Source organism: Syngnathoides biaculeatus, chromosome 10 (genome assembly GCF_019802595.1).
Source record: "Syngnathoides biaculeatus isolate LvHL_M chromosome 10, ASM1980259v1, whole genome shotgun sequence".
NCBI classification, from domain to species: domain Eukaryota; kingdom Metazoa; phylum Chordata; class Actinopteri; order Syngnathiformes; family Syngnathidae; genus Syngnathoides; species Syngnathoides biaculeatus.
Genome location: NC_084649.1, coordinates 8,459,074 through 8,747,431, shown reverse-complemented (window position 1 = coordinate 8,747,431; position 288,358 = coordinate 8,459,074). Strand labels below are relative to the sequence as shown.

General features: G+C 41.0%; 11 protein-coding genes, 5 long non-coding RNA genes and 2 other non-coding genes across 34 annotated transcripts; 9 read left to right on the top strand and 9 right to left on the bottom strand.

Moving 5' to 3' along the window:
• Positions 1-51,016: 51,016 nt before the first annotated feature.
• LOC133508083 (uncharacterized) lies at positions 51,017-58,307 on the top strand. 3 transcript variants are annotated; one of them, XR_009796971.1, is made up of 5 exons: positions 51,017-51,076; positions 51,336-51,394; positions 56,649-56,793; positions 57,967-58,032; positions 58,169-58,307. It is a non-coding gene; the product is annotated as an uncharacterized LOC133508083 (long non-coding RNA). The 3 variants fall into 3 exon arrangements; XR_009796973.1 differs by having other exon boundaries at positions 56,649-56,881; XR_009796972.1 differs by lacking the exon at positions 51,336-51,394.
• Positions 58,308-59,335: 1,028 nt separating this feature from the next.
• On the top strand, positions 59,336-165,414 carry celf4 (CUGBP, Elav-like family member 4). Its single transcript, XM_061832033.1, has 15 exons — positions 59,336-59,586; positions 59,759-60,084; positions 87,334-87,416; positions 144,024-144,072; positions 147,677-147,805; positions 148,625-148,704; positions 149,122-149,262; positions 149,704-149,842; positions 150,225-150,377; positions 152,073-152,183; positions 153,171-153,233; positions 153,622-153,702; positions 156,957-157,100; positions 158,159-158,344; positions 160,354-165,414. Exons 1-14 carry the CDS (start codon positions 59,498-59,500, stop codon positions 158,284-158,286), a joined length of 1,716 nt encoding a protein of 571 aa, XP_061688017.1. The 5' UTR covers positions 59,336-59,497; the 3' UTR covers positions 158,287-158,344; positions 160,354-165,414.
• LOC133507212 (uncharacterized) lies at positions 84,383-87,830 on the bottom strand. 2 transcript variants are annotated; one of them, XR_009796767.1, is made up of 4 exons: positions 87,564-87,830; positions 87,003-87,160; positions 86,749-86,877; positions 84,383-84,624 (listed from the first exon to the last, which is right to left on the bottom strand). It is a non-coding gene; the product is annotated as an uncharacterized LOC133507212 (long non-coding RNA). The 2 variants fall into 2 exon arrangements; XR_009796768.1 differs by lacking the exon at positions 84,383-84,624 and adding an exon at positions 86,012-86,191.
• On the bottom strand, positions 107,659-121,208 carry LOC133507213 (uncharacterized). 2 transcript variants are annotated; one of them, XR_009796769.1, is made up of 4 exons: positions 121,051-121,208; positions 117,987-118,069; positions 108,817-108,903; positions 107,659-108,728 (listed from the first exon to the last, which is right to left on the bottom strand). It is a non-coding gene; the product is annotated as an uncharacterized LOC133507213 (long non-coding RNA). The 2 variants fall into 2 exon arrangements; XR_009796770.1 differs by lacking the exon at positions 117,987-118,069.
• Positions 124,385-139,793, bottom strand: LOC133507214 (uncharacterized). The gene is made up of 3 exons (XR_009796771.1): positions 139,764-139,793; positions 126,367-126,454; positions 124,385-124,476 (listed from the first exon to the last, which is right to left on the bottom strand). It is a non-coding gene; the product is annotated as an uncharacterized LOC133507214 (long non-coding RNA).
• A 956-nt stretch (positions 165,415-166,370) lies between the features above and the next one.
• kiaa1328 (KIAA1328 ortholog) lies at positions 166,371-184,536 on the bottom strand. 2 transcript variants are annotated; one of them, XM_061832055.1, is made up of 12 exons: positions 184,384-184,536; positions 183,127-183,368; positions 182,945-183,045; positions 182,665-182,780; positions 177,756-177,880; positions 176,895-177,044; positions 176,689-176,789; positions 176,331-176,549; positions 175,856-175,951; positions 175,648-175,727; positions 174,782-174,890; positions 166,371-166,742 (listed from the first exon to the last, which is right to left on the bottom strand). In XM_061832055.1, exons 1-12 carry the CDS (start codon positions 184,439-184,441, stop codon positions 166,514-166,516), a joined length of 1,626 nt encoding a protein of 541 aa, XP_061688039.1. In that variant the 5' UTR covers positions 184,442-184,536; the 3' UTR covers positions 166,371-166,513. The 2 variants fall into 2 exon arrangements, with proteins under 2 accessions (XP_061688039.1, XP_061688038.1); XM_061832054.1 differs by having other exon boundaries at positions 176,689-177,044.
• A 55-nt stretch (positions 184,537-184,591) lies between these two features.
• Positions 184,592-189,503, top strand: tpgs2 (tubulin polyglutamylase complex subunit 2). Of its 2 annotated transcripts, none has more exons than XM_061832061.1 (7): positions 184,592-185,329; positions 185,458-185,537; positions 185,625-185,712; positions 186,394-186,534; positions 186,649-186,762; positions 186,838-187,001; positions 188,892-189,503. In XM_061832061.1, the coding sequence occupies exons 1-7, from the start codon at positions 185,254-185,256 to the stop codon at positions 189,105-189,107; spliced, it is 879 nt and encodes a 292-aa protein (XP_061688045.1). In that variant the 5' UTR covers positions 184,592-185,253; the 3' UTR covers positions 189,108-189,503. The 2 variants fall into 2 exon arrangements, with proteins under 2 accessions (XP_061688045.1, XP_061688044.1); XM_061832060.1 differs by having other exon boundaries at positions 188,889-189,503.
• On the bottom strand, positions 189,223-193,208 carry aqp7 (aquaporin 7). Of its 2 annotated transcripts, XM_061832057.1 has the most exons (6): positions 193,034-193,208; positions 192,230-192,356; positions 192,015-192,152; positions 191,803-191,921; positions 191,469-191,686; positions 189,223-190,758 (listed from the first exon to the last, which is right to left on the bottom strand). In XM_061832057.1, the coding sequence occupies exons 1-6, from the start codon at positions 193,199-193,201 to the stop codon at positions 190,569-190,571; spliced, it is 960 nt and encodes a 319-aa protein (XP_061688041.1). In that variant the 5' UTR covers positions 193,202-193,208; the 3' UTR covers positions 189,223-190,568. The 2 variants fall into 2 exon arrangements, with proteins under 2 accessions (XP_061688041.1, XP_061688040.1); XM_061832056.1 differs by having other exon boundaries at positions 191,803-192,152.
• Positions 193,209-193,738: 530 nt separating this feature from the next.
• zgc:64106 (uncharacterized protein LOC393348 homolog) lies at positions 193,739-204,797 on the top strand. 2 transcript variants are annotated; one of them, XM_061832059.1, is made up of 6 exons: positions 193,739-193,773; positions 202,658-202,897; positions 203,081-203,170; positions 203,437-203,625; positions 203,729-203,838; positions 204,476-204,797. In XM_061832059.1, the coding sequence occupies exons 2-6, from the start codon at positions 202,678-202,680 to the stop codon at positions 204,653-204,655; spliced, it is 789 nt and encodes a 262-aa protein (XP_061688043.1). In that variant the 5' UTR covers positions 193,739-193,773; positions 202,658-202,677; the 3' UTR covers positions 204,656-204,797. The 2 variants fall into 2 exon arrangements, with proteins under 2 accessions (XP_061688043.1, XP_061688042.1); XM_061832058.1 differs by lacking the exon at positions 193,739-193,773 and adding an exon at positions 195,593-195,776.
• Positions 204,798-204,915: 118 nt separating this feature from the next.
• Positions 204,916-212,665, bottom strand: mlnl (motilin-like). Of its 5 annotated transcripts, XM_061831306.1 has the most exons (6): positions 210,316-212,665; positions 207,289-207,333; positions 206,941-207,116; positions 206,083-206,213; positions 205,631-205,732; positions 205,308-205,537 (listed from the first exon to the last, which is right to left on the bottom strand). In XM_061831306.1, exons 4-6 carry the CDS (start codon positions 206,200-206,202, stop codon positions 205,379-205,381), a joined length of 381 nt encoding a protein of 126 aa, XP_061687290.1. In that variant the 5' UTR covers positions 206,203-206,213; positions 206,941-207,116; positions 207,289-207,333; positions 210,316-212,665; the 3' UTR covers positions 205,308-205,378. The 5 variants fall into 5 exon arrangements, with proteins under 5 accessions (XP_061687289.1, XP_061687290.1, XP_061687291.1 ...); XM_061831307.1 differs by lacking the exon at positions 207,289-207,333; XM_061831308.1 differs by lacking the exon at positions 207,289-207,333 and having other exon boundaries at positions 210,601-212,665.
• Positions 210,137-218,216, top strand: nop56 (NOP56 ribonucleoprotein homolog). Of its 2 annotated transcripts, none has more exons than XM_061831299.1 (12): positions 210,137-210,239; positions 212,675-212,764; positions 212,838-212,952; positions 213,622-213,786; positions 213,999-214,197; positions 215,214-215,401; positions 215,651-215,802; positions 216,001-216,101; positions 216,742-216,890; positions 217,079-217,200; positions 217,380-217,502; positions 217,764-218,216. In XM_061831299.1, exons 1-12 carry the CDS (start codon positions 210,237-210,239, stop codon positions 218,082-218,084), a joined length of 1,728 nt encoding a protein of 575 aa, XP_061687283.1. In that variant the 5' UTR covers positions 210,137-210,236; the 3' UTR covers positions 218,085-218,216. The 2 variants fall into 2 exon arrangements, with proteins under 2 accessions (XP_061687283.1, XP_061687284.1); XM_061831300.1 differs by having other exon boundaries at positions 210,140-210,239; positions 217,380-217,496.
• Positions 215,464-215,583, top strand: LOC133508176 (small nucleolar RNA SNORA26). Its single transcript, XR_009797004.1, has one exon. It is a non-coding gene; the product is annotated as a small nucleolar RNA SNORA26 (small nucleolar RNA).
• LOC133508174 (small nucleolar RNA SNORD57) lies at positions 217,235-217,301 on the top strand. Its single transcript, XR_009797002.1, has one exon. It is a non-coding gene; the product is annotated as a small nucleolar RNA SNORD57 (small nucleolar RNA).
• A 1,192-nt stretch (positions 218,217-219,408) lies between the features above and the next one.
• Positions 219,409-240,391, bottom strand: ubap2a (ubiquitin associated protein 2a). 2 transcript variants are annotated; one of them, XM_061831297.1, is made up of 27 exons: positions 240,279-240,391; positions 238,569-238,708; positions 238,300-238,377; positions 237,574-237,684; positions 237,285-237,447; positions 237,109-237,195; positions 236,965-237,028; positions 235,801-235,898; positions 235,615-235,673; positions 235,448-235,518; positions 233,026-233,200; positions 232,658-232,931; positions 232,258-232,565; positions 231,370-231,596; positions 230,970-231,249; positions 230,778-230,817; positions 230,499-230,676; positions 228,443-228,488; positions 227,236-227,539; positions 227,055-227,146; positions 225,953-226,003; positions 225,785-225,878; positions 224,647-225,069; positions 221,872-221,976; positions 221,736-221,803; positions 221,170-221,358; positions 219,409-220,212 (listed from the first exon to the last, which is right to left on the bottom strand). In XM_061831297.1, the coding sequence occupies exons 2-27, from the start codon at positions 238,662-238,664 to the stop codon at positions 220,117-220,119; spliced, it is 3,777 nt and encodes a 1,258-aa protein (XP_061687281.1). In that variant the 5' UTR covers positions 238,665-238,708; positions 240,279-240,391; the 3' UTR covers positions 219,409-220,116. The 2 variants fall into 2 exon arrangements, with proteins under 2 accessions (XP_061687281.1, XP_061687282.1); XM_061831298.1 differs by lacking the exons at positions 236,965-237,028; positions 237,109-237,195; positions 237,285-237,447; ... (2 more) ...; positions 238,569-238,708; positions 240,279-240,391 and adding an exon at positions 236,300-236,405.
• Positions 240,392-240,476: 85 nt separating this feature from the next.
• Positions 240,477-256,291, bottom strand: dcaf12 (DDB1 and CUL4 associated factor 12). Of its 2 annotated transcripts, XM_061831303.1 has the most exons (10): positions 255,834-256,291; positions 252,184-252,471; positions 251,273-251,356; positions 251,090-251,212; positions 250,866-250,926; positions 245,436-245,629; positions 243,756-243,821; positions 242,578-242,740; positions 242,303-242,481; positions 240,477-242,210 (listed from the first exon to the last, which is right to left on the bottom strand). In XM_061831303.1, the coding sequence occupies exons 1-10, from the start codon at positions 255,891-255,893 to the stop codon at positions 242,052-242,054; spliced, it is 1,377 nt and encodes a 458-aa protein (XP_061687287.1). In that variant the 5' UTR covers positions 255,894-256,291; the 3' UTR covers positions 240,477-242,051. The 2 variants fall into 2 exon arrangements, with proteins under 2 accessions (XP_061687287.1, XP_061687285.1); XM_061831301.1 differs by having other exon boundaries at positions 251,090-251,356; positions 255,834-256,290.
• On the top strand, positions 245,528-246,990 carry LOC133506928 (uncharacterized). The gene is made up of 3 exons (XR_009796642.1): positions 245,528-245,661; positions 246,359-246,438; positions 246,519-246,990. It is a non-coding gene; the product is annotated as an uncharacterized LOC133506928 (long non-coding RNA).
• A 6,180-nt stretch (positions 256,292-262,471) lies between the features above and the next one.
• Positions 262,472-274,490, bottom strand: ubap1 (ubiquitin associated protein 1). The gene is made up of 7 exons (XM_061833104.1): positions 274,264-274,490; positions 272,180-272,228; positions 271,961-272,085; positions 266,029-266,844; positions 265,777-265,935; positions 263,386-263,487; positions 262,472-263,276 (listed from the first exon to the last, which is right to left on the bottom strand). The coding sequence occupies exons 2-7, from the start codon at positions 272,217-272,219 to the stop codon at positions 263,136-263,138; spliced, it is 1,383 nt and encodes a 460-aa protein (XP_061689088.1). The 5' UTR covers positions 272,220-272,228; positions 274,264-274,490; the 3' UTR covers positions 262,472-263,135.
• Positions 274,491-276,096: 1,606 nt separating this feature from the next.
• On the top strand, positions 276,097-287,170 carry ube2r2 (ubiquitin-conjugating enzyme E2R 2). 2 transcript variants are annotated; one of them, XM_061833592.1, is made up of 6 exons: positions 276,097-276,683; positions 277,233-277,422; positions 283,229-283,315; positions 283,435-283,532; positions 284,659-284,793; positions 286,740-287,170. In XM_061833592.1, exons 2-6 carry the CDS (start codon positions 277,246-277,248, stop codon positions 287,023-287,025), a joined length of 783 nt encoding a protein of 260 aa, XP_061689576.1. In that variant the 5' UTR covers positions 276,097-276,683; positions 277,233-277,245; the 3' UTR covers positions 287,026-287,170. The 2 variants fall into 2 exon arrangements, with proteins under 2 accessions (XP_061689576.1, XP_061689575.1); XM_061833591.1 differs by having other exon boundaries at positions 277,195-277,422.
• Positions 287,171-288,358: the final 1,188 nt, after the last annotated feature.

Sequence of the window (288,358 nt, the reverse complement as noted above, 5' to 3'; positions counted from 1 at the left end):
AAAAATAAGAAAAAGCAAATTATATAGCTCCAAGTGCAGGGAGGCCAAAGGTCGTGGGTGTCGCTGGTCAGAAGATGCTTGGAGCAGACTTGTGCCCGCAGTTGTCCTCCAAATGGAGCATTGCACATGAGCTGCCCAGGGACCCAAAAAGGTAAATCGGGACTCTGGCAGGGTGACCTGCGGTGGGAAAAGGTCTGATGTGTCCTCGCCACCCCATGGTTAGAGGTGGGGGTTCCTGGCTAAGCCAGTCTATGGCAAGGTGGTCGTGCGAGAGAGAGCCTGTGGAAAAGGAGGGGCTCCAGCCCTTATCCTCAGCCGAAAGTGGGTTGTTCCCCCCTACTGGCCAAAGGGGAGATAGAGCGCCGCTTAATGTTACCTTTCCTCCAAGGTTTATTTTGTGTTTCAAAACCAGTGTGATTCATCAGATCAAAGACAACCAAGCCGGTTTCCAGCTCTGCATTGTCAGACGTGTTAAATCCGTGCAGGGGGTGTTTAAAACTTATGTAAGGGCTAATGACACTTGCTTTTTGTTTTTGAGATAAATGCAAGTATATTCTGTCCCTAGTGACATTGGTGAAGTGGTGAGCACTGGGGGCACTCATGCAAAGTTCTTCAAAAAAGTCTCACAACATTTATATTCAGTGAAACTACTGGATGTTCGCTTTAACCCTCAATTGGAAAGCCCCATTGCTTCTGGATGTCGCTCATGTCCCAGCCATTGTCGCAGGGGTCTTCTGTTGCATTTGAAAGACCAAATGGTCCTTTTCAACTTTTATTTTTGCATGTGGGAACAGTGGATTTTCAAGCTTTTTGGGTCAGTATCTTGAGCACTGCTCACCCAAGAGATCGCCTGATGGCTGGGGCTGCAGGTTTCTGGTGTAGCTGCTAATTGATTTCAAGTCCAGGTGAGAAGTCAGGACTCCTAGTCGCTGCTTTTGATGAGCTCTTTCAGACCGGCTGGTAATTCATTTCGGGTATGTGGTAGATAAACCAGGAATCCCTCCGACCGTCTGTCCCGGCGGCAGAGCGAAGACAGGGATGCAGTCCCAGTCCAAGGTTGGGGGTCATGGTGCCATCTGGTGAGAGTATGTACATTACGTATGTATTAAGAGCCGTTGAACAATAACATCACACATCAGTGTCACGTATGCATGTCTTGAAAAGCAGTTGTATAGTACGATTGATGACATGATGGACATACTAAAGCCACTGGGTTTAAGTAATCTATTATAAGCATTAAAAAAAATGTAATTACTGACTAATTAAATCTCCGAGATACATATTCTTTCAAAGTCCCTTCGCATAATATGAAATATGATACAAACACAAGTGACAGAACTCAAATGAAAGCAGCACATACATATCCTCATAATGTCAATGCAAATATCTTCAAAATAGTTGCCACTACTCATTACTGATGGTGCCTGTCCAAGTTAGTGCTCCTCTTTTTCTTCTTAATTTCCCTCTTCACTCATATCTTCCAATCGTTCTTGGAATAGATAATAGAACGTAGATTCATATTAGCAGTAAAAGTAAAATTGTCTTTTACCGCGCCGCAAACATGAGCATACAAATGATGATGCTTGTATTGCAAAGCAACAGAACAAAAGAAAATAAATGCAAATATGTATTGATGCCATGTGTATAAGTTGCAAATTGGTGTGTGGAATGTGTGCGCGTGTGTGTGTGTGTGTGTGTGTGGTGTGTGTGTGTGTGTGTGTGTGTGTGTGTGTGTGTGTGTGTGTGTGTGTGTGTGCGCACATGCGGGGAATGCATTTCGTAGTGCAGCCAAATCACCTACCACCACAGTGAGTCCAGAACCCTCCCCTTTGGGCCGCCTTCATCAGCCTCAGTTCTCCTCCGGGTGCTCACTTTAATTAATAATCATGTTAATTGGATTGAGGCCCCCGCTGTGCAGCACGTGCATGTGTGTGCATATGGTGGAACGGCTTGTCTGCATAAGACATCATGTATGTTTTTGTAACTGTGCGTTTGAGGTTTGAGAGACCTGCATTTAGTTTAAATCTCTCGCTCTCTCCTTTGTGTAGTTTAAAAGGTTACCACAATGGTCGTCAAGATCCAGCTCTCATTTAATCCAAATATTCTCTATAGGATGTAAAATATGCATTGCCCTGCTCTCCCCCATTCTGTAAAGATACAAAGATATTTTATTTTATTTCATTCATTGATTAATTCAAATTTAGTCAAGAAATGCAGTGTACAACCCATTCCAGCGTCAAACCTTTGTACCTTTCTAACCTTTGTACCCAAATATTATACAAAAGATATATTTTTGTATCATACCATGTCAGTTTTGTCATAATGAGATTTTTACATGAACCGCATTTGTGTCATATAAAAATAATTATTAATATTGAGACAATAAACTGTCCTGTTGCAGAAAGGACAATGCCCTTAAAACAGAAAGTATTTATAACGATCAGAATAATAATTCTAAAATTGTCTAAACATCTGTTTTCTTAATCATTGCACAAGTAGAAAAAGAAGTAAACCACTGTTAAATGTGGTGGGGAAAAAACACACTGGACAAAAGTATTGGAACAATGTTTCATTCCTGTAACTTCAGTTGTGTATTATGATTATTCCCATTTCATAACATTCAATGTTGAGGCTGGTCCTTGTGGCCTAAAAGAGCCAAACCAAACTAAACTAAAAAAAAAATGCATGGTTAATCATTATATACTTATGACTGACAATATTAAACTTTTTTTTCTTGAGTAATTAAGAAGTTACACTCTTTTATGCTCCCCCTTCTAATTCATCCTGCATCGCTTCCTCCTCACTAACCTTCACCCCATTTACACCCCTTTGCGACCTGTCTCACCTCTTTTCCTTTTAATCTCCTTGTGAGCATTTGGCAGGAAAGGTGCTGCCTGCTGCAGGCCAGTTCTCTTTATTAGATGCCAGACCTCAGATAGAGACCTATAGAGGCCTGTGGGTAAACATTTTGACAGCTTTTACAGGAGATATTTTGTCTGTGAAATGGAGTTGTGTATTACTGCAGGTGAACACAGACAGAGGTCGAGAAGCATGTGGCCCTAGTATTTCACCATCACCCACTTCTTGTAGTTGAAGAAACTGCATAATAATATACTAAGTGAAATAATGGGGGGGGGTTATACTTTTTTCCTCTTACGCAATCTTTGAGATAATGACAGTTTAGCCATTAATAAATATATTGGTTACTTATTGCAAGTAAATATACTCAAATAGGCATGCAGTACAGTTAAAAACATCATCCAAATGGTGCATGGAAATTAACAGGGTGTCAGTAAGTTCAGAAAAAAAAATGAAAAAAATGTGTTGACTAACTTTATACTTCATGATAATGTGTTTATACAGTATCATGAATTAACAAGCACTGTAGAGCTGCACAACTACATGCAAATTATACTCCCATGCTTTCATGATATTTAAAAAAATGCATATACAGTGTGTGTGTGAGGGTAAGAGGAAGAGGGAAAGAAAAGAGGTGCACAGAGGAAGATTTCTTGCATGCACGCGCTTTGATATGGCAAATTAAATTTGAATGCAAATGCAGCGGTATTTCTTGACAGTCGGTGATAAAAACCCTATTATGTTTAATGATATGCTTTGTGAATGTGCATGAGAGCAGAGTGGCCAGCAACTCTGGGCATCTTCTAAGGGCTGCCTAGACTCTCTATACTGGATTTGAACAGTAGAAGTGCAGCTCATTGTGTGAGCATCTATTTTAATATGTGCAGATATTTGAGAGGATTTGCTTTGAAACACTCTAACTTCTCTCTAAAGTAAGAGTCATATCTAAAAAAAAAAAAAAAAAATGTCCATATTTAGTCAGGCCAATTTTCACTCCTGAAAAATCACTTTCATATATTTTAAGAAAGGCTCAGGTGGGACTTTGATGTTCGTTTTTATTTTAATCGGGTATTCTACTTTTCTGGAGGATTCACAAATGTCATCCTTATAGAACTATGCCAATGAAACATTCTTTACTGCGTGATACATTTCATTTGTCACACCTGTCCATGATTTGATGTGGTGAGGAGAGGTGAAACTAGCTGGTGGCACCTTTTGTATGGCTTGTATGTTTTTTACGTTTGCAGTGTCTTCTTGTGGTTCTACAATCTGAGCTATGTGACCTAATGAGTGAGGGAGTGTTTAATGACCTGTCAATTCAGAGCCTATTGATTTGTTTAGATGTCTCTTTGTGAAGATGCATACAGGGAGTCCTCGGGTTAAGACGATCTCGACCTCAGGCGTTTTGATTTTACATCGCCTGTCCCCTGTACGCCATTTTGTCTGGTTAATGCTTGTCCGTGTTTGTGCACTGGGAGTATCTTCACATTTTTCGCCCTCCTTTTTAGACATTCTCGCCCAAAGAAGAATGTCTTTTAGCAATGCTTCTGCAGGCAAAGGAAAATGACCATTACCATGGAAACGAAGTTCAAGATCATTAAAAGATTGGGGAAAGGAGAGACACCAACACCACTAAGGCTTCAGTCGGTCAACCGTGGTGATTATTATCGTATTTTAATGCATGTAACGGGTTCCGTTCCTATGTCGGATACAATGATCACAAAACAAGGTTCTTTGATACTTGTTGAGATGGAGACGATTCAGGACCAGGTTCCTTCGCAATAGCTAAGTACAGCCTCACCTGCTTCTTCTCCATCCAACTCTCACCAGTAATGCTAAGTACATCATTGTTTATTTCAATGTATTTCTTTTTTAGACTATGTATTTTGATGTAAATTCTGACTTTAATGGTGGAATCGAAATTCAAAATCTGTCGAAATTCAAGTTAATTCACTACTGTAGGAACAGATATCAGTCGTAGACTGAGGACTCCCCGTATTTGGGAGGATGATCAGAACGAACATATTAGTCACTGTGGTTATAATCCTTTTTCCATCACTCAGATTTTCATAACAATTACTGTCCAAATTTCAGTCAGTCAATAACTCCATCTGAAGTGATCAGATTTCTCTAACGATCCATGGTTTTGTGCAACCTGACAGAGCATAGTAAGTACACTTCATAAAAAAAATTATCTTCACACATCCATCTGGGACAGAACAGCTCCGAAGTTTTTCGAAAATTGCTCACAAATACCAGGATATTTTTTTTGTACCAAGGAAAAGCCGTCAGTTTGGAGTAAATGTGGAGAAGAGTAGTAAACATCCTTTCAAAGCATTTTGGATGAAATGTGTACTGCTCTGTGTGTGTGTTGCTCACTGACTGTGACAGTTGCAGGTGGTAAGAGAGCGTTCAAGATGGTAAAACTGTTTGAGGTCCATTCACGATTCCAAAAGCCAGCTGGCTAGATTGTTTGCTTTCTTACTTCGCACTGATGATTTAAATGTACTCATATCCACAAAATAAATGTACAGTATATTGACAAACCGAAACAGTGGAATAGAATAGAATAGAATAGAATAGAATAGAATAGAATAGAATATTGATAAATACCTGCAAATTGTTACATTTTTAGCGGGTACATGGTTTCAGGCATTAAAATGGTGGGGACCAAGCTACTGTTTTATTTCACAGAGCCCCAAATTTACAGCAGCACTCCTGCTCAGCACCAAGGCAAGCTTTGGAAAAGCTTCTTTCGGAAGACGTACTGTCACATTAGAAGCCCGCGGACAGCTTGCAATTGTAAAGAAAAGTAGGCTGTCAGAGAGGCCAGGTGATGTGATAATCGCTTTAATATTTTGAGTTACATATTGTACTTGAGTGACAGGAGAGCTTGAGAGCTGAGTTTAATTTTTGTTTACAATCTCAGCCCCACAAACCTTTAACAATCCCATTACTTCTTGCAAAGAAAGTATTAAAATCAATGGAGCTTGTGCTCCGAAAATATTTTCATCCTGGCTGACTTGGAAACTCAGAGGATATCGGATCAGCTGAGTTCAGCACATGCTATTGCATTTATCAAACTATCAAACCTGAGATGAATTCCGATGACTTGACATATTTTTATTCTTATAAATACCATGTCTGAAAGGTGGGGACAAATGGCAGACAAACACACACATACACACACACACACACACACATTCAGTATATATATGTGGAGAGAGAGAGAGAGCTCTATAAGAAGTACAGTTAATATACACACACAGGTATTCATAGATATGCGTGTGTGTGTGCACAATAACAAAAGTTAATAAAGAGGGTAATCATTGCCAACAGTCTCTCAAATATGCATGGTCTCTACGTTATTTCTCACCCATTTCCTCTTTTGGTTTTATAATATTCTAGCCAAAGCAGCCAAGGTCATCCACTTCTTCCTCCACAATCATGTTTCTTGTGGTTTACATTTTAAACAAAAAAAAGTGCCTGACAATGTTGTTGAACACCAGTGGTTGGAGTCTTTCTGCTGCATCGATTTGATATCTATGCAAGGGCCAATAACCAGGTGTGAGTTGCAGACAGTAATTTTTTGTCCAGTTCAGTCGGCGGCATTGCTCTGTTTGCCACAACCCCAGAGCGTAAAATCCACTTTCAAAAAATCGGTCTGTACCATTTTTTACCTGTTGCTAGCAAAGTGCACAATCTGTTGCTCAATAAAGGCACAATTGAGAATCAGAGTCCTCTTTATTTGCCAAGTATGTCAAAAACAGGTGACACTGTGGAGCAACTCGTTGGAGCATTGGCCTCACAGTTCTGAAGGCCAGGGTTCAAATCCTGGGCCCGCCCGTCTGGTGTTTGCATGTTCTCCCCGTGCCTGCGTGGGTTTTCACCAGGTAGTCCAGTCTCCTCCCACATCTCAAAAACATGCCTTAATTGGACACGCTAAATTGCCCCTAGGTGTAATTGTGAGTGTAACTGTTGTCTGTCTCTATGTGCCCTGTGATTGGCTGGCAACCAGTTCAGGTTGTACTCTGCCTCTCGCCTGATGACAGGTGGAAGCATGAAAAAAAAAAGTTTTCAACCTGGACATTAAAAACATTGACACTTAGGGCTGACATCACTGCAGCATATTAGAGTCTGTCAATCTCAGAGCCTGACACGGTTTATAATCCATGAGAATTTCTGTCATGTATTCAGGACCTAAACCATTTAGTTTTTCCCGAAAATGGCTGGGATAAGTTCCACTCCTGCAACCCTTGTAAGGATAAGCATCTTAGAAAATGGATGGATGGATGGATGGATGGATGGATGGATGGATGGATGCCATAAACACACAAGGAATTTGTCTCCGGTGGTTGGAGTCTCTCATTTAGGACAACAGACAGAGAATACTTTTGAGACATGTAGAAATTAGAAAACAGTAAATAAAAGGTTGGCAGTGACATCATAATGCTGGTATAATTTATTTATGTATTTATTTACTAGCAGTTGTGCAACAAGATGCAGAGTCTTCTATAAATCAGAGCAATTTGAAATGATAAATAGAAGGACAGTCCAGTGCAATGACCTTTGTGCAAGGGATGCTGAAACTTCAAGAAATGTATGCAGTTCAAAGGGACTAGTAGTGCGATTATCTGGGAGAGTGCTGATTATGCAAATGTTGCAGATGCTACTCAGGCACATGAGTGGCTAGTATTGGTCAACAACAGATGTGCAAATTGTGCAGCACAGTGAGCCTACTACAGTGAGTGCACAAGTAATGTATAATTGGCAAAACAGAAATGTAACAAACAAACACAAGACAAAAAATTGGGAGTGTGTTGCAATGGAATTGTAAATTAACTGTTTAAGAAGTTGAAGGCAAAAGGGAAGAAGCTGTTGGAATGTAAAAAAATACTTGATTTAGTTTATTAGTGCCTAAATGAGGGAAAAGTTGCCACGACCCACAGCCCCCCAGAGATGGATGTATCCGGTGCATTAAAAGGAAACTGGGATGCGGGTGTGCAGCACAGACAATGAGGATGGATGTTTACACAAGGTCTGGCTCTGCCGCTTTGTTAATCTTTTGGTGTTTGAAGATGCATCTCGTATTCTGTTTGTGAATCGTCAATGAATTCACGTGTGATGCAGTCGGTGTTGCGGCTGAGTGGGTGTGGGGTGTGGTCCTTTTCCAATCTGGAGTAAAAGTTGTCGTCAAAATTGTCAGCTATTCTTTTAAAGTTGGGGATTAACCCTTATACTTGAGACGCAATTGTAATGTATCCCACACTGATTTTGGAGTTGTTAGCAGTAAACTCTTTTTCTAACCTTTCTGCATAGTTTCGCTTTGCATTGTTAATTTCCTTACTCACCTGTTTTCTAGCACAGTCATACAGGGCTCTATCCCACTTAGATATGCTTCCTTTTGAGCCTGGCAAAGTTGCCATGGTTTGGCAGTGGACCACAGTTTGTTGTTATTTTAAGTGCGAAATGACCTTGTTGGTACAGACACCTGTCCAGAGAAACGGATATAGGATGTCACTATGTTCATATATTCATCCAGGATTCCAGCGTTTTTTTAATTTATTTATTTATTTTCTACATTTTTATAAACAAACAGAGAAAGAAAGTAAGAAAGAAAGAAAGAAGAAAGGAAAAAAGAAAAAATGAGAGAAAAAAATTAATTTACATTAATTAACAGTGGAATAATAATACCTTTATAAATGACAGAATAGGAAGGCTTCTCTCATCTCCAATTATCTAATCTAGTAGGTCAACCTCAACAAAGTTCATACCCATAAGTGAGCAAAAAAAACCTTAAAGGGAAAACAAGAACAATCATAGTAGTGAAAAAAAGAAGAAAAATGATACCACCTCTAAGCACCTTACAACAAATGTTCCAAAAACAATGCACAATGATTTAAATATTAGCTTCAAGTAAAAAAAAAAAATTAGGTTTCAAATTTTCTTGGTATCGGAACCCTTGGTTGATAACTGTTCTGACAACAAGACATGATGTAATACTTATGAGTTAAAAAAAAATACACTGCATATTACCCTGGGAACGCCTGATCTTGTCCGATCTCCAGCAAAATTTTTAAAGACAATCCAGCTTGTGCAGTCTAGACAGCTTTGAAGTTCATCTTTGCTTCGCTAGTGCACTTTCTCACTGTAGGTTTCTCACATTTAAGTTTTTGTCTTTATGCTGGTACTGGGTACTGTATATTACACTGTGATCAGAGTCGCCCAGAGCTGCACAACATATAGCACAGTATCCAATTATTTAGTGTAGTAGAGCAGTGGTCTAAAATGTTATTTTCCTCTGGTAGGGCAGTCAATGTGTTGCTTGAATTTAGAGAATTTATGGTTGAGTTCGGCTTTGTTAAAGTCCCCAAGAATAATGAGGGATGAGTTTGGGTGTTACTGTCATTTACTTGTTTAGCGAGCACTATTCATGTTAGCTACAACCGGAATGTAAACACCGGCTATATTGAAAGACGTGAACTCACTAGGCGAGTAGAATGGGTTATAGTTAAAAAAATAGTGACTCCTAAATCCGAGCTGCAGTGTGTGTTGAGGTCTGTGATGTGAGTACACCGTTTTTCATTGATATAGAAGCATATCCTGGCACCTTTTGTTTTCCCCGATAAATCGATGATGGGCGTCCGCCCCATGAAGATGAAAGCCGGGATAGCAAGTTCACAAAGCCAAGTCTGCGTAAAGCATGTGGGGAAGTTTTTACTGGTCTTTGTCAGAAGATGAAGCTCATCCATTTTGTTGGGTAGGGAGCTTCGCTAGGTGGATTGACAGGGACACCAATCTGTATCCTCTCTTGTGGAGTTTAATTTGGAGTCCAGCGCGGTTAACCCTACGTCGCCTACATCACCATAGACCACAACTGCCCCTTGAAACAGAAATCATTAAAATGAAATTCCTGCAAATATTATTGCTCATCACAGACAGTACATGAGTAAAAAACGTTTTTGTTTTTTTTGACCCCACTTCCTCTACCGGTAACGGACAGTACGTGTGATAGAAACTGTAAGAAAGTTTTGATCAATTAAAATGAAATTCTAAACATGAGGCATTTACAAATGTGCTTTCATTAAATGAGATTAATTCACGTGTGTTATTTAAAAGTATTTCACCTATATCTATCAAGGTCTATGTGTCGGCCCCTGTGTCATGTGGTAGCCCGGGGGATGGCTCCATCCAGGTGGAATGAGAACAAACAAGCTGTCAAATGTAATCTCATCTCACAGACTGTGGACATAAGAATGCACCAACATATCTGTCCATCAGCCGCACAAGATCCATTGTCTTGCTCCATCCCGAGCCACAAACAATACATCCGGACGGAAATGTTGGCTCTGATTCTGACCCTAGTTGTTTTATTGACTGAACAGGCCAAACAGATGTATGTACTGTTCAAACTACTCATTACTCACACAATAAACTCCAAGATACAATAAAAAAAAGACCAAGTAGCAGCTGAAAACCATAATGGCCAATGATTATTGCAACTTGAAACATACTATTAAGATGAATTATGCAAGACTTCATGATGAATATCCTCGATGGTCTAGACTTGTAAATAATTTCCCTTCGTATTCATTATTGTATTACCTCAAAGATAGGTTTCTTTCATGCATTGCAAAAGGAACTTCAGGGGAAATGAAATGAAGTGTAATAAATAAGCTTCTCTGATAAATCCAACAGGGAACACATTTACCTGCAAAAACACGAGCCCTCATTCTCGTTTTAATCCTCACCTTTTAAATATAGTTTTTCTTTTTTTTTTTATTGAAGGAAACAAACATTTGCGATAAGTCACTATCTCTTCTCCTATCATTCCAACTGTAGGTTATTGAATATCCCAGCAGACGGGAAAAACTAATTACAAAATGTGTCTGGGTAAGAGAGTTATCTACCAGATAGCCCGCAGTGCAGCCATGTTTCAGCCCTTTTGTTTTTTTGTTGTGCAAACTAATTAGTTTCTCATTTTTGATGGGGATTTGCTCAGCTGCTCCCCAAACTAGTAATGACCTTTCATTGGAATTATGACACCAGCAGATGTAAAGCATTTGATTAGGGTCGTTTACATGGAGCCCGAGCTAGTTCAAATGTTCAGCTCTGGTGCACGGGATTATAAATTATTTTCCTCTTTGCTGGAGGTGGTTTTACAAATTAGTTGAATGACTAATATGATGATAGTTTACCGATTATTACATACATTTCTTGCTCACCAGGAGTCAACTGCGATAAGCTCCAGTGCCCCGCAACCCTAACCAGGGTAAGCGGTGTTGAAAATGAATGGATGATTATAAACTCTTGATTGAAAAACTAGTAAATTAATAAACCCAAATAGACTTCACTGGAGTGTGTATGCCTTTTGTCAGTTCATGGCTTTGGTCCTCAACTTAATGGAACAATGCAATTAGTCGCTCTAATGCATGAATGCCCAAATCCCTGAAAAGTTTCATTCTAATAGACTTCGGACTATACAGTACAGTCCAAAAGTACGGTTGAGAATAATTCATTGCATGTTAACTTTTGTTGAACAAAGGTAATTCAAAAGGTGACTTTGTAGATGGACTGGAACTGAAGCTCCATTATTACTAAGATAATTTATCTTTAAATACCCATAAGATTAATATTAAGACTCCACAGTCTTGATATCCAAGTTATTCTGCAAGATAAGAAGTAGTTTAGCTGTGCAAGTAGAAGATTTTATTTGGAAAATCAAAGAAAATTCAGTGTTAAACTCTAAAATTGACAAAAAATTGATCAGTTACGGAGTGGTAACAGGGTAATAGAGGGTGCTAGCCCGTAGCCCCCCGCTCTCCAGATTAAGATTAAATTAAATATTATATTACAAATATTTCTAAATTCCAGCTAGGTTTATCTATTTTTGGAAGTGCAGGATAAATAGTATATAGTTAGGGGTGAAAAAAGTTATGTTGATCTCTGTTGTCTGATTTTGTAAGGTATTTTCAGTCCATACAATTTTTTACCCATCAATTGTCATTGGAAGTGGAACCAAATGCAATATATCCAAACATACATATTTTTCAATTAAATATGCAAAAGCCTGAACAATGTGTGTCATGAGAAAATCCTCGGAAATCACAATTTCACATCCCTCATGATCTATTTTATAACAGGCCCATGGTCACCATGTTGCTTGCCCCATGGTTGGGGCGTGCTATGTATTTGCATAATTGTAATTCATATAGCTTGATAAAATTATAGTCATTATAGGATGGTATGAACACAAAATCTGCCACTTAAAAAAACACACACTAGTTTGTTTGTGATTAAGGCTTTGGAGAAGCAACACGTAGAAAGGGAGGGATGGCAGTAGAAAAGTGCCACAGGACTAGAACCCTGGGGACATATCTCCTGGACCGTGTTGCTGATCCGTTAATGGCTGGCGTCATAACTCTCTGTGCAGAGGCGGTTGGCTGTCACCACTTTCAGAGGTTCATCATTATCTGATAGCTTATCACTCTGCAAGAAAACAAAGTAGACGCCCACTGGTATACATCCGTCCACTGATGCCAGGAAAAGGCTCGATCCAAAGGACTAATTCGGCCCACTGAGCAAATCTATGAAATTGCATAAAACTTGTAAAAGTAACCAATTTAGTCGAATTAAGGGACAAAAATAAGGTCTAAATGTCAAAGTAAGATTGATCATTATCATTCATTCATTATTATTATTGATTATTATTTCAAAAGCAGTCAAAACTCCCATCTAATTTGATCTTTTTCAAACACTAAAATTGATGTTGTTTTGGATCACATGTGTGGAACTTTCCAAGCCCTTGCTTTTCCTTTCCCTTTCTTGAATGTAACAATGATCACATCTGTTTGGGCACTACAAAATCTGTTTTCCTCATACCTTAGTGAATAATTGTCTGTTTCTTTAAATATGATCTTTTTTTATGGTGTGTTTTTTAAATCCAATTAGTAGGAGAAAATCATGGTTCCCTTATGGTGATAATTGTTTTGTTTTCAATCATTAACAAAATTGCACTCAAGTCAATGTAAAATAACGCTATTCTCAGTTTTTATTGATAAAGTGAGTCTCCATAGTTAGAAGCAGATTCAATGTCTCATTCAGAGTTATGGCTTCAAAACAGCATGCTCATGACAGTTTTCTGCACTAACTGACCAAGTTGAGCTGAGTTTTAAGTTAATAGAAAATGGATTCTGCAGAAGTCCCCATGGTCAGAGATCTAGTCCTGCAGGTGTTCAGCAGGAGTGACACATCTATTGAGGATTGTGTTTAATTACAGTCGGTAAGCAGGAGAAAATTTTCATGATCCTGCCGCTCCAGCCCGGGCTGTGCGGGTGTCCGCGGTTGCGCTGATTGGGAAGCGCACACCTGCGCCTCATGCGGGCTGATGTATTTATATGACAACTGGTGGGCGCCAGTTCATTTAGCTTCATGTCCCGTTCGAGTACTCCCGTATCCCTGATCGACAACCCGTGTGTACCGACCTTCGCCTGTTCTCCAACCAACCCCGTAAGCCTGACTCCTTTGATACTTCTGCCTGCTTTGATCGTTCTTCTGTGTACCGACTCCTGCCTGCCTGCTCTCCTGCTCTCTTCGCCCGACGTCCCGACTACCGCTGCTGCATCTGACTGCCTGCCCGATCCCCGACCACGGAATAATAAACGTTTCTCCCCGAACTACCTTGCATCGTCCGAGTCCTGCATTTGGGTCCGACTCCCGTTCCCATGGGTCGTGACAAAAATGACTGTTCTGAGTTGCAAATCACTGGTTAGAAAGCCCAGAGAGTATCCATGCTGCCATGAACTTGCAGAAGCAAAAGTTAAAAAAGGTAAGGAGCATTTCTGTTATAGGTCACCTGCTCCTGACACCTGTCATAGTTCAGAAGAGTAGCACTTTCAGAAAGAAAATAGTGCTGAATAACCCTTTGGATCAAATATTGTTCTTTTTCTTTCTGAACCTCTGGTAAGGTGATAAATCATGTGCCCCCCCCATCACAGATCAATGGTTCCTTTATTCGTCACAGCACACTACTAAGATTTGTCAAATTTAGGGAGAGAGAATCACATTCGGTGGATATAAAAACATTAAATGTGCTTGCAAGATATTTCATTGAACAAATTCATCTGATAACTATAAAAGTAATTTCTGTCCACGTTTTACCATTCTGTATTACAGAATAATAAGTCACTGTGTTAACTGTTTTAATATATCCTGGGGGGAGTAGATTATTTTCCAATATTCCAGACAGAAATTTCCCATAAAAAAACAACAACTTGTAAACCGCTGTGATGGATGCCAGTATTTACTATAATTTGATTTTAGATATAATTCTCTCTCTCTCTCTCTCTCGCTCTCTCTCTCTCTCTCTCTCACACACACACACACACACACACACACGCACACACACACACACAGAGACACACACACGCCTGAGCTGTTTATTCCTATCCCATCTGTCATCGGGCAGGACGTGGCGTACACCCTGAACTGGTTGCCAGCCAATCGCAGGGCACATAGAATCAAACAACCACTCACATTTAAGGCAATTATGTATGCATACCCACAAATAAATGTATACACACTTACGTATAGCCAACAAACATGTGCATAGTACAAAATATGTACATTTGACCATGTTTTGTTGTCAGTTAAATATTTGTGTAATAAATGTGTGGTTGATTCCAAAACAATGATGTAAGGTTTCAATTCATATTTTTTTGTTTGTTTTTCTTTGTTCTTTTTGGGGGGGAGGAAATAACCAAAGGGTTCTGTTTATGTATTCAAACAAAATTCATTAAGGTAATCCAATACAATTAGTTATAAAGTATTTGCTTGTGAATTGAATTGATATAGTTGAAACTATTACATTTTCAACACTGTAACCTGTAATTGTAACCACATATACTTCCAAAGTAATCCTCCCAACACTGGCTGTATCTACCTCGAATGTCGCCCATGTCCATTTTCCAAGCCGCTTATCCTCACAAGGGTCACAGAGGTGCCGGAGCCTATCCCACCTAACATTGGGCGAAAGGCTGATTACACCCTGAACTGGTCGCCACTCAGACACAGGGCACATATCAACACAATCACTGAATGGGAATCGATCCCACACTCCCCACATCATAGTCAATTACGTGTACCATTACACCATCAGTGACCCATGTATGTTACATTTCTCATTATTCCATTTTCCATACAACTTTACTAGAGAAGATCCCAACTGACTTGGACTAAGAAATGTGGTTGCCAGTTAATTGCAAGACACGTATAGATGACTGTTCACAGTCACTCTTAGAGTCAATTTACTGTAGTCGTCAATTAAACAGAGAAGCATGTCTCAAGATGTGTGGGTAAACACATACTCGGATCCCCTGACTGTAAGACAGACCTGCGAACCATTATCGCAATGCTGCTGTTCATTATTTATTTAAATGTTAATCATTTAGTAAAGCCCTGTTATTGACGGGTAGCCAATCCAGTCTCTCTCTTGCGTCTCAAAGGCTCAGGCATGCGCATGTCAAAATTTGTGGTTATTTTTGTGCTTTAACTAATTATTTTACACTTTGTACTTTAATACATTCCTGTAGAAATAACTTTTGGAAATTGAAACATTTTGGAAGTCGACTACTGTGCTGAACAGAATGATACATATGTCAGTTTCTCTTAGCACTGTCGCATGAACTCAAGAAAAGAAAACAGTATCTTGTCATTTGCTTTTCCATAAGCTGAACAGTTCAACTTCTGGCATGCTAATGGTTGAGAGTCTTAATTAAAATGTCAAGGTGGCGTGGTGTCCCATTTAAGGGTCCCCATCCTTCCACCCTCCCAATGCCTTTTCTGCTTCTCATTCTCCCCAGGGACCTATTAAACCCAGGCCAAAATGATTGAAGTTCAAAGAGGTGAGCTCAAAGGTTGGACACTCAGCGCTTCGTGATTCGCTGTCGTCCCAGCACCCACCAACCCTGACCTTTAGCGAGACAGCCGTCCTCGCTAATGTGCACGCATATCTAATGAGAGAGGGCTTTAGACTCAGACCTCCCTGTCAGCCTTGAAGACGATAATGTCACCGACCATTTCCAAATACATTCTCTTCCATCCCACTTCCACTCTGACTAACAAAACAGTCTTTATGATTCTGCCCCTTCTTTCAATCTTCCATCTTAACCACAGCAACAATAGCTTAAGATCAACAAACTACAGAAAATGTTTCGCAAAATCTTTGAGAAGAACTAAGGAACTGAAATCCTTTCTGATGTTGAAACTGGGGGCAGACAAAACACAATGGACCTCAAACAGAACCTTGGGAACATCTTGGGGTGTTGGGGCAATGGAGGATATCAAATTCCTAATGCAAACAAACTCATGTGAACGTGGGCCTTCACATTCATGGCACCATTGAATTTCATTCAATTATTAGATGCAACAATTGGTGGCAGTGTTCACTCTGCATTTGGTATACTCTTTAAAATTCATGGTTGAGCGTCTTAATTAAAATGTCAAGGTAGTTTGGTGTGACTGAAGGTTCCCTCTTTCTTAAATCATGCCCTCAAAGTGACCTCTCCTCAACTCAATGCTCGCTGATAGTAGGTGTGATGCATTCCCGAATGTCACTAAGCCATGTTTTTTATTTTAATTTCCCACACAATTCATCAGTGGGAGATTACAAGGGAAATCAATGAACAGTTTCCTGATTAAGGAATTTCACTTGTGTCCAGTGGACCTGGGGTCCCAAGACAGTTGTGTTCTTGGATCAGAGTGTATGTGGACGTATGCTAAAACACAAATTTGAGCTTCAGTGTAAAAATGTGTAAAATGTGTAAAAATGGTAATGGAAGAATTTATGAATGATCTGTTGTATGTGTTAATATTATTGTCGTGTTGCATCATCAGCAGTACAAAAAGATGTGGATGATAAGCTTTTACTGCATATCAAAGAAACCTGAAGTTTGTCAAAAGCTTTGAATCGCGATAATTACGATTAACTCGTGGAACATGCTGAGAACAACCGTGTTTCCTTTCAACACTTCATATATGGTAGACAAATAAGATTTTTTTTAAATATATTAAGGTATTAGCGTAATGTGAAACAAGAACAATCAATCGATCATTCATTTATCTTCCATTCCGCTTATCCTCACTAGGGTCGTAGGCATGCTGGATGCCCAGCTGACTCTGGGCGAGAGGTGGGATATACGTTGACCTGGTCGCTAGCCAATCATAGAGCAAACAACAAACAAACATTCATACTCACATTCACTCCCATGGGCAATTTAGAGTTAACAATTAACCTAACATGCATGTTTTGGAGATGTGGGTGGAAATCAGCCTACCCATAGAAAACTCGTACAGGCATAGGGAGAACATGCAAATTGCCACAGGCCAGGCCGGATTTGAACCTGAGTCCTCAGAAGATCCTGAATGTTTAATATTTTTCAAATTAGCTACAAATAACTCTGGCAAAAGTAAGCTTGACTACGCTACCTATGGAAAATATTTAATATGTACTGTATAATATAAAAGCAAATTGCAATTAGATTTAATTCATGAGAATATTATTATGATTATGTACGTTAAAATATTTTACAATAAAACTTTACTCATCAGTCTATACACTAGAGAGATGATATAGGCTGGACAAAAATTGGGGATTCACATATGAATGGATTTGGATCATAAATGTCTATAATTGCTTAAGGATTGGACAAAACCTGCATGCTAATGTTGTGCAGAAGCTTTGTTGCAAGTCTTCACTTGGCAATAGCCGGCAACAAGCTACCATACTGCGATAAGTCACCACGAAAAGTAGGTGATGACGTTTCTTAAGTTAATTTCTTCTTGTCCTCCTTCAGTGGATTTTTTTTTTCATAAATGTTTCTTGCCACCCACCATGAAGGCCAGGATTAGGAAGTACACCAGCGTGAACTTTTTTTTTTTGTCTCTCCTCCCAACTTCTGTGGTGGCTTGCCCGTCCCCCCTCCTACATGCATACATTCGCCGCCAACAATGTGCCTCCTCTCCCCGCCTACGGTGGCTTGTTTTTGTCAAAATATTTCCTCAGTCTCTGCTTTCTCGCTGGTACCCTCCATTTTGAATGTGCAGTTGTACACAGGAGAAGCAGCACAGTGGGTCAGCACTGAGGATTCAGGACAGAGTTAACCACAAGTTATCTAGTACTGTGTTGGCTGGTGCAGCACAAGCAAGCATTCCCACCGTCCTTTCTGAGCTGCTCGAGTAGGAAGTAATGTACGTGGATGCAATGGACTTTTAACCAGCTCGGAACCGGTTTAACAAAAAATATTAAATATGCTCTATGCTCCAAAATAAAATGTACTTTAGCCTTTTTGTACAGCGATAGTAACGATGGTGTAATGACTAAGCATTATCACAATTGACAAATCTGTTCCTTCGTTCAAATGTGTACCTTTGACCGACTATACCATTTATACTACGCACCCCCAGTATGGAATATACACAAAAAAAAATCTCGGCGCCTGCCTGTGTGGAGGTTGGATGTTCACCCTGTGCCTGTGTGGGTTTTCTCGGGGCTCTCCAGTTTCCTCCCACATTCCAAAAACATGCATTAATTGGACACTCTAAATTACCCTCAGCTCATTGACAGCTGGGATTGCTCGAGCACTCCCACGACCCTCGTTAAGATGAGCATCTTAGAAAATGGATGGATGGAAGGATGGATGAATGGATGGATAATAGTCTTGTGTCAATTTACTCGCAACTGTGAGTTACTTACTTATTGTGAAATCTAGGACTCTTTAAATACAAAACATACACAAAGCTGGAAGACATTACTTATCTTGTTGCATGAATAGTAACAGATGGATACACAGGTTTATTTTTCTTCTCCCATGAAAAGGAGTAACATTTCATTTTTTTGCCAGTCACTCTACATCAATGGCAAAGAAAGTTTAACCACACTGTGGTGATCCCTAATGGGACAAGCTAAAAGGAAAAGAATAAGATATCATTCTAATTATATCAGTAATTAGTAATTTGGGACAAATCAACAGAAATTGGAAAATTTTCTGCAGCCCTGTTGATAATCTCTCATGGCACATTAGTGTGCCATGGTACCCCGGTTGGGATCACTTGTAAAGCTACCAAACCCTGCATCTTTCATCGACAGAGTTTATTGGTTTGACCATTTGGACATGCCCTCCATCTGTGTGGCTATTATGCTGTTATGTGATTCATATATACAGCATGCAACACACAACTAGAAAGTCCAAACAAAATGCACGCTTCCCTACAATATCTAGGGTAAGTGCATAACACATACACAGAAACACCCACACAGTCATGCATTCGTGTGCAAAGGCATCGAACAGTGTGGGCTCTTCGTCTGCTCCGCTCCAGCAACCCTATCTTATTAAAGGCTGTCTGCATAGCTAGCATGATCATAAGCTTTTTTGGGGGGGGCGCTCAGAAAATATGATAATTTGGAAATCGCAGACTGCCTCCTAAAGACTCCCACCATCATTTTCAATTTTAGCTGCGCTCCCTTCTTTTAACAGGAATGATAAGAGCTTCATGAGCTTCACATTTTTCCAGTGTAATATATTATTTACTCCTGTTTTTTAATTAGTACATTATAATTGAGGTCCATCACCTATGGTACCTTCAAAGAAAGCTAAAACAAATTTAATTAAAAATGGTATCTCCTTTCATAGGGAAAAGCAAATTATGTGAGAAGTCGGACAGATTCTCTGCTGACAATATGTGCTATTAAAACCAGCATCTTATTCATTTACCTTTTTTGGGGGGGCCACAAGAAACTAATCCCCTTGCAAAGTCTTGTCTGATACCATGCCCTGTGTTTTGTGACGAGATTGTGCACTAAATAAGTAATTCTCTGCGATGTAAACCGAAACTGAACACCCTTTATCTGAAAGTGAACACATTGTGTAGTTAAAATACTTATATGAGAGCAAGGTGTCTAAAGTGGTTCTTTTTACAGATCGTCCGTTGATAGCAAAAAGTACATCAGCCAAGAGGCCAAACTCTCATCCATCAACAGATTTTCCCTCCATGTCCTATCAGCTTGCATGGCCCCCGCCACCACCCCTTCCCTCTCTGGGCCGTCAGCATTCTGGGATTACCTCGCTATCTTTTGTTGCATTCCCAGAAGCTCACCGTGTGATCCATAATTCAACAGTGCCTCTATTTCGGGCCAAACTAGAATTTGAACTGGGCCATAATCTCCATCAGGCACTTGGAGGCATAATCTCCGTAAACACTGTTGCTTCAATATTTTATTGACCCTCTATCTTGATAAGACATAATTGCCATTTCTAATCTTTCAGGAAGAATCAGCAACAGGGCCGCAGTGGAGCTCAGTTGTGGGCCACGTGGGTGGTCAGCAGTTAGGGGATGGAGGGGGACAGAGAGGCCTTAACTGAGTTCTTGCAAGGTGTACTGTGAAGTTAGCCTTCAGCTGTAGACTCAAAGCACAAAACATTTATGATTCTGGACATATAATCATCTGCATCTGAAAAGGCTTAGCTGGTAGGACTGAACTAAGGAAAATGAAGCAGGGCAGGAATCAGTCTGAGAAACCTGTGAAAGAACGATTTACTTACCCCTCAATGCACCATCTAAAAATTCTTGGGGCAAATGCATACTGCAGTTCTTCAAAGGGCTACTGTCATGAAATGGATAATTTTAGTATGTTATTCATAAAAAAACGTCAGCCAATGTGTTTTTTCACCACAAAACATGATTTTGACGTATACAGCTTTTTGTAACCATGAAAATCCTCTCGAGGGATTTGTATTCGAGAAGAAGCAGGAAGTGACGTAAAGGACAGCGGCACCCCCAAGTGGACTCGTATGTTTCCATGAGTTTTACCTCCGGGAAGGTAACTCGTTGTTCCTTCGTGTTAGCCAAAATGCCGACTCATTGCATTGCTGGACATTGCTTGAACACTTGGGAGAATGGATTTACCCTTCATAAGTTTGCAAGAGAGACAGTTCATTGTGAAAAATGGATTGCACGGGTGTAGAGGATGAGTGCTTTGTGGGTTCCCAAAAACAGGTAGGCGTGTATACAGCTACAAAGAAAAATAATAACTTGGGCGGTCCACGTAAACGGTCTCTCATAACGTAACAAAAGATCCGCGTACGAAATATGTCGATGGGCGCGTCTGACGGTGTCAAGGTGCTGCGCAGATGGTGGTGAATCTGAAGAACCCAGCCAAGAATGCCTCACTCAGCTGCGTGCGCGCAATAAAGCGCCCCGGCTCGATGGTGTTCATCGCGTACTGCGGCGGCTATGAACAACCCCCTAAAAGCAGCACGGCTCGGCTTCATTATATGCCACCACGGTGCTGAAAATCAGCCACACCGGCTCAGGCGCCGCGTTTGTCAATCACGGCTTCTGAGAAGGCTATGCGTCGGGCTTTGCGGACGGGGGCGGCTCTGAAGAACCCAGCCGAGAATGCCTCACTCAGCCTTGTGCGCGCAGTAAGGCGGCCGGCTCGACTGTGTTGTTCATCGTGTACTGTGGCGTCTATGAACAACCCCCTAAAGCAGCACCGCTCAGCTCTGTCGTAAGACACACCGGCCGGGTGCGATGAGCCGCGATGGCTCATCTCCGCCGAGCAAATGGATCGAACGGCGATGGGGTTTGGCCGTGATCGCATGTCATCTGAATATGGCTCGAAACAAGAGTGTAATATTGCCCCGAGGGCTCAAAACAATAGTGTGGTATTACCCCGGTAACTTCATTTGGTTGTGTGGTTTTCTCCTTTCCGAAAAGAGCTTCCATGTCAGAAGGGGTGCGTTTGTCTCCCATAGTTATGATGCACCGCGTGATTTCATTGGCGAATATCCGGGTGACATCACGGGCAGAGGATGCAGCCACTTGGATATCGTAGAATGACACTTCTGCAACTTTGTGCATGGATGACGCACTCTCAGACACTCTTATTTTTTCGTATAGACATTGAAGTGAATAATTTTATATGTATTTTTCATTACAATATCTACTTTAGAATGTTTATAGGGACGAAACTTGGGCTTTAAACAATATTAATCCTTAATTTTGCACTCATTTTGTGACTTCATTCATCTTCACTTGGTTCAGCAATACGAACTTCTTGATCTAAAATGGGAAAGATTTTTTTTAGGGGGGACGAGGGGTGTTGTGCAGCCAAATACAAATATGATCCTTGATCCAATGATGCGATTTGAAAGGTCCATCTCTCCAGCATTTCACACACCTCTTCATGCTCATCCTGCATGTCAGCGTCCAAGTTTACATTGGGCAGCTTTTTGGCCTATTGCCCATGTTCTGGGCACTCAAAAAGCACGTTTGAAACTTCAGTTAAAAAAAAAAAAAAAATGAATAAACAGACTGAGAAGCTACACAGACAATAAAAAGACTCATATTTTGTCAACACAACTGCATGCAAGATAGATTCGTGGGATGTCCAACAAGTATGTTTCCTTATCTCACAATGATAATAGATTCCATTAGGACTAAAGGAATTTCTCCCTGGGGCGGATCCTGAGAATGATGGAAAATTGGCCACAGCAAGCAGCCGAGAGCAAATGGATCAAAATTACCCCTGTCACAAAGTTTGGACGAGAGCTGACTGAAATTGCTTTTTTCCCCCCACCAACTCTTTTTCTCTCCCCTCCCGCCAACTTCTCTCACACGCCACATCTCAATATGAGACGCAGACAGAGAAATCCATCTGTAACGTAGGCATTGTCAGCGACTTGCAATTTACACTCGTGCTTCTGTGCAGCTGTTCCTGTGCTTGATGGCGTGATAAATTAATCTTTTCCTGTGCCACTGCATCAATTCTTTTAAAAGAATACATTAAGACATTTTTTCCTGAAGTAAACATTTTATTTTATTTCCTCTGTCAGTCACCATGACAAATCATATTCATCAGATGATCAGAGATGAACGAAACAAAAGGCAAAAATAGTACATACATGTTATCGATGAAAACATTTCATACATACATATATATCTATATATATAATACACACTTATTTCACACACCCTATGTAAAAAAATATCTGTCTACACTTATGATGTTAAAAAAAAAAGCATTACATTGCAATTGCAGCGTTTGAAACAAAGTGAACCAAAGGTAATTTATTTACTGTATATCGCACATTTCATACAAAAGGTACCTTAATGTGCTTTACATGTAGTGATATACCAAAATTCCACCAGTTTGAATAACAAGCAAAGTAACGCGTTAATTTCCCAATAAAAATAATTCGACAACATTTACTTTCTTAGGCAAGTAATAGTTACTTTTGAGTCATCAAGATCTCTCAACACGTACTTCTTTGTGGTTGGTGACTCAAACACATGGAGTTCAGCAATGTAATAGCGTTTAACCATACACGCAGCCCCTGAGCTCTTAAAAACTAGGTGAAAGCGATTGGAAGGTTTATTACACGATCCACAGTGATAGTGCAGTGGCATAAAGGTGCTGACATTCATACAGTCACACTGAATTGTGCAGTCATAAATGGTAATACAATAAGAACTGAGTCACGGAAGGGATTACAATACCTACCCATTAAGCATCTTATCTACGAATCTAACTGATATTGGCGGGATCTTTTCCAGAATAAGTCGGACCCCTATGGGGAGCAAGCATTTACATTCTTGTAATTACAAGGGACAGAAGGTTGGTCAAAGAAATATGGCACAAAAAGTATTTCTACAAAGTTAAATGTGAATCTATCAAACCATTGTCTTCAGTTATTTCTGCAAGACTAGTACTAGTACTAGTACGTTGATTAATGGCATCATTACAACCTATGACCTGAATTTTTTATTATTAAACAAAACAGAGTTAACAAAAAGTAGCTTTAATAACTTCACTCGGTTGTGTGGTGTTCTCTTCATCGAAAACAGCTTCCGTGTCAGAAGGGGCGTGTTCGTCTCCCATAGTAGGTTGCACCGCGTCTTTTCATTGCCGAATGTCCGGGGTGACGTCACAGACAGGCGATGCAGCCAGTATGGTGATCACTTGGATGTCATCGAATGACACTTCTGCAACTATGCACATGGATGACGTGTTCTCCGCTCACATTTATTTTTTCGTATAGACATTGAAGTGAATAATGTTGTATGTATTTTTCATTACAATATCTATTTTAGAATGTTTATAGGGATGACAGGATTGACCTTTAAAACTGCCACTTGGCAAAGTCACTGGACCAATCCTGCCCCATCCCCAACTATAAAATTAGTTCAGAACCGCCACTGCCTAAATGTCACAATTAAATTCAGTTACCAAAACAAAATATTCAAGGTACCTAGTGAACATTGTAGCATCATAGAATAATGTCTAAATGTACAATATGTACATTTTAGTATATACTGTACATACACACTGTTTTAGTGTTGAGAAAAGTAAAAAATCTCGAGGTACTGTATATTAGCACCAACATTTCTTGAGACTAAAAACTGTTGATCAAGCCTAATGACTGATATGCATTCACATCAGAATGGGGAGCCTTCCTCCAACTCCCTGAAGACCAAACTGCAGCGCTCAATTGACAGACACCATTTGTCTTTGTTTTTCTTAGAGCTACAGCAAATTGTCTTTTAGCTACAGTGTGTACTGCACCAGAAATCAAATGACACATTCCATCTTCATACCTTGTCATTGTCATCAAGACCAAAATCCTCTCAGCTCTTTATGAAAGATAACATGAGGCAACCAGATTTCTCTTTGTAGACCATATTCTGACATTAGTATTATTTGGTATGGGCCATATAATAGTGTTTATGTTCAAATGGTTCTTTATTGAGAAGAAGAATACGCTTTGGACTGTTTTTGTAACTTTTACATCTACAATAAAATATTAAATGCTGACTTTACAAAGAGAGTGACAGAAAAACAACTGTCCTTAGTTTACTGTATTCATTCTATCTAATGAGATCCCAATGTAAATATGACTGTCAAAGTAAAAATTAATTAAAAAACATCAACGTGCATATACAATACTAAGTTCAGTGTTATATACATTTTTTGGCTTGTATCTGAGGTGGCACGGTGAGGACTGATTAGCACAGCTGCCTCCCAGTTCTAAGGACCCGGGTTCAAAGCTGTCCTTGTCTGTCTGGAGTTTGGACATTCTCGCTGTACCTGCGTGAGTTTTATATTAAATTGTACATTCAAGCAAAGCAAAGCAAATTTATTTGTATACCACATTTCATTCACAAGGTAACTCAATGTGCTTTACCTGATTAAAGGCATTTGAAAACAAAGAGATAAAACATTTAAAAGGGGGAAAAAACAATAAAAACAATGAATGTACTGTAATGTGGTGGTCTTCATCCAAGACACCAAAATCGGACATGTGTATCACTACACCATCAGTGACTTTACAAAGTCCAAAATATAACACATGAAAAGAGACATGAATAATGATATTACTGATGTCTATGTGACAGTAAACTGACAAAACTGAAAGAAACCAAAGAACTAAATACAAACAGATTGAGAAGACAATGAGGGACACCTCGACAACCCACAAGTAGTGTCATGATCCTGCCGCTTCAGCATGAGCTGTGCAGGTGCCCGCGCGGCTGCGCTGATTGGGAGGCCCACACCTGCTCCTCATGCGGGCTAATCATCCCCCGTATATATAGGACCCGGTGACGACTGGTCCTCCGCCAGTTCGTTGAGCTTTATGTCCCATTCCAGCACCCTCGTATTCCTGACTGTACCTGTGTGTACCGACCTTCGTCCGTTCTCCGACCAACCCTGTAAGCCTGACTCCTTGACACTCCTGCCTGCGTTGATTGGTTCCCCGTGTACCGACTCCTGCCTGTCCGCTCATCTGTTGTCTTCGCCCGACGTCACAACTACCGCTGCTGCACCGGACTACCTGCTCGATCCCCGACCTCTGCGTACAATATACGTGTCTCTTCTTGAACTACCTTGCGTCTTCCGAGTTCCTGCATTTGGGTCCTACCTCTCGTTCCGATGGGACGTGACAGAACGAACTGGCCATGGAGCCCATCCCAGCTGTCATCGGGCAGGAGGCGTGGTACACCCTGAACTGGTTGCCAGCCAATCGCAGGGCACATGGAAACAGACAACAGTCGCACTCACAATAACATTTTGGGGCAATTTAGAGTGTCCAATTAATGCATATTTTTGGGATGTGGGAGGAAACCGTTATGCCTGGAGAAAACCCACGCAGGTACGAAATTCAAACCCTAGTCCTCAGAACTGCAAGGCCAACGCTCTACAGCTGCTTCACTGTGCTACCTAAAAGTAATCAAAGTTAGCGAGAATCAACCCTATGGTGCCCACACCAAAATTGGACGTGTGTATCACTACACCATCAGTGACTCTACAAAGTCCAAAATGTAACACATGAAACGAGACATGAGTAATGATATTACTGACAACGTCTATGTGACAGTAAACTGACAAAACTGAAAGAAACCAGAGAACTAAATACAAACAGATTTACAAGAGAATGAGGGACACCTGGACAACCCACAAGTAGCTGGAGGGAACTAATTGGTCGACACATGGTAGAAGGTTTCCAAGAACAGGTTGACACAATAACTAAATGAACACCGAAGACCCAAACAACTTGAGAATAATATTCAGTTTGCCTTTCAGATAATTATAACAACAGAAGAATGTTTCCCAAAGAACACTGCATTCATGCAGACCCAAAGACATGCTCAAATCTAAACTTGAGAGGTCATACGACTTATTTGGGACATTTGAGGGGCAAAAAAATTCTTAGTAGCATTTCTGAGATGCTGAGTATAGTGGAAGGCTCCTGTTGAGTACAAATTAAAAGATCTTCTTTTGTGAGACGAACTCGGCAGGGAAGATCAAGCATAAGCAAGAATCCTTTTTGCCGGTGTCTCTAAGATTTCTCTCTTTTTTTTTGCACGAAAGAAAGAGTGTGAGGCAAAAGCACAGTTAAGACGAGCCCCCTGCAAAGAAGCAATTAAATGCTCTGCCTTGTGAAGGTCCCTCACCAGTGCAACCAGAAAAAAGCCATGTGGCCGTGGTAAAAGGAAATGATTTCAACGGTTGTTTGATGAACGTAGTTTTTTACAAGTTAACCAGAATAGCTTGCGAGTTCAGTAAGTGGCTCGCACGGATGAATATTTATAAAAATGGATACAAATTAAAGTTGTTGTTGAAGACATAAAATACATTTTGGAAAATTGAGTTTTGCAACAGGAAAAATAACTCGGCAATCCCAAGACATGAAAACCTTGTGAACCTTATAGCAATCATTTTGGCAATGAAAATCTTTTAAAAGCAGACATGCTGTGGTGCTTTGCCAGGTTTGGTTTTAGATGGCCTCTGCAGTCAAGAACTGTGCTGCTGATGCAATCCACGGTAATGTTGGTCTACATTTCACTTGAGCTTGTCAGCTCCTTCCCGCATGTAGATGTGGTCACCTTGGTTGGCAGTCTGTTTGTTTGATATGTTCACACTTGTCAGCCACAAGAAAAAGAGTGCTGTACATCTTACAAAACCAGCATCTAACTGTGACTGCTTTGCTGCAAGCAAATTATCTTTAGAATTGCTGAATGCTGAATTGTGTCAATATTGGTCTCAGATAGTGTTGGTTTAAGCACGCTCGCGTGTTGCCAGTTAATGTCAGGTAATATCTGCAGAGATGGGTTGTGAAAAGGAAACAAAAAAAAGAAAGTTATTGCAGCTACATTACATTTCATAAAGGTACTCTAAGAAAACATCAAAAGACCAAACATTTTATATGATATAGACATTTGAAGCAAAATGTTAGTGGAGAGTCTTAGTCATCCACGTCCTGGTAATCCATTTGGAGCACGAAAATATGCACCACGTTTGTATATTGATTAATCTTGCTAAAGGATTCCTGAACATATTTGTTATGGAATTACTGTCATGGTCCTGCTGGTCCAGCCCTGGCTGTGCGGGTTCCCGCGCAGCCGTGCTGATTGGGAGGCGCACACCTGCGCCTCATGCTGGCTGAATGGCCCCGGTGTATAAAGGGCCCTGGAGACAACTGGTCCTTCACCAGACCGTTGCAACTCATGCCCCGTTCCTGCACTCCCGTAACTCTGATCGATCTCCTGTGAACCGACTCCTGCCTGCCCACGGACCTGCTCTCTACACCCTGACTACCGCTGCTGCACCTGACTGTCCGCCTGATCCCCGACCTTGGAACAATAAACGTTTTTCCCAAATTACCTCTGCGTCTCCTGAGTCCTGCATTTGGGTCCTACCTCTGTATCGATGGGTTGTGACAGAACGATCTGGCCATAACAGGACCCAGCAGGAAAGACCCGGCGTCGCCGGGACCGATGCAAGGTAGACCAACTGCAGGAGGACCGATCTGGATAGGCTCCATCGTGTCCTCTCCTTCCGTGTCACACGCTCCAGCTGCGAGCTATGAATACGTCCCAACCACGACCCCTCAAGCACCTCATATTCTTTTGGACTCTGATTTTTCGGACTATGAGGAGGACCTTGATTTATATGATCGGCTGCCTGACTACAACTCAGATTATTTCGACTACGAATCTCTTCGCCCGATCTTTAATCCCAGTCAGTTTGTTTCACCTCACCCCGCGTTTCCAGCTCCCGAGTGTCTTCGCCTAGTAGGTCCAGGTTCTCCAATCCATTTGTGGGAACCCGCTTGGCCATCTACCCGGGTCCTGTGCGTGGTGGCCAGAGGAGACGCCAAGGCTGGGCGCTCCCTTGTGCCTCCCGCTGCGCGGCAATAAAGACACCATCCTCGTCCACCTCCTCCTCACCGGCACCAGTTAAACCGGCAGACCCACAGCTGGTGGCGAAGCTTCCAGCCCAGAGGTAGGAGGGGTCGCTAAATCACGAGGCCTTCTATGATGAGATGCAGGCGGAAATAGAGCGGCAGAGCGCCGAACTGGCGGTCCTCACGGCCCAGGTCCGGCAAGGATTAGAGAACTAGCCAAGCTACGCTGACGTCGCGGTTGCTACGGACTTGCTTCTGACTCAAGTTCAAGATGCAGTGGCTACGGATCCGCTACCGAGCAAGTCCACATCGCTGTGGCAACGGACTCCCGGACAAGTCACGCGCACACCGCAGTAGCAACGGACTCGTTACCAAGGAAGGCTCATGTCGCTGTTGCAACGGATCCACTCCGAGACACGCCACTGTCGCGGTTTCAACGGACTCATTGCTGACTTATGCTCACGCGGCAGTGGCAACTGATCCGCTCCCGAGACACGCCCACGTTGCGGTTTCAACTGACTCTCTGCTTACTCTCGTTCATGCTGCAGTGGCAACGGACCTGCTACCAAGCAAGTTTCACGTCGCTGTGGCAATGGATCCGCCGCCGCGCCATTCCCACGTCGCCGTGGCAATGGATTCACCGCCGCGCCATTCCCACGTCGCTGTGGCAACGGATCCACCACCGCGCCATTCCCTCGTTGCTGTATCAACAAATTCTCTGCAAGCTCACGTGGCAGTGGAAACAGATCCACTGCCTTGCCATGCTCACGTAGCGAGTGGCGACAGATTCACTGCCGCATCTCACCTACGTCGCGGTGGTGACAAGCGTCTGCGAGACCGTCGTAGGAGAAGGATGAAATTGGCGATTGAGGATGAGCCTGTCAGACCACCTGCAACGTGTGCGTTCCCAACGAACAAGACCCAGAAGCGACGTGCAGAGGGCTTAAGTTCTTAAATTCAGATTCAGATCAAGACGAGGCGAACTATTTTCCTCGAGTTAAGAGGGGAAGGACCTCACGCCTCATGCTCCTGCTTCGTTGGCGACCGGCCCAAGGCCGCCTCACGCTCCTGCTTCGTCGGCGACCGGTCCACGGTCGCCCCCCGTTCCTGCTTCGACGGTGATCGGCCCCGGCCACTCCATGCTCCTGGCTGTGCGGGTTCCCGCGCGGCCGTGCTGATTGGAAGGCGCATACCTGCGCCTCATGGTGGCTGATTGGCTCCGGTGTATATAGGACCCTGGGGACGACTGGTCATTCGCCAGATCTTTGTAACTCATGCCCCCTTCCTGCACTCGCGTAACTCTGATCGTGAACCCGTGTGTACCGACGTCCGCCTGTTCTCCGACCGACCCCGTAAGCCTGACTCTTTTGACACTCCTGCCTTCTTTGATTGATCTCCCGTGTACCGACTCCTGCCTGCCCGCGGACCTGCTCTCTATGCCCGACGTCCTGACTACCGCTGCTGCACCTGACTGTCTGCCTGGTCCCCGACCATGGAACAATAAACATTTTTCCCGAATTACCTCTGCGTCTCCCGAGTTCTCCATTTCGGTCCTATCTCCGATTCAATCAGTGTATTCCATCCATCCCTTTGAATGCTTTATTTAATGCATTTTTAAGTATTTACATTTTTAACATAAAATAATTCCATTGTTGGCTAATTTTTATTTTATTAAAATGTTGTCATTTTATTATATTGTAGTCAGTATTCTCCCGTACGCTTAATTCAGTCGCGTGGCACTTCTGCCGTCCACTTAGTTCTATCAGGTGCACACCGTCTGGCCATGTGCGACCTTGGGTGTGCGACTTCCACCTCATATTTGGCCTTGTTCGTGTTCTGCCCAAGACATAAGCGTGTTTCCTCTTTTGCACTCAAGAGGTTGTAGTAATTCTAGCGCCCCATGAAGGCGAAACATCATATAGTACATTTTGATTTGCTTCATTACTTCGAGCCTCTGACACCAGGGGGCTGCCCGACTGTTGACTTGACATGCTGATGGACAGCTGGCCCATATACGCTCACCGACTGTCCAATGGTCGTAATGGGTCCCTACCACATTACACCGACCGGCGACCAAACATCAATGTATTATGTTATATTAATGCATTCATTTTAATGCACAAGTTGTAGCTTGGGAGTTTGTTAGAAAATGGCGCTCATAAGAACTACAGTCATCTTGACAGCGCAATGCTGTGTTCGATTTGGTATCACTTTGTTTTGATTTGATTTACCTCATTATTGATTATGACATCTGTTTCAGTGAAGTGCCCATGTGCACTGGTGCTTGTATGGTTGTTGTTGTTGAGTCACTTGAGGCGCCTGAGGATGGTCCTCAGAAGCGCTAGACTTGGATGTGGGAGACTCTGTAGTCTTCCGAAGAGAAGAAGAAAAAGTAGAAGAAGATGAGTAGAGAATGTCAGGACCAAAGGATGACAGTGTGATGGATATGGAGGTAGAGGGGACGCTGTGACCAGCCTGTGCCACCGGGGCTAGCGGAGGAGAATCCGAGCAGAAACTGCCATAAAAGCCATAAAGTCCCTCTGAATATCGGGTCTGGCCGAAGCAGGTTCTGTGGAACAGGTGATCGAAGCGAAGTCACAGGGAAAAGGGCGCCTCCCACGGCGCGAGCCAGAGTGAAGTGATCGGGTTTTGTAAGGCTTCCCAGGGGAAGAGCCCCTCGTGGGACACCATGGGAAGTAGCTGCTCTTTGTCCCAGCGTTGGCATGTTTGATTGGTGATGCTGATCAACAGCTTGCTCAATCACTTTCTTATTGACTGCCTTCCTAATGTGTTCATTCATGAGGACAGTATTAAGATAAATTTCAGACACTGTACAATACAAATTCAATAACTGCAATTGCCTGGCGACATTTAGGGTGTACTCTCCCTCTTGCCCGAAGACAGCTGGAATAGGTAACACACAGGCAACTATTAATTAATTAATTTCCCATTTACAACCTGACATTTTCCTCAAATGGATTTCAATGGCATTCACATCTTGGGAAAAACTCACATTTTGGAAATTCTATGACACGCCTCTCAAACAGTCAGGCGCAGACCTCCCGGGTATGGGCGGTGGGTGTGTCAGAAGTAATTGTCAGAGAATCTGCGCAAGCAAGGCGTGTAAATTACTGACTTCTGTACCAATTGGAGACTATGGCCCGATGTGAATGGTGAATGGTCAAATGTCTATCGTCTAGTTTTTATGGACATAAAATAATCATTGTTCATTCACATAAATAGAAATAGAGCATTGGTTTGGCAAACCAGGGTTTGCAAGTTCATTTCCCGCTGGGGCCTCCATTTCCCAAGAAGCGTTCCGTCATGAAAGGCCTCCGGCGTAAAAAGTGTGCCAAACAAGTATGAGCGTTCATCTGAGATGACACGCTGTAGCGACCCCTAACGGGACAAGCCGAAAGAAAGTTTACATTGGAGACTCCAAATTGCCCTTCCGTGTGATGTGAGTGTGAATGGTTATTCGTATCTATGTGCCCTGCAATTGGCTAGCAACCGGTTTCAGGGTGTACCCCACCTCTTGCCTGATGATAGCTGGGATAGGCTCCAGCGCTCCTGCGCCCCCTGTGAGGATGAGCAGCTCAAACATTTGCAACTGTGTGGGAATTGATGAACATTTATTTATTTTAACTGTTTATTTTTTATACAAAATTGAAAGAAATTGGATCACAGTAAAGCTAAAAGCTAATTTGCATCTGTTGCCCCTGGGGAAGATAGAGAAAGAACAAACAAACAGCAAAACAATTGCACATAAAAATACCGTAGTCTGTCGTGATTGGATAAAATCAGTCCTCTAAATGTAATACAGTAAGTAATGGTTTGACATCTGCAATAAATGAAAGGCAATCATTTGAGATGACAATAATGACATTGGCTGAAATTCTATGTTGCTTTTAAATACGACAGAGCAATGAGTCTGACATTTGCAGCTATAAAGTTTCACTTTCTCACAGTTTAAACTGAGAATGCAAATTCAAAAGCGGAATATGCGGCGCATTGTTTTGATTTCTATGTTTTTGTTTTAACATCAGAGCTTTACAGATCTCCTAAGAGGGCATGAATAGCACACTTGCTGACCTGAAGTACGGTTGAGAGACATTTAAATATGGCAACACTTAATTCAATGTGTGGTGACTACTTTTGTTTTGATTTCATACATATTAGCTCCAAATTGAATAGAAGCTGAACTCAAATCACAACTTCTTTATTTTATTTACATATACACGATAATTTAATTCATCATAAGTTTGATCTTTGTAGATGAACATTTAATATATATATATATTATTATTTTTTTTTAATAGTTGCAAACTCCATCAAATTGTATTATGGCCCAGTGAAGGCCTTTTAAAGTTTGCAGCATTCATCCTCTTCCCTGTCTGTTCTTCACCATAATTTCCCATGGAATTCCCGCCTCAGTTACAACATACTGTATCATATGCCTCAAAGCGAATGCTACAGTGTGGGGAGCAAAATTCATATTACTTTTTTGCGTTCCATGTGTCAAGTCGTTAATGGACATTGAGTGGAAGCGAAAAGCAGGAGCTTTTTCATCTCCCCTTCCTCTGTGTCTTTTACACTCGGCAAGGAAGCAAATGTAAATTGGCTATGAAAGGAGAGGTGGAAAACAATTATGGGAGCGACGCGCCTGAAAGAAATAAGTCTATTGCTTGACCTGTAATGAAGTGGAAAGTTGACAAGCTGGCTTTGTGCGACTCACAGATTTGAATGCGAGGAAATGACTCGTCTGTACTGTCAACCAACAGGCAAAGATTGCCAATTATAAGTGCTGGCCTTCTATTGCGGCCTAGCAGGCAAACTGATGGGCAAGGGTGGACATGAATATTCAGTACATATGAATATTGATGCTAACATTTTATCAGAGTGGGACCGAAGAGACCGTAACAAACTATTAGTGCTTGATTAAACATGAGAAATAAGCATTAATCATACAGAATATACGTGGGGAATTTTTGTTCCATAATTTATATCATATTGTTTGTCTTCTTACATCTGGACATAACATTGAACTTTAGCTGTTAAATTTTGCCAATATCAGTATTGCTATCCAAAAAGCGTAGGATTGAATGCGAGGTTGGGCGCCCAAAGATCGACTCGACTGAAAGCGACTGAATTGGTCAATCGCAGACTAAGTAAAGTCGGCGACTCGCACCGGCACACCTTCCAATTAACCCTCACACATACCAAATCACTGCAATCACTGTAAAACTGTTACTCCCCGGTGCTGTTATTTGGAGACAATATTTTGAGGCTCCACATGTACTGTACATGTAGTCCTACTGTATTGGTTTGTCTTGAACCACAAACACCATGGCACAATTGTCAAGAAGAAACAAATTTCCCTGTGGCAGTCACTATTATAATAATGGAAAGAGAGGAAATGAGCAGATGAAGGAAAAGGTGTGGCTATTTCAGAGGCTCTTGGAAACGATCGCACTATTCAGTGACTGCAGTCTTGCATTTCAGCAAAGCTTCGCTTTTCTGCCACAGCTAAATATTCAATGATGAATATAGTTAAGTATTATTGTAAAACATTATTATTATTAATATTATATTATAATAGCCTGGTGTGAGTTTAGTTATGTTCCTAAATAACTATGAATGTAAATAATACAGTATAAAGGTGGATGTTATTTTTTTCATTTATTATTTGAATATGTAATTTGGGTTTTGTGATGTTAAAAAATATACTGTAATCTTATTAATTTAAAAAGTGTTTCCACGACAATGAGATAAGGTAGTTACCAGTATGTGGAACGTTCATATATCCTGTGTTATTACAGTATATTTTTTTGCTGAATGATAAAAGAATTAAATACCTTAGGTCTCCTTTAAGATTATTATCAACAGTGTATTTTCTAGTAGGGCGGCACAGTGGGTCAACTGGAAAGCGTTGGCCTCACAGTTCTGAGGTCCCTGGTTTGATCCCGTACTCGCCTGTGTGGAGTTTGCCTGTTTTCCCTGTCCCTGCATGGATTTTCTTCGGGCACTCCAGTTTCCTCCCACATCCCAAAAACATGCAACATTAAGTGGACACTCCAAATTGACCCTAGGTGTGATTGTGAGTGTGGCTGTTTGTCTCAATGTGCCCTGCGATTGGCTGGCAACCAGTTCAGGGTGTACTCCGCCTCCTGGCCTTTGACATATGGGATCAGGCTCCAGCACTCCCCAAGACCCTCGTGAGGATAAAGTGGCTAAGAAAATGGATGGATGGATTTTTTCTAGTAAGATTTGATTATGAAAGTAAAGGTAAGTAAATCAAATTGAATTCAATTTAATTGTGGTCGGGATGAGCACTATTAAATATGCGTATGAATGTGATTTTCTGCAACCATATAATGTTTGTTGTATTTTCTACAGAAAACACTTTATTATGCAGTGTATCACAAAATATTTTTTAACCTAGGACAAATCTTGATGCCCAATCGGTTGTATTGTACATTCAAAGTACAGGTACTTGCTTGTTAACAGAGCAGCTGAATATCCCTCAGTCAAGCACAGCTGCTGCCCATGTTTCTCATGGGATGTCGCGCTCGCCAAATTCAACATGAGGTCCTTTTTATATGCAAAATTCCCATTCCATGGATCTTAAAATAAAGTTTAATGAAGTCAAGTTTCAGTTCATAATGATATAAAGATGAGATATATGCTTGTCACAGTTTTGGTTGCATCCTCAGTTATTGTATTATTTGCGGCAATGTGTTCTTTGTCAAATGATTAGCCTACGGTGGAGCGCATCTGGCTTACATTTCTGAAGATCCACGTTCAAATGGTCCCTCACTTGTCTGGAATTTGCATGTTCTCCCCATGCCTGAGTAGGTTTTCTTTGGGTACTTCGGTTTCCTCCCACATCCCAAAAACATGTGTTGTAGGTTAATTGAAGACTTCAAGTTGCCCTTAGGTGCGAATGTAAGTGTGAATAATTGTTTGTTTATACTGTATGTGCTGCCAACCAATTAAGTGTATATTCCGCCTCTCGCCCGAAGATAGCCGGGATAGGCTGCAGCACACCTGTGACGCTAATGAGGATAAGCGGTAAGGAAAATGACTGCCCCTTTTGTTTCGCATTATGACCTTACCATTATGTTGCACTCCCATATGGTGAGAACTCTCCAAGTAGGACAGAATGACGTGCTTTACAGCTTGATTGGAAAAGCCTGACGCTGTGAGGGACATGTGAGTTGCTGTTTGTACACCTCATCATGTGTCATCAAAAAATCTGCAACACGCTGTCCTACGAGATGAAAGCATTGTTGTTTCTCTCCATAATGTGCTTACATACACACACACACATTTGTTCAGTTTTAACTCGTGCGCTTACTGCACGCTCCTGAGTATATTGTGCGCTCTGTCTGTCTGAGTGAGTGACTGACTGACAAAAGGCCCCCAGACGATGAAAGGATGACAATTGCTCACCCTTCCAGTGTCATTCAGCAAAGCACAGGAGCTATTAACTTTTAAAGCCAGGCCTCACTAACAGCAAGCCCCATGCCGTTTAGCTTCCCCTTCAGTGACACTTCAAATGGCTGTGATGGGCAGGAGTCACGGTACCCTTATCTCCAGTTTTTTTGTTTTATTTTTTTGAGGGGGGAGAGTAGAGATGCACTGGGACTGTTGGCACAGTTGGCACGCCGCTCTGCATGTGTGTCTATGCCCGCGCGTCTCTATGTGCCTGTCTGTCTTTGTCGGAAAGTGAGGTCGACAGAATACACCTTGATTGACAAGTCTCATCAGGGATAACTTAATGGCACCACCATCAGCCAATTAGAAGTCATCAAGGTCCCCAATTGAAAGCGGTTTATAAATAATGTATAGCCAGAGTAATACCACATAATCTGGATATCAGAAAGTCAAAGGTGGATGCATTATTAATGGGGCTAAATTGGACTTTAATAACTGTTCCACTGAGTCCCACACTGCAGCAGAATTAACTTATGTTAATATGCCTTTATTATTAATGGGCAGCCTTTTTCTAAAATGTTAACTGACTGGGTTGCTCCAGAGGCAGTTGCTGAGATTGACGAGGCTCGCATCTGGGCAGAAGAGGTAGTGGAGGAGCAGCGGGGGGGTTGCTTATTTATTTATTCACCTACCTGTAGCATGTCAGCCCACATCATTGTGTCAATAATTCCCTGGTAAAGCCATTAGGCATGATCACAGAGGCCCAATTAGCTCTGCAATGTGTGAGATGACAATCGTATATCATTAGCTCTGTAATGGCATGCAGGAGCAAAGCCTCTTTAAAAACAAACAACAAGGCTATTACTGGGAATATATGCTGTCGTCAACGTTGTTACCTCAACCATTCTGACCCGTGTGCGAATGCTTTTTTTATGCACGTCAAGTGTTATGGGACATTAGAGCGAATGTGTTCCAATGAACTGCTCTGGGTTATTCACAATGAATGCATCTTCATTTTGCCATATTTGTGATGCTTAAGTGTCTCCTTACAATCACTGCACCAAACTTCAGGAAGATTATGTTGAATGCTATACAAAGGTTGCCTGTTTATGCAATGAATCCTATATGATTAGAAAGTGGGAAGAGCACTTAATGTCAGAAAGGCTGCTGTCACCCTGATTTATATTCACTCATCCCACAGCTCAGTGGCGGCTCACGCTGAGCTTCTGAAACAATTTGGTGGAGGCATCTCTGAGGGTAGCCGATAGACTAGCTAATATGTTCTCTTATGGTATTTGCATAATGTCCATGGTGCATCGCTACAGAGCTGTTCTGCTCCAGTTCCTTCTTGTAATATATCTGGCAGCGTTTCTAAAATGCAGATGTTGCTGGCACTGGCTCACAAATCTGATGGCAAAAAAATAAAATGACATTTTTAAATTAAAAATCCTGAATATCAAAAGAAAAATGGTTTCTAAGTAATTTTTGTTCACTATTTGCTTTTGAATTTACTCCTGCATGTCATGTTCATTAGGTTACTTACTGTTTTATGTAGTGTCAAAGCTTGGTTAAGGTACTTTTTTGTCTGTATTAAATTTAAAAGGACAAACTGCTGTGGCTGACAGCACACCATCAAGTTTGACATTCTCCCGTTTGGTCGGTGTGGCATATAATTGCTTGATAAATCTTTGCAATAATCACATTCTGAAGGCTTGTCAGTTTGTCAGATTTTCCAGTACAGCTTTATGTATTTTGTCATGATCAAATTTTAGGATGTTGGTGGGTGTAGAAAGTAAGTAAAAATACACCATGATAAATCATTTCAAACCTTTGCTTTCCACACAATAATTAAAACCTCTGTTGCAGTGATGTAATGGTATACAGTGATGTCTTTTGTGCAGTGACATGGGTTCGATTGCCAGACAGTGCCCAACAACTCACAATTCTCCAGAGCAGGACCAAGCCCAGAATAAATTGGAGGCTTGCGTATGGAAGACCATATTTTCCAAATTTCCTCACTGTGGGAGTCCTTGACATTATTTTATTAATATGGTATAAAAAAAGGTCCCTCGCAAAATAATAAAAAATAAAAAGTTATGGCCCGTGCCAAACATTAACTAAAATGGGAATTTTATATTGCTCAATTCAAATGATGGAGAAGGAAATATGCTGGGCTGTGGGTGATTTATTAAAAAGTACAATTAAAATCTGAAGGTTTTGTAAATAATCACTCTTTTGAGAACAAATATTTTGTTGAAGCATAGTTTGCCTTAATGACAGCATTCAGTCTTCGACCTTGTCTTGACCGTACAATACTTGCCCACCCCAAATCTATCGGATTGTAAAAATTTTGCCGGTAAATCGTCTCCTCCCCACGACATGACAAATTTTCAAGTATGTGCTCTGACTGGGCTAATAATAAAAGTTTGCATTTGGAGGTGTCACCCTTTGGCATATTTTTGCCATATCTACCTGTATGAGCTGGATTATTTTACATCATCACAAGTGTGAGTACTTTTTTGAAAGGTTCGGCGGAAATTCCTCTTGAGTATTTCCTCATAGTCTACAAAATAGCCCTGTTGCAAAATATTCTACTAACTGCAGGGACTTTCTGTGCTGAAAACTCAACAATATTCCAAAAAATGATAATTTTGAAGTGGTTATTGTTTTCATAGTCTCCCCCAAAAAAATTTGCTTGAAAAATAAAACTTTCATTGAGGAAAAAAATGTAAATTCTAACAAGGCCCAGCAGAGCATATTGATTAATCTTCCACATTGTTTTGTGGTGTACCTGATGCATCTCAACACAGTTCATGCACATTCATTTTCTTCTCCACCTTTTTCAACTCAGTTCGGATTCCAATTCCACGCAAACATACAGTAAATGCAGGATGGCTAACTTTTCTCACTAAGTTCTATTTCTTCTATCCTTGAACTTTGCTTTTAGAAACCAATTATATTGTTGTACACACAGTTTCTCTTTTTTCAACATCTTGAATTCAGTTTTCTTTAAATTAAACTAAAGGTTTCTCTTCCTCTCGCGCTACGGTCTTGGCCCTGCACCAAAGAAATGGCCGATAACAAACCCAAAGGCAAAGCCAGCAGCATTTAGTCCAAGACATCAGTGCATTCAGTCACACTGTTTGCTCCTCTTGCCTTGTTTCTCCCTAAATCTTGTTTGATAATGCCTAAATTTTTTTCAGGTTGATGAACAGCCTTGCCGTCTATAAAATAATTGACATAGCTCTCAGTCTCCTCCTCTGTCACTCCCTCTTCATTAGTCATCTTGCCTTGATGCTCAGTTGACTTGTGCGTGCTGTCAGTCGACGCGTTTAATCGTCTGAAGTGGATGTTTTCTGCCTCAGTAACAGAAATTTGCAGGCCTATGGGGAAAAAGCCATGGAAGTAAATGTGGTGTAGAGATTATGTGTGACAAGGCTTGTGTAAGATAATGTGTTTTCCCAGTTTTTGACATGCAGTCAATATATTGACTGTGTTTGTCACTACAGCGCTGCTTTGGCGCACCAAGCACGATGCCATCCAAGCCAGGTGACCTGTCATGCTTCGATTCACTGTCACAGTGGATTTGGGCAGGTGAAAATCCTAAAGCCTGAAAGAATATTGCCTATAGCCATCCTCTTAGCTGTTGCAAGCGCTTTAAAATGTTCCTTTAAACCTTTCAGGCACTCTCAGATAAAATATGTGCCTGAAAACTTCAATAACAGTGAGGGTTTAACCCAAAAAATTCTTTATTTATTCTTAGCAGGGTTGACCATATTAACCTTTAAATTGAATGCACTCCCTCAAAAGGAAATAAAATGTTATAAAGTCAACTTTTAGAATAAATAGAGTCAACAAGATTTTTGGGTTGCCCAACGTCTGATAAGGAGGTCAATCTGAAAAACTTTTGGCAAATGCCCAGTGACTATCAAGACTGCCAGAAAAATGGTCTGTACGTCTCGACCCACCCTTGGGGAATTGCACAACACCAGAACTAAGAAAAGTGCAAGCAAAATTCTCTTGGATCCTCCACATCCTGTTCACCACTTCTTCCAGTTCCTTTCTTCAGGTTGGCGCTATCGAGCAATGCAAACTAAAACAAGCAAAGGATTTTAACAGCTTCCTAAATTGTTCGGGGCTAAGTGACTTTCCATAATGTGTTTTTTTTTACATGTCTCAAAAGTATTTACTCTCCAGACACCTGTCAATTGTCAATCTAAAAGCAGTTCCAACTTCCAGAAAAAAATTCCTTGTGAGTTTTTGAAATACAGTACTTGGAAAATAAAGAGAATTCAGATTCTGATTCTGATTCTGATTTTGAAGAGTGTGTTTTGAGTGAGGGAAGAATGTTAGATGCAAGTGGACAATACCACAGGAGCTGTCCAGCCACTTCCACACTAAAATCATTGAATCATGCGCACATCCGTCATGGCTTTTGTTCAAAGCAGACATAAAAGAGCTTAGAAACAGACTACTGCGTGTGAGCACTAAAAAAAACCTCCCCTTCCCACAGGGCGAACGCAGTACTCACACCCAAAATATTATTTGGCTACTTCTCTTTCTGGTGAACTTGATAGGTGCAGGACTGAATCCTTTTCCACGCAATCACAGGGAGAACAAATTGCACACAGGCATGGCCGAGATTTGAAGCCCAGTCCTGAGAACTGCGAAGCCAGTGCGCTAACCAGTTGCACCAACTGTGCCACCCTAACATTATATAATATTTCTATGATATTCGTATCTGTCAGTTAGTGGATTGAAGTGGAGTGAAAAGAAAGGTTTATGATCTAAAACTATACTACATAATGCAAAATAATCATCCTCACCATCCAAACCCCTACACATCCGGAGGTTCTAAAACGAGTTAAATGTTTTTCATTTACCACCTCCCCTTTTTTTTGTTTTTGTTTAACCAGCACATTTTCAATCTTTGTGTCAACGAAGAGGGTGTCGAAGCAGTGGCAGCAATGTCAGTGCAGGAGAAAGGTTATCCCAGGCACAAGGATGTGTGTATAGAGTCAATCAGAGCTGTACAAACCCTTGATTGCCATTGACATTTACTGGGGGCCCATTTCCAATTAATCTTCAAGGGCCTCCACCTCTTGACGCCTGATTACGATTTCCCCCGACAAACTGGCTAATTTGTTTCAGGGCATGTGCCTAGTAGAGGAAGCACTCCTTCAGTGCCGTGACATGACAGTGGAGGAGGATGTTCATAAAAGGGCACACTGTCTGTAGCCTTAACGGATTTTAATACAAATAATATTTGTTGTAAAGACGCTGTAGCATGCAACATGAGGCATACATTTTACATAGCATAGAAAAAAAAACCAACCATCTGTCAACTTGTGAACTAAATATATACATCAATAGAAAGACTAATTCTAATTCTGGATCTTTCCTTGAAAAGCTTAAAGTGCCACTGTCGTGAAATTTATAGACATTGAAGTGAATAATCTTTTATGTATTTTTCATTATAATATCTATTTTAGAATGTTTACAGGGATGACACTTGACCTTTAAAGCACAAGTGTCATCCCTATAAACATTCTAAAATAGATATTATAATGAAAAATACATATAACATTATTCACTTCAATGTCTATACGAAAAAATAAATGTGAGCGGAGAGCGCGTCATCCATGCGCAAAGTTGCAGAAGTGTCATTCTATGATATCCAAGTAGTCGCGATAGTGGCTGCATCCTCCGTCCGTGACATCACCCGGACATTCGCCAATGAAAACACGCGATGTACCCTAACTATGGGAGACAAACGCGCTCCGTCTGACACGGAACCTCTTTTCGAAAAGGAGAACACCACACAACCGAGTGAAGTTACTGGGGCAATATTACAATATTGTATCGAGCCATCTTCAGATGATATGCAATCATGGCCAAACCGCATCCCCGTCTGATCCACTTCCACGGCGAAGATGAGCCATCACGGCTCATCGCAGCCAGACGGTGTGGCTTATGACGGAGCCGAGCGGTGCTGGTTTAGAGGGTTGTTCATAGACGCCACAGTACACGATGAACAACACAGTCGAGCCGGGGTTCTTTACTGCGTGCACGCGGGTGAGTGAGGCATTCTTGGCTTGGTTCTTCAGATTTGCCGCCGTCTGCGCAGCTGCCCGATGCCGTCCGATGCGGACATCGACATATTTTGTACGCGCATCTTTTGTTACGTTATGAGAATCAGATTACGTGGTCCGCCCCAAACTATTATTTTTTTTAGTAGCCAACCTGTTATTTGGAACCCACGAAGCTCTTGTCCTCTGCACCCGTGCAATCCATTTTTCAGAACGAACTGGCTCTCTTGCAAACTTATGAAGGGTAAATCCATTCTACCGAGTGTTCAACCAATGTCCAGCAATGCAATGAGCCAGCATTTTGGCTAACATGAAGGAACAACGAGCTACCTTCCCGGAGGTAAAACTAATCGAAACAAGCGAGTCCACTTGGGTGCGCCGCTTTCTTTTACATCACTTCCTGCTTCTTCTCGAAAACAAATCCCTCGAGAGGATTTTCATGGCGGGAGTTACAAAAAGCTTTATACGTCAAAAAGTGAAAAAACGCATTGGCCCATATTGGCTGACGTTTTTTCATGAATAACAGACTAAAATCATCCATTTCATGACATTAGCCCTTAAACAGAATATGTTATAATGTAGAATACAATATGTGACATTATGGATTTTTTAATACATTTGGTAAATTTAAATGAAGAACAAATCGTCTTAAATTTAAAATGACAGTAGGCTGAGTTGAAGTGATTTTGTACTGCGTACATACGATTTATACTCTTTGTGTGTAATTTACATTATACCTTGTTGAGGACGATTTTTTTCCAAGCTTTTGCCTCTATTAAGACAATAATCCTGAATGGCACCAACAACATCTGAAGGATTTAATTTGGAATGTTATTCATTACTTTATTTATTGGTTCCACCTATCACATAGCTGCCAAAAATAAAGTCACAAACAAGGAAAAAGCACTCCTCCCATCACAGCAAAATGAACCTCAGCCATTTTGCCTGTCTGGCAGGCGTAATCCTGGTTGTGCCCAGTGAGTAGATCAGCGTTCACATCTGTTTACATGTGAACTATTAGTAAATCATCAGTTGGCTGGGAGCTTCACAAACTGCATGCAAGAGAATGTGTATATATCCATCTCAGCATTTTCTGTACTGCTTATTCTCAAAAGAGTTGCGGACGTGCTGGATTCTATCCCGACTGTCTTTGGACAGGTGAGAGGGTACACCTTGAACTGGTTCGCCAGCCAATCGCAAAGCACACAAAATCAGACAACCATTCGCGCTCACCATCACATCTACGGGAAATTAGAGTCTTCAATTAACATACTCGCGGAGGTTTTTGAGATGTGGGAGGAAATTGGAGTACCTGACTACATGGGCCAAAAGATGTAAACTGAATGGAATTTGAACCAGTCACCCACCATGCGGCAAAATAACATCCATTTGAAAATAAATATATAAATACATACAGCATATACACATGGGGCATGGTGGACAACTGATGAGCATGTCTGCCTCGCTGAGGATAAGCGTTATGGAAAATGAATGAATGAATAAATTTATGTTATTTGCAAATAGAAGAGTTTTTTTTGCGCCGAGAGCACCAGCTTGGTCACAACTGAAGTCCATTGTTTTCCTGCCGTTATTTTTTTTCTGTGAATTTTTCTCCTGTCTCGGTCTCACGATTCTAGCCAAATCACGAGAGAGGAATGTGTTATTCCCAAGCTGTCCCCTGGCCCAGTTTGATAACGCCATTGCCACCGCATCCCACCCTCCAATCTTCCCCCCTGCCACCTCCCTCGACTCCTCCCACTGCCCCAGGCCGCTGTGCTCTGCAGACCAGTGCCCACAGTGAAGCCACCCTGGAATCTTATCGTTTGCCCAGGCTGAGTCCTGGAATCTGCCTGCCTCCCTGCCCACTGCTGTGCCTGCTGCCCTTTGTGTGTGACATGTTTCTTTCTTTTTTTTTTTTTCAATTTACAATTGTACCAGTCAATCTTACAACCAGTTACATCAAGTGTTTTCTCAGTTTAATATGCATTCTTCAAATTTGAATGCTGTCTATGTCAGGTTTACTCTACCGCTCTTAATTTTACAGCTTTCATTGACAAATATGATTCTTGTCTGATTTGAACTGGCTTCTTCCAATAGCTTAAAATCTAAAATGTCAATCAACATTCTTCACATAGCACAACTAACATCCAGTTCCACCTGCGCTCCAACATATAAATGTTGACTGAGTTACCAACCAGCCGACAACTGCAATAGAACACTTCTTCCAATTTTCAAATCAAGCATAATTTTTGATCGGAGTTAAATATTTTAAGCGAAATGAAAGATTGATTCTTACAGCACAATCGGACATCATTATTGAGTGTTGGAGGCAACATTGTAAAATCACTTAGGGCCTGATTTACTAAGATCTCCAATAGCAGGCTCTAAATTTCATCTTCACACCAATATGGGTTGTTGGCAATAGGTGTAAAAGTAGCCAAGAAAGCTATATTCAAAAGATGGTTTTGTCCTACTGTTGCTGCTGTAGGAAGTGTGTCATTTGAGATATTCCACATACAAACATGTAAGTCACTTCTTTCTACCACCTTCGTATGGCTGTTCCAAAACATTTCTTTTTTTTTACTTCAGATCTTGTGAATTGTTCTTATAAGCAGTCAGAATACTTTTTTCCCTCAATCCCCCCCCCAAAAAAAATCTTAATAGACTTGAAACAATTGCACATTCTATTGCAGTTATATACTGATTTATTTTTCCAATAAAGGGCATGAAAAAAAATTTCCCCTACAATATTTTGACATGTATTGATTGATTTGACTCATTCAGGTGACTTTCATATTGGATCACATCTGTACATCATCCATTATTCAAAGATATCAAATACAATGAAACATGTTGATCACCTTGAATCTCCCCAGAATATGACAAGAAATAACGGAGAGCGAGATTGAGGGAGGGGTGGGCGCCAAATGCCCGAGAGCGTCCATTGTCTTAACAACTGACGTGAGTAACACTCAACATCTCCTTTGACACGCCATTCAAATATCCTACCATTGACACCTTTGATATTGCTGGTGGCATCGTTCATTTTTAGTTCAATGTGTCCGTCATGCTGCAAGTACACACATCCCTGCTCACGCACATTAACACACGCGCACAAAGATGCACACACTCTGCATGTCCCCCCAACTGGCTGAAATGACTATTGGCGTTTGGGTTTGCGTGAGAAAAATGATGACTGTGATGGAGGTGAGGTGGACATAAAACAGCCCAGTCACAAGGCCATCCGCAGGGAAATGATATTTGTTCCTGGTCTTTAGGATTGCATTATTATAGAGAGCCAGCAGTTAATCATCAGACTGGTACTTGGCTACGGAGCAGTTCTTCCATTGTGATTTAAAGGCTTTTGTTCTATTTCTATTTCTTTTTCTTTCACTCTTTCTTTCAGTCTCTGAGCAGTAAACTTCAAAATGCGTTCATTGTTTTGCCGTGCGTATGCAGGATTACTTTGTCCTTATCTCAACTTGTCTGTTTATTTGTGTGACAGAGGTCATTCCCATCATTTCTCAGTCAAAAGCGTGATCCCTAAAACCTGTGCTCTCCTAGTTTCACTCCATTTAGCAAAGATGATAGAGATTAATATAAATACATCTACACATTCCTTGTGACAGCTTTTCACTTAGCTAATGATGTTTTGTTGACGACTGCATTAGCTTGCCTAATTTTACTTTCACTTGAAATATTAAGGCAAACGCCATGTTAATTTTGAACGCATAATGAGCTTGGTCGGGGCATGTTCATTAAATGATTCTTATTACATGCGAAGGTGACATTACGCAGCTGATTGTAAAGTCAATTTAGTTTCAAATTATAAGAAAGTCCATCACTGTATAACTGTCAGGATCTATAAAAGCTGCCAAAGTTTCATAGAGTATCGAAAGGATGTTTAATGGGGGAACATTCTCTTGTTTGAGAGGCTTTTGCTGCGTTTGGCCTACATTTTGACACATAGGGACCATGTCATGAGTAAATTTAATATGATGGGATTTTGTCCAAAAGCTACGTAGCACTGTAGTTTTGTATGACTGGATCTTTTTTTTTTTCAAGACTACTGTGTACTTTATCACATGAAACAATCCTGACTTGAAGGTTCAGCTTGTAATGCATGTTTCATTCAAGGTTTGGATCCCGGGTTGGCATTTGCGTGTTGCCGATGTGATTGTGTGGAGTTGGTGTGGTTACACTCGCTTCCTTCCAGTTTTCTCAAACCGAAATGAATAGAAGATTTGAATAAGGAAAGACATCTGGTGTAAAAACTGATCACAGCCTCCTATACCCACCTTGGGTGTGTGATATGTTAGAAATGACATTTTTTCATTCACTGGGTTTCGTTTCATTTTTCTATTGAAGTCAGCTCCACATTAAAATATTTTTTTTTTAAAATGAGTAGCAGATATAAATTATCACCATGATGACATGGCACATTTAATGTCAGCATATTTCCATCTTCACAAAAAATGATTTATGAGTGGAATTTCCGCATGTATCTGCTATAAATTAATCTCTTTTTTTTTCTGCTGGATATAAATGAATAGGAACGGCAGCATCAATTCCAGCACACGCTTCAGAGACATCTGTTCCCTGCAGGCTTTGTGTCAGAGCTCCACTTCCAGGCAGGTGTATTGCTTTTGTGTTTGAGATGGGGGAGCCAAGTAGTGCAGTGTCGAGGAAATCGATGCACCCTGGGAAGTGTTGTCTCTGCTTCTGCATGACATGAGGTGCGCCCATTAAGGGAGAGGTCGCTCGGCGAGTGCGGCCCGACACCTGTGTCCATTTGTGTGTAGTAGCGCAGGCACGTGCTCATTCCAGCTTCACATAGTCCTCATCCTCAAAATCCAGAAAGTGGCTGTTTTATATATATATATATATATATATATATATATATATATATATATTATATATATATATATATATATATATATATATATACAGTAAGATATTCATTCAAGTCTTTGACAAAAGATCTCATTACACTATTTCTACTTTTCAATCATTTGAATCCATTTTGACTTTTTGATAAGTATACTTTAATCTTGGAATAATTTGGATCTCATTTCTTTCGTCTTGTGAATGAATGAGTGAGGAAGGAGGAGAGAGAAGGCAATACTGAACACAGTACCTTATGTGTCTTTCCCTTTGGGCTTACTATATCCAGATTAAGGGAGCGTTCACAGATAGGCGGCGCACCCATATCCAATCAAACGGTTCCCTGAGGGCAACCATGTGGTGTCCACATATGTGGTCACAATCGCACAGCTTGACACACTCATGTCCTCCAGGAGTCCTCCACAAGAATCCTGAGAAATCGTAAGCGTCCAGCATCTTGAAGGTGCAGGATGGTAATATTAGTAGATGAACTGTAGCACCAAAAAAAGAAAACGGTGGGTTACTTTTCTGCTTGAACACAAGTAGGAAGACAAAAGGAGGAGGGGGTGCTGCTGAATGTCTTTTAACGACTCACACTTGTCATTGCTTCTCCTTGCTTCTGCTCAAAAGCCTTTGTGTATTTGAAACACCGTTTACTTCTTTTCTGCTCCCTTCATGTGACAAACCAATGGCATTTGTAGGTAATGCATGTGTGTTTGTGAAATTCTGTGGAATGGTGGCTCAAGAAATGTCCCATATTCTCTCCAATGTGTGGGTGTCACGCTCATTTTGGTTCAGGGGTCCTTATTCACCGCAATTTGATTCCAAGTGGGCCAGACCATTGTATTTGATTGATCATGGTCTAATTGCAAATTATTTTAGGAAATCTGAAAATGAATGCAATTTTAACAATAATATGAATCAGTTTTTCACTTACAAGTGAAATCTGCAAATCCTAGTGGAACAATAAATGTAACTTATAAATCACCATGTTAAGAGCTACGAATTTTTTTAAATTAACATACATTTCCACATCACTCTGGAAATGTTGGTAACCTCAGCTGAATCATCAGACAATAAAAATAAAACAGGATGCTTCAGAAAGAGAATGCAATTATTCTCCTCCCTCATAAACGTACTGTACATGAAAGTACATACAAGTAGTAGCAGTGTATGAACAAAACACAAAAGGGTTCCATCAAACCAGCTTTTTTTTTTGTAACTGCAACTTGACTGAGATTTTTGCAGTATTTTGATCTTAATATATATATATATATATATATATATATATATATATATATATATATATATATATAGATTTGCATTCTTAGTGAAAAGCTGACACAGTGTTTTATAGGAAGTATGCTTGCTTTACTACAGAAACTTGGCATCTTTTTGCCTGTACAAGTGCGTTAATATCAGATGTTAAATCATGAGTAGCGGGATTTATAATTGCCATTTGAATGGTCATCAGTACATCTTCCAGTGGACAATTGTAGCAGCAACCATTACTTTTATTGAAAAATTGCAGTTAGATTTCACACTTGGAAAAGCTCATCCCTGTGGGCCGGATTGGACCCTCCCCGACAGGCTGGTTCTGGCCCGCAGGCTGTATTTTTGATAGGGCTGCCCTTATGTAACAGAGACTGGAAGTAGCACATCTGACTTCTCAATGAATTTAAGAACATTTTCCATTCCTGTGCTCCATGATGAAATGTGTCATGCACCATTGTGTCAGTTTTTGCAATGCTTTACTTTTCATGAAACACAGACAAAAAACGCAGCGGCACTTCCTGGAGCCATCACACTTGATCGGCATGTGAAGTAATCACACCAGGCGAGCGTTTCTCTCACATCTACCTTCTTGCCTGCGACAGAAGCAGAACGGAGCCATGGCTGAAATTTTTACTGACAAAAGAGGCGACAGTGAAGGGAAAGTGAAAAGGCTACAATAAATGTTACGAGAGAGGTACAAGGAAGAGAGTGCAGCGTTTGAAAACGGTAACCTTTTTCAGATGCTGATTTGGTATTCATTATTAATGACCTTTTTCTACCTGAGCTAAGCTGTCGCCAGGAAGGCCCTTTGTGTTCGAGCCTGCCAGAAGCTGGGGGACCGGCGCTCCAGCCTTGTTCAGACTTGTTACCTGATGGATTTCTTCACTCTGTATATGTCTCTTTCAAACACACTGTTTAATTTGTCCTGCTGAGTCCACATGCTGAGTAAAGAATAGTAGGAGCATTTGTGGGCACGGAGTTAAAGTTCAGAGAAGTGCGCTGGAAACAAATTAGGCAGCAGACAGGGAAGATTGGCGTTGTGGTATTTACATTGTCTGTCACTACCTGGCAGGGAGGAAGACGGGCAGACTGGCACACAGTGTGCCCTCCCTCTTCCTCTCACTCATCTTGTATTCAACGCTCTCTCGATCTCATCAGAAGGCATTCTCATGCTAATGGAACTTGAAGACCAACCATGCATACGGTGCATTTTCATGCGCATTTGTGAGTCGGAACAATCAACGAAAATGTGCTCATCCGTGCTCACTGTTCTGTTCACGCTGCTTACACTCTGACATCCTCTGAACACGGTGAAAGACATACTGCTAAGAACATTCAAACTTCACTTCCACAGTGAAAAGACAGAGCACTGGGCAGGGATAACTATTTATTACTCCACCTGTTTTTTCTTCTTGTAATCCTTTAGCACCAAACTGTCATATTATTGTCTCTCTGCATCTCTTTGCCATTGTCGGCTCAAACAAATGGAATTTATCGTATACTGTCCTGTACTTAAACTGCAAACATCAAATTTGACCCTGGTTTTAATTTGGAGTGACTTATGTATACTGTGCAGATACGATGTTCATGTATTATGTGGCATGTAAAACAGTGTAGAACCAACACATTTGACAATATGTCATCTGAATTATCAGGTCCTCTCATTGCATAGAAACCATAGGTCAGTCACCAAAATAAAAGAAACAGCAGAATATCTCCATCTAAATTATAAAAATTAAGGACTAAGCAAAACTGAATATTAATTATTACATTGTACATTATTTCTGCTCTTTAGAATCCATCTGGTGCACTCATTTTAAAATATCACTTTTAAGAAACTGAAATAGTAAAAGAAAATTGTCAGGGCCAGAATTTGGATCGAACTTAAATGATGGTGGCTAAATTTTTTTTCATTTTACAATTTACTGTATTTGTTGGGTGGCACAGTGGATCAGCACAAAGCGTTGGCCTCACAGTTCTGAGGTCCCAGGTTCGATCCCGGACCCACCTGTGTAAAGTTTACATGTTCTCCCCGTGCCTGCGTAGGCGCTCCGGTTTCCTCTCACATCCCAAAAACATGCAACGTTAATTGGACACTCTAAATTCCCCCTGGGTGTCATTGTGAGTGCAGCTATTTGTCTCAATGTGCCCTGTGATTGGCTGGCAACCTGGCTGGGATAGGCTCCAGCACTCCCCGTGACCCTTGTGAGGCTAAGCTGCTAAGATAATGGATGGATGGATTTTTTTTTTTTGTTTGATTATATTGGCAAGTTGTGCGGTGTATGTTGGATTGTTTGCACAGAAAAAAAAATTGATGACGCAATATGTGACCATGGTGGTGGCCGCCAAGTGGGCATTGTGTATTCAAGCCGAGGTCGGAGGCAGGATTGTTGGGGTGACATTGGACAATGGGGTTGATCAAGGCTGCTCCCAAATAGTGGTAAGTGAACATAAACATAGAACAAAACATAATATTCAAATGACTATACTTGGATGATGTTAAGTCAGCAACAGTTACAGAGTAAAAAAAAAGCACTTCCTGTACCAGCATCTTATACTGAAAGACTTGGTGCTGCTTTGCACCTTGCCTCACGCTCTCTCTCTCTCTCTCTCCCTCTCTCTCCCCAACAATCAACATCACCTTGGCTGCTCACCTGTCTTCAGTCAGCACTTATCATTGCCTGCTTATAAGCCTGCCAGAGTCAGAATTCCACTGCCAGAGTAGTATCACTCCTTTGTGGCGCACAGGCCAACTCTCCCACACTTGCACGCTTGCACACTTGTACGCTTGTAAGTTACTCGCCTTCCTGTAATCACACTTACTGTACCACCTTGTGTTCTTCTTTGTCTCTGTTACTCCTTCTGTGCCCCCCGCCTCACTACCCACACCGCCAAGCTCTCCCACCTACTCCACCCAACCGCCCTGTTCACCCCCCCCCCCCCGCCCCCGCTTCCTGCACATTCTTTGTCCCGACGGTTCACCATCACGCCTTAGAGATACTTATCCTGAATTGGATTGTAATAAACCATTCTCCACTACTTCCTCCAGCTCCGTCTGCTTCTGGGTGCAGTCAATATTGATACGATTATACTGTGACAAATGCAACGGTAAATACAGTATACTTGTGTTACTTGAATAACAAATGAGCATAAAAATAGTAGAAGTAAATGCTTAAAGGTCCCTTTCCATCACAATCATTTTTTGTACTGTTTTATGCATAACAAACAAGTCTGTGACATGTTTCACAAGTTTAACAGCTATGCGGTCTGTTGATTTAATGCAAAAGTCCATAAACATAAGCGTATCACTTGCAAAAAGAGTGGATTTAAAATCACTAAAATTACTACGTAGTTCTGTGATTGGCTGACTACCAGTTCAAAGTGTACCCCGCTTCTTGCCTGAAGATTGCTGCAATAGGCACCGGCATGCCCCCAACCCTAGTGAGGATATACAGTACAGAAAATGGATGGACAGATATTTGCATAGTTTTGTTAATTAATATTCAAGAACGTGTCTTTTTCGTGGTTGGTACCCGGTCATGCCCACTTAACTCAACTGAATGGCGACACGGATAAACAGATCATAGCTGCTGCTGAGCTAAATACAATAAACACTGCATATAAAGCAACTTTTAGGTTGTGGGCACCATTCATCGCGATTTGATCTCAAGTGGGGGGACCAGAATATCTGTTGCTTTAACAAATAACAATAATTCAAATGTTAACAATTTTTTTAGGGTGCACATATTTACAAATACATTTGGGAAGATAATTCACATTTATTGATTATTATATTGCATATCTTGTTTGGAATCAGAAGACCAATTTCAAATTGATCAGTTTCATTGTGAAATTTTGAAAGGCTCAACTGACACATCAAAACATAGAAACTAAAGCGTGAACTTTTCAGAATGAAAGTGCTGTAGTGTAAATGTATACGGGCAGATAGACAGAGTGGATATATGTATAGGGTATCTCTAATGAACATAGACATATTCACAGTAAGTCCAAAATAGAAATTCAAAGTTCCTGCGAATTTAATAGTCACGCAGTAAACTGCCATAAAAAAACTGAACACATAAACAACAAACTTATATGAGGTTAGCATTAGTCTCCAGAAGCAATTAGCAACTCCTCACCAATTGATCATCATGCATCCAATCAGCTTGTTACCTACAAGTCACTAAGAAGGAGTGACTTTTGCCTTTTTCCTGTCAAGGTGTCTCCCCAACAACGAATTTGATTTGTTTGTCTGACATAAGCCAACCATTTTTATCGTGACTATAATTAAACCCCTGCGATTGGCTGGACACCAGTTCAGGGTGTACCCCGCCTCCTGCCTGCTCCTGCGACCCTTGCGAGCATAAGGATGGATAGATGGATGTAACTAACCCATGTCTTAATTCACTGCACAAACTACGTTTTTGACTTAACATGTGCATACAGTATTTGCACATGAAATTACATAATAAACAATACATATGATTAACGCTTTCATTCATTGTCACCAGCGATGATTGTCTCGGCAGGCTCAGTTGAAATCAAGAGGAGACATATTCAAAATACCCCCCTCTTGTTTTATTTTCATCCACATCTCCTATACTTCACAATAATACTAACGGTGGGCGGCCATCCCACTGGGCACTGTGGCTGGTTGTTGCAGACCCCAAAGAATGTGGGGCGGAGGAGCTGAAAAGGGTAGTAAGACTAGGAAGAGATTTGTTAAAAAATCAAAGGAACCAGATGCTGTTCATGACGTGGTTGCTTCACGGCACACCTTTGCTGAACCTGAGCACACCTGTGACCCTTGAGATGGTACAAGCATATTGATGTAGTGCAAATGAAGTGAATGTGCGTGAAATGTAAAGAAATAACCCCGCAAACAAACTCTCACATGGGACGCAAGAATGGATGGATGCAGCACTGCCATGAATGCTTGAGGTATTCAACTGTTTCAAAAAGCAGGCGGAAAAAAAAAACATAACCCCATAAGCGACATCAAGAATCATCACAATTACATCGAAAAAATGGTGATGGAATGGAACCTTGAACATACTGTATCTTGCCTCACAATCACTGACTGCAGGCTTTCTACAAGGTGTCTGAGTATTGTTGCCATATAAACAAGTCGCGGTCTACATGTGCTAACCCAACGGAAATGATGTTGACTCTGCCCTGCGCTGTGTGATGTGAAGTGTAAGCTTCTGGCCGTCTTACTACTTTGAGAACGCCTAATCTCATAATATCTTGGAAAGGTTCCGGAACAGTGCGAGGGTCATCATTTTGAGAGGTAATGGTGGCAATGCAAATTTGCTTACAAAATAAATGATTGTATTCAAAATCATCTTTTTTATTATCATCATTGCCGAAGGGTCTTTTTAGTTAGTTTAAGAAAAAAAGTATTCTAAAAATATAGACCACACAACATGGCTTAAACGCCACACTTCATTCGTACTCTCGACATTTAATTTGCCCAGGGGTATACAGAGCAGAGAACCAGGTGTCGTCACATTCCCTCGTGAACTGCTATTCCCTCCCCGGCGCAATTAATGGCTCCTTGGAGTCAGACACGCTGGCCTCAAAATGGCTACCCATCCAGAATGGAGGTGTCACATCACCCTGACAACCATGTCAAGCCCTCTGAGTATCATCAGTGTGCAACAACAAAGCCAGAAGTCAGAAGTCATCTCACCTTGTGATCTTGCTGTGGAATTGATCTGTTGTAGTGGAAATGGGCTTTTTGAGCTGCGTGATTTAGGCAGCATCCAGACGCTTTTTTTTTTTTTTTTTTTTTGTCAAACTTGTGTGAGAGGCCACATGGCTCATGACTTAGGACACACAAAGGAACTGCAGCCTAATTAATGTAATTAGCCTATTTCCTTCCCTTTTGTTCATGTGTGGCTTCTAGGCGAATGCATACCGTATTTGTTTACATAACCTAAAAAGTGGGGCACATTGAATAAATGCTTGTATTTTGTCAAAAGGCCTGTTTTTTGGGGTGCCACAGAATCACTGAAGGAGATGAGTTGTCAGCACAGCTGAGCTGTACGGCCGCTGCTCGGCACAAGCAGAGACGCCCACCCATGTCAAATGTCACAGCACTAATCTCTTTCCAATGTAGCCCGGCGATAACCGCAGGGGCCAGAGACAGACACAGCTCATTGCTTCGCATGATGAGCTTCGTCAGCCATTGCACACCCACAATCTTTTCTTGAATGAGATCCAGAACATCCCCTCAATATTGGTTTGACATCAGCTGTTGCTTGTTTTATTAAAAACAAAGCACGTATGTAATGTAAACATTCTTGAAGGAGGAATAGAGGTTGCATGCCTTGCGTCTTGATATGGAAAGTCTTAAACATGGCTCGTCTTCTTCTTCAGTCCAAATATTTGCTTCAAGGATGTTTTAGTAATTATTTTGTCATTGAATGTCTTTGCAAGGTTGAGATGCCCTCCACCCCCAGTCATCAGGAGGAAATCCAAGATGCAAATAAATCAAAAACAATATGCGCAAGACAGAAGCTAGTCTAAAGTCAAACACTAATTTTTCATCAAAAGAAAAAAATTAATCTAACAGGTCAAATGTTGAGTTGCCACTTAATAATTAGCAAGTATTACTTAGTTTCATGAAGTAATTAGTCATGTAATACAATCTTCCTCAGTCACAACAAATACTGTATTACTGTTATAATAAAAGCCAACTGATTATAACCAAAAAAGTGCTTTTGACACCATGAAATATTAAATGAACAACAGAGTATGAAATTAATGTATATGTCCTTGTAAATAACAAAAGAAGTTGTTGTTTTCTGCAGTTGGCATGATTATTTATCTATATATTGCTGTTACTGTGATGATAAATACTGAAATATACTGTATATGGGAGCAAACACACTGTATGGAAGACTACAGACTGTGTGTGTGTGTGTGTGTGGTGTGTGTGTGTGTGTGTGTGTGTGTTGTGTGTGTGTGTGTGTGTGTGTGTGTGTGTGTGAATCGGTGAAGAGCCTTTTATTGTGATCACTTCTTTAGGTCACCAAGTTATGAAGTCCAGTTCATCCCCATTTGTTTATACTTGACATTGTCACAAAAGATGGAGTCTATCCTCGGACATTCACATTTTCAGTTAGTATTATACTGTAGTTTTCAGATGCCGTTCTCTGTATTGTGGCTCGTTTTATTCTCTTCTCTATGTTTATGCATAACCAACTTGAAACATAGTTAATTGTTCAACCTGGTGCAGCTTAACGGTGAAGTTAACTTGACTAGCTTAACTGCATCTGTGATTTCATACAGTGACATAGTGTTTGAAGGTAGACGTAGATATTTTCTCTCATTTTAGAGATGCAAACCTTGCATGTTACTATTCTATTTTCCCCATTTTCATCAAAAGATAATCCTTGAATTTAATGTACTGTAATACTCGCGCAACGAGATAGCCTCAGTGCTCAGGTCAGAACAAACTGGTGGTTGGGTTGCCAGGATGATGGTGAAAATATATATATATATTTTTAAAGGCACTCTATGTTGAAAATTCTGATTTTCAAATAACATGAGTGTCAAGTCTTGTAGCTCAAGTCAAAGTCATGTTGAGTCTCCATAATGCCAAGTCAAAATCAAATTGCGCCTTTCTTAAGTATTAGGCAATGAAGTCACAAGACCTAAAAGTGGCAACTCGAGTCCGTCATGTGACTTAAGGTCCCCACTTCTGGAGCAAATACACTTCATCTCAGGTGGATTTATTACAAGATAAGTCCATAGAAGTCCACATGACCAACTAATATTCAAGCGCAGGAAATTAAACAACTACATATTCATTCTTCAAGCAATGAGTATGGCTTTCTATATGTTGGTGTTCTTAATTATTAAAGGTAACAGACATGATACTCCCACTTTAATGCATAGCTTTTTAGAATACAATGATTTGTTGTAAGTGACATCGTTAGGTAGAGAGTAATGTAACAAATGTAGTGGTTGTATATTATTTATCATGCTAAGAAGTGTCGTTCTTCCCTTTGTCACTAAATTCATAGAAAATAATGTGCACAGTACTTTAAATATGTAAATACATTGTTACTGCTCTCATTTCTTGGGATTGTGTTGGTGCATTTAATAAAGTGGCCCCTGAGTTTATAATGATTTTGCCCACACTTCCGTTTACCTGTATTACATATTCGCCTTGAAAGTTTTAGAACTAACCACATGTAGTCAGCTCGGTATAACGTCGGCATTGAAAGGGCAAATTGAAAACCGCGTCCAAAGGAATCCCAGTGAGTTTTGTTCCAGCACCAGGGATAGATGAACAGTATACTTGTTCCAGAACCACGGACAGAGCAACATGTTTTTTTTTTTTGTCTTTCAGCACCACGGACAGAATACGTGTGGAACATGAACTTCTTGGGCGAAGCAAGGCCCGGTTCAAGAGATGGACCAAGACTTTACCTGACCCCCACTCTCGCCCCCTCATCCACGGCGTGCTCCGTAGTATACAAATTATGATAAAGGCTGTGAGTCAAACTCTCAGCTTGTTTTTTTTTCTTTCAAACGTATCCATTCATCCTGTTCTTATACCAGTTGTCCTGTTCAGAGTCACAGGTGAGATGAAGCCTATCCCAGCATACTTTGAGCGAAACCTAGTCTATATATTTGTTTTACTGTCAAGTGCATTTGTGTACTGATTTCAGTACATCTTTGGAGTTGACGCAGGATATGACACATAATGCAGCGTTGAAATACATACGTTTTGGCGACTGCAGCTGAGATTTATTGAGACAGACAGCAGTCAACTAGTCGCACCAAGAGACAGACAACCATTTACATTTCATAACCACTGCTGAGTGTCTGTATTACCTTACTTAAACCTTTTTATATGACTTCCACCTCGATTCAAAATGTTAGCGACACACAAATTTTAAAAAATCTATATGTAGTTATGTATTTCTAATATAATATATATAATATAATAATAATAATGTTATGTATTTTTTTCTCATTGTACGGCTAATCACTTCAGTAGACTTTCAGATGTGTTGAAACACAACCTACATAATAATCAGCTTAGTGGGTTCACTGAATGCAGTGTTGTCCCATTACGTAACATTGCATGTAAAATATTGCCAATGCTAAGCAGCCATGGGTGCAGACCAGTCTGTAGTGCTATGGTGAATAAGTAGAGGCCCTGAGGGAAAGCTTGGAGAGCAGAGCACACTGTCATGCCAAAGAAAGCAAAGTTCCCTCCCGCCCACTGGGGCTCGGTCATGCCGTGAAAACGAGATGACATTACCGGGCCATTTACTGGCGGAAGAGCACCGAGATCTAGGTGAGGGAGGCACCCAGTGTATCGCTTTTGTTATACAATGGTTGGCTAATGTGTCAGCAGAGAGGGAAACTGAGGCCTCAAGATAGAAAGAATATGTACATATATAGAAAATAAGGCAGCCGTGGAGTAACTGGTTAGATCGTTGACCTCACATTTCTGAGGACCGTGGTTCAAATCCCTCCTCACCCATGTGGAGTTTGCATGTTCCCCGTCTGCCTGTGTGGGTTTTCTTCAGGTACTCCCGCTTCCTCCCACATCCCAAAAATATGCAACATTAAATGGACACTAAATTCCCCCTAAGTGTAATTGTGTGTGCGACTGTTGTCTGTCCCCATGTACCCTGCGATTGGCTGGCAAGCAGTTCAGGCTGTACCCTGCCTCCTGCCCGTTGACACTTGGGATAGGCTCCAGCACTACAGCAATCCTTGTGAGTATAAGCAGCTAAGAAAATGGAAGGTCTCATATTGTCCTGTTATAGCCAGTATGCTCATGTTGTTGATAAATTCTTTGAATACTCATGTCTGTTTTATGTGAAAATGCATATTCTTTTTCATTTGACACAGGTTCCTGCATGCAAGGTGTACTTCCTTGTCAGCACTGTGAATTTGACCAATGTGTCTACAGCAGTGATTCCCAACCAGTGTGGCTTGAGCGATCTTCAGGTGTTCAGTGGGAAATCATCACATTTTACCTAACTGCTCGAAAAAATGATTAATTTGCAAGAAATAATGTATTTTGTTGTTTTTTGTTGTTTGTCGGTGTGGAGTCAGAGTTCCCCATTTTAAAACACATGCCTTTGGTCCATAAATATTGGAAAACACTGGTCTACATTGTTTATCATCCGTGCATTATGACAAATCCAAATGAAGCTTTTCAAAAATCAACCACTCATTATTGGTCAATTTGATGTGGACACTTGTCATTTTCACACCGCGGCGATCACCTTAAAACATGAAAAACAAATGCCTTATTTGAAAGCAAATCCCTATGCCTCACATAATATTCCGACCCACCCTTATGTGTCCCCTCTGAACGCCACTCGGCGGTGCTCACAGACTTTCCCTTTCTTGGAGCTCGCGCATCCCGTGCACAAGGCTTCAAGAATAACATATTAAACTTACACATCGACGTGACTTCGTTCATCTGTTATTAACCATGACGAACACGGACAGAAGTAAGAGAGAACATAAAAATAAAAGCCTTCTGTGGGCTCTTTCATGGAGGCTGTTCGTTTCAGCACCGCGGAGCTGTCCGGCATCCCGACGCAGTTATGGTACGTGGGGCCAAAGACTGTAAAAGGCTCGGAAATAAGATTTTAAAAACAAACAAAGCGCTTGAGAATGAGAACCGCCCACGTGGTCTATGGACTTGAACGTGACATTAGTGACACAAACTAGTGAGCACGCCACAATCTCCTAATCGCGTAGTTTTGCACTTCCTGAGCAGGAGCACAAAGGACCGTTTTCCTCTGTCTTTCTCTATTTATAGACACTCTCCGCTCTGCGGAACGTACCATTCGGTCTTCCAATAAGAAAATAGGGGGGAGCAGGAGAGCCGTGTTCGTCATAAGCCAAGTTGACAGCACATTTTCCTTACTGAAACATCCCCACCACCACGCAGAGGTTGAGTCAGTCCTGCTCGTTTAAACCGAGAAGACACCCATAGCGACTCAAATGCAAAGAAAAAAATAAAAGGGTGCCAAGAAGCTGGGACGAGGGAACGTGGGTGTAAATAGGCAGTGAACACGCGCGGGCTCTCTCTCTCCCTCTCTCTCTTTCTACCTCCCTTCCCCGCTCTAGCTCTCTCGCAACTCGCTTCCGTGTGTGCGCGCGTGCGCGTGTGTGTGTGCGAATGTGTGTGTGTGCGCGCGCGTGTGTGTTTCTTCTCTTTTTATGATATCAATGAACGACTTTCTGAGTAGGACTTCAACAGAAGGAATCAAAAGGCTCCATCGGGACCAAAACGCCATCTCGCGTTTGCGGTATGCGACTTGGCCGTACGCTCCATGTGTTTTAGCATCAATGTAAATATTGGCTTTGAAAGGACGGGAGCCTCATCAGCTGTGGCGTGCCTTGCTTTCGGACCCACATTTTGACCAAGACTTGCACCTTGCCTTTTGATTCGTCACCACTTATCATCATCGCCATCTGCAGCCGTCGCAAGCCACCCTCAACTCGCCGGCCGGTCCCAACGAAGATGGCAACTTTAACCAACGGGCAGGTGGACAGCGGCGTGCACGGTGTCGGGATCGGGGTGGTCTCCGCCAGCACCAACGGGCTCGTGAACGGATTAAGCCACAGCCACAGCCCGGCGGGCTGCCCGGCCACCATCCCCATGAAAGACCACGATGCCATCAAACTCTTCATCGGTCAGATCCCCCGCAACCTGGACGAGAAGGACCTGCGGCCCCTCTTCGAGGAGTTTGGCAAGATCTACGAGCTGACGGTGCTCAAGGACCGCTTCACGGGCATGCACAAAGGTGGGTTTGTTTATAGATGTTCCCGGAGACCTGTTTGTTTCTCACCTGTCACGACGTTTGAGGGCGTCAGGAGTAGCGCCACTCTGACAAGATGAAATGTGCACAAACACACACACACACTCACCTCAAAAACAAAAAAACGAAAAAAAAAAACAACAACAACAACCGAATGACTTGTGCTGGACTTTATACGTTAATAATCCCGGGTATGAAAAGTGTCACGAAAACGGGAGTCACGAAAGCGGGGATATGTGTCGGCTGCTTTTGGGTTGTGCGCACCCATCCAGTCCAGCGGTTGTAAACGTGCCTTCATTGACTTCACTAAATCCAGGCCATTAAACTCACGTTTTCATGTCGCAATAGCTGGAGGCTGTTTGAATGCCCGCAGCGCTGTGCATAGTTTGCGTGCGCGTTGTCCGTTCGCTGCTGTGTGCAGACAAAAGTAGTATGTAGGTCCAAAACTAATTATGTGCTTTTTTTTTTTTTTACACTTTTTAAAAAAATCCTTTAAAGCCTATTTCATGACGATGCCTCGGTTTACTTTCTGAACAGTGGCCATTATTTAAGATGTTTAACTTAATGGCTCATGAAATGACGTCAAATGTCTCCTACTGGTTGGACATGGCCTTTAAGGTGTAATATTAATGACCAGCCTTTGTTTAGGTGCACCAGAAAAGATGGTTCTTCTTCCCACTGTTACTTTATTTTCTTCCCTCAAGGGAAGGCAAATCACCATTTAATGAGAGGTCAGTAATTGATCTACTGCACCTGCTGGACGTCTCCTAAGGCAGCAAAGTACATGAGGAGAAAAACATCATAATGTAAGCTGTTTTAAAACTGTGCTGCAAAGATTGTGTTTCGTCATGGATATCTTTGGATATTTTAAATATATACAATTTATTTCAGAGGGACTTGGCATGAGACAACAAAAGAAACGGAGGACGACAGTATGCATCGGGGCATAGTTTTTATTAATAGCATAGCTGTAGTAGACCCCCGTTGGACAGTTAATCACCGGTGGCCGCGGAGCTATAGGCATGGCTCACCAGCTGATTCTAAGAAGTGCCTCCTCTCTGCGACTTACGGCCCTGCTTCCCGCTTTCATTAGCGCGTCCCCGCTGCGCTCATATTTTAACTAGCTGGAGGTGCGAACTATTGCCTGACTCACTCACACAATTCCTGCACAGACCTCAAACACCTTTCTATAGAAGAAGTCTTCTAAATGAGCAATAAAATGTCACAAATCAGTGACTGGGGTAGACAAGGGCTGCAGAACCCTTTTTTTTTTAAAAAAAAAAACAAGTTGTCCCTATTTTAGTCCTCAAAACTTCATTAGTATGGTCACATACATCCCTGACATATTTACTTTCACAAAACCACTAATTTGAATTTTTTTTTTTTTTTTTTTTTACATTTAGGTACTCTTCCTACTGTCTCTTATATACGCTTATTAGGGTTAGGGTTATCATCCATCTGTCCGCACTTACTTATATTATCGTTTCCTACCTTGTCCTGAGCGTACATTACAGTCCGAAGCAGAAACTGGATTTTTTTCTTTCCACTTTTCTCACCTCTTTGATTAAAAAGAGAAAAGACACTCTATTTAGTTGTTGTCATAGCAGACAATTTAGTGCCTCACATTGTTGGCCCCATTTCACTTAACAATGAGTCACTTTTTCAAAGAAATAAGCTCGGTTTCAGCTCACTGATCCAGAGCTTTTTTTTTTTCGACTACTGCAGGTAATAAATGTTGCTTATCCTGTTCTACAGTATCAACAAGCCCAAAGAAGCAGCCTCCCTTATGGTAATGCTACCTCTGAAGAAAGAGACCCCTATTATAGCCATTGTCAGCTGTGCCTGTGATACTGTTGCCATAACCCTCCCCGTAATGACTCCATGTATCATTGGTAATCTAGTCTTTAGGATTCTGTCCCCTTGGAACAGAGGGCTGGGAGGCGGGGTAGGGGGAACGGGGAGGAAGGGTGCGGGGAACAGAGGTCTGCAGAGTCTGGGAGTGGGCGCTGGGACACCGGTGCAGGCCTACATTCTCTCAATGATTTTATTTCTCTCTCCTCTGCGACCGAGCCATGCTAATAGAGGCCATTTATAATGGTCACTAGCTGCTGCTACTGTTGCTGCAGCTACCAAGTACAAAGGGCTCAGAGACAGAGTTAGCACACAGCGGAAGCCTTCAAGCTTGTGCTGCTCTTCAGGGGAAAAAAATGGGGATGTAAATGTAACCATCATTCAATAGGATTTTATCTTAAAACGTGTGGTCGATTAGCTACGACAAAGTAAGCCAATTATAAATGTAGAAATGAAGGTGACTTAACGTCGTGTCAAGTCCACAGCTTTGTTTTTTCTCACAAACACCATTGTCAACAAGTTTGTTTTTCTATCCTTGACTGAGTGGATCTCATGTGATGTTTGTTCTTCAATCATAGTAGTAAGTGCAAAAAAAAAAAAGAAGAAGTACTGTTTCGTGGGCTCATCTCTGTTCAAGTTTCAAAGCCTGACAGTCAATCTCAATCCAGTCTTCAATAAATTTTTTAGCTTGGAAAAAAATCCCCAAACATCCCTTTACTCCAACAGTTCTACTTAAAAACGATGATCATATTTTGTAAACTAATGTGTTATGGGGGAATATTGTAACTAATGACAATTCCCTTATGAATACGTCATGTGGCTTATGTTACAGAAAGCTGCAACTACCAGGGCTGGTCATAAATGAAATTCTAGGTCTCGCTGATCACCTGCATTTTGATATCCTAACATTATTTAACTGAATATGTTTTTGGGGTGTATTATGCTTGGTAAGATGAGGAAGTCATGATGCCAAAAACATGAACAAATCATGCTATGTTTTATTGCAGGCAATTAGATGTTACAGGCTACCGTTAGAGAAGTACCATCTGCAGAAAGAAGGATAAACCAAAATTTGCCTTCGAACAAAATGCAAAAACCGTGAGCGCATGAGTGTGTGTGTGTGTGTGTGTGGTGTGTGGTGTGTGTGTGTGTGTGTGTGTGTGTGTGTGTGGTGTGTGTGTGTGTGTGTGTGTGTGTGTGTAAGTGTGTGTTTGTCCTGCAGGTCTACGTTAATGCCGCATGCGCTCCGGCCGAAAATTTCACTCTGGTTGCATCATCCTCTCTGTAGGACCTTTTTTTTCTGTCTCCTTTTGCATTTGCTTTGGGATTCGTGTGTGTGTGTGTGTGTGGGTTTGGACTCCTCCCACAATCCTACATTCAACTTCTCTTACAAAATACACTCAAGACTACACATTGTTTTTCTCAAGATGCATCACTATCGATTTGGGCTGTTTTTGTGGGGAGGACTGCAACATGTGTCACAGAGGACGTCGCCACTTCAAAAAGTACACTTAACCAGCAGCTCTAACCCTGCTCTCACCAGGCATACCGTGGAACATCTTAGAAGTTTCCAACAGCAAAAGGGCAGCACCGTAAGATGATTTGTAAGAATGAGTTGACCTCAGTCCTCAGCTGTCCATTATTGTCGCAGTGAACTTTGAGATGGTCGAGCGGCAGAAGAGGGGGACAAAGGATGGTGCTCTTGCAAGGATTAGCATGCTAAGAGTAGGAGCGGGGGGGGGGGGCATGAAGCTGTCAGTGAGACGTGTCCTTCCCTACCGCAGTGCTCCTCTCATTAAAACCACTTACTTTCTTTCACTTTACTGTATACATGGAGAGGAAGACAATGCAAAGGGATGGCTGACCTCAGAAACGACAAGTCGGTGCCCTATGTTGAATGCAAAGCTATATTGAGCACACAATAGAGTACAAATGTCTTCCAAGGTTGATAAATCTAACTTCCATTTGACCTGTTTGATTAAAAAGTGATGTGCAATAATTATCTCAATGTGGCCCTGGAGGGGCAGCTTCATCCCAAACAACTTCTTGTATTCACCTAATTACGCTCTTTGCCAACATATGATGGGTTTTGGCTGGGGGTATGTGCCACCCATTCAAAGAGTTCGCAAGTTTTCAGTTGTCTTTGCCAAGGGTAATATAATACTTGTTTGGATAGGGATTGTATAAAAAGATGTGGATCACCTCAGGAAACTGTTTTAGAAATAATTGATTTTTTTCACTCTAAGTGGATTCATTTGTATATCATTTGATACATTAAAATTATTTTCCATTATGAAAAGGTGCTTAAGGTACCAGAATAGATGTAACACACAAGAGCACTTTTGGACAATCATCCTTCTATTGGTGTACCAACCATGGTATTCACTGGGGTACATTAGTGCCTATTTTGAGTTAGACCCAGCCCAAATTGATCAAGAGTCAATTTTCAATAGAAGCACCGCACACACACACACACACACACACAAGTTGACTCATTTGAAAACAATGTGTATTTTAAAAAAATAATAAACCATCTGTCACAGAGAGGTTTACGGAGGTAACCGTGTAGCAGCCATACGTTTCCGTGTACGGAGGAGACGACTCCCTGTGCTAATTTTTTTTTTCCAATCATAGTTAATGAATGCGAGTTTGTGTAAAACCAGGGGTCATTTATTTAAATATTGGTATTTGTATTGTAAAAATTTGAGTGGGTCCATCACTGTGTGTGATTTATTCTTGTTTGAGAAGAGATCTAGCAACGAAATATTTGTATGCATCCAGACATTTATACGATTTCCAACTTTTCTGTGTAAATCATGACCACTGACTCAGCAGATACACGTGTATATCCAGTTGTCCAAGACAAGCAGAAGCGAAATAACAGTCTAATTTCTTATCAGTGAAATTAGTCCTCTATGCCAATTGCCTCTAATTTTTCCACGTACCTTTGTTTATTATCACCTTCTCAATGTTTAACGTTATATGACAGAACTCTGGGTGTGGTCCTACAAGACATATTTCCGTTTCGTCTCAACGGCATTAACTTGCAAAAATTCTTTGTTTGACCGTCAATATGGCGACGTAAACAAAAATCACGTGATTTTAAGACATTGGTGCATGACCTCGATAGCAACTGTTCTCACAGTTCCTCCTGTAGAAATTAAATTGCATTCCAATGTTCCGATGTGAAAATGAACCGTACAGGTCGATGGAAATGTCGCTTATGTTCTTTCCTATTTCAAGATGCTTTAGCCTCCTGCTACCTTCACACTGGTGAGGCAGAATAAAGACTGAGTGGCCACATGTTGATGGTTTTTCAAGTGTGGCTGTTTGAGAGCTCAATTTCAGAATTGCATTATCCTCGGAAGCCACTTAATTCACCCGCAGAAAACATTTAATGTTAACAGTTCAGAGATCACACTGTGTCCAAGTGTATACTTGTGCATTAGTGTGTACTAAATGTCTTTTCTTGGCAAAGGCTTGTCTCTCGGTGGATGGCAGTTCTGACCCGTGGAGGAAGAGCAGATGCTGATAGATAGAGGCTTTTTTTTTAACTGTTTATTTTTTTATTTATTTACATAGCCAACTTTTTTTTTGTGCTCACTGAAACCTTAACCAATAGCCCACAGCAGTTTTAAAATGAAACCAGTGTTTCATCAATATTTGGCCTTTAGGTTTCCATATGCTTCCAAGTCTTGCTTTCCTGTTGTTTTGTTTGTTGCTTCGGTTGAATATTTTATAGATGGAATAAAAACTTTTTGTCAGAGCATTTTGAATGAATGCTCCTTAGATGTGTGAATATGTCCCCACCCACCCCACCCACCCCCAAGGGTCTTGCATCACGTGTTATCTTTGCTGCATCTACCAACTTGACACCTTGGGTATTATGTTTTGTTTCTTCCTTTATGATTCTTAATCGTCTGCAGTAGTTGTGGCCGATTGTCGAAATGCGGTGTGCAGTGCAATACTTTTGAAATGTGTGAAAGTCTTACAAGTCATTATAAAGCTGCACCTTTGTTCTGCCTGATTGTATTTTCTTAAGTCTCAATTGCAAATAACGTGATTTTGTGTTGAGAAGAAAAGATTAGAACATTTCAAAAATCTGCTGTAAATGTTAAAGTACTTTAAATAATGATATTGCACAACAGGGTGGTAATAAGTTGGGCTCACAGCTGAGGTCCCGGGTTCAATCCCGGACTTGCCTGTGTAGAGTTTGCATGTTTTCCCCGTGCCTGCGTGGGTTTTCTCCAGGCACTCTGGTTTCCTCCCACATCCTGAAAACATGCAACATTAATCGGACACTCTAAATTGCCCCTAGGTGTGATTGTGAGTGCAGCTGTTTCTCTCCACATGCCCAGCGATTGGCTGGCAACCAGTTCAGGGTGTACACCGCCTCCTGCCCGTTGACAGCTGAAATAGGCTCCAGCACACGCCGCAACCCTCGTGAGGATAAGCAGCAAAGAAAATGGATGGTTGGATGGATTACAAAACAGAAGATTCTCCAAAACAAAGCAGTTGTGAGTAGTTTTCCACTTTAGAAGTTCCGTTCCTGCCATTTTTATCTCTCTCAATGGAGAATTTTCTTGTGTGCAGCCTTGAATACTGCTGGTTTGCCCTTTGGATTTGAACCACTATCTTTTTTATTATTATTAAAATACATTCCTCAGGTTTTATAACAGCAAATATTGTACTGTAGAATGTGCCACCTATTTGTGTGTGCAGGAGGGGGCATTTTTGTGTGTGTGTGTGTGTGTGTGTGTGTGTGTGTGTGTGTGTGTGTGTGTGTGTGTGTGTGTGCGTGTAGCTGTGTTTATTGCGTTATAGATTTTCCCGGAACATTTATCATGTATGTCCTCCTAGATCCTTTTTATATGAATACGCTCCGAACATATGTGTGATTATACCACAGAGAATAGAACTGTGCAGGCTTCCCATTTAAATAGGAATGCTCAATTGTAAGTGTCCATGCTTAATAGTAATATTAATATTTAACGTGCAAGTGCAGATGGAGCCCTCACTATGCGCATGAATTTAGCGCTTGCTGCAGCCCTCCACTGCAGAAGCTTTGCATGAGGAAAAAGCAGCATGACACAGCAATAATATGAAAAATAGTCCTTAATTTTGTCACCGCTAACAGTGTCAGTGGCCCATTAATTCACGTCCAGCGCATAATAATTCTAGTTGTACTTTCTGCCCCACATGTCATGTGTTTGTTTGGGAGTTAATCTAACGCTTTCTTCAGATATATGTCCTTATTTTTTCTTATATACTGTTTTTATGGTCAATTGTTTTGGGAACCAACTCAGATTTTCTTCTCCAGCTTTCATCCAAAAGTAATCAAGTGAAAAGATTTGTCATTTCCAGAAATCCCGGTTGATGTTTATTCTCAACAAAATGGCTGTATCTCAAAAGTGGCAGATCCAGGTCTGTCTGCTGAATACACTAAATCAGGGATTACATGAGGCTTGTACTCTTTGTCCTGGACAGAATGCATGTCAAAGCCTTACGTGCATGGTCAATGTGTGGGGGGCAAGACTCATATTAACCCTCTATGAATATACAGTATGCGTCTCTAATCCTCTCTGGCATTGGGATCAAACTCATTTTAGTTCATGGGCCACGTTCACCGCAGTTTGGACCAGTATATGTGTGTCTTAATAAGGTACAAATATATACATCCTTGGCTTGTCTGCAAATAAATAGAAGTATGTTCTAAAAATATTGATTTCATTGATCTTGTTGCCAATGCTGTTGCATCTTAAATGAAGAATGAGAAATTTCCTAACTAAAACAGATAGCGACAATTTCAAGAACATTATGACTCGTCTTTAACATTTACCCATGTGCAACTAACCGATCAATGTGAACCTATAGTATATGTGTACCACTCATAAAAAACCAAAAAACTGAATTTACATACATTTCTGCATCCATCTGGAAATCTTGACAACCTCAATTGACTTGTCGCACCATACAAACGAAGTGGGAGCTTTACGGTAACAGGGTGCCGTTGTCTGCCTATTTTGTAGATGTTTACATAAAATACAGTTTATGTACAAGGTGTGGCAATGCCCAAAAAAAACAATAAAAACACCAAGTCAACTGCTTTTGAACTTCTTCTGCTGACTGACGTTTTGCAATATTCAGTTTCTTTAAAAAATTCTGTAGGGTATTAATTTTAGCATAGCGAAATTCTTCGCAATGCAAAGGTGTCTTTACCTTTTATGAGTAAGCTTACTTTTGATCCTGAAACGTGGCATCTTTTAGCCTTCACATGTGCATCAATATCAGGTATTAGCCAATATCAGGGAGTCATTTAAGTAGTGAATTGTCATTCTTTTGGTAATGGGTGTGACTTCTAGCAGATACAATTAGCATCAACAGTTACTTTACTGGGAAAATAGCAGCTTTTTCTCTAGTGCCACAGGCTGCATTAGACCCCTGGAAAGGGTCGTCCTGGCCCACAGGCTGTGTGTTGCTGCTCGCTGGCTATGCATCACAAAAGTCACTAAATTTGAGTTTCCTACCATCTCCCTTCATGCTTATTTCATTTCCTCAATTAAAAATACACCACATTGACTTGTAAAAGGCAGGTGAGGACGAGCGTTAGGGCCTTCCTAAGATTACGCTCAATTATTTAAAACCAGTTTGATTCAGAAAATTGTAGACGTATAGAAAGTGAAGTTGGAACTGGTGACCGTTTCACAGTGTAGTTTGCCTTTCGCCTAAATTCAGCTGGGATAGGTTTCACCTCCCTGTGAGTTTAACCAGGACAGGTAACAATGAGAATGGATGGAAAATTGCATATTTTTCTTTGTAAAACATTTGCAGTAAATGATTGTTGATTACTTCGCTCAATTTGTGTGGCGTTTTTGTGGAATTTGCGTTCTATGCCTCACCTAGGCGCGTGGTGCTGGAAATGTGCTGGCTTCTGCCGAAAAATAAAGTTATTTTTTACGGGCTGTCCTACCCACTGCAATTGAGAGCACATTGCAGATTGTGACTCCTGGAGTCAGCATCCCTCATTTAAAATCTGACTTTTCTTTAGCAGATGCAAGAAGAACATCTGACGTTAGCAACTCCAAACAGCTTTCTAATTCTTTCCGTTCATAATGACTGTAAATTTGTTCACAAGGAATGTGTGATGTCGAGCGCATAGCTATAGTGCCATAAGGAATGAGATCAGCTTTGAATGCTTATTTTAAAAGTTCTGCTTGCTTCTGCATTGCAACTATAGCGTTCTCCTTGAAAATATTTATCTGTGTATTTATTTATTTTGCAGATCAGATGTTATAATTCCCACCGTACTGGCATCCCTTTCAAGGAAGATACATCAAGGCCTTATCCTATGATGCCGGTTGGAGAGCAGATAGATCAAAACATATCGTTGCAAGGAGAGATTGGTGCAAGAGCGCGTAAAATGACACAGAGCTCAAAACGGAGCGAGCTGTTGAAACAGGGTGATGTAAGAGAATGTGTGAAAGAGGTGAAGGGGATCCACAGAAGAGAGTTGGGGAGAGGAGGGGGGGGCGCACACAAAGACTGAATAGTCGCACTGGCAGTCTAAAAGAAAGCCAGGATATTGTGATAAGAGGTGCAGCCCAAACCAGAGAGATTGTGCAGTGACTGGCGCACAGTGAGCACAAGGCGGAACAAGGGGGGGCAAGGAAAGGAGTTAGAAGATTGAGGGAGTCTCAAAGACAGATGTGGCCCTCGCTGGCCCCAACTGATTGATAGCGTGTGGCCCACTTCCATGCCAGGCTGTGACCTCTCTGCCCTCTGCTGTAATTTATAGGTTGAGTTTTGCCAGATTTAAGTGCTAAACACACTGGCCATCATGGGCCAAGAAAGGAGAATGACCTTCCTTGGAAAAGAGCTGAATTAGACCCCCACTGCTCTCAGACACCCCAGGAGCAAAGTGTCCGCTCCATAATAGGAGGATCTTACACAACTCATTATGGGACACTCTTTGCTCTTTTTTTCTTTTTGTTTTCTTTTAGGTCAGGAAGTTTTGTCTTTGGATTTAACATAAGCATGCATCAATCAATACATGAAATAGCATTTAGAGACTGGATGGATGACCTGTGACTAGGATATAAAGAATTATGTTGATTATTCTGTATTTAAAGTATTTTTTAAATTTAGTTTTGACAAGGTGGCACAGTCGTGCAACTCATTAGTGCATTGACCTCACAGTCCTGAGGACCGGGGTTCAGATCCGAGCCCCACCTGTGTGGAGTTTGCATGTTCTTCCCATGCCTGCGTAGGTTTTCTCTGGTCACTCCGGTTTCCTTCCACATCCCCAAAACATCCATTAATTGGAGACTCTAAATTGCCCCTAGGTGTGATTGTGAGTGCGACTGTTGTCTCTCCACATGTGCCCTACGATTGGCTGGCAAACAGTTCAGGGTATTCCCTGCCTCCTCCCCGATGACAGCTGGGATTGGCCCCAGAAATCCCGCCATCCTCGTGAGGATAAGCAGCTCAGAAAATTAATGGATGAATGGTTTTGACAAATTTAAGTCCTCCATCTCAATTTTTAAATTTTAAAGCTGTTGTTCATACTAAATAATTGTCACGATTCATAGGCCGTACCATCTCCAGTTAATTACGGCCTCTCACGAGTTGGTCTTGGGTGATTTCAATTCTGACTTACTCTTATTGGGTCCCAGCTGAAAGGAATCCAACATTTCGTTCTTCCATTTGTATAGAAAATAAACAAGGACTTGTAAATCTGCATTCTTCCTCTGGTGGGCTAACTTGGCTGGCTGACGGGTGGGCTCAGCTGGGTTGGTGCTCGACCATTCAGAGTGCTTCTGCAATGCACAAATTAGCTGGGCAAGGTTCTGGATGGAAATCCATCAGCAAATTATTGGAGATTTGCAATTTAATGGCTTCTGAGATCTCTGCCTTTTCTCCACACAGGTTCCCAACGAGATAGTCTATTAGTTTGGTTCTTTAATCATGGAACAGGAGATGGGATTCCTGCTCATACACTTGCAGCACTTTGCTTGCTATGGAATGATTTCATGGAGTTCGTAGCGATAGAGAATTATTTGTGTGGGTGTGTGTATTTGTGTGTTTGCATCCATTTTCATTATTTGATCAATTGGCCTTCCCTCGGGGAGTGGCATGGTTGCTAAGTGATTGGCACATCTGCCTCAGAATTCTGAGGTTCGGGATTCAATTTCAAATAATTCAAATAATATTTTTGGAGTTTCCATTTTTGGAGTTTCCATTTTCGGTGCGTGGGTTTTATCTGAGTACTCCTGTTTCCTTTCATAACTCGGAAACATGTAGGTAGGTTAATTGAAGACTCTAAAGTGCCCGTAGGTGTGATTGTTTCGTTACATGTGCCCTGCGTTTGACTGACAACCAGTTCAGTGTGTACCCCGCCCCATTCCTGAAGATAGTTGGGAATGGCTCCATCACACCCGTGATCCTGGTGAGTCGAGCACACGTCAGGGATAACCTAAACTAACCCTAATCTACTTGATATTATAAAATTCCATGTTTTCTGGAGGAAATGGCAAAAGCAGTTATTCACAGGACATTTTAACCCTTTTATAATCAAAATAAGTAAAAAGGTCCATGCAGATATTTTGAGGCTTACGTGTTGGCTGTCATGTTTGTCATGACCATTGTACAATTGATGCTGATTACCCCTTTCTGGCGGACCAACATGTGGAGTTTATGAAATATTTCTTCCCCAAAGATTGAATTATTCTGACATGAAAAAGCTAAAATTATATGTAATCAGGTATCTATAATTCTACAAAGACTTCACTCTTGTACGACCCTGCAATGATGACACTGGTCTAGGATTTGAAGCAATTAATATGCTGTGTAATGTTCATAAGGTACAGTAACTAGGTAATTGTCTGTTGGTAAATTCTGAAGGGATTCAAGGAATGGCTGACAGATAGTTCATTGGTTTTAGTTAGAGGCATGTTTACTCTTGTATGTCTTTCGTGTGTCCTTCCTGTATGGCCAATGACTAGTGGTCTACGTTAGCGTTGCAAACATCCTAATTGTGTTAAATGGGGAAAAAGTGGGGAGGGGGGTTGGGAGATTAAAATCCATTAAAGTGTTCTGTGACGATACGCTATTCCCGGGATGGTGCTTTTGTTCACTTTGGCAAGGCAGACTTTCTCCTTGAAACCCCACAAACGTCGTCATTGTGTCTACCTAAAACGTTGTTGCTGTCGCCGGTTCTTGCTCTTTTATTCACTGTCACACTCGCTTTGCTCCTCTTTGCATTTCTTTTTGTGATTGCCTTTCTCCATCCTTCTTACTGTCTTTGTGTGTCACTCCCATTTTCTCTCTGTCTATCGCTCGCCTGCATTCCCTTTGTAGCCCTGTTTCTCTCCATCGCTCTCGCTCTCCCTCTGTCTGTCTCAGCGTCAGATAAGCTCACTGGGGGAGACTTTAGAGGACTCTCCATCTGTGTATAAATAGCTCTGGATGAATTATTGAGGGACCTGGGGTTGCTAATAATCCCGCAGGACCCATCTGACAATGACACAGAAGATGGAGGGAAAACAATTACGCAGGACTTCTCCTTCAGAAGAGAGAGAATAGGGGAGGGAGGGAAGGAGGAAGTCGGTGACTTCTGGGAGCCTCCTCGAGGGGCCCAACATCTTGGCTAATAAACCCAATTAAATCTCCGGAATCAATCGGGGCCCTGAGGGCATCGTCTCTCTTCCTCCCCCGGACGGCACGCAACAACAGGAAGTGTAATGATTCATGTTCCCTCTCCTGCGTTTAGATCGTCCTCTCATCTCCATCTTGCGCACTGGCAAGGAGGACGGGACAGGACGGGATGTCCGCCCAGGCAGGATAATAGGACAGGGGAAGGGAAGAAGACGGGTGAGCCGAGTGAAGAGGCGCACAGAAGAATATTAATGGGATTGTTTATCCTGTAAGTGTTTTGCCCAGGGGACAAGACATGGAGGCGCTCTCATGCTCCAGACTTTGTGTTCTCCCTGATACATCTGATTCCACCACAGAAATACTTTTGAGTAATGATCCCGACCCCCGACATCTGTTCCTGACATTTACCGATACCGGCAGCGATGGAAATCTACATTTTAATGTTATATTATGAAAAAAGCTAGAGAGTAAAACTTCTTTTATCACCCTGGTTTTCATTTTTTCATAGCACTGGATGTTACAGTATGGGGGAAAAGCAGATCTGGGAGTTTGTCTGTTCTCCCCATGTTTGCATTGGTGTAGTCTGGGTTCTATGGTTTCCTCCAATATCCCAAGCATGTTTCTTGAGTTAATTTAAGATGGAAATTGTCCATAGATGTGAACATGCGTGTAATTGTTGTTTGCCAAAATGTGCCCACTATTTGTTTGGTGACCAGTGCAGTGTTTATGAGTATAAGTGGCAAATTTATCAATAAGGTCATATTTTTGCTGGTGGAGTTCAGTGATGTTTTATTGTTTTTGTAATATTGTGCTTTTATTTTGTTTACTCCATGAAAGGGTAAAAATCTGAAAGAAGGTGTATCTGATGAAATGTTTCAAAGTTTTATCAGGATAAAAAGTTTGCTTCAAACCAATTTTGTATCATCATTACTTTGTGTTGCGACTGATCTAAAAACATCCCATTTTGTCACATTCAGCCTATAGGGAGGAAAATATAGCACTATAGAAGGTGTAAAAGTCCAGGTGGCAGCTGAGTCATCTCTCAAGACAAGCAGTTTCTTGAATGAGGTAATTCAAAAAAAAGAAAAGAAAATCAAAGCTTGGAAAGCACATTTACAAAAACAGCTTCACCAGGCAAACACTGCTGTCATGTAGTAGCCATCCTTCATTGACTCTCTAGGGTAAAAGCGCATTTGTCACAATGTCCCTAAGGGTTATTATTATGTTATGGTTATGTTATGTATTTTGCCGAATAGAATAGTTTGATAAAATGTACTTATGTCACTTAAATGCATGGCATGCAAGTCACTGATAGTCTAGTGATACACTTACCTGACTTTGTTGCGGGAAGTCTGGGTTCAGTTCCCTCTCATTGATGGCGTGAATGTGAGTGTGAATGCTTATCCGTGTCTAGATGTGCCCAGTGATTGACAAGGGACCAGTTCAGGGTGTAGTCCGCCTTTCAGCGGAAATCAACTAGGGTAGGGTCCAGCACCCCTGCGAACATGAACAGGGTGACCGGTATTGAGAATGGGTGGATGAACGGATGCATGCATGCATCACATTCAATTGGATATAAAAACCCACCCTCCTTGATTCATAAAAATTCACATACCCGACCGCTACAAAACAACAACAACAAAAAAACTTGTAGGAGAAAATGTGCTTTGAAAAATAGAGACTCCAAGTGTATCACTTCGTGAAAATTTCCAGTAACACATCTAATTTTTAGCTCTGTAATATCAAATTGTCTCTTGGTTTCTTTATATTGGTACACACCAAAAATAAAATGCTTTTTACAATGTAATGTATTTCTAAAAATGTATGAAATAAAATCACAATACTCATAATTAATTCATTGTTGTCTGTTTATAATGTACTATTTTGGTCCTGTTCTATCCCACCTGACGTATTGGAGAAATCTTCTCCCAAATAGGGAGATGATTTCTTTCTGAGAAGGCAAAGACAGATGTGATCAGGAAAACGTTCCTATGGGAAATATTAAACACCTCTATTGAGTTTGGCAGACAAATTCTAGAATCCCACAAATCTCCATTTAGTGTCTGCTCCACAAATGTTTCTCGATTCAGTTTTGGACAACTATATCGGGTTGAGGGATTCAACTTAAGAGTCATTCAGAAGTTAGTTATTTAGAGCATGCAAAGCCAACAATGGCTCAGTCAAACATTCCTGATGAAACAGCTGAGGTAAGATATGACACTTTCTTACACAGCCTGTTGTCATCGAGAGAACATCTTTTTGTGTACTGTTGGACTTCACGTTGTGACGGTTCAAACGTCATAATACTCAAGTTCAGTTTATGTTTTTTTTCTGTTTGTGACCCTTTATGGGATGAGTACCAGGGCAGAAAGGGGGAGTGAATGGGTTTAGGTTGGCGGTGTGTGTGTGTTTTTGACACTGTCCTAATGATGCATTTTCTAGTCCATTGATTCCGAGGCTCTGCTCTCCAGTAAATCCTTCACATGCAACACATTAAAGCTCGCCCTTTTTCCTCCTTCGCCAATCGATTAGCACAGCTTAGAGACAGCCTCGCTGGGAAGCAGGGCAAGAGATGCCACTTGTTATCTTCAGGGACATACACACACACACCATTTCAAGGGTCTTCAGCTGTCAGTGTGAGTTTGGTTGGTTTATTTACTACAGGCAACTTCCTGTTTACAGTTTTTGATAGAGCGACCTGGATTTTTATGATGTATTTTCAAGGATGATCTCATAAAATGTGGGTGAAAATCCACACTGAGGTTGTTATAAAATGTCTTATCAGGATGCATTGCCTGCCCTGTGACTGACTGCCGACCAGTTCAGAGTGTCATGCGCCTTTCGCCCAAAGTTAGCCGGGATCGGCTCCCGCGCCCTTTGACTCTAATCGGAATAAACAGTGTTGAAAATAGGGGGATGGATAGATGCAGTGCTAATGAGCTGTCCTGAAAGTTTTACTTATATGGTGCACTTGACCCTGGCATTTAAACCTAAAATGTGAACAAAAAAGTAATTAAATTGACGCTATTTAGACATTTTTGTTTTTTTGCTAGACATTGACAATATATTGTTACTCTACAGTTCAAGTAATATTTGGTGGTAGTGTGGTGGTTCACATATCCAAAGCCATGCAGTTCTTCTCCCCCATTGCCACATTCACAACAGCCTTGTGACTGGCTGGCAAGCAATCCAGTCTCTCGCAGTCCCATTTGCATACTGTGATCCAGAATGAACAGAATTTTTATGGTTTGTCAATACTTTGGAATAAGCGCTCCATTGTTTTGAAAAAAATGTTGCATTAATAGATTATATGTTTTAATATAAGCTTTAATGAGAGGTTGCCAATGACCCTATGGTTCAGCAGTGCCTTACAGTACTTCATTCAGTGCCATTGATGGCTTTTGTATTCAAATATTCATTACATGCAAAAACTGTCCTTTATCTTACTTACAAGGGAGTTCCTTCTCTCTGTTGCTACCTCTCTTACAGTCTGAAACATCAATGTGCACGCATACAAAACACATACACAAACAGCAGAGTTAGTCCACTTTCGCTGAGGATTACAGAGATTTAAATGCACTGAATGTGGCATCTGCTCCTTGGGCAAACTATTACTTCCTATTAATCTGCTGCTAGATACCTTTAAGCTAATTAAATAGCCATTTCGTGGTGATATTTACAAGGAGAAATCCTGATTTTTAAAACCATGAGACCAAATAGAAGAAGTAGAATTGCATATAAAGTCTGAACTTTCTCTGGGAGGAATGATTCGCTGGATTTGAAAGAATTTGACTTTTAGATTAATTGATTTCCTAATGATTCGCATTATGTGATCTACGATTTTACAAAATATAATTGACAGGATATGATCTCACTGATTCTTTTTATTACTCATTTTGTTTTCACATTTCATTATTTATTTTTACAGGAAAGGCCCAGTTATCCAAAGAAACTTCACGAACCATAACCAAGCGCACTATATACATGCATAAATGCTGTATGTATTTTAAATAGATATATCTGTGAAATTTTTCAAGTATTGTTATTATAATAATTATTATTATTTCATGCAATTCTGCAAGAGGGATGCAAGTATTATGGTTTGGCATTTCATCCATCACCTGTACAAGATTCTTTTGACCTGAGTGACTTGCTGTCTTGAAGTGAGGTCCGAACAATCTGTATAAAGTTGTCTATTGGTGAGCTGCTATTACACTGTACTATAAATTAATTCACTTCCTCTTTTATAATACTGCCCCTTAGTTCTGCCTGCCTCAGCTGAAATCAAGCGTTCACATTAGTCATCGATGCAGACTATCGAGCCAAGTTTAAGACAATTTTAAAAAATGTAGTGTGCTCTTAAGTGTAATTGAAGTTTTCTCTATTTGGACTTCCTGTACACACATACTCCAATTGTAATCCACTGCTCATCCAACTTCATATGGTTGGCTTTAAAGTTGGGTTTTAATAAGTTGCCCTTTACAGCTGGCAATTTGAGATTTCTGGATGATACGGGGCAAAAGTACGAATATTTTTGTCCTGTGAAATAGCCTCCTTCCTCAATATCTGGCCACCACTACACAGTAAGAAATGATCTGAGGGGCCAGGATAGGTGAAGGGGATATGAAGAATTCCTTCTCATTTATTTCGAATCACTATTCCCCACAGAGACATTTGTTTTGTTATTAGGCTGATATCGGATCCAAGGATATTCAACTCAAATACGGATACATACTTAATTAAAAATGAAACCTTAGGAGTGTCTGCATTAGAGCAATTAGTGTCTAGTCTATGTGTATGGGGGTGGATGTGTGCATGAGTGTGTGGAATATGATAAATAACCTATAGTTTCTGCAACAGCAAGGGCAACATTATCATGCTTTAAAAAAAACATCTCTTTTGCATGCAGTTCAACTCTTGTTTTTCCATAGTATTTTCCTGTATGACTAACATCCTCCAGTTTCGCATGTTTACTCAGCATAAGTTATCCTTGGTCAACTCCTCAGGGAAAAGAAGAGAAAACTAGTGTACACTGTCGAAATCTGTATCGACAGCCTGAATTTGAACAACATTATACAAAGTTTGGCACGGCAAACTTTTTCAAGGCAGCGATCCAGGGCCGTGCAATGAGAAGGTTCAGCTGGGCTGCGGTTGAAGAGTTTAATGCTATTGACTCTTTTGAAGCTTTTACCAAGATACAGTATTCTGAAATATTTAAATGATCACTAGGAATTTCTCCCCATGTGTATCTGGAAATAAGACGACAGAGTGTGAGGAGGAAACTTTTTTTATGTCAGCCTTTTCATAATCCCTGAATTAATGGGTGCAAGATAATTAGAGAATTCTGAGCAATAATTTGTCCCTTAGCGTTCTAGTTTTGGGTGGCGCAGAGGCGGATCCTCCTGGTGAAAAGTAATTCATGTGTCCTCTTACAGTGAGAAGCACTAATGCAGGGTGGGGGGGATGCATTGAAATTCATGTGCCTTGTAGGGCAACAGTCATTCCAGCACTGCACTGTGCTTTCATCATTTGAATGAACAACCATTCAAATCAAAGTATGAAAAAAAAAAACCTTTAATATCACCTCATTTCATCTCAACAGATAACATTCACACCGCCCGTCAAAGTGTGACATATTCTCTGCTGGTAGGTGTGACTTTTCACTGCTGGTCTCTGGTTGACTAGTGATGCAAGGCCTTAAATCAGTATTGGAAGTGCACTAACAGAAGCTGCGTTCTTTCAGTCCAATATGTATTTTGTATTTCATACAGAGAAATGTTTCAATTCCTGAAGGCTTTGTGTCCAGGGGCCATTCAAACAACCTAGTCGCCATGGATGGCGTATGACATTTTAGGCAATTATAATCAAGCTCTGTGATACACTGTGAGTGGTTGAGTCCAACAATAATCAAGCAATTCAGTTAATTTGTCTCTTCGATGCAACCATCATTTTTTTTCATATCGCTTGTCCTCATTGCAGTCACAGATAATCAGACTCTGTCCTTTCTTATTTCGAGAGACAAACAGACATTCACATTCACACCTAAATTATGGGAAATTTCGATGACAGAGGCTAAGAAGCATGTTTTGGGGATGTGGAGGGAATCCATGCAAGTATGGCAGAATTCAAACTCTCCAACAGCGCCATAATTTCACTTCGTTGCCTCACATCCTACTGTTTTTTTTTTTGTTTTTTTTTTTTACATTTTCAGTGCATTCAGTGCAGTAAAGGATTGTTTTCTTTGATTCAACTGGAGTTTTTTAAAAATCACAATGGATGTTAACAGAGTACAGTGGTACAGAGTGGTTAGTGCCCCACCTTGGTTTTCATATATAATCCACATTAGCAAAAAAAAATTTTAATTGAAACTAAGTTGTTGTTGTTTTTGTTTTTTTAAAGTGTTCCTCTGAAAAGTAGTAAATTGGTTGCTCTCTTGCTTTGTGTTGTAAGCAAAATTTTTATCATGAGCCAGTTTCAGATATGTCACAGCTTAAGGGAAGTGAAACAAAAGGGATACAAATACTGTACAATATGAAAACACTCCCAAGGAGCATGGAGCAGACTCTCATGCTGAACAGTCATCATGACTGAGCGTAACTCCGGATGTCACTCACCAGGCCCCTTCAACGCAAACGGTATTCATTGACGTTCTTTTATCTTGTCTTATTTTGTTTATTTAAGAAATAACTAAAAACAAAGTTTCTCTTTGTTCGAAACCCAAATCCAATAAAGCTGCTGGTCAGGCGTCATCACAGTCTTCCATAATTTTCTGTCTTACACCACAGAACCACAGCACTTTTGCCCCACTCTTCTCCTGTCAGTGAGATTCAGAGGATCCAACATTCCCTTGCTCCTCTCTTTCATCCTGCCTTTTCCCATCCCTTTTTCCTCCCTGTCCGTCTCACCCCCGCAGTGGGGATGTGTCCCTTTGGGGTGTCTGCTGCAGTTGAGATAAGCAGCAAGTGTAGGACACAGGGGGATGGTGTTCACAGAAGCTAGGTGATCTTATCTCCGCTCTCCCCTTCTCTCACTCTACCATCCCAAGCGTGGGCTTCTCTGCCCCGCTCAGTTTTCTCCCCTCTTTCGTTTTGCTTCCTTGCCCATCTTTACTTTCTGCTGTCTCTCTCCTTCATAAACACACACATGCACACACACACACAAACACACACACATTCAGATTCCCTGTGCACTGCAGTTGATTTGAATTTGTAGAGATGGGAAACCAAATTGGCAGCATTGACATCAGAAACAAACAGCTTATCTCTCTCTCCTGGGCCAATATTGGTCTTAGTCAGATACTAAAACTCCTGCCAGCATCAGACTTGTGACAATGATGATAAATTGAATGTTTGTTGACAGTCACGCGCTATCTATGTGAAACTCAATGAGCATCTTTGCATTTGAGCACCTCAAAGTTCATGGGAATACAGTGAGAAGTGAAAGGTTTTTTTTTCATAGTATTTCTACATTAATATACACGTAGTGGTGTCAATATTTAGGTTTTATCCCTCAAGTCTTTTTTTATATGCACAACTCATAGAAACGTTATGTCCCCACTGGCTTTATTTTAATTACCCTTTTCAGAACAAAATATTTCTTATTAAAATGGTAAATGTGAGGGGATATACAGGTAAATTTAGAGTGCTATTCAATTTATTTTCAATGCAGCCCTATGCCCACAAAGCAGTGCAATCTGTAGGCCGGTCCCAAGCCCGGATAAATGCAGAGGGTTGCGTCAGGAAGGGCATCCGGCATAAAAACTGTGCCAAACAAATATGAGCGTTCATCTAAAGAATCCCATACCGGATCGGTCGTGGCCCGGGTTAACAACGCCCGCCCCCGGCACTGCTAACCTGCAGGGCGTCGGTGGAAATTCAGCTACTGTGGGTCGAAGACAAAGAAGAGGAGGAAACCGGATCCAGCGTCAGAAGAAAAAGAGCAATGCACAGAGCCTACAACTGAGTGTAGGGACTTTGAATGTTGGGACTATGACAGGAAAAGCTCAGGAGTTGGTTGACATGATGATTAGGAGAAAGGTTGATATTCTGTGCATCCAAGAGAGCAGGTGGAAAGGTAGTAAGGCTAGAAGTTTGGGAGCAGGGTTTAAATTATTCTACCACGGAGTAGATGGGAAGAGAAATGGAGTAGGGGTTATTTTAAGGAAGAGCTGGCTAAGAATGTCTTGGAGATGAAAAGAGTATCAGATCGAGTGATGAGACTAAAATTTGAAATTGAGGGTGTTATGTATAATGTGGTTAGCGGCTATGCACCACAGGTAGGATGTGACCTAGAGTTGAAAGAGAAATTCTGGAAGGAACTAGATGAAGTAGTTCTGAGCATCCCAGACAGCGAGAGAGTTGAGATTGGTGCAGATTGTAATGGACATATTGGTAAAGGAAACAGGGGCGATGAAGAAGTGATGGGTAAGTACGGCATCCAGGAAAGGAACTTTGAAGGGCAGATGGTGGTGGACTTTGCAAAAAGGATGGAGATGGCTGTAGTGAACACTTATTTCCAGAAGAGGGAGGAACATATAGTGACCTACAAGAGCGGAGGTAGAACCACGCAGGTAGATTATATTTTGTGCAGACGATGTAATCTGAAGGAGGTTACTGACTGTAAAGTAGTGGTAGGGGAGAGTGTAGCTCGACGGCATAGGATGGTAGTATGTAGGATGATTCTGGTGGTGGGTAGGAAGATTAAGAAGACAAAGGTAGAGCAGAGAACCAGGTGGTGGAAGCTGAGAAAGGAAGAATGTTGTGCGGCCTTCCGGAAAGAGGTGAGACAGGCTCTCGATGGACAACCGAAGCTCCCGGAAGACTGGACGACGACAGCCAAGGTGATCAGAGAGACAGGCAGGAGAGTACTTGGTGTGTCATCTGGTAGGAAAAGGGAGAAGGAGACTTGTGGTGGAACCCCAAAATACAGGGAGTCATACAAGGAAAGAGATTAGCGAAGAAGAAGTGGGATACTGAGAGGACTGAGGAGAGGCGAAAGGAGTACATCGAGATGCGACGTAGGGCAAAGGTAGAGGTGGCAAAGGCTAAACAAGAGGCATATGAAGACATGTACACCAGGTTGGACACGAAAGAAGGAGAAAAGGATCACTACAGGTTGGCCAGACAGAGGGATAGAGATGGGAAGGATGTGCAGAAGGTTCGGGTGATTAAGGATAGAGATGGAAATGTGTTGACTGGTGCCGGTAGTGTGCTAAATAGATGGAAAGAATACTTTGAGAAGTTGATGAATGAAGAAAATGAGAGAGAAGGAAGAGTTGAAGAGGCAAGAGTGAAGGACCAGGAAGTGGAAATGATTACTAAGGGGGAAGTCAGAAAGGCACTACAAAGGATGAAAAATGGAAAGGCAGTTGGTACTGATGACATACCGGTAGAGGTATGGAAGCAATTTGGAGAGATGGCTGTGGAGTTTTTGACCAACATATTCAACAGAATACTAGCGGGCGAAAAGATGCCTGAAGAATGGAGGAAAAGTGTTCTAGTTCCCATTTTTAAGAACAAAGGGGATGTTCAGAGCTGTGGGAACTATAGAGGAATAAAGTTGATGAGCCACACAATGAAGTTATGGGAAAGAGTAGTGGAGGCTAGACTCAGGACAGAAGTAAGTATCTGCGAGCAACAGTATGGTTTCATGCCTAGAAAGAGTACCACAGATGCATTATTTGCCTTGAGGATGCTCGTGGAAAAGTACAGAGAAGGTCAGAAGGAGCTACATTGTGTCTTTGTGGATCTAAAGAAAGCCTATGACAGAGTACCAAGAGAGGAACTGTGGTACTGCATGCGTAAGTCTGGTGTGGCAGAGAAGTATGTTAAAGTAGTACAGGACATGTATGATGGCAGCAGAACAATGGTGAGGTGTGCCTTAGGTGTGACAGAGGAATTTAAGGTGGAGGTGGGACTGCATCAGGGATCAGCTCTGAGCCCCTTCCTGTTTGCAGTGGTAATGGATGCGTAGGAAGAGTACCACTGATGCATTATTTGTCTTTAGGGTGTTGATGGAGAAGTACAGAGAAGGTCAGAAGGCAGTACATTTTTTCTTTGTAGCTCTAGAGAAAGCCTATGACAGAGTAAGCAGACAGGAACTGTGTTACTGCATGCAGATATCTGGATTGGCAGAGAACTATGTTAAAATAATACAGGACATGTGTGTAGGCAGCAGAAGAGTGGTGAGGTGTGCTTTAGGTCTGACAGAGGAGTTTAGGTGGAGGTGGGACTGCATCAGGGATCAGCCCTGAGCTCCTTTCTGTTTGCAGTGTAGATGGATAGGCTGACAGATGAGGTTAGACTGGAATCCCCTTGGACCATGATGTTCGCAGATGATATTGTGATATGCAGTGAAAGCAGGGAGCATGCAGAGGAATGATTAGAAAGATGGAGACATGCACTGGAAAGGAGAGGAATGACGATTAGCCGAAGTAAAACAGAATATATGTGCGTGAATGAGAAAAGTGGAGGGGGAAGAGTGAGGCTACAGGGAGAAGAGATAGCCAGGGTGGACGACTTCAAATACTTGGGGTCAACAATACAGAGCAATGGAGGGTGTGGTCAGGAAGTGAAGAAACGGGTCCAAGCAGATTGGAACAGCTGGCGAAAGGTGTCTGGTGTGTTATGTGACAGAAGAGTGTCTGCTAGGATGAAGGGCAAAGTTTACAAAACAGTGGTGAGGCCGGCCATGATGTACGGATTAGAGACGGTGGCACTGAAGAAACAACAGGAAGCTGAACTGGAGGTGGCAGAAATGAAGATGTTGAGGTTCTCGCTCGGAGTGACCAGGTTGGATAGGATTAGAAATGAGCTCATTGGAGGGACAGCCAAAGCTGGATGTTTTGGAGACAAGATTCGAGAGAGCAGACTTCGATGGTTTGGACATGTTCAGAAGCGAGAGAGTGAGTATATTGGTAGAAGGATGCTGAGGATGGAGCTCCAAGGCAAAAGAGCGAGAGGAAGACCAAAGAGAAGGTTTATGGATGTGGTGAGGGAAGACATGAGGGCAGTTGGGGTTATAGAGGAAGATGCAGGAGATGGGCTAAGATGGCAAAAGATGACACGCTGTGGCGACCCCTCACGGGACAAGCCAAAAGGAAAAGAAGAAGAAGAAGAAGATTCAATTTATTTTCAAGAGGCCCCTCTCAAAGTGTTTCTCATTCAACTCTAATGGGAGGTCACAATAAATGTTATTTTCTTTTTTTCCCTTCTGTTTTAGTTAGTTAGTTAGTTAGTTAGTTAGTTAGTTAGTTAGTTAGTTAGTTAGTTAGTTAGTTAGTTTAGTTAGTTAGTTAGTTAGTTAGTTAGTTAGTTAGTTAGTTAGTTAGTTAGTTAGTTAGTTAGTTAGTTAGTTAGTTAGTTAGTTAGTTAGTTAGTTAGTTAGTGTTGTAAATATTGGTCGTCGTAAATTTGGTCAAATACTGCAACACAAATGATGACTTTTGCACAGTACCGTAACTACTGTGCTTTTACAATGAATATTTTTTTTCTGTATAGTTCTGTGTCGTTAGACCAAATTTGGAGCCTCTGAAATGCTTGAAGCTGACTACATTTATGAATGCTGTCATGTATTTTATAGTGAATTCTAACTCTAAAACAAAAATAAAACATCTCAACACTTAAAAAGTGGATGTTTTTTTCAGTGAGTCTTCATATACTGTATTTATACCCTTCCAGCAATATGTCGACACATACTGTATCTAATTCCAAAACATATTCATAAAGGTTGGGTGACTGGTCATACAGTATCTAAAACCCTAAAGTAGACTAGGCAAAAGGACAATAAAACCGAATTTAATAAGCAAGGGATATAGGTAGAAAAAACAGATGGCAATAATGTAACAGAAAACAACAATGGCAAAAGATCAATATGGTGCATAAATGACTTACAGTGTAATAAATAACAAAAGGTGCTGGATGGAGACACCAGTCAAAAAGAAAGCTCAATAAATCCTTGTTGATTGAAATCGGCACCAGGTGTGGCACAAGAGGCTCCGCCCACTCATGCTCATGGAAAAACCTGAAAAACAAAACGCAAACAAAAACAGAAATTCAGTTCTGTAATAGTTTTATGACACCGAGAATATTTTTTTTCAGTAATCCTAGCATACCTGTTTTTTCTTTTTTTTTTTGAATACAAAACCCCACAAATGTCTCACAAGCGATTGGTTTGTCAGAGTTGACATCAATACTGTATACAAAAAACTCAACACACCCAGAGTTTTTCACCATTGTGACGTATCAACTGTACAATTCAATTGATTTAAGACAACTTTTTCAACAAAACAATCTATGTCAACACAAAATGCTCGTCTTTCCTCCTTTCGTGGTGATTTCAAGCAGAAAGCTGTTTTTTTGTTCGTTTGTTTTTGTTTTCAATGTTTGCCTGGCTTGAGACTTTAGGCAAGCAAGAATACAACAGTGCGAGTTTGTCGTCAACCAGGATTTCGGGTGTACCGACTTGCGAGAGTATCTGCTGTATGTAGCCCTGTTCAGATCACCCCATAGATGTTGATGGAACTGTTCATATTCCCCTTTCCCCCCCAACCCCAATTAAACTAAGGAACCAGTTCCAACTCCATAAAAATATTCCCAAAACTGCCCCGACAATTGGAGGTACTTGTTCGGGTTGTTTTGGTGATGAGTAGTGTTGTGTTTTTATCTCGGTTACATTTGATCACACTTTCGTACATACACGTGTCAAGGAGATTTCAAATGTGACTCTGAAAAATGTAGCCAGGTTTGGATTTCTTTTTTCATTTTGAAGGCCTCTTTATACTCCCATCAGCATCGGAGTTCCACCAAGTGAGCGACGCATTGGGCCATGTGACCTCTCAGCCACACTTGACACGCACATTGCAACAATTGTTGTTGTGCGTAGAATGCTGAGGTGATCATCTCTCGTGATTGGTCCGCTTTGGCCTGTCTTCAATGTTTTCATTGTAAGTTTAATGTCTTTTGTTTGATACCTTTAAACAATGAGATCCCTCTGATGCTGTCGAAGCTCTCTGCAAACCATGACTTGCAAGAAAAACGCCACAAGACCATTTTAACTTCAAGTGGGGTTAATAAGTGGCATTTTAAATGATGGCAGTTGTGTGCTGACTCTCATTTAACATGAGTTTGAATGTGGTTAATCCAAATACAGCCCATTACCATTAATAAGATGGTGTGCATCCACATTATCTCAGTTGTTGAATTTCACCTCCCCACTCTAATTGTTATTCCTCATCAGTTTAGAATAGGTTAGACAGGTTAGATGTCACAGTAATGATAAAAAGAAACAATTTATCTTTTCCTCATTATTTTATACCACAAAAACTTGGCATTTAAACAGCAGCGTGCAGACTTTTAATAGCCACTGAACATAATGAACATTATGGTAGAGTATGTGCAAGCGAGTTAAGTGTCTGTGGGTTTCCAGGGGGACAGCACATGCGTGTTCGAGTTAACACGACAGGCCCAGAGAGGACGAGGAGGTAGCTGAGCTGTCAGCGGCCAACTCCCATTTCGCCTAATGAGTGAGACGCCTGTTAATTAAAAACACCAACAAGAGCAGCTCCCTTGCGCAATACCATCAGGAACACCTGGGGTTAAAGACAAAATATCGGGTGGGGCGGGGTGGGACGGAGACGACTTCCACATGCACGATATGGAGTTGGAAACGACGACAAATAAAAACAAGAACAGGATTTTGAGTTGAGAGAGATTGGTGTGTTTAGATGAGGGGATGTCATCAATCATTGCCATCTGTGGGCTTTTGGGACGTTTTTTTTTTTTTTTTTTTTAATTAAAGGCTACGCTTGACTTGACTTAACAACGTAACCAGGATGAGCTATGAGAGAAGTATGTGGGAATTGTGCTCACTCCATGATGGCAAAGGACAAATTGTGCATCTCGCTTCTCTAGCACAGGGATCCCAACCAGTGCTGCGAGAAATTGTTCACCCTTTCAATGCCTGCCCAAATCTGCGAGGATTTTGTAAATGAAATCATGTCATCCTGCCCGTGGTTTACACCCGCATGATTTAGTTAGTTGTCATCCACATAAATTGTTTTCTTAGATGTGAAGATTGACAGTCTGTCAGCCCTCACCAGTGATGTGCTCCTCATTGTCATGACGGGATGGCGAGGAAGAGACTTACACATTCCCTGTGGCTCCTTTTCCTGCCTCGCCTCCTGTGTCTGCATCTTCCTTCCACCCCCACGTCAGCCCAGGTAGCAACCAACCCGGAGATCGGAGGTAGTCTTGGAACAACAGATGGAGTTGAGAGCTGGACAAATGAAGAGGGGAAAAGAAACGGGAGTGAGTTGGTCAGGGAAAATGTCTATCTGTGTCACAGCCGCCAGAAGTGTGTGATGGGCCAATGGATAACTGGCAGCTAGGAAGCTTCGTTACATCTGACGTGTTTCTCAGGCAGAGGAGCTCTCGTGCAGCATATTTCACAAATCTGCGAGCCATCAGATGTTGGCCTCCATAATTTCTCACTGCCAACTTGACAGCGCTCATGCGGAAAGGAATTTTCGGTTTGTTCAGCTGCTATTGTGTTCCTCATCCTGCACAAAAGAAATATATATATTCCTGATTAGAATGAAGGTGACCGGCTCTTCATGTTTCTCTGCTTTTTTTTTAGCTATTTGGTGTGTTTGGTGTAGGACCCTCCCACATCAACCTCTTTTTTGTCCCCTTTCACATTATATAAGGATGTATCTGTTTTTTTGTGTTTCAGGCTGTGCCTTCCTAACCTACTGTGCCAGGGAGTCAGCCCTGAAAGCCCAGAATGCATTGCATGAGCAGAAGACCCTGCCCGGGGTAAGTCACACATGCTCGCCCGGAAACAACGACACAGACAACACATAGAGCATACAAGAAATGTTAGCTTCACAGTGGCGTGTATGTACTGTATTCATTTTTGCCATAGAAATGCTCGACATTTACTTGGAATCAAACGGAACTCACCATCTTTGCCACGCCTGTCACTTTGTGTTTATCACTGGCTGTGCGCCAGACGTGAGCAGAGCCTTCCCTTCGCTTACCGTCCTCTCGCTCTCCCTCTCTTGTCACTCTTGACAGTCACACACACATAAAAACCCACAGGGGTAAGCAACACACAGCATCACATCGTAGGCATACTATTTATAGTGCTTTCTCCAGTTTGTGTAAATGGGTCTGCGCCTGTGTGCGTCGGTTGGAAGCAGCCGTGTGAGGGCGAGTGTGTGAGCGAAAGACAGAGAGGGATGAAAAGCCAGTGGGTGTGTGGATGATGGCTATTTGTACATTGAAGTGCACGCTCTGCATCACGCGCATCATGGATGTAGCACGTCTTGTCGGCAGATGTTCACACGCTGTGGATGAAGCGGACACGTGCGCCGTCTCTTATGAATGTTGTGCGTGACGGTGATTTTTGACATTGTTAAGGGAGGAGGTAGATATTCAATTCAGTACGTGAGCGGGTGGGCATTTGCAGTATATATCTGATTTTAAGATGTACAACTTTATGGGAGTTTCTACATTGTTTTTTATCATGCTATTAAATGCACAATACACACCTCTTTTCCGTGTATAGCCGTGTTCACAGTTAACGTGCACACTTGCACACGTGTGTGTCAGGAAGTTTTGATGTGTCTCTGTCAGGCCTGGCTTCCTTTGCTGTGTTCGTTTTTAATGACGCCTCTAGGGAAGCTGACAGTCGCCGTGTTGAGCGCATATCCTTTGATGTGAGTGATTATGACATCACAGACGTGCAGCGAGAAGAGCTGAGAAGTGGGGGATCCGGGGTTTCAGTTGTTTCTCTTTTTTTCCACTTCCCAGTGGCATATTATTCAGAACGAAATGGAGAGGGAGAGACTGACACATACACAGAGAGATTAAATATTTGGTCAAACCAGAATGTAATTTTGTGTTCACACATTTGCTGTGACTGCTGTTTTGGCATTTTGTTTGTTGTTTATACCAACAGAGAAAGAACAAGGGATTCTTATATTTGGGGACATTCTATATAGCATATAAATGTAAACGTAGATGTTCTGTCATTTGGAATCAACTTGGCTCCAGAGGGAAATTGTAATTCACAATGCTTGTGTCAGGAGAGAACACGCTCAAGCTTGCAATTGATAGAGGGTGTGCCTAAAGTAAACAAGGGCATGCCTTAGGAGAGACCCACTGCAGATCTTCCAAGCGAAATGGAGCAGGGAGCAGCTGAGTACACTGAAGCCATTTGTGAAAGGGTTCTGCAGTTAATAAAAAAAGAAAAGTCAGTCCAGTTGTATGCCGTTAAAGTTGCCATCAATACTTGCCCACTACATCCCTCTAGGTGGCAGTAATGGGCATTCAAAAGTGATTCTCAAGCGCCAATGAAGGAATAGCTAGATGATATGTGAGCTGTCTTTAATGAACTCTTGTCATTTACAGGGTTAAAGAAATAGATGTGGATCTCACACCTCCATAAAGTTTTTAGGAAATCAGGTTTTCAGTTTGTAAAGTTTCTTTTTTTTTTTTTTACATAATGCTGCTGGCAAACGGGCAAACATAAAAATACCCACAGCTAAAAACAAATAATATTAACCCCTGAGTGAAAGTAATACATTTAGTAAGTAGAATTTAGCCCAAGAAAAGCAATAGAAATGTTATGCCACTCTTTCTTCCTTGGTGTTGTTTTTTTCCACCTTGTTTGTTTTCTACATCCCTCCAGCCTCCATCAATCCCCTCTCTCAAGCCAACATAACCAAAATCCTGCAAATGAAATCCTTTTCCCCCCTTAAAGCTTCTTTCCCCTTCACTTCGCGTCCTGGTGCGTTTTTTATCATCAAAGTTGCTTTCCAACCCGTATATTTCAAAAGTTTTCCAGGGTCTTCTTTCTGTGGCTGCCAGGTGAGCCGAGAGTAGAAGGGGATTAGACTACCTAGTGGAAATGCCCTGTAAGCACGGCTGTAGGCTGTTGGTGTAGCACAGCACAAAGTATTGAAGCCTCTCTGTGTGTGTTTGTGCATGTTTGTTTGCTTGTGTACATGTAAGTGTGTCTGCAAGTGTGTGTGTGCATGTGGTATCAGTGGAGACTGAAGGTAAACAAGCAACAACCAAACTGACACTGAACTTTTAAAGGTAAAAAAGTGAAAAATCCATACCTACATTTTCTGTCGCATTTTGTCCTCATTAGGGTCACCAGCGAACTGGAGCCTATCCTAGCTAATTTTGGGTGATAGCCGAGGCACAGCCTGAACTAAGCTCCAGCCGACCACCAACCATCTTCACATGCAAACAACTCATCCACCTTGGGCTATATTGCTTAAAAGAACACAGGGGTGTACAGAATTCTCATTTGCACATATTATTCTGATACTTTCACAGATATTTCTTGAAGTAGTACTTCTTTACCTTTGTTTGATAAAACTGAGCAATACAAATCTAGTTGCCAAGTGGAATAGAAGCCCACAGTTCACAGCCACCGCAGAGACGCAGCCTCTGAGCCGGTATAACGACCATAAACTGCGCAGCCAGGGCAATGTTCCCTCCTTTGAAATTCAGCCAACAGTGCGCTTCTGTGGCCACAGAATGGTGATCCACCCTCAGCCAAGGCCACACGACGCTCTCCAGTTCCCCTGGACTGAATCCCCGTGAGGAGGAGGAGGGAAGAAGGGGAAGGAGGGTGTTAGGCCAAGGGCACTAACGCCATTGTGTTGGGCCTCAGTGGCTTCTTTAACCGCTGGCAAAGGGCTGCGGGGCATCAGACCTCGCAACAGAGCCTGCGTGGGAGCCACACCGCAAGAAACCTTCCACATATAACACAAAACAGACAACATTTCAAGGAAGATGTATTTTCCACTCATGCACTACACTGGTAGAACAAGGAATCGGGAACATTTTGAAAGTAAAAAGCTATATTTCAACAATTCGGTTATACGCTACTCTCAGTATTTCCAAATTTTCAGCACTTCAGACATATTTAATGTATTTAGAAACTTCTTCTCACCACAGGCAGTCATTCTTTTCCATGTCAGCCTTTCACCTGCATCCTCTTCTCTGACACAAATTGCCCTCGTGCCTTCCTTCCCTTCGTCCATCAATCTTCTCTTTCAGTTTCCTCTAGTTCTCAAGCTCTGGTAGCTCTATCCTGATCATTCTTCTACCAATATACTCACTCTCTCGCCTCTGGACATGTTCAAACCACCAAAATCTGCTCTCTCGAACCCTGTCTCCAAAACGTCCAACTTTGGCTGTGCCTCTAATGAGCTCATTTCTAATCCTATCCAATCTGCTCACTCAGAGCGAGAACCTCAACATCTTCATTTTGGCCACCTCTAGTTATGCTTCCTGTTGTCTCTTCAGTGCCACCGGCTCTAATCCATACATCATGGCCAGCCTCGCCACTGTTTTATAAATTTTACCCTTCATACTAGCTGAGACTCTTCTGTCACATAGCACACCAGACACCTTTCGCCAATTGTTCCAACTGGTTTTGACGTGCTTCTTCACTTCCTTTTCACACTCACCATTGCTCTGCACCGCACGTATTGAAAGAGCTTCACCCTTGCTATCTCTTCTCCCTGGAGCCTCACTCCTCCCCCTCCACCCCTCTCATTCTCACACATATATTCTGTTTTACTTTGGCTAATCTTCATTCATTTCCTTTCCAGTGCATGCCTCCATCTTTCTAATTGTTCCTCCACCTGCTCCCTGCTTTCACTGCAGATCACAATGTCATGCGCGAACATCATGGTTCAAGGAGATTCCAGTCTAACCTCATCTGTCAGCCTATCCATCTACACTGCAAACAGAAAGGAGCTCAGGGCTGATCCCTGATGCAGTCCCACCTCCACCTAAACTCCTCTGTCAGACCTAAAGCACACCTCACCACTCTTCTGCTGCCTACACACATGTCCTGTATTATTTTAACATAGTTCTCTGCCAATCCAGATATCTGCATGCAGTACCACAGTTCCTGTCTGCTTACTCTGTCATAGGCTTTCTCTAGAGCTACAAAGAAAAAATGTATTGCCTTCTGACCTTCTCTGTACTTCTCCATCAACACCCTAAAGACAAATAATGCATCAGTGGTACTCTTCCTACGCATGAAACCCTACTGTTGCTCGTAAATACGGAATTCTGTCCTGAGTCTAGCCTCCACAACTCTTTCCCTTCCTTTCATTGTGTGGCTCGTCAACATTATTCTTATATAGTTCCCACAGCTCTGCACATCACCCTTTTTCTTAAAAATGGGCAACAGCATACCTTTCCTCCTTTCCTTAGGCAATTTCTCACTTTCCAGAATTCTGTTGAACAAATTGCCCAAAAACCCCATTGCCACCTGTCCTAGATCCTTCCATACCTCCACAGATTTGAGGACCAACTGCCTTTCCATTTTTCATCCTCTTTAGTGGCTTTGTAACAAAACACAAAAATGTGTTTGATTGGACTTATAGCCATGCATGTTACATATCTATGACCTAAACTATTATTTAAAACTTGACTTTTGATGATTGTAGAAAGCCGACACAAGTAGCTCCTGGTTATTATTAATACTGTATACAACTGCACACAACAGACAACAAAAGAAGCAGTTGCATTGTTAACTTCTATGCACACATGAGCATGTAAAACTCCAAAAGTCATTGACTTCCTTTTGATTTCCCTAGAGATACAGAACATAGGTACAGTTCTGCACATAAAATTAAAACAAACAAGCTCGCAATGAAAGGAGAAAAATACAAATCACTCAAAATATTTTTTTCCAGACAGTGTAAACGGAATTTTGTGTGTGAAGGGAGGTTAGTTAATTAACCAACAGGTCCATTGAAAAATTCAATCTGGGTTTTTCCATACATCTGGTTGATTAAGAATTTGGATTAATTTAGTCTGAAACTTGATCTCTGAAACTTGATCTCTGAAACTAACCTGACTAACTCATTTATGAGGAAAGAACAAAAAAGAATCATAAAAATTAATTTTTCATCCGTATTAGTCATAGAAATATAGATAGCCCTTGGTGCATTTTAAAGCAAATGACTGCGTTTCAGGTGTATCAACCATTGCACTTTCTTAAAATGACAATGAACTGTCAGTGTCAAAGTGGCTTCGCATGACTCATTTTAAAGACAGATGAAAAAAAAAATCTATGCGTGTGCAGAGCAATTTTTGGCATATTAATGTAGGAGTTTGGGAAAAATTGATGAGCAGCACATCCAAATATATGTACCCAAAATAGAAATAACAAAATAGAAAATACCCAAAATAAATATTCCTTCCATATTGGTGAGCTTATGATCCACTTTCACATTGCTGCCGTATTTGTGATCTCCTGATTCAGTTTCACAACCGGCCAACAGCATGAAAATGCATTTATTGATTCTGCCAAAAGTGGGAGGCTGTGGTTCATTTTTTCCACATATGCAATGCACTGACAATAAAGTTTGTAATCAAAAATTAGTAAATTTATTAGATTTCTAACACCCAATGCAAATTCTATGCACCAGCCACCATAAATTAACACACAAGCATATTATCTGTTGAAACCAAATTATATTTCTTATTTTTAAGAATTCAGTATTGTATTCAATTAATTTTCAAATGTACAGTTTTACAAAATAATGGGGGGGAAACAAATTAACCTACGTGATAATAATACATAGCATAACATTTGCTTGCATTCCTGAACAGAAAAAGTTCTGATTTCAAGAGTTAAGCTTCATTAATTTCTGGTATCTCAGAGTTGCCCACTGAGCTCTAATTTAAATATTAAATGGTGAAATCAGTTGGAAATTCTTCATTCACTTTCAAAATAACAAAATTGTAAAAGCTCACTGAAAATAACAGCTTCTGCATCTACAGTATGATGCCCGATGGTCTCATGTTATTACAACAGAAAAGCTGATGGATTCATTAGACATTGTACATGCAGGCACACACTGTATACAAGAGGTGCATACTTGGGATGCAATGAATACTTTATGCATTGGCTCAAGGCAGACCACTGATGCCAGCAACACATGCACTCACTCACACCGCAAAGGCATCTCTCGTAACGGTAATACAAATCTCTTTACAAACACTTTCATTGAACAACCTGATACTCATGGAGAGAGCATGCAGAGAGTAAGAGAGAGCAATACAGCGTCAATTGACTCATACTGTAATACAGTAGTGAGCCTGGCGAAAAAAAAAATGAAACACTGTGAATCAATGTGTCATTTCAAAACACACACACCCACATACAATCCACGCATGCAATGGAGCACGTACACGGGCCTCTTTTCAGTCCTGGGGCAAGCAAATGCAAGAAAAATACAGGAAAGCAAATAAATAGAGAGAAAGAGGAAAAGGTTGATGAAGCCAAGTGGGAAGGAGTGTGTAGAGCTACCTTGGTGAGGTGCCTCCGTGACGACTGATTTGTTTCATACAACACGACTCCTCCAACACCGCCACCAGAAGCAGCCTTTTCTCAGTTTAGATAATGGCAGACATGGAAATCCATGACACTGATTGGCTCCTCTCACCCCGTTTCATTGCAACGGTGTCTCAATAAGTCATCCCCTTTGGTCAATACCTGCAAGCTCCCTAGCTGAAGTGGGTGGAGTGGTCAGAGGGTCGTAATGGTGGTACTTGGTTTTGACCCCCCACCCTCCCACCCCACCCCAACATATAGTCATCGAGTAGCACATTCACATTTTCAATGTCAATCAGTGGCGCAATGTGCAAGAGTAGCAGCAGCAAAAAAAAATAAATGCCTTCAACCTCAGAGATCAATCTTCCACTCCCTCTCTCTCAAACATCACCCCATCAACTATCCTAATGACCCTTCTCCAAAAGAAAACCAGTTTGCCACATGGAACACCCCAATGAATCCAGTCCTTGATAGAATGTGTAAAAGACAAAAAAAAAAAAAAGACAAATCACACAACCAAAAACACAGCATGTCATTTTGGCATCTATAAGCGTGTACCCTTGATTTAGAATAAAACTCTTTTTAAAGCCAAAGACCAGTCAACAGTTAGGAGAGGTGCCAAAAAGAATAAACAATATCCAGGGTCCCCCCCAAAAAATCTAATTTTTTAAGAGGGGCACAATGTAGCCTCTGCCTTATAGTCACATTCCTGAAATATTACATTGTAATGGATCCATAAAAATACAATAAAAGGCAAACTCCGGATCTGTCGTAAGTGCTAAAAAAAATCTGTGAATATTGAAATTTAGACATTTTTTTACTGCAATTAAGGGGAATCTGGGCATGGTTACAGCAATGAACCGGAGTTGGTAAATTTTCTCTAAAACAGGGAACCCTAAATATTTTCAGAAAAAATGGTAATGTTCTTTAAAGTAATTGTATATGGGCACAGTCCCTTTGCGTGACACTGTGCATACAGCACTAGTACCACTGCAAATAGCACGTGATTTGACCCACTGATTATTTTTTCTTTCGCTCTCTCTCTCTCTCTCTCTCTCTCTCTCTCTCTCTCGCTCTCTATCTCTCTCTCACACACACACACACACACACTCGCTACCTCTCTCTCTCTTTCTCGGACTAGTTTTCAATAAATTAATTAATGAAAAAACGGTCAAAATAACCCATTTAATGTGTCATGTTGTAGTAGCAACATAAACACAGGGCCTTCATCTGTTCACTTCTACTACAAAAAAATAATCAAAGATAATGGACTTGTTGGGTTTTAAAGACATTTGCTCCATAAACCTTCATTATTTTAAAATGTTATCTTCCCTTGTAGGTCAAATCTGTCCTGTCATCATTCCCTCTCAGCATCTTCTGTTGGACGAGAGGAGATTTGAACAGAGAGCTAAAAATGTGTTCAATGATACCAGGCAGCACAGTGGGGAAGCTGGTTAGGGCATTGGCCTCAGAGTTTTTGGGACCAGGGTTCAAATCCCGCCTTTGTGGGGTTTCCATGTTCTCCCCGTGCCTGCGTGGATTTTCTCCAGGCACTCCGGTTTCATCCCTACTTCAAATATTTAGGGTCAACAATCCAGAGCAATGGTGAGTGTGGTAAGGAAGTAAAGAAACGGGTCCAAGCAGGTTGGAACAGCTGGCGAAAGGTGTCTGGTGTGTTATGTGACAGAAGAGTCTCTGCTAGGATGAAGCGCAAAGTTTACAAAACAGTGGTGAGGGCGGCCATGATGTACGGATTAGAGACGGTGGCACTGAAGAAACAACAGGAAGCAGAACTGGAGGTGGCAGAAATGAAGATGCTGAGGTTCTCGCTCGGGGTGACAAGGTTGGATAGGATTAGAAATGAGCTCATTAGAGGGACAGCCAAAGTTGGATGTTTTGGAGACAACGTTCGAGAGAGCAGACTTCGATGGTTTGGACATGTTCAGAGGCGAGAGAGTGAGTATATTGGCAGAAGGATGCTGAGGATGGAGCTGTCAGGCAAAAGAGTGAGAGGAAGACCAAAGAGAAGGTTTATGGATGTGGTGAGGGAAGACATGAGGGCAGTTGGGGTTACAGAGGAAGATGCAGGAGATAGGCTAAGATGGCAAAAGATGACACGCTGTGGCGACCCCTAACGGGACAAGCCGAAAGGAAAAGAAGAATACTCCGGTTTCATCCCGCATCCCCAAAAACATGCATTCATTGGACACTCTAAATTGCCCCTAGATGTGATTGTGAGTGTGACTGTTGTCTGTCTCCATGTGGCCGAGATTGACTGGTAACCATTTGAAGGTGTACTCCGCCTTCTGCCCGATGATAGCTGGGATAGGCTCCTACACTCCTGTGACCTTTGTGAGGATAAGCACCTCAGAAAATGGATGGATGATACCATAGTACAGTGTGGGAATCTGGAGCTAAGATGAGGTTCCAGACCTTATTAGTGAAGTCTGTGGACAGGGGTATGGCAAGGGGTAAGTCCAAATAAGATAATAAATAGTGTCTCGCTCTTTGACATGACAATGTTGTAGGTGCAAGAGTTCATTTTTGTTGAGTGTAGCTCCTTTGTAATGGTTTTTAGATGTTGCGTCCCTGCAGTATAAGCAATAGTCCGTGCGCCAGTCAATTTGTTCCTTCTTTTCCAACTTCTGAAGACAGTCTTTGAATTTCTTCTTGTACCTTCTTGTGGGAGCTCTCCTCAGCTTTTCATATGTCCCTTTTTCATGTAGTGGAGTTATATCTGCTTTTTAGTTTGTAGTGTTGGGGATAATCCCTTGTCGACTAAATTGTGTCATTGTGGTTTGTCTCCCGGAAAGTCAGCATTTCCTCTTTATAGGTTAGATCGGATGGCGTTACCAAAGTAATGGAGAGACTTTCCAACACTTTCATGCTGAGCTTTTCTGCCTCAGCTTCAGGTATGGGGTTGTTGCTAATGGGCTACTTTGTTGCTGCAATTAGGTACACGCTACTGGGGGTGTTTAAGAGTGAAGTCCCTCGGCAAATGCATCTTTCTTTGAGTGTCCTCTCAATATTTATATTTGACAAAATCTCTATTTAATTACATTTTCTTAACCAAGTTACACAACTACAAAACCACTTAAGTTGTAATTTAACGACACGATGCTGAATGAACACAATTTCTTTGCATTACATTTTTATTCAGTGTTAATTTCAAGTTCACAAGTGCATACAGTATTACAGTAATCATAATTAATCAGGTTTGTGATTGGTATTTTTATGTATTCACATTTCTATTATTTTCAGTACAAGATATATATTGAATAAAGTACTATCCACCCATAAAATATTGTAAAAAAAATGTAATGATATAAATTATTACCCATAGAAATAAATAGTACAGCCGTCCCTAGTTCCAAAATTCAACAGCTAAACTTTGATTGAAAACTTACTTTTGGGGACATTTTCCACCTCACTGAAACCCTTTTAAACACTTAAGTAAAGTATTATATCAGACAGGTTGCTGCATGGTCAACCTGTTAACACATCTGTTAATCTGGGGTTGGACCCTTAAAGGTTGAAAAGTAAATTATCCTTCAAACTTGCACCTTGGGAGGAAAAAGGGAATATAACTGACTACTTCTCTAATTCTATCATATGTTTTATAATGCCACCATCAATTACAAGAAGTATCATTTTACCTGCTCATTGTTGTATTTTTTTATATTGATTTTTCATTATGTGAACACTAAACAAAGGCCATTTTCTCTGTATAAAATCTTATTTTCGCCCCAGCCCCCATTAAATTTCAATGGTGTGTATGTAGCTGTGACCTCGCCCTCGTACAACACCGCTGGGATGAATTGAAGCACAGATGAGACTGGCCCCAAAAAACACAACCGCAGTTTGTCAATTGAAAGGGAATAAATCCATGAAGCCAAAATCACATTCTAAGTGTGAAGCTGCATAGAATCTGGTTCGAGTAGCCACTTTATGTCCATTAATTGGGATTCATTAAACGCTTTCCTTGTTTTATTTCTTGCTCCACCACCTACTAGCTCTCACTGTCGTTCCCTATGTGCCTTTCTGAGGTCAAGAAGCAAGGACAGCTACATCTTTTTAATATTTAAAAACTACGGACAGATGGATGGCAGACCATTGGAAATAAACTCCTTAAAATACTCGCAAAAATATGAGCTTTCTCCTGCACAATATAGTACACCACCTACATACTGTAAAACAATTTGCTTTACATGAATTTTTAACAGCTACCTGTCTACTAGCCCCAAAATGTAATGTGTTGGTTACTGAATAAAGTTAAACAGAAAAGTTATAGCTTGTAGTATACTGTTCATGTTTTCCCAATGCAAAATTCCATCATATGCGTAAAGAAGTTCCTTTTAGGTGAAACCATCTGATGAGGGAGAGAACGGTGGAAGAGATGCAATCATAGAGGCAAAGATGAGAGCAATTGTACAGGAGATGGCATCTTCTGTCATCGAGCGTCTGAATGGCCTCATTATGGTTGGGCTTCAGGCCTGATGTTACAACCTCCCATTACCAAGTGGAATTTGAGCAGATTGTAATGAGAAAAATGAAGAAAGATTCTTACGTCTGCAGGCAACAGTTCTCTTTAGTCTATCGGTACAACCAATTTCAAAAGTGGTGTATGGTCCCCTTTAGGCCCAAAGACTGATGGGCCAAAAGCGATATTATACACCTTTACACTCCTGGACTATATTACACTATGTATAATGATACAATCTAGACAATTTGTTTAATCTCATCAGGTGAGGAAAATATGTAGTGTGGGCATGGAGTCCTCAGAGTCAATTACAAATGAACAATTTATTCACTCTTTCTTCTGTATGGACACTTCTACTGCAGTTAGATTTTTTTTTATTATTATTAGTCCAGCCACTACTAAAAATAATTTAAATACATACTCCACACATTTTGTCTCATATAGACATGGAGTATCCTCTCATCAGAATGAATGAATGTTGTCACAAATGCTCTTTTTGATAAATGAACAAAAAGAATCCCACAACAGATATCATTCAAAATATTCCATAGAATCTTGCTTGAAGATTTGAGGTTGCTCGGTGGTCTTTCATTTCCACTTCCTGTAGGAAGTTGGCCAGCTACTGTATATAAATAATTTTGTCTATCCAACATTTCTGTCATCGTTCGCATTGGTCGATTCAGTTTTGTAGCGGACATGCTTTCCGCAACCTGAGGTGCCGCAGTGACTCCCCCACAACTTGATAAGTTGCATTCTTCCAAGCCGCCCGGCTGTGAGACGGTCACTAAAAGGACTCATGGCTTATATCAAGTTGACCCTAAATTAAGTAGCAGGTCCTATTGAAATCTTGATTTACAACCATCAAAGAGTCCCTTTCTTCTTTGAACCAACAGGAAGCAAAAGGTGGGGGAACAATTGCTGGGACACGGGTGCCAGATAGGGGTGGCCTCGACGAACCCCCTTCCTTTTCCTTTGTCATAGGGAGCTACCAGCGCAAGCACCTGCCACAACGTGATGTTGGCGTTTTTGATCGGAGAAGCCGGCCATGCACCTTCAATCGCTTTTCCTAGTTGCGGAGCCTCAGCAAGCAACTACCGACATCTCATATTGGTCATTCGCAAAGATGAGAGCTGGAGCTGCAGGAGCTGCAGGAGCTCCTCTTTTGTTTTTGTTTCATTTTTCTGGATCCGTTTTCTTCTTCCACCGACCTGCTTTGATTTTCTCCCGAGATGTGTGCAGAAAATACCATCCCCAAAGACAAACGAACCTGTGGTCATGCGTATCAAAACCAGTGTTACAAGGATGCACAATATAACTGCCTGTTAATTTGGGGAAACTTACTAGCTTCACGCAAAATCCCAACTTTTCTCTTGCTTTGACTCAATGCATTAAATGCTCACATTTTCAACTTTAGCTCCACAACACACAAAGTTCTATTTCCCTATATGTATTTCATATTTTATTTTTTTCACCATTTCCTTTCATATTTCCTTCTGTGATTAGTCGCCTCTGTGTGTTTACCTATAGAGCCCTCAAAGATTTATCTAATATCTATAAAATCCCACTTTTTACTGTTTTGTGCTTTTTGAGTTGGAAATTAAGCTTCTGTAAATCTATGATTCATATTTCCTCAAATGTAGCAACATTTAGATTATAAAAGTGAAAAAAGTTTCTATGCTTGCTTTACCTATGTTTTACTCAAAAAAAAAAGAGAAGCAGTGCCCTTTACGAGACAAAATTAGTTTGATTCTGACCTTAACCGTCTATCGGAATAAACCAGAACTGAAAGCAGATGTTCACTGTTGACAAATGTATTTCTTAAATTGAGTTTTTACCCAACACCAACATAAGATACACTTTGTAGCTAGTCTCCACATTCATTATTGTGTTTTGTTGTTGTTGTTTTTTTTTTTTTATATACTCTTGATAAGTGGGAAAAAAGGATGCCACTATGGATGACTGATTAGATGACTGCTTCACAGTTCTGAAGAACTTGGTTCAAATACGGCCTCGCCTGTTTATATGTTCTCCTTTTTTCTGCATGGGTGTTCTCCAGCTCCTCTTGTTTCCTCCATCAATTCATTCCATCCATCCATATTCTACCCCTTTTCTGTGTCAGGTCATGGGGGAAGTAGCTTCAGCAGGGATACCCAGACTTCCCTTTCCCAAGCCAATAAGGATATATGAGGATAAGTGGATGGATGGACAGATGGTGGGAGAGTGGGATAATCTTGCCTATATCTTTCCCTGGGGCAGTTAGTATGCTATTAGGTATGTAAAATTGGCATTTTGGAGCAGATTTTTTTATGGATTGTCTCTTAAACCGTAAAACATTTGCTCTAGCTTGTTCACAGAATGCAAAATGAGTCCAAGTTGATGAAAGTTGTTTACAAGACAGGAGCTGTTTCAGAGGATAATAAACAGCACCTTATCTATTGTATTATCACACCTCCTTCTTATGCATCTGATGAGTTCACCTGATCCCAGCTTATTTTATATTCTTCTGTATCCCGTAGTTGAAAGTCACATGTATAATTTTAACATGCTATCTATTTTTCCATGCTATAAAGCTTCCTGTGCATAACAGTGTACTGACATGTTTATAGTGTGTCTAGGTCGTCTTCATTTACAGTAATATTAAGGAAGAAATTATAGAAAGATAAAACCCAACATATCACTCACAATATTATCTATTAGATTTGTGCTCCACTTATTGTTGGCCCATATCAACTCTATCGTAAATAACTAACTTTTTCTTCACGGAGCGTGATTCACTTCTTGTCTCGTCTCTTATCATCAATGCAGGGCTGGGAACTTTCATTGATGTCAGTTTATTTTCAATTTACCATGCAGCTTATTGTCTTTCTGCATCCCCATCTATAACAGCCTTTTTACTCTCCAATGTTTTTTTTCTAAAGTTTACAAAAAGGAATTGAAAGAGAATAGTGCAGTTATAAGTGTGAAATTAAAGTTCACCAAGTTGTTGAGTATTGTCTTTTTTCCGCAACAATAGCATAAATAATTAAAATGCAATTATCTTCAATCTAGGTTTTAGATACAATTAATGTGAGGCATCTCTTGTTTACCACAATTGCTTAATAGACCTTTAGAGTAAAGCAGAGGAAGTTTTTTAAATCTGATTATCACCAAATTTTGCTTTCCATCACAAGTGCTTTGGTAAAAGATTCAAAGCGTATTGCAAGTGGTTTTCAATTGATACGGTAGACAGTGAATATCAACAATTCTGTTGCAGTTCGAGCAAGGGCTTCAATAATGCGAGCAAAGGAAATAAAAGTTATTATGAGATCTTGAAAAAATGGAAATTGTCTATTGCACAATGTTTGATGGTAACAGTTATTGCTCTCCCAGTTGCAGACAACCAAACTTGTCATGCTGTGTGAATACAGCAACAGAATTGTGAGCTTCACTCCTTTGGAAGAGGCTTATCATGTGCCATAACAGAAACCAACAATAGTTTTACAACTACAGTAAAATGCAGGCGAATGCACCGCTTGTCTCCTGGCCCAAATTACCTTCATATCAGGGAGAATGAAGATAGAGTCAACAAATGCTGCGTGGAACAGAAACAGAGTAAAACTAAAGACACGTTTTTTTCTGTTTCATGACAAATTATTCATCAATAAAATTGACAAGAAACAAAATAAGCCGTCATGTAAATTTGACTGAGTTGTCTAACAACATCAAAAAGAAATTTGAAAACAAAAAATGGAGACAATGCAAGCTTCAAAAGGGTGCTGTTTGGAGGCGGCAGAGGACCTGGGGTGGAGTTTCTTAGCGATGACTGTCCATGTCTTAAATTTTGGTTTGGTGTCAGAAAGCCTGATCTGGCCTGCATGTAGTTTAGCAGTTTGTGAAGTTGTGTTCCTTATAAAGAGTGCCATCAGAGCAGGCATGGTCCCATTGTACAATTCTTCCTGTTTTGTTGATTTGGTATACAATATTTGATTTTTGAAAAATTAACAAGGAACATTTCTGTTATATTCAGGTAGATTTTCCACTTCAATTCACTCCTGATATTACAAATAGTTCAATCACCCCTCATAATGATCTCAAAAAGATTACAACCCAAACCACATTCTTTGACTTTCCCCAACAGAGCTTTACGGGCGATGCTGTAAAACTCTAATCAAAATTTCATTCTCTTTCTTTTGGCCATATCAAGTAATTAGCTGGATAGAAAAGGAAATCCTGCTGGAAAATCTTATTCCAGACTCAGTTGTAACAGCTGGTGAGCTTGTGGTCGGCAGATGTGATAATGACAAAACGCAGCAGCAATGCCACGACTCAGGCAGCTTTTAATAATTGATGGCAACCAAGGCCCCACATCGCATTGGCCAGTAATTGCATTACAGGTCACTTCTCAATAGCAATTTGGTAAAGTTGTGCTGATGTTTGCTGGGTGGCGATCAATAGACACTGTCCGGAGTTGCTGTTTTTCCTCCCTTATCCTGTCACCATGGCTGTTTGTTATGTTGCCATCTTAAATTAATTCAGACGAAATGCCAATTGTATTGTTTTGCTGATGTAACATTATTTCTTATTCTTATATAGGAACTAGATAAGCAGTAGATGAATTTGAGAGTGGCAAAGCGTGTTGTATTCTTCTTTTCATTAGTTTCTTAACACGCCTCGTTTGAGGCTTCAAATGGTTCTTAAGAAATTTGTACAACCAAGACAATGGGACAAAGACAAAGCAAACAAGTTCACTTAATCCAGTGACACCGTCTGAAGGCTGGTTTCGTGACGACGGCCTGTGGCGTCATAAATGACGGCGGTTTAGTCGCTTTTCCATTGCAAATGCCCCGCTACATTAGATATCTCACCTGCTCTGGAATGTCAACTCTCACCTGCTACAATCTGCTCTCTTTCTCACCATCTCATTGGAACCCTCCCTCTGGTGTGGTATGGTAGGAGAGGAGAGGAGAGGAGAGAGAGGAGAGGAGGAGAGGAGAGGAGAGGAGAGGAGAGGAGAGGACACAGTAGATTTTACATGCTCCAAATACAGCCTGAATGTGTGTGGGCTGCTGTCATTAACAGAAAGAAAAATAGGGACAGAGACGTGTTCTCTCCCTTTGTGCATGAATGTGTACGCATGTGCTGCAATGACTCAGTGTGTATTCATTGAGGCAAACATCGAAAAAAGCTCCTTCATCATCTCTCTCTGTGTCCTTCTCTCTCTTCCTTCGCACTCTCTAATACCCCTTTTAGCGTCGCTTTGTCTGCATTGGCTTTTTTGGGTCTCGCTGTAATGTTCTGCCTTTGTGTGCCCGTCTCTTTTGCTGTATGCGTGGCCCCTTCGCATGTGTTTGACGGGGTGTGACAGCATTGAGAAGTCTCCAGAGTGGTAAATGATGATAGGCCATCCATCATGCTTTATGGACTCTGTATGGTGCTGCTGTGGCGAGGGGCTGCACTGTGCAGGCTGTAACTCAGAACACTCCATCCCTCCGTATAGCCTGGCAGGGGCTCTGCAAGGAGACTCTTTATGTGTGTGTGAGACACAAGAGGACTTACCCTCCAGCGTGTGTGTGTGTGTGTGTGTGTGTGTGTGTGTGTGTGTGCGTGCGTGCGTGCGTGCGTGCTGTGTGTGTGTGTGTGTGTGTGTGTGTGTGGTGTGTGTGTGTGTGTGTGTGTGTGTGTGTGTGTGTGTGTGTGTGTGTGTGTGTGTGTGTGTGTGTGTGTGTGTGTGTGCGTGCACGCACTACAGAGAGTCAGCCGTGTGTGAATCTTCACTGGCCTCATGATTCTGGCCTCCATTCTATTATTACTCACCTGTCAAAGAAGTAAATGCATAACAACTGTCAATGTGTCTGCCTTCTTTTTGTTTTTTAATACACGAGGCCGTATTCATAGCATCTGTCTTTTCATTTGGGAAGTACTTGGAGAAGGTCAGAGTTTAGCATTCTTTAATGTAATATATTACATACAATGTCAACATTACCTACCTCAGGAGAGTACGCGAATGCTGAAATGTTTGACTGGTTTCATCTGGTTTGATTTGTGGCTCTGCCAAAGATAAGCTTGCAGTAACAACTTTTGCATCTACTCTTTATTTTCACGTCATAGTACACTTTTTCATTTTTTTTTCAAATACACTTCATATATACTTGACAACATAGGATTTGATTGTCTTTATTGTATGTTTCACGTTTTTTTGTGTTGTCTATTATACAGTGGCCCTGAAGTCCAAAATACAACAGTGAAAAAACTAAACACAACGGAAAGTTAAAAGGAAAAAAAACATAACAGCATATAATTAATCACAATTGAAAATTTAAAAAGAGCAACTAACTGAAAACAAAACAACAAATAATGAATCATAACAACAAGTAACCAAGCACAATAAAAGAAAAAAAAAACACAATGACATAAAGATACCGGAAGAGGTTAGTACTGGTCGGGGATAATACTGATCGCTGATTGGATGAGAGGGACAATTTAATTGGACGCTTTGACTAAGAAGCGGTCTGGTATGTTGTTTGAAATGGGCTTTGCAGGTGTTTCAAACCTCGCTGGTGTTATCAAATGATATTTTGACACTGGACATAGCCCATGGGATTTTGTGGCTCTGGATTACATCACTAACGTGACGCTTCCCGTGCAGTCGACCACATCGGGGTTCAAAACCACGAGGCCACCATTTCATGTATTGGGAAGCAAGCGCCCAGGGTGCAAACTCAGCAACCAGCAAAAATCTCTTCTAAGGATTTGGAAGTTGAGTTTCTTAGCCTACATCCTCCCATTTTATATATGAGGTGATAGAGGATAGATATCCGCAGTACGAAATCATGACATATGCACACAATGACAACACATTTTGAAGAGGTTGAATTGCACAAACGGTGTCGTCCAATGAAGTTGTGCATCTTGTCCAATCAACAATCAGTCTTATCCCCAATTGACCTTTTCCAGTGTTTTGACGTCATGTTTTTTTCTTTCGCTGTTGTGTTTAGTTCCATGTTGTTGTGATTAGTTATTCGTTGATATTTTTTTAGTTTGATGTGTTCAGGTGTCTGTTGCTGTAATTGGTTATTTGCTGTTGTTGTTTTTTTTAATTTCCATTGTGATTAGTTATTTCCTGTTTTTTTTAATTTGCTGTTGTTTTTAGTGATTTGCTATTCTTCTTCTTCTTCTTCTTTTCCTTTCGGCTTGTCCCGTTAGGGGTTGCCACAGCGTGTCATCTTTTGCCATCTTAGCCTATCTCCTGCATCTTCCTCTCTAACCCCAACTGCCCTCATGTCTTCCCTCACCACATCCATAAACCTTCTCTTTGGTCTTCCTCTCGCTCTTTTGCCTGGCAGCTCCATCCTCAGCATCCTTCTACCAATATACTCACTCTCTTGCCTCTGAACATGTCCAAACCATCGAAGTCTGCTCACTCGAATCTTGTCTCCAAAACATCCAGCTTTGGCTGTCCCTCTAATGAGCTCATTTGCTATTGTGATTAGATATTTATTGTAGTTTTTTTTTAATTTGGCATTCTATTTAGTTATTTGATGTGTTGATTAATTTGCCGTTGTGTTTAGTCACTTGCTGTTATGGCTGGTTATGTTTGATGTAGTTTTTATTTTGCAATTATGTTCAGTTATTTTCTGTTGTGTTTTTTCAATTTGAATTTGTTTAGTTATTTTCTGTGGGTTGGACTTCACGGCCACTGTAGCATTCTGACCGTTTGAAGCAAATGTGAGATTTCATCCAGCATTTTCTGCACAACTTATCTTTTTAATGGTGGTGGGGAGCTGCTGACTTCATGCAATTGTTGTGGTTCCGATTAGCCATGTGATTGACTGCTGACTAGTCCTCTGTGTACTCCCGGAACACACACTGGACTGGTCCCCGCTAAATCAGTCGACATATTGTATAAAGTTTCACACTGACATTCACACTGTCAGTGAGGGGGAATTGAAGCTACGCTGCCTAGACGGAAGCGAGTGAACTGTCTCACCATCAGTGGCAAATAAAAGCGTCACAGTCGCGATAGGTTTTCAAAAAGTATTGTGTGATGATATTAACCCATAACCATACAGAGCTCAATAATGCAATAATCTTCTCACATGCAAGGGCACATCTTGCAGAAGGTGTAATGCCACATTACACAAATTTTATTAATGCAGTAAGGACTTTAGCGTGTGGTTTACAAGTGTGCTGAATCAGAAACATCCTGCTGATTCTTTTGTATGGAGCCTCTCCCTTTTTCCCTTTCACTTTGCATCTTCTCACTCTTGCATAATGTCCTCCTGTCATGCACCTTTCCACTCTTTTCTTTTGTCACCTTTCCACATGAAAGAACAATCGCTCTGACAGCATTCACTCGATCTCCGTCCCACTCCCTTCCACACGCTGCCTCTCCTTCCTTGCTAGCACCCACAATGATCCACAGGGAACCCCACTGCCTGAACCAAATCTGCCACAAAAGAAGTCAAATGTTTGTTTTGTGTCCTGTTTTTGTTTTTCTCACCCCTTCCTACCTCTGCTTTCAGTGCGTGTGTGTGTTCAAACTCCATCTCGCCTTTTGACAACGGGCAGTGACACAAGTTGCACCTTCTCGTCAACTGAATGAAAATGTGGAGCTTCATTATTAAAGTAGTGCCGAGGGAGGACACGTCGCAGCACACAAACTTTGTCAGGGGGTTTGCGTGATGATAACATTTGTATCTTCAGACAGCTTGTTAGCATATTTGTGAAGACAGCAAATCAAAGACGTTTCCACTGAGGCTCCCTAGAAATTTTGAACAAAGGATACTTTGCTGACAACCGGAGGTGTTCAGATGACTGAACAGCTGTGGTCAAAAAGACATAATTGGTTCAAGAACTATTTAACTAACTGCTCAAGAATTACCAAACAGATTTCTTATGAGTAATTTCAATGACAATTGAATTTTAATTGCGTATATCCCCAACCTATTTTTGCATTCGGAAAAACAGCTCTAAGCGTTTCCTCCTGTATTAAGTGGATGACGAACAGGGCCGCAGCGAAACTCCCGTACAAACTTTGAATGTTGACAATGGCTTTTGTTGAACACAAGATGTCACCACAGAGCCACCAAAGATGACAATAGCCAAGGTCTTTGCATTGTTTACATGTCATATCATATTTGTATAAATAAATGATATATTGTACATGTTTAACTTTTGTCCAAAGACGCTTGCCGTAGCAAAAACAACAATTGAACACGTTTGACTTCAAACAATCATTTAATCAAACAGTAGTCATGCTCATTAGCGTTCCATACAAACGAAGTAAGCTAATCTATTTTTCAGGTTTTCGACCATGATGTTCCACATATAGCGGTTTAACAGCTATATCCCTGCTATTGATTTTATTCTATTATTTTTCTATTACTCTAAAGAAGACCACGTTGCCTATATTTAATTGTTTTTTGTTGTTTTGTTATTGTTGTTGTACAGTATCTGATCCTCTTTTTGTAGTCTGTCTTTACCAGAACTTCATGAAGTCCACTCACTTACTGAATCTTCCTGTGAACTGCGATTAAACATCAAAACAACGAAAAAAATTGCAAAATGCTGCCAAAACTCACACTAGCGTTGCTGTTTGATCCAAATATGAATTAATCCTGGTCGGAGTCAGTGATAAGTAAATTGCCGTCAATGGGTTCAAATATAAATGGAATTGTAAATGTAAAGTTGTGAATTAGACTACTCCAACTGTCAATTGTTATTCTGCTATTTTTGTTGTAGCAAACTATATTTTTGTAAGACTGCCCTACTTTTGTAACTTCAAGCTAAATAAGAGAAGTCTTAAAAAGGGCACATATTACTCACATATAAACTCACCTTTTCTAGTATTTGGATGTAATATTGGCTCTACCGTGCCTCAGTTAATATGAAGTATGAATTAAAATCGTCTAAGCAGTCCTAGATGTTTTTCTGCCAAGAGGCCTGAAATCAGGTCAGTTGAACTTTCCCTCTTCACTCCCGAGCCAGTACTGTCAACACAAAGTGTGCTCTCACAAGTTGGTCTTCTACATGAAGGCAACCAATCAGAGGAAGGTTGGCAGTCCTATCCAAATGTAGAAAAGCCAGATACAAAACTGGGACAAACAGAAATAGCTGTCAAAGGGGCCCTTTTCTGGACACTTGTAGGACTAAATCTTTTTTTTTTTTTTTTTTTTTCTTTCAGAAATTGACATTTTGTACGAACAGAGTCACTATGGAGGTCTGAATATGTCGGAGCTTAGAAATCATGGCCACACACAAAGAACACGTGTGAACAGGTGATTTTGTTCTGTAAAGTCAGAAATCAAAGATTTGAACCAATCAAATTCAAGTCAATCAGTTAGTCTTGTGGGCCAGCTGGCTGAGGAAGATCTCACCTCACTTATGGTCGTTTGTCTTCAACTTCGGCAATCCCCCTGCACATCTTTATGAATCTCACACTCCGGAGAGGAAAAGGATTACATCTGCAAAGTAGACAGGGGGGCAGAACGGGAGAGGGTGGGGGGAAGAAAAGGGAGACAATCAACTTTGATGGATTCTACCTATTTTGAAACAACCTTTATTTATGTTTTTGGACAGGACTCTAACAAAAGTGTCTGTTACCACCATGACTAAGCCTTTTTATCTCGGTTAGAAACGGCCAGAGACGTATCAATCCAGTCTTTTTAACCCCGGTTGATCCAGGGAAGGCGGCTCGGTGGATGGTTAAGAGTGACTGCCTCACAGTTCTGAGGATGTGGGTTCAAATCCTGACCCTGCGTGTGAGGAGTCTGCATGTTCTCTCAGCGTGCCTCCGTGGGTTTTCTTCAGGCAGTTAATTGAAGACTCTAAATTGCCCGTAGGCGTGATGGTGAGTGTGAATGGTTGTTTATGTAAAGGTAGCCTGCAATTGGTTCAGGTTTAGGGTGTGTCCTGCCTCCTGCCTGAACGGTGGCAGGGATGGGTTCCAGCGGTCCCGGCACCCCTGTTAGGATAAACGGCTCAGATAATTGATGGAGGATCCAGGGAAACTGCAGAATGATATTCCTACAAGCAGACATGTGGGAGACACTGGAGTAAAACTAAAGAAACTAAAAGTTAATGAGACGTCAGGAATTCAAGAATAACAATTTAAAAAAAATAAATGAGAACTTTAAATCAGAAATCAGTTTAAAACTAAGTAAATGATTTCAATCAAATCTGTCAAATGCTCAACCAAACAGGTGAGTCTTGAGCCCTTTATAAAAGTATCTTTATATTCCCGATGCACTGGCAGATCTAGGTCAGGGGTGTCCACACTTTTTTCCCCCCAGATCTACTTTTCAAGCAGCAGGGGTCTCACGACCTACCACCTTGGGGGCGCATCACAGCGACTGTCATGGAGAAAGCAAGGGACATGCGGTTTATAGGAAGCCAGCTTGCTAGAACACACTTTTATCTGCACATACTATACACCGTGACATGTCAGAAGAGACCAGGATTGGTCAAACCAAATGTCAGCCAACCTACCCACACGATTGACGGATTGGCCATACCGGAATCAAGCAACGAGATGGATGATGTCTTTTTTTAGGGGGTCTACAAAGTCATAAGCAACCATAACTGCCTCTTAAATCGACTGATAGATTGCAATCAACGCATTGGACACCCGTAATCTGTGTTTTATTCCCACCATGGGGTGTGTCACGAGATATTGAAAGCAACATCAGCTACATATATAAGCCGTGTATTTTAGTTCTTTTTTGCATGTGGCTGAGAAATTTTGCAAGATAACAAAAAGGTGGCTTTGTGTCCTTCCCATTTCATTTTCATTGACATACAAACATAGTCAACAATTCGAGCAATATTGCAAAACGTGATACAGTACAAATCAGCTCTCTTGGAAATCCCTACTTAATCGAACTGAGGCTGATAAAAGCATTTATTAGTCCATTTTTTCCATTTCTTGTCCTCATAAGGCTAACAGTCGAACTGAAGTCTATCCCAGGTGACTTTAGGTTAGAAGTCAAATTTTAGCGAATCAAAAGATGTATATAAACAGACAACCATTCACATTCACACTAATGGAGAACTTCGTCTTGAATTAACTTTAACTCACCATGTATGTTTTTGGAATGTGCCTAGGGAAATCTCACGTGAGCACAAAAAGATTATTAAAATTCAAAGGTTGTCGTTTTATTAAATCTAAGTGATCGCATTCTGAGTTTGTCTTCAGCGCGTTGTTTGTTGACACTTCAATGGGAATGAGTGGAGTAGGTGTGTTATATGATTAGAAAACACGACATGGATTTTAAGAGGACATTCAGGAGAACACAGGGAGTGGAACTACGTTTAAAAAAAAATAAATCCTTCTGAGATGGGGATTCAGGATTTTCATGGGGCAGCAGCAACAAAAGAGGAAAATCCAGCATTTTGAATGTGGCTCTGTAAAATGACTCAAGTAAGCGAAGACAAGAATGGAGCAGTAGAGTACTCTCAGCAGGATGTTGGATATGCGATGCATGTGCAGTGTTAGCCCTCCAGCGCATTCAGTCCCACTTAGCAAGCATGTTCCACAGCAAGGATGTCTTTGGTGGGGATCCATGCAGACCAATAATTCATTCACAGTTACACATCTTCCTGAGCAGTGAAGCACTTAAAAGTTCAGTACAGCTCTTTCAGGGCCACTTAGTGGAAACATAAGTTGTGTATATTTTCTCTTTTAATGGCTACTGTGAATAGCTTTCGCTCTGCTTAGGAACAATTAAAATGTCTGCTTCTTCACCTTGGTACATTCTTAAATTCTAATCTCCACCATTCCTGTTTATCTTTGTATTGATTCATGGGACATCTTTAATCGTGTGGGAGTCAACGCTTTTGCATTTTTGGTGTGGGTTTCCTATTGATCCCACGGAATTTGTCCTCGGTGCTCCGGCTGCCCGAGAGCGACCTTAATCCCAAACAAGAAAGATAAGTAAAATATCTACACGACTAAACCTGAGGTTCAGACAGCATTTGTCGCCTCACTACTAAATCTCTCTTCAATGGGGGTTGTCACAATAAAGTGCTTTCGCAATGCAGCTAGATGCAAATAAAACGAGACTTGATGTGGACACTCATTTCAAGTGGGAAACATCTGCATTGCTCAGTCATCATTGCAGATGGAAAAGGCTTGTTAAACCTTCCCTAATCTCAGAGACATCTGTTTTTCCAACAAGTGTAATTGTCTCCCTATGGATAATGTCTTCCTATACTTTAAGTAAGCTTTTCCTGCAGATGGCCCTCTGTTTTTTTATGAGTTCTGTCTCGGTGACTGTCGCAACTCATGCAAGCTACACAGTTGGTCTTTTATTTGTTGCCATCATGAAGAGTGTGCCAGAACATTATTTTCCAAGAACTAACAACCCATTCAAATAATCGTCAGGTAATTTGCGATGCGTGCGTTGTAGTCTATTACAACAACAATAGATAACCTTCCATGTAGGCGGCAATGACCGTGGGAGACTGACTGTAGATCATTCACTGATATATTCTCACTGTGGCTATCTCCGTCAGAGTGAGTTTAGTAAATAAAACAGATGCTCAGAAAAAAAATATGTTCATAAATGAATGCTCCCATGATAACCAATCACAGGGTTTACACACAGGGAAGACAGGTAAACATTTTTTCTAACATTATCAGAATAAACGTTTCTTTAGGCATCACTTCAATTTGCAGTGGTATACAACTGCTCTGTATCATACTGCAAGTTATTTCTAATATTTTGTCAAAAATTGGCGGCAGTTCTCAGTGTGACACAGCAGGTTTACACTACTAGTAGTAATGCCTCTCTGAGAAAAGTGGATGGTTAACTTTGTAAAAGGACTTTTTGTCAGATTACTTGTGTTGCATCTCAATTACCGATGTATCTATTGTTCTTTGGCTGGTGATTTTATTTATTGCAAGACAAGTAAAGGTACATTATATTTACTCAAAGGGTGCGGCATCATCAATAATGATATCCTGTAGTGTATATCTTCCAACATGCACACTATATTGGTTTTCTTCTCTTGCTCTGACCCCATGAAGAATTAAAGGGTGTGGTTGTTAAAATGAAACAATGCTGTCTAAAGTCAACTGCAGAGAACGGTAGAGACATTTTGGGCTCCCAGGCTGCTTGCCTCCTGTCATCTCTGTATCCTTGTTGTCTCCCATAGCCACGCAATGCATGCTGGGGACCTGCAAATGTGTTTCTTCCTTTCTCATGAGATGGACTGCAGAGAATATCTGAGACTGCTCCAAGCATGAGACTCTTTTATTTCAACACTTCCCAGATGTTGAGACTTGTTGTTGACTCTTGATAAATGTGCTTTTGTTCTTTGATTAAAACTTTGGAAAGTTGTTTAGTTTTTCACTCCCTATTGCCTGCACTCTTGGTAGCGTGGGAGAAGTCTTTTTTTTTTTTTCTCTACCTTGAGTGTTGGAAATACGTAACTGCGCAAAATGACAAAACTTGACACATCAATTGCATTCATGAAAAGACATCAAAACACTACTCGCATAACGGCGGGAACTCTATGAACTCGTCACTCAGGAAGAGCAACAACAAAAACAGTCCGTGCGGAACCCCGCACCCCAACTCGAGGTCCCGCGGGTGAATTATGTCAACACCACAATGGTATCGATTTTAACACCGGTTAATCGTTTTTTTGCTACAGGTGTTCGGTTAAAACTGATTATGAAATTAAGCGTTTTTTTTTTGCGATCCCTACAAACCACTAATTGTAAACAGGATGAGAAAAGTTAATCATTACATATCTATCTACAATTAAAAATTGGATGTGAGCTTTGCATGGGGCTGTAGTCCAAAACCCTGTGAGAGAATAACGGGACAACGACTTGAGAAGAGGCATGTTGGACAAGGGTCATGAACCCGACTGTACAACTGAGGGTGGTGGGATTGACTCTGTAAATTATAACATTGTAACATCTATGGGATGAGAGTATGACTGAGAGATTACACCAGCAAGTCGCATATTCAAAAGTTGTTTGTGGCAATAAGTGAGCGGTGGCCCCCACAACCAGGGACAGAGTCCCAAGGGAATGTGCCTGCGGGTACATGCAAGCGTATTGACTCTGTTTTTCAAATACAAAGACTGACAGAGATGTCCTGTAAATGTTGTGCCCGCATGGCAGAGGCTGAGGACCCCACCCGATCAATTGAGGGGCGGGATCGGGTCCACAGGTCCACCCGAAAACAATCCGGTGGACAGTACACGTCCCACACTAGGGGACTTGGGGTGGTCTGCCGGCCCCAATGTGGTCCCACTGACAACTGGTCACCCGGTGGAGAGCGCAGGGACAAAGTCACACCCCCACTAAAGTGTTGAAATGTGCATTCTTCAAAATGACTGTGTGAATCCAACAAAGTTGACTTAACCCAAGTGTTTATTGTTTAATCAGCTGAGTTGAAAAGATTGCAAAACACATTTTTGTCCATTTTCACTTTGCTTTGTTGAAACTGAAGCTGACAACATGGCAAATAAATGGGCAAATGTCCACTTATTAGTCATCTTTAGGCAACAAGAAAAGCTGTGCTGATGAATTACTGCTATGATTCTGGAGATAACATTTAACCTCTAATTGCATGCTATCATTACCACATTGAAACTAGTCCCCGCGTCCCCGTAATGTAATTACACATCCCTAATTGTACTATTAGCCTGCTTAATTATTCACAACAACTAGACTCTAATTGGCACAGGACTGCAACATGTTATTTAATCTCTTTCTTTAATGTATATTTTGGCTTTATGTTATCTGAATGTTATTTTCAAGTACCTGACGGTGCACTGTATCACTCCTGGGGGTTTCATTTTGTGTTTAAAATCATAGATGAAACTCAAAGTCAAGCACATAAAAACCTTTTGCAGAAAAATGGACTACGTCAACATTTCAATGAAACATAATTTAAATGACAAATATAATAATGATGAAAGTGAATACAATTCTCAGCTAAACATATCTGCTGCATTGATGGCCAGTGTAAATACTCCTCCCTTCCTCATAGTTTACAGTTGATATCAACCAAATCTTAATTATTCATGTTTTGAAAACTGTCCCGCGTGTTTCCAACTTGGTGGACAAACACAAGTTGACATTTGCTGAACTGACATTGGAGCTTTGCTTCGTTTTATAATTTTGCTTCTACAGTTACGTCAAACACATCCTTGCAATTTTAATGCGTTCTGTGTCTTGTGTTTGGTGCTGGCCAGACCTTCGATGCTGTCCTTTTTGTCTCGATTACCATTCACATTATTTCAAGGCACCATTTTCACAATTTCGATTTCTTTAGAGCTGCTACTCTGTCAGCTCGTGGGAGCTCTTTTGCTCTAATTTTCATCCATGAAAGTAATCCCATCTCATGTGCTTTTCCACACTGCCTTAATTCACTCTTATTTCCATCAAACCTTGCTGTTTTTTTATTATTATTATTATTATTAAATGTCTTCCACTTTCTTGCCGCACTCCCAACCCCCAGCATAGTCTTTATCTCTCTCTCTCTCGCTCGCTCGCTCTCAGCATCACTAACCATTCACTCGTCCACCCCACACTCCATACCTCCCCGACTTTCCCCACCTCCGCCCCCTCCCCATTGTTAACCCACCATGCTGTATCCCATCAACATCTTATCTTTTGCTTTCCGCATTTGCATCATTCTCACTTTTCCCTGTCTCCAACTCTTACCGACATAAAATTACCTCTCTCACTGTCTCTTTTGCTCTCTCTCTCTCACTCTGTCCCTCTGAGGCATGTTTAATTAAGCGTGGGGCTATGTGTCAGTGAGAGAGTGAGAGAGAGAGAGAAAGAGAGAGAGAGAGAGTTGCTATCTAGAGCAAGCAGAGCAGCCAGTATAGATTCTTGTCCTCTTCTCCTGTCCCCCCCTCCCTCGCTCTCTGTCTCCTCTCCTTTTGGCCTGGGCCAGCCGTAATTACCATGCTCATTAGCAGAGGAAATACGTGGGGGGCGGGGGAGTGTGAGCGCAAACAAGGGAGTTGGGGGAGGACAGGTGAGAAGGTTGGAGGATCATCTAACAGTGGAGGTGCACAGAGAGGGTGCGTGAACGACTGGGGAGTTGTGAGTGAAGTCAGAGACTGTCAATTTTGGGAAGGTTTTGTGTAATTAGTATACCAGGCGGTAAAAAAAAAAAAATGGCTTTTTGGATGGATTTTTATGTGAATAAAAATTAGTGATAGCCTGGCCATTTTTGAGCTAAAGTGAATTTTTTTCCTGACACCAGAAAGTGGTAAAGACATGGGAGATAATATTAAAAATATACTATGCATAATGTGACAATTTTCATTGGAGAAAAGTGTTAACATTCTTAATAGTTTCAGAATTTAGAGTGCAAAAATGTAAATAATTTGGAATTTAGACGTGTGAGCACCGCTATACTAATGGTATAGTGGTGCTCACCCTTGACTTTGGTGCAGGTGGCATGGGATCAATTCCCACTCAGTGATGGTGTCCATATGTGCCCTGCGACTGACGGGCCATCAGTTAAGGGTGTAGCCCAAAGTTAGCAGCGATAGGGTCCAACACTCCTGCAGCCCTTGTGATGATACCTGGTTTGGAAAATGGAAATTTAGACTGCAAATCCTGTTAATCTAGAGAAAATCTGGAGGGTGACCAAACCTTTCTGAAACTACATCAGCTGCAGTATTTTTTGCGTACTTGTATCGATCATTATCACCACGGTAAATTACTTTGTTTGAAAAAAATGTACTTGCAGTCGTGTCTTTGGTGACTCTGCAATCTCTTATTAAGCATATCTTTCATTGATCGTCCCTTGGAAAAAAATCTTTAAATGTTGCAGTCTATATTGGAAAACAAATTGCTATTCGATAGAACACCATTATGAATTGAAAGGTTTATCGTTTTTGCAAAGAAAAAAAAACCCTACTTTGTGTGCTTTCAACAACAACAAATACTGGCAGTCAATTCATCATCATCATCATCATCTGCCGTGGATACACTATCACACCATGAGACTGAATGGGTGAATCTTTTGGGAAGAAGTCTTCATTAAAAGCTGCAGAGACACAAATAGTACATTAAAGTACTTTTACATCCTGACATGGTGCGAGCTACACAACACAAGGTTACCTTTTGAGAGTGGATTATTATTTTTTTTGCGTAATGAGTTTGTCTTGCTTGTGGAACACAGAACCGCAATTTTAGCTCTCTAATTTCTCAGGGAAAATGTTGCGGTGGCAGGCGGGGATGATTCAGTGCTGATCTGCTCCCCTGTGAATAGAATGTTTAATCCTTCAGGTACTTGCTGTTTGTTGACACTTAAGCGTTGTTAATGAGTGCTTGTCGAGGAAGAGGTGAGTTCTGAGCGTTGTGTTTGGAACGAGAGGTGCACAGAAAAGTAGGACAACCTCAATATCATGCCACGTTACATTTGCACATGGCTTGCCAAATGCACATGTAGTCCTGGCTGGTGTCAAGTGTGCTGATGTACACACCTTACAAGCTTGCCCAGGCAAGGGTCCAACAGAGCAGCTTCGCGCAGTGCGAGCTCTTTGGCCGCTCTGCCTCCTGCAGGCTGTGTGGCTCACATTACATCACCTCTTCCTTTCCTTCGCATTGTTAGGCATTTGAAAATATTTTGTCTTCTCTCTTTGTCTTGGTGGCATTAATAGAAAACTATAGAGCCATCATTTCTCTTTGTGTATATTTTATGTCTGTTTATATGTCAGGGGGGATGGGTTGCCAAAATGTATTTGAAACTTCAGAACTGTGTCCACATTTAGTTTCTGGAGAAAACTATATGACTTTTGAGAGAGCTAATAAGAGTCAGGAGTCAGCCAAACTAGAGCATAATCAACATGACAATATTGGAGGTGTTGGGTAAAGCTGCCCTGCTATATTAAAAAAAAAACGTTTTGGGTGAGCTATGCTCGAGATGTATTGATTTATGTGAACAATGCCTCGAACAATTAAGACTCGCTGACCTGCATTAGGCAAGAAAAGGGTGACAAAAGAATTTCTAAACGCCTTAACGTTTATCAGTCCGTCTTAAAACTATAAATGGAGAAAGTTCTGTACTGTTGCTACTTTCCAAACTCCAAGTCTGCCCAATTGCATGCATTCAATATTCTCTGGTGAGTGGCATCATCAATGATTAAAAGAGTGACCCTTCGCCCTTTTGAGTGTCTCCAGCTCATTGTGTTGCATTGTCATCAATATGCACACAAATTGAACAAGATCATAGATTATAGTCAAACTTGAGTGTACTTGGCAGCCCCAAAAAAGCAAAACACATCCATCAACAGTGTCCTGCCAGGACCAGCATTCGCAACATTTGAGATCATTTTTGATAATGCCACAATATAAATTACTTTTAGCTTGATTCCACTCTACCGACTTGTACTGACTTTCTTCCAGTTATTAGTTCCAAAGTAACACATGGAAAGGAGAACTTAAGTCAGAGATGCACATTGATAGATTAGGGGAGAAAAAATACATTTGGAGTACAAAATGATGCCCAACATTGTAATAAAATATGCACTTCCATGCGTATGGTTCAATTTCATTACTGACCTGTATAATATGGCAGATCCTAAACTTCAGCCATGTGTTGTCGAGAAGATCCACATTGGCCAAAAACTTTACCATTTCCCTGGCTAAAGCAGATAGGGAAATAGTAGGTATGTTTCATGAACAAAGTTAATTTGCATGACCACACTGTGCTTTCATGCAAGACAGGGAGTTGGGGGAAAAAAACAGCAACAACAATGTATGCAAGTGGAGTTTAGATTATGAGAAAACATTTCTCCTCTCAGTAATAGTTTACACACTACGGTGTTAAAGTGTGATTAGTGGTCTAACGCTCTGGGAACCTGGCAAAATGGGCATTTATCACGCTGAAATCTTGTGTGGGCACATTAAATAATTGATAGAATAATAAATAACAGGACACTAATGTGTTACAATACCTAGTGGAGAAAAATAAAGTCCAAGATCATTTATACTGCGGTCAAAAAAAATTATAATAAATTCTCTAGAAATTCAGGGGGAAAAAAGTGTAAAAAGCAGTATGAGTTTGTGTAAAGAGAATCTTTAACATTTAATTCAAGATTTAACTTAATTTAATTATAATGGTAACTTTTTTCTCAGCTTAATTTGTTCAAGAAAACATACTAAATTAAAATGTTTAGATTTGTATAGTGTTGCCAAGATAATGGCCTGGATAGTCTACTGTCGTTTCATAAGCCTACATTCAAAAATGCATTTCAACTAAATATTTGTGCAGCATATGAATTATTTTGGTCAAGTTTATTTAGTGTTCACAATCAGTGTTGGATGTTAAAATATCAGTATGTAAAGACTATGTTGTACCTTATGCTGATTTCAGCAACTTTCACTGTCTTCTGATATAAAACCCGAGGTAAATAACTCATTAATTACCACTTCACACCACGTAATGATCTATTTCCATCATAATGAATTATCATCCTAGCCACTGACATTAATGGCCAATGACTACCGCAGTTTGGATGAGAAATTGCAGAAAACGTGTCTTACTACAGGAAGGAGTATTCCCAGCTCTTCGGTTTTATCGAGCGGTGGGAAGAACATAAATCTACTGCACCATTTACTTAAAGCAGAACAACTGAGATAGACAGTTTTTCTGGCATCACAGGAAAATGCAGTGTAAAAGTATATGGCAGGGTTGTAATATTATTACATATGTAAGATATACAGCATATAAATCACAGCCCACAGCTGTCGTGCGTACTTCACTTAATAGGATTATACCTGTCTTGGTGTCACAGAGCTATTAACTCAACATCTCTGTTTCCTTCAATACCCGCAAAGTGGGCAGCCCACAGAAAAGGCAAGGCATTGATCCACTATTTGGCATTGTTGTCATTTTAATGAGAATTAGAAGAATTTGGTTTCTGTGTACATGATGACATCCTCTCATTTGTAATATGAGTGAGTGGGCCAGCATTCCATCGGACTCTGTAACAACTCGGAGTAGACAGATGTGGTTAAATTTAACATCTCCGACCAAAAAAAATTCAATACTGGAAATATTTGTTTCTATTCGAGGTGTCAAACTTTTCATTCCATCATCTGGAAATGATGTGTTTGGATGATAGTCCTCCTGTAGACCTCCATCCACTAATCCTGCTCAGGGTCACGGGACGCTCGAGGCCATCCTATCTGACTTTGGACGAAAGGCAGATGACTACATCTTGGGCTGGTTGAGAGTCACTCACAGGACATGTCTTAAATAAAGTTGAAACATTTCATGACATGGCATCACGCCAGGAGAATGTTCCGGTGCTTAGCCTTTGTCAATCACTCACAACCTGTTCCAATCACAAGCTGGGAACTAAAGATAGAACAACTCTGACGGCTGGCTTCCATATATTGTATGGTAAATGTCGCCTGCACTGCAACTGAAGGCATTGGGGGGGGGGGTCACACAGAGCCACAGGGGGCGGCGCAGTGCTTTTGTGCCCAGACGGGCCTCCTCAGGGGAGAAGCAGGCTTTCACCACATGGGCCACCTCAACGTTATTAGAATAGACTCTGTGCCGCCTCTGGTTTGTAACTGCATTTGCTCAATGCTGCACATTTAAGAATAGATCAGTCTAGGTCCCAGGCCCACCCGTCTTGGCCCAATTTCCCAGCAGCCTCAGCTGTAGGATAAAAAGTTGACTTGACAGCAAGGACGTAGCAGTTAAAGAGAAAATGGAAATGGACTTTGCTCCTATTTACCCGAGTTTCTTTTTGGTTTTCACTTTCTTCGTCTGAAAAGTACTTTGGTTCATTTCCTTGAGTATTTTAATTCTTTGTTTTGATGGGGTGGGGGAAAGTACACCTAATGCTTCTGTTAGTTTCTTGGGACAGGCCGATATGAAGCGCTGTCAAGGGAGACACTTATTTCATCCTGTCCATAATTTATGTAGGGACAAGGTTTAGGAATGGACAATGGGCCGTGCTTGCCATAAACATCCCCTCATGAGACATAAGCAAGTGGAGAGGGTACAAATCGATGCTGACACGTGTTTTGCAACTGAAGGCCCCCTTTGCCATTCAAACCATCTTTATGCATTTGCGGATAAGCATCCAGGGAGTGTCATCTACTTGGATATATTGCAATGCAGTTTTATAGCATTTGTTTAGGGCCTGTTTGAGGATGTTAGCTTTGATCGTGTGCCCTCGACTGAAGCTGTGATGACTTCGCACATCTTCAACAAGCCCTACTGAACAGATTGGAACTTGACCTCCTCTGGTCCACTTTAGTGAGACAGCAAGCTTTATGTGGTGTGGGACAACGGCATTCTTTTGAACTGGGAATTTAACCAGCCGGAGGTTGTATATCATTCAGTGCAACCTGTCCGCTAATCACAAATTGCAGCCAGCCTCTCCTAGGCCCTGATCCGCTTCTCTCCGCAGGGAAGCGGCGGCCAAGGATAAGAATACTAGCCCCTGCCAAGTGGCCAGCGTTCCCCACTTCAGATGCTTATAAATCGGCATCCTCGCAGATAGGTCAAGGTTTTGATTTGGTCGTGACCTTCGTACATAAATCTGAATGATGTAAGGTCCTTGGTTAAAAGGCTGCTGTACCAACTCGAAGACAGGACACATACCTTGCTCGCTGTCTCCATTGCTGACTCTCTATTCTCTGCATCGCTTTTTAAGGTCCTGCTGCAGCCTCGGTCCGGCGAAGCTAAGGAAAGGATGGAGTGAGAGAGAAAGAGCAAGAGTGAGAGAGAGAGAGAGAGAGAGAGAGAGAGAGAGAAAGCAGCCTCAGTCCGCCGAAGCTAAGGAAAGGAGGGAGTGAGAGAGAAAGAGCAAGAGAGAGAGAGAGAGAGAGAGAGAGAGAGGGTGAACCAGGCAATCAATAAATCAATATGTTTTGCGCCACTAAGCTAGGGTAAGCTCACTCTCTCAAAGCTACTGGTGCACGTACAAGTACAAACACACACACACACACATGCACACACACACACACACACTTACCATTCCAGCAAATTTCTCTCAACACACAGCTACAAACAAACAATTGAAACCCCAGGACAGAATGTCCCTTGCCGAAAGACAATTTGTTGTTTTAGGGACTTGGTTTTTTCTCACTCTCATTCTATTTCCTGTTTTGGATCATTAAGTCATTGATTTTTGTTTCAACTGGTAAGTGGTGGTGCAAACCCCCTGGGAGGTGGCTGTAAAGCTCAACAGAGGAGTTTCTCTAGTTGTGACAGGCTGGTCCCAAGGGCCACCAGGTCCTCTTAACTCTGCAGTGGAGGAGGTACAGTATCGCCAGAAATCAGTCATTTTGCCTCAGTATTCCAGAGTCACTTGGGTAGACTCTCCATTTGGATAGCTATAGATTTTTTTTTTCCTCCTCCATCTTTGCAGATGGGGAGAATTTTAAATTATCGCGAGTCACTTCTTATAGCTACTATGTCAATGATTCTTGGGGGTGTGGGGGTGGAGAGGGTCAGGGAAGGGAGAAGGAGAGATATGGCATGATACAGTAGCAACTCTCACTGGCCAAATCTCAGCTGGCCAACAGCCAGTAAGATATTACAGCCAGATATATCGTAACACAGATGGATGCACTCAGCCTAAAGAGGCTGACATATTGGCTCGCGCTGTCATAAGAATGACATAATACCTACCCTGACAGGTAATGAAAATAAAGGCAGCGCCACTGCTGAGTTGCATAAGCGCTGTAACGTTGCCTTACAACCTAAAATATTGGCCCTGATGTGCGGGATGTCCTGCATGTGCAAAGATTTCAGTGTAGTCAGATGTGAAAGGGGTTTGACATTTGGAAGTGAGCGTGAACCGCCAAGAAAGGGTAAAGCTCATTTTATTCCTGTATTCTATGGATTTCCATTTCTCCATTAAATAATTCCTCTGTTACAAACATTACAAATTCTGGTGATGTATGAACATCGTTAAATGATTAGCTGGTCCAGATGTCACTCACTGCCTAACGTCAAGCAAAGGGAAGTATTTATTTTCTTAACTCCATCTGGATTTTTGAACGATGCAATCTTATTATTTATTGATGTTCGTCTTGGAGATGAAAGTTGGTTGATTAACACCGCAGTTCTCATTAAACAAATTGAACTCTTGCACTGTGTGGCACATTCATATACAGTAGAAATGTTACTCTGCATTTCATTTGAATGCATCGCAGTGATCCGCACTGAATCGATCTGCTTTCCCCTCAGAGAAAACAGGAATACAAATCCAGCCTGACACGTTCTCCCTCGAGAAATCACAAAATCATTCAAACGTGCAAAGTTGTAATTGTGCTTTCGCTTTTTATATGTTTTCGACCAGAATTAAGGTCTGGAATCATTTGAACTCTCTGAGGAAACAACTGCTACCTTTCATTCATATTAACAAAGGGACACAAATAAAGAGTACTTGAAAGTTACATCTTTTTTGTCGCCATACTACTGTTGCATCCTGAGCACTTGACTTTTACAGCTGTGGAGAACACACATAAAGTTTTAACGATACAGTGTTACCTTGCAGTCCATTAATGAATCCTTTAGAGTACCCTGGTGTCAGAAATTTACTCAAACTGCATCTCTTGGACTATGGTGGATTAATTTGGAGACATAGTTGTTTCCAAATTGGTTAAGCATGTTGCAACAAGGCCGATTGAGCTCTTTGGATGCATTTAAATAACCAAACTTCTTTATTTTTAAGATTAGTTTGGAAGACATCCAAGTTAATGTGACTGTTGGGAAATCAACTGCAAGATAATATTCCCATGAAGTTCTGTTGTTTTTTTGTTTTTGTTTTTTTGGCACCACTGCACCAAAGCATACTGTTGGACAAGAATCAATGCCGAGGTTACAAGACCTTTAAGATGATCATGGCAAATAAAAACATACAATCTGGCTTGATAAATTATGCTCAACCTTCTGGCATCTTTCTGTTTGGCTTACTCCTGTGGTTTGAAATTAGGCTAGGTTGAGAGGTTGCACACCTGCCACACTTGCAATATTTAATGAAAGAGCAGTATCAAAACTCGGCCTTTACAAAGATCAAGAAGTGAACGTCATTATACATGGAGACATTTCTAATATTTCAGTTACTTAATTTAACTGTTCACTAAATATCTGTTTTTTTTTTTAATTCATTGTACTACACTTGTCCCACTTTGGTCCACTTCATTTCCCAGGTCCTCTTTTGAAATTAAATCTTGCAGGTGATCCCACGCACGTTCAATTTAAAGGAAGCCTTCCTTCATTAATAATGAAATAAAATTTCCATCTATGCCTTTTCCTCCCTATTTACTTCCCCCTGGAATGGACCTCGTAAAGCTGAAACACAAAACTGTTCTCAGCATTCCTCTTTCCCTCAATGAAACCTTCCACTTTTGAGCCGTGCAGCAATTAAAAGGAGTACATGAAGGAAAAAGAAGAGAAGAAGAAAGATGCACTACAGTACAAACCTGCAATTGTAATTTAAGAATGTGTCCAAATGTCAGCAACTCCTTGAGGTGGGAAGTATTGCATATACTGCAGATGCAGGTACTTATTTTTGTATCTTTCATGTGTGGGAGGGAGAGACCTTTCACATATCCCAATACTCCAGCCACTGCGTATTAGCTGTTACTTTGGCACGAGCTAACGTGCGGATTTGACTTCAAATCTTACACTTCTCGCTTCTCTTCCACACTTACGTGCCTTTTCTGCTTCGGTTTTCCCCTCATCTTCCTCTCCTTTTCTTCACCTCTATATTTAATCAAGTAGGCAGTGTAGAATAAGCGATTATTGTATGGAAATAGGCAGGCGAGAGTTTGGCTGTGTTTGCACCTTTAAGTGTTAATCGTCTCCTCTATATGACACCTCCGTCCATTTCAAGGTAGTTGGGAGACAGCAGAGGAGTTTGGATAGTGATGATGATGCATGCTTGCACTATTACCTAGTGCAGCACTATTACCTCTTAGCTGCTCTTTCTTCATGTTTACATCATCCTTGCTTTAATGTCAATCTTTCTGAATGGGTGCAATGTGTCGACTCAGCGGGTGCCGAGTGGCGATGGGTCTGCCAAAGCAAGAGGCAGAAATCTTGTCTTTACCTCACAATCATGGCAACAAATTGGCAAACGTTCTGATGAAGTCGCTTAAATCGCATTGATTTGTCAACGCTGCAGTAGTTAAGATACAGTTGTTTTATCTATGTGCTTTCTGTTGTTTTCAGTATAAGCTAATACAATATTAAAGTATCTGAATGGAGATAGGGAGACAAAAAATGCAGCAAAAGTACTACGATTTTATAAAAACATTAAATTACACACTTTTACTGTTAACACCGCAGTTGTGTTTATTCCGAGTGTTACAACAAAGTTTGCTGATGTGCTCTGTGCCTGTAGTAAACAAAGTTAATATTTACAGTGTGCAAAGCAGTCATAATGTGCCGTAAGTCAGATTGATGCTATCATATAAAGAGGCTAACCCATTTTTTAATATATATACAAAATCAAATCAGCTGCTAAGAAAGTCCCTCTGTCGCGCCCCTGGCTGCAGATTTATGCTGGCTGCTATGTGATCTTGTCACAGTGCTGTGCGCTTTCTTCACTCAGTGTGCGATATGATGTTTGGAAGAGGAGTCTTTCTCTTTCTTGAGGTTCTGTTCTGTTTTCATGCTACACTGGGTTCTGCTCAGCTTTCCGGAATCTTAAGAACAGTGATGTGCATGTCTGGATTCAAACACCTAAACCGAGTAGCAGGGACACCTACCAAGTTTTTCTCTTTATATATATACACGTGTGTGTGTGTGTGTGTGTGTGGTGTGTGTGTGTGTGTGTGTGTGTGTGTGTGTGTGTGTGTGTGTGTGTGTGTGTGTGTGTGTAATATATATAATATTGATATAGCACAGCCAATAGTGTTTGCACTGTGTGAGCTTTTACAAATGCAATCTATGCGTGTGGATATGTTTAAGATTAATAGTAGTTGTTTCTCTCCCCTATATTTGCATGTGGGTATGCTTTAAGGTATCTTTTTAAAATGCAAATGCGTTTCAAGTCATCCTTTATTGTGTGCTGTACTGCATGTACATTCTAACAGCTCATGAATATCTTGCAGTAAATATGGGAAAGACTCATCGTCTGTGCACTCTTGATGGCTATAGAAGAGAACAAAAGTTGTGTGGAGTTTTAAGTGGACACAGGCTACACATTTCAGAACATGACAGCATTGAACTTGTTTTTTTTTTTTTTTAATTCATTAGATAAGTGAAAAGCAAAAAGCCAGTGATGGAACACCAGTAACAGCTATGATTTATGTTCTGCGCTGGAAAGAGAAAAGTGGAATTTATGGCTCTCTCATCTGGTCTAATCTTCACTATATTCTGCAAAGCCGAGGCGATGCAGTAAGCTTAGAGGCTGAAAATTGTCCTCTGCTCGTTTTCTCTAGTTAGCTTTTCTTTTTTTTCTTTCTCTTCCTCTCAATTACTAGCCAACTCTATCACATTTCGTCCTTGTAGTTTGTTCTCTTGTAAGTGTACATACACTCCAGCACCCGAACATACAGACTGAGGTGGACACCCTGAAGGATCCTACTCCTGTAATTACACACATGCAAGTTCGCTTTGCTCTCTCTCTCTCTCACACACACGCACACACACACACACACACACACACACACACAGAGTGCAAGCTGCTGAGCCCCTCAGCGACACCTTCATTCTCGCACCAATTTTCTCACACTTTTTCATTCTCTGCGTCTTCGCCTCATTCTTTCTCTCACCGCCTCGCTCAGCACCTCCGCCCTCATGCGCCTCCACACATAGATCTTTTTCTTTGTATAGTCGACGCTATAGGCCAGCGGAGTTGTTGATTGCAACGTGCTGCACGTCTAATTATGTAACCATCGCAATGGGTTGTGTTGTTTGTGTGAGTGAGTGTGTTTGTTCTGCAGCCTATTTGTTACTCACCCCGCCACTATCCTCCATTAGCGGTGTCTCTTCCAGTGCAGCAGGGATCAAGCTACGGCGAGAAAGTCCACCTTTGTTCAGACTTCAGCTGTCATGTCGCATGCATTCCATTTGAAAGCAGAACATTGAATTAATCCACTACAAGACAAATATTGTACTCAAGTAAGAGTTATGTTACTTTGGAATAATATGATTTGAGTAACAGGAAAATGTAGTCATCCAAATAATTACTTGAGTAAAATAATTGAGTAAGAGTAAGTAAAGTGTAATTTGTGAGTAACTTCTGTATTTTGTTTGTTAAATCAGAGCATCAAAATAAAATAAAATAAAATAAAATAAAATGATGGCTCAGCTGGTAAGGCGTTGGGTTCACAGTTCTGAGGACCCGGGTTCCATCCCGACCCGCCTGTGTGGCGTTTGCATGTTCTCCCCGTGCCTGCGCGGGTTTTCTCCGGGCACTCCAGTTTCCTCCCACATTCCAAAAACATGCAACATTAATCGGACACTAAATTGCCCCTAGGTGTGATTGTGAGTGCGGCTGTTTGTCTCAATGTGCCCTACGATTGGCTGGCAACCAGTTCAGAATGTACCCTGCCTCCTGCCCATTGACAGTTGGGATAGGCTCCGGCATTCCCCGCAACCCTCGTGAGTATAAGCGGCAAAGAAAATGGATGGATGGATGAAAATAAAATTCAATTAAATTTTGAAATCGACACACACATGCCACCAATTCACTTTTTAACTGTCCAAAAACAACAATACATGCATTGGGCGCTGCATAAAAACATCATCATGAAAAACTTTTTGCTGTATGCGTGTGCAACATCATAGCTATATTTGCCACATCTGCTGCTGAAACAACAGCAAAAACATTTGCAACTCACCACAACGTGTTTTCTGAAGTTAGAAGTGGGCTGAAATATTCAAATTTCGCCAGTCACATTTTAAGAGCTATGTAACAAAGCTGTTGTTTTTCGTATTGTGTAAAGTAAATAAAGTCATTTTGATTGGTTCACAAAGGCTTCGTGCGGGTTCATGTGACTGCCTCATGTTTGATTGGTGAAGTGGAGTCAAATGACATGAGTGATCCCTTTCAAATCGCGCAACAGGCACCCTATGGGCAAAACAAAGATGGGATATAAAAATAGATGGACACAAGCAGGAATGGGTAAATAAAAGGAGCAAACGGTATGTTGATCATTGCAACGGAGTAAAAGTATTGATCCTTCTTCACATAAATACCCAAATAAAAGTAAAAAGGACACTGCATTTAAAGTACTCTTGCAAAAATGTTTTTTTCCAAAATGTTGCTTGAGTAAATGTAATGGAGTAAATGTAGCATGTTACTACTCAACTTTAGTCAACAGATAATATAGATAAACTATCCGTCCATCCATTCATTTTCAGTACCGCTTATCTACACTAGGATTGTGAGCGTGCCGGATCCTATCCCAGCTATGTTCGGGGGGGTACACCAAGAACTGGTTGCAAACCAATCTCAGTAATACTGTTAGTACTGCGATTATTATTGTCGTTTATTGTGAAGTACAAAATAAAGAGTAAGTTCCAAATGGTCAGGAGATTAGACATTTTTCATCTTTCAGACACTGTGAGCATGTTGACAATTTCTCTGTAAATCGCTCTCCCACAGAACTTTCAGCTGTCAATCAAATACGTATCTAATAATGGAGTGCAGATTCCAAAGCAAACATGGCAAAGCAGCATTTAGCTATTAAAAAAATTGAGTTGCCAAAAGAGATAACGTCAACCCCAAGTGTGAGTGTTTTCAAATCCAGATTAAAAACTTTCTCATGCGTTTTTGTCATGTACATCCACTTTTCAATTATCCTTCTTGCAATAAAAGCAGTTTTAATTGTACTTTTTCAAATGTTTTTATTTATGTATTTGAATACTTTTAATCCTGTAAATCGCATTGAGTTAACTTGCGTATGAAATGCGTGATACAAATAAATTTGCTTTGCTTTTGCTTTGCATCTCTCGCGGCACAATCTCTCGTTGCTTATCTCGCATGGGCTGCAGAGAAAATCCCAGCTGCTGCGCCCCTGGCACAATTTTCCCTCCTTTGTCTCTGTTGAAATTTTGTGGTGCTTTGGCCACCAAAGTGTGTACCATAAACATCCACTGCAGCAGACCTTGCTACCCTGGATGATTTTTTTTCCCCTCCTCCTCCTTTCCCTGCAGCGTGCTGTGTGCCTGGTAACTGTATGGCTGACAACCGTAATGCCATTGCAGCAGAACTCCAGTGGGTACTCTAGCAGTAGTCAGGCCGGCAAGGATCTCAGTGGGGGGAATTCCCTCCACTCCGCCGCTGCTTCGTGGGGCTAGAGAGCAGAGACACGATGGTCCAGATAACACAAAACACATTACACTTAAGGAAAGGTGTATCCTGTTCCCTGGTGACGTCAGCGCTACCCTGTTTTAGCCCCGCCCAACATATCTGAACAAATACAGTTATGAGCTATATCTCAACAATTCAATACTATGTTCTCCTCAGTCTTTGCACAGGTTTTCAACTCTTATCTTCAAACTTGTTTTTTGGGATTTAGAAATAAAACATATGCATGAGTTGGGTTCATCTTTAAACAAAAGCTCTATTCTCTAAGTTTTGTATAATTTCATAAGTTGTATATCAGATCCATAAGTGTCTTAAATATTGATGGATTGTCTTGTGTCTATCGATCCATCGATCCATTTTCTTCCAATTATCCCAAGTTACAGGGGCAGCATCTTAAGCAGCAAAGCCCAGATTTCCCTCTCTCCAGCTATTTTGTCCACCTCTTCTGGGGGGATCCCAAGGCGTTCCCAGAGACAAAGTCCCTCTGGCATTTGCTGGGTCATCGCCGTGGTCTACTCATGGTGGGATGTGTCTGGATAACCTCACCAGGGAGGCATCCAGCAAGCATCCTAACCAGATGCCCAAGCCAAATCATCTGACTCATCTCAATGTAGAGGAGCAGCAGCTCGACTCTGATCCCCTCCCGGATAACCAAGCTTCTCACCCTATATCTCAGGGAGAGCCTTGACACCCCGCGTAAGAAACGCAATTCTGTGTCCACAATCCTGTTCTTTCGGTCACGATCCACAGCTCATGACTCCAGATGAGGGTAGGAATGTAGATTGACTGGTAAATTGAGAGCTTTGCCTTTCGATTTAAGTCTCTCTCTACCACAACGGACCGATACAAAGTTCGCATCACTGCAGACAAAGCAAAAATCCGCCTGTCGATCTCCCGCTCCATTCTTCCTTCACTTGAGAACAAGACCCCAAGATAGTTGAACTCCTCCACTTGGGGCAGGAGAAAGTTTTAGTCCATATTGAAGAGCAAGGTATAGGCTAGTGGATGAAGCTTTAGTTTTTTTAATGGTACAACTGACTGTTGTTTTCTATCCACATACTGTACCACGTGACAATATTCTCTACCCTCTATTTCAATGAAAGCCAGTTCTCTTTGAAAAGATGAAGGAAACATGGAAGGCACTGTTTTATGCATCAGCTTCATGTAAAAAAAAAGAATACACGATACACGCACTCATTCACTCTATTCAACAGCAAATTTCTACAGAGAATGAGGAAGAAGGAGAAAGAACAATCAGATATAGACCGCAAATAGAAAGAACAGATAGAGCAGCACATTTGCATTTTAACCTCTCATTCAAAACTGCTCCAGAGCATCCCACTACTCAATGTGCCAAGGCAGCTTGGCAATGAAACAAGGAGGAAGCAGAAGGAGATAAAAAAAAAAGAGGTGGGCCAGTGTGAAATGGATCAAACAATAGATGAGAAAAAAATCATTGCTGTTCTCAACCAACTGCAGGCAAATTAAAAAGAAGTGGAGGTGACGCGGGTGAAGCGAGGTGGTGATAAATTATAGCTTTTGAAATGACTGTGTTTCATAACTCTTTTGACAGCATGTCTTCCACATAGCAGACCATAATTGAGAGGGTAGACATTTTAGAATCAAGAGTCCAAACAAGGGAACAATACCCTTTGGTCACTAAAGCTGCATCAATAGCAAATCCAGCCTTAAGTAAGGGAATTAAGATCATATGTGTGAGCAATGTTTCGTTTGTTTGTCTGTTTGTTTTTGTGATTCTAGGTTTTTCGCAATATGGAACTCCCTTCTCTCATGTGGCTAAATACTATAAACACTTTAAATGCATTAGAAGTGCAAACTACAACAACAATACCAAACATTTTGCTTATATAATACCGCTCTGACAGTGTCAATCAAAAGTTCGCTTTTATATCTTTCTAATAACAGACTTCTTGGTACAGTATTGCTTTTAGGGGATCATATTACATTGTACATGTATACCTAATGTTATGAGCAGTTGCCCCAGAGAAGTTTTAAGATCAAGATGAGTAACATGACCACACACAATAAATACATGTTTGATGTGAAAAAATATATCCTCTTGAAGTCTCTGGTGGTTGGAATAAATCCCACCGGGTCGCCTTTTAACGATACGTGTAAAATGGCCATGTCAGCGTGAAGTCTTTGTCCTCATGCTAGTTGACTATTCTATCTATAAAAATAAAAAGACCTCACTCTTACGCCATTTCTATGTGACATGCGTACACTCACAGTCGACAATGAGGTGCTCCAAAGCTGGGAAGCCAGCGGACTGTCAGAAGGGAAGATGCATTTTCAGGATTTAGGCAAAGTAACTACCCTAGCTACTTCGCATCAAAATTGCAATAGATCGAGACTGATACAAACAAAGGCACTTAAGTTCGCTGAGAGAGAACTTTTCTGGACTCATCCACCGCTACGCACGATTTAGCGTCTTCAATTAACTGAACATTCTTCATCTTAGAATCTTTGAGGAAGCTGGTGTGCCGCTCTGAGGCAGATATGCTAGCAACTATGCCAGGTATTCATTCATTCATTTCTCATACCGGTTATCCTGGGTGGAGTCACGGGGGTGCTGAAGGCAATCGATGTTGACTCAGGGCAAGAGACAGGGGAAACTCTGAACTGGTCGCCAGTAAATCGCTGGGCACATATAAACCATTCACAATCATATACGCACCAAATGGAAATTTAGAGTTTTCAGTTCACCAACCATGCATGTATTTGGGGTGTGGGAGGAACCTAGAGTACCTAGAGAAAACGCACACAATCATGGGGAGAATGTGCAAACTTCACAAAGGTGAGGCTAGATTTGAACCCCAGTCCTCAGAACAGAGGCAGACATTCTCAGGTATTTTACCAATCAGTTAAAATTATTTTCTTGGGTTATCATTGTATATAACCAAAAAATAAGGGCTGCAGAGCGCTGGAGCCTTTTCCAGTTGACTTTGGGCAAAAGGCTGACTATATTCTGGACTGGTCGTCAGTCGCAGGGTACATATAGACACGGACAACCATAGACACTCACATTCACACTGTCATTGTGTTGGAACTCAACCAATGCTGCCCGCATGAAAGTCAGGCAAGCCTATCACTATATCATCAACTCCCACCTCTGGCATAACTGCGCCCCCCACCTCCTACCCCCTCCACACCACCACTATCTCGGGGGAGACGGGGGAAATTAAGACTGAGTCAGCCATGTTCTGGCTTTGGCCATAAAGTCGTTGGTCCCTGAACCCGATGGTGGACATCAACAGTGAGGGATGCTGTGTACCTGAGGAAGGAGTTCTATCAGGCCATTTCAGTGAATGGGTACTGGCTGGGTAAACAGAATGCAGCTTTGGTGATCGGTGAGGTAAAAACTCGGACATGGGATGAGTTCGATGAGACAATGAAGAAATACATCTGGACAGCTTAGAGGAAATTCAGGTTCACCATCCAGCATGTCAGGAGAGGGAAGCGGTGCATCATCAACAGTGTGTTTAGTGAGGGCACTGCTGACCTCGACTTTCGAAGTTGTTAGTCGGGGGAGAATATAACGGCATCCTCTATTCCACCGACACGCATTCCCACGAGGAGGCAAAGTCTTTGAGACAGGCTCTCCAATATCTGAGGTTGAGGTCACCGAGGTGCTTATAAAGCTCCTTGGTGGCTAGGCCCAGGGTTGAATGAGATTCACCTGGAGTTCCTCAAGGCTCTGGATGTTGTAATGTTGTTGAAAACTCCTCTGCACCATCACATGGATATTGGGGACAGTGCCTCTGGATTGGGGAACTGGCGTGGTCGTCCCCATTTTTTTAAAAACAGGGACCAGATGGGGTGCTGAAGATCCTGTCCATAGTGGAGCTGGTGAAGTATCTTGGCGTCTTGTGCAAAAGTGAGGGAAAAATGAAATGAGATATCAACAAGTGAATCAGTGCAGCTTCTGCAGTGATGCAGACTCTGTGTCTGTCAGTTGTTGTGAATAAGGAGCTAAGTCAAAAGTCGAAGCTATCAATCTACCATCTGATTTACGTTCCTACCATCACCTTTGGTCTTGAGCTGTGGGTCATGACCAAAAGAACAAGATCCCAGATACAAACGGTCAAAAAGAGTTTCCTCCCTTAGACATAGATAGAAAAACTCGATCATCGGGGAAGGACTTGGAGTAAAGCTGCTGCTCCTCCACATTGAGAGGAGCCAGATAAGGTGGCTCGGTTATCTGATGAAGATGCCTCTATATACCACCTTGGTGAGGTGTTCCAGGTACATCACACTTGCAGGACGCCCCGAGGACAATCCAGGACACACTGGAGAGACTAGGTTTCCTTTCTGGGTAATGGCCCAGGATGCCCTCAGAAGAACTACAGGTAGTGCCTGCAAGAGGAAGGTCTAGACTTCCCTGCTAAAGCAACGGACCCCACAACCTAACCTTGACTAAGCGGGAGAAAATGGATGGATGGATGGATGGATGGATGGATGGATGGATGGATGGATGGATGAATTGATTTGGGTGTACAAGGACCAATGTTTCCTTTTTGTTCATGTGTAAAGTTGTCCATCATTCTCTCCTCCCAAGTGTTGTTACACTGCTTATAAAAGCAATGTTGATGAAGGAATAAGCAATGATTAGAGAGTTGGACAGAGAGACTTGCCTCCTTTTGTGATCTCACAGTGCTTCCTTTTCATCTAGCTTTGTGGAGACACGCTGATGTGGGACGGCTGGAGCACAGAGCGAGCAGCAGCATATACAAAAAGGCCGACACTGACGATGGCTGCATTTTTCATTCACATGGTTCCTCCGAGCAGATTCTCAGGGTTAGAACAGGAGGAAAGTCTCCTAATGAATATGCAATTCTTTAGGAAGATATCTGTTTTGGATTTGTGTGGTAATTGAACACACTGGGAGAACTCAGTAGAATGGCACCTGACTGAAGATATTGAAGTGTGTGGATGCTTGAAGCACAACTCAACGTTAAATATGATTGCATCTCCCATGTGAAATGCAAAGCTTCATCAGTTCCAAAAATGATACTTCACTTCATTAGCTATGTGAGCTAAAGAGATCCAATTTTAAAGCAGTATAGCATTTATAAAGGTGACTTGGGGTGAAGATCAGTTTCATCAGTTTTTTTCTTGTTTAAGATATTTTAGATTCAGAAAATCCTGCTTCATAAAGATAGGATGCTGGAAATCCCAGAAATAAACTGCAAAAATATTTTTGGGGGCAGTTTTAAAGCCTTCATTACCACATTTGCTAGCCGGTTGCCACATATCAGGCAGAGCAGACTTGGTGCAATAAATCTGTGTTTTGAATAAGACCAGAGACACAGGCTCTTAAATTCCGCTTTCTTTTTCTTGTAAGTTGTAGGGTCTTCTTTTTGTCTCACTAATACATGTGACTCGGAGGAGCGGTTTGACTCCGGCAGATGCACCTGATTTTCAAAATGAACTTCTTTTAGACTGTGATTGATCAATAAAATATGTTTTGGTTTTGCCTCTCTGTACAACCCGGTACCAAATGTCCCACAGACTGGTAATGGTTTGGGCCTACCGCTGTAATGCACACGATCATCATACCACAACCAGAGATGTTTTGTTGCAAACATTTCTTCCTGAGTCAATTCATAATTCATATAGGTTTGTTAAAGTATTTATCTAGAATGTCATGTTCACACATTTAAAATGTGGCATGCAACCACCACAACAATCCCAAAAAACAGGACACAACCATGTGGTTCTTGAAAGAAATTCTTTTCAACCTCTGTTTATCATGACATGAGACACCCACCTTTGCTTGGCTGTACAGTATCTTTTCAATTCATAGTGACATCTTACTTCATAGTCATTTGTCACAGTGACACTGATCTGTGCTGTATGTACTTTCTCATCACAAGAGAGTTTTGCTGTTTGGCCCAAATGGACAAAAAAGAAGGTAATTTCTGAAAGGTTCTGAAAGGAAACATTTGTGCAAATAAAATCTGATGCTATTATAGCGTACATTGGCGTTTGGATAAAACGTAATTTATTTAAGAAATAAGCATCTTGTCGAAGCAGCGACGCCTCCGTGATTTGACTCTTAATGTTAGAATTCAAGGTATTTTGTCTTGTCTTGGAATCACGTCACTTTTTATATGCATAAAACTTGGTCAACGCAATGACATACTTGTTATCAAACTCATAATCAAAAGGTTGAATCCTAGATTACAGAGGTCTCCTTATTAAACTCAAGGAGTGGTTTTAAAAAATATATATTTAATGACATCCACAAGGGATCTATTGGGGAACGCACAGAGTCTAACTTCTTCTTCTTTTCCTTTCGGCTTGTCCCGTTAGGGGTCACCACAGCGTGTCATCTTTTTCCATAAAGCCTATCTTGTGGATCTTCTTCTCTAACACCCACTGTCCTCATGTCCTCCCTCACAACATCCATCAACCTTTTCTTTGGTCTTCCTCTCGCTCTTTTGCCTGGCACCCCCATCCTCAGCACCCTTCCACCAATATACTCACTCTGTTGCCTCTGAACATGTCCAAACCATCGAAGTCTGCTCTCTCTCACCTTGTCTCCAAAACATCCAATTTTGGCTGTCCCTTTAATGAGCTCATTTCTAATCCTATCCAACCTGTTCACTACAAGCGAGAACCTCAGCATCTTCATTTCTGCTACCTCAAGTTCTGCTTCCTGTTGTTTCTTGAGTGCCACCGTCTCTAATCCGTACATCATGTCCGGTCTCACCACTGTTTTATAAACTTTGCCCTTCATCCTAGTGGAGACTTTTCTGTCGCATAGAACACCAGACACCTTCCGCCAACTGTTCCACCCCGCTTGGACCCGTTTCTTCACTTCTTTACCACACTCCCCATTGCCCTCTATTGTTGACCCCAAGTATTTGAAGTCATCCACCCTTACCATCTCTTCTGCCTGGAGTTTCACTCTTCCCCCACCGCCACTGTCATTCATACTTATATATTCTCTTTTACTTCGGCTAATCTTCATTCGTCTCCTTTCCAGTGCGTGCCTCCGTCTTTCTAATTGTTCCTCCGCCTTCTCCCTGCTTTCACTGCATATCACAATATCATCTGGGAGCATCATAGTCCAAGGGGATTCCAATCTAACCTCATCTGTCAGCCTATCCATTACTACCGCAAACAGGAAGGGGCTCAGCGCGGATTCCTGATGCAGTCCCACCTCCACCTTAAATTCTTCTGACACACCAACGGCACATCTCACCACTGTTCTGCTGCCCTCATACATGTCCTGTACTATTCTAGCATATTTCTCCGCCACACCAGACTTGCGCATGCAGTACCACAGTTCCTCTCTTGGTACTCTGTCATAGGCTTTCTCTAGATCCACAGACACAATGTAGCTCCTTCTGACCTTCTCTGTACTTTTCCACGAGCATCCTCAAGGCAAATAATGCATCTGTGGTACTCTTTCTCGGCATGAAACCATCCTGTTGCTCGCAGGTACTTACTTCTGTCCTGAGTCTAGCCTCCACTACTCTTTCCCATAACTTCATTGTGTGGCTCATCAGCTTTATTCCTCTATAGTTTCCAAAGCTCTGAATCTAACTAGTGGAATAAGATAACACTAATACTGGTGAAATAAAGATAGGTGCACTAAAAGGGAAATAGAACACTGTGTTGCTGGAATACAGCTGAAAGTGTGACTGTTTAATGAGTTAGTCTTGACAAGAGAAAGAGACAGAGAGAGAGAGAGAGAGAGAGAGAGAGAGAGAGAGAGGGAGGGCAAAGTTGGGATTTTGTGTGAAGCTAGTAATTTCCTCAAAGTTATTAGGCACTAATGTACATCCTAGCAATGCTCATCATCTGGAGCAGGTTTTGTTGAAAAAGAAAAACATTCTGGAAAATAAAAACAAAATAAATGAGGCGTAAGAAGAAAAATGGAAGTTGTTTGTCAAGGCTCGGGAGAATATGACCGTCTCTCTCCCTGATTGTATCCAGGGTATGCTAGCAAGTTCAAAGAACTCACATTTGGCTGGGAGCATATCTGGTACCTCAGCACAAGCTGTTCAGGATGTATAACTGCGTTGATCTGTGGAGGCTAGGAAGCTGGACCTTCATCCCCCATGCTCGCGATTACTGAGCTGCATGCTTGAACAAAAGGAAGGGGACGGGGCAGTAGTCGTGCACAGCTGAGCCGTGCTGAGGTCAAAACAAGAGAGCTAGATACGGAACAAAGATAGAAGAGGCGGGAGTCAGAGGTTAAATACAGAGGAGAAAGAGTCACTCCTTTTGGTCGCTCTCTTCAAAAGAAGGAAATGAGTCTTGTCAAAGAAAGGAATCAAAATTAGACAGGAAACTGCTAATTAGGTTAATGTCCAGTAGGCGTCTTTTAGAGGTTGCCTCAAACAGTAGGGCCACTTGGACAAATGCAGTTGATAAAGTTGTGGGGGAGATTTTGGCAACTAAGTCAGAGTCACGACACTATTCATTCATCACTGTTGAAGACCGCGTTGACAGACCCAACTGAAAGTTTTCTTTACAGTGAAGCTCAAGTCATAGCTGACTGAGTCAGACAAGAGTCCACGTCACGGTAAGGGATGCAAAGATCTTTGGAGGGAAGTTAGTGTATGTATACATGGAGAGTATAATACGTAAAAATACTGTTCTCAAAAGAAATGTGTAGAAAAATAATCACAAAATTAAAATATTGGACTCTCATACAGAACCCAACAGGCTGGCTATATTGAGCGGAAAACTCTCACATCGAAAATATTGTCCTCAAACTCAGGGGCCGGGGGTCGAAACTGACCTGCCACATCATGTAACGTGGCCATTGATAGCAAATCATGTGGATCAACTTCCATTATGGTTGCAAAAATCTAAGACAAAATTTCAAATGTAACAATTGGAATGATGAGATATTGCAAGCATAATTTTATCAGTTCATTTGTCGGTTGAACAATAGTTGAACAAAACCCAAAAATAAGTCAGCATTGCATGTTTGCTTTTATTCTGAAATATTCAGGTTTATTTTCTCAAGAAAGCTTTTACCTATAGATATATAAGTATTTGTAATTAAATAATATAATAATATATACAAATATAATTTATATTAAACATTATATTTTAAAAAATGACCATGATTTTGTATGGAAAATTTGGTTAATACAGTAAAGTGACACATGGAGTCATCAAACTCCCTTGAACCTTCAGCTGAGGTGACTGAGGTTAAGAGGACAGACTCTAAAATAGCCACACTGACCCTATTTGATGTCCAGAAAAAGCAGTTCGTGTGCCTGCATTGCCTCAAGAATGGACTGATCCCCAGAGAAACACTAGTATGCCATCTATGTGAACCACTACATGTCATTCATCTTTTAAATGCTTTGAGTGGCTTCAGTGGTGCAAAACTTGTCACATTCACTTAGTTCATCTTCACCCTGAGCAGATCCCTCGCTATGAGGTGAGGAGATCCCATTTGACAGAACGCTTCTTGTGCATGGCGAAACAAATAACTTCTAGTTTCCCACTACTTGATTCCAGTTCCATTAGTCACATTAAGGCTCCTCTCCGTGGTCTGCAGAGGTGCTTCTGGTAGGAAGAGGGGTACCAGGAAGGGGGCTTTTCGGGGTGGCTCCCTCTTGGTACAGATGCTATAAGTACATCTGTGACATGATCTGTTGCTTAACTTTATTTTTAAGTCATGACACTGACTGCATTTGTTTTATCTTCCCACACATGGCGAATTGCGTCATATAATTATTGTTTATATTGTGTTTATATAAGGACGTTCCAGTGCATGCATGCTGACAGCTTGTACATGAACCAGTGGTTCGTTTGATAGATTTGAAACAGTGGCGTTCTTCCTGCAGTGGCACCTAAAGCACCAACTGTCCCCCTTCATATACTGTACATTGAATCACATTTAGTATTTTTGAGAATCACTTAATAGACAGTGTATGCCGTTTAAGAAGGGAGAGCAGCAGCAGTCAGCCGCAGCATGTAAAACAGAGCAAGTTGTGACAATAGTGGAGGAGGAATATTATGAAGGCAGCCCTCCTTACTTCCCCGGGAGACTTCCATGGAGTGCTTTCTCACTGTGATAATGAAATGACCTGCCCTGCACTGTCTCTGTCTCTCTCTCTCTCTCTCGTCTCTCTCTCTCTCTATCTCTCTCTCTCTCTCTCTCTCTCTCTCTCTCTCTCTCTCTCTCTCTCTCTCTCTGTCTGTCTCTCTCTCTCTCTCTCTTCTCTCTCTCTCTCTCTCTCTCTCTCTTTCTCTCACTCTCTCTTTGTGGCTTTCATGCTTTCTCTCTGACACTCTGTCTCTCACACATCTGCAAGACACTGGTGAAAATGAGAAAACCTCCTCTCCAGACTTCCATAAAGAATACTTTTCTATTCTTTTGGAGGGAAGGGATTGTGGAACCGTGCACTGGTGTCCCATGAAAGATCATTAAGGGTGCCAGAGGACGTGATCCAATTTCCCTTAGTTTGTCAAAGTTATATCTTTATTCATCTATCTACCAAAGACATATTGGAAGAACAAATCAGTACACAAGAAGGGACAATTAACCTGGTTATCCAACTCTTACCGTTCAAACAACAGAATATTTTGTTTTCAATTAAACTAATCAAGATTTCACACTGAGTAAGTACATTTTGAGTAATTTGAGACCAGTCACGAGATCATCATTATTTCTGTATTCATACTGTGTTTGTGTACCTTAATGAATTGTGAGTGTAAAATGGGTGCCCAGGCTCCATAAAAGTTGGCAAACACTGTCCTAGTGAATTGTGTGTGTGACTTGTACCCCCCCCCCCAAAAAAAAAGGAATCACACTTGAGAATAACAAAACAAGTTATCTTGTAGAAATCCAACAAAGTTTTCATTTCTTCTGGTGTTTTCACAAATACGCTGCGGTCAATACAGCAACAAAAGTAAGAACAATGACTAAAAATACTTGCTCCCCATTTCAACGCAGAACCCATAGTCTGTAAACCTACATTGTTTGGAGTTAATCATATGGGCTTTGTTGGCCCTACTAGACTGATTCAGAAGAATGACTCACCAGTTTGATACAGTGCAGACTGCATGCACACCATGTATTCCCTCAGCTTCTAGTTAGCAGGGAATCTGTGGCAGCGCCGAAGCAGAGCACTGTCATTGAGTTACATAATCAACAGAGGAACGAGGCGAGCGCATGTGCATACGTGCATTTGTGGAGCCGCAGTTCTTTTTGAGCTGTCGATCAAGCGCCGCTCCAAGGCCGCTCGAACACAAGGCTGCTGAGTTGGACTTTCAGCAACAATGACGCACCGCCTGCCTGCCTGTGGGCTTCCATGCGAACAGCATACGGGGCACATGCATGAATGAACAGGTCATACCAAGAGCATACAAGGGAAGATGAGAGAATGCACGTGAGGGATGCTTGACGAGTGATGAGCCAATTTTCTTCCACATATAGAAATATTTACATATTGAATGGTTCCACGAAAGCCTGGAGGCATGAGCCGGGTGCGATTTTCCACTCTTGGCTATGTGTATAAGCATGCATGTCATGTAAGCTTCTTTTGCACGTGTACATATGTTTGTGCATGTACGGTTTGTGCACATCTCTCATGTTTCCCACTCTCGCACGAGCTGTAGGAGTTCATGGTTACAGTTGGTTACGTTGCTCAATGGTGTCATCTGGCGTTGGCAATCACTACTGCAGTCCTTGTGTGGGAACGATTAGTGCTAGTCAGCATCCACTTTTAACAACACTTTTTGCATAAGTTATCCAGATGACTAGTGCTAATTCACCTTGGACTATGGGCTGGATGGTAAAATTGACTTTTAAGCATTTTCTGGTGCCAAGATAATGGTAGAAAGCCCATGAAACCTCACTCAGATTTTTAGTGGCAAAAGAAAAATAATAGCTTAGCCACCTCACATTGTTTTGAACTGTATGCACAACTTTATGAGCAGAGACTGTAGTGTTGCTACTCAAGTGAGAAGCAACGTTCAATAAATTGGATTCATGTTATACTTGGATTTCTAGATTCTGGGTTAAAATGAGTTTCATCTTTTGAGGACAAATCAAGAAAGCATTCAGTGCTGAGTTGTTGGTGTGTTGAGACCAGCGCTTGTGTTTAAAACCAGTGACGGCACAACACAATTAGGTCAGATTGAGGCCAGACCATTAGTATGGGTCATGGTAAAAGCACTCATATGTATGCAGGCTTATGGCCCCCCTGGGACCTCCATGCTGACCTTGTCCCATACTCTGATCTATGTCCTCATCTCTCCCCTTTGTCCTCTCTCCTTATTCACTCAATGTTTCCCCTCTATCACACTACCTTTGTTTACAATTAGTTTGCCCTGTGCCTCCCTCCCATCACTCCCCTTATCACCTTTGCCATCCAGCTCTTTTATAAATCTTTTAACTTGCTCACTGCATTCCCAGTTCTCGTTACGCCGTCCTGTTCTTTTTTCCATATCAACAACGAGTCTGATAAATAATGCATCAGAGCACATTAAAGACATTAATAGGGCTCTCTTGGCTGTCAAACAGAGGGAGGAGATGAGAGAGAAGGAGGAACGGGGAACTCTATTTTAAATAAACGTTGTGGTGAATGATGTGATTTCATATTAGCCTGAGAATGACGAAAGGAAGGGCTGGAGGTCCGAGCATTAATTGTGTTTGCGTGGTGACACTGTGTCCTCCTTGCCCCCGAGGCTTTTGCTTTGTTGTATCATCTGAACCATTCATTACGATGATGAGTGTATCAGCTAACTCAAAAGAAAGGATTTAATGACATTTAACAAAACACTGATGCTGCATCAAAACCTTGACCTTTCCAACCTAACGCTTCAACACCCCCTCCCAGCCCACTTCTCCCTTCCTGCATCCTCGGCTCTGCTCTCTTCTCACCCCACGTCTCCCCATTCCTCCTGGCAGAATAGCAATTGGCATTATTAAAAATTGATTGGAGGCGAGCGTTTAGCTGGGTGCTGAGGCGGAGGGAATGTCTGACAGGCAGGAGTAAAATGACGGGAGGACTGACACTGGAAAGGTCTCAATGGGGGACAAACTGTGTGTGTGTGTGTGTGTGTGTGTGTGTGTGTGTGTGTGTGGTGTGTGTGTGTGTGTGTGTGTGTGTGTGTGTGCGTGTGCGCGCGCCCATCAGTATAATTTGTAAACTGGCAAAAGACGTGTAGTGATGCCCCTCACTGTGTGTACAGTAGGTGCTTATTTTATGAATTTATAGCCTTTTACCTGAATAGCCAGTGAAACCCAAAATTATTATTCTGAAAGAGTCCGTTTGTATTTGTGGGATGGGTATCTTCCGCACGATAAAATGGATGCCAATTCTCGTGAAAAACATTCACCATTTTAAGTTTTTAATATTTGGAAAATTATTCAAATGCCTGATCTTATCAGACAATTGGTAGGAAAAAAAAATATTTGGCACTTTTCACGGATACAATACGTTTCTTTCTTACATAATCTAAAGGCCTTTATCCAGTACTATACATACAATTAATAATAACTGACTAATTTTGGACATCATCAACAGAACTGGATAAAACTCAGACGGTCTGAAACATTTAACATATAACAATGTCCAGAAATCTCAATCAATCATCACCAAAATGTATCTGGACATCTCTACTTGGGCTAACTCCAACCTTTGAAAATTTTAGAATTGTAATCCTCACCATTGCCGAGAAAGCGGAAATGGGGGGCTTATCTTCCTTCTCCCTCATTTTTGAGCACCGGGTCTCTTTTCTTTTAGAATAAAGATAAATCACATGTATATACTGTAGTGCCGTTTATGACACCCAAGGAAGCTTTACACCAATCAGAATTGAGTCCGGGAGCAAGCATTTTCCTAGTCACAGGGCTTCCGACAATCCCGAGGTCCTCGGTGACAGCAGTGGAGACGGCGAAGCAGCCTATCGCCCTCCACAAAGACGGTGATCTCCGCGGAAGGAAACTCTCCGATATCCGATCTCAAGAAGCCGTACAGATGTTTATGGCGCCGCCACAACTGATGCGAGAAAGGAGCCATCGCTGTAAGGAGGACGATGACTGCAGCAGAATGAATGGGAGAAAGTTAAGCAGGATCCAATGCAGCGTGGCAAGATGATCAGAATCAGAATCAGAATCAGCTGGCAAGCTGGCAGGAAAGGAGGAGTCTGGTCCCAGCCAGTGAGGATTTATGGCACTGAGACAGGTGTTAACTAACCTGGGTTCTACTTTTGATCACGGTACTACAATGGATGCTTGTCAACGTGAGCCATTTAATTCCAAACTCTGACCAAAAGGCTTCATCTTCGTTGAAAGGATCACTGCATATTACACTCCTCTTGCTTTGGTCCATCCCAACTTTGTTTTTTATTTTAAATAAAAAACACCAGAAAACACTACTAAAAAAAACTGAGCCTGTTTCTTTTCTTCAGCCGTGATTTTAAGTCCAGAACTAGAAAATAAGTGCCACTGTTTGCAACTTTAGACGGCTTCCTTAATTCAAAATGTGACCTGGATAGTTTTTTTTATGTTGATATTGTTGCTCCTGTGAGGGGGGAAATGGTACAAACTTCAAAAAATAAAGATTACCCACCTTCATTTGCCTGAATTTTGTGGTTAAGCCTCATGCATTATTCACGGGGAAATTACAAACAATCTCGTAAAAAAAATCCCTTGCAAAACTAGGATCTACATCACAGTCTAATAGGTTATTTCTTGCCCTACTTCTCTGCAAAAAAATTAGTGAGGATATTTATGTGAGATCCTGTACAAAACAAACTGACATTGATAAAACTTAGTGATAACCTCCACGGGAGAGGTGATTAATGGAATCAAAACTCAGTATTCTTCAAATAGTGTCATTTTTTTACCCTATGTTTTTATGTCGGACCTGTATTGGATCTCATCGGACTGTGCAGGTGCTGTTTTTGTAGAGTTGTGGTCAGTGAGGGTACAAAGTCCACATTGGCATGATGATCTTACCTATAGTTACCTCTCAACCAGCCTCTTTGCCTCCCTGTTGCACTCTCGTCATTCCTCTCCTCAGTCCTCTTTCCAGCCCTCCCCTGCCTTTCATCTCAGATCAGATCATATTTGGAGCCCATAACCCAACCAGCTAGTCCCCCAACGCAATGTCTACAAGTGCTGCAGCTTTGGATATTTTTAACACACTTTACCAACAATTTGTATGAGTGATTCTTAAAAAAATAAATAAATCTAGGCGAGATGGGGGAAAGTATTTACCCATACATATGTTCATACTGTTAACTGTTTTATTTTCTCTGCATTTTTAGTCTTTGTCTGTTTTTTGCACAGATGAACAGACCAATCCAGGTGAAGCCAGCAGACAGCGAGAGTCGAGGAGGTATGGTGTATTTTGCTTTCCCATGCCTTTTTTTTTTTGCTACTTTTTGCCTTTATTCTGACCCCCACCCCCACCCCAACATGCTGCCTGTGCATATCAACCTCACCATTATTTATCCCATTACACAATGGCCTGTACCTCAACGCAGGCTGACAGTGCAGTGTGGCCAGAGCCTCCAGAATTCAGAACACATTATGTAAACAGAGCTTGTCCACCGTTGGCCAGCATGGCCTTCAGCTCCTCTGTCTGAGTTTTATCATATGTACAAGCACATGCATACAGTTCATAAATGGACACACACACACATCTTGTTAAGCTTGGATGAGGGGCGACGGGTAATTTTTTTGTCCTTTAATGGCGCTGTCTCCAAATGTCATTAAAAATATTGAATTTTTGCATCAAGACAATGAACTGTTGATTTGGTATTTGGTGACATTTTCTACATCTGGAAATGGGGAGCGACTTGCGCTTGATATCAAACAGGAGCAGATAGCTTTCAAACTTTGCTGTTGTTCCAGATAAATGATGTAATGTAAAACAAAACAAGGAGGCAAATTTGAAGAATAACAACATGTGATGGATTGGAACAACAATGTTGGACGTAGTTTGCTATTGTTGCGAAGTCAAAGACTGATGGAGCAGAAGAGACATTGCTACACCTGTGTTTTAAGTCTTCCCCAGCTGCTCATCTTCAGCACCCCCCCCCTCCCGAGTCCTCTTAATCAAATTCCCTTATTTAATTCTCGTTTCTTACTCTATTCCACAGCTTTCATCTCAGAGAGCATTGTAGTTGTACATATTCACAACCAAGATTCGTCAAATAGCAACAAGAAATGAGGTGTCAAATAAAAAAAAGCGAGTTTGTATTGATAATGAGCAGAAATATAGATGCATGCAGGTATAAAGCAAGGAATGGAAAGAAGGCATTTGAGGATGTGAAATTGTAGCTTGTGTTATGTAGATTAAACACTTTTGTGGCTGTTTGGTGATATTGGCCATGCTCCTGCTAGGTGTAACAAAAAAGGAAATAAATGAGAGTTTTTGTCATACCTTACTGCGTGGGTGTGCTCCAAAGAGAGAGAGAGAGAGAGAGGGGGCTTTGCATCGGGACTCTTAAGTCTTCCTGCTGTATATTGATTTGCTCTCCAGCCGAATATGTGTGCGTAAATGTGTGTGAGCGTGTGTTAACAGCCCTTTCGCAAAGAAAGATGTAATGTTTATTGGTGCCTTCCCTGGGGAACTGACGGCTTTGGCCATCGGTGGATATGCGTGGGCGTGGGGGGGGGGGTGCAATTTCAGGATGCGTGTGCATAGGACGTGCGTCTTGCACCTCGGATGCACACCCACTCTTGTAAACACCCCCCGTCCCCACAACCTCCCCCCGGTGCAAGGCCAGAGCTCAGATTAGTCTTGTTGACTCGGCAAGGACACCCTGTCAGGCACAGGCTGTGGGGAACGGACCGTGAGCACGTCGACTCGGGCGCACACACACCTACATGCGTGTTCATTTGCAGGGCATACTTGGAGGCGATTGCGGCAAGGCTCATTAATTTCCCAACGTATACATCAATTTCCACAAAGCTCAGATTCGAGAATGTCACGTTAGAACAGACTGGCTGACACACAACCCATCTGCTCTTGTTGTGTACTAACATACTTTGGTCGTCTGCCTCAGACACTCATTCATTGACTCAATCACATCGGTTGTGTGCTCCCTGCCAAAGACAAAACACACAGTGCTCACATTTTATTTGTCTAACAACAAATCAAACAAGTTTTAAATATGAGATGTCTTTAGTCGACTGACACTTTCTGCTAAATGATGTCAAATGGGTATTTTATACCAATTATAGAAGAAGAATTGAGTTGGTATGTGGAACAAAGTCTCTTCCGTAGTGTATTATCAAATGAATGACCTCTCTTGTGAAGATGTTGGACCTTTTACAAAGATTTTGTATGGCACTAAGTGATGCCTTTGTTTCCCAGCGCAATTTGACCTCTCATTTATAGCAAACAGGGGCTGGCATCCTGTCTGTGCACATTTGACAACCATAATGTGTTGCTCAATATAAATTACTCCCCGGAAATGCAAATTTGGAATGTAACTTGAATCTCAATTAAATGTTAATCACGTCCTGACCTGTGGACAAACACATCTGGTCATTCTAATGCGTACGCGTGGAGCATTTGCACTCCTACAGCTGTTTGTTTTGTGTCAAAAGTATGCTGCCTACTTTCTATTTGGTACAACCTCGTCATTGATTTGGTTCCAGTACAATTTCTACATGCATTTCAGCAACAGTGACCCCATTGTTCAATAAACCTGACCAGATGGAATAATCTCTTTTTGACATTCTTGACACTTGGGAGCACAAAAACGTAATCTTCTACAAAGGAGGTTTGACAAATATGTGTCAGGAAGTAATGCCAAATACAAAGTAACATATTCAAATTAATAAGTAGACAATGGCTATATCACCAAAAATAATGCTGCCGCCCAAATTTGCATAGTTGAATGAATGAGATGTAAAATGATCACTCGGAAGAATGAATAAGTTGCGTGGTACTTCCCACATGAACCTGATGGTTTTGTGACTTCTATGGATGTGAGAGTACCCATACCAGGTATCTACATAGGGTCATGGTATCAGGTACTTGTGAAGTCTGTGAATGATACGTAAGGCCAAAAAGATCACACATTCAGTGACTCTGGCGGTTTGACACATCGGCAAATCATGTGCATCAAAAAGAACGAAAGAAAAGTATTTGTTTACAATTATATGTCATCGTGTCAATTTAAATTTTATGTATCAAAAGTGTATCTTGTATCAGTACTCAGGGTTGGTGAGGACTCAAGAGTGAATACTCGTTGTGGTATGGCTCTGAAAAAAACTAGTGTGGAACATCCCTAGTGACAAGCAATCAGTGAAAAGTACTGTGTTCATTTCCCCCACATTGCAATAGTGGGACTGGTAGGCCAACAGAGGGATTCTGATGAGCGAGACAGTTTGGGTCAGATACTTTATGACCCTTAAAAATAGAAACACAGAATATTTCCGCCCTACAATTACAAATGAAGTGCATCTAAATTATTGGAAAATATTCTTTATGGTCACATCATCACAGAATTGGAACAAAACATATTCTAGACAATACAGTAGGCTCTAATTTAGTTGTCTGTACATCTGCTGTGGAGCGCAAAAAAAAAAAAAAAAACAGGCGTATCTTGATTTTCATGCAAAAGCACAGCTTGCGACATGTTTTTCCCAATTTTCTGACAACTCGGGTGTACCTGGCATGAAGAGGGTCTATCCTTCAACTTGTACTCATCATAATCTGGTGGGAGAAAGTTGGTCAACTGGCACGTGCTGGAACCACGTCGAGATGCATCGCAGTATGTAGACAGCTGATCTCACCCGATTTTAATGAACTTGCTTGGTGAACAGGCTGTAAACACGCCCACAGTGGTGGAGCTCTCTGAAATCTATCATCACCAGCCTGACCGGCCTCTGACGCAAAGTTGCACCGCCCATCACCCCCTTCACAAAAACATGGCCCAGTGAGTCTAAAAGATTGATTATAAATGAACCCTTGTCCCTTTTAGAAGACAGAAAGCTCTTTGTGGGCATGCTCAACAAGCAACAGTCGGAAGATGACGTGCGGCGCCTTTTCGAGTCCTTCGGCGGCATCGAGGAGTGCACCATCCTGCGAGGTCCGGACGGCAACAGCAAAGGTGAGTTTCTAGCTATTTGTGACACTGGGTCAGCAGAGTTTTGTTACACGGTACTGCACAGAAATGATTTGGCCTTTGACAGTTGGTGACTTTGCCAAGTTCTCCTTAACCAGCCCACGTTGAGTCACATCAAAGCAAATCAAGTTATTTGTCAATGAGAGGTCACACAAGAACGTTGTAGTTTCCGAAAATTCCAGAAGCAGACGTCAATCGAAAGCTTTGTCCATGGTATAAAATGGGAACTCATTTTAAATGAACCCAATTAACCTTGTAAGTCAACCTACATGGGGAAAAAGACAAACTAAGTCAAGCTCATTATAAGCCATCAAGCCTCCTATCATGCCAGTGAATTGGCCTTTCATACTGTTGTCACACTGCTTGAAGTTATCATGGGGCTTAGCAGCCAACACTGCGGTCTTTCGATAACTAAGCCTGATGATTACAGTGGGCTTGATCGTTCTGATGCCTCCATGACGCTCCATTAACAAGAGTCCATCAGCCAGCGTACTTAGCTAAATGGGCTTTAGTTCAATAATTACTGGTAACTTGATCATTCAAATTCATCAACAGGCCTTGTCAATATTAAGCAATTTCCCATCACTGTGGCATTTTTAAGCCACATCTGAGGACCTCAAAGTTGTTAATGTCAACGTTTACCTCGCCTATTGAGTGCAATTCACCAGGTTGCCTCCTCTGCAAAGAGAGCTTTGCCCATCAGAAGCATGATTTGTAACTAGCGAGCTTCCCCAGTACCATTGCATGATTTTCGTCCTCAGCTCCTTCTATTTAACATGCTCATTGTCTTCTCTTTCTCTCTAGGCTGCGCATTTGTAAAATACTCGTCTCACGCCGAAGCTCAGGCGGCCATCAGTGCACTACACGGCAGCCAGACAATGCCTGTGAGTAGCTATGCGTGAGAGCTTTCAGATTTATGGGAGTGACAAGAGTCACTGCAGAGGTGAATCGCAACAAGCTTTAATTACCTCCTAAAAGTTATACTTTTTTAATCCCTCTGTGGAAGAGTGTCCCCTGCCTTTGACCCATGCCAACTAAATCAGGAGCAAAGTAAAGCTTTGAAGCGGGTTGCTTGGCAGAGCAAACTTAATTCTTATAGCTTCAACATAGACTCTCTTTTCCATTTACTCAATACTTCTCGGATGGTTCTGTACTGTTCCTCACAGGAGGAGTAAAATATACTGAATGCTTTGTGTACAACAGGGGACACAAGGTGATGTCATGCATCCATCTGTACACACTAACCTACTGTCTGGTATGTGTGAATGTGTGTGTGCGTGTGTGTGTGTTTGAACGCGCAGGGTGCCTCATCCAGTCTGGTGGTGAAGTTCGCAGACACCGATAAGGAGCGCACCATTCGCCGCATGCAGCAGATGGCTGGTCAGATGGGCATCTTCAACCCTATGGCCCTGCAGTTTGGCGCCTACGGAGCCTACGCTCAGGCAAGGCCCTCCAAAGCATATTTTGGAAACACATTATTTAGGGGCTGTTTACATGGCATCATTTTTGGCTGGAAAAAAAATACAGCCTAAATGATAAAATATTATTTTGGTTGCCAAAAGTCCTTGTTTGTGCTGCTGTGGTTAAAGGATCCCTGAGTTTACATTTACTGAGGACAAGGAATTGATGCCTAGATCTTTGCAGTGTAATCATAAACTTTATCACGCACCCATACAGACTGAATACTATATAAAACCCTTTGGCTTTTCACAAGAAAAATTTTCAAAGCCCAAGCACAGTTTTGTGCTCGCTCAAAGATATGTTGTAAAACTTCTAAGATGTTTATTTGTCTTGTAGTCTGATCCAGGGATAATGTATCCATGTCCTTTAAAAGTGCCGTTCATTTTAGAGTCATGTTATGAGGAATCTCTTCCTCCATCTAGGTGCAACAGCAGGCAGCATTGATGGCATCTGTCGGCCAGGGAGGCTACCTCAGTCCGATGGCTGCCTTTGCTGCGGCCCAGATGCAGCACATGGCCACAATCAATGGCCTCCCCGGAGCACCACTCACACCCACGTCAGGTAACAGCAGTATAAGCATCTATCATTTGTTCTATTCTTGCTAAAATATGTAACACGCTTTAAAAATTGGAATAGCTGCAGCGCAGAATGTAGTGAATAATATGCACAGAGTTCCAATATGACTTTGTAGCGTTGTGAGATGATTACGAGGCTTGATTACATTTAATCTGCATCCACTTGGATCACTCAAAGGATTATAGAAAGATGGGAAATCAGCCTTGACATTTAATGTCTTCACTGGACCACTGGACCGCCCCCTCTGACATTTTCAAGAGTTACCCGGTGGCCAGTCAAAGTAAAACTTTCCATAATGTCTCTGGGGGGTAGATATGGACAATTACTCTATGTTACCCTCTCTGATTTTACTCCTTCCTTGTTGCAGGCGGCAGCACTCCTCCAGGCATCAGTGCCCCTACAGTGACCAGCATCCCTTCCCCCATTAGTGTCAATGGTTTTACTGGCATGCCGCCCCCTCAAGCAAATGGACAGCCACCCGCAGAAGCCGTCTTCACCAATGGGATACACCATTACCCTGGTAAACCCATAATAATCCACTTTATTTTTCATGCAAAATCTAAGCACAGTGTTCCACTGAAACCTGACCATTTTACATTTTACACACTTCAAATGGATTTTTTATTTGAAAGAGCGGCAAATCATGCTTCATCCTTAATGGACATGATGCGCAAACGCTTCATTGAAAATGTTACTTTCTGGCCTAACGTCAATTCTCGTCGATTCTCAAAGTGGGCGACTGGTACCATGAGTGGTATGCGGCGTCCCTCCAGTAGTGCAGTATGTGAAATAATCAATTCTCATGTGTAGTCGAATTAGTTGTATTAAACTGTTTGGTAAAATATATTTGCATTTTATCTTTAAGAACTGTTTGTTATAAGGAACCATTATTTTAGTTTTGTTTTTAATGTTCAAACTGTGCATAGTGTTACACCTGCTTAAAATAATAACAAAACCTCTGTCTTGTTTTTGATTCACACTTCTTCTTACTATGTTATGCCATGAAGGTGGTATTTGGTGTGAAATTAAACTTGGCGAAATTACTTTTGTCAAGCAATGAGAATATTTTCGCATCAGCAAAAAATATATATATTTTGTATTCTGCACATTTGAAACAACAGAAAGAAAACACATTTATTCCAAGGCCAATGTAAATGCAGTGGATGGATGTTTGCCTTGATAAGTCCTTGGGAAGTTGTGATCAATTTATCCAAATTTCTAAAAGTTTAACAAGAAAAGAAATTCATCTGTCAAGACATTTTTTTTCTCAAAAGAGTGCAATCCTCTTCATCCAAAAAAGTAAACCATTGAAGATACAAAGTCAACATTCAACAACTGATCCAATTACTGTATATGATCCAATCAATGTTGTGTTGAGCTTCGATGTTAACTTACTTGAGTAAGAACATTATTAGAAAAATAAGTAAATAAGTAGAAATTAACACTCTCAGGAATACAGGAAGTTATTCTTTCATCATTCATCAGCTAAACGATTATGCTGAGTTATGATGCAAATTTCCTCAGAGCAAAGTCCATTTATTGCAGTGAGGAGCAACGTATATTTTGCCATAATTTCAATGCAGTTAGCGAGTTGAATTCAAGACAGTATTTTCATTACATTTATAAATAATGTAAAATTACTTTTTTAGGAAAAATGTCAGTGTATTACTTTTTCACCCGAAATCCTACTAAATTCTTGTGAGAACAAGATCAACAACCATGCTCTCCAACATAAAAGGAAAAATGGATTTCTTCGTCATTGCTGTCCAGTGAGAATCATTGAGCCAAACTGTATCTCCAAATGTTGTGAGATTATACTTGTACATTTAAGACAATTTTCCTGAAAAAAAAAATACTTAATTGAGGGATAAATGCATATCAGCGACATACATGCGTATAAGCCTTATAAACAGCTGTGTTGAGCCATGATTTATATTTACTCAGAGGAAAACACATTTGTCACAACAGGACAATGACCGTTTATCTGATTTGCATAATACGTGAGGAGCACATTCAGCATGTAGAGTCCCAAAGCACAAAAAATAAGGAAATACATATTTTAGCAAAAGGTGCTTTTGGAACACTGGATTAAAAGTTTGCATTTGGGTTACATGCTGTGGTTTGTACCTCATTTGATTGTTTTCTCTTCAGTAAGAGGGAAAAAAAAACTCTTATCTTGCATTGTTTTTTTTTTCTATTGTTTTTGTCTTTCCAGTGTTGCAAGAAGTGGTTTTTAGGGAGGACTCTGAGAAAAATGGACTGGGTGTAGCTCCAAGGAGTTGTTTTGGAGTTCAGGGTGGCTGTTTTCTCTCCTCTCTGTCTGAAGGTAGTGTTCTTATTCTTATCTAATGTGTTTCTTCTCCACCTCTTCTTTCTTTGGTGTTAATACCATTTTTGTATCAGTGATTTTTTTAAGCATGTTTTAAATTCCCTTTCTTCTACGAAAGTTTTATATAATAATAAATGGGAGCAGCGTATTACGACTTAGCAGGAGAGTATAGCTATACCTTGACACTGTAAAATACGGATCCACACAAACATAAAGCTTTTTCTTTTATAGATGTACATCTCTGGGAGGGCGTGGTGGGGGAGCTTAAAAAACTGCTGCAAATGATCAATTGCTTTGATTTTGCTTTGTTCAAATAACTGTGATGGGCTGACGACAAGTTAAGAGAGGCTCCAGCTCACCCACAAAACCTAGTGAGGACAAGTGGTACACAAAATGGATGGATGTTTCAGTGAACTGAACATTTTTGTTTTATTCTGTAAACTAATGTACATGGACAACATAACTCCCAGATTAAAACAAAAACATTTGAATTAGTATTTATTTGCAGGAAATGTAAAATGGTCAAAATTCTAAAGAAGGTCCGTGATTATTCTGCTCCCTTAATATTTTCCAGAGCTGTACAGAATTCATATACAGAACATTACATTGTGTATAATATATAATGTATAAACCATTTACTACATACATAACATAGCCTCGTAGAATTGAAGTACTTCTGTCTAGATTGACACGAAGAATGAATGCCAGCTCCAGGAAACTTTCTTTGTAAATGTTTGGCAACTTTTCCTTCTTTTGTGAAAACAATTGCGCTCGCGCCCAATTGGAGAGGTCGGCACTCCACTCTAAGAACTAACCTCTTTGCCTCTCGTGTCTGTTCCGTCTGTTTCCTCACATTGTAACCCCGCTCCCGCCCATTGTTTTTCTATATTACTCTCGCCCTCCTCTGTGCCTCCTCCTCCTCTTCACCTCCCTTTACATCCATGCTGCCCTCCACCTCCCTCTTCATGGTCTCTTCTGGAGCAGCTCAAAGTCCCACTGCAGCTGATCCTCTCCAGCAGGCTTACACGGGAGTCCAGCAGTATGCAGGTGTGTGTGTATGGATTTGCGGGAGGGAACAAGTGAAGGAGATAAAGATTTTTTTTCATTGTTTGCATTTGCATTTTGGCATTTTCACCATGTAAACAAAAGTGTCATGCCTGTCAAACAACTATTTATTCGCTGCTTTTTATAGCGTGTCTGTGAGTGTGAAACATGTACACTATATTGTCTGCTATCTGATCGATAGTCTGCTGTGTCCCAGCATATATCATGTTGTTTGCATGTGTGTGTATAGCAATGTGCTCTCATCACAGCTGTTATCTGATCATGTGTGCGTGTGTGTGTGTGTGTGTGTGTGTGTGTGTGTGTGTGTGTGTGTGGTGTGTGTGTGTGTGTGTGTGTGTGTGTGTGTGTGTTGTGTGTGTGTGTGCCTCAGCAGCCTACCCCGCTGCATACGGACAGATCAGCCAGGCCTTCCCGCACCCTCCAACCATCATCCCACAGCAGCAACGAGAAGGTAAAACATACAATGTTTGGGTCACCAGTCCAATATTTAACATTTAAATCTAACATATTTGGAAAGACACGCAAGACCCAACACATAATTTATTGAAGACGTTTCCCAGTTGTGTTGTGTCATCTGCACACTTGAGCTGTATCCCTCGCAATGTGTCACCAACGGTGTGTGCTTGTTGCTGTGTTCACAGTGATGAGTGAAATGCTAAGGTCATATTGTGTTGATGCATATATGCAACTTTGCAACATTTAAAATTTTAAAAAGTGACTCCAGTGAGGATACGCAATTAAGAAAGAGGATGGATGGATGTTTATATGCTATGAGTTAATTGACTATATCTATCCCACAAGTGTTTGCTAGCTGCAACAAGGGAGCAAGATCATATATAGGACTGTGACCTTGCTGCCCTCTTGTGGAATATAAACAAAACCATGCACCATCATGTAGTAAAAAAAAAAAAAAGATTTTTGTTAATATCAGTTTCTCCCTACATTCATTGCATCAAGCCACATACTTTATATAAGAAAATCTCAGCACATCATCAAAAATTGTCACAAAAAGTACATATCCTGAAACAATGATGATCTTGTCTCAATTAAGTCAGAAATGTTACTTATCCAGTGTGCAATGTGGGTCAGTGAAGACAAGTTGAACACAAAGCCATTGTTCTATTGTATGAGGCAACAGGTGAATACACAGGCTAATTGTACAGTTTGCTGTCGAATTATTTGTTCTGCTTGTCAATTTACATCACTGGCATAGACAAATGATCAAAGACAGATGTAGGATAACAATTATTGGGCCAATTAAGTGAAATTGGATCATTCCCCAAGTGGAGAACAATAAAGGACTGGTTGACAACTTCAATACCTTCTATTAAAGAATTGAAAAGGACACGTTCACTCCCCCCACCTACATGACCTATGACCACCATCACACCTCTGACTCCCCCTTCTTCACTGACCATTCACAAGCTTTCCAAGAAACCTGCAATTTCAGTGACTACAGAAATCTGTGGTCATGACGCAATTTGATTTCCTTGGACCACATCAAGAGCATCACAGGACCCCCAGCAGTTTGCCTATTAAGCAAGCAGGTCTGTGGATGACACAGTCAACATAGGACTGCACTTCACCCTGGAACAAGTCGACAGTGCAGGGACCTAAAGTACGTGAAGATCCTGTTCGTGGACTTCAGCTCTGCGTTCAACACCATCATCCCCAAACTGCTCTCCTCCAAGCTTCTCCAAGTCAGCGTCTCGACTGCCTTTTGCCGACGCACCCGGGGCTTTTTACTGGTTCCTCATGCGCTTGACAGACCAGGTGAGGCTGGGGGACACCACCTCATTCACATGCACCGTCAGCAAGGGTCATTACTGGCCATTTATGTGTTTGAGAACTCTGCACCGTTTCGGCATTCATCACAGTACAAGATAATTGCATTATTAGTTCATTTAAATTGTTCCAAAATGCTTCATTTGTAGAACTGGCATTATATCAGCCTCACCACACTAGTGGTACACTTTAATTGCTCAATGACTCTCTATACATGTGCTTTTTATGTCCTAAATGTATATTTTGTTATAGTGGCTGTTTATCATCAACTAGACTGGCTCCACCTACCAGAGAGAAACTCCTAACATTATGTATTTTGCAACATACTGTACTTGGCCAATAAAGCTGATTCTGATTATGATTTCTGGAGGCACACCTGATAATCTCTCACGGCACCCTGGTTGGGATGTACTGGTCTAACCACTTAAAAACAGCAGCAACTATCAGTTGTCACACTGATGTGCGAGGGCAGCATTCAACCCAAAATTGGGTTCAAAATTTGGCAAAAAAAACAACAAAAAAATCGCACTTGAGATCTTCCAAATGCATGTGGGATAATATGTTACAGGCCAATGAAACCAAGGTTGAAGTTTTTGGCCACGATTCCAAAGCATGAACACAACAGTGCTCATAACTTGGAAAAAAAGAAAAAGAACATACCTACAATGGAGCATCATACTATGAGGCTTTTTTTCTGGAACTGGAACGTTAGTCCAGGTGAAGGGATTCCTGAACAGTTCCAAATACCAAACAAAACCTGTAGACAACAACTATTGCTGAGGAGTTATTCAAAGCCAATATCAGTGGCTAGTTTTAGCAGCCCAAAGTAGTAGCTAGTACCCAAAACCTTAAAATAAGGCTGATATCAACCTGATACCGATACCTAGTATCACATTGATACTCACCCATCCCTAATTGTTATCTTTATCAAGGCTGACTGTTTATGAAGTGGTTGTATCAGATTTGATTGGACGCACTGTACCCAAAGAAGTATGTAAGTATATCAATTATTTATTATTTCATATTCTGCTACAAACGGGAAGAAAATGTTGAAATGCTTTGAATGTGATTGGTTAAACCTGAACGAAATCACATCCCCAGTTATGAATGTGTGCACACTACAGCAGCCGCCTTATTACCTCTGTTTATTTTTACTTTCCTCTTGAAAGTATTTCTTAATTGAGTTATGTCGCTTATAGGTCAGGCTAAGTGTGGAAAAAGTTCCGTTTTCTGTAGACTTTTTATCTCCATTGTTATGTTCGTGTATTTAACAAATGTTATGTACATCTATAATACTTAAATACATTTTGTATTCAGACACTATGTAATTTTCAGTGGTGTAGAATTATTTCAAACAGCTAACTACCGTAAAATGGCTTTAAAGTTTTCAATACGATGCAGTGTAAGCACCAACAGCAAAAATATCGCAAATTCATCTCTCAAAGCTTATTAGTGATGTTTGTGTGATGTGAGACCAAATTTATAGACTAATACCAATACAAGTGTTCATTCACTCATGTAGTACTTTTGATACATTCAATTTTATTGAACACAAAGACAGATAATTGTAAACCTGTCTTTCTTTCTGCTGCACGTGATGATTCGCCAATGTGTCAAACCGTCGGTGTGGCAACAATTACTGGCGAGGAGGACTTATTGGAAGTCAGTATCGGTGGCTAGTATTATCAGCCCTCACTAGTACCCAGTACCTTAAAATAAGGCTAGTATCAACCAGATACCTGTTACCTGGTATCGGTACCTGCCCATCCCTAATTGTTATCTTTGTCAAAGCTGACTATTTATTAAGTGTTTGTGTCGGATTGGATGCACTGTGCCCAAAGAAGTACTCTGCATCAATTATTTTTCATTTCCTGCCTTTGTCTCTCCCTACACCTTTTTCTCTCTGATTCCCATGTACAGGGCCAGAGGGTTGCAACCTGTTCATCTACCACCTCCCTCAGGAGTTTGGAGATGGCGAACTGATGCAGATGTTCCTGCCATTCGGTAATGTCATCTCCTCCAAAGTGTTTGTGGATCGAGCGACAAACCAAAGTAAATGCTTTGGTGGGTAAAAATTAACAGAACCAGAAGATTATCATTTATTCTGATTATTATTTTTTTACTAATCACTTTCTTTACTGCAGCCCCTTGCTAACATCCCAGCACCTCCCTGTTTTAAACAAATGAAAATAAGAGAGGCTTATTTTGAGTTGTGCAACGATTGGTGACTCGTTTGAGTACGGTTATCTGGAATTGTTCAACTCTGCCTAACTTTGTGATGAACGGCTAACGCAGTTTGGCTGCTGTGGTGGCTTTACCAGAGACCGTCAGAATTTAAAATAGCATGCCATGATTATGAATTATTATTTGGATCTCGACCGACTATTTCTTATAGATTTGTTAAGGTAACCCTTGAATGAACACATCAGTGCCTAATGAGCAACATGTAGTCACATAGAGTCTAATCAATCTACAATCAATCTACTGACATGTATTTCAAACAGCTACTTTGAAAAGGGCAAAAATAATGCTCAGTTGTGATTGTTAGATAAGTAACAATTGTAGGACGTTTATATTTTTGGATGTGTTTCCAATATTTTTTACTTTATTCAGCTTCTTTAGAAGATAAAAACTGAGCATAATTGACTTTTCAAAAGAAAAATGATTGATCCAGCTGTTGGATTAGATCTTATTTAGATTGTACAGGTCTGCCAATTGAATTCTACAGTCTGTGTATTGAAAAAACGAACACAAAGCTTGAGTTTGAGATTTTACACAAGTGGAAGCCAAAAAAACAATAAGATTGACATCCAGCACAACTTTGTTGATATTTTGGTTTTAAACTCCATCACTTCATAGTGTGATATTGGTGCATGCTATCCTCTTAATAATGTGATCCTGTTGGTGTTGTTTTTGTTGTGGTTGTTCTATTATTACTATTGTAATACTTTTTACTCCTTATGGCATTATCCAAATATCATGGTATTGATTTGTAACATGTACAGATGTCTTCTTATAGCTACTGCTCAACTGAAGTTCTTCATCAACAAAGCTCATTCTCACATTTTTGTTAGCATTTTTTGCCTAAACCTAAACTAACCCGTACGCCTGTCTTTCCACAGGCTTTGTGAGCTTCGATAACCCAGGCAGTGCCCAAGCTGCCATCCAGTCAATGAACGGCTTCCAAATTGGCATGAAAAGACTCAAGGTGCAGCTAAAGAGGCCAAAGGATGCAAACCGCCCGTACTAGCCCCGGCCTCAGCCTGCCGCTGCCATCCAAGGCGGCCGGGGTAGCTGCCGCACACCGGGTAAGACGGGTCGGACCCAAGTTCACTGGGGTAACCTTTGTGGTCACGCTTCTTTGCTGGGTGATTAACCGGGCCAATGCATACTGACGCACATCATATTGACGGATGTTCAAATGGCAAGTCTGTTTATGAAAGTGCCTGATGTGGTTTCACTAACCTTTTAGAAAGGCCATAAAACATTTGCAGATGTCTAATAAAAGGCAGATCATCCGCAAATTGCCTGTAAAAAAACAGTGAGGTAGCATCACTGAGAGTTCAAGCAGCCATTTTTTAAATGTTAATTTCCCCATCGTCATTTGGACTGACAACTGTGTTAAGTTACAGCAGTCGCCTGATGAGCTCCATTCGGCAGCTGTATGAATACGTGAAAAAGCACCACTTTTGAGGCAGATCTCTTCATTCAATTAAGATTGGATTTAGTCCCTTCAATTCCCTGTAAAATCTTTATTCCCTATCTTATCAAGACACGTTGGATAAATATGTGTTGTTAATTTTGTGGAAAGGTCCTTTTCTGTTCGAGCATGACTACACCCCAGGGCAAATACCCTAAAAAGCATAACAAGACAACAATGTCAAAAACACAAAGGTGAAATTATCTTACTACTCTGACAGATATTGTTTGGGTGTAAAATTGTTGCTTGTTTTAAATGAAAAAAATAAATTAACAAGCTCTACGTGTTGGAGTGTCAACACTGATTGGGACCGTGTATGTCTGCATGAAGAGTGCTCCTTGTTGTAATAAGCGTGTAAGACAATCAGTGACTTTAAGAGCAAAGAATGAGATCCCAGTCAAAAGTGGTGTAGCGTATTTAGATCCTGAGCAAGAATGCTGGACCAAAAGACGAATTTGTAACGGCAGAATGCAACAACGTATGTCGAGAGAGATAACGAAAGCCCAAATGAGTTATACAATTTTGCCCTCAAAGAAAAGAGGACTCCTTCTCCCCTGAATGACCTTGGATGTCACCTTTCGTCCTTTTGGATGAATGGACAAAACATCCAACAAACACTCTCCATGTTCCCTTTTTTAAAAATTCTATTCAGTTCCTGTTGCTGAAAATGTCCAGGTAACTTTATACTTTGGTTTCATGTATTGTGTACCATATATATTGAGCTTGATGCTTAACCATACACCTGCTGTGTGTGTGTACGTGAGATGTCGTTTTTATCTTATTAAACATGGTTCTGACATTTGACACAACATTTCAGAGCGACCCAGTCTGTTACACTGTAGGTAACATAGTCATTGCGTAAATGCTTCAGCGAGTTGTAGAGAGAAGGGATTGCCTCCAAAGAAAAAGGCATTTATTACTCCGAAGGCAAATAATTGTGCCGTTCCTCTTTGTCTCCTCCCTTCATCTGCATGATGGAGAGTTCAAACTGTGTCGTTCATTCACTGCTGATGACTTAATTCAAGGGCAACTTATCACCCACTCACAAACCAACTGATCCATATAAAGACCGTGTCCCGAGGCAAAGCACTGCAGGGGAAATAGGGCAAATTCATATGAATGTGCCAGCATTCCTTCCTATCCACAAAAATATTCCATATAAGCTGTCAAGCTCAGACAATTTACAATGCTGTTGACATTCACTATGAGTATGTCCAAATAGTCAAAAGCACCCTTTTGCTTGAGACCCCAAAGTAGAAGCAAATATGTATTTACTTTTCAAAATGATGTAAGACATTATGAAATAATAATGGAATTTTTGTGGATAGAATGGTTCCCAGTATGAACGCGCAGATACTTAAAGGATGTGCTATGCCCTAACATACTGTATGTCCCTTTTATGCTTGAAAATGATCAGTAACGGTACTGATGCTCTGTGATACGGATCACGCAGTACTGAGAGAAGAATTAATCTGAAACCACTTGTGTTTCTAACTCAAACTATAACATGGCATGGTAATATTCACCCTATTTAAGTAGAATGGATCACTATTAAATTATTCTGAACATCATCAAAATTTGACTGACGTAAAATCTTCTGTCTGTCGTGTTTTCCAGGTTTTGTAGAGCTGAATTATATGTTGACTCTTTGCTCCCCGCTGTAGAATGCAAACTCAACATCTGGAACACTGAGGCTGCTTCAGAAGGAGAGGACATCAAGACAGAGAGAAAACTGTCAGGGTCTTGGGAAATTCCTTTTGGATGTACTAAAACCTTTGGAACACATTGAGAATTTGTACCAACTTAGTTTACCCTTGGACCTTTTCCTCTGCACATACAGTATATATAGATATAAAATACACACACACACACACACATTCTTCCACTCAGAACCCCGCTTGAATGACAGCTACCTTTTTTGAACCACAATAACTTTTACTTGAACAATGACGGGGGAGAAAGTAAAAGACCAAAAAAAAAACCCACTTTAAATGACCAACCCTGATGAACTATTAAAGGGAAGAATGGCTGTCAAAATTCTAACAAGAACAAAAACTTTTTCAAAACTGAACAGAGGATTGTTGATGTTTTTTGTCTGATTTGTGTTGGGGGTCAGTTGACTTGATACACAAAGAAACAAATTCCAGAAGAGACACGGGAAGTCGGGAATGTGATATTATCAGGAAACACATTGGGTTGGATTTGGGATGGCTGTCTTTAGCTTCGGAGTGCCTGTCCGTTTCCAGGGGATACCATTGCCAAGGAGAACCATAGCAACGGTCTCCAGGGAGTCTTACCTGTCATTCCTTAGTTGTTTTAGGGACCAAAAGACCAAACATTTTTTATTGTTGAGACTTGTAGCTCGAATATACTTGGACCACTGCATCTCTTTCAGTCAGTGATAACTGGCTCAAGAGTTGTACCAAAAAGAAGTGTACATTTCATATATGTGTGTGTGTATGTATATATATATATATATATATATATATATATATATATATATATATACACACACACACGCACACATACACACTTTGCTGATATGCTTTGGAATACAGGCAACTATTTCAGCTGACCAAATGGGGTCTCTCACTTTGTTAGTTTACAATCACTGAAAATGTTTTCGTTGCATTCTACTCATTTTGTCTCGGTTGGATGGAGAGTGCATGGGAGGGGCTGCTCCGCATCACAGCCTTACAGTATCTTTTTTAACTTAACATCCTAACCTCATAGATAGTGTAACATCAGAAACCTTTGATCTATACGAACTTGTTTATATTTGCGGTACATATATATGTATAACGAACGTTCAAGAAAACGCATTCATATATACACAGCATATATGGATAAACAGATATTAATCATAAGCAAAGACATATGTACTTAAGTGCACATATTTGATATATGTGTGTCTGTATATAGAACCGCTACTGACTATGTTGAGATGTAATTTTGATTTATTTTGGGGTGGGGGGAGATCTTAGCCGGAGTTTGAAAAATTGCTCTGCTTGGGATGAATCGCAAATCTGGCAGCTCCCGAAAACTGCAGGCATTCCTTTTTCCTGATTACCTACAGTAAATGCTGACAAACAGTATGCAGGACTGCTTAAGGATATGTGTGTGGGAATGCACATGATGGGTGTAAATATTGTCTGAAAATGCAAAAAGCCAGATCTCAGTAGCAGGCTTCAAGAAAAATCAGGCTGGATTATCTTAGAGGAAAAGAACAATGATCTTTGACTCGATTCCAAACATATCCTTTATGCTTTGCACGCACGCACGCACACACACATTCACATACAAAACTTCTCTTTGAAACTTGAACCAAAATGAATATGTCTCACAACCTTTGCTCTCTCTTGCATTCAGTGAAAAAAAGTGCATGTAGCGTATGGGCTGTCACCATGTCAGGGTGTGCCTTGTCACCTGCAGAATCTGCCATCAAACACTGTGCTCTCCCCAAAACAAAAAGAATTTTAAAAAATTAAAAAAAAAAACCCTCTCACACACTTCTACAAGCAGCCAGCGCACTATTATGATGTCAAAACTCCAACCAGATCCATACCAGTGCTCAGCTGTGTAGAGGTTCAGTGCATGTCCACACTTGGTCTATATCGATGTCTTTGAACTTTTCAAATATATGTATCGTCTACTCACACATTATGCTTCAAAGAAAAGTGGGCATTATCAAATCTGCGAGGACAACTACAAACCATCAAAGCTGCAGGCAAGGCACCTGTGACGAAGTCAATATTATTAGTGTCAGTTTGTAGGTGTAGGCAATAAATGGCTATCAGCATTTAGTCATTGACAATTATTGGCATAATGTGTATGTTTTAGATAGAGCAGGGGTCTCCAACAGATGTGTCCTGAGTTACCAGTAGATGGTTACCCGCTTAGTTAATAGTTGGCAAAATGCTTAAAGAACATTTGTACTTTTGTAGTGAAACAGTTCTCATCTATTCTCCTATAGATTGTAAAACACCATTGATCCAATTTGTGCCATTGAGATGATTGGGCCTAAAGAGTGTCTTTTAATGATGGGGGGCTACCAATAGATGGGCATATAAAGCAAATGTTTAAAAGAAAACATATACTCTGAGTTTTTAAAAAATCTGCATATTCCTTGATCAAGGCACTGTTGTCAATAAATGACCAAATTATTCTTTTTTGAGATGAAAATATTCCCATGTAAACAATCTTTACATTTATTTAAACCTACCATATTAGCTGTTTTTATTTTACTTGGGAAGCAGCTCATATAACATACAGTAAATGGTTGGAGACCCCTGCTTTGGAAAATGCTGCCTTGTGGTCCAAATCCTTATGTAATCCAATATAACAAGAAAAACAGTCAAGTGGAGCAATAAGTGTGGGGGAAAAACATTTATCCATCACAGTGACTGAACCTCTAAGGTAAGTTTCATATTACTTTAGAATACAATTTGAGGTAATGGTAAATATACAGTACATTCTAAAGGTCACCACGCCACTGCGAGAGATTACTTTATCCATGTGAATTTTTATAAGACTGGAAAACAATACTTCCTGTTATGTGTTGTTAAACGTTTTCCTATAAATGGTTCATTATTTATTCCTTACCACAAGATGTTCAATGTTTTAAAATGATCGAATAGCTGAACTTTTACCTGCCAAAACCGGTGAGGCAAAAAATATTTCGTCCGACTTCCGAGGATGCCTGTGCGTGGCTTGGGTGTGCTCATAATACTCTCCCGAGCATGGGAATCCATGCAAAGACCATTCTGACCAGCACCCGGTCTTTGAGCAAGCAGAACTAACATCTTACGTCTTAAGCTCAATCAACTAAATGTGTGGTGAGCCTGCTTTGACTGCAACGCAAAAACAAACTGGGTTTGACAAGGATTTGTTTGAGCCACAGGTGGTAAATGCCAAGCACATCATCTTCATTAGCCCACAATAGCTACAGCCACAACTACAAGTTGACAAGAGAATAAAAAAAAATTCTGGTTTAAAACAACACAGATGAAGCAAAAGTCTGAGTATAAATATATATAGAGATATGTAAACATAAACTGATGAATATACTGTAAATGGTTTTGTTTTGTTTTTGCTCTGTTTCCCTCTGTACATAGGTTTCCATATTTTATAGGACTTTTACTTCTATCTACAAGGACTGGAAAAAGTACTTTGAATACTCAAAAAATATATATGAATGAAAACATGATAATGCTCCTTAAAACCAGGTACAAAAAAAAAAAAAAGTTGCTAGGGTACAGTGCGAAATGTAGGACCTGACCAAGGCATTTATCCAGAAAACAGTCAGGGAGAGCATTGACCTCAGTTAGAGCTTGGACACACGTTGACCTATTTTATAACAGAAATACTTTACTATGTTCTATTCATTTCTGTATTTATTTAGAAGTCATGTTTGAGATGATATGCATGCTTTCATGGCATTATTTTTCTATGAGTTGGTACGTGACCAAATAGTTTTTATATGACATGCATGGGCCACTGTTGTGGTCCTCAGATGATCATTGTTCCTGTCTTCAGGACCATGCCTTCAGCACTTAGAAGATGGAGAAAACAGCTCCTATTGACCAAGTGATGTCAAAGACAAATTTTAATATTTGCTTATTTGTGTTTATTTATTGTCAATGTATTTATTTATTTGTTTATTTATTTGTTTGTGCTGTTTTGACTCAAGATCTGAGCTCTATTATTGCCACCAAGGGGTCTTGCTTAAAAGTGCCACTTTGTACCACTGTCACATTACCTCTTCATGTGTTGGAAATCTCGAAAACAACGGATTGATTATTCGATTTCCTGTTTCTGATGAACATTTGAAAGCAATGCAGCCAATTACTGTTTCTAAGCCTTATGTACATTTCTGTTTATAACTTATTGAAGCGAGCTTCATTGGTTTTAAGAGGAACTATGATGATTTAGCCTATTTATTATACTTATGCAGTATGTTGTATATAATAGTAATGTGCATATCAAACCTGGTTTCCATCTCATCAGCGCAAAGAATATAGAATCAGAAATAAGTATAATAGGTTCCTTTTGAAAATGCAAATTAAAGATTCTTCTCATAGGTTTGATTACCCCCCACATAATGTATGGTTGACCTCTAGTTTAATGCTCCCTCTTTAACTAACAGTACAATCAGACATTTGCCTTGTGGTCACAGTGAGTTTCTGCAAAGCAAAGAGCTAAATTCTTAATACGCAAAATAAATAAAATCAGTGAGATAAAATACCCTTCGCTCCCCTCCTTCCATTTTCCGCATCTTGCTTTGTATCGTTTTGGCAGAGCTCTGATCTTGTTCAAGTGATGTGTTTTACCAAGAGCAAAAGTCAAAGAAATCTGCACTATCCTATCAACAACAACAACAAAAACAGTGTTACTCTCACTTTTAAGTGCTGGGATAGTTTTCTTCTAAACTCTACAGTGACTGGAAAGGCATCGTATGGTTTAAAGGTTACTATGGAGATGTATTTCCCAATTTCAGCACATGTGGAGGGTGGGAAAATGAATGTTGCATAATTAAGCTTTGCCAGGTTCCTGAAGAACCAAGCTTGTGATGGGCCAATATGCTTTAGTCTCCTGCCCCTGACTCGCAAGAAAGACTGCACCAATTTCTTGTTCCCTTGACTCCTTTTTTGTAATTTTAAAATGAATGATGCGTCTCAGCTTAGGCCAATAATAAAGCACAGTCTAGAATAAAGTGTTCTGTGTGGCGTCATGATTATTGGACCCAAAAAAAATTACAATACTGGAAAAGACAACGTGTTTGTTGGCTGGAGGAGCTGCTGATTATCATGTATGAATATTTCAGTTTTCAGAATTTTCAGTTTTTTTTAAGGGGACTGCTACAGCCGTGTCTTGAGATACGAGTTTAATCTGTTTCATCACCACTCTTCACTCAAGAAAAGAAACTTGTGCTGAAATTAGCGGAAAGGCCATTCATTAATTTTGGCCTCCCAAATAAACATCTACATTTTTGTAGTGTTTTTCAAGATTGAAAACATCATGCTGTATTTACTTTAAAAAATGTGTAGCAGTAACAGATTAAAATACAATAAAACATTTAACTGTGCATCACGATTAACTCATTGAGACTCCCAGTGTGCGTAACTTGGCCACTGGGGGAAGTATAAAACCATCATAAAGACAACAAAAACATCCACAACTACTGTTGACTGCAATATTATTTGTTGCATTTCACATCACATGCGTTCAAATATCCTTTCCCAAAAGGGTTAAAATAAGTATTGTTGCTATTTGTTATGGTCTCTGTGCCGTTTTGCATTGTGGGCTCGCACTAAACTGTGAAGGCGAAACTGTGTGGTTATTTTAATTGAACAACACATTTTCATTTGACATAAAACGTCAACTGAACAATAGCATTAAACACTTTGAAGGCTATTTTTTCAGGGGGAAGAATAGTTCACCATCCAGCAAACTGCTTGTTTGTGAAGTGGACTTGAATTTTCGCTCATAAATCAAAGCAAAAAAACCCAAAAAACTGCTAAACCCTGCTCATATCTTGAAAAACTGAGAAATCGGGTCAAACATGTCCCAATGCATCAGTGTAATGTTACTTGGGGGTCAAATGTTTCATACAGAGGCAAGGAGACTTACAAACATACCATATAAATGATGGTTTATTTCTGTTGAAAACATTACAGGAGTTCACCCAAAAACAACAATATCTAATTACAATCAAAATCTCTAAAAGGCAAATGAGCCGGATCAAGCAAGTAAAACTTCACCGTTTTACTTTTTCTTGTCAGTAAATAAAGAAAATATCCTCTAATATTTGGCTTTCTTCCAGGTCCTGCTGAGAATTCAGAGGATAAGGCAACACAGCTGTTGGCAGGCTTCTACAGATGAGTTTAGATGAAGTGAAGAGCGGTCCATGTTGCAATGATTTGGACCTACAGGATGATGGTCTGCATTGGTCAAGTGCAGGACTTGGACTAAAGATATCCAATAAATCAACCACAGAGAAGTCTGGCCTGGGGGGAAAAGAGGAGAAAAGGAATGTTGCCGTTTAATTCAATATGCAGTACTGTCTTTCTGCAGAGGCATTTCATGGGCAAAGCTTTATTTAAAACAGAGCCTGACGGATTCCAATTGACTGTGGCTTTGTTGCACAAGCAACCGGAAACAAATACTTTAGACAAATTGCGAAGGAATATTAGCTTCAACTTGACAAAAATGTGACCAAGTTGAGGTACCAGCAGCAGAAATGCAAATGGCCCTCTTATACATGAAGTACGTGCTAAACTACTGCCAACAGCCTTCCGTTTAGTAACATCATTAATATAAAAACAAATCACCAAACTGATTACTGAAATATGGACTGATCTCTAACAAGCCAAAACCATCAGTACACTCCAAGAGAAGTGCATAGTACTCATACTTGTCAGTATGAGAGGGGCAAAGAACTTGGTGCCTTGACGCGTGGAATAGAAATGAGCAAATATCTAGTGAAATGAATAAACCAAAACAAAGAAGATTAGGCTAATAGAGATTCAATCCCTCAGTCTGTCTGTCTTGATACATTATTCAACGCACTGGAAGGACAACCATTCCAAACACAAAACATGAATTCTTCAAAGCTTTACTGAAGTTGCTAACATAATTCTCCACTCGTTTAAAGCCAAATCTATTTGCATCACCTGGAGCGCTGCTCACAGCTCCCCTAGGTGAGGACCATGTTTGGCATGCACTTGCCGTGGATCATTTACTGCACGGCCACAGAGAAGAAAATCTTTTCTTTCTAGGTCATTTCAGTGGCATTCATCAATAGACAAGATTGCCATGTCATTCGCACACTTCACTTGTCGCTGTTGTTTCTTCATGCACCAAAGCCCACAAAATAACAAATAAAAACTTACTGGCAACATGCCAAATGCTTGTCACTTGTGATTAAAAGTAGTTATGTTTGTTTTTACGTATAACATAACATGTGTTGAGTTCGAACATTTTATATTCAGTTTTCTTTTGTACTTTTGTAGCAGGTTACATCTTGTTTTAATTTACGTTTTATACAATAGCCCAACTTAATTGGAATTTGGGTTAGCATTTGCTGTATAATAATATTTCTTGGGATTACAGTAATATGTACTGTAAATGGCTGGTAAGAGACATCAACAAACGACATTCAAAGTTAATTTTTGCTCGTGCTCATGTAGACATTCATGAAAGCCATTTCCTGACTTGGTTAATAAATACCCAAAAAGCATTGAAACTTTTGAGACAGGATAACTGTAAAAATAAATGCATTTTTAAAAGCCCAGCGGGAGATGGGACCTCAAGAAACCTCATATATTTTCCTCATTTGGTTTCCTCCCTGTCAACAGGCAGGAGAGAGTGAGCAAAAGTAAGAGTGACTGCCCATGAGAAGGAGAGAAATTAAGAGATGGAAAGCAAATGCAGCTTAGTGGATGGAGAGGAAGGCAGAGAGGAACGAGGAGGAGGGACTTTGGCTAGGTTCCGTCTCACGAAATGTGAGAATTTGCATTTTTATTTGTTGATTTATTTAACGGACAGGGCTCTCAAACAGCCATCCATCAACAAACGACATGTTGGTAATGAATAATGCATCACTTAACGGCGGTCACAATCTATAACAAGGGGTTGGGGGGTGTACAGTTTGGTCAGAGTGGTGGTGGAGCAAGGGTGGGGTGAAGGGGTGGCATAAGGCAGAAAAGAATGCCAGGAGAGATTCAGAGGGCTTCAACTGTGTAACAGAGACTTGGTGACTTTAAGCTTTGAGGTGCAGCCAGACAATCTACTTCAAGGGACTTCCAGAAAATCTGTCACTGCAGCCCACATTCAGGCAAAATAAACAAATAAATAAATCAGCAGGCAGGAACAGATGTTTCACTGCAGTCAGAAAACAGCCCGTCTGTCCAGGCAGCTCAGTAATATTTGTCCAAAAGTCCAAATCAATAATAAAAGAACAACAAAATGTACACTGCAGAGTGAGCTCCAATTCGTAAGACAATCCCGATGCCACCCGTTTGTACCGCTTCATCACTGGAACAGTGATTTTATTTCATTACATTCTTAATACAGTGGTTAATTTCTTTTTACACATGTATGTCAGGTACAAAAAATCTTCACAATGCATGAAATTAGCTGGCCATGGGCAACCCACATCCATCACATCATCAGAGGGTAGATAGTCTTATAGAGCTCGTGCACCTACGTCATAAAATCTCGTGACCGCCATATTGTTGGTCTAACAAAGCATTGTTGCAAGTTAATTCAGTTGAGATGGAACGAAAATATGTCGTATAGTACGACATCCAGAGTTTTGTCCGATACCGATAAACATTCAGAAGGTGATAATAAACTAAGGTACGTGGAAAAATTGGCATAGAGGACCCATAATTAATGCCGAAGTTGATGTTTTCGCCAATAAGAAATTTGACTGTTAATTCACTTTCGCTTTTCTTGTACAAGCGGATCTACACATGTAGCTGGTGAATATGTCGTCGACATTTACACAGAAAAGTTTGAAAGCGTATAAAAGTCTGGACGCATATAAATACTTCGTTGCTGGATCTGTTCTGAAATAATTTCCACATAGTGTTGGATACCCACTCAGATTTTTTCAATACAAATACCAATATTTAAATAAATGACCCCTGGTTTTACACAAACTCCCATTCATTAACTATGATTGGGGAAAAAATGTAGGACAGGGAGCCGACTCTTCCGTACATGGAAGCATATTGCAGCCACACGTTCCCTACCTGAAATGAAGCAATCGCCACAAAGGCGTGTGTATTTGGTTGGGCACCTTTCATCCCCTTTAATTGCCGAAATCCATCGATCTTTTCTCGTCTTTTCAGCTGGTATGCTATAGAATCATCTCTTTGAAGATCAGTCTCGTCTGTTTTGACTACCAACAGCACGACAGGTCTCGGGCATTGTGAATATTCGGCTCCGGTTCATTATCTCTCACAATGTCGAGCAGCTCTGTTTGACCAACAATATGGCGCAGTGACGTCACGTGCACGAGCTCTATAGGCTGCCCTCACACCTGTGTCCTCTCTCCCTGATCCAAATTCAGTTGATGGGTTTTCAAACAACGCCCGTGTAACCACCGGTTCCTTTTGAAAAAAAAATTCACACAAGCACAGGGAAAGGCTCAGAACTGTGTGTCAGATGTGCAATACACTTGTGTATCAAGCCACCCAGTATTCTATTCTATTTGAAGTCAAATAAAATTGATTTATTTTTTCCACGTATATGTACAGTGTCCCTCACATTTAGTTTGAAATATGTCCAGACAACTGCTCTGGATGCATCCCCGCTTGTAACTCTCACTGCACTCTTTCATTAAAAATAGCCGTCTCACCCTGCTGCCCTTATTCATTTGCAGTCCAAACAGTAAGATAGAGGGTGGGGCATGGGGACGGGACTATAATGGTCAAAGCATATATCCTGCATATCAATTTCCCAACCAATCAATAGCAAGTGCATAATAGCAGGCAAGATGTAGATGAGATGGGTGGGTCCAACAGAACTGTCTCATTACTAACTGGCACAGGATTCATGAAAGGATTAATAAGGTCCCTTCATGTTAACCTAAACTTTGTTTGGCAATTTGCGCGTCAAGATTGAAAGATGAGGCACCTCTGTGAGGCACATTGTTGGTAGGTAAAGTACCTACATGTAGCACATAAAATGAATCGTAATTCATATTTCCCAGCTCCTCTTCACCAAGCAGCGTCACAATAACAGTTTTGGACTATTATCCTGATGAAATGTGTACCCTCGTTTCATTTTCATAACCCTCGTAGATGGCACCAGAGTTTTGTCAAGAATGTCTCAGTACATTATACCAGTCGTCCTAATGAAGTTCAACAGTACTATTTGCTGTAAAGCAGGCCCACACCATCATGTTCAAACCTCCGAACTTCACTGTTAGTAATGTGTTATGAGGGTGATGTGAGGAGATTTCTCCTCCAAATATGGTGTGCATTATGGCATCCAGTTCAATTTTGCTCTCATCAAAACAAACTATATTCTCCCAGTATTGAACTGGCTTGTCCAAATGTTGTTCAGCAAACTTTAAGTGAGCTTTGACGAACTTTTTTTTTCCACCAATGGTGTCTTGCGTAATGAGCGTGCAATACAGGCCATAGTGGCAGAATATATTATTCTCTCAGGATTTTGTGAAGCTCTCCACAGGTGGCCTTGGAACATACAGTTGATGAAACACACCTGTAACCAATGCCAATTATTATCGATTGCAAATATAAATTGGTGATTTTCCTGAGACAGCTTTTTGCTCTTACCCATCAGGAGACGTGTCTTGACTAACACCTTGTCGATGAGACCTTTTTGTAGGCCATCAATTAGGACTGAACCTGAGATATTGATTTGCATTGAGAAGGAGCTAGATTGCTGTTTGATTATGGATAGATTTTAGGTGTTGTCTTGGCTTTCCATTGCACACTCTCTCTTTCATATACTATATATATGTGTGTCTGTGTGTGTGTGTGTGTGTGTGTGTGTGTGTGTGTGTACATACATACACACATACACACACTAAACTATTGCAAAAAACAGCAGTGCTGCTTAACACTGTCACAGAGAAATGCACTTCACAAAGATATTAATTACGTTAATTAAGATATATATTATTGGCATGTATGAATTCAAAGGGGGGGGGCTAAAATTTTTATAACGTTGCTGTGTGACAGGCACCTGCCCTCAACATCCTTCTTATATCTTTCACACAAATTCTATTTGGATCAGTCTTACACCTGCTTCAAATTTGCACCTAGCATTTTTCCTGCTCACCCTCATCCGCCACTTCAAAGTTACTTTAAACATTGCTGCCTCTTGCTTTCTCTGTCTCATTACTGTTGCAGAGAAAGGAGGGAGGGCAGTGTGTGCATCCAGAAGTCTGTTCAATTACACCTGCTGCAAGGTCCCTGCCAGGCGGACTAATGGAACGCAGCATGTCTCCTGACAGGCTGGCCGCAGTGCTAGCTAGTCCAGTAAAAGCTTCATTTAGCATCTCACTGCCGAAAAGTTAGCTGAACTAAAACATATCATAATTTACCCTGAAAATGGAAAGTCTGCCAAATCCTGTTTAAAATGTGGGCCTGGGCTTTTCTGTACTACAGTATATAGTTCTTGGAGAGTGTCAGAATTATACTTCATAGAGAACATACAGTAGCCTGAGGAGCATGTCTGTCACATGCACATACTGTAAGTCATACAGTAGCAGGAAGAAGTATCTAAAATAGTAAACCCTTTGGAATTTCTTGACATTTCTGCATAGATTATTTTCATCTAAAGCAAAAGCATACACTGGTAACTGGTTGAACCTCTTTTGCCCCACTGCCAAACATTTCTAGTAGTTGCAGATCAAAATTTTGGGCCATTCCTTTTTACAAAAATATTGCAGTTCACCAAGATTCCTGGGATGCCTGGTGTCAATAGTTCTTATGAAATTATGCCACAGCCTCTCAATCAGATTCCAATCAGGACTTTAAACCATATATACAGTTGTATAAAACTGGAAAAAGGTTACAAACGTATCAGTAAAAGTCTTGATGTTCATCAGCCCAGAGTTAGACAAATTGTCTCAAACTGGAGAAAGCATAGTATTGTTGCTTCTCGTCTTGTAAAGATTGACTGCAAGAGCTCAAATGGAAAATCTGAAACATATTGGACCTACTGTAATTAAATTTGGAAATTGTATTAAATGGAAAGAACAAGAACCTTCCTTTGGGTATTCAGTTTTTTTTTTTCAATCTAAGACAGTGCTTCTCAAATAGTGGGGGGGCGACTGTTCCAGTGGCAGGGGGGCATGTGCGATCCTGAAGAATATGATTTGTCATACAAGAAGGAACAGAAAGATCATCACAGCTCGTAATGTTGATTTTTTTCTTTTTTTTGTAAGTTAAAGAGTTTTGTATATTGTTATATATAAATGATTTGTTTTTGTTTTTTTTTATTTCAGGGAAATTGATGTACTTTATTTTCTGTAACAGACTAAAAACAACAATAAATGTATTCTTTATTGTAAGATGATCTATAGCTCCTACTTTGGTATTTTCTACAATGTCCATAAGGATTAGATATGATTTTCCTTTATATAGAATGTTATTTCGACCTGTACTCACGTAGTCTGCGGGTGGGGGAGGGGGGTTGCAATTTTTTTTTCTTCTTCCTAGGGAGGGGCGTCGTACCAGAAAATTTTTAATGATCTTGATGATAGGATTAATGAGTTCTCTATTGATGTTCAAGTCTTTAAAATATAAAATACCTTGGAGCTATTGGGTTGTGTACCATAAAAAAGAATGAACAATAATTGAAACAATGAATAAAATGTATAAAAAATATATAAAATAAAATGTTTGTTTTGAACTGTTAAACTGAATGTAACAATTTATGTTGAATTCAACGGTTGTTGTTGTTTTTTTTTAAATATTGATTGGCTAATGCATTAATTGGACACTCTAAATTGCTCCGAGGTGTGATTGTGAGTGCAGCTGTTTGTTTCGATGTGCCCTGCATTTGGCTGGCAACCAGTTCAGGGTGTACCCCGCCTCCTGCCCGTTGACAGCTGGGATAGGCTTCAGCAATCCCGTGACCCTTGTGAGGATAAGCAGCTAAGAAAACAGATGAATTTGCTAATGTGGAATGCATAATGTATGGAATGGGGCAACACCATGCAGCCTTTGCTTCTGCCAATTGTAGTTGTACTGTAGTGTTGTGTTGTGTTTTATTGCATGCAAAAAATAACGTATAAATAAATCAAGGAGGTTAAAAAAAAAAAAAAAAAACAAGACTATTACTGCTGACAGCTGACGACAAAAAAATCACTGGCACATCCACATCTCTCATGAAAAATCTACCATATGTACACTAAAACACAGAACAATTGGGTTCATGGAAGAACATCAAAGAGAAAGTTGTATCGCTGCACATTTCAAGTTGCTTAAGAGCATTTGGATGTTCCACAGTACTATTAACAAAATATTTGGAGGACAAATGAAACCAACGTTAAATTATTTGGGAGGAACACAACACCATGTGAAGGTATCATGGTATCAGTGTGCCTTTCTATCTCAGGGATTTGACAACTTACTATTCTCAGTGAGAAAAAAATGAATTATCAGGTTTATGAAGTTATTTTGAAGAAAAACTTGAGGCCATATGGCCAACAGTTGAAGCTCAAAATAAGATCTGTTTTATACGATAATGATCCCAAAAAACAAAGCAAATCGCCATATTTCATCCCCTCCGATGTCTAATTCCCCCCATACTAATCACTGCCACTTCCTGGTCCACTATTCTTGCCTCTTCTACTCTTCCTTCTCTCTCATTTTCACCTCAAAGTATTCTTTCCATCTATCCAGCACACTAGTGGCACCAGTCAATACATTTCAATCTCCATCCTTAATTACCTTAAACTGCTGCACGTCCTTCCCATCTCTATCCGTCTGTCAGGTCAAACTGTATAGATTATTTTGTCCATCTCTAGAGTCCAACTTGGCATACATGTCATCATGTGGCTCTTGTTCTGCCTTTGCCACCTCTACCCTTGCTCTACGTCACATCTCAACGTATTTCTTTCTCCTCCTCTCACTCCTCTCAGTGCCCCACTTCTTCTTCGCTAACCTCTTTCCTTGTATGATTTCCTGTACTTGAGATTGCACCACCAAATCTCCTTTTCCCCTTTACTGACAGAAGATACACTAAGTACTCTCCTGAATGTCTCTCTGGTTGTAGTAACCCTGTGTTCCGAAAGCTCCTCTTGTCCACCAATCCCCGTTTCACTTCTTCCGAAAAAATTGCACAACACTCTTCCTTGCTGGTCTTCCATCACTTGGTTCTCTGCTCTGCCTTTGACTTCTTAATCTTCCTCCTCACCATCGGAGTCATTTTAGACAAAACTGCATGCATGTTTAAAGAGTGTTTTTATTACACATAGACCCAAACTGAGATTCCGTTTCTTCACGCACGTTTGTTATTTTGTCATTGTACAAATAATATGGTCCAGTATAAACTTTACCGATATCCAGATGTCTTTTGAGTCACAGGTACTGTGGTGAGCTCCACAGGGCTTGCAGGGAATTCTACAGGGGATGTGGCTTTGTCCTTTTTTGATTGCACTGTAGCATCTGCCAAAAAATTAAGATGAAGTTGTTGGGAAGCCAAAGTACCAACACTCAATTCAACAGCATGTACAGTTGAAGCCAGAGGTTTACATACACTGTGCAAAAACACACATTTTGTTTTTTGTCTCACTGTCTGAAGTCAAATCAGACAAAACCACTCGTGTTTCAGATCACTCAGGGTCACCAAAATTATTTTTGTTAAATCCCACAATAATGGGAAAGAGAATTTCTAAGAGAATCTTATATTATTTTCTTTGCAGTCAAAGGTTTACATATGTTTCCTTTGTATCGAGTAGCATTTCCTTTGAACTGCATGACTTGGGTCGAACATATTGGGTAATGTTCCACAAGTTTCTGACAGCAATCTGTTGGAATCCTGGCCCATTCCACTTTACAGAACTGGTGTCACCGACATTTTATCAGAAGAACACAGTTTCATTAACAGAAAATCTAAGGACAATATTTAAAGCTCTTTTTGATGACAATGATGTTTTCACTATTTTCCTGACTAGCTTTGGCACAAAACAGGTGGATGGTTGTCAAGCATGTATGATGCTAATTACTATTTGGAAAAGGTGCCACGTACAGTATTTGTTATGATTTGCTCTTTAAAGCAACCCAATTTCCAAATTTTATGCTGACGCTTTTCCGAACAATTTTTGTCACCACTTTCTTGAACAAATTGGTGAGATAACATATGTGGCATGTCATGCTCATGACAAGTAACAAGATGGCGTTCTTATTAACTGGAAAAACTCACCACAAAAATCAAGAGTTTTGTCCAGCGGAGCAGTTTGTGAAAAGTTGTCATGCAAGCACTGTTGTGCATGATGATTCTCTCTGTCACACAGACAACAGGTATCAGACATTGCATTATCATCGGGAATTTTGATAAACATGCCAAAATAATTAACTCTAATTCTATGAATGACTTCTATGGGTCTATTTTGCTCGGCTATTTGTTTTACCTGGAGGGAAAGTCTTGACTGTGGGGAGGGTCCGGATGTGATGTTCCATTGTTTGCTAATGATTTGCAATGTTTAGACTGACATGCTTCTTGAAACCTAACATGAATATGAGAAAAAAAACAAACTATGGAGTTATGTTCTGCCACACTTCTGAGCATTGTACCAATGCTAGCTGACAATCATCCATCCCTTAATTTTTTTTTATCCTGCTTATCCTCATTGAGGTTGCAGGCCTAGCTGCCAATTAAAAGAAGAAACAGTTTTTGGAATGTGATCGTATGGTAAAACCCACCAGAACATACAAAATCCACATCAAAAGGAGCAGAGATGTAACCTCAATAATCTGAACTGTGAAGTTGACATGCTAACCACAACCTCACCATACTGCGAATATTTACCAGTTGAATAAATGTACAAATCAAATGACATCAACGTTAATTAACTATATACAATGACTTCTTTTTTTAGAGTCTACCTTATGCAGTCGAGATGTGACTGGGACAGCTGCTGATTCTGTCTACTGAGCCGCTCCTCCTGATCAGCCAGTCGTGTCTGCAACTTCTCTCTCTCCATTTCCAGCTGCATCTTCTGTAGGAGCAGCTGGTGCCTCTTTTCCTCCCAGTCTCCACAACCAAGTTGAGGGATGGTCTCCACTTCCTTATTCTCAGTGGCCAACTCAGTCCCTCCATAGTTACTATGTGGAAAACAGCGCATTACTGGTTTGATAATACAGTACATATTTGAAAGTTACAAAAAAGTATCATCTTGGCATCTTAAATGTTTGCAAAAACTGAACATAGCAAGGGTGTACAGTTTCATCAGATCAACAGTACCTTTGGTTAGAGGTCTTCTCACAACTTTTCTCAAAGGAATGGCCATTTAGTCTATCCAGCTGGGTGCCATCGCCAACATTATGGAATCCCCCTTGGTAGTGCTGCAAACCAGATTCTCGTGTCTGAATCCGATGCTCACTGACTTGCACACCAGCATCAGTTGCACAATTCTTACTAAAATAGGAAGCAGGTGTTGGAATACTGACAGCTTGTGAGTCTCCTCTTCTTCCACTGCTTCTCCTGTGCCCTTGTGGTTGATGTGTTTGACTAGCAGCAAGACTAAGGTACGAGCCATCAAACAGTAGCCCATTAGCTTGGCTAGTAGATTTAATCATGGTTTCATCACTGCTCAGCACCTTAACACACAAGAAAAATAATGAATGCCCTTTGACCAACTCAGAAGGCTTCTAAAAATTTGCGGAGTGCTTTAGTCAAAAGACAAGGTTGCTTTATAACCCATAGAGGATAATATAGTGCTGGCCAAAAATGAAATTTGTTAATGTTTGAATTATGCACCGATAACCCAATTTGTTCAGATGTGTATGCATCGAGACGATTTTCTTCCACTGCACATAATTACAATGGCGTGCACCGTACTATTACGCTTACCATAGCCAGTTTGGACCTGACAGAGGCGGGAAGATTAAGAGACCAATTTTCAACTGAGCATTAATGGCAGGTAAACCAAGGTCAGGCACATTATGAGATAAACATAAGGAGGAAAAGCCCATCTTATAGTTGACTAGGGAAGGGAGAGTGTGACTCATTTGCTAAGGGTCAGGGAGCAGGCAAACACCCATTATTCAGAGTCACAGTGGGACAATGAGGTTGGCCATGTCATCTATTCTATCTCCAAACGCTTAGGCAGAAGAGTGTCTTCCCTTCTCAAGTGTGACCTTGAGAGAGTTTTACTCTGGCGTAATCATATCGAACCAAGCGACTTCTGGGGACGTCTACAGTCAATTGATATGCATTATTTTGGCACTTAGCCATAAATGAGCTGTTGCATGAAGTCTCAATGAACCCTTTAGCAGCAGACTGAGTCTATAGTACCAATGCTACCGTACCTTATAGTCAGCTTGTGCCTGGCTAAGCTCAGCAATGGACTGGTTGAGCTTTATTTGTTGCTGAGTAAGATATTGTTGGTAGAGCCCAAGCAGCTCTTGACACTCTCTGTACTGCTGCTGGAGGCCTGGCACACCATTAGTTAAGGAAAAGAGCACAATCTAACATAACCTTGATCCCAGGACTGAAATTAGACTTTGCACTTGAGAATGGGGTTTAAAACTAAGGGACAATTTAAATTCCTGATAAAATAGCAACGACATTGTTATAAAAAAAAAAAGTCTGCCATGCCAACATTGCTTTTAAAAGTGTGTTTTAAAAGATCACTGTATGCAGATAAGCTATTTTTGAAGAGACTAAGAATTATTGTGGCTATATATACCAAGCAACTGAAATTAAACTATTGTTTCTGCAAACAGCTACATAATTGTCAAGGAAAGTAAAGAAAGGTTCAAAAAGAAAATCAGAGTTTGTGTTAGCGCACAGAATTTATACCATCTGGTTCAATCCATGCTGCACAGGGCTGAACTGAGCTGAGCTGGGCAGCGCCATACCCGGCATTCTGCCAGACAGAGAGTTGGCAGATACAAGAAAACTAATCTGGAGCGGGACTACTGCTGCGCCTCAGGAGCCCACTAATGGCAGTGGCACCACCAAACCACAGCAGCACATACAAAGGTAATGAGTATGAGATACACAGAAAAACCCATACATATTCAATAATCAACTTCAGTTTTACTCTAGTCTTTCTAGGACACACACACAAACACCCTGAGGCACGAGAGCACAATTTCCCCACCTGCACTAACACTCCCACACAAATGCTACAATAAAAGCAAGTCGCACACACATCCTCCCACCCAAGCTGACCATAAAGTGTGTTTCCTCCAGGCCATATATTTTTATGATGGTGGCCCTGCTACCCCAGCTGATGAGTTTCTCAGCATCCGTTTAAAGAAAAAAAGCCCAGATATTAAGAGGAAATCAAAGTTCAAAGTAGAGTCGTATTGAAGAAATAGTTGGCAGAGCACTCCATAAGGAAACACTTTGGTTGTTAGAGGACTTCAATCAGGTTGAGGAAATGAAACAGAGGGAAAGGGAAAGGGAGAGGGGCACAACTTTGAATTGAGGACCAGACACAAGACAAATGCAATACAGCAGCTTCCATAAACATTGAGAAATGTGAGGAAACACTTTGATTGAACCCTCCATCTAAGCCACCTGCCCCCCAGCACTGATAATGTCTGTAGAAGTCTTGCTCGATGAAAGGACATCACAAGGACATCACATCATGTAAACCATTGCTGGGAGGTCTATTTATGCAGCATGAATAAGGAAGTGTCTTGCAGGGGAGATACTGAATATGTGTACACAGCAACACACACACCCTGATCCAAGATTGTGTTGCGTTGCAAAATGCGTGCTATTCATAACTCAAAAGATTTGAATAAAATATATTTTCCCGGGATTTCTTACCCTTAAAACAAATAATTCCCCGTGACATAAATATACAATACGGTACATCACGTTGAATAAAAATGGTTGTGTGAGGGATGACACACAAACATCGGTACACAATGATGAATGCCTTGCTGTGCACCAGTGTCCTATCACTGTACATGAAGGTAAAGAATGCTAATAAGGTGATGGCAATATGTAATCTCTGGACATCAAGCACAATAGGCATTCTGATCCAAGAAGAACAATACTAACAAGATGACACTTATGTGGCAGATGCTACAAAAACAGGCTTTCTCCACATCCTTGGACATCGGTCAAGAGCCAAGTACAGTAAACGGCAAGCCCATGGTTGACATCACAGTTGCAAATTGCCAACAATGACTTACTCCTCCCCCCTTCTCCCAAAATACTCAAAATCAAGGGCTGGGGTTGAAGAGGCCTGTCAAAATGATTCACTTCCCTGTCAGGCTGAGGCTAAAATGAAATTATGAAATCCACTTCAAGGAGGAACAAATTTGCACAGGAGGGGGACAGAATATTCTAAAGCCTACTTTAGCACACGAAATCAAACGGATTGAGCCTGAACAGGAGTGTAGGACAAAAAGGGGCGGCGATTGATGACAAAGTGTGTTCGTAAAAGGAAGCAATAATGGGGAAATAATTGGAGCTGACAGCTTGCATAACCTTGTAAATGCCACCGAACCTAAAGAAAATAAGGGTGAATCAAAGTCACATCCACAAAAATAAGTAAAAATTAGGAACAAATAAAGAGAAAAGCCTACATATCACTGGAATTAATAAATTGTGTTATGGTCCATACCTAACACTGAAGCCAAACAAAGGAATACAAATGGGTGCAACAAATATAATTTGAGTGGGATTCCAGTTCAGTCATAAAAGTCATGAGATTTAAATAAATGATGGCAAAGTCACGCACACACAGCCAGACAATAAAAAAGGGTGTTAATTCAATGGCAAATACGCCACTCTGTTTGGTTCATAAATCTGACTCTAATAATAATGCCTCACCACCCCTGAACATCACCACACTCCAGTGGTTTTCTCATTCACTCTTTTACACTGTGGGCTTCAGTATCTTGGTCAGTGAGGCTTTGACAGGACTGCAGGAGAAGCTCAACCTAGCAACCCTTCAGTTCCAGAGCCAGGTTCCTCCCACTACTTTTAGAAATTTTGTAAAACTACTTTGTATATACTTCGTGATAATACACACAGTTTTCCATTTTAAGACTTGTCTGATGGGAAGCTGTCGACAGATGCGTAACACATGCTAAACGTCCAGGTTATAACATGTTTTCTGTGTTGTATAAATCAAGCAATAACGACAACATATTTTCTTTAGTAATCTGATTACAATGGCATATCAAACAAAATTACCATGTGCTACCTGTGGATTTCCTTCAGTTGCGGCTCCTGCTGTGCCACGATGTCCTCTGAACATACCAACATGCTTTTAAATGTACAAATCCATCACTTCTGTCTGAAACTAATTCAATTCAAAATGTCAGCCGAACACCCAAATATCAAGGTTGCTTTTTCTCTCATCCTTGGTGGCTTAGAGCTAAAGTATAGCCCAACACTTTTTACACACAGTCAACCCTGAACCTTGGTTAGATAAGATCAGCTAAGGCGTCATGGAATTAGATTTGACAAGACTCTCGTTCAGTGTGTTTGCCTTTGGTGTCTCCTTAACCTTTCTGTGAAGTGCCAGAACCTTATCCCTGAGAAGTACGTTCATGACTCTTGCTCACACTTTAAAAGACTACGTTATTCCCCACTCCCCACAAAGTGCTGGGAACCTAACATTTTTCTCTCTCAAATACCTTTAAATGGAGTTTAGAACTTTGGTGTAAATGCCAAGACTGCAATTCAGCGCACATTTAATTGAGCTGTGCCATCCTAATTTAACACACTTCCATTTTCAATCATACAATTTACCAGTAGGGTCAATTACTCTTCATATTTTGCAGCAATTTAGCCTCAACTGATTACGCTGGGTTACCCTGATTGGAATTTTAAAGAAGACAGCGGGGTGCACAAAACATTAAAACATTATTAGCCTCAAATTAGTGATTAAAAATATTCTGCCTTTCACTGTGCAAAGAGGAACGGACATCCAATGCATATAGGAAAGGTTACAATAACACATTGTAAAGGAACACAATAGTCTTCTTAGTAAATACCAAACTTAATAGATGCTTTCGAGTTTGGGCCATTGCTCCAACCGTGAAATTGATTTTGTGCACAAAAGCAAATAAGCTGCAAGCATTTACAAAAGACAACTGTGGCAGGTGTCAAAAAATTGAAATGAATCTTCCTATTTGTCTGCCTTTAGTAGGAATTTCACAAGTTGTACAACGCCTTGCCCAAGACAACAGTGCCCCCTGTTGACTTCCACTTATATAGCAAAATGTAGCAAAGACTGATTCATTCACCAGAAAATTCATTAGGTACATCAGCAAAATGTGATGGGAAAAGTTATTTTTATTAAAGATTTTGCATTTGCAAAGAGAATACTAATTAATATAATATTAGTCTTCATTATATTGTGTAGCACAAGAAATCCTACATATGTTATGTTTAAACTGAAATACTAAGTAATATCCATCCATTTTCTTGGCTGCTCATTCTCACAAGGGTCGCGGGGGGTGCTGGAGCCTATCCCAGCTGTCCAATTAATGTTGCATGTTTTTGGGTTGTGGGAGGAAACCAGAGTGACCAGAGAAAACTCATGCAGGCATGGGGCGAACATTCAAACTCCACACAGGCGGGTTCGGGATTGAACCCGGGACCTCAGAACTGCGAACATGCCACCTTTATTAATTTTTGGTTATCCAATAAAATAGTCTTCTGCTATGTACAGTGTAGATTTACGAAACAAAAACACTTGATTATCTTAAAAAAAAAAAAAAAACAACTGGCCATTCATTAGAGTAAAATATCTTTTCTCTTGGAAGTTCATAATTGTTCTATAACCAAGCAAAAATATATCTTTGTGATCACTCAGCTATCTGATCGAATTTTCAGGAGGATACTCAAATCCAACAATATTTGATAGCTGCAGTAGTGCACCCCCCAATTTAATTGATTAAATAACTCATTGTAACAGGTGCATTTTCCACATTCCACCTGGGAATTATTCAAGAAGTAACGAAAGTGTGTTCTACCAGAGTTCACTACAAGTAACTAATACTAATTATATTACATAACTATTAAGGGAACATGTTAAAAGGATGACTTGTCACACATAGGGAGAACATATTGTTCAAATTAGATGTGTTATAAAAGATTAAGATTAGATAACCTGCTGTAACCAAGAAATTGCCTCTTTCATTGCATTCTAGGTCATCTGTGAAATAGTTTGACAAATGAGAACATTGATAGTCGATTCTTATTATACCAGAATTTTGTCAATTATATCTGAAAGGATACTTTCTCTTTCATGTGCTATAACCAAGTTCTCTTGCTCCAGTTTTTGTATCTTGTTTTCCAAATTATCATGTTCATCTTTGAGGCGCTTTACTGACTCTTCCTTCTCCTCACTCACTCTGGAGAAAAAAAAAAGACAATAAATTTTGAGACTGTAAAATTACACTGGTGGAAAATGTGGGGGAAAAAACAAAGCAAGCAAACACGCAAAAAGCATGAGGAATTTCATTAATATAACTCAATTGGATTAACACATAGCGATTACTCCCATACAGCTCCCCACCTGGCGAGTTCTTCTATGAGGTTCCCAATGCGTCGTTTGTCTTCAGGGCAGAGGTCTTTTAGACTGACTTGGCTCTGTGTCCTGCTACTTTCAAATATAACCTTAAAAAATGTGGTTTAATTGCATATCCAGTTTATCCATATCATTTATAAAAAGGAGAAAAAATATCATGAAAACCTTACTTGTGTTACTGGGGGTATAAGAGCTTGCGCTGGGAAAAGGCTGTTCGCAGTGGCTACAGAAGCACTGGCATGGGCTGATGCAGAACCATGCTGATCATTTTGTAAATAGCTCTGTTTTTTGCCACCTCTCTTTAATGGCACATCAATATTACAGTCAGAAGTGCGTCTGGCTTGCATCTTGGTGCTTTTTTTACTTGAGCTCGTCATGACGCCTGGCTTACAAGAGACCACTTCATCCACTCCTGACATTGGAGGGAAAAAAAAACAGTAAGTTTGACAATGCAGTCTGAAAAGGTGTCAGGTGCTCTCCACCCTTATCGTTTCGTCTCACTAGGAATAAATGCCAAAGGTTCTACCTCCTCTGCAAACTATGTAATCAAAGACAGTAGAATAACGTACAACTTGTAAAATGTTATCGAGTACTCCCATTTCCACACACGTTCCAAGAACATGCACGGTAGGTTAATTGACGACTATAAATTGACCCTGAATTGGTATGAATTTGAGTGTGGATGGTTAGTTATTTTTTTGTGCCCCGCATCTGGCTGCCGTCCAATTCACTGTGTGCACCAAGCTTCTCGCAGGGGACCCAAGTGAAAATAATTCACACATTGACTGATGCATGTGTGGGTTATTATTATTTTATTATAATTGTTGGAAAGGGTGACAGAGTGGATCAGTTGGAAAGCACTGGCCTCACAGTTCTGAGGTCCCGGGTTCAATCCCGGACCTGCCTGTGTGGAGTTTGTATGTTCTCCTCGTGACTGCGTGGGTTTCCTCCGGGCACTCCGGTTTCCTCCCACATCCCCAAAATATGCAACATTAATTGGACACACTGAATTGCCACTAGGTTTGATTGTGACTGTGGCTGTTTGCCTTGATGTGCCCTGCGATTGGCTGGCGACCAGTTCAGGGTGTACCCCGGTTCCTGCCAGCTGATAGCCGGGATAGGCTCCAGCACTCCCCGCGACCCATGAGGATGAGCAGCGAAAAAAATGGATGGCTGGATGTTGGAAAGACTGTATTTTCCAGTGCCAAAGTAAAGTGACATTCAGGTCCTGTCGATTATAAAACATTCCAATCTTGTAGTTCTCCTACGGTTCGGTGCAGCTTTTACTACTTCACTACTTTCACTACTTTTGATACTTGACTAGTACTAAAAAGTACGTCGTTGTTTTGGATAGATTAGTATAAAGGAAACTTGAAGGTGGGAAAACTCTGGAGAAGACCACGGGGGCTGATAAAAAGTTAACATACCACTCTCCATCCAAAATATTCCAGATTTTGCGTTTCTTGCTTCAGCTGCCGCCGCCATGTTGAAACAACCGAACAAAACGTTTCGAAGAAATTGGAGTACCGCCTCTTTGTCAAATGTAAAAATCTTATTGGCGGTTTATCTTGAAGACACTTTCCTATTGGCTTACGTGTGTTGGCGCTATCCCCAAAGATGCATACGCTTCCTTGTTCGTGTAAAAATAGCTGGAGCAACTCGAATGACTTGATACTAACGCGCTATTATCGTCATTAAAATGTAGGGAAATTATACATACTAAAGAATTGTCATGAGCAACAGGCAGTATAGACGTGACGAACAGGGCATGTGTAAGACAAATAACACCGCACGGTGGCAGTGATGCAACATCTTAACAGAAGAAGAGGATGAGGAAGAAGAAGAAAAAGAAGGAACATTTGACAAGACAAAAGAGCTTTAGAGAGTGTCTGTTCTTTTGTCTTGTTCGTCATTTTTAAACCTTTAGTGTAGATTTCAAATTCTTTAAGGAACGTGTTTAATTTGATGTTCAAAACACATTTCGTCGCTACTTGGTCGAATCACATTCGAGGTGAGACGCTCCGCATCGTAGTGTTACCACTCTATTTCTAGGCAGGGCACGCCCTTCAATAATACTGGCTCTGGGCACGCTTCACCGGACCATGATTGGCTGCTGAACAAACTCATCAGGACGTGATGTAACTCAGGAGCCAATCATGTTGCATTAGGGCGCGTCCTGTCTGGAAACTGAGTGGGAATATTAATAAAGCAGAGGATATCGGTGAGCTACACTAATGGTCAACCCAAAGCGGCTGGTGGTTTGTGACATATAAACACTGGATTTTATCACTAAAATAATGGATGGGACGAAAGAGAATCCACAGTTTAAATGTCTGCCTGAAAGACTGACACTCGGCGTCACTCGAATCCTTGGTAAGTATTTAGATTTGGCACTGGAGCCAGCAGCATCTAACGTTAATAGCAAAATGTGACCTTAAATACTATACTGTACAGGGTTTTCTACGTACAGTCCATTTTAAAGGCTATTTCTTTTGTGATAGAAAATATGCCTGGTGTTGTCGATGTGCGGCTCGCAGAGAGGGAGCCCGCCGAGAAAAGGAGTCTGCTGTCCTGGGAACAGGTAAGGGGAAACCGATTCCAAAGGCTGAAACTCTTAACAATGAAATTTCACATAATTAACAGGCCATATGTTTTTCCCCCACCCCAGAAAAATAATTGTATTTTACCAGAGGACCTTCGAGATTTTTATCTGACAACAGATGGCTTTACACTGACCTGGAACGTCAAACTAGACAGCAAGTGACCTTATCTATAATTTTCTTACACAGTGATTCTCAAACTGTTTGCACCAAGTACCACCTAACCAAATATTTTTGCTCACCAAGTACCAACAAAATGACCAACATTGAAATACAGTCACATAGCAAGGCCAAGTGTACATAAAAAAAATTAGGTACAGGGTTTATTCCTAAAAAGTACATTAAAAATATTTGTTAGCTATGAATATTTGTGAATTTGGGCTCAAGCCCACCCAAAATAATTCGTCTTCAAATCTTTTTATTTGGTGTTAGCACCATCTTTGGCAAAGGCAAAAAAGTAAACCTCATTTGAATCATTTAAGAAATAAGCAAGTTATGACTTCATTTCGATATTCACGCATTGCCTTTAATGGCAGCATCAACCTTGCCAACATGGCACATTGGTTATCCAGGATCTTACAGCGCACTGTTTTATCTTTTTCATATCAATGGTCAGAATTGCTACTCTTTGTGATATTTTATTTATTTATTTTTGTGTCGTGTCACTGTGCCGAGAGAGTTTTGCCAATGTAAAATATGTGTCTTGGCGCAATAGAGTTTGGGAAACACTGCAACAAAATAATACATGTACTGTGCTCTACTATATTAACGTGAGTGGATCTTGAGTTTACAATGAAAAGAGCGATATTATCCACTGTTTTTCCATGTCTACCTCAGATGAATGTGTTCCGTTAGGATGCATGACAATTAACAGCGTGGGCAGGTTGCAGCCTCTTCTCCAGCCAACACAAGTTTTCTCTCTGCCAAATGCACCGTCTTTGGCTGACCTCGACTGGGAAGAGAGCAGCGCGGAATGTGGTAAAGCTCATTCATCAAATTCTGGTTTCATCTGAAGAAAATTAATGGGTCGCCATGTTGGTTCAGTTGAATTCACCCCAAAAATGTTCTGGATTCATCTTTGTCTCTCGACAGGGTCAAATGTATCCACACTTCCTCCACATTTTGATTTTCGGAGTCGCATCTTTGAATTGGATTCATGTGCTGGGAATGGCAAGGTGTGCTTGGCATACAAAAACACCACCCCAGGTGCTCTTGGAGGCATTCTGTTAAAAGTATATATTTGAACTACACCGATTTACTTACGTTATTTTCTTTTTCTAGGTTCTGTAGCCCAGAAAAGTGAAATTTGGTTTCTAGACCGCTCACTTTGCTGGCATTTCTTAAGCCCAACCTTCTCCTCCTACTACCGCCTCATGATCACTCACCTGGGCCTGCCTGAGTGGCAGTATTCCTTCACACCTTATGGGCCCAGTCCGCTAGCCAAGGTACCAAAGACAGTTTTTCTGTAAATACTTTATATCAGCCATACTTATGCACGTAATACACAAGCTATAAGGCAATCACTGTGATTTGACGGGCACAAATCTTTTTTTTTCCAACATGGAAGCACACTGTCTCCTGCTAGTTTACCTGACTCCGTCCCCCCTTCGGCTCTTAAAGGGGTACACTCATAATCACAAACACCGTCCACCCACACAGTCTGGGAAACGTAGAGCAAAGAGAGATGCTGCTTGTGTTTTCTGTTTATAATAATGGTAAAAGTAAAAAAAAAAAAAAAATGCTGTTGCTTACTGAATGTCGGGGTATGTGAATAATAGAAGAAAAAGTGGTGAAACTGGATGAGATTTTCTCTTTTTTGAGTAAAAAAGGTATGGTCTGAAGCCAAAGTAGAAAGTACAGGATGAGATGGTGTCTAATGTTAAAATTCCACCTTGGCACAGCCTAATCGAGGATGAAAGCACAGACAAAACAGTGCACAAAAAGCTAATTCTGTATTTTAAATATAGGAGGCAACATAACATTAACCTTAAAACTGTTTGGGAGCATCACTCAGCTTTCAACATGCATTGCTAAAGATATTCGGCAAGCAATAATTCAGTTTTACTCCAAGAAAACCATTGTGGGTTTAAAAAAAAAAAAAAAGAAACAAAGTTGCAAGTGACCATTCAAATTTATATTTCATAGTTTGCTTGGTTTAGTTACCAATGTATTTTTTTGTTTGTTGACATTTTCATTGTAAGTTTGCAAAAACACAAAATTGTTCTTAGAAATGTTCTGATGGGAATGTAAATGCTGTAATCTGAATCTTTGAATGAGCCATGTAGCTTCATTGGATGACACTGATCTGATCATAGTGCATACATCTGATGTTGCTCACAGTGGTCAAAGGAGGCGCTCACGGGTTTAGTGTGTTTGCTCAGACAGGTGAAAAATCAGAGGGAACTTTGATCTTCACATTAATTTACATGTTTATTTCATAAACGTTGGTAACAAAAGAAGCCTGATCCTAAACAATCAGTATTCACCCGGAAACAGGAAATGCAAGTTAACCGTACTGAGCATGTTCCGAAGTGATGCCAAAAGCACATGTTCCGAGCTGCTTCACGTACTGGGAGCGTATTTACGTTGAAAGTCATCAACATCATGACCTATGTCAAAGGAAATTCACTTACACTGAAAACTGGGATATAACACAGGTAATGTTTCAGTATCTAACTATAATAAATATGAGATTGTGATTTACTTTGACTTGATCTAAGTTCTAAAATTAGACTAGTCTGTCCATTTATCTAAATGCGAATGGTCATTTTCTCCCGTGATACCGTGTTATGTTGAAGTTGAAAAATGTTCCCCTCTACATGCAGTAGGAAGCTATAGATCATCTACTGCTAGCTTTCATCAATGCATTGACAATAGATAGCGCCGTAAATTACGCTAGATTATAACAATACATCATGATGAAATAAAATGATTTGATTATATGAATACTTAGTTTTGAAATTGAATGTCTATTGACCTCTTTAAAAATGTCTGTCTCAGTCATGTTCTTTAGTGTCAATAAATTATGATTATGCTATTAGGTAACAACTATATACTGTGGTATAACAACTCAGTAAGTTCAGTCCATCCCTAATCACACCCGCAACTTTATCTGCGGTCATGTCAAATGTGAGTGACTGATAAGGTGTTTATTTTTGGCCATTCTGATTAATGCAGTGTTTTTTAAAAAAAACAAAAAAAACTTTGGTAAGACACAACATTCAAAGAAATGAACACATACAAAAAGATTTGTATTAAAAAATCTAAATGCCACTGTTTTTATTTTCACATTTGTTTTCGTGTTAACTCTCTAACACACATTCCCTCTCCAGCAGTGGGCATCGCTATACCAACCGCTGACCTCCAGAAGTGAATTCAGCCTGACTCATTCTGCTGGCAACTCCCACATTAACAAGTTAGATCCCACAAAGGCCTTTAAAGCTAAAGCCAAGGTGCCCACCCCTAAAAAGAAGCCATCCACGCCATGCAGCCTCGCAAGCAATCCCAAAAGCCAAGGCAGCAGTGGAAGACCTGGTGTAGTGAAACGATAGCTCTTCTTGAGGATAACATTTAAAATATTTAAAAACTAAATGTGAAAATTGAGACTGTGTCGACAAGAGTCCGTGGTCACAGCTTCATCAGAATCAGCTTTATTGGCCAAGTGTGTTTAAAAAAAAAAAAAACATAAGGAATTTTTCTCCGGCAGTCGGTGCCGCCATGGTACGACATTCAGAACAAAGAACAAGAGACATGTCTGTTCATAGGAACTATTCCTTGTAAGTCGTGCAAGATGTAAAATCTTCTTCATTTAGAACAGGTAAGAGATAAGTGTGTTAACATTTCACATTGATTCTGGAGCAATTGTTGTTGTAAATATTACAATTTTGAATGTATTGTATCAATTACAATATATGTATACCAAAAAATAAAATAAAGTAACTATCATACTTTCGACTAGATGATTGAAAATAAAATTTGGCTGCTATTCCTGTTCACATGATTGATACCTGACACCATGAATCTCACAATGTCAGATTTTAATATTACCAGGTGCTAATGACTATGTATATATCGATTTACTGTACCACTTATCCTCACCAGGGTCGCAGGCATGTTGGAGCCTATCACGGCTGTTTTTTGGCGTGAGGCGGGGTACATCCTGAACTGATCACCTGCCAATCGCAGGTCACATTTCAACATACTCACATTCTCACCTATGGGCAATTTGTAGTCGTCAATCAGCCTCGCACGCATGTCTTTTGGGTTGTGGGAGCAATCGGAGTACCTGGAGAAAACCCGCGGAGGTACGGGGAGAAAATGCAAACTCAGCACAGGCAGGGCCAGGATGTGAACCCCAATCCCCAGAACGGTGAGGCAGATGTGATGTAAAAGGTAGATATTCAGGGAAAAGGGTAAACCACTGTGCCACCCGTGTTATATAAATGTCTTTAAAGAAGCATTTTTTTTTTCTTTAATAAATTCTTTTCTAGTGGCTGCTATCATCGTCATCATGTCATATGACAAGGTAATATTTTTACGTTTGCTCTGCTCTGCATGAACAAATAACAGATGAGCACTTATTTCTCTGCATAATATTAAAATTGCTGCTGTAGTCTCTTAAATGAGGTATTTTGATTGTAATAGTGTAATACTCAATTATTCCAAAGTTAGGCCAGCTACTTCATCTTTGGCATCAACAATAAAATACTGCAACCTCGAGTCATAAAAAAAACTGTTTTAACTTTCAACTTGGCCAACATCTCACTCCTGTCTGTAAACAGGATGTTGAAGATTTGCATATAATAAAGAGCATGCCTGTGACTAACTACTTAAAAAAAGCAGTCTTAACAAGCGATGCAAATAGAGTGACTAAACAAGTACAAGTGAATAAGTGCAAATCCCGTATTTGTGTCATTCTTTGTGGATCGTCATAACAGAGCAGTCTTGGAATGTTTCAACTGCGCATGTGCACACAGCTTGAGATGATCAGTATGTCTCATTAATTGGGGGCCTCACACACAAACATTATTATCAATGTTTTGCTTTTCCGACGGCAGCGTCTCAAACTGTTTTATCCGTGCACTAGAATGTTCAGAGAGTGGAGGGTGGTGAAGCTCCACTAAGACTTTGTAGATCCCCGCCCCCAGTACACCTCCAATCATAGGGGCAACAATGGGTACCCACCACCAACCATTTCCAGCCCTGCACAGATAAAGAAAATGCAGAACTGATGGGTCAACAAGTATATAATTTTCACGTTAGAATCAATCACGTTACAGTTAGTGAGATTGTCACATATCCATCCATTCATTTTCCATACCACTTATCCTCACTAGGCTCACAGGTGAGCTCGAGCCTATCCCGGCTGACTCTGGGCAAGAAGTACAGCCTGAACTGGTCGCCTGCCAATCCCAGAATGGATCAAAACAAACAACCATTTGCACTTACATTCACACCTATGAGAAATTTAGCTTTTAATTGACCTACCATGCGTGTTTTAGGGATGTGGAAGGAAACCAGAGTGACTGGTAAAAATCCACCCAAGCACCTGGAGAACATGTAAACTCCACACAGGGGCGACCGATTTCAACCCAGGACCTCAGCGCAGGGCTACCTAGTCGGCTCCATGCCACCTGTATCTCATATGGAATTGTCTAATTTCAGAATAGCATGTAGCTTTGTGAAAGTTCACATAGTCGCGGCGATAACCCGCTTTGGTGGAATTTCAAAAAATGCCTAATCTATCTTTCCATTTCTGATGCACCAATTTTATAGGATCTCTGTGTGAGAAAGGCTACAGGTGCACAATCTTCTTACTCTGAAATTTCTTCAGAATGTCACTTGAGCAACATTCAAAAGAGAGGTTTATTAGATTAGTGCTAGAAGATCTTTCGCGTCAAATTCGTCAATACCTGAACACGTCGAGCCCCCAGCCTGCAATGGACGTGAAGAGCCTCGGCCCGATGTCTCTGGTGGGGTTGATTGCGTAGCCACTGTTGCTGCCCAGAGAAATGCCAATGAGAAGCACCAAGAGACCAACGGCGGTCGGCTCGCTGCCTGCTGGGGCTGGTTTGTTTTTCTGATCAGACAAAGCCATCAAGCACAGCAGAAGCATGGCTGTGCCAAATACCTGCCAACGGCACAATAAAAGTCACGACAAATCCTAGAGAATTCCAGACATGAATAGTTCAACAAAGCAAATTTTTTGGTGGGGTTGGCGTCTCATAAATCCAGTTTCATGCATACCTGGTCAATGAATCCACCCAACAAGGAGAGGTACGGTGCGGGATAGGTGGCAAAGATACTGGCAGTAGCCTTTACACCGGTGACAGTCAGATTTCCACCACAATAGTCGTGTATTGCTTCTGCAAACAAAAACAGTAAGTAATCAGAACATTTAGTATGAAAAAACAAATTGGTCAGGACCAATTGTTCTTGTTCATGGTGTGTGTCCTCACCATAATACACAGCATAAACTGTCCCTGCTGCAAAAAAGGAGCCCAATAGCTGTGAAAATATATAGAGGGGGAGCATCTTCCATGCGAGGCGCCCAAACGCGCACATGGCAAAGGACACCGCTGCGTTCATATGAGCGCCTGGTGGAGTGACACAGCACAGCCTGGCACACATTGCATTTATCTTTTGTGATTTAAGAGGGAGTCAGCTTTTTTACCTGAAACTTTCCCTCCGACGTGAGCTCCTATTGCAACACCCAGCCCAAAGCCCAGGTTGATACTTATGTAATGTCCGAATGCTCCTTGTCCAGTCACAACCTGTGCCACAGAGCCCAGGCCAAACACCTGGATACACAAGAGAACAGTAGTTCACTACTAAGGTCACATCATTTGGGCGATGATTGAGGACAGACAAAAGATCCTAATAAATACTGTAAGTCCCTGAAACAGACAGGAGTTGTAAACTCCCAAAAATATAAGGCACCACTCAACACACAAAATGCATCTGAACTTTAAACTCAAATGAACAGACTGAAGAGTGCAAAAGGCTATCACTGAGCTGTTCATTCTGGGAACAGGAAATCTGTCGTGCTACTTCCACAAGTCATGGACCCTAAAGTTAGAAAGTATGAAGTGTCTAAGTACAACGTAGGGGTGCACACCAAAATGTGTGTTGCTATTACAATTTATTGGATGCAGTGCATGGACTGTATGCTGGTCCCCTGGCTTCACATTGTATCGCTTCCAGTTCTAAAAATGGGATCGATGGGACAGCAGAGAAACATGTGACTCTCGTGACCCTAACACATGGCCCACTGCCTGACCCTTCTTCACGATACCAAAACCTCGTGAGCACACAATATGTTTGGGGTCAGAGGTCATTTTATCATAATCACTAGAGTGATAATAGTAATCATTAATTCTTTAATGTGTTTACATAAAAGCAATGTCTTAGTTTTTGTTTGATTTTGTTGCCAATGTACATCACCCTTCTCACAAAATATGAAGCAAATATTTCTTACCATCATTACATATGTGCACAGAGATTCAGCAAGTCCCACGCGAACCATTTCATTCCTTAACCGAAAAGATCGAGTTAGAAGAGATCCTTTTTGGTGAGACAACCCTGGATCTATTGACTGTGCAACGTCTTTCATTTCTTCTTCTTGTACTTTGACCGATTCTCTCATTGGACCTCTTTGTCTTGCAATACTATGTCAATAATGTTGAAAAGCAAAGCTGGAATTCAGAAAGATTCTGAGTTCGGACTTAAAAAACTAACATGCTGTCCCATATAGTTCACAAATACAAATGGTTCTCTGTCCAACAGGAACCTCTGTCCTCTAATATAATGTCACGCTTTCTGTGCCTTCCCCTCTCTCTCTTTTTCGCTTGCTCTCACTCTTGCTCTCGTCATCTCACATTGCAACTGGGACCACATTTTATAGCCACAACACAACCTCCCTCCCTCCGGATATGCTCAAACTGGCACATCCTCCAATAGATTTGCTTTATAAGACGGTACGTGGCCAATGAGCAAACAGTTATTTGAAACATCTGCAGCCATCGTTGGACAAGGAATACTTGGCATTACACTGAAACATTTAAATGCCTCTACATCTTTCTTTATATCTTAAACTTTTCACTTTGTGTGTCAAAGTCAAAGTAGCATTGTGATGGACATTTTTATGATGGTGTGTGGCAAAGAAGAGAAATAGAATAATGACAAAGGTAAGTGATGGCGAAACCAAGGCTTTCTAAGGTAATGAAATACTTTGAAACAATTTGCCCAAATGATTCACTGCTACTTCATCTCAGGGCTACCCTTGCTTGTTGCATTTTAGCAGAAACCCTAATAACGCTCCACTGCTTATTAGATCTCACTGATATCACAGCTTTTCTAATATGAACCATCCATTCATTTTCCAAGCCACTTATCCCCACAAGAGTCACGGGAGTGCTGGAGCCTATCGCAGCTAACTCTGGGCGACAGGCTGACTACACCCTTAACTGGTCGCCAGTCGGTCGCAGGGCGCATATCGACACCATCACTGAGCAGGAACAGGAATCAGTCCCACGCTGCCCACACCAAAGTCAGCCGTGTGTACCACTACACAATCAGTGACTTCAAATATGAACCAGTGCTCATTAAACTTCTGTCAAATGTGTCGTTATATTCTTTTGTAATTAATATTGAAAGACAGCAATTACAATAGTATAGCAAAGCAAAGCAAATTTATTTGTATAGCACATTTCATACACAAGGTAACTCAATGTGCTTTACATGATTAAAGGCATTTCAAAACTAAGAGATAAAACATTTAAAACGGGATAGAAACAATAAAAATGACAAACAAAATGTTTTTTAAAAAGACATTTAAAACCACATGCAATCCAAGTAAACAACATTCACACTTGGCGCTGACTTCACCTCTGTTGGCAACTTATTCCATTTGTGTGCAGCATAATTGCTAAATGCTGCTTCACCATGTTTGCTTTGGACTCTGCGCTCCACGATTTGACCTGAGTCAGTCAATCTCAGAGCTCTACTGGGTTTGTATCCTGTAAGCATTTCTTTCATGTATCAGGACCAAAATCATTTAGTGATTTATAGACCAGGAGCAGAACTTTAAAATCAAGTCTAAAGCTGACTGGAAGCCAGTGCAAGGACTTTAGGATTGGCGTTATATTTTCAGACCGCTTTGTTTTGGTCAGAACACGAGCTGCAGAATTCTGAATGAGCTGCAGCCGTTTAATACTCTTTTTGGGGAGTCCAGTCAAAAGACCATTATATTAGTCAAGTCTACTTGAGATAAAAGCATGGATGAGCTTTTCCTGGTCTGCTTGACACGTACAAGACCTCGCTCTAGATGTGTTTTTCAGATGGTAGAAGGTAGTTTTTGTGATTGATTTGATATTATTGTTAAAAGTCAGTTTGGAATCAATCAGAACACCAAGGTTTCGGACTTGGTCTTTGGTTTTTAAAGATAGAGAGTCCAGGTGTCCAGTATAGTGTTACCTCCACTAACAAGATATTTCCCAGACATAGCCTCATTTATGAGAATTGTTTGCTGTTATCTGCTCCAGGAATGATTTCAAATGAATGTGTTGTGTCATGTCCCAGCCTAAAAAAAGCACAAAATTCTGGCATTCAAAAATTCCTCATCACATCTGGAAGAAAAAAAAAACGCATTCAGGTCAGGTGGTCTATTATCCAGTTGTTATAGTGCTTATTTATTTAGTTTAATCACATGTTGGGGGCTAGGAAATGTAAACAAGGCTGTGTAATCAATGAATGGTGTTAAAATGCAAGAAAAGGAAAGGAATTTAGAGAAACAAATAGACCACAAAGCCAGGAAATTATATCAGTCCAGATATTTTTTCTTGTAAATCACATCATTATATAATTCGTACAAAAGATGTTGCCGAAATTTGTTTTTCTTTTGTAGCTTTTTTGTGGACTTCAGGTGGACAGGAAAGGGACAAGTTCACGAAGCACACGGTAGTCACGCCTACTCCCTATTGTCACACATAAAACCTCCACCTCCCAGAGGCCTCTGTTTGTGCTCCTCCAACTTCAACACGCTCGCCCGCCGCACCACGCCATGGGCCGCTGGCTACGTGCAATCTCTCACCCGCTGTGGATGGTTTCTACGCTGCTGCTTTGGATGGTGGTGCGCTTGCAGCGGAGGGGGGCTTGGGACCCACGCGCTTGCCCCGCACACCTGAAAGGGAAGACAGCCATAGTGACTGGAGGCAATTCAGGTCTGCTCCCTTCGATCGAATTCCACTTTATCGCTTGTCAAATTCCCAATCCTGTGATAAAAGTTACAAGTAAAACTCAACATTTGTTATATGACTTGAAGAAATTTTCATATTTACATCATGTAATGATGTGATGATTTTTGCCTTTGCACATAACCAGTCTCGGATTGCAGGGATCGGGAACCTATGGCTTGCGAGCTATACCTGGGTCCTTTGGTGGTTGCATATGGCTCACAGAGCCCTCATAACGACATAATGTATCTAGCTTTGACTTTAGGTATAAAGCCAAATTAACATTATATAACAATAATAATATTATTCTGATTATTTAGCACTACGCTTAACATTATAGCATATTGTGACATTATATTTAGGTTTCTTTGCGACACACATCTACAATATATGCATCCCAATTAATTTGAATATCGTGGCAAATGCGACTTGCTTCACTACAAAAACTGAAGTTAATTTTAAGCAGATCCACTTTATTCAGTATTTAATGATTTTCTTCCCCGTCATTTCAACGATTACATAGTACAGCTAACGATAACCTACAATTCACCATCTTGAGAAATTCCGATATTACAGAAAACAGTTAAGATCATTTTTAATATGAACAAGTTGAAATTGGATTTCTGAAGTATCACTTTTTTAACTGAACTACTGAAACAACAATATTTAGATGTACTTGTATCTGTGTACACTGTCAGACACGATTGCATAGTATTTTTCCACTTTTCCAGCTTTGTGACAACAGCATCAAATTGTTTCTGTTCATTACACACGGTAAACAGGAATCCTTGTGGCTTTACACAGTATTCAGCAGAACTGACCGGGATGTCACACACATGTACATGTACACAACCCACACTTAAGGATTCATAAACAAAAAGTGTCACACATGTAATGCAAGAGTTAAATAATATATATATATATATATATATATATATATATATATATATATATATATACATATATATATATATATTTACACAGCTAACAAACTCCGGGTAACATAAACACGTGATCAATGTTACATTAGTCCTTATCGTTCATGAACATTAAAAATTATCATCTTTATTACTGCCACAGCATTCATGGCACAATGCATGCTGGGAATACACAGCTTCACAATTCTGCTGCACGCAAAATGCCGTAACACTCTGTGTTCCTGTAAAAATCACTTTAAATTGGTACTAGTATTGGTATTTACAGGAATGTCAGACAGTGTACCTATTGATCAGTGTATTCAACTGCAAACTGTTTTATTGTACTTTTCATACTTTATGCTTTTTATAACACAATAGGTATATGTCTTGTGATTATACTAAGTATTGTTGGCTGGTCGTTGTGCAGGCTGGTCTTCTGTGCAGATGAGTCTAATGATTAACTATTCTGTCCATATCTCTGAAAACTAGCCTTACTTGAAAGCTTCAATCCTCGCAGATTGTACTTTTTTCTTGTTCCGTTATTCAAGATTAAGTTCTACAAAATACAATTTCTGTTTTTATACTCCTGTTAAAAATATTTTAAAGTGTCAATTCAGTTTCGTTTTTTAAAAAAGTCCGATCATGTGGCTATTTTTTATTTTAACAAAAATCACACTGGTGCTGTATAGGAGGGTCCGTCGGGAAGTCGAATCTCAGATTCAGGAGGAGCAATATGGTTTTCGTCCTGGCGGTGGAACAGTGAACCAGCTCTATACCCTCGGGAGGGTCCTCGAGGGTGCAAGAGAGTTTACTCAACCAGTCTACATGTGTTTTGTGAATTTGGAGAAGGCGTTTGACCGTGCTACTGCGGTCCACTGAAGTGCTTTGGAACACAAGGCTTGATGGTGTGGGTGACGGTGGATCACCAAGTGGACTCTGGGGATGGGAAACTGATGGGGGTGCGGGCACAATATTGGCAGAACAACAAAGAGTTGATTCAAGGGTTTGACTGTCCAGGTTTAGGTTCGTGTCCCTTGAGGAGTCCTGTGGGGGGGTTCTTCGGGAGTATGGAAGCCCCTGCTACGGGCTGTCACTAACACCCTGTACGACCGATGTCAGAGTTTGGTCAGCATTGCCGGCAGTAGGTCAGACTTGTTTCCGGAGAGGTGGACTCCGCTGAAACTGCCCTTTCTCACCTATTTTGTTCACAACTTTTATGGACAGAATTTCTAGGCGCAGCCAAGGCGTACAACGGGGGTGCCTAGACTTTTTTACCCCAAGATCAACTTTTCAAGCAGCCAGTCTCTCACAATCGTGGGGTGGGGGGTCTTTTATTTATTGATTTATGTATTTTTTTAGAATGACCAATAATGAAATAGAATGACCAAGTTACAAAAATGTACCCACTACAAAAATGAAAAACATATTTATTTTAAAGTATATCGAGGATTTTTCATGTGTAAATGTATGTCTGTGTGCCTTGCATAACCACATGAGCCAATATTGCACAACACAACATAGTGAACCATAAACATTTTTTGTAACTATCTGAGTTCACATTGATGATCACTAAAACCATACGAATGAAAATGCACACCTGGGCTGTGTCACTCACGTCAGTGGATTCGTCCAACTGTAGGGAGAAACACTCACAATCTTCAATGTCCTTCCACACATCAGCCATGGCTTCACAGCGCCGTGTAACTGTACTCCTTGACAGCGGTAGAGCTATTTTTGAAGATAATATTTCCGCCTTATTTTTAAAAGATCAGAACAACGAATCAGCTATGCCTCTTACCCTCTCTCCGTTTTGGAAGGACTTGTTGTTATTATCAATGATGTGACGAACCCGGAAATGATGCGTCGGTGGCGGCTTTTGCTGTTGAACTATCTTCTTCTTCTTCTTCTTTTCCTTTCGGCTTGTCCCGTTAGGGGTCGCCACAGCATGTCATCTCTTTCCATCTTAGCCTATCTCCTGCATCTTCCTCTCTAACCCCAACTGCCCTCATGTCTTCCCTCACCACATCCATAAACCTTCTCTTTGGTCTTCCTCTCGCTCTTTTGCCTGGCAGCTGCATCCTCAGCACCCTTCCACCAATATACTCACTCTGTCACCTCTGAACATGTCCATTGTTCTGCTGCCATCATACATGTCCTGTACTATTTTAACATACTTCTCTGCCACACCAGACTTACGCATGCAGTACCACAGTTCCTCTCTTGGTACTCTATCATAGGCTTTTTCTAGATCCACAAAGACACAATGTAGCTCCTTCCGACCTTCTCTATACTTTTCCACTAGCATCCTCAAGACAAATAATGCATCTGTGGTACTCTTTCTAGGCATGAAACCATACTGTTGCTCGCAGATACTTACTTCTGTCCTGAGTCTAGCCTCCACTACTATTTCCCATAACTTCATCGTGTGGCTCATCAACTTTTTACCTCTATAATTCCCACAGCTCTGAACATCGCCTTTGTTCTTAAAAATGGGAACTACAACACTTTTCCTCCATTCTTCAGGCATCTTTTCCCCCGCTAATATTCTGTTGAATAAGTTGGTCAAAAACTCCACAGCCATCTCTCCAAATTGCTTCCATACCTCTACCGGTATGTCATCAGGACCAACTGCCTTTGCATTTTTCATCCTTTGTAGTGCCTTTCTGACTTCCCCCTTACTAATCATTGCCATTTCCTGGTCCTTCACTCTTGCCTCTTCAACTCTTCCTTCTCTCTCATTTTCTTCATTCATCAACTTCTCAAAGTATTCTTTCCATCTATTTAGCACACTACTGGCACCAGTCAACACATTTCCATCTCTATCCTTAATCACCCGAACCTTCTGCACATCCTTCCCATCTCTATCCCTCTGTCTGGCCAACCTGTAGAGATCCTTTTCTCCTTCTTTCGTGTCCAACCTGGTGTACATGTCTTCATATGCCTCTTGTTTAGCCTTTGCCACCTCTACCTTTGCCCTACGTCGCATCTCGATGTACTCCTTTCGCCTCTCCTCGGTCCTCTCAGTGTCCCACTTGTTCTTCGCTTGTCTCTTTCCTTGTATGACTCCCTGTATTTTGGGGTTCCACCACCAAGTCTCCTTCTCCCCTGTCCTACCAGAAGACACACCAAGTACTCTCCTGCCTGTCTCTCTGAATACCTTGGCTGTCATAGTCCAGTCTTCTGGGAGCTTTTGCTGTCCATCGAGAGCCTGTCTCACCTCTTTCCGAAAGGCCACACAATATTCTTCCTTTCTCAGCTTCCACCACATGGTTCTCTGCTCTACCTTTGTCTTCTTAATCTTCCTACCCACCACCAGAGTCATCCTCCACACCACCACCCTATGCTGTCGAGCTACACTCTCCCCTACCACTATTTTACACTCAGTAACCTCCTTCAGATTACATCGTCTGCACAAAATATAATCCACCTGCGTGCTTCTACCTCCGCTCTTGAAGGTCACTATATGTTCCTCCCTCTTCTGGAAATAAGTGTTCACTACAGCCATCTCCATCCTTTTTGCAAAGTCCACCACCATCTGTCCTTCAAAGTTCCTTTCCTGGATGCCGTACTTACCCATCACTTCTTCATCGCCCCTGTTTCCTTTACCAATATGTCCATTACAATCTGCACCAATCACAACTCTCTCGTTGTCTGGGATGCTCAGAATTACTTCATCTAGTTCCTTCCAGAATTTCTCTTTCAACTCTAGGTCGCATCCTACCTGTGGGGCATAGCCGCTAACCACATTATACAGAACACCCTCAATTTCAAATTTTAGTCTCATCACTCGATCTGATACTCTTTTCACCTCCAAGACATTCTTAGCCAGCTCTTCCTTTAAAATAACCCCTACTCCATTTCTCTTCCCATCTACTCCGTGGTAGAATAATTTAAACCCTGCTCCTAAACTTCTAGCCTTACTACCTTTCCACCTGCTCTCTTGGATGCACAAAATATCATCCTTTCTCCTAATCATCATGTCAACCAACTCCTGAGCTTTTCCTGTGATAGTCCCAACATTCAAAGTCCCTACACTCAGTTGTAGGCTCTGTGCATTCCTCTTTTTCTTCTGACGACGGATCCGGTTTCCTCCTCTTCTTTGTCTTCAACCCACAGTAGCTGAATTCCCACCGACGCCCTGCAGGTTAGTAGTGCCGGGGGCAGGCGTTGTTAACCCGGGCCACGACCAATGCGGTATGGGATTCTTTAGATGAACGCTCATATTTCTTTGGCACAGTTTTTATGCCGGATGCCCTTCCTGACGCAACCTTCTGCATTTGTCTGGGCTTGGGACCGTCCTACAGATTGCACTGGTTTGTGCCCCCATAGGGCTGCATTCGCTGTTGAACTATATTGTGTGAAAAGTGACAGCTGTCCAGCCAATTGGGATTTTAATTCGATCACTTTTCTCATTCTCAGCTTGATTTTCAACGGAATGTCGGTGTCGTATTTTCCATAAACAATTCGAAAATGCCTCTCCACATCTCACTACACTAGCAGATGAGGCAAACACACTTCAAAAATGACATCGCCTCCCATTCCATATGAAAGTGATATGTTTTTGTCTTCTTCTTTGCTCCAGCATCCAAACTCATGTTTGATAGGATTTCTTTACTTTAAGAAAAAAGCAAGGGCTTAAAATAGTGGGGGAACTCGCTGACTAGCGTGTTTTGCTGTACTCACTGTTGTTGTTTGCACATGCGCAGTGAGCTAAAGGTCAGAAAAACACGGATGACGTCTTTTTTTTTTTTTTTTTTTGGGCGGCACGCCGTCGCGATCGACCAAGACTGCCTCGTGACCGACTGGTCGATCCCGATTGGCGCATTGAGCACCCCTGGCATACAGGGTGTTCGGTTTGGTGGGCTAAGCATCGCATCTCTGCTCTTTGCAGATGATGTGGTTCTGTTGGTTCCATCAAGCCATGATCTCCAACACTCACTGGAGGGGTTCACAGCCAAGTGTGAAGCGGCTGGAATGACAATCACCACCTCCAAATCTGAGACCATGGTCCTCAGTCAGAAAGGGATGGCGTGCCCTCTCCGGGTCAGGAATGAGATCCTGCCCCAAGTGGAGGAGTTCTAGTATCTTGGGGTCTTGTTCACGAATGAGGGAAGATTAGAGCGAGAAATTGACGGGCGTATCGGTGCAGCGTCTGCAATGATGCAGACTTTTTATCGATCCGTTGTGGTAAAGAGGGAGCCAAGTCGGAAGGTGAAGCTCTCAATTTACCATTCGATCTACATTCCTACACTCACCTATGGGCACGAGCTGTGGGTTGTGACCGAAAGAACAAAATCCCAGATACAAGCGGCGGAAATTAATTTCCTCTGTAGCGTGTCCGGGCTCTGCCTTAGAGATAGGGTGAGAAGCTCGGTCATTCATGAGGAGCTCAGTGTTGAGCCAATGCTCCTCCATATAGAGAGGACCCAGATTATGTGGATGGGGCATCTGATCCGAATGCCTCCTGAAGTCCTCCCTGGTGAGGTGTTCCGGGCATGTCCCACCGTAAATGACCCTAGGGACGACCCAGGACATGCTAGAGAGACTAGGTTTCTTGGCTGACCTGGTAAAACCTCGGGAACTGGAGAAATAATCCCACCGACATAGAGTTTCAACAATCAGAGTCCTCAGTTCCTAAATGCTTGCTGAATGTTGTTAAAAGGAAAGATGATGTTATACAGTGATAGAGATGGCCCTGTCCCATCTTTTTTGGGGGGCATTTTGCAGGCACCAAATTCAAAATGAGTGAATCTTTGCAAAAGAAGGAAAAAGGTTTGTCAGTTTTAACGTGAAATATTTTGTCGTTGCAGTTGTGTTTTAATTTATATTTTGCACAACTTCCAAACTTTATTGAAATTGGGATGGTTCATTGAGTGAATGAATCAACATTGAATCACTTGTTGATTGCACCGTGGTACTGATTTTTTTTTTTTTTTTTTGCTCTGCTCTCAGGGATTGGAAAGTTCATTGCCATGGACTTTGCTCGCAGGGGAGCTCGTGTTATTCTGGCTTGTCGAAATGTATCCCGTGGCGCGGCGGCAGCTAAAGAAATCCAAGCAAAAACAAGAAACTGTGACGTCCACGTCCGTCAGGTGGACCTTTCCTCTCTGGACTCTGTCAGAGATTTTGCTGAAAAGATTCGAGAGGAGGAAAAAGCTCTTCACATCCTTGTCAACAATGCCGGAGTGTCAGGTCTCTTCACCCTGAAGTTTACTTTTGCAGTATTTGTTTGATACTTTTCAAAATTGTTGGGGTTCAAATATCCAGAATACACCACCCTCTCTTATCATCTTATATGGTGTTTTTGAATTCCATTTCCATTTCCAATGAAATAATTACAAGCAGCATCTAATGTTTCTCATTTTCTTCTGTTAGGTTTACCCCGGCAGATTACCAAAGATGGGTTTGACGTTTCTTTTGCAACCAATCATTTGGGACCATTCCTTCTCACAAACCAGCTGCTGGGTAGTATTATAAAGCTTCTATTTGGTACTGCACGTGTCATTTCATAGTTTTTAGTTATGTAAATGTTACATAACATAGAGTAACTATAATTTCAAAGTCTGTTTAATTTGAGGACCTTTGTCCTGACATTCATGTCTCTACTACCAAATTGCCTGTCAACAATGAGCCCCAAAACCTCAGCAAAAATGCACAAAATAGATTTGATCATGATGAGAAGTATTTATTTACTGTGCTATACCCACCCCAACACCCCGTGCTACTTTCAGACCTGATGAAATGTTCAGCTCCAGCACGGATTGTCACCATCAGCTCCGCCAACCACAAAAAGGGCGAAGTGGACTTCTCTCATTTTCAAGGGGAAAATGTTACTTACAGACTTGATCGGGTTTACAACAGCACCAAGCTACATAACATCATATGTACTAATGAGTTAGCACGGAGGCTTCAGGGCTCAGGTAGGCTCAAGTTATCTTTAAATCCATTCTTAATACTCCAAATTTGCTATTATAATCGCAATGAATTTATTTGTATGCACATGTGTGAAAAATGTTCACAAAGGCGTCACAGCCAATTCTGTTCACCCTGGTGTTGTCATGACGGGGATGATGCGGCACTATCCTTTTAGGATTCGTTTTGTCTTCTGCCTCATTGGACAGTTCTTTTTCAAGGTGAGTGCTTTGTTGACTTTACTTGTGGAGTCCATTTGGAAGACCTTGATGGATGATTCAGGTGTTGAAGACTGTAGCACTTCATCTCAATAACAGTTGTTCTCATCTAATTCTCAAGTAGTTCAATGAAAATCCCTTTCACATACATTTACCCATGTAGCCACCATTCATACAAGAGAATAATACCTTTGTGTTTAGATTCATCATTCAGAACCTGTCTAAATAGATTCAGTACAGATCATTATTTCAGGGTGTGTACTTTTTCTGACCTTTTTCTTTTGTGGTATGCTGTGAGATACAAAAGACAATAAACACACAATGGTAAGTAGATATGATAAGTCAGTTGTAAGGCTATTATTCATTGACATAGTGTGTATATATTATAAAAGTATGTGCAAATTACATGTGCAAATGTGTACGTTTTCCATTTAGATCCTCATAGCTAGCAGCATTTAAAGTGATTTCCCAGTAGTGATCGATCACTACTGAGCCTGAAGAGCCAAATAGTATATTTTAGTTCTTTGAAAAAAATATCCACTGCAGTGTATTTGTTCGATGGAATTGTTTTGTCACAATTACACAGGTGCCAGTGATAAGTGTTTCTGGTTGAGTTGACCATATTTTCACATCTTCTCAGTCTGCAGAGGAGGGGGCAGTCAGCGCCATCTACTGTGCCGTGTCAGAGGAAGCAGAAGGCATAAGTGGAAAATATTTTGACAGCGACTGCTCCCTCGTCCTCCCTGCCCCCTTAGCCCGAGACACAGCCCTAGGAGTCAAGGACTTTGAGATTTGTGAAAGACTGACATCGAAGCTGTGATGCAACCTTCCTCCTGATAACAGAAAGGCGGTCACATTTCTTACACTTGTTAAAGAAACTACGCTCACATTTCAACCGTTATATTTAATCAATTGTATTTAATGCAACTTGGCAAGGAAGAATTTATATAAAGCCATGTTTATAAATGTCACAAAAAGTGTTGCATGAATCTTAATTTGACATATTGCGGTTGCTGTTTTTTTTTTTTTTTTTTTTAAATAGCTGATAGGTAATAGCAGTGCAGGGGTCACCACCTGAGAGGTACTTTTTATGACCAGATTAATCGGAAAACCTACCAGTTTAATACACACACATTTGCGCAAATTACCTTTAATTGTGCTGTATTAATAATAATGATGATGAATTATGTGGAGACCCCTGGATTATGGTGTTGCGCATGTAAACAGTGAAATAGTCACACTACTAAAACATCTACAAGGGCGATGAGTGAACGAGGATGATGCTTTAAGTGTAGAAAATACAAGAATAACTCCATTCCCTAAGTTAGATAATAACTTCCCTTTATTGGCTTATTTATTGAAACACAACAAAACAAAAAAAACCATTCAGTCCTCTTTGAAGAATTCAGACAGGAAATGTATCTTCTGTTCTCCAATACATCACTTGGCTGGAAAGACAAAAAATGCAGAGAACACAATTCTTATCTTTTTTTGTTTCAGTTTATCTTAGTCAATAGTAATCGTTAGATCATTTAAATAGAGGTTACTCGTCCACAAAGTTCCACAAAGCGTTTAGTTCTTGGAGCAGTTTTGTACCTTTCTGTCTCTCATCCACAATTTCATGAATGAGCTCCTCTAGCACAGGGGCAACATGGTCCAACTGTTTGGGCGAAAGACGCACTGCGATATCCACTGTTTTATCCTAGACCCAAACACAGAAAATTAACATCCTCTATTATACAATACAAATGAACTAACTGAGGGGTAGCGGGTGTGCATGTGTGCATACACGTACTGGATTTGCTCCGTGCTCAGTTTGAGGAAGCTGTTGGAGAGCAACTTCTTCAAACTGGCCGTCCTCTGACCGAGGCTCCATGTCCTTTCTCCCTTCTCTCTCCTGGGGTGCAGACACCCAAACCCAAAACGCATATAGTCACAATGAAGAACTTTGCAATCCTTGACCAATAAACCGTTTTCCAACGATAGTCTCACAACATTATGTAAAATTTGAGTCCTCAGAAGAGTGAGTTTTAGTTTGGAGTTCATTATTACAGTGATTAGTGATAATCTCACTAGCTGTTTAAAGTTTATTTATTCAGAATCGTGACATTTTGAGACTTTAAAGTAAAATTCCTGCATTTTGAGTCATAACCACTGGAAAGGGGAAGAATACACAAGATAACTCAAGGGAGGAGTGCATAAAATAACAGCTCCGCTCTCAAATACATCGCAATCAATTGACTGTACCTTCATCAGCATCATCTCCTTTGGGCTAAAGAAAGTGATGTGTCCTTGTGTCCTCTCAACCAGCAACGCTGCGAGGCATGCCAGCACCACGCAGCCAGAAACAGCTCCACGCATGCCCATTCTGCACTGTACTGCACCAATGTAAATTACACACACATTTACTCGGTATGCATGCATTGTCTAATAAGGGCCAAAACAAGACCTGCATCAGAAAGTTTGACTTCACCAAACAATGCTCATTTTTACTACAAGGAATTATGTGACAGTATGTTGTAGCTTGCAGCGGTATACAGTACTGTGCCACATCTAAACTGAACATTTTTATATTTGTAGGCAGATGTGGCTCTCGATACATAACATTATTCAGGCCTATAATACTCGGAACAGATGCATGTGGATCCCACACCACACTTACAAACAAAAATGCAACAAAAAGTCGACATATCAAATACTGTATGTACTTCCTGCCAACTAGTAAAAGCTATATATTTCTTCTGTCTGCAGATCCATTGTTTCTTGTACACAACTAATTTTCTGAGCAACTAAGTAAAATTCTACAATTCCCCATGGCACACTGGTTGAGAATCACTGGTGTGGCTCCTGAAAAGCTTGATTAAAATACTATAAAGTATTTAACTTACCACAACTATATGTATATGTTTCTGTAATTGGTGAGACTGACGTATGGTTTTACAAGCACAGACTGACGAAAGATGTGTGTGGGAGGGCACGAGTCACAAGACACTAGTTGAGAAGTTCCTGTGGCAATCTTAACAAGACAGTTCAACACAGTAATTCGTACACTGAAAGTCCAACAGACGAAGAGAAACAGTAGAAGCCAAAGAGTTAGATGCTCACGTGTTTAAACCTTGCTCAGTTGGTCCCAGAAGTGTGAGAAGAGTGTCTCGTATCTGAATGCGGACTGATCTTTGTCAGCCTTTATATCAAGCCCTCTCCTGATCCTCAGCTTTTTACTATCTTCCCTCACATCCGCTCCTCGACAGGCTCCTTCACAAGCATTCTCATCCATCCTCCTGGAAACACAGATATTACACGTAGATGTGGCTTCATAAGTGAACTCTCGGTGGGCATGCATGTAGGCTATTGAGGGGGTAGACATGCTTTTTAATAAATTCAATGCTGACAAACACAATTTCGTTTTACCTTTCAGTACTTAGCTATCTGAAATGTGTGTAGTTGTTATACCTGTATTTTATTTTGCGTCCTCAGAGGTCAGCCATAAAGTCTCTGCTAAGAATAAACCAACACAATGTGACATTTATGGCCTGAGAGTAATATAGAATTGCACACACAAAAGCTTACATGCATGTGCTCCTAAGAAACCCTGCAGCGCTCCAGAACGTTAATGATGTTTTTCCCTCAAATCCGGCACTTGACTTTCTTCCTGCATAACGGTGAAATGGTACCATGGATTGGGTTTGTAGTGTTAGTCCACTCTGGAGAAATGGACTGTTAAAGAAATTACACCGTTGTCGTAGCCCACTGATTCAAGTACATAAATTATGCGCAATAGTGAATGACGTTAAAGCTCTTACTGCATTTTCCATCCCTAAATGTTAAGTATCCCGGGTTGTTAACACAATTGCATTGGAGATATCTTCCAAAATACCTGTAACTTTTTAAAATGGATGATATATTCCGTTCTTTATTAATTTTTATTGGGTTTGTCAACACTGTATTGATGTCAAATAAATGGAAAACGATTACCCATGAGACCATAAATTCCCCCCCAATTCGGGCTTGTGTCCAAGACGTTTTACAATACTGTAATTAGTTAGAGAAACACGAATTGTGAAATGTTTCGGGCAATACTCTCAAAACAACTAATACAACACTTCTGCGTTTAGCGTGTGTAACGGGAGAGTTTTTGAATACAACAAAATGGAATATTCACTTGACCTTAGCAGGAAGTAAAGCTCAGAATTGGGTGACCTCGATGGGGTATACTGCACTCCATCGAGGTCACCCACAACAGGCGGTCGCTGCTTGCAAAGTATGATCCAAGTTTTAAACATCAATCTTAAATAACCCAACTTTGTATACACTTTATATCTATACACACCAGTTCTAGTCACGTTGACCTAAAAATCTGGAATGAATATATCAAGAATTGGCTATGTATATCATTCACTCATCCAGGCTATCACTGTTTTCTTCTCCATTTCGGTTACTTGATATCCAAACAGACAGTTAGCTAGTATTTTGTTTGAATTCACTTGGAATCAAAGAAGGATAACCGTTCCCATGTGTAATTGCGTATACTGTACTGTAGTAAAGATTTGAACAATAACAATTAACCCCAAATTAGCCTGTATGATTATATCTGCAAGCGCCAATACAGTAGTATTTCCAACCGAGGGAACCATAAACTGTGTAGGACCAGACAATAAAAACAAAAAATGATTCCTTGAAGTGTTTACTAATTCAGTACAATATGAAAATGATTTGAAAAAAAAAACAACAAAAAACATCCAAAACTTACTAACAAATTAATACTTTGTTATCAGGGACGCTCTCAAGCCTTACTCTCCCTTGACAGACACTGTGGAATATTCTCATTCATCCAGTTCATTTCATTTTTAAGGCATTGAATCAAGTGGGTGAAATAGTGGACCAACTGACTAGATAGAGCGTTGGTCTCACAGTTCTCAGGACCGGGGGTTCAAAATCCCGGCCTCGCCAGTGTGGTGTTTGCATGTTCTCCCCATGCCTGCCTGGGTTTTCCCTGGGCATGCCAGTTTCATCCCACATCCCAAAAACATGCATTATCGGAGACTCTAAATTGCTCCTAGGTGTGATTGTGAGTGTGGGTGTTTGTCTCGATGTGCCCTGTGATTGGCAGGCAACCAGTTCCGGGTGTACCCCACCTCCTGCCGGACGACAGCTGGGATTGACTCCCTCACTTTTGCGACCCTCGTGAGGATAAGCAGCTCAGAAAATGGATGCACGGATGTAATGTACCTGTAATGGAGTGAATCACTCAACCTTGTTACTTATTTTACCAGAAAAGGGCATATTAATTCAAAAGTTTTTTTTCCAGTTTTTTGTTGACCGATTAGCATAGCAGTTAACACAGCCAGCATTTGCTTTCTTTTGTTCTTTACTTTGTTGTTGAGCAATTAGCATAATAATAGCTAACCAAGCTAGCATGTATTTTTGCGCAAACATTCTATCAGCATTGATTTGCAATGTTGCTACTATAGTTACTTATATACATATATTACTTTATTTATTTCATTATAAAAAATGTATTCCTGCGATTGGCTGCGACCAGTTCACGGGGTATATCTCCTTTCGCCTGAAGATAGCTAGGATAGGGGCCAGCACACCCGCGACCCCTGTGTGGATAAGCGGGAAGGAAGGTACGGTATCTGAATGAAGGAATATTTATTCGGCAATATTTTTAGAATGTATCTATCTGTACGAAGGTAGCGTGGAGCACAACAAAATGTGTACGCTAAGGATTACTAAAAATCTCATACAAAGTGTGCTTTTGCTAGTCAAGATAGATAAATCGAAGTCGATGACGGTTTATCAACTTTTTTTTTCAGGAAAACAAAAAAAATCTAAACTATTTTTTTAAAAAAAAAACGTTTGTGCCACAATTGTCTTCCAGTTCTGAAATAACCCATCTAAATTGCCCAAAAAAAGTATTCATTCATCCATCCTTTTCAAATTGTTCCTATTCACTCTTCATGTGTATTATTTTTTATGAACTTTATCCACTTGAATGTTTAAGATCAACAAACAAATGTCACTCCTGAATTGGAGGACATTTTCATTGTTCACAGATGAATTTATTAATGTAGGAGATATGTACTGTGCTGTGCTTGGGCTGTCCATACAAGAACTCGTTAATCTGCGGAAATCTAATACATTTTATTCACTGAAAAACTGAGTTTTACTGTGCCTCAGTGCAAATTACTGTTGCAATTTTGTGTCGTTGTTTCTATGTCAATTTATGCGGCTCGAAAAGTAAATCGCCGCTTCTTTGCATGTTTTCGCGATGCCTTGCTCAAGGTCTCGCGATACTTTAGCTCTTAGATTCGAGAGGAAGACTGGCCAACTCTCTTTTCACTCGGGAACAAGCTGGGGTACGCACACGTATTGTGTGCTGCTCCGATTCATTTACCATGGTAAGAAAACAGCTTTTACATATGTAGAACTTTGCTCCAAATTGTCTTTCGTTCTTTCCTGCTGCGTCGCACTTACTGCTGTTGAGGTTCTAATCCAACAAATCCTTGTTTTTTTCCCCTCCCCTGCATGGCCTTTCCAGGCCTTTTCTACTTAGCTAAATAGTTAGCCACCATTGTGGCTAAACTTCCGTTAAATGTGAAAATTGGTCACCAAAAGTTCGAGGGAGATTTCTGCCACTGACAGTACACGAACAGTGTTTGATGTTGTCCTTAAAAACAACTCGTTAAAGATGTATCGCCCGGAGGAAAAGACATCTTTCAAACTTGGTGACTAGGATGCGTTAGCTCCTTGCTGCCTCACCCGTAAAGGTTTGCACACGTGGTACCACGGCAAACACGTGGTGAACAGGCCATCATGTGGCAAAAAGGGGAAGACACGTCGAATAAATCGAATTGGATTTGCTTCCCCCCCGTTTGTTTAAGTTGACGGATTGGCAGGATTTTAGTTCTAGAGCACGTTTAAGGTTATTTTTTGGCCGATTTAAAAAGTACTTTACAGAATCATGGAATAATTACATCGACAATGTGAAATATGAAAATGGAGATGAAATCTCGACATTAATGCATGATACATTTATTAATAATATAATGCATTTTTTTGTAAAATGACTGAAAACAAATTTTCAAGGGTAATAAAAATGTAGAAGTGATAAAGCAACAACAGTGACAATTTTAAGATCGATAAATATGTGGACAAGTTTCAGCACATCTCAGGTTTTCAAGTATTTTCCAGGATTTTAATATATCTGTTTGTGGATCTTTGTTATATTTGGGTCCAAGATGATTAAGTTTTCCGGATCACCAATAACAGTACTTTGGATTGGCAAAATTTATTTTGGTTTTGTCCATGAATTAATGGATTAGTCGATCCCCAATGTATGGATACGTTTCCAATGACGTCATCACCGGTCCCAGGATTCCCTTAGACCAGGGGTGTCCAAACTTTTTGCAAAGAGGGCCAGATTTGGTAAGGTGAAAATGTGTGGGGGCCGACTATTTAGCCTGACATTCTTTGAACCATTAACATTAAATACAAATTAACTTTTTGGGATTTTTTTTAATTTAATTACAAATGGCATACTTTTACTTGTACATTTTTTTTTACATTTAGGTTTTTACCGAAATCACAAACCACAAAAAATTAAGAAAACTATAAAGGATATCTAAGTTAATGTGAAACATTACATATTATTCACTATTATATGCTCACTGTAGGAAAAGTGCTGAAAACAATAATCCCGGTGACTTTATTCCACTGTAGTTTCATGTCATCTACGGTGGAACAAACAGAAACAAATAAATCCGTTCCTCTTGTTTGGCCCTTCAGACTCTGGAGGTCCAGAAGCTCTTCACTCACGTTCATGTCATTGTCCACTCCTCTTAAAAAGATCAGTAACTGAGCGGTGTCGGACGCATCCGTGCTTTCATCGCACGCTAACGAGAAAGTCAAACTCAGTTCCTTTTGCCTCTAACTGTCTCTTAATATCTAATGAAACGTCTTCAATTCTCCGTACCACAGTATTACGAGCCAGGCAAATATTGGCAAACTCTTGCTTCTTCGCGGGACAATTTTCTCAACCATTTTCATTACACAGTCTTTAATAAATTCACCCTCAGTGAAAGGTTTGCAGTGCTTTGCAATCAGCGTTGCCACTTCGTAGCTTGCCTTTGTGGCATTTTCATTTGACTCACGGACTCTTGTGAAAAAGCTTTGCTGTGCCGTTAAAACAGCTTCCAGTTGCTTCACTTTTTCCACCGCGTTTGTTCCCAGTTAGCTTGTCGTAGCTAGCATGTTTCGTCTGGTAGTGCCTCTTGATGTTGAATTCCTTGAAAACAGCCACAGTCTCTTGGCAAATTAGGCAGACACAGTTGTTTCGTATTTCAGTGAAAAAATACTCAAATTTCCACTTGTCCTGGAAGCGGCGGCCCTCGCGGTCAACTTTCCTTTTTTTGTTTACAGACGCCATGTTAGAAATGGGCTGGGCTGAAACGATCACGCAAGGTCAAGGGTCACGGCGGCCAGAGTGCGGCCACAGGGCTACTGCCATCTTCTGGTGAAATGAAAAATAGCTTTTTGTACACATGTATTTTATACTGTGGTCAACAGTGCTGGCGGGCCGCATATTATTGATTTCATGATAGAGGCCGCGGGCCGGTAAAAATTTGTCCACGGGCCGCAATTGGCCCGGGGGCCGGACTTTGGACATGTCTGCCTTAGACCTAGCAGATAAATTACGATAGGTGAAGTGTGAAGTTTTTTTATCACCTGTGTTCTCTGACCTCTTATGACACAAGATGGCCTATTTGGAAACCTGTCCATCCGATGGCGACAATGACAGCTTGAGCGTTACCGATTTGATTTTGGATTTCTGTAGGTGCTGCTGTACGTGTTGTTTGAGCACGCGTCCGGCTATGCGTTGTTTGCCGTTAAGGAGGTTGAGGAGATCAGCATGCTGCTACCTCAGGTGAGTTATATTGGCTCACCGCTACTGTGTTTCACATTGTTGGGGAAGACTTATTGCTAAGTGTGTGTTTCAGGTGGAGCAGTGTGTGCTGAATCTTAGGAAATTCAACAGCATGGTTGGCCTGGTTGCCTTTTTCCCTTTTAAGTCAGCCCAGGCTGCGCTAGAGAATATAAATGCCATTTCTGAAGGTAAGTTTCTTTACCGTAACGTTATTGAAATATATAAACTGATTCAGTCATTTACTGTTTTCTGCGTTGTGGGGTATTTAATCGTATTTGCCCAATCCAAAATCATATGGTTGTCCTCAGATGTGGTGATGTGTTCATATCTGTCAATCCACTGAATTTCTGTGCTGACACCTTTTATGTAAAACCTGAACATCTGAGGATAGAATTAGAGGATTGACAACTAATTAATTATCAAAGTAATTGTTAGTTGTTGGGTTTTTTTCTATACAGTTTACTTTGTTGACAAACTTGGTCTCCTCCCCACACCAAAAGTGTGTGGTAATACCAATACTGACCTGTTAACGGCAAGGCACCTTGAGTGTTGGAAAACAAAAACAGAAGAAATAGTTAGAGCAAAGGCAAATTACTGGTGAATGACTATATGTGCATCACTGTGCACTTAGTTACATTTTTGAATTTGATCATTTCAAAGAGTAGAAATTAACTTTTGAGTTAAGGAACGTCTATCATTAGACTGGAACTATTCGAGTTGTTTTCTTCAAATTATCATTCTCGACCCCTTTCTTCACAGAATCCGAGTGCCGTCTGAAGTTTAGATGAAACATGCAAACTGCATTGTCACTTTCATTGTGCTTGGGTAAGATCCAAATTGTCTCACCCCTGTGGCAGGTGTGGTTCATGCTGACCTGAAGTTGTTCCTTGAGACAAACATTCCTCAATCCGGGAAGAAGAAAGCTACACTTGGGGTTGGAGATGCCAAAATTGGGGCTGCATTACAAGAGGAATTTGGTTTTTCCATCCAGACAGGGGCCGTTGTGGCAGAAATAACAAGAGGTTTGTATTTGATGGGGACATAATTGGGTTGAGCTTCTGCTGCACAGTTTAAAAAAAAAACAAACATATGGTCTGTTTGTGATGCGACTCAATGATCCTGACACTCGTGAGGGTTAATACTGAAAATCTGAACTGCCAGCTGCTTACACAATCATACATAACCCAATTTGACAAAATCCAACCATTAGTTTTCTTCCTGTTTGTCCTGTCAGGGATTCGCCTTAACTTCCACTTGCTGGTGAAGGGGCTGACGGCTCTGGCGGCCTCCAAGGCCCAGCTGGGTCTTGGCCACAGTTACTCCAGAGCCAAGGTCAAATTTAACGTTAACCGGGCAGACAACATGATCATCCAGTCCATTGCACTTTTGGATCAGCTTGACAAAGACATTAACACGTTCTCCATGCGTGTCCGGTAAGCAGCAATTCGATTGGCTTTTGTATATGTTTTGCAGTGCCTGCTTTGACCTGTTTTGCATTAACATTAACTGGTCTCCCTCAGCAATTGTGTGTTGCTCAGTGCTAGACTGAGTGTGACATTTTTTTTTTTTTTTTAATTTTTTTGCTTCTGTAGTAAAACGTCCATTCTCCCGAATGTCCACCGGTAGTGCTAACATAGCTGCACACAGAGGAATGAGTTTCCGAATTTGGTAACTATGAAGTAGACATTAAATTCGACTGAGGCGTTTTAGACACCAGCTGCTCGTTTTCAGTTTTCCATATAACATAAAATATAGTAGAAGACAATAACTGAATCAATCGTGCCAAACATTTCACAAAACATGGTACCTGTTTGTTGAAAAAAAAATTGACATTTTTGCTTCTAAGCTGCGAAATATTTTAACTTAAATAAATCCATGGGGGCAATGTGTTGTCTAAGATAATTTTATCTAAGAAAGGGGAAGAGAGTACAGTTAATCTAAGTAAAAGGGGGGGTGGGCTGATTTAGATTTTTGTGTGGGGTGGAATTGGTCATTTGATTTAAAATAAGACTGAACACAGCTTATTTCATTGTCATTCTGTTTTAGGGTTCCGTAACAACAAAACAGACATTTGTATCTATTCAAACAGGTGCCACGGTGCATACACGGGCTAAACGAAGTTTGGATAGAAGGTGCAGTAATTATAAACCAAACTGCTACGTTACCATCTTCAAACAATCCTCTGAGTTTTACTAGCACTCTCTAAAAAGAATATTTGCATCTAAAGCCAGTCAGGGACGGGCTGCCTGGCTTGTTGCAGCACAAGTGGTGCTCCACTCCATGCTCGCAACTGGAAAAAAAAGTTTTGTCTGTTTATTGTAATATAAAAGTCAGTCATTTCAAAATCCTAAAATTTTCTCGGGGTGCATAAATGGCATCCATCTGCGGATCATTTAAACACTTGCTGGGCCAAAGTGGACTAACAAACGATCTCTCCTGTGTCGTTCAGTGAATGGTACGGGTACCACTTCCCTGAGCTGGTCAAGATCGTGCCCGACAACTCGTTGTACTGCCGCCTGGCTCAGCTCATCGGCAACCGGAAGGAGTTGACGGACGAGAGCGTGGAGAGCCTGGAGGAAGTGGTCATGGACAACGCCAAAGCCCAGGCCATCCTGGATGCATCCCGGTCCTCAATGGGTTTGTCTTGTTGTATTGCATCAAATCCATATGACTGTCCAAGGGGCCCCCCCTTTTTTTTTTAACCCACTTTGGACCAACAAGTGTCTCTGGTGACTTGCACAGGGGGGTAGAGAAGCTCTCTCATAAACCCGTAGTGGAGGCCGTCATCCTCGCTGCGGATCCTGTCGGGAGAAACATTGCATCATTTCGTTAGGAATTGACTAAAGTGCTATGTCGGATGATGCTGACACTTTGGTGTGTGTGCAGGAATGGACATTTCGCCCATCGACTTAATCAACATCGAGAGGTTCTCCAATCGTGTGGTGTCTCTGGCTGCCTATCGTCTGGAGCTGCAAGAATATTTGCGCTCCAAGATGAGCCAAGTGGCTCCCAACTTGGCTGCCTTGATTGGCGAAGTGGTGAGTGCTCTAGATTTGTTCCACTTTGGTGGAAAAAATGAGATCTATGATGTTGCCACAAATCTGTCAATCCCCTGACTGTGTGATGAGAAGCTTCTGGTTCTGATGATCCACCTTGAGACGATTGTCCCCTCCTCCCCTCTGAAGACAGACTTTTCTACTGTGTTATAATGTGTATGTTTATTCCCCACCCTACAGGTGGGTGCCCGTCTGATCTCTCATGCTGGCAGTCTAACCAACCTGGCAAAGTATCCAGCCTCCACAGTCCAGATCCTTGGAGCCGAAAAGGCCCTGTTCAGGTACTGGGGTGACCCCTCCCTGCTGGGGAAAGGCGTGGTTGCGGTGATGGCAGGGCTGGGCCGGAGCAGAGCAGGGTGACCCGACAAGACCGTTGGTCTTGTCTGGAGTGATCCCCACTCCCCCATTGCATCCCAAAGTCTGAGCAACCAATCACAGCCATGACATGGAGGAGAAGGAAATGGTTAGAGTAGCAGATTATTTAACTTTGCGGTAATACCTTGACTATCAGGTGTTTAAATATTTTATTTTGACCTGTTTGAGTGGAGGGGTTGAGTCATTTAAGATTTTTTTTTTTTTTCCTTCATTCACCAGGCTATTCAAAACAAAAAATCAAAATGAGAACACTTGCAAAGAGCTGCTGGTAACCAGAACTCACAATGATGCTATAAAGGTGTTTTTGTTTTTTTGAAGAGTTTTACAACACACTGGTATTTTTTGTCCAACTGGGAAGGTTTAGTAGCATATAGGTTGCCATTAGAGAAAATTGATTGAGTATATTTGGTTGTGGATCAAGTTATAATGAAAAGCTAAATTCTGACTGGACTTGCCCAGTTGTCAAAATCAATTCCTGCCGCCGCCCCCAGTCTTGTTCCTGTGCTAACTTCTATAGAGTGTGAAAGTAGTTGTAATCTCACACAGAGCCTTGAAGACACGTGGCAACACCCCCAAGTATGGTCTGATCTTCCACTCGACCTTCATCGGGCGTGCTGCTGCCAAGAACAAGGGCCGCATCTCCAGATATTTGGCCAACAAGTGCACCATTGCCTCACGCATAGACTGCTTCTCTGGTAGGAACCCCACCACCCCCATCTATCTTGCTATGCTCTGCTCTGCTATGATGCTCCAATTTTTCGTCAACAGCATTCATCCTTTAGGTTGATGTTGATAAATGATTTTCTGAGCTGTCACTCTGTAGATGTTCTGAGAGCTCTTTTGCCTCTTGGGTGGATTCATTTTTGTTGTTTGCTCATTTCAGAATTGCCCTCCAGTGTGTTTGGTGACAAACTCCGTGAACAGGTGGAGGAGCGCCTGTCCTTCTACGAGACTGGTGATCTGCCACGCAAGAACGTCGACGTCATGAAAGAGGCCATGAAGGAGGTGAGCTCGTCCTCACAACTGGCGCTCCTAATGCTGTGTATGATGAAACTTTTGACCCCGATAATAGCTGAGGGTAAAAGCTGATTTAATGAGCCTGATGCAGCTATCGTTGTGAAGGTCTAGAAGAATTTTCAATGTTTTGACCCGCAGTGTTGACTAATCTGGGCTCTACCTTGCAGGCGACTGATGTTGCTGCTGAAATGAAGCGTAAACTGGACAAACAGGAAAGGAAACGCAAGAAGCGTGAAAGGAAGCAAGCGCTTCAAGAAAACGGAGATGCAACCTTCGATGCTGGGGTAAAAGTGGGTTGTTTGTTTTTTTTTTTTTTTTTTTTAACCAGTTTTGCATGTTTAGATTTGAGATCTGACCCCTGACCCGTGGTCCTGTCTCAGTGTACGACATGCGAGATGAATCTGACTCTGAACCATTGGTCAGCCCCAGGTGATGGGCTTGATCACTGAAAAGAGTCATGCAATTTCAAGTAATTGCTGTCAAGGGGGAAAAAAGGGTAATTATGTGGTTATCTTTCTTGAACTGGTAAATTGACTGTATCCTGATTCTAGGTTAACGGAGACTCTGAGACGTCAGGAGGGAAAAAGAAAAAGAAACGTGCAGCCAAGGAGGAGGAGGCGGTCCAGGTTGAAGAGACACCGGCCGCAGAAAATGGAGAAGGTGACGCTCCCACCAAAAAGAAAAAGAAGCGCAAGTCTGAGGTTGAGGAACCAGAGGAGGCTGCTGTGGTTGAGGACGTAGCAGAGGACACTAACACGCCAGCCAAGAAGAAAAAGAAGAAACGAAAGTCAGAGGCTGTTGAGGCTGAGCCAGTAGAAGAGATTCCAGAAGTTCCGGTGTCTAAGAAAAAGAAAAAGAAGAGTGTGGAGTGAACAAGAGAATAGGATCTGTCTTGAGACTGAATTATTATGTGTACAGTTTTTGTTCAATTTTATTTGCGACCCACTATTTGCCTGTGCCTTTCAATTGATGTACTTGTGTAAATAAATTCTCAGTTAAGAATTTTTTTTTTTTTTTTTTTAAACTCTCTTGGAAATAGTTCTGCAGCACTAAAGTTTCCTGGGTTAAAACTTCACTCCTGACCTGAAGATATTTGTTTGAAAATGAAGTCTAGGGCTAGTAAGTAACATAATTGATTCTGCCCTGAATGTTTGTCAACTGGAATCCAACCCTTAATTGCCTCAGATGAAGATTAATTTGCTGTTTTGAACAACTTTGTGTGGAAGAATTGTACTAACATTTCTGCAGATGGTGGCATTACTTTTCAGATCGATCAGCACGCCTGTTGAGTGGGAGATGATTGGGTTCTGAATTTGACCTGGTCCGGTCAATTATAGTATTAGAATTATTATGGGGCTTTTAAAAACTGCTATTTGAAATGACTGAATGAAAACGCTTAGTGCAGGCTCTTTACTGGCTGTTTTATGATAGGGTGCACTATATTTGGTGTGAGTAATTTACCACAATGTGCTTTATCAAGTTAGACCAAGTTTTAGGCTGAAATTTCTACATTTGGGCCAGCACAGGACATGAAGCGTACACTTAAAAGTAAACCAAATGTAAATGGTAGAAGGACAGTTGAAACTGAGAATCGCAAGCAAGAGTATCGTCACACTCTTCCGCCATTCGGAACAAAAATCTCACTTGTGTGAGCCTCTGAAGACTGCAGTCAAGATTTCTCAAATTGGGCATTAACAGTACCACTTTCACTTCAGCGGTGCTTCTTCCAAACAGTTTAGCTCCCATATATCACTTTAGTGCAGAGGTCACCAATGCGGTGCCTGCGGGCGAATGGTAGCCCGCAAGGACCATAAAAGGTGCCTGTGAGGTATGTTCTTAAAATACCATAGGCCACAAATTATTTGTTCTTTAAATTCTAAATCTGACTTGCTTACGTGAATTTAAATTTTAAAATACCTGTAATGTCGTTTACTACAATAAATTAAAAAAAAAATTATGTACGTGTAATGAATAGTAATAAAGGGTTACAGTTATATACAATACTGTTGTCAATTACTCAAATCAAAAGGCAAGCTTATTAACAATTTACATCTTAAATTGAGCTTTAGGCAAGTCAAGATTTTTTTAATATTCCTTTTTGCAGGGATGAAATGAAACAGTCATATCAGACCACAAAGTACTCAACCCAGACTTGGCTCTGCTAGCACTTGGATAACCAAAAAAAGACCAGAGGAAGACAGTTTTACATTTTAATCTGGGCAAGGATTAAACCAATGTTAAAATGACATCAAGGCCTGGCTGATGACCAGCCAACTAGTAAGAGTTGACACATGACAGACAGATGGAGGGAAAACTGCAGAGAAAAAAAAAGCAAAACTCAAGCTATCAACTCAAGTCACACTTCAAATAAGGATTCACAGATGAAGGAGACCAAAATTACAAAAACATCTCTTATTCTTCAAAAAACAAAAAAAAAACAGCCTTAGCCATGAAAATGATGCTTAGAATCTATGTACATCGTTCTCAGTTCATGTATGCATACAAAAAGGAATCCACATCACATGATGCTTGTGTTCAAGTATATTCACCAACTTCATGATTTAGCATTCTCATCTTTCCACTTATTTTTTTTTAAATAAAATGCCCTTCAAAATAAAAACAAAATGCAGAAAACCACATTTCATGTTCTACCAATACATATATACTGTATAAATACATACATAAATATATTTTACATACAACAGACATAAATTTGAAAAGGGGATATACAGAGCAAAGGAGAGGCGGTGGTAGTGTGTGTTTTAGCATGTGTTGTAAAATGGTTTGTCCCTCCATTATTTTATCAGTCAGACACAGAGACACACAGGCACGCGCACATTCACAAATGCATACATCCTGGTCACACACGCACATGTACATGCACGTACACGCAATGTAGCGTCCTCAGTTGGCCCAGTAGGGGGAGCTGCCGTAGCTTGCCTTATTGACTTGGCTCTTCTGCTGAAGGCTGCTGGACTGTCCACGCTGACCTGGACCACCCTGAACAGTCAAGGGACAACGCGGGCATGAGTACATTGCATTGTTGTGGTGAACGTGATGTGGTTACCACAACAGATCCTGCAATCCAGTTGTGCACCTTTTGAATACTGCTTATGAACATTCATCTTCAAACATTTTGGACATGGAAAACACTTCCGTGTTAGGCCTTTTTTTTTTTCATCTTTTTTAACGACCAGCATTATTAGGAATCTTACTTTTGCTCAAGCCAGAACATCCCCCACTCCAATATGGTAGGCTGCAGGACATGCACTGCTGCAGTATGATTGGCTGCTGTATCGTGGTAGCCGTGTGAGTTTCGCAATGAACTTCAACTGGGAGTGACAAACAGACAGCTGGAAGCAATCACGGTGAGCCCCAAAATTATAGGGGATCTATCTAGGCGGGACGTCAATCTTTACCCATAATGCTTTTCGCTGGCCTCGGACACTTGACTGTCACCGAATCTTGCTAGTGCTGTCACACGCGAGCACACATTGGTAAAGTACTACTTTTTTGGAAATTTATTGATTTATAGTCACCATGGGCCCCAAAAAACTTTAATTAAGTGGCGTGCATGCATACATTCGTACGTATGTTTCCTCTCAGCTGTCAAACATTTGCCTCCTCCTCCGTCCCCCATGATTCCTTTTGCTTGTCACAGTCACCCGACGCCAAAGGTAAATAAACAGAATTGTTATTATTCTTTACATTGCGTACTTTACATGGTTATTTTAGGTGGGGGCTAGGAACAGATTAGGCTATTTACATGTAAAAAGTGCTTCTACTTATGAAAACTTGACGTTACGAAACAACTTCCGTAACAAATTAATTTCGTAAGGAGAGGAACCATTGTATGCGTGCGTGTGTGTCTGTTCCTACTCTATCTATAGTAGATTTTCACCAATGGCAGGTGGGTCCGGAATATATACCGGGGTTCACCTTAAGTGCAAGAGTTACCTGTCCATCCTGAGCAAGATGGTGGTGCAACAGCTGTGAGTGTGGTTGCTGGTGAGGCAGGATATGAAGGAAGGGCGCAGGTGCATATCCAGGGGCTGCTCCAGGATTCAGGGGTCCTGGACCCCCCAATGCAGATGGCAGGCTGAAGGGAGGGGGGGTCCCAGCATGGAAACCCTGCTTATCAAAAGACTGCAGGGCGAGAAGAAATAAAACGAATTGGACTCCTTACCAGGGTTCATACACTTTTTAGCATTAGTTTTCTGTGACTTTTGAATGACTTTTCCAAAACCCTTTTGGAACTGTGCGGCCTCTCCCAGGTCAGCTAGCACTAAGACAGACATCTGGTTTTGGGAAGGTGGCAATATCATAATGGGTGTGTCACACTGTATTGATTATCTCGAGTACACCACACAGTAAGAACACAAGTGATGATTTTTTTTTCCCTGTATTATGTGTGGTATCTCACGTCTTAAAAAAAATCAGTTATGATATTTAAATTCAGTATTTCGTTGCCCCACTTCAGCCGTGCAGCTCAGATGGGAAGTATAACGGAGGATAAGGCTCACCTGAGTCTTATTGTAAACACTTCCGCTGATGTCTGGCACACCGGAGTTACTGGATGTCACTGAAACACCTGCAAGTGAAAACAGGAACAATTTGCCAAAAGAAGTATACATTACAGTAATCTCTTTAATGTCCTACCTTTACCAGGCCCACCAGCAGCAGATTTGGCTTGAGCCTGAGAGGACGAATTGTAGCTTTTACTATAGTCCACTCCAGCTGGTCCTGCTGTCAGCTCCTCGTATCCTGGAAAGGGGAGCACCAACTATAAACTGTGGTACCTTGACTTTTGATGTCATTTTGTTCCGTCACCAAGCTTGTAAGGGAAATTACATGCATATCGGATCAATTTTCCCTATTGAAATGTCAAAATCTGTTCTAGCCCCCAAACCCTCCCTCCCCAGTTTTTTATTTTTAAGTAAAGGAAAAATAACACGATATGAAACCATGGTAGGGAAGGAGAAGAAATGTTTTTATTCTATCCCTACTGAGCACCAGAAGGTGGTGTGAAAGCACTGAATAGTCCCTTTGACCATGTACAGTTCAAGTATGCATATCAAAAAAGTCACAAGTGACACCCCGGTTGACCCAGAACGGGTATAAGTTCTGGTGTCACATGGAGCTCATGTTTCAGCACAGCTATTGACTGGACGATGTAGATGAGTCAGATTTAGTGATTACACCCAGTCTACTTGGATTTGCCTCGTATTTCGTTCATTTCACCTCTTTTTTGCTCGTAAACGTGGCGTTTGCATCACCTATCCCAGTTGATGGCATTGCGACTTGTCGCCTATGCTGTGCCCCACCTCGCCGGGGTTTATAACTTTAGACGCTGGCCTTTGTTAGTTATGGTTGCATTCACTTCCCCTCTCCTGGCATAGGTCGTTGCAGCTTCTCATTGTGAGTCGCATGCATTCTATAGTTAGCGCGCATGCCACAACTTTAACACCCGTGAGTGCTGTTTGCCGGTCCAAGTGTTATCTATCAATATCTACCTACTAGCTATAGCACCTATCAATATACAATGTTAAAAAATAGTGAGTGCAGGAAACAATGCATATATGGGTGTACGATTGTCACCACATCTACTACTGGATGGCCTAGTATTAGAGTTAGACATTGAGAATTGCAAACCAGTTGGAACCGGGACTAATGCTCCAGTTCTCCCGGAATTGTTCAAATTTAAAAATTTTGGTTCCCAGTTTCGAGGCCTGGAGTCCTACGACTCAGAAGAAGAGTCGCGAAAACCACCAAAAAACACAGACGAAGAGATGGCTGTGCTCACCCGTGGAAAAAAAGAGGGTCTTCATTTTCCTCAATGCAACACTTGGAATAAGATTATACAGTGCCCTCCATAATTATTGGCACCCCCGGTTAAGATGTGGTAAAAGCCTTAAAATAATTTCAGTGTGTTTATTGCAGATGAATACTGTCACACTGTAAATTTTGGGAAAATGTAACCAACTGAAATGAATTGTAAGAAAATAAATAAATAATAAATATGACATGACACAGAGGCCATTTCTCTTATCCACTCTTAAATATGGAAAAGACAAAGGAACACAGCATACAAGTGAGGCAGATGTGGGTCAACCTTCACAGGTCAGGCAGAGGCTACAAGAAGATTGTCACTCAACTGCAGCTGCCCATATCCACTGTGAGAGGAATAATTAAGAAGTTCAAAACAACTGGAACAGTGGTAAACGAGCCTGGATAAAGACCCCAGTTTATTTTGCCACCACGCACAGTGAGGAGGATGGTAAGAGAAATCAAAAGATCTCCAAAGCTCACTGTTACAGAATTACAACAAATGGTAGCATCCTGGGGTCACAAAGTCTCCAAATAAACCATCAGGCGCTGTCGACACGCCAACAAGCTGTTTGGGAGGCATGCATGGAGAAAACCTTTCCTCACTCACAATCATAAACGCAAACGTCTGGAGTTCGCCAAGCGGTATTGGGGCTTCAACTGGGACCGTGTGCTGTGGTCAGATGAGACCAAGATTGAGCTTTTTGGCAACAAACACTCTAAGTGGGTCTGGAGTGCCACGAAAGATGCACCTCATACCCAGTGGGTCAGTGATGCTGTTTCGCTTCCAAAGGCCCTGGGAACCTTGTTAGGGTGCATGGCATCATGGATGCTTTGAAACACCAGGACATTTTAAATCAAAATCTGTTGCCCTCTGCTCGAAAGCTGAAGATGGGTTGTCACTGGGTCTTTCAGCAGGACAATGACCCTAAACATATGGCCAAATCTACACAGAAATGGTTCACCAATCAAGCTCCTCCCATGGCCATCTCAGTTCCCAGACCTCAACCCCATTGAAAATTTGTGGGGTTACCTTAAGAGGAGAGTACAGAGGAGAGGACTGAGGTCCCTGGATGATTTAGAGAGATTCTGCAAAGAGGAATGGCTGAAGATCCCTCTTTCTGTCTTTTCCCATCTTGTGAAGCATCATAGGAGACGATTAGGTGCTGTTTTGTTGGCAAAAGGGGGTTGTACAAAGTATTAACACCAGGGGTGCTAATAATTGTGACACACATTATTTGATGTCAAATAATTATTTCTTTATGTGGGATTTTTTTGTCCACTGAATAAACGCACTTGTATTGAAGGTTGGATTTTTCTCTTTTTTCCTTTAAGGTCCCATATTATTTAGAAAAAAAAATATTAGAAGCTAAAAAACACATCTTACCCAGGGGTGCCAATAATTATGGAGAACACTGTAGTTTGCAATGGAGGCTTTCACGATGTGTATAAGTTTACTTTTACTTTACTTTTCATGCCAAAAGCTGAGTTCAGGCCTTACAAAAATAAAAAGCTACAAGCTAAAAACAGCAAGTCATCACTAAAATACAAAGGGAAACGTAATAAAGCAACAAATAATGTCAGTGAATCTGTTGTGAAGTTACTGACCTGAGCTGAAGGTGTGCTGGCCGTAACCTGTGGGCTGCTGTTGTGTCTGCTGCTGGAAGGGGCTTGCAGACGGGTTACCCAGGCTGAGACCCATGCTGTGCTGCTTGGCTGAGGCTGGTCCCGGGCCCCCTGGAGGAACAAACATGGTGGGGCCATACTGGAACGCTGCAGCACTTGGTACGGCGCCGGGCATGCCGGCGTAGTAAGGCAGCCCCGTATAGCTGTAGCCTGGAGGCAGGAAGGCCTGCTGACTGCTATGGTGCTGTGGCTGGCCCTGTGGCTGAGGCTGGGCCTGGGGAGGCTGAGGCTGGCTCTGGTTTGGGCCTTGGTTCTGGCCCTGTGGTGGCTGCTGCTGAGCTGCCAAGCTTGTGGGTGGTGCTGGAGAGGTGGAGTCATTCCTTCCAAACTTTGTGACTTCACCTGCTGCACAGAGGGAGATGTGCCCAAATCCAGTGATATGTACACGGTGTGATATCAGTGTTTATGTTCAATGAACAAAAAAATGCAGTTAGAATATAAAATAAATAATGAAATAGATGAAAATAGTCAACACCCTGTAGAGACTATATGGAAGTAAAAAAATAACATACAGTAATCTCTCACTTTAACATCATTCACATATTGTGGACTCAGTGTATTCTACAGATCAGTGTAGTGCAGTTACTCTCCTGCACGTCTTATATAGTTAGCTATATTGGTGGTATGGTTTTAACAAGGATATATATATATATATTTAAAATACTATCCATATTTGACAGTGATTGTCCATGCTCCTATTTCTTTTGTTTGGGCAGAAGCTAGCATGTCATCTCACCGATGATTTAAATTATCCTAGTGTCCTATGGATGTGGCATATCGGACTTGAAGTTTTATGATGCACTCGGATTGGGACTTTTCAGGTACATACAGTATCAGATTTGAATCCATATTTTAACGAGGTCTCATTACAATCTAAGGATATCTGATTCAATGGACTTTTCTCTACACTGCCAAAATGCACATTCGAATTGTGCTTCTTGGGAGCGATTGGAGAATTGTTTCACTTGAACTATGTAATGGTAATCCACCACAGATGTCAGGGGTTTGAAGTTATTTAATGAATTTTTATGTGGCCAATGACCAAGCAGAGTACTCCTACCTGAATAGAGGTTGTTCGTGAGGCTCCCGTCTCTGCTTGACAGAGTGGCAGTGGGGCCAGGGAATGTGATTCCATAGTAATCCTGCAGTGAGGGCTGAGGGCACAAGACAAGACTGGAACATGGTCCAAACAAACAAGTCAAGATGTCGGGTGATGATGTAGGCTCACCATTGGTAGTCTGGACTGGAGCATATGGAGATCTTCATATCCGTAAATCTGCTGTGAAATAAATATCTAATTAATATTTGAATTGCCCACTGTTTTACTATTTATAGTGTACATGAGAAGTAAAATGACATTTATTAATACAGTGAACCCCCGTTCATTGCTGGGAATACATATACGAGACCAAGTAAAAAAAAAAAAGTTTTTGACCTCCCACAGGCTTGAAACACAAGTTTCTTTAAATATACTTTTAAAACACATGGTCAACATATTTAAATGAAAAAAAAAATTGCAAGCATGAACTATACGAGGCAGTCAAAGTAATGAGCCCGGTTCAATTTAACCTAATAGTTGAAATTTTCCCTGAGATTTTCAGTTTTGTAGTTTAAATACTTGTTTGAAGGTTTATTAAGGAAAAATGTTAAGATGGTCCTGTTCCTGTCTGGCATTTTGGAAATGAGGTAATTGTTATATGCGCATAAGAAGTGGAGAGCTGTGATTGAAATTCTTGCTTTGGAAGGGGAATGAACAGTAAATATTTTCCTGTAAGTTATGAAACGTATATAGGGCTAAGGTTATGCCATCATTGATGTTAACAGTGGTGAATGAGATCTTTTCTGACCAGTGCCTTAATCCTGGACTAGTCCCAGGATTAACTGCTGAAGATGGTCTGCCGCTCCTTTGCTTGCTTGACAGGGAATTCACCTACACTTTCACTGTGCTATAGCATATTGCAGCTTCCCAATATTAATTTTGAAACCTGAAATATTTAACAGTGCAAAGCAAGAAATTCAATCACAGCACTCTGTTTCTGATAGGCATCCAACAGTGATCTCATTTTCAAAATGCTTGACAGGAAGAGGAGAAGCTAAAACAAAACATTTTTTTTTAAATAAGAATTCCAACATTAACATAACTACACACTATGAACATTTCTGAAAAAAAATTGGTAGGTTTAATTAAATTGGGCTCATTAGCGGAATGGATTAATGGAATTTCATTTAATTTTCATAAGGATAATTCAATCTGAAATACAAATAAATTAAGTAACAATCTTGGTCACGGAATGAATTAAACTCATAAATCAAGGTATCGCCACACTTACTGGGTATGCTGGCAGCAGTCCCCCTGGACCCATGATATACTGGTTGGGCAGAAGAGGAGGAACTCCTTGGGATAGGTTAGGTGGGGCTTTACCTGTTAACACAATGATTACATACATATATTACACAAAGGATTATTGTAATACATGTTTTTTTTTTTCTTGGGTGTGCTTATGTGTGTACCAGTTGAGGAGAGCAGGGGTGCGGTCCTTGGTCCAGAGAGGTTGGATGTGCCAGTAGCTCCATTGGAGCCAAGTCCCAGCGCCGTGCTGGTGGTAGCAGAGTGAAGGCCGCTTGTCCCTGCGATACCGCCGACGTTGCTGCTCATGTTGTTGCCCATGCTGGACATGCTCGCCAAGTGGCTGATGCTGTTGCTACTATTGCTGCTGTTGTGGGCTGAGTGAAGCGCTGAAGGTGGTTGTTGGGACGATGTGTAGGAGGCGGAGGAGGGAGCGAGAGAGCTCATGCTGCTGTCAACGCTTGTGTACTAAGAAGCAACACAACGTTTATTTGTCGATGTATGTTTTTTGGTATCCATATAACAACAAACCAATTAAATATATTACCAAAACCAATATATCATTATACTGTTGGGGGGGGGGGGGGGGGGGTTTAGCCGACTGGTCAATAACTAGGACAACCTTTATTGCTTCATGTTTTCAGCTACCAGAATGTCCCAAGCAATGTTCCCTCTAATTTTTTGTCGGCGCAAACACAAGAAGCCCCTGAGTGATCGTTCCCTTTGACCACTATGAGCAACGCAATGGAAGTGACAAGACGGCTGAGAGAACATGACACGTAATGCGCAGATCAGACGACAAGACAAATAGGCTCTTTAATGATTGTAGTATGTCAGACTACTCCAATAAAATCTTGTATTCCGATACTATATCCCGTTTTTATGATCAGTGGGCTTTTATCTGGTCAACTCAAATGCTACTGGATACAATTTGTACTTGTTAGCTTGTTTGTTCTTTTTGCTGAATGTCGTACAAGGGCGGCAACGACTGCCAGAGACAAATTCCTTGTGTGTAGTTACACACTTGGCCAATAAAGCTGATTCTGGATCATGCCAACTGTATTATAAGAAAAAAAAGGTCGCAGGAGTGCTGGAGCTTATTCCCACTATGCAGTAAAATCATATATTGAGTAAATGGATAAATCTTTTACTGTCCAGCGGGACTTTCATTCACAATGGAATTCCACTCAGCACTTGCACAAAATTCCAATACTATAAAACAATCAAATGACACGAACTTTTTGTGCTGCATGATTACATTTTTATAAAAACTAGTTCATTGCCCACAGTTCGTAAACCTTTTATGTGGTGTCATGGTACCACCTATACTCACGCTTATCTGTAACTTAGAATTTAGTAAAATGTACTTACGGTGTGGGAACTGGAGCCAAGAGCTGCAGAATGATTGTTGACGTGGCTGCAGATACAAGCCAATAAAAGAATTAGCTTCAGTATTCATCCATCCATTTTACTATTTAGGTAGGGATCACGCTCTGTTTATTCATTTTGCATCGATCCATTTAGCAATGATATTGGGAAAATGTGACAAGATTTAAGATTGCTAGGGTTGGGCATTCTTTGAATTTGAGCGCTTCTTGATTCCAAATCTTTAAGGGGGCTGTCTCAAAAGAGTCCAAATTATGAACATCTATTTTCTTAGCAGTCCACAGCATATACAAAAATGAACATTTGATTTGGGGTTTTTTATAACCAGTATCACTATTAAACCTATGGACTAAAAGCCAATGTATGTGAAATTAACCCAATTGACTTACGGGAATATTAATTGTTACAGCTAAAAGTTAAATATAGGGTTCCCTCCCTACTTCACGCTTCACTTTTTGCAGCTTCAGTGCTTCACGGGTTTTTATTAATATATATATATATATATATATATATATATATATAAAAGAAAAATACAGCCAGATCAGCATAATGCAGAAAGACATGTTGATACAAGGCGTGTGATTGGTTCCCGGCGCAACATCGACCAATGAATGCACAAGTGGCTTTATCCCGTGAGCTTATTGGTTGCGCACAATTGAAGCCTCACCCAACAAATTCTCTTGTCCCACCCATTTCCTTGTTTTGGCTGTTGTCTCGTTCACGCTGTTGAGCATCTCGCATATGTACAGTATCTTAGTGTTGTGTTTGTGGAAACTTTTTTTTTTTAAGCGATAACATCTTTTGATTATGTAGTTACAATACCATCTCAGAGTTGTGCCTCAAGCGAAAGTTTCCTCCACAGCGACCGAGAGGTGTTAACTCTGCGTGCACATTTATCCTTTTAGGAATCCAGCACGAGGAATGGGCTCCTATTTGGGAGTACTTTCATTCTTTTGGAATCTAGCGGGAGGAATCAACCACTTTGTGCTGCAATTTCCTAGGGTGTGTTTGGGGGGCTGCTACTTCACGGTTTTTCACATTTCGAGTGGGGTTCTAGTCCCCGTTCACTGCAAAAAACGAGGGATTACTGTATAGCATTATTAAAAATCAATATTTGGGACTGTTTTATCACGTCAAATGGTTTATGCAAGTTTTTACTTGACTTTTGGTTTTAAGTTGTGGTATTTCATTTTGAAGTGCACACACCAGAATGCAGCATTTTGGGAAAAAATCCATACAGACTGAATTGAACCCAGGTCAAAATGCTATAAAACGTTGATTCCTTTCCATACCCACTGATGAGGCACAAGTTTAGCATTTGTGATGCTGCGAGTCAACGTCTGTGAATTTTGTCCCAATACACTGCGATGTAAAATTGCTACGGTGGCATGAAAGCACAATGTTAAGCTCCCCCCCCCCCCAACACCCCACCCCTGTCATCACCTTTAACATTGATTTGAAGAATAAAATAAATGCTAAAAGCCATCAGTGCAAAAGTGTAACCACAGATTTACCTTGCTAGTTGTCTCAATGTTGGCATAAATGTATTTAATTGTTTCACTCACCCAATTGACAGAGAGTTGAGAGTTCAACGAAGCTCAGCACAATGTTGGCTGAGGTTTGGAGCACATTAGTCTCTACACATCGTGAACGCTTCCTTTGCAAAATGTAATGTTATTCCAAGTCATGCACTGAGGCGACCGGTCATTATTTTTAACAAAGTTAGGGCACACTTTAGTTCGCTGCCACCACCACCATTGGGCCCAAATACGTATTTACGCACGTTTTTCATCTTCATTGTTTTTTCACAATTCTTGCTTGGTTTTCGTCACTTCTTGTCTGGGGCCGGAAGACATCAAAAACGGTCACCGAATTTAAAAAATTTTAATGATTTCAGGAGAACCGGAACATTAGTCCCGATTGGCAATAGGTTCTCCATTCTCGATGCCCAACCCTAAAGCTTGCCAAATAGTAAGAAAATTTATAGCTTGAAATGTATTATTCATAGCCATAGTGGGTCTGCTATGTGTGAGCGTGTCACCTGTTGAGAGCGCTGAGCTGGCCGGCTGTGGGAAGGTCCTGTGCCAGGCTGGAGAGCGTGGTGGAGCTCTGTGCAGGCAATGTGGAGGGGGCTAAGTGGGAGGAGGGTGCAGGAACGCAGTTGGTGTTGGCGCTAAGAGACGGAGAGTCAGGCTTTGGTGTGGAGGACGCTGAGGAAACTAAGCACAGTACAACAACGCTTATACAAAAGAAACTGTTATGTACTAAAGCAACTATTAATAGAGTTGATTTTTATTTAGATTTGCGCAATGTAACGTACTGTCTAAAGCTGCAGATGTCCTTACTCCATTCAGACCATTCTAGGGTAGGAAAAAACGACAACAAAAAAATATATATAAGAAAAATCTTCATTAGACCAGTAATATAATAGGTTAACTGCAATATACCATGGGATTTACTCACTAAACTGAACAGAAGGAATGATAAACTTCTGCATATCATTTCTCCTCACCATAACCGTTCCGGTGGCTTCTTTGTTCTGGGAGAAGGCCAGGCGTGCTTGAGGAGGCAGAGATCCATCATAGCTTCCTCCCACTGTGGAGAATGGTGGAACAGAGCAGGACGAGATGGTAGACGTGGTCAGCGATGACGAGGGAGAATTGCTGGAGTTGGCAGGCCCTAGTGAAGAGGGCGTGAGACTGGGGAGTGCCACTGAGGACGAGTGATACACTGGCTCAGCCGAGGAGAGGGGCAGGGGGAGGTCGACAGAGAGAGGACTGCCAAGCGTCTCACTAAAACACAAAGAAAATCAATAGAACTAATTTTATAGATTTGTCAGATATTATAATGCTGGTGAAAAAAATAAAATTATATAAAAGTTGGAACGTGTTTTATATGATATCCAACAGTACCTGAGTGGTTTGGAGTATATGCTTGTCTGACTCTGTGTCCCTGGTCCTGATGTGGCTGCTACAGGGCCAGGGGCCGGAGTGGATTCCCTGGATGCTGCACTGACAGCACTGTCCACAAGTCCAAACTCTGGCAAAGGAGACTCAGAGCCAAAGTCCAATGCTCCAAACTGAAGGTTTATGCCAGGGACATCAGCAGAGCCTGGCATTTCTACTGCTGTGGAGGGGATCTTTCACAGAATAGGAGTTTCGACATAAATTTAATACCTAATGTTTAATTGAATTCACAGAAATATTTTAATAGGTACATTACTGTTCAGAAGATTTAGGCCATAATTAGATTGTTTTTAATCATTACAATAGTTTTGCATACAAGAGTGATATCTTGACTTGTGAGGTTTTTTTGTGACACGTTGTTTACTCATCTTATTTGGATCTCAAATATTTTTTTCCCAATTGAAATTCCTTGAAATGTCATTAATCCATTCTAGTCTCACAATAAAAAATATGGATTTGTCCATCGTGTGAGAAATACCACAACTGAGCATTCTGTGCACCTGCCATAGTTGTTTGTGAAGAGAAGTTTGTTAACTCATGCAATATTTTTCAAAATGCTGTTAGTAGAAGAGCATACTTTAAGGCAACTTGCTATTGTTCCATTTTCCATTTTTTCACTCAGCAGCAGCTTGCCTGAAAGTTGTTCATGCCCTAAATTTTGATTTTCCAGAAAAAAAAAATTGTAAAAAAATAATGAAACAAGCGAGGGCTTGTAAACTGCAAAACTCTCATGTTGAGGTACTTTTAAGCCAAGGTGCTACTGAACTTCATTTTCCACAAGATGAATGCATCTTATTTTTCCAAAATGAGAAAAAAGGTAGACAACATCATTACTTTTGAAGTCGGAGGTAGCCTTCGTTTTGGACCTTTCAATTGAGCCCGCTGCTGCTGTGGTGTCCCGCAGCCTTGAGCATCTAGTCCTCCTGTGTTGGAGGCCGGATGTTTGAGACCAGCAGCTGCCAACACCGGGCCTGCCTGTACCGACGAGCTGCTATGCTGCGGACCAGAGGAGACGGACGCAGGGGCCAGTTGTTGTTGTGAAGGTGGACTGGGCTGACGTGCCAGTGGTAAGGAGGGGCCAGTGTGCCTCTGAATGAGCTGGCTCAGTACAAGTGAAGGCTCTGGCTGGAGGCCAAACTCACCTATAAAACCACCAAAACACAACATTAATTGTGTCGAAAAAGGCACACATATACATTACTGCACTGTTGAAAGCTTTGGCAAGAAGACTTACGGCTAAACTGTGAAGACAGTGTGGTGGCGGTGTTAGATTCTGGTGCCTTCATGTCCCAACTGGAGGAAGAAGGTGGAGGTACAGATGGTCCCAGGCTTGGCAGGCGACTAATTGAAGGGTTGCTTCCTTGAGTGCTCGCTGGATGTGCCACCTGGGATGATGGCAGAGGACCCAAGCCAGGACCCTTGAGCTGTTCCAGTATCTGAGCTCCTGTACTGGGTGCAGGCCTCTTGGCTTGGCCCAGGTCTCCAAAACCAGCTCCAAGAACTGATGACTGCCACAAGTAAAAGAAAGAAGAGTTACTTTTCTGTGCTTCTGATGATGTGTGCTGTTTACAACAAAGGAAGATGATTTTTTTTTTTAAATACCAGAGCAGCATGAGCATAGCTGGTGCCACCAGTGGTGCTACGGTTGGGGGGAGGCTGATGTTGTTGCTGTGGTGTTTGGTGGTGGTGAGAGTTAGTAAAGACCAGACTCTGTGAGGAGGAGGGTGCTTCTTTTCCACTAACCACAGGCTTCTGCAGCAGAGACACTAGGTCCAAACTATAAAACGACAATTAGTTAAGTCACAATTATTGAGAGGCAATCATTCATCTATCAACACATTTTGTACATTGCATATTGCTCGACCTCATTAGGGTTACAGGTGAGCTGGAGCCAAACCAGGCTGACTTTGGGTAAGAGATAGGTCTGGTCGCCAGCAAACTGCAGGCCAGTCGTCTGTTCAACATCCAACACTCAGAACTGTACTCACTGGTTAATTGGCCCTCTTCACACGCACGCAAATTCAGTGGTGCGTGTTTATCTATAAAGCACTGACAGGTATGACCCTCCGCTATTTTCGCTCTGTTCACCGTACATGCCACCTCATGCACTCTCCATTCAAGCAGTTTTGCTAACCTCTTTGTTCCCCAGGTTTGCACTACTTTGGATAGATATTTTCACATTTCTGTTTGTTACGACTAGAACACTCACAAAAAAAAAAAACACTCACCTCCTTCAACCCAATATATTCATTCAAAAAGTGAGTGAGGGACACTATACTGTACATCATTGCTGCTGTTTTTAGCTTATGTACCTTTTATTAATCATATCCTGAGATGTAATTTATTATTTAAATATAGTTTTATATATCGTATTATTATGTCATGTATTACATGTTTTTTTGTGCAATTTCAAATTAATATTAGAGCTGGCCCACCCGTATTACAAGTATTACACACTTGTTTGGTTCCATATTAAAAGGTTCATTTGTTCAACCTTGGCCCGCGGCTTTGTTCAATTTAAAATTTTGGCCCACTGTGAATTTGAGTTTGACACCCGTGGATTAGAGCGTTAGCCTCACAGTTTTGAAGACCGGGCAGACGTCGCATGTTCTCCCGGTGCCCACGTGGGTTTTCTCCAGGTGCTCCGGTTTCCTCCCACATCCCAAAAACATGTATTAATTTGAGTATCTAAATTGCCCGTAGGTGTGATTGTGAGTGCGAATGGTTGTCTGTTTCTATTTCCCTGGGATTGGCTGGCAATCAGTTCAGGGTGTACCTGCCTCCTGGCGGATGTTATCAGGGATGACTCCCACGACCCTTGTGAGAATAAGCGGCTCAGAAAATGGATGGATGGATATGTGTTTGTATTATATTTGCTTATATTTTATTTTACTACGCTGTCTTCAACCAGGCCAGCATTGCAAATAAAGATCTGTTTTCAATTCTCTGAAGGCCACTTTATACTCCCGCGGTCACACGGCCGACAACTCCCGCATTGCATCACATGACCTATGCTTTGCACAGCGCAGCACCTCTGCATAGCGTACCATGCATGCGTCAAAAAAAGTTGCGCGGGGGGAAAGCCATAGAGCTCATCACTTGTGATTGGCCCATTTTGGTCACATGCTGTGATGATGTACTCACCGTTCCTCCTGGCTCCACATACCACCTACGCCATCGCCTTCTCAATTTATTTTGGAGCATAAATAAAGGCATGATGTAGTCATTTAGGTCAATTTGTTCAAGCAGACTCTTCCATGGTCACCATTGTTTTTGCTTAGTTCCTCGTTACGGAACGTAAAGTAAAAATGCCTACCGGAAATGGCTGCAATGTGTCGTCCTGGCCAATACCAATACTGCAGTACATTTTCAGTACTGAGCGGGTGGGTTGCGCTTGAGTATAAATGCAAACTACAAGCAGGAGAGCTGCAGTGACATAAGTCCGGTCACTGCACATGAGAGTATATAGAAGACTGTCATGATCCTGTCGCTCCAGCCCGCACGGTTGCGCTGATTGGGAGGCGCACACCTGCGTCTCATGCGGGCTGATTATCCTTGTGTATTTATATGACCCTGATGACGACTGGTCGGCGCCAGTTCGTTGAGCTTCATGTCCCGTTCGAGTACTTCCGTATCCCTGATCGACAACCCGTGTGTACCGACCTTCGCCTGTTCTCCGACCAACCCCGTAAGCCTGACTCCTTTGACACTTCTGTCTGCTTTGATCGTTCTCCTGTGTACCGACTCCTCCCTGCCCGCTCACCTGCTCTCTTCGCCCGACATCCCAACTACCGTTGCTGCACCTGACTGCCTGCCCGATCCCCGACCACGAAATAATAAACGTTTCTCCCCGAACTACCTTGCATCGTCCGAGTCCTGCATTTGGGTCCTACTCCCACCCCGATGGGTCGTGACAAAGCCTTTACATACATGGATGTATGTATGTTTGTATGGATATGTATGTACCGTATTTATATATATATATATTGTGTGTGGGGGGGGTAGATAAAGTCCAGCTAGTCACCTTTGGCCAGAAGTGATGTGATTCTCAGCAGGAGGCGCGCATGAGGAAGTGAATACTTTGGTCTCCGAGAGCTGCAGGCACACATAATACACAAAAAGGAGAGAAATGACATAAACAGCAATTGTTTTACTTCCAGACCTTTCATAAAACCTTTTGTGAGGACTCACACTAACATCTTCATTCCAGTCCTCAGGTCCATATTCTTCAATTGGGTTCTTCCAGTTAGCTAAAGAACAGTAAACATGTCAGGGATGAATAAGGTGAAAAACTTGATCAGAATCTGCAGAGCCTGCCTCAAAAAGAGTGTATAGTCCGCAATGAGGTATAATATTTTCTATACACACAACACTAACCCGTGTCATCTGTATTGTTGTTGGCCGCTGTGTCCCAAGCCTCACTCTGTGTGGTCTCCTTCCCTGCCTCCGAGGTATAGTCTGCGGGATTGAAGGTTCTGGGGAATAAAAAAAAAAAAGTAGCGAATAATGTTACAGATTTTTACATTAAAAGGTTCTTGCAGTTAGGTGCCAATGACTTCGGATTTGACAATTAAGGCAGTCAGGATCCATAAAGTATTCAGAGCGTTTATATTTTTCCACATTTTATTACTTTACACCCTTATTCCAAAATAGAATATGTAATTTTGCACCTAAAAATGCCCAAAACAACACTTAATGACAACATGAAAATTTTGGGTAACTTTGTTTGCAAACGGGCGGTACGGTGGATCAGCTGTAGCGTTGGCCTCACAGTTCTGAGGTCCGGGGTCCGCCTGTGTGGAGTTTGCATGTTCTCCAAAAAATGCAACATGAATTGGACACTATAAATTGATCCCAGGTGTGATTGTGACTGCACCTGTTTGTCTCCATGTGCCCTACGATTGGCTGGCAACCAGTTCAGAGTGTACCCCCCTCCTGCCCATTGACAGCTGGGATAGGGTCCAGAACTCCCGTGACCCTTGTGAGGATAGGCAGCTAAGAAGATAGATGGATGGATGGATGTTTGCAAATGTAATAATAATAATACATGTGTTTAAGTATTCACAACTTCAATACTTGTTTGATGCACTTTTGGCAGTAGTTACAGACTAAAGTCTTTATGAATATGATGCCACAAGCTTGGGAAATATATCTTTGAGCATTTTTTCCCTTTCCTTCTTTGGAGCACCACTCAACCTGCATCAGGCTGGATGCAGCATGTCGGTGTCAAGCCATTTTTAGAACTCTCAAGAAATCAGTGGAAACAGGATGCAATTGAGCTCAACCTTGAGCTTCATGGCTAAGGCTGTGAATAAATGTCTTGTTCTTTTTTAGATTTTAATAAACTGACAAAAAAAAAAAATCTAAAACATCCGCTTTATTTTTTTTTTTTTTTACATTGTAATTGTGTGTGATGTTGAAATTAAAAAATTAAATAATGTGGCTATAAGAGCAAAATGTACTAAAAGTGAAGCGCTGTGAATACTTTGCGATGTACCACAAGTCAATTAGTTAATGAAGGGATTCCCTTCATTCACATACCCCATGCCCTGGGCTGAGAACCTGCTTGCTGCTGGTCCTCTACCTCTGCCTCTACTGCCAGACCCTGCGTAAACATCCCCCAACCATCAGCAACACCTACTCAAGTGATGACTATGATTTTTTATTTTTAAATGCTGATCTCACCTCGACCACCTTTTGCCTTCTTTCCTCTATCGGAGCCTTTTTCGACTGGTGTCACCTCCACGCCATTTTCCTCTGGTCGAACTGCACCTGGTGCAAAGATGCATGGACACAGATGTTACATTAAGGCCAAATTGGTGACAGTCGTGTGACACTAAAAATGTAACAAAAAGGTATACCCTGTCGGCTTCGATTGGACCCTTTGCCCTTCCGGTTGGATGACGCACGGCCCTTGTTAGTCTCCTTGTCACCTTTTTTCTCCCGGTTCTCCTTGTTCTCCTTGCTTTCTGAAGGACCCTCCTTCATCAGCGGCTTCTTCTTCCCTACTGTCTCCCATGAGGTCTAAACACAAAGCGTTAGCCAAGGTGTAAAGCTGCCATGTCATAGTTCAGTGTACGGGAATAACTGTCTTTTCATAATTAATTCATGCACTCAGATTATTTGACACTTTGTATTGCACAAGCCCACCATATCCGAGGTGCTCTCCAGGAGGAAGTTGATGGCTCTGCTCACATCCTCGTTGCAGTCATGAAGCGCGACCATACATTCGTCCTGGTTCTTCCCAGTAACCTCCATCAGCTGAAAGAAAATCAGATAAGAGTGATGAAAAAATTGTTGAGGCAAAGTCAGTGGTTTCTTCCACACAGCGTAATTTATACAAATTATGGTCTCGCCAATTATCAATGAATATAATTGGAACACAGAGCATGTTGAGGTTACCTTCTACAGTGAATTAATCAAACATCTTGAAAAACCTTGGCTGACTACAAACCCAACAAGTATATGCTGACAAGGTAAAATCTGTAAGTCAATGGTCATGTAATAACATACTCTAAAATGTATTGTGCCTGCAGAGCATCGCTAAGGTACCCCTTGCCACAAACCAACCGATGTGGCATAACGCGACTGAACTGAACTACCGCAAACAACCTACAGTCTATAAGTGACACGTGTATACCTGGCAATATATCCTTGCCAGAACAACACCATAATAGAAAAACTGTAACCCTTGGTGTTCTTATTAGGAAACATCATTATGAGGCTAAACATATACTGAACTAAACACTCGCCCGCTGGCCTAATTCATCAGGTATCTGCATTAATAACCTTTTGCAAATATGTCATACTGTAAGGAAAGAACCAAAAGACCACATTGTTGTGCAAATGCTGACCCAAATAACCCAATATCTCTACCTGGTTAACTTTGTCTTCAAAGTCAGCATCATTCTTGTCATAGATCATCTGGGCAAGGCGAATTTGCTCAGCAGTAGCCTGCAACACAAAAACACTTAAGAGTTGATTCAACAGCATTTCTCAACAATTAAAAACAAGTATGTAACCAGTATTCAAACATGGGTTAATTCACAATAGTATTGGGGTCACTACTGTTTTGTTGAATAATGTCTAGAGGTGTGAAGTGTCTGTGTGGTCCTCCCAACGTTTGTGAGGCGATGGACTCTCACCTGTATCTGCTTCTGTGGTTGAGGCGTGTGAGTGGCAGCAGGTGGCACTTTTTCACGAGGGCCCCGGGCCTTTTCGTTGCCCTGCGAGCTCATCATATACAGTATATACAAAACTCTGTATGTACAAAATAGAAAAAAACCTGCCAAGGAAACAACAAACAAAGAAGACTCACAAAATGTTAACACACACACACAGCTCCATCATAACTTAAGAGCAATGTACTGTTTGTGCTTTTGGGAGTGTGCATTAATTACCACAAATGGTTGTGAAATGTGAGCATTATTTGACAAATTATTGGTGTAGGACACAAGTAGTCAGGTGATGCAACAGCGTTACTGTATATTTTGGTCAAGGAGGGAGAGTGAACTTGTGTCCGCTTGGAAACGAGTGTATGTGTTGCGGGGATGGGGGTGGTAGCAGGAAATGGAACACTACAACATACTGTCATGATGCATTTTCTTGTGGAAAAAATACTGTAGGGACAATACAAACTAAATAGCACATTGGGAAAGTTTGACTTGAAGCAAATGCATTAAACAATGATGCATATGACATACATGTGTGTCTTCATGAATAGTTGATACATGCCAATGGATAAATCATGCACAATACAAACAGAATCTACTAACTGTGCAACTCTGCACAAATAAACACAAAATCAACTTTAAAAATCGGAGGAAGGAAAAATATGCCCACTGACAGTTGCTTATTGTGAGAACAATGGCATTGCAGTTGACATCCGAACCGTGACGTCATCAAACACACTGACGCCATTGGCTCTTGGACTGAACAAAGCTAATGCGAAAGAGCTGGGTCGATATAAGTAGGAAAGAGTTCAATACCGAGACAAACCGTGTTCTCAACCAGTCATTGCAGTGTCGACCACTCGTCGCTAGATCACATTATTGTCTTGATCCTGACTAACAAAGTCCATTCATTGAAGACGGGTCAGTTTTACTAACATAACACCATGTAAATAATATATTACAGAAACAGTTGCATTTGGCGTTGACATTTGAGCGAATAGGCACACGTAACCGCATTTATCATAAGTCCTTTATTTGAGAAATGCAAAAAGCGAATGTTTCGACGAGAACAAAGCTACCATCAACCAATTTGTCTTATTTATTTACAGCTTCCGTGTGTTTATTAAATAACATTTACTTTTGGCAATAGCTAATGACGTTGTCGTAGTGTCACGGTTAAAAAAAAAAGACAAACTCGATGCTTTTGATCCTAGGGGCCTCTTTGTCCTCGCTAACATGCTAACCCGGACCGAGTATCGGAGGCAGCTGGCTGAAGCTAAAGTTAGCGAAGGATGCTACATTAACTTGGTCGGAGTTGCTAACAATCAGCCGTCTAACAAACTCATTTACGTGTTGGCCACATCTCCAGGTAGCATACTTTTATAAACGACAACTACGAGAGCGTCTTAAATAGTCCCAACGACGAAGAGTCGAAGTGTATCGAATAAAACGACGAAGGCCTTTGAGCGGAACACAATCCCATCACGACATTGCTCGCTGGGAAACCCAAGACGACAGGAAAAATTGCGAAAGACACCGCTCGCTTACAGCTCTGAGTAAGGCAAACCGCCGAGGTAAGGGACCAACTACAGACGCAAGGTACTATCAAGAAAACCAATGAACCGCCAAGAGAATTGGGCGCCGAATAAGCAAAAACATGATTTATAAAACCCGTGTTATTACCTGCTAACACGCTTCACTCAGCCAGCAGCAGACAAGGTGGTCACGTGATAAGGCTGCCGCGGTGGATTCTCCTCCGATGTCCTCTGGACAGAACTTGTTTTGTTCGGGTTCGCGTCACCTAAATCACAATTTTACGGCTATGGTCGAGTCTTACTTACAATTGTCCCCTAGTTAAAAAGGACAACAGGCACTTCAATATACATTTTCTATTTATTTTCTCTTGTTTTACGACTCAATAACGTTTTTTTTTCTTAGATCCCCACATTGCGTCTTAGTAAAAACATTCATGAGTTGTGTATATAAAAAAAAAAAAAACAGGCCATCACTTCGGACATAAACCCACACTTGTTCCAAAATATACAGAAAAATGTATGCAAGTGTCCTTATGTATTTCACACATACATATACACATTTATATAAAATACACTTAAGAGTATGGGTTATTGGTTCAAACTGGGTATAGCAGTGGATTCTCTTCAATTCATCACAAAATGTTCCATGTAGAAAAAAGGGAAAACTATTCACTTATGGCAGTCTTTCACAGAAAGACTTGACTGAGCAAGGAAAAAAACTTAACTCAAGTCTACCCTGCCTCTACCAAACAAGGTCATACAATCACTCCTTGATACAAAAATTAAGTTTTAAAACTGACATGCATGTAGTAACAAAATCTGGGGTAGAGTAAAGCAATGCATCTTAAATATCTTTCTAGTTGGGTGGTTCAAAGGTTTTCAGAGCTACCAGTTTTCTTTCCCGTCACAGAGAGGTCTCAGCATCACAGGCAAGTTAAACCAAATCAATAAAAAGCGGTCAGTTGGACAAGAAACCATACATATTAAAGCAAATATCTGTATAAATTCTCTCGTGACACCAGACTTGACATAAGTATATGAACACAAATAGTGTGCAAAACTGCAGAAAGCATTGTGGCCATAACAAACAGCAACATAAGGAAAATAAAGGTTGGGGGAACACAAATACACGTTCAAAAATTAAATCATCACCCCAAGCCAATCAAATGTAGGTGATATAACGGGGAAATAAATACATACAAAACCAATATCAGCAGGTGAATGCCACTCAAATCAAATAAAGGAGTCACATCACAACAGAAAATAGTATTTTAACATTTCTCCAGTATGATTTCAGCCACATATGTTTCCAAAATGTCTTATTTTGATTGGGCTAAACAACCTTCATTTTTGCCATACTGGAGAAAAAGGTTATTTTGTGATTGTTTTGGGACAGAAACAATATGTTCCAATCATCAAAAATCAAACTGCACACAGGTTAGGTGCGTCAAAAATTTTCTTCAGTCCTCTTTCCTCGCCCTCCTTTGTGATATTGACATTCATTCCAATCAGAAACCGAACACATTTTACCTTCACAAAAACTTTGAAATATCTTTCAGAAGAAGCAATGGTAAAAAAATACTTATCCTAAAAACCCAACCAATAAGAGAATGGTCTCAACTGCTATGCCATTGTTAAAGAAACAGTTGGTTATGGGTTTTAAAACCTCCATTGTGTTGCTCACTGGCAACTCTCGAAAATGATTGCTTCAAATGTTTAATTAAAAAAAAAAAGTGGACGTGGTGGAATGACGAAAGGAACACGGGCAACAGGATGTTAGATGTACAACAATAATCAAAGCTGTGATATGGTGGTGGCAAGCAAGGTCATGCTCCTGAGTCCAACTGAGACGGTGATGCAGACGGCTTTGGATAAAAATGTGGACGAGGATGCCATCATATGGTTGTAGAGGATGACAAGGCTAGCTCCACAATCCTGCGTAGTTCCCATGGAGCCCAGAACAGAGGGGTCCACCTGCTACAAACAGCTTGGTGCCGGAGTTATCGTAGCAATGCGTGTAGACGGCATTTGGAAAAGAATGAAGATCTGAGAAATAACTCCGCCATGTCTCATCATGATTCTGGGGGAAAAAAGAAGGTAAGATTAAATACGTCACACAGCTTAAATTTTTTGCAAATCACTTGCAATCACAAATGGTCTAAAATGATATACCAGCCAGCCTTTCCCTGTTGTGAGCTTGAGAATGCCATCTCCCGAGCACTTTCGGTACCCTCCAGTTGATATCAAAGGGTTCTCGAGGAATCTCTGAGCTCGGATGTCGTAGAAAAGAAGTGAACCTTGACCAGTGCCAACTGTCACAATGTGCTCATAAAAACTCACAGAACGGATCCCTGCACAAACAATATTCCATCGAGTCTTTAGTGTCTATTTTATTTTTCATTTTTTTAAAGGACACAGGATGCAGACTTTAGCAAGTGACAACTCACCACTCCCCCTCTCTCTAGAATTGACCGATTTTATGCTGTGTGTCGGCTGCCGAGGATCCAAAAAAGACACATGGGCCTGAGATCCAGCTGCGTATACAGACCAGTCTAGCCCGTAGGCCAGACACACGTTCTCTTTGCAGTGCGGCAGTTTGGTGGAGAGAAGCTGCAGGGAATCAATGTAGGATAACAAATGAGACCCAAGTAATAACACTGACATCCAAACAACAGCAAGAGTTCAGTTGTCTCATCTACGTAGTCAATCATCAATTATAGGGTACCAACGATGAATCAATCGACATCAGTTACTATGTAAGCATTTTATGGTCTGGGGGGGGGGGTGGCTCCATGCAAGTTTTTAAGAGCATATTAGTGTTTTAACATTATGCAAGTTGGATCTTAGTGAAATAAAGAGGGTTTCTACCCATGTATAACTATTATTTTACAGTGTTTTAATGAAACTTAAACTTGTTGCAGCTGCAAGGCACAAATGATTGTTACGTTTTGACTTCAGCTTTATTTTTTAAAGCCAAAACATTTAGATACAGATACAAGGGCTCCTAAATTCACTGTGCCACAGCTGTAGTGGTTTGACTTGACTTAGGGCACACACTAGAAAAATAGTATGGGAATAATACCTTGATTTATTTTTCAGAAAAGAGTATTAGTATTAGACAACAGAACATGAAATCTATCTCTATGAAAAAAACTGGTAAAAAATAAAGCATAATGGCTGTATGGAAGTATATAGTAAGACAATAACATTTCCTTAAATGAAAACTGCAGAAACTCAAAATCCTTCAAAGAATCAAGAATTATTTCTTCTCAAAACTATGGTACATTGATTACATTGAGAATAGACATTACCAAAACAGTAACTGTTTTACGCTACGCAGAGGTGCTGTGCGGAGATATAGGTAGGTCACGTGATGCAATATGGGCCTTGTCAAACGTGAAACTGCTGGAATATGAAGTGGCATTTATAGGTTCCTCTAAACTATGTAACATATATGGGAAATTGGTCAATAACACCAGAATGTGGCTTTTTTTTTTTTGTCCCCAATATTAGTATCAGTCCCCCCCAAAAAAGCAGTTTGGGTTTACTAAAAAATAACCCATGACAGAAATTCAAATTTACAAAAAAATAGAATAAATAAAAACAATAAGTGCAACTAACTTACCTTGCACAAAGTGTGCTCAGCTTTCCAGAGGTGGAAGTAGCCATCTAAAGATACAGCACCCAGCTCCTGGGAAAAAAGAAAACAAAAACCAAAAAAACATCCACATCAGGAAACATACAATTGAAGTCAGACGTTTATATACATTGTGCAAAAACACATTTCATTTACTAAATCTCTCTTGTTTCAGGTAAGTCAGGATCACCAAAATTATTTCATTTGGTTAAATACCACAATAATGAGAGAGAGAATTTCCTGAAGAATTTTATATTTTCTTCAAGATCAAAAGTTTACATACACGTCCTTAGCATCGAGTAGCACATCCTTTGAACTGCATGATTTGGGTCAAATATTTTGGGTAATCTTCCACAAGTTTATGAAAGTACAGTACTCTGCTGGAATACTGGCCCATTCTTCCTGACAGAACTGGTGCAACTGAGTCAGGTTTGTCGGTTGCCCCGCTCGCACACGCCTTTTCAGATCTGGCCCAGAAATTTTCAATGGGATTCAGATCAGGGCTTTGTGATGGCCACGTCAAGACGTTGACTGTTATCCTCAAGCCATTTTTTAACCATTTTGGCAGTATACTTAGTCTCATTGTCCATTTGGAAGACCCATTTGCGTCCAAGTTTTAGCTTCCTGGCTTATGTCTTCAGATGATACCTTAATATGTCCATATAATGTTCTTTCTTTATGATGCCGTCTATTTTATGAAGAAATCCAGTTCCTGCTCCAGCAAAAAAGCCCCCACAACATGTGCTGGATGCTGCCACCTCCATGCTTCACAGTTGGTATGGTGTTGTCAGGTCTACAAGCTTCCCCCTTTTTCCTCCAGATGTAACGTTTGTCATTAACAGCAAACGGCTCCACTTTAGTTTCATCAGACTACAGGACATGTCTCCAGGGGTTAAGATCTTTGTCTTAGTGAGTTTTTGCAAACTTCAATCTGTCTTATTTATTTTTCTTTAGGAGTAATGGCTTCACTTTCGGTGAGTGGCCTTTTAGCCCATATGTCAGTACAGGACTCATTTCACATCTAGGACACAGAGCCCATCACCCTCCTGAGTGGTGTGATGGCTGGACATCCCCATGGTTTTTATACTTGCGTATAATTGTTTAAACAGATGAATGTAGCACTGTCAAGCACCTGGAAATTTCACCCAAGGATGAGCCAGACTCGTAGAGCGCCACGATTGTTTATCTGACTCCCTGGCCGATTTTTTTTTTTATTCACCCGTGATTTCAAACAAGGAAACAGTGTGTTTGAGGTGTGATCTGAAATACATCACCAGGTGTGCCGTCAATTAACTCAGATATTTTCAGTAAACTTACCAGGAGCTTCCAAAGCCATGACCTCATAATATGGGTTTCCCCATGTTCTTTAAAGACATAGTACTTTTTGTACATGTAAACTTTAGAACTCAAAGAAAACAATGTAAAATTCTGTTATTGTGGCATTTAACAAAATAAATAATTTTGGTGATTCTGACTGTCCTGAAACAGGAGAGGTTTAGTCTGATTTGACTTGAGACAGTAAGACAAAAATTAAATGTTTTTGCAGCGTGTATGTAAGCTTCTGGCTTCAACTGTACCTGTCAGCCATTTAATTCACCCTCGTAAATGTGTGAAGTTAGACGTAAAAGCAATCATGACTCTCAATGAATGTTTGAAGATAAAACTCACTTTGTAGTTGTTGTTGAAGGCCAAAGCACGGACTTTACACTTGTATGAGTCGGTATACTCCTTTGGTATGTCTTCAAGAGCACGGTGGGAGATGTGAGCATAGGAGGGCATAGCCGTTTCACTCTGACTGTGCTGTGCCTGGCTCATTACTTCCTCTGTTACCTCCCATAGACCCATCGAGCCATCTCGGGAACCTTGAAGTTGGAATATTAACAAAACATGTAAGGTATGTGTCAAGCACATCAGTCAAGTAATGAACTATCTACCAACGTAAACGTGGTGGCCATCAAATAAATTAAGGACAATTACTTCAGGAAAGGTGAAATCATAATGAGATACATTGTTCACATTATTGTTGGGACCTAGAGTCACATCTCTGTTCCAAAAAATAAGATATTGCAGCCATTGTCAATGAAAATACGATGTTAACCAGACCATCTATGACAGGGATGCTCAATGCATCGATCGCGATGGACCGGGGCCGTCTTGGTCGATTGCGACGGCGTGCCGTGGGGAAAAAAAAAAAAAGACATCAGCCACTTTTTCTGACTTTTAGCTCACCGCGCACGTGCAAACGACAGTACAGGAATACACGCTAGTTGGCGAGTTCCCCCCTATTTTAAGCCCTCGCTTAAGAAATCTTATTAAACATGAATATGGATGCTGGCGCAAAGAAGAAGGCAAAAACGTATCACTTTCATTTGGAATGGGAAGTTGACTTTTTTTTTTCCATGATGTCATTTTCGAAGTGTGTTTGCCTCATCTGCCAGTGTAGTGAAATGTGTAGCAGCATTGTCGAACTGTTCATGGAAAATACGATGCCGACATTCTGCCGAAAAGCAAGCTGAGAATGAGAAAAGTGAACGAACTAAAATCCCAACTGGCCACACAGCAGTCATTTTTTACACAATATCGTTCAACAGCGAAAGCAGCCACCAAAGCATCGTTCCGGGTTCGTCACATCATCGTTAAGAACAAGAAGTCCTTCCAAGACGGAGAGATGGTAAAAGAGGCATAGCTGACTCGTTGTTCCGATCTTTTAAAAATGAGGTGGGAAGATTATCTTCAATGAAATCTCTGCAGCTGTAAAGGAGTACAGTGACACGCCATTGTGAAGCCATGGCTGATGTGTGGAAGGGCATCGGAAATTGAATGTTTCTCACTGCAGTTGGACGAATCCACTGACGTGAGTGACACAGCCCAGGTGTACATTTACGTTCATATGATGTTTAGTGATCATCAACGTGAACTGAGATAGTTACAAAAAATGTTTATGGTTCACTATGTTGTGTTGTTCAATATTGACTCATGCTTATGCAAGGCACACAAACATACATTTGCACATAAAGAATCCTCCGTATACTGTACTTTAAAATAAATATGTTTTGCATTTTTGTAGTGGGTAGATGTTTGTGGCTTTGTCATTCTATTTCATTATTGGTCATTCTCAAAAAAAATAAAAGACGTTAACCCCCCCACCCCCTTCAACCTACCCCCCACCTCGCTTGATCGTGAGAGGCTGGCTGCTTGAAAAGTAGATCTTTTGGTAAAAAAATGTGGCCACCCCTGATCCTTGACAATGTCGAATTTCTCTTTCTTACAAAAAACAATTTTGCTGGGTGTCGGTAGCTCATCTAGAAGGACTTGGGCTTTGGAATTGCTTTGAGTCTGTAGGCAGATAAAATCTACAACAGCTATTAGTTGTTAGATAGATGGTAGTCAGATTAAATCAGTACGATATTGGAAAAGCATACTATATGTGATATGGGTGTTGAATATTGTGATGTTATTGCAATATTTAACATCCCCCCAAAAATAAATGTTCTTATTATCCAATGAAATAAATATGACATGCAACATAAAGAGTGTCTGCCTCACAGTTCTAAGGTTCGAGGTTCAAATCCTGGCCCTGCCTGTGTGGAGTTGCATGTTCCCCCTGTGCCTGCGTAGCTTTTCTTCAGGCATTCTGGTTTTCCTCCCACATCCCAAAAACACGCATGGTAGGTTAATGGATCTTTCCAACCTGTCAATCACTTGTACAATAACAGCCAATCAGATCGCCACATTGACTTAACCCCAGACTTAACATGCCCCACTCGCCATATTGTCCCACAAGCAATGCTGGTTATCAGTAGCATGCGCTTGGAAAAGTTACGAAGAAAATGATCCTCAGATGCACTTGGGGAACGTGCAATTCTGATGAAAGATATCCTGCTAGGTTACAAGGGGCCCGGTTGATTCATTTTCCAAAGCCTAAAACACAGTTGACGAAGTGTCCACGATGGATTAAGACTTGCGGAAGACCGCAAGTACAACTAAATGTGAACAATATCAACAAAAACAAGGCTGGATGTTCGAAGGTAAGTGAGGGAGAAGTATCTTCTCTGAGTTTGATTGAATTTTAATCAGTGTTTTATACATTGCAGGAGAACAACTTTCACTTTGTTAGTGTATCACTGACTTGCTGAATGAAGTGTGTATTGTTTTATGCCAAAGAGTCGGGTTAGTGGTACGTAAATACATGATGTCATGCAACAGAAATGTCTATTTGCCTATTTATATCACATCAGACTTTTAAGACAAAGCACTGGGATCCATTACGAACCAAGTCAAATGAATACACCAACTCACTTATACAGAGTACAATATTACTCATGACTTTTCCAAGTAAAAAGTACTCACCCTGCTTTACATGCGCAGTACAATTCCAATATTTTATTCAGTTGGATTTCAATATGATGTTTGTGAGGCGTCAAACTTTTTTGCATCGATCGCCAATATTTCGCTGTATCTCTGACATTGCGTCCTGCTCTGTCCAAAATCTTAATTCCGTGTACACATCCTTGCGTGAAATAGTTGAGACCTCTCTGGAGAACTCTCTTGGACAAGTCTGACGCATTTGGCAAAAAACATCCGCCAATATTGACTGGAATACGCTATAGAGAATCGACTTCAAACATGTTCTGTTCAATCACCATTTTGGAAGTTTGTGGGCGATGGCTAAGGGGGCGGAGCTTAAGATTGGCATCAGAAAGGTCCATTGAAGACGAAATTTTCGGTAAGTGTGAATCTGAGTGCAAATGAATGTTTATATCTGCCCTGCGATTGGCTGGTAACCAGATCATGGTGTAACCGTCTCCTGCCCGAAGATAGCTAGGATGGCCTCCAGCACTACTGCGACATGCATAAGCGGCTCAGAAAATGGATTGGATGAAATAAATACATTTTTCACAGGAAGGGTGTAATTTTTAATCATAGGTATACCTAATCTATGAGAAAAAAAATTGAAAAAAAAAAAATCCAGAAAATCCCATTGTTTGATTTCTGATTTTTTTTTTTTTTTTTAAATCTTGTTCAGCCCTATTGCTGACAACTGTTATGTGCCTGACCATGGTACATTCCAGCTCAATTGGTGCAGTACTGTTGGCGTGTCCCTTCTCTCCCTGCATGACAACATGCAGGTAAATTTGTTCTCTGAGTGGTGTCTTACACAAACACATTACAGAGTGTGGGTTGAATTTCCTCTTGTGGTAGGTCTGCTTGCACAGTTACGGACAAAATGCTAATCATGATTATACTGATCAATATTGTAACTACGATTGTTCTTCTTTTCCTTTTGGCTTGTCCCATTAGGGGTCGCCACCGCGTGTCATCTTTTTCCATCTAAACTCGTGCATCTTCCTCTCTAACACCCACTGTCTTCATGTCTTCCCTCAGAACATCCACCAACCTTTTCTTTGGTCTTCCTCTCGCTCTTTTGCCTGGCAACTCCATCCTCAGCACCCTTCTACCAATATACTCTCTTTCCTTCTTTGTCTCACTGTCCGAAGTCAATTCAGTATGACAGTCACTCACATTTGAAAAACGTACGGGATATAAAGATGATATAAAGTTGTGGGTGTCATTAGGGATGGAATCTCAAGACCTTAAAATAACTTACTGAGTTGTTATACCAGAGCATGTAGTTGTTACCTAATAACCAAAATCATAATTTATTGAAACTGCATAGACTGAGTCAGACATTTTTAAAGAGGTCAATAGACATTCAATTTCAAAACTAAATATTCATATAATCAAATTATATTTCATCATGATGTATTGTTAGAATCTTGCGTAATTTACGGTGCTATCTATTGTCAATCCATTGATGAAAGCTAGCAATAGATTATCTCTAACTTCCTAAAGCATGTAGAGGTGAAAACTTTTCAACGTCAAGAAAACGTGGTACCACGGGGGAAAATGACCGTTCACATTTAGATATATGGACAGACTAGTCTAACGTTACAACTTAGATCAAGTCAAGGTAAATCACAATCTCATACTTATTATAGTTAGATACTGAAACATTACCGGTGTTATATCACAGAAATGTTTTCAGTGTGCCTAGATTTTGTTTCCCCTCAAGATCCACTTTTGAAGCAACCAGCCTCTCGCGATTGATCGGCAGGGTAGTGGGGGACATGGTGTGGTGCACCCACACATCATCGCGACTTCTGTAAATAGGCCAGCTTGCTAGAACGCGCCTTTATGTGTGCGCGCTCGACGTACCTGCCACACCAGAATCAAGCGACGAGGTTGATGATAGTCTAACGTCTTTTTTTGGGGGGGGCACGCTGTCACACTCCTGGTGTAACTGAACTTCCTTTGACATGGCTCATGATGTTGATGGCTTTCGACGTAAATGCGCTCGCAGTAGATGAAGAAGCCCGGAACGTGCTTTTGGCATCACTTCCGAACATGCTCAGTATGGTTAACTTGCATTTCCTGTTTAGGAGCAGGCTTGTTTTGTTACCAACGTTTATGAAATAACCACGTAATTTAATGTCAAGACTACACAAAATAAGCGACGTCTTTCAATATCTATTTTTTCTCCTCGTAACAAATTTTACGTGCATGATGTTTCGTGCTCGACCGTGCAGATTTGCTAGTGTGATGGCGGGCAAGCGTGATCGCGCTCGTCAAATGTGAGTCACTGGTATAAACTGCTCCCGTTTCAGGTCAGTCAGGATCACCAAAATGAATTTAATTTTGTGAAATAATCCATTCATCCATTTTCTGAGCCACTTATCCTCACGATGGTCGCGGGAGTACTGCGGCCAATCCCAGCTGTCATCAGGTAAGATGCAGAGTACACCCTGAACTGGTTGCCAGCCAATCGCAGGGTACATGAGACACCATGCCACAACCAAACAAAATATTAATCGTATTCACGATTAAAATAATTGTGCAGCCCTATCTTGAGGGATTGTAATAGGCGTCATAATTTTTTTTTTTTTAAAGTTAATAAAAGTGCAGTGTTCCAGTTTCAAAGTTACTACCCCAAGCTAATTCAACACACTCTTCACATCCCTTTGAGGCGTTAATGAACCTGACATTGTAATGCAGCTTTTGTCAAACCACTAACACTAGTCATTCATACAGAGAACTCACCAGACACTGCCATCCTGTCACTGATCCAAGCTATTGAGAAGATCCAGTCATTGTGGCCATCCTACCACACAAATGACCACCATGGGGAAAAAAAACAAAAAAGTCTTGTGACTGTTCTTTTTTGAGCAATTGAGCAAGGATTTGCATGCAATCAGAGTATTAGGTGGGAAGATTTTACTAATTGAACAGTTTCAAGTGTCTTTCCAAAAGACCTGGCAACTTACATCACCAACACAAACGGGGTCCAGTGTGGGCAGCTTGTAGATGGCAAGGCTGTTGGGGTTGTCTCCCCCAGTAGCAAGGAGGGTTCTTGAGGGGTTGATCTCAATAGCATGGATGCCACAGCCCTGCTGGTCGAGTCGGGAATGAGAGCTAGCTGTGGAGTGGTAATTCTGCATCACCCCTACCACAGAGCCTCCAACATGACATTCCCTGTCCTTGAGCATGGGAATTCTTGTGATCTGCCCAGTCATGACATTGGTTACAAAAAGCTGTTAAGAAGCAAAAAGACAGAACATTTGACTACACAACTATTACGGTGTACGTAAAAATAGATTATCACAAATTACATGCATTAATACAAAGTAGCTAAATGGGACTGCGTTTAGGATACATTGTCAAAATTATCTGTTATTTATTTTTGTGATGATAATAATAATAATAATAGGTGGCATGCCACCATGCTGCGTTTTATTGTGCTTATTATTATGGTCAGCACATCTGCCTCAGAGTTCTGAGGATCGGGGTTTAAGTCCCGGCCCTGTCTGGAGTTTGCATGTTCTCCCTGTGCTTGCATGGATTTTCTCCAGGTACTCTGGGTAGTTTCCGCCCACATCCCCAAAACTTGTGTGGGGAGTAGATTGACTGTCTTCAGGTCTGCTAGGGACACACTCTGGTTAAGTGGTTGAGTGTACGGACTTGACTGTTCATCTTCCTTTCTTTTGAATAAAAAACAAAATTTTCTGCATAGAGAAATAAACACAGTCCTCGTACCCTTTCATTGGTCCTGTGAAAATAAGACTTCTTTTCTATACAGTCCCTGTGAATATTTCTAGGCCCTGGTTTTTCCAATAAATCCTAGTTTGTGCGCTCAAGGCAATTTCATTTCATTTACATTTTCACATCATTATCACCTTTTCAAAACAGGTCAGGTTCAACAGTAAGGAGAGCTATGTTTGTCAGACTTGAAATGGAAAAACGGAGATAGCATAAAAGGATCCTTAAATAGTATTGTGTTATTATTTAAATTCTGAAGAATATTTTTTGAGTTGAACTATTTAAAATAATATCTTACGTTTAAGACAGAAAAACATCTCACCGTGTTGCATTTGGTCCCGCACACAACCTGCTGCTGGTTGAGCCACTGTGAGGCAAATACTTTGTTAAGACGCCCAAGAGAGAACTCCCTCTCCTTCAAGATACCAGGGAGCCGGCCGGCCGCAAAGCCTCGCAGGCTCCGCTGGAGCTGCAACTCATGCTGCTGCTGAGGTCTGAACTCTCGGCCCCGGAGGGCGCAGACGACTGAATGGCGACTGCACCACCACTGCACATGACGTGAAGAACAAGAGACACGACTCCGCTTGCATGGTGCCTGAGACCAACCCAGCTAATGGAGAAAGGAAAGAAAATTGAGAGAACATTGGTCAAGTTGGAGGAAATCCATTAACTACTTGGCGTAGACCCTCGTTTTCTTATCTCAATACCACATAAACACCTAGAGGTAGACTATAATCATTGATCATCTTTAACATCTTTTTAAGACCTTTTTGAAAGACAAAAAAATTAACACTTCTTTGTAAGATACCTTTTTTTCTTCTTCACAAACTGAGACCAGGAGTATAATGTTTATCTCCAGATGAAAGCAAACTAAAAAGTAAAATGTCAATGTAGCTGCTGAGATGCACATATCCATTTAATATTTGAAGAAGTGAGCTTGTTCAGATCCATTCACATTCAATCCCATCATAAAGACACCTGGAATCTTACATGCAGCCCTACCCTACTATCATTATAAGCCTTATTGATTTTACTGTTCCCACTCACATTCAGACCTATGGATAATTTTGTTTAAACTTAGCGGAACATGCATTCTTTTAGAATGATGGAGGAAGCTGGATTCCCCAGAGAAAACCCTCATACATGCACATTCCAAACACAGAACTAGTGAGGCAAATGTGCTCAGTACTAGGAAGCATGCTGCTATTTCCGATATGTACACATTATTCAGAAACGTGTGTATTATGTGGATTGTCATGATCGCCAAAAGAGCACACCATCTTTGAAAAGTGAGATTTGTTGAGTTGGCCAACCTCCTGCTGTATATGCTTCCATTAAGTTGCAATTTGTGATTGTACTTTGTAATAGCATATTAATCCAATTAGCCCTTGATAAAATAGTTTTCTTGGATGCATTTATTTTTTTAAATTATGAATTAAAGATTCATTTTGTATTAAAACCTCACATTTTGTTTGTCAAAATGTACTGCAGTAAAAAGATTGTTGAGCTGAACTTTGTATTTCTTGTTGGAGTAAACTCATGACTACCTGTCGCTTACCTAATATGTTCAGTATGGGAACTTATGCCTCTGTACTGTAGAGAAGAAAAAAAAAAAGAATAGAATCTTTCCATGACCTAATTTTGGGTTCTGACCCACCAGAATAGAATCCATGTGCAGAACATTGGTATTTGTTAGGGCTGCTGCCCCAGTGCGTGTGTGTGTGTGTGTGTGTGTGTGTGTGTGTGTGTGTGGTGTGTGTGTGTGTGTGTGTGTGTGTGTGTGTGTGTGTGTGTGTGTGTGTGTGTGTGTGTGTGTGTGTGTGTGTGTGTGTGTGTGTGTGTGTGTGTGTGTAAGCGTTCCTTATAGGAGTGACAGGTAGAAGTCCAACAGCTGCAGCCAGTCAGCCTAATCGACCAGACTGCTTTTAAAACGATGTGGGACTCCAACTCGTCGCCAGACTATCAACGAACCACATCAAGCTTGTAGCCTAGCCAACCTAACTTTGCTTCTTTATTAAAACTCCTGAGAATTTTCATAGCATTTTTGTCTTTTTTGTCTCCAGTCTGCTGTCTTCCCTGGATCCCTGCAACCACCTGCTCACCAACAACTTGGCCTCCCACTCTGCTGCCTTAGTCCTCATTGGAACTCTACAAGTCCTGAATATGCCATCAGGGTTCCTTGGTTTACTTCCTGATCAATAAACGCATCTGGGTCCTATTTGCAGCCTGATCCTTGACAGTATCTCACTTTTGCAACATGATTTAAAAAAAAAAAATGTGCGTGGAGATCAACAATCTGATTTGCAAATAATGGTTATCATTTGTGGGAACATGAGGTGTGTCCAAAAAGTTCCAGGACTGATGGCATCAAGAATTTTTTTCAAATCCACACTGCAAGATTTTCCCTCACGACACTCTGGAGTTAAGCACACTTTTCCAGGGTTCTCTGCTACGCCTTCATCCCGTTCCATCATCATAACCACCTTGATGACATCCACGTCTAAAAATGGAGGAGGGCGAATCTAACAAAGCCAAGCTCCATCATAGTGATGTTTTTCTCACCCAGGAAGTGACGGGTGTTTTCAGGGCATTGTGAGCAGGCACGTTGTCTCTCACAGCAGGTTCTCTTTGTCGCAGTGTTGCTTGAGCATCCGGCCCACATTTAAATTAAAGTGTAAACTTGTTTGTTTGTAGTTTGGCATTAAAATGTACCAGTCGTTGAAGATTACTAGAATTTTGCAGTATAGTAATACATGATATGTAGAATTAGGGCTGTCACTATTGAATGCTTTTAGAATCTGTTTGTCCATTGATTATTCAATGATTTCCACAAAAAAATGGATGGAAAACTTGAATAGTAAATTCTAAAAAAAAATCGTTTCCATGATTGCTGTTTAATAATAGATAACTGTTATTAGGTATTATTTAATGATAACCAACACCATACAAACAACAATTAAGCAATATCATATGACAGGAAGTAATGTCCTCACCAATGTTTTTGAAACAGAGCTACTTCTTGGGTAGCGATTATTGCAAAGGGGTATAATCATTATTTTTGTAATGGATTAAACAGAATATATCCATCGATCCATTTTATTTGCCGCTCATCCTCACAAGGGTTGTGGGAGTGCTGGAGCCTATCCCAGCTATCGTCGGCCAGGAGGCAGGGGGAGTACACACCCTGAATTGGTTGCCAGCCAATCACAGGGCACATGGAAACAAACAACCATTCGCACTCACAATAACACTTAATGGCAATCTAGAAGCTACAATGAATGCATGTTTTTGGGATGGAGGAGGGAACAGGAGTGCCTGAAGAAAACCAGCACAGGCACAGGGAGAACATGTCACCCCCGGTCCTCAGAACTGTGAGGCCAACGCTCTAACCAGTGTTGATCTGAAACCCAAATGTCTTCAGTCGTCAACAAAAACAAAAGGGATTGACTTTTCCATTCCAATACTTTTGGAGGGGACTGGATATTCTATACGCATTCTAAAAAGGAAACAAACGGGTTTTATGACATATTTCTGGGGATGTTTTAATTTGAGTAGTCTATAATGCACTCGGGTTTTGGAGACAGAAACACTAAAAATAATCTCAAAGATTTTCAGACGTTAACAAGACCTAACGCATACTTCGCGATAGGATTACAGTTCGCTAACTGGCTGCCGTTATGCCAGGTCGCCAACGCATCCAAGTAGAGCATTTCGCAGTATTTTCGCGAGTGACAGTGTGCATCCTCGGCTACCGCTAGCAGCCGTGAAGTGGGTAACAATTGGGAGCACAGACACGTCACAACCATGTTGTTATACACAAAACGTTGCCTGCTTGGCTTCCGAGCGTTTTTTGTCCACACAGTTTGTTGCAGTGTCATAAACGTTTGGCAGAGATTGCATTTGTCGACCTTACTTAGCACAATGCTAGTTAGCATGCTAACATTACAGTGCGATCTACCGGTTTCCGCCTACCTGTTGTTGCTCCTTGGGCTCCCCTGCCTTTCTTTTCCTGCTAACTGTTTTTCTCGCCATAATCTGACACACACAATTCCCTCACCCACATGGAGGGTAAACCTGACTCTGGACGTTGGATCATATAATGCCGCTAAACGACTCTGTTGTTTGGCCTTTTCTGGAGGCGTCCGATGACAAGCAAGGACGATTACATACGGGATACGTTGCCTCGTCGCTGTCTATGGTGGTTGGGAATTTACTGGCGTTAACTTTCTATCTAAAGACAAATAATACAAATTATTGAGCTGCTAGCTTAGTGGGTTCTTCTTGCCCCGAAGATTCGCGTCAGCAACGACGACATCGTTGACCAAGCGCGCAGCCGCACTCATTAAACATCAACAAAACAAGGTCATACGTGAACGCGCCCGTGCTCGTTCACGACGCTTACGCCCGACCATTGACAGCCTGGGCCCTCAACTTCAGCTGCTTGGATGTTTGTTTTATCAGCCTTTTTAAAATGCTTATATCAGTCCGTATATGTGTCACCCTAGCACGGGATAAAGACATTTTATTCAGATATTTCTTACCAAACCTGCCTGAATTGACTGATTTGTTTAAATTAGAACATTACAGTTAAAGATTCTCACGTGTAATAAAAGGGGTGACATCCAGTAAAGGTCGTGATTGACAAGGGCTCAGGACTTGGACTCGAGTCATGAATTTGATGACTTTAGACTCGACTTAAACTACTCGTGACTTCACTTGGACTTGAACCTATTGACTTGCTACATTGACCGAGAGAATGAGAGACCAACACTTTGTTGCTTTTTCTTTGTGTGTACCTTGCTTTTACTACAGGGAAGTATCTGTGACCAGATGATGATGTCTTTATATTAGGTCAAAGTGTCCCATGCCATTATTAGAAATGTGTACTTAGTTCTTATCTTTCAACAGTTAACACTCCGGAATTGACCAATATGTCATTCTTTCAACCACAAGTAATGTCATGAGTAATGTAATGTAAGTAATGGGTTCATTACCATACTAATGACCCCCGATGATTGGCTTTGAAGGTGCAAAAAAATTGGATTTCCTGTGACCCTGGTTTTCTTGTCAAGGTTCATTGCTCTCATCAAATTTGTTTTGACAAATATGGATATTGACTTTTTAAATGTAGTATATCCATCCATTTACTGAGCCACTTATCCTCACAAGGGTTGCAGGGGTGCTGGAGCAAGCTATCATCGTGCAAGCGGGGTACACTCTGAACTGGTTGCCAGCCAATCGCAGAGCAGACGGAAACAGACAATAGTCACACTCACAATTACAGCCAGGGAAACTTTAGATACTGCAATTAATGCATGTTTTTGCGATGCGTGAGAAACCGGAGTGCTCGGAGAAAACCTACGCAGGCACGGGAAAAACATGCAAACTCGACACTGGTGGGGCCGGGATTTGAACCCTGGTCCTCAGAACTGTGTGGTCAAGGCTCTAACCAGCTGCCCCACTAATATATATAATACTATCTTAAAATATATATTTTTATTTTGCTACATTTCCAACATAAATTCATATATTTGTTGTGAAATTCTATTTACATACCGGCCTACATTTCCAATATTTGTTATTAAATTGTTATTTCGAGCTGTCTTATCATTTTGTAGTAGTTCCCTCAGCTGCATGAGTCATGCCATGATAAGCAATTAGTACAACAAAATTGGTGAAAAGGAGTGTCATTGTATTACATTGTTTTGTTCAATCAGATTTCAGCTTTAATGCACCGTCACATCACTCAAATCCAACATATTTTGAATTCATCATTCCAGGCGAGGAAGTTTGCTATTTATGATGTTGGCATTTACCTGTCCTCTGATTGGTTGGTTAGAGCAAAATTGTTAAACAAAACAACTACCAACACACATTTGTAAAATTTGCACACCATATATTGCTGCTCAAAACCTACCTCCACATCTGAGCAATTCCATATATTTTCCCAAATCGATACTATTGCCCAGCCCCAATTTTGGTGTTAACCATAAAAATTCCTTTCATTTTCTAGGCCGCTTATGTCCACAAGGATCGCAGGAGTGGTGGCACTTATCTTAGCTATATAGCCACATAGGGATCGGGAGAACGTCCAAACCCCACAAAGGTGTGGCTGAGATTTGAACCCCAGACCTCAGAACTGTGAGGTTCACACTGTAATGAGCCGTGCATCATGCCACCACGCTACAAATTACTTACCAATATACAGTACTGAAAATGATGATACAATGCTAACAGATCTTCAAACAATAAAAGATCAATAAAGCACTGGGCCCAGACCATGTGTCCCCATCCTGCCTCAAAGTCTGCACAGACCAACTTGCTCCTGTCTATGCAAAAATCTTCAACAGGTCTCTAGAACTGTGTGAAGTACCAGCCTGCTTCAAACACTCCACCATTATACCGGTCTCCAAAAAAGTAGAAGTCTCAGGTCTTAATGACTACAGGCCTGTGGCCATGGGTCTGCACTTCATCTTTGAACATCTTGACAGCGAGGGTACCTATGGGAGGATCCTGTTCGTGGACTTCAGCTCTGTGTTTAACACCATCATCCCTGAACTCTCTTCCAAACTTCTCCAGCTCAGCATCTCGCCTGCCATCTCCTGGTGGATCTACAACTTCCTGACGGGCAGGACACAGCAGGTGAGGCTGGGGAACACCACCTCATCCACACGCGCTATCGGTACCAGGGCACCCCAAGGTTGTGTCCTCTCTCGACACGAACGACTGCACCTCGTGGCATCTCACTGTCAAACTCCTCATGTTCGCAGATGACACCACGGTCATCGCCCTCATCAAAGACGGCAACGAGTCTGTGTATCGGCAGGAAGAGGTGAGACTGGAGCTTTGGTGTGGTCAACACAACCTGGCGTTGAACACTCTAAAGACTGTAGAGATGATTGTGTACTTCAGGAGGCATCCTTCACCACAGCTGCCTTTGACGCTGCCTGTGTCAACCGTCGAGATCTTCAAGTTCTTGGGAACTACAGTCTCAGAGGACTTGAAGTGGGGGACAAACATCACCTTCATTCTCAAAAAAGCCTAGCGAAGGATGTACTTCTTGTGGCTTCTGAGGATCCACGGCCCGTCACAAGAACTGCTGAGACAGTTTTACACAGCGGTTATCCAAACAGTACTGTGTACCTCCATCACAGTCTGGTTTGGAGCCGCCACGAAAAAAAAACGCAAACTCCGACTAAAACGGACAATCAAAACCGCTGAACAGATTCTCGGCATCAAGCTACCCACTAGCGAGGACTTGTACGCAACTCGAACCAGGTCCAGAGCAGGCAGGATCCTCTCAGACCCGCCGCATCCTGGCCACCAGCTCTTCCAGCTCCTTCCCTTGGGAAAGCAATACAAACCAATGACGTATCAGTCAATCAGTATTAGTATGAGTAATATATATAAACTTTATTTTGCAGACTGCTCGATTCATCACTTAAACTGCTCCCTTTGCACAATTGACATGAACACATTTACAGTATCGATATACAGTGAAGAAAAAGAGTATTTGAACACCGTGCTATATTGCAAGTTCTCCCACTTGGAAATCATGGAGGGGTCTGAAATTTTCATCGTAGGTGCATGTCCATTGTGACTGAGATAATCTAAAAAGTAAAATGTGTGTGATACAGCTGCAAATAAGTATTTGAACGCCTGTTTATCAGCTAGAATTCTGACCCACAAAGACCTGTTACCCTGCCTTAAAAAGTCCACCTCCACTCCATGTATTATCCTGAATCAGATGCACCTGTGGTAGGTCATTAGCTGCATAAAAACTGGAAAAGCTGGAAAGGGCTATGAAGAAATGGCCAAGCAGCTTGGTGAAAAAAGGTTCATTGTTGGAGCAATCATTACAAAATGGAAGAAGCTAAACATGACATTAAATCTCAATCAGAGTGGAGCCACATGCAAGATATCACCTCGTGGGGTCTCAATGATCCTTAGTAAGGTGAGGAATCACCCCAGGACTACACGACAGGACTTGGTCAATGACCTGAAAAGAGCTGGGACCACCGTTTCCAAGGTGACTGTTGGTAATACACTAAGACGTCATGGTTTGAAATCATGCATGGCACGGAAGGTTCCCTTTGCTTAAACCAGCACACGTCAAGGCCCGTTTTAAGTTTGCCAATGACCATTTGGATGATACCGAGGAGTCATGGGAGAATGAATTGTGGTCAGATGAGACCAAAATTGAACTTTTTGGTCATAATTCCACTAACAGTGTTTGGAGGAAGACGAATGATGAGTTCCATCCAAAGAACACCATCCCAACTGTGAAGGATGGGGGTGGTAGCATCATGCTTTGGGGTGTTTTTCTATACATGGGACAGGACGACTGCACTGTATTAAGGAGAGGCCAAGTATTGTGAGATTTTGGGGAACAACCTCTTTCCCTCATTCAGAGCATTGAAGATGGGTCATGGCTGGGTCTTTCAACATGACATTGATCGCACAGCCAGGAAAATGAAGGAGTGGCCCCGTAAGAAGCATATCAAGGATCCGGCGTTGCCTCGCCAGGCTCCAGACCTAAACCCAATAGAAAAGAAGGCCTTTGGAGGGAAAAATTCCGTTTTTCTCAGCGACAGCCCTGAAACCGGTTTGATCTAGAGAAGATCTGTGACGAGTTGTGGGCCAAAATCCCTCCTGCAGTGTGTACAAACCTGGTAAATAACTACAGTAAATGTTTGACCTCTATAATTGCAAACAAAGGCTACTATACCAAATAACATTGGTTTTCTCAGGTGTTCAAATACCTATTTGCAGTTGTATCACAGAAATCGTTTAAAAAAAACTCATACTATGTGATTTCTGGATTTTTCTTTTTAGATTATCTCTCTTACAGTAGAGATGCACCTACAATGAAAATTTCAGACCCCTCCATGATTTCTAAGTGAGAGAATTTGCAATATAGCAGGGTGTTCAAATACTTATTTTCTTAACTGTAGATTTCACATCTTGCACGTCTTATAAGGAATAATTCCTATAAATAGAAAAGTGTCTTGTACTTGTTGCTATGTTGTTCCTTGTTCTGTTTTCTGTTCTGTATGTTGTACAAGGGCAGAACCGACTGCTGGAGAAAAATTCCTTGTGTGTTCTACACACTTGGCCATTAAAGCTGATTCTGACTCAACATAAATGATATTCTTCTGGCTTCTTGAAGTGATGTTTTCATGAGGATTTCAATTTATTATTTAATAATCGGCATTTCCGGTGAGTAAGATATACAGTACTAGCTCAAATTCTTCTCACAACAGGAGGGGCGATACCACTGTAGCTAAATTAATTTAACAAGCAGTACAGAAAATACATTTGATGGAATTCAAGCTTTTTATGCATTCTTTTGGTAAGACAAAGTCTAATAAACAAACTTGAGAGTACTATATGTCCTGTGGACGAAAGGCACAAAGACGCAAGCGTTTAGCAAGAAATACCATCTAAGCTCTGATTACTGAAATGATGTATTTAATCATTGGGACCTTCCAAGTCACAAAATAGGAAGCTGAACATATGCATCAACCCACACCTATAATGCCATATTATGATCAGGCATCAAATACATTACAGCGGACATAATCCTTTGAATGATAAATTAGAAGTACTGTACTTGCCAACCCTGAAACTTGTGCCTACACCACGGCATGAGACAATGGATAAGGCCCAAAAAGCAACAGCACATCCGATCCAATGTCACCAAATTGTGTCTCACTCTCAATTCTCAAGCGTTGTCCATTTACTTACCTTTTAAGTTGTAATGAGGAAAGTAGGTCCATATTTTTTTTTGTCATGTCAAATTCTTAAAAAAAAAAAAAGTTTAACCAAAACAAGAGAAAAAGATGGACTGGATTAGATAATTTAAGATCGAAGTTAACTGTTGAAAAGTGACATGATTTGTGTTTATAATGGCTGTTCTGCATACTATAGTTGGAAATTGTTCCTCTGCAAATTAAAATCTTAGCTACTTCAGCCATTCTGGATCAAATAATGTTCAAAATAGATTCTGTTTAAACAGTAAAATAAACATTGTTACTTGTTCTTTGGCAGGGAAGTGTACTTATTTGATACTGGTGGACACAGGTAAAATGTGTTTCTCTTTTGATAATACTACCTTGACTTTGAATAGTGGGTGGGTGGTGTGGGTGTGGGGGGTGAAGTTGCACTCTGCTCGTTCTCATTATTTTGCTAACTCACAAGATGGTTCTACTGTGCATTACTAAGATTGCCACCCTCTCCTGCTTATTTTATCCAAGATAATAGCGTTAACAAGAAATCTCAATAAGGTTATTACTCAACGCATAAGAACAAGTCAACCAACGTAAGTCATGTTTGATTAGATAAATGAAAAGGCATGAGAAAAATCACATCATAACTTGTCGCGTTACATCCAAATTTCCAGCGAGATTTAAAGAGTGTTCCAGATCTCCCAACAAGAACGGCTCAAAGTGCCAGTCAACGGCTACATTAAATGTTTCTATTGCACTGTGATTTGGCTTGAAAATAAAACACTTAATACCCATCTCAACCACCGTCCACACTTGTCCAAATGCAAACGAATTATTTTTATCATGCCTTTACATTGTGAAACTCTGTACTGTAAGAATAATGTGAAATATTGAAACTGACATGAAAAAGTGCCCAAATGAACAGAGAAACACAAATGAAACGAGGAGAAGGTACAAGTGCACTAGAGCAGAGAGGGCACTTCTTGAGTCACTTCTTTCTCCGTCTGGTCACTGTGCCTTTGACTCTCGTCCTCTGTTTTAGTACTTGTGATATTTCTTAGTTCAATTTCAGGAAAAACCCTTCTCCTTTCCACCATTTACTAGCTCTGAACTGAGCAGTGGAAGATGGGAAAATGGCTGTTAATCAGTTTCAAGAGTGTAGACCTCCAAATTCTGACCTGCAGTCAGGACAACACTTCCAAGTGGAAGCAAATATAAATGGCATCAAAGCCAACAGCCCAATTCTCCTTGGTCCTCCTCTCTATTTGTGAGTACCCTTGCAGTACCAGTTCCTAGAACCTCACCTCAGCATTTATTAGAAAGAAACATCGCTGTGAAGTGTTGTTACTCTTGGCACACTGTCTTAAAGTGTTGGAGAAACAATACAGTTTAGCACAGAGAGAAAAAACTTCTCTCAGTTGTCCCTTCCACAGTCAAGGCAAGCACATGCTGCAGGGCATGGTGTGATTGGGTGGGCAGAAAAAAAGGGGCTGTTTGAGGTGGTAACAAGAAGCAGGCCCTGCAGCGGTTGCTTCACTGGCTTGGCTCAGCTAGCTGCAGCTCGAGCCATCAAGTCCTCTAGCGCCTTGTCCTGATCATTGTTGTGGACCAGAAGGACTTCCTTGATGGCCTCCCGCTCGAATCCCATTTCTCCAAATCTTGACATCAGCTCAAGGAACTGTAATGCCTGAGTAAAAGAGAGATGAAATATTACTTATACATTGCTTCATGACTTTTTAGCTATTTTTCAAGAGTTTGAGTTTAACTTAGTCACCCAGTGTCCAAAAAGTACGAACCTTTTCTTCTGAGCATTGGTACATCTCTAAACATTCCTCCACAGCACTTGCATCGAAGCCCCGCTCACACAGACGTCCATGGACAAAGAGATAATCCAGTACCTTGGATAATGAGAACATGCTCATGAACATATTTTATGTAATTAATGTAGCTAGTTATGTGATTTTTTTTAAATATTAGGGAGATTACAGTCCAACCTCGAGTCAAACTCAGGTTGTTCTGTTCAGAATTCAAACAAAAATCTATCAATTCACCAATTTCCTGCACTGCTTGTCCTCAGGGTCACAAGTGAGCTGCACCCTATCCCAGCAGACTGGACAAGAGGCGGGTTACACCCTGGACTGGTCACCAGTGATTCATTGGATACATATTTAATGACATAATGATGACCATCTAATGGAACCACAAGATTTGTAAAAACATTGAAATAATAGTCATATCCGCAGATGTTGCATCGCCGCGACTGTTGTGGAGAAAGCAAAAAAAAAAAAAGAGACTGTAAATAGGAAGCCCGCTTGAACGCACCTTTATATGCATTCGATCGACGTATCTGCCACATCTGAATCAAGCAACAAGATGGATAATGGGCTGAGGTCTCTTTTTTTTTTCCGCAATCCACCAAAACTGGCAGTCGCTCGCGATCGACACATTGACCTCCCGTGCCTTAGATCATGCGGGGAAATAAAGGATGATGTTCTAATCTTATTCCTTTGAAGCAAAGCTATCGGCGAAAATACCAGGCCCTACGCTGAGATGCTTTCGACCACGTTCCACCTGGTCTGCCGACAAGGCGTTGACTAAATGTTATCTGGAATTGTGATGCATGGATTCCCTCTAGATCAGGGGTCGGGAACCTATGGCTCGCGAGCCATACTTGGCTCTTTTGGTGGTTGCATATGGCTCGCGGAGCCCTCATAAGGACATACTGTCCATGTGATTTCTGTCGTGCAGAGAAGGTTTGTCCTATTGGGGTTGCCATAGTTGAGTGTGGCAGTCAACGTCCACAGGCGCAGAAGGGTCGAACGCCAATCGTGTCGGAACAACTAATTATGGAAATGCTTTTGACAAAGGTCGCTCAGAGAAAAAAATATGAATACCGAAGAATGGACAGCCTTTGTGGAGAGGGAGGGTTCTGCTGTGTGTTTAAATTCACAGATGGGCAGTATGCCAAAGCATTCGTACTCGACGTTGCTAATAAACATTTTGCTAACTTCGTATAAAGACAAGATAATCAAATGAATAAAAGACATGCCTTTGTCGGCAAGAACTGTTCACCATCGTACCAGTATGATGGCAAATCAAAGTGAATTACGTACAGGATGAACAGATGGAAGTCTCAATGCCTGCGTGAAGCTTAATCTGACAATATATGAAATAGACTCCAAAGCCATCAGCAAAACCAGGCAGCACCGCAAGTCGCATTCATGGTAATTACTTTTGTCATCATTGGTGAGCAACAGCGTAAAAATGTTATTTTAAATAATTCAGACTTGTTCTACTCTAAAAGTGTTTTTCTTACATAAATGGACAAATACACCGGTACTTAGTTTTTAAAAATACTGTATGGCTCTTTTGAAATGACATTTAAAAATATTGGGCCTTTATGGCTCTCTCAGTTGAAAAGGTTCCCGACCTCTGCTCTAGATCATTTGAAAGCATCAGAGCTTCATCCTGAGCATCTCACAGATGATACCGGTGATGAAGGTAAATTGTTTTCAACTTGTATTAGCTACATGTAGTGATTAAACGTGCTCCTTCAATCCTTGTTACATGAACATAATTTAGTCCCACTAGTTAACATTACAATGTAACATCTGTTGCCAGTACTAATATTAATTTTACATTTCCAGCTCGTCCATTGGATGTTCAATACCTGCGAGTCGAACGAATTAATTTTTTTAACACCATTGAAAAATCAATAAAAAGTATTGTTTGGTAATTGTATGTATTTTAGAATATTTACAGGTTATGCTTCGAGCAGATGCTCAACTCCCATTCCAGTTTGCAGTGGTTAGAAAAAAAAAAATGAAATGTTCTTATTTTTTTCTTCGAGAAAAAAGATTTGTCAGAAAGTAGCCTATAATTTACTACTGATTACTAAAGAATGCTATCAGCTAGATAAGATAAACTTTATATTGTGATAAAAGAAAAGAGCCTGATCTTTCTTTTGGTGGTTTTGGTGTTTAGAGTCATAGTACATAATATTATGTGGGGCTTGAAAACTGAGTGAAATAAACCTCCACGAATAATAACGGAACACTGTATACTTAAATATAAAACGTATTATGTTCAATCTGAATTATTTCTAAATTAGGAATGTATTCCTGAACGGAGACATAATTGTGTGAAATAAACTGTGTGTGGGGGGGGGGGGGTATGGGGTGTCGCACCTGCTCCACATTCTGCCCTTGTCGTTGCATGGCCCGAAGAACACCCTCATAAGAGTAACCCATGCCCACAAGGGTTTCCACACACTGCCGCTCACCAGGGGTCATACTCAGCAAGGCTCCCCCACATGGCAAGCCAGCAGAACCTGACCCCGAGTTTACCTGCGAATCAAAACGATAAGAATACCAATGAGGTCTGGAAAGGAAATACTCATCAATGAGCAGTCCAAAATATGTATATGACCTCACCCTCACCTGTTTTGGTCCATCACTCTTACTAAAGCTAAGATGGTCAGGGGCAACAATAACCTGGGATTTGGGTATAACTGGGGGGCTGCCATTGGGCAGGTTCTGACGGGGAGCAGGTATGGGTGCAAGGCGTGGGTTGATTCTTACTGGTTTGGGATCCCCAGAATCCGAGAGTTTGGGAAAAGTCAGGGAGCGAATGTTGCAAGGTCGATCCTCTGCTTCAAAATTTGATCTCCCATGATGTCCAACTCTGTCCATATCCATCAAGGGAACCAAGCCATTGGGTTTATGGACAAAGCCTGGTTTCACAGGAAGGCTGGTGTTGGTGGGAGGAGATGGGCTGTTTCCACGTGAAGCAGGCCCATGCTGGGACCCATCTGGAGGGGATATGGAAGAAGCAGGTTGAGGTTGGCTCTGAAGAATGTTTCTTAGCTCCTCTTTATCATCCAATGTTTTAAGCTCGAGCTTGTCAAAAGGGTCCTCTTCCCGCTCAAAGTCAGCAAGGTTGAGGCCATGTGACTGATGAGTGCTAGGTTGGATTTTCCTCGGACCAAGACTTGGGGCAGGCAGAGGAGTGAGTATTGCATCATGGCTGAGTCCTGCAAGGACAGGGTTCATGGCTGGTGGGGGAGGGTCATGGTCTTCAACAGCAGACTGGGGTTTCTTCCCTCTACCGCCATTAATGTCCTCGGACTGAGCCAAACATTTTTGATTTTCTGCTTCCTGTTCCGCAGTGCCCTCTTCTGCTCGTCCCTCCGCTGCTTGCGCTTCAGCCAGCTCCATCCCCCAGCAAACACTTCGCTTCTCCAGAGAAAAGTCATACTGTCGTGATCATAGAAAAAGGGCAAAGAGTAAAATAGTAAAAAGGAATTCCATTATATTAAAATCCTGTATTATTAAATACAGCCAAAAACTAAATAAAATAGTCCACTACTAACATTTCTGTAGAAATCAGTTTTAGTGTAGGGATCCTTGTACTTTTCGGGGATAAATAAATGTAATCGATAAACTGTTTTCTTTGTGTTGTATCTTTTCACTTTATGTGGCTTTGGTAGCCTGTTGATGAGCAATATTTACACAGAAGACAGGGTGGAGTACAGAGAGATGCTACAGTAGTTCACTTAAGAGGCACCGTTTGTTTGATCAACTCAGATTTGAAGCCTCAGAGAATGAGAAACAAACAATCTGCTTCAAAGTATGTTTACACTGTTAGAACTAAAGCGCATAGCACAGAGGGGAATACTGCCAACAAAAAGAGACGTTCTAAGAATGATTTCACATTGTTTTACATACGACAAGAAAGGAGCCCACACTAAATATTTTCAAAGGTACCCATTTACATATTACAAAAGCAATCATTTATCCACACATTTATTCACTTCAATGATGGCAGTTAGTATGATAAACTACACACAATGTAGATAAGTTGACCAAATGCTTTACACACATTACTTACCAGGGTTTATTCCTGTCAAGTCACAGTCTATCTTTTTACCTATTTCTAGTTGTGTGAGACTTCACAATAAAACATACATGTACAAATATTACAGCAGCATGAAACAAAGTTTCCATGGCTAAAAAATATAGCCGAGAAATACCTCTAAATACTTAAGTGGCTCATCAGCCAAACTACCCAGCAGGAAATGGAAGGCTGCACACTGTTTAAATGATTTTCTTGAAATTTTCAGGTATAAAGGTGGATTTATTCATTCATCTTCCATACCACTTATCATAATTAGGGTCATGGGGGTGGTGGAGCCAATCCCAGCTAACTGGGTGAAAGGCAGGGTACATTTTGTGTATACAAACATTCTCATAGCGTAACAGTCCACAAACTACTCTGAAAAAAATAATAGACCAAAATTCCTCCACAGTGCTGTAAGACTCATTCCAATTTAACGCTCAACCAGATATTAGATTTAGGGGTCTACCAGTTTTTCTCCATCGGGCCATGTTGGTTTGGATTTTTCTCCATCACTTAATAATAAAACCTTCATTCAAAAATCCATTTTGCCTTTACTTGTGTTGTCTTTGACTGAAATTATTTTTTTTTAATGATAGGAAACAAGTGTGACAAACATGCAAAAGAAATCAGGAAAAGGGGGCTAACACTTTTTCCACACTATTGTATGGTGTGTAAAGAATTCACACACCTTCTGGAAGATTATGAGCCATTTTCTAACGACAACTAAGGTTAGGGTCAATGCACTCGTGAAGTTAGGGTCAATAAACTCGTGATAATAGATCTGTTTGTGGGCACAGTGAAAATGATTCCAGAAGAGGACATGGGGCCTAATGTACAAAGACTAGTGTGGCTTTCCTACTGAAAGATGGTGTACGCTCAAACCAAGAAAACAGATGCAACAAAATATCCACATACAGTGCTCTCCATAATTATTGGTATCCCCGGTTAAGATGTGTTAAAAGCCTTAAAATAAATTCAGTGTTTATTGCAGAAGAATACTGTCGCACTGAAAATTTTAAGAAAATGTAACCTTCAACTCAAAAGAATTGTAAGAAAAGAAAATCCCTGACTACAAAAAAATATTATTTTTCATTAAATCACCTGTTCCACAATTATTGGCACCCTTAACAATTCCCAGGAAATATAATTGAAGCATTTCTGTCATTTCTACAGTAGTTTACAAAGTTTACCAGAGTATGTAGGAACAATGAATTCGTAATTCATCACTTCCTGTTTCCCTGGGGTACAAATATGACGTGACACTGAGGCCATTTCTCTTATCCACTCTTAAACATGGGAAAGACAATGGAACACAGCATACAAGTGAGGCAGATGTGCGTCGACCTTCACAGGTCAGGCAGAGGCTACAAGAAGATTGGCACTCAACTGCAGCTGCCCATATCCACTGTGAGAGGAATAATTAAGAAGTTCAAAACAACTGGAACAGTGGTAAACGAGCCTGGACGCGGACCCAAGTTTATTTTGCCACCACGCACAGTGAGGAGGATGGTAAGACAAATCAAAAGATCTTCAAAGCTCATTGTTACAGAATTACAACAAATGGTAGCATCCTGGGGTCACAAAGTCTCCAAATCAACCATCAGGCGCTGTCTACATGCCAACAAGCTGTTTGGGAGGCATGCACAGAGAAAACCTTTCTTCACTCACAATCATAAACACAAATGTCTGGAGTTCGCCAAGCGGTATTGGGGGTTCAACTGGGACCGTGTGCTGTGGTCAGATGAGACCAAGATTGAGCTTTTTGGCAACAAACACTCTAAGTGGGTCTGGAGTGCCACAAAAGATGCACCTCATACCCAGTGGGTCAGTGATGCTGTTTCGCTTCCAAAGGCCCTGGGAACCTTGTTAGGGTGCATGGCATCATGGATGCTTGGAAACACCAGGACATTTTAAATCAAAATCTGTTGCCCTCTGCTCGAAAGCTGAAGATGGGTTGTCACTGGGTCTTTCAGCAGGACAATGACCCTAAACATATGGCCAAATCTACACAGAAATGGTTCACCAATCAAGCTCCTCCCATGGCCATCTCAGTTCCCAGACCTCAACCCCATTGAAAATTTGTGGGGTTACCTTAAGAGGAGAGTACAGAGGAGAGGACTGAGGTCCCTGGATGATTTAGAGAGATTCTGCAAAGAGGAATGGCTGAAGATCCCTCTTTCTGTCTTTTTCCATCTTGTGAAGCATTATAGGAGACAATTAGGTGCTGTTTAGTTGGCAAAAGGGGGTTGTACAAAGTATTAACACCAGCTGTGCTAATAATTATGACACACATTATTTGATGTCAAATAATTATTTCTTTATGAGGGATTTTTTTCCCCACTGAATAAATGCACTTGTAATGAAGGTTGGATTTTTCTCTTTTTCTCCATTAAGGTCCCATATTATTTAGAAAAAAAAATATTAGAAGCTAAAAAACACATCTTAACCAGGGGTGCCAATAATTATGGAGGGCACTGTATATGAATCTGTCCGTATGCAAGAAGGCAAGCACATTTCCTTTGTACGTCTCAATTAACGTTGAATTGAGTGCATGTTGGAATAGCTGACACCTCCCTGCACACACCCACATTTAAGTATGTAAATCACATTTAAATTAACCAAACATCTGAGATCCTGACCTCTGCATGATTTCTTTTTTTTTTTCTAAAAAAAAAGGAAAATTAATGAAGACATTTTTTAATGTGAACTTGCTGAAAATCCTCTTTTGGTTTTGTGAATGGACCAGGATGTGTGCCGCTGTCAATGCTGTGGAGAAGAACAGCACGGGCACACTTAACTAAAAAAAGAAGTGGTCCGACATTAAGGGGGACGTGAAGCAGCAGACAGCTAGCTGCACACCGCAAAAATGTGGTGAAAACAGACAAAAAATCTGGCGCACAGGGCCTTGCCCCGATCAAGGAGAGTCGCTGCATGCGTTCATACGTAAATATATTAATGGTATTTAGAATAAATCCTTTGAATTTAAATAGAAGCACAGCATATCAAAGAGGATATTAACGTGTTTTACATATTTCATTACTCTATTTTAACCCATGAGAGAGGACACGCAGGAGGGGAGGGAGAGTCCTTTGAATTTAATTTGAACATGTACATCGGTTCCACGTGAATAAAATGTGTTAAAATGACAATTTATCCCTCTACCCGCCCACCCCCAAAAAGTCACATGAACAGATTTTTAATCATGTGCAAATGTTGTGTATGTTCAAATAGAATTCAAAGGATTCTTTTATTTCTGTGCTGCTATCACTGGTGTCACAGACATGGCGGAATCATCCCCTGTTCATGGCATCTCCTCAGACATCCCCAGCATCTCCGCCACAATTATATCCCGCCAACTCGATACTTCTGCCGGCCCGACTGGCCGACGCCTCACCCATGTTGTGCTGGATTCACAAGAGGAGATTGTGAGGCCCAAAGTATCATAAATGATCGCCATCAATTTATAGATAGCCTCACAAATATCAGTGATTCATTTAATAAACTGGTTGACAAGTGAATTCTGTTGTAGAGCATTAATTGTTCATTAGTGCCAACTGTTCATGTGTCTCTGTTGTGTAGATTTGCCTTGTAGTCGAATCTGCGCAAAGCGTGTCGCCTTGTTTCAGCGATCTTGTCTCTCACATTGCGCCGTTTTTTAATTATATATACGCCAAGATATACGCCAAGATAAAAATAAACTAGCTTTTGGACTCAGATATACTGTGCACGATGCCAATGCAGAATAGATGTCTTTCCCTGAGCCGATCAATCATCGAGTGACGACTTCAAAACCGATCAGTAAAAAATGCCAATTATCAGCCAATCCGATCAGGCCGGTCAAATCGGTGTTAAATGTAATGAATAATTAATTTCACAACGTACCGTTATGTACGGTATGCATCCTTAGCGAATGGTCTGGTGTGGCTAATGAATGGGGAGAAAACAGCAACACAAGTTGGGCACGCGGCTTGTTATCCGGTGCATGCTGTAATCCTGAAAATACGGTATTTACTTGTTTTACCCTGGTTTGTGCAGTCAACTCAGCATTGTTAATGAAGAACTGTTCTCAACTGCCTTATGTGGTTAAATAGAGGTCAGTTAAATAAATAAATAAATACCTAAATTAATTAATAAGGTATACCTTTAAGTGAGGGATAAAAACTGTACAGTTTATACTAAATTATCTTGGGAAGTTCTAAAAATTAAACTAAAAATTGCTGAAAATAAATGAAGAGAAACCTACAATTATCCATTTGGTACTTAATGTTGCTTTTTTCCTGTTGTACCGAACTGTGACTCCTAAAACTGTGGTACGTACCAAACAGTGACATTTGTGAGCCGTTACAAACCATAGTATGACTTCTTTCAAAACAAAAGTGAACTTATTTTTCATCCTAATCATTGATTCCATCCATGATCCTATTGACCAAAAAAAATACAGAATGTACAGTCAAAGCATCTTAAATTATTTACCTGTGTGTCCACCAACAGAGAGCTGCAGTCTGGAAGGCAAAAGCCGAGAGGTAGCCCCACTTTAGCAGGGCAGCGAAACTTTTCATTGACCTTGAAGGGAACATCATCAAGGTAGCTGATGGGTCCTGTATGAAAACATAAAATGTAGGTAATCTAATTAACAGCAAAATTTACAATTTGGACTTGCTCTCAAATATGAAGAGTCAAATAAATCCTTACCATTGTTGTATGCATCTGATACAGATTTCCTTGTAGCCATTTAGATACTCTGGGGGAGGAAACGACATTTCTTTGTGATTATTACCGAGAATAAATTGTGGAACAGAAGAAGTTCCAGTATTTCAAGTGGAAAAGACGTAAGATTAAAACAGCACAAATACTTAATGTGGCAATAGGCTTTCAATGGGATTGAAGGTTTCCAGAATAATTCTGGTAAATTTCCATGGGAAATGGGAATTTTGAAAATATTCCAAATTGGATAGTTGCCACGGAAAAAGTGGGCGTTTAAGAGAATTAATGGTAATTAACAAGGAATTTAATGGAAATCTATTTAATTCCAACATTAATACAAACATTTTGATATTAAGGAGACATTCATGCGAAATAATACAAATAAAAATGCATCATATTTCAATGAGTTATTGATCATCAATTCATTAATCAAACAAAAACATGAACGTTGAGTTTAATATCTGCCGAGTCAACCTAATAAAAAGATGACAAAACACAACAACACTGCTGAAAAAGTCATGTTCAAAAAGGGAATAGAAAAGCAAATTCCCTTGAGATTTTCAAACCTAACTTCTCCATTTTTTGCAAAATGCTTTTAGGCAATGGGATCTTCTTGCCCCTCATCAGCATCCGCCATGGCAACTTCGTCTACAAACTTTTCAGCCATGTTGATTATATTAAATGCCTTAAATTATGCCAAACTCCAGCTAATTTTTCTACTCACATTTTTAAAGTTGTTGGAAACATTTGTGCGTTGTGGCTCATCATGGTGGAATTTGGAGGATGGTAAACTATAGTCTATGGTCTCAGATTCACTAGCTGATCGCAGATATGTTCGGGTATTAGTGCTTGATTCTTAAAGGCCTTGCTTGGTTCTACACTTCCTATTACTATTCCCAATACTACCTGGAGCTTGACCACATAGGCAAAACGAATCTCTTCCCCAGAGAGCATGCCACTATCATATTTTCGGTCCAAAAAGTAAGCAGCTTCAGATCAAATGTCTGGTCAAAGACTTTAGAAATCACCTGGGCATGCGATTGACTAATAGCACAGATATTCAACTGGATTTTCATGAAATCTGGTTGTTTGGTTGAGGATTATGCTGGAATACATTGTCCTTAAATATATCAAAGTTCACTACTAGCAGTCAAGCTTTAAATTACTAAAGTCCTGGTTTATTACTTTTAATTCACATGAATTCCCATTAATTCCCATGGAAATTCCAACTTCAAATTCCTGGAATTTTGCAACCCTGTGTGGCACAACAAATGATGTGCTCAACTGGTTTTGCACATTTTCAACTGCTTTGAATTTTAGCACACATAATCCATTACTTAGTCATGCTGCACAACAATCCCAGATTTGATTAACACATTAATCCATTGTTTATTCATGTACTGATCGACTTGATACGTTTACAGTTTTCAGAATTATTGTTTTAAAGACGTATTAAAAAATATCTGATGCACAGTATAATAATTGTAAAGCAGTAAAGGTCACGCTAGATTACTGACTCCAATAGATTCTAGCAGTGTTGTAGATTATGGAGTCATTTCATAAAAGGAACAACATTAATCTTAAAACTAGTTACAATCGGTCAATGACAAAAGAGCATTTAACAACATATCAGCAAGTTCAAGAATGTTGTTGTTTTTAATTCAATAGAAGAAAACCGGAGATCAGTACTTGTAATTTCATCGTCATTTTTTGTAGTAAATTAAAGTAATCCTAAACGTTGTATCACTGTGAGAAGCAGCACTGTTAGAAACAATACTATTAGTTTGAGACACCGAAGTTATTGATTAGCAACTGGCTAAGCTATCATACAGTTCGTCACTAGTCTGAAACATCAAACACTACTACTATCAGATGTCAACATGCAGTCACAACGGAAAAAATTAAATTCTAGTGGTAACCAGGAAGTCAAATAAATTGCAGATAAAAACCTCCGATGGTTCACGCATTTGGGAAAAGTCGATAAAGCGATTGGCTTTGCAAGTGGCCTGACTTAAACACACTGTTGCCACCGCCCCGAAACGAAACTGATTAAACACAAATATCGCTCTCACCTGTATCTGCCGTGTCTTGTTCTAACTATTGTGCCTTTATTTCTGATCGGGTGTTGCTGCAATTAGAATTAAGGTGAAAAATGTTTTATTTTTTATGAAATATCTTCCCTTTTCTGTCGAGGGACGCCATCTTGATTTTTCAGGCTCCCTTCCACTAGTTCCTGCCTGACGTCATCGCTCACATGACGTCAGGTTAGTTCTTCCTCCTCCTCCTTCGTCTCTTCTAATGACGATTGGGAAATATTTTTCTGGTACTTTTACAGCTCCGCCATCACCTGGTCAGGGATGTGAACTGGTGTTTGCTGTGTTTCTACGAGAATGTCTGGTCTATCTCTACAATGTACTAATATACAAAACTAAAAAGCAAACGCCTTGCATTTCACGAAATAAATAAATAGATAAATAAACAAATACATAAATAAATAAAATAACTACTTCACAGATAGATAGCTAGATAGATAGATAGAAGATAGATAGATAGATAGATAGATAGATAGATAGATAGATAGATAGATATAGATAGATAGATAGATAGATAGATAGATAGATAGATAGATAGATAGATAGATAGATAGATAGATAGATAGAAGATAGATAGATAGATAGATAGAGCAAGTGGTCAATAGCGACTTCACAGATAGATAAATTATTTCACATTTTTGCACTCAACTGTTGTTTTTCAGGATCATTGACATTGTGCACGTACAATCATTTCACACTGGAAAAAGAATGGCTAAAATAGATTATCCAAAGTTTTACATGAATATCACCTTAATGTAAATTATACAATAGTGTACTTCTATTTACGAGTACTAAAATGTATCTTTTGTAATTTAACCCAGCATATTTGATGGGCAGAACTGTGGATGACTCGTTAGAACGTCTGCCTCACAGCTCTGAGGTCCGGGGTTCAAATCCCGTGTGGAGTTTGCATGTTCTCCTAGAGCCTGCGTGAGTTTTCTCTGGGCACTCCGATTTCCTCCCACATCCCAAAACCTCCCATTCATTAATTAAAGGCTATAAATTGCCTGTAGGTGTGAAAGTGTGAGAGTCTGTTTCCATGTACCCTGCGATTGGCTAGCACCCAGTTCAGGGTGTACCCTGCCTCCTGCCTGAATATAGACCGTTCAGAGGTCATGGGTGTTGATGGTGAACTGAAGCCTATCGCAGCTGAAGAGTTGTGGTACGCTCAGAATTGGTCACCAACCAATTATAGACAATCTCCAGACAATTTGCAAGGATGTCAAACACATTTTTTCTCACAGGTCACATTGTCGTTACTGTTCCCTCAGAGGCTACTGATAAAATGATGGATAACTAGCTTGAAATTAGAAGTCAAGAAGAAAAGCACAAAAATTGGTCAGTTCCTTTTAAAAAAGGGGTTGGTGACAAAAAAAAAAATGCAGAAATTCTTTCAATATCTCGAAGTTATTAAATTTGAAGAGATTTATTATTATTATTATTATTATTATTAATTGTTATTATTGCAAGGAGGCCTAAAACATGCACCATTCATTGGACACTCTAAATTACTCCTAAGTGTGATTGTGTGTGTGAGACTGTTTGTCTCCGTGTGCCCTATAATTGGCTGGCAACCAATTCAGAGTGTACCTGCCTCCTGCCCCATGCCGGCTGGGATAGGCTCCAGCACTCCGACGACCCTTGTGAGGATAAGTAGCTAAGAAAATGGATGGATGAATATATATAGATTTTTTTTATTACCAAATTTCTTAAATGATCTGACCACCGCCGAGTTTCGAAAACTATACTGCACACTCTTTGCCTCTGGCAGCACGATCCGTATTCTGCATCGAGTGCGCGCACGCAAGTCACGTTCCGGACGTCGATGACGCACCTCAGACACGCGCAATGGTAACCGGAAGCATCCTTGACAGGAAAATAAAAATCGATCGAAACGCCAGTTGGTCTTGAGGGTGACGGTGGAGGTTTGCATTCGATAGCCCTGAACACTGTCACTGTCAAAGGGGACGGCACAGAGCGGGAAAAAACTACCCCGTTTGACCGAAGTTGCTCGCTAACTGGTTTAGCTGACGTGGGGAGAAGTTGAGTCCGCCAGAGAGCTGAGAGACAAACACAAACAAGCTGGGATCAGCTGAGCGCCTGTCCGAACCGAACCAGTAGCGGGGACATGTCACGGAGAGCGACTTTGCTTTTGTGAGCCCACGAATGATCCACGGGGGACTGTGACTTCCACAGTAACTAGCTCCATGTAGACTGTCAACACTGGACACACAAAGAATTTCGGCAGCACAACACGAGGATCAGCCATAAGCAGAAGAACAACATCCACGGTCCTTTTCTGTCACTTGTGTGTCACTTTGGCTAAGCACTACCAATGACTCCGTCCTCCAGTTTTCTGCTGTAGCCAAACGATTGCATATAACATTGCAGGAACACAGGTAAACACATTTTGTTTTAATTGAGCTCTTTATCTGCACCAGAGAACCAAACCAAAGAAGCTGGGGAGCTTTACAAAGTACACAATATTCTTTGTTATGTGTGAAATTATTATTAATTGTTTATTTTGCTACCCAATATATATTCCCCAGGAGCATGCCTGGTGTTTCGCACGCTTTATTGAGCCAAGGCAAATATTTTACGTTCCAAAACGACACACCACCAAGCAAAAGTGTTACAGAAATTATACGTATAAAATAATGATTCAATGTGGCGGTAGTCAAAGTGGATTTCATTTTTTCTGCTTGTCACTGTAAGGTTGACGGTGTGGACAGATGAACAAAGATAGATTACTTGCAACTAATAAATAACAATAATCTGAGCAATTCAATAAAAAATACATAATTTCTCACAGTACATTGTTGTTGAGAATCACTTCCATAGCCTGCTTAGTGCTTTACACCAATGCTACTGAAATCTAAGATTACTTTAATATAAACCTCTAATGTTAAGGTCATCTCCACGCTTTCCTCTATGGCTGCTGGTGTCAGAAGTGGGATCAACATGGCCCACCAGGCAACCCCTAGTTCTCAGAAGGCCCTGATGATGGAGTTGAAGTCTCTACAGGAGCAGCCGGTGGAGGGCTTCCGCATCACTCTGGTCCAGGAATCTGATCTCTACAACTGGGAAGTGGCCATCTTTGGGCCCCCAAACACCCTGTATGAGGGAGGCTACTTTAAGGTAGGAAACATTTTTTTGAACTAGTATGGACTAATACATTTACCTTAGAGTAGCAAAATGTCAAGTAGCTGCCATCTTGGTAGATGTAAAAAAAAAAACAAAAAAAAAACCTTGGAGTGAGCACTTCAAATGCCTCTAAAATCCTGTATTACTCACATTCATGAAAAAAAGAAGAGATGACTAAAGTACACGACCTACTTACATATGCGGCTTTTCTCACTGAAATGTTCAATTTGCGCTATTTGAGTCAAGTTTTTTTAAGGCAATTTAAAACATCACAAAAATTTTGAGGGGGTCGACTTGGCTAACACTGGATTTTTTTTGCCCGTACAATCTTATTCGTGGTTAGTTTTATCTGAAATTTGTCATCTGATTGGGGGAGTTGTTCATCGAGTAACAAATAAAATGGAAGTATCAATTGTAGTTATAGATAATCCATCCGAGGATAGCAAAGATGTCAGAGAATTCTGCATTTTTCAAAGATTAGAAATACTTTTGTACCAAGTCTAAGTCTAAATGAACAAAATATGGGACCTTTAAAATATAAGACTGGTTCCTTTAACTTTTCGGCACGAGTGATTTAATTTCTGTATGTCACTAATAGTAGTCAATTCACCTGCGGATGCTCTCACCATGGGAGGAGGAAAGATGAAAGTGCTGTTTATGTCGTTTGCTTTGCTTATGGTTGTTTTGTAAAATGTCAACATAATCTCGTACTTTAATCCAATAATCAAAATTTTATCTGCATTGTACTCAGAATAAAGTGGCCATTCCAAATAAACATTGCATTTTTCGGATTTTTGGGAAAATCTTGTCACTGCTCTGAGGTTTGCTGTTTGAATCTCGTCTCCTTCGTGTATACAGTTTGCCTGTTCTCCTCGTGCCTGTGCAGATTCTCTCCATGTACCCCCGGCTTCTTCCAAGATTATCAACAGGCAAATTAGGTTAATTGAAGTCTCTAAATTAACAATAGGTATGAATGTAAGTGTGAGTGTGTGTTTGTTGATATTGTATGTGCCCGGCGATTGACTGATGACTAGTCCAGGGTGCACGTTGCTTCTCAGAACAGAACCGTAAGCCAAGCCCCCTTCTGTAAATGTAATAGTTGATACCATGAAAAAAAATGGTAAATTGCTTGTGTCATCTCCTGGACCAAGGGTGCCCAGACTTCCCAAGCATCCAGCCTCTCGCGATCGACGGGTGGGGGAGGGGGTTGACTTTTTTTTCTTTTCTTTTTTTTAATGAGCAATGATGAAATAGAATGACCAAGTCACAAAGAACTACCCCCTACAAAAATGCGAAACATATTTATTTTAAAGTACATTGAGGATTCTTTATGTGTAAATGTATGTTTGTGTGCCTTGCATAACCACATGAACCAGTATTACACAACATGATTAACTTTGAAGATTTTTTGTAACTATTCGAGTTCACGTTGATGATCACTAAACACCATACAAACAAAAATGCACACCTGGGCTGTGTCACTCACGTCAGTGGATTCGTCCAACTGCTGTGAGAAACACTCACAATTTCCGATGTCCTTCCACACATCAGCCATGGCTTCACACCGCCGTGTAACTGTAATCCTTTACAGCTGCAGAGATTTTATTGAAGATAATATTTCCTCCTTATTTTTAAAAGATCGGAACAACAAGTCAGTTAGCCTCTTTTATGCGTGATGTGATGAACCCATAAACAATGCTTCTTTGGTGGCTTTTGCTGATGAACTACATTGTGTGAAAAGTGACTGCTGTGTGGCCAATTGGGATTTTAGTTTGTTCACTTTTCTCATTCTCAGCTTGGTTTTTGGCAGAATGTCGGTGTCGTATTTTCCATAAACAGTTCGAAAATGCTGTTCCACATTTCACCACACCGGCAGACGAGGCGAACGCACTTCGAAAATGACATTGTGGAAAAAAAAGTCCGCCTCACATTCCGTATGAAAGTGATACCTTTTTGTCTTCTCTACTGCAGCATCTACACTCATGTTTGTTAAGATTTGACTAACTTACAGCGTATTTTCCTGTACTGTCGTTCTTTGTACATGCGTGGTGAGCTAAAGTTTATGGTCTTTTTTTTTTTTTTTTTTCTAGGCACACTGTCGCGATCGATCAAAACTGCCAATCGCAATTGACGCATTAAGCACCCCTGTCCTGGACAGGTGTTTTGAGCCAAGCATTCGATATTTGGCAGGAATTTCAAAGGGGATCTTGCAATTTGATTTGGGTGAAAATCCACACATTGACATGATAAGTTGGAGTCTTTTCCAAAACCACTATCATTTCCAATTATTTTTCGTTTGTTTTATTTTTATGAAAACCTCTGGAAGATCACATCCAAATGAAATGGGGCCTCTGTGCATCAATGTGAAAAATGCTCATATTATTTGTCAAATGTAAAATGATGGGCCAACAGTGAAAACATTACTGTGTACTAAGAGCTAAAATATTTTTGTGCTTGCTGGATTGGCCCTGCAGCAAAAACTGATTGAGGGGTGCGGCATGCCGAAATAAGAATCTCCTCCATCCAGACAATAAGCTTGACAAGGCATACAGTGTCTTCTTTTATTAAGTAGTTTTAAATGACCCATATTGTGTATTTTATTCACAATTTAAAACAGTCCCCAGGGGATTTATGACATGTACTGTAGCTTCTAAAATTATTTGAACGGCAATGTCATTTCCTTTGTTTTTGTTGTTTACTGAAGACATTTGGTTTTGAGATCAAAATACGAGCCAAAAGTTCAGAATTCCAGCTTTTATTTCATGGTACTGTAATTACATGTCGATGTGTTAAACACCACTGCACAGAAGACCTTTTGTTTGTAGCCGACTACAACATTACATCCCCGTGGGCAGATGGAACACATCTCCCAGCATGGAGGCTCCCATGAGCAGACGCTGGAGTTAAACTTAAAAGGTTAGGAAGACTGAAAGACCACAGGACAGAATAATAAAAAAAAGGACAACAAGAAACATATTAAAATAAGATAAGATACTAAAAGTAATGAATAGATATTTGAACAACTAATAAATACTGTAATTAAGAAATCAGTTAAAATCTAAACCAAATAGGTGAGTCTGGACCCTCCCTTTTTAAAAACATCAACAGGCTCTGCAGGCACAGGGCATAGTGACTGAATGGAGCCTCTCTATAAGGTTTTCTCATGCCGTTGGAATAATAGTAAGAGAAGGAATTTTCAAGTGAATTTTTAATTACGGTACTTTTTTCAATGTCCAAAGTTTACATAGAGTAGGATTACCATGCCTTTAAACAATTTGGGAAGAGCCAGATGATGATGATGTCATTTTTTTTGGAAACTTTTGATAAGTTTAGTCAACATTTGACTTGGAGCGTGACCTTTGAATGTATTTGAAGTAAGGACACCTAAAACGCTGGTTTGTGTAACATCATAGGAAAGTCAAACAAATCAACCAAGCTGTTAAGAAGATAACTGCAGATTTTCACAAGTGTGCTTCATCCATGATATTTTTTGTAATTTAATTTAGGTTTTTTTGGGTTATATGTTGAATCTTATAATGACACGGCACTCAACTGGTTAGCTCATCTTCCTTGCATTTCTGAGGACCAGGGTTAAAATCCTGGCCTTGCCTGTGTGGCGTTTGTGTATTCTCCCCATGCTTGCGTGCGTTTTATCCAGGTACTGCGGCTTCCTCTCACATCCCCAAAATATGCGTGGTAGGTTAATTGCAGTCTCTAAATTGCTCATAGGTGTGAAAGTGACTGCGGATGGTTGTTTGTTTATACAGTATGTGCCTTCCGATTGCCTGGTGACCAGTTTAGAGTGTACCCTGCCTTTCGCCCGAAGATAGCTGTGATAGTCTCCAGCATGCCCACAAGCCTAGTGAGGATAAGCGGTACAGAAAATTATGGATGGGTGGATGAATTTCATAACGATCTTAGTATATTAGCATATCTTTCAAATAGCTTCAACATTTACATACGGAGACAAAAGTTCTTGTAAAAATGGGCCAGCAAAGACAAACTAGAATCATATAAATCCAAAGGAGACTGACCGTAACAACATTAGGGGCTCATTATCTGTAAAGGGTCTTCTACATTGGACAAGGAACAAGAAGAGTTGCTTACTCAGGGGCAGGTTTGTCATTCGTCTGTGCTAACAAACGCAACATTCAACACGGCCTCATTTTCAACTTTCCAGTTGCTGAGTGCTTGTTCTTGTCACAACAAGTTTGTGCTTGCACTTGATGAGAATTATGCGCATATCTTGGGTACTGCAGAGATGCTGACTTGATACGGCGGGAATGCTTTGGCTTTAATGTTATTGTAATGTGCGTTTAAATCTGTTGCTGTGATTGTTTACTAAATGTACTACTGTAAAACAAACTTAAGATATCAAACTGGAAGCTAATAGATGTAAAATGAATGTTGCTTTGGTTGGTGTCCAGTTAATATAAGTACATTAACAAGCAATAAGGTCAGTGAAAACTCACAAAGGCCATTTTCATATATTTTTTTTCTCTTTTTTTTAATCATAAATGAAGCAGAATTCTTCAAGGCAAAGCAAATTTATTTATACAGTGCATTTCATACAGAGGCTAAAACAAAGTGCTTTACATTATTTCAAAGCATATAAAAACAAAGTACAGAAATATAAAATACATCCGACTAAAAATGTCCATTGCAAAAAAGATAATTAAAAAAATAGAAATTACATGCTCAATTGTAATGATGGGGGGGAGAAGAATACTGTACGTTTTAATCTGTATCTATAATGGACAAATTTCAGCCATCAGAGCCAACAGGTAATGATCTTTTGACAGCTCCGGTCTGCTCTTCACTTGAGTGTCCAAAAGATGTGGCCACAAGTTTGATGAGATGACCACAAACTCAGTCATGGAACTTCAGACTAGGGTGTCCTGGTGGCAAATGCACATTATGGACCAGGAGTCCAGTAACAAACGCTCTCGAGTTATGGGAGGGGGGGTGTCCAAATCAGGCTTTTCTAGGTTTCACTGTCATTGTACATGTGAGTATTGCAGCGCCCAGGCGAAAGCTTGACACCGCGCTTACCCTCCCCCAAGTACTCCAAAAGGTGTGGGTATGCTGACATTCTTTTTGGCACAAACAACAGGCAGGACCCCTCCCACCCTTCAAAAGCACGAGGAGGCTAGCCTCCCGTCCACAGGGGTTACAGGTACTGCGCAATAATTATGCCCATGCTTCGTGCCTCTGACAATGGGCAAGTACAGACTGGAAGAGAGACCCAGGACTGGTACCAGACCCGAAAATGTGTGAGGAGGTAAGCCCAACTTTATTCTGTCGTAACTTCTCAACCTCACACACTCACATCACTCTGGCTCCTTCCTTACCAGCGATATTCAAATTCCCAAGAGCTGGTTTATGTTCCTGGGGATTGCACCCCCAATATCCCAGCCTTCAGCCACCACCTGGCTCACCATGCACCCGAACCCCCGGGGCCCCCATACAGGTGGTGAGCCCATGGGAAAGGGGACCCGTGTTGCCTTGTCGGGCTGTGCACAACTGGGCTGCATGGGTCCAGGCCTGGGTACTGAGCCCTCGCCATCGAGCCCCTCCAGGCCTGGCTCCAGAGCAAAGGCTCCAGTGACCGGCATGTGGGCAAGGGAAACTTAGCTCTGTGTATTTAACTTCATAAGAGTTCTACGAGCTGTACTATATTGGTCACACACCCCACCACCACGATAAGGTGACTGCTGAGGGATGGGCAGCACATAACAACACAAATCTTGACCTTTACATTCAAGAGGAATTGGAACTATAAATATGATCACTCTTCCAGGCTCACATCAAGTTCCCAGTTGACTACCCGTATTTACCACCAACGTTCCGTTTCATCACCAAGATGTGGCACCCCAACATTTATGAGGTATTTGTCTTCCAAATGTTCCAGCCTTTATTGGTATTCATGTGGCTGTCTACTAACAAAATATGTCATTCAGTGGGACTCCCCCTTATGATATTGTGTGATGTGATGCTTTGCCTCAGAATGGTGATGTGTGTATCTCCATCCTACACCCTCCTGTTGATGATCCACAGAGTGGGGAACTGCCCTCAGAAAGATGGAATCCAACCCAAAATGTCAGGTAAAAAACCTTTTCTTGTTTCTGGGAAGCCCATTTGCGTTTGTGCCATTATGCTTTATGGAGGACATGCAGACTACACATAACTGAGGCCAACGCTAAAATCATTGAAGTAGCCCCCCCCCCCTCTCTCTCTCTCTCAATGTACACACCCCATACTGAGAGAAGATGAGAAATTGTTGAAATGTGTCCTGATTTAATTTAAAAAAAAAAAAAACAAATATCACCCAGCCACAAGTATTTAGACCCTTTGGTCAGTATTTTGTAGAAGCATCCTTTTGACCTAATACAGCAATAGTCTTTTGGGGAATGATGCAACAAGTTTTTTCGCACCTGGATTTAGGGATCCTCTGCCATTCCTCCTTGCAGATCATCTCCAGTTCTGTCAGGTTGGATGATGAATGTTAGTGGGAAGCCATTTTCAGGTCTTTCCAGAGATGCTCAATTGGGTGTAAGTCCGGGCTCTGGCTGGCACTGAGTTGTTCTGAAGCCATTCCTTTGTTATTTTAGTTGTGTGCTTTTGGTCATTATCTTGTTTGAAGGTGAGGATTTGGAACAGTGTGAGGTCCTGAGCACCTTGGAAAAGGTTTTCATCCAGAATATCCCTGTACTTAATTGCATTCATCCTTCCTTCAATTGCAACCAGTCGTCCTGTCTCTGCAGATGAAAAATATCCCCACGACATAATGCTGCCACCACCATGCTTCACAGTTGGCACTGGATTGGGCAGGTGATGAGCAGTGCCTGGTCTTATCCACATACACGGCTTGTAATTAAAGCCAAAATGTTCTATCAGAGAATCTTATTTCTTACCATCTTGGAGTCCTTCAGGTGACCCCCCCCCACCCCCGCAAACTCCATGCAGGCTTTCATCTGTCTTTCACTTCATCAGATATTTAAAAATGATCACCTGCAACCTACCTACCTATAAATACCTATAAAAATATATAGGTCATTTTTTTTTTCAACAGGCCATTTTGCACAATTCTGAAAAGTAATTTTTCTAATAAGTGGCTGCATTTGACCAAGACTGGTCAAAATACTACAATGGTTTTTGCACGGCTCAAATGGAAGCATTCTTCACTGGCAAAATCAAATTCTGGATTGTGTGCTTATGTTATTTCAATAGGACCATCCTGCTTAGTGTCATCTCCCTACTCAATGAGCCAAACACCTTTTCCCCTGCGAATGTGGATGCTTCAGTCATGTTTCGCAGATGGAGGGACAGCAAAGGCAAGGATAAAGAATATGCAGAGATTATCAGGTAATGTTGAATGTACTGTATATAATTCAGACAAGTTCCGACTTACACTAAGAAAATGCGGTTTAATGCTATTTACAAACCCAATTCCAATGAAGTTTGGATGTCGTTTAACATAAAACAGAATACAATGATTTGCAAATCATGTTCAACCTATATTTACTGGAATACACTACAAAGATGATATTAAATGTTCAAACTGATAAACTTGTTTGTTTTTAGCAAATAAAAAGTACCTTGGGATTGTATGCCTGCCACACATTTCAAAAAAGCTGAGACAGATGGCAAAAAAGATTTAGAAAGTTTCATTGCTTGAAAGAGCCTGCTGTATTCGACTCAAAACTGAGCAGCATGGCAGTGTTCCATCATGATAAGCACATTAAACACCTCTCAGATGACAACCGCCTTGCTAGGAAGCTGAATGAGAGGATGTGGCCAAGTACATCCCCAGAACTGAAGCCCACATATTGGGGAAATGTATCGGTACTTGCTTGTATTAAGCACCCATCAGACCTCACGTGGAAGGTCTACATGTGCCTTGCGGTTGACTCCAGACCAGACCAGTCAAGGCTATACCTCTGTTCTCCCCTTCAGTCAGCTGAGATAAACTCCTGCTCATCTGCGACCCAGAACAGGAAAAGGATAATAGAAAATGGATGGATAGTAAAACTATACTGTTCTGTATATCAAAATGGTATTCAAAAGACAGTTTCAGATAAGCAAAGGCAAGCACTTGTTCTGCATGTGTGTTTTACACTCATGTTAGTGTAAAGTGCTATTACAAAAATGAGGTGATCATTTTGCTAATCTTGTTTTTTTTAGGTTGCTATGTACAGTAAATGTACATTTTTGTAATGTACTTTGTAATGTGTGTCTGCATTCCTGTTGTTTTCCTCTCTGTCAGAGAGTAGTTTGTCTTGGACTTTATCTTGCTGGTGTCATTGTTTGCAATGCATACAACTTAGTGACTCGCAATAGTTGCTCTGGCAGTGGTGAGCCAAACACACCTTGTGGGCCATATACGGCCTATTCTATATGCTGATGCCCGCCCCGGGTGACATGGAGTTGCTAGTGGACATTTGCAATTGCCGGCCTGCAAATCTTTGTTGGCCATGGTGACGGTCCTTTGCGCTAAAATTGTGGACTGCCAAAAGTCTATTTCCGAGGGAACGGTGGGTTAAACGAGCCATGCCTTTTGGATGCTCCCCCCAGATGCATGCCAGGAGTAGCTGCACTGTCTGGCCCCTTGGCATACCACTGACAGTACATTTTCCATCCATCCATTTTCTTAACCGCTTATCCTCACGAGGGTCATGGGAGCACTGGAGCCCATCCCAGATGTCAACATGCAGGAGGCAGGGTACACGTTGAACTGGTTGCCAGCTAATCGCAGGGCACATCGAGACAAACAGCCTCAATCACAATCACACCTCGGGGCAATTTGGAGTGTCCCATTAATGCATGTTTTTGGGATGTGGGAGGATACTGGAGTGCCTGGAGGAAACCCACACAGGCACGGACAGAACATGCAAACTCGACATAGGCGGGTTCAGGATTGAACCCCAGACCTCTGAACTGTGAGGCCAAAGCTTTCCACCAGTGCCGCTACTGTACATTTTATTTTATTAAATAATTCATTTATACATTCTAAATTATATAATTTGAAAGTTGTAATTATTTTATTAATGTTTTAGTATATTATCAATGATATATTATTTACATACAATTGCCCGAGTAAATGTATTGAATTACTAAAATCTAAGAAGAGCTACATCTACAATGCTGTAGCTGCTTCATAAATACAATGTTGTTTTAGTTGTAGTTTTATAAATTCGTATGAAATCTTTTCTTAAGTAAAGAACACTCGACAGTGAGAGAGAGTATTGTCCCAACAGCTACAGTTATGTTTGATATTATCACAGATTGACTTGCCTTTCATTTAATGACAGAAAACAAGTGATGTCCACAGCAGCAGATGCCGAGCGAGATGGCGTCAAGGTGCCAACCACGCTGGCGGAGTACTGCGTCCAGACCAGAGTTCCTTCCCAGGACAGTAGCTCAGATCTTCTCTATGATGACCTTTATGACGATGACATGGAGGAGGATGAGGAGGAGGAGGATGAGAGCGAGATGGAGTCTATAGGCGAAGCTGGAGCAATAGGTGTTGTGGATGACGTTGGGATGTCCACCAGATGTTACGACGACCAGGATGACTCTGGCAACGAAGAGTCATGATGAGCGGGATCATTACTGCTTCTTGTCAACTCCCCACTCCCTGCCTCATTATGTATGTGTGCGTGTGTGTGTGTGTGTACCGTGGGGTCAATCAAAAGTCTACTGCCAAAAACGTTTTAATCATCTATTAAACAGTCAAATAATGTCTCACCTATACTTTTATCGCAAGATTTCACTAAAATGGCTTGTTGTTGAGTCACCGTTTGCCTTAATTACAGCTTGCACTCAGTTCTGTACAAATGTATTGCAGAAACGATTCAGTGTTGGTTGAATGCACACCGAATAGTGTTCATGATTTGGGGCTATATTCAGGTCCCCCCCCCACCCACCCCCACTCCCCTTTTAAAATCTTGTCCTTAAGGGCGATTGGGGCTTCGTCCTTTGAAACAAGCTAAAAAAATTGTAATCATATATATATATATATATATATATATATATATATATATATATATATATATATATGTTTTAACATTCCACATTCTATACACACAACATTCTCGCTGCCAATACATACACTCACTGACCACTTCATTATGAACAATTCCCTGGTGTAACGAGATTTAACAAACCAACTGAAACAAAGATTCTGCCCTAAAAACAAGACAGTAAGAGTCAGTTTTGACTATCATTAAATGCTTTTTGCAAATGTTTAGTATTGTGTAGAACTGCACCATATCAAACAAAAAACTTTCTAATCCAGGGTAGGGTGTCCACAAAGTCACTATACTAAGTACTTTGTTAGGCCCTCATCATATGATAGCTGAGGCTTTGAAGTTTTGTAACAATATCATTCCCTTGCCCTCCCCAATTAACGCTGGGACAGTCTTGCAAAATTTACACCTGTTTTTCTGTCCCCAACTGGAGGTCAACACCACCTTGAGAACCTTTGACTATTGCTGCTACAACATGTAGTACCCAATTCACTAAGGCGTTCTACTACCACCATTGATGAAAACCTTGAAGTTCTAGAACTAGCAGTCACACAAACTAAAGGAAGTCTATCCAGAGGAGTGGAACTACCCCCGAAATCAAACTTTCATTGATTCTGAGTTTCAGTGAAACCCTTGAAACCCTACATTTTTCCTGGCTGTGCAAACGCCTGCTCTAGCAGGTTGTAGTCAAGGACCTTCTGATCCACGATGTGTGAAGAACACATCCTCTAATTTAGCAATTCTGTATCAGTGTTAATTGGCAAGCCTTAGACAGGAGAATACTATGCTGAGAAAAACTCTACTCAAATGCAGATTGCCGCATGTGTCTGAATGATAAGTGAAACAAAAATAGAAAAACTGAATTGTGGTCACTTTTTGGACACCCTGTATATTGTCCCTCA

Excerpts from the sequence above, each read along its gene's own strand:
- zgc:64106 (XM_061832058.1), top strand. The coding sequence starts at position 195,617 with ATGGGCCGCTGGCTACGTGCAATCTCTCACCCGCTGTGGATGGTTTCT. Across the intron at positions 203,171-203,436 it reads TCTCACAAACCAGCTGCTGG|ACCTGATGAAATGTTCAGCT; the intron begins GTAGTATTATAA and ends TGCTACTTTCAG. Across the intron at positions 203,839-204,475 it reads TTGGACAGTTCTTTTTCAAG|TCTGCAGAGGAGGGGGCAGT; the intron begins GTGAGTGCTTTG and ends ACATCTTCTCAG.
- dcaf12 (XM_061831301.1), bottom strand. The coding sequence starts at position 255,893 with ATGGCGAGAAAAACAGTTAGCAGGAAAAGAAAGGCAGGGGAGCCCAAG. Across the intron at positions 242,741-243,755 it reads CTGAGCACACTTTGTGCAAG|CTTCTCTCCACCAAACTGCC; the intron begins GTAAGTTAGTTG and ends GATTCCCTGCAG. Across the intron at positions 242,211-242,302 it reads CAACAGGGAAAGGCTGGCTG|AATCATGATGAGACATGGCG; the intron begins GTATATCATTTT and ends TTTTTCCCCCAG.
- kiaa1328 (XM_061832054.1), bottom strand. The coding sequence starts at position 184,441 with ATGGCGGCGGCAGCTGAAGCAAGAAACGCAAAATCTGGAATATTTTGG. Across the intron at positions 183,369-184,383 it reads AATATTTTGGATGGAGAGTG|GAGTGGATGAAGTGGTCTCT; the intron begins GTATGTTAACTT and ends CTCCAATGTCAG. Across the intron at positions 176,550-176,688 it reads GAGAAGACCTCTAACCAAAG|TAACTATGGAGGGACTGAGT; the intron begins GTACTGTTGATC and ends TTTTCCACATAG.
- ube2r2 (XM_061833591.1), top strand. The coding sequence starts at position 277,216 with ATGGCTGCTGGTGTCAGAAGTGGGATCAACATGGCCCACCAGGCAACC. Across the intron at positions 283,316-283,434 it reads GGCACCCCAACATTTATGAG|AATGGTGATGTGTGTATCTC; the intron begins GTATTTGTCTTC and ends GCTTTGCCTCAG. Across the intron at positions 284,794-286,739 it reads GAATATGCAGAGATTATCAG|AAAACAAGTGATGTCCACAG; the intron begins GTAATGTTGAAT and ends ATTTAATGACAG.
- ubap1 (XM_061833104.1), bottom strand. The coding sequence starts at position 272,219 with ATGGCTACAAGGAAATCTGTATCAGATGCATACAACAATG. Across the intron at positions 263,488-265,776 it reads AAGGGCAGAATGTGGAGCAG|GTACTGGATTATCTCTTTGT; the intron begins GTGCGACACCCC and ends TCATTATCCAAG. Across the intron at positions 263,277-263,385 it reads ACCAATGCTCAGAAGAAAAG|GCATTACAGTTCCTTGAGCT; the intron begins GTTCGTACTTTT and ends TCTTTTACTCAG.
- ubap2a (XM_061831297.1), bottom strand. The coding sequence starts at position 238,664 with ATGATGAGCTCGCAGGGCAACGAAAAGGCCCGGGGCCCTCGTGAAAAA. Across the intron at positions 232,932-233,025 it reads GCTATGCTCATGCTGCTCTG|TCATCAGTTCTTGGAGCTGG; the intron begins GTATTTAAAAAA and ends TACTTGTGGCAG. Across the intron at positions 232,566-232,657 it reads ACTGTCTTCACAGTTTAGCC|GTGAGTTTGGCCTCCAGCCA; the intron begins GTAAGTCTTCTT and ends GTGGTTTTATAG.
- aqp7 (XM_061832056.1), bottom strand. The coding sequence starts at position 193,201 with ATGAGAGAATCGGTCAAAGTACAAGAAGAAGAAATGAAAGACGTTGCA. Across the intron at positions 192,357-193,033 it reads TGTGCACATATGTAATGATG|GTGTTTGGCCTGGGCTCTGT; the intron begins GTAAGAAATATT and ends TTGTGTATCCAG. Across the intron at positions 190,759-191,468 it reads TGGGGGCTCGACGTGTTCAG|GGCTGGAAATGGTTGGTGGT; the intron begins GTATTGACGAAT and ends TTATCTGTGCAG.
- mlnl (XM_061831304.1), bottom strand. The coding sequence starts at position 206,259 with ATGCATGCATACCGAGTAAATGTGTGTGTAATTTACATTGGTGCAGTA. Across the intron at positions 205,733-206,082 it reads AGGAGATGATGCTGATGAAG|GAGAGAGAAGGGAGAAAGGA; the intron begins GTACAGTCAATT and ends TCTGCACCCCAG. Across the intron at positions 205,538-205,630 it reads CTGAGCACGGAGCAAATCCA|GATAAAACAGTGGATATCGC; the intron begins GTACGTGTATGC and ends GTTTGGGTCTAG.
- celf4 (XM_061832033.1), top strand. The coding sequence starts at position 59,498 with ATGATATCAATGAACGACTTTCTGAGTAGGACTTCAACAGAAGGAATC. Across the intron at positions 144,073-147,676 it reads AGACAGCGAGAGTCGAGGAG|AAGACAGAAAGCTCTTTGTG; the intron begins GTATGGTGTATT and ends TGTCCCTTTTAG. Across the intron at positions 152,184-153,170 it reads TCTCTCCTCTCTGTCTGAAG|CTCAAAGTCCCACTGCAGCT; the intron begins GTAGTGTTCTTA and ends CTTCTGGAGCAG.
- nop56 (XM_061831299.1), top strand. Across the intron at positions 216,891-217,078 it reads ACGCATAGACTGCTTCTCTG|AATTGCCCTCCAGTGTGTTT; the intron begins GTAGGAACCCCA and ends TGCTCATTTCAG. Across the intron at positions 217,201-217,379 it reads TGAAAGAGGCCATGAAGGAG|GCGACTGATGTTGCTGCTGA; the intron begins GTGAGCTCGTCC and ends TCTACCTTGCAG.
- tpgs2 (XM_061832060.1), top strand. The coding sequence starts at position 185,254 with ATGGATGGGACGAAAGAGAATCCACAGTTTAAATGTCTGCCTGAAAGA. Across the intron at positions 185,538-185,624 it reads GTCTGCTGTCCTGGGAACAG|AAAAATAATTGTATTTTACC; the intron begins GTAAGGGGAAAC and ends CCCCCACCCCAG. Across the intron at positions 187,002-188,888 it reads GGCCCAGTCCGCTAGCCAAG|CAGTGGGCATCGCTATACCA; the intron begins GTACCAAAGACA and ends TTCCCTCTCCAG.